Source organism: Rhinopithecus roxellana, chromosome 5 (assembly GCF_007565055.1).
Source record: "Rhinopithecus roxellana isolate Shanxi Qingling chromosome 5, ASM756505v1, whole genome shotgun sequence".
Taxonomy (NCBI): Eukaryota; Metazoa; Chordata; class Mammalia; order Primates; family Cercopithecidae; genus Rhinopithecus; species Rhinopithecus roxellana.
Window position 1 is genome coordinate 38,243,612 of NC_044553.1, and position 227,772 is coordinate 38,471,383.

At 43.7% G+C, this 227,772-nt stretch overlaps 1 protein-coding gene across 1 annotated transcript; it reads right to left on the reverse strand.

Moving 5' to 3' along the window:
- Positions 1 to 97,720: 97,720 nt before the first annotated feature.
- On the reverse strand, positions 97,721 to 224,720 carry LOC104656901 (aromatase). The gene is made up of 11 exons (XM_010356597.1): positions 224,619 to 224,720; positions 209,098 to 209,206; positions 130,620 to 130,802; positions 124,728 to 124,878; positions 115,280 to 115,434; positions 109,162 to 109,338; positions 106,056 to 106,170; positions 103,208 to 103,322; positions 102,578 to 102,740; positions 99,850 to 100,091; positions 97,721 to 98,591 (listed from the first exon to the last, which is right to left on the reverse strand). The coding sequence occupies exons 3-11, from the start codon at positions 130,762 to 130,764 to the stop codon at positions 98,343 to 98,345; spliced, it is 1,512 nt and encodes a 503-aa protein (XP_010354899.1). The 5' UTR covers positions 130,765 to 130,802; positions 209,098 to 209,206; positions 224,619 to 224,720; the 3' UTR covers positions 97,721 to 98,342.
- Positions 224,721 to 227,772: the final 3,052 nt, after the last annotated feature.

Here is a 227,772-nt window from a genome sequence, read left to right on the forward strand (position 1 = left end):
TACCCTGCTTGCTGCCCTCTTGGTGAGGCAGTGATTTTAAGCACCAGAAAGGAGAAACCCTGACCTGTGGGTAAGAACTCCATCCAAGACCTAACCACAAGCTGCTGTTTATCTGGGTAATACTGCTGAAACTATGACTTAAATTCTCAAATTTCTCTAATGACTTGTCTATATAAATGATATTTTGGTTACTACTGGAGTTATAAGTAGGTATGAAGTGACTCAAGGGGTGATTTGGGTGAGCCAAACAGCCGGACACCTTCTCCCTGCTGACAGTGGTGCCTGAAGTTCTGTCATCAGTGGTTCACACCACTGAATCAAAAGAAATTTTTCAGTGTCCAAGAGTCCCCTAATAAAAATTTTCCTGGATTGTACTTGAAGCAGGTAGATGGGAGTCAAGGTAAGCTACTGCCCTCTGTAAACTCAGCCCTCTCCTCCCCAATTCCCATCCCACTAGCAACTGGTACCTGTGACCTTCATAAGGTCCTGGTTCGGTCCTGGCCAGTTCTGTACCAATTCAGGATGTTAGTGTCCTTCACATGCCAGCAGATGGGGTTTGGCAGTTCACTCACTCATTATTAAGTCAACAAATAGTTATTGGGCAGGTCCATCTCAGGGATCAGGCATTTTGGCCAGACTCTGGGCATACTGGAGTGAACGAAGTCCCTGCCTTCATGGAGCACACATTATAGTGTGGAAGGTAGAGAATAACAAGTTTACCAGTAATATACATGGGTCATATGGTGGCAAGTACTGTGGAGACAATGAGGTGGGGCTCGAGAGTGAAAGGAATGGGGAAACATATGAATGATATTGTATATGGCAGACAGAGAGGTTCTCTTGCCTGAGGTGACAATTGGGCAGAGAGCTATAAGCAGTGAATGAGCTATTGGGACCAGCACGCCAGGACAGGGGGTGGCTGGGGCAGAGCACCTGAGTGGGAGCCTGCTTGGTGAGGCTGAGGAACAGCAGGAGGCCCGGGTGGTTGAGTGAAGGCATGGAAAGGGTGATAGTGAGGAAGTCAGAGAGGTGGAGTGACAGGAGCAGTTACTCCTGATTCCCCAGTTCAAGTGCCTGGAAGGCCTGGAGTAAGCCCTGGTAGAGCACTCACTCCATCCTGAGCCCTGGTGCCCTGGATGAGGCCCTGGAAACTGCCTGTCAACTCCCTTGGGGCTGTAACCCCATCCTTCTCTTCTGCATCAGCAAATATCATCCTGGCTACAGGGTGCTTTCCAGGGCTCTCCCTGGGATGAGCTCTATAGCCTTTGGTTGGCCACTTCCCACCTCCCCTGCACAAGCAGCGGGGGCAGGCATCTCTCAGGTGGCTCCCCTTAGCCCCAGCCCTATTCTGTCCCAGATTCTGTGCTACCCCCAACCCCTCCCGACCATCCTCCCATCCCTTTACTGAGCTTGGGCCTGTTTGCGTGAAATTATCAAAATTGCTGTGAGGGCAGTTGTGGGCAAACACCTTCCACCTAGCAGGTTTGGCCAGGGCCGCCCTGGGTAAGCCTCTCCCGCCCTGGGGAAATGTACCGAGTGCTTGCTATGTGCCAGGAGCTGTGCCTTTCATATGTCAAGATTTCATTTAATCTACCCCACTTCTCAATGAGGTAATACTACTAAGTTTTAGCCCAATTTTGCAGATGAGGAAATGGAAGCCCAGAATGGCTAAGTAATTTGGCCAAGGTCACACTGCTGGTAAGTGGTGAAGTTTTGGTTGAAACCCAAACCTGTCTTCCCCAGAGTTCTTCTCACTGAATGTGTGCAGGAAGAGGTTCTGAATGGAGAATGATAACAGGGACAGCTCTATTGCTCTAGGCATCAAGGAGCTACTCTATGCATCCTGCTCACATTGTTCGCCCACCAGGAATGAAGATCCTGGATACTCTCCCATCATCCTCCACCAGTGACAGCTCTACTATTCCAGCAACCAAAACAGCTGTTTCTCTGGCCTGGAGTTCCCTGATTCCAAAAAGAAAAAATCCTGCATTTGTAGTATTTCCCCTGATGTATAATATTCTTTTTCCTGGCCCTAATGCCTAGCCTCTTACATCCAACTTTCATTGAATGCCTGGTGGGTGGCAAGGGCTGGGAACACAAAGCCAGTTACAGCCTGGTCCCTGCCATCATGGGGCACCCAGAGCAGAGGACCAAGTGACCTCTCAAGGCAGCTGCCCCATGACACTGTTTTCCTGATGGAAAAACCACACTGCCGTCTTCTCCCACAGTTCCCCTCAGATCTGCAGGTTCTCATTGAGCAACCATTACCTGTCAGGTATGGTCTTGGGCCTGCTGAGGACACAGTGAAAAATGAGACCCTTCCAGTCTTAAGGAGTTAATAGCTAGATTTTGGGGGACAGGCGGCCATGCGGAGCAGGTGCAAGACAAGTACCCCAAACCCTCTACTAGCAAGCAGAATATAAGGCCTTTTCTTGCTGAGCTATGTGTTTAAAAACAAAACAAAAAGTAAATAAAGACAATGCCATTTCAACAAGATGAACCTGAAATGAAAATGGAAAAATATTTTAAAATTTTCATGACATTCAAACTGAAAATTATTTTGAATTAAACTGGTGTTTTGCAAAAGTTCCACATTTGTCTTATGCGGCTTTTTGAGAGCTTTCTAGTAGATTAGGAAGCTCCTGTGCAACTGGTTAGGTCAGTTTTCACTCAGTCTCCAGATGTAGAACTCATAGGGAAAATCAATCCTGTTTCTAGGAGGAATTACAAAAACATAGATTTGAAGGCAACTTTCTTCGGCTCAGAAAGTATCACTTGTTTTCTATTGAGGTTTCATTTGGGTCTCCTCATTCCTCAGGGAGAGCCAGGAGAAGGCCCAATGTCCCCAGAGCTGTGAGCTACTGGGTGCTGTTGGGAGATCATTTGGCACTCTGAAGTGCCAAATGTCCTCTCTGCCACCAGGCATGTTCCCCATAATCTGCTACAGTGCCTAAAATTCTACCATGAAAGGTTTATTGGTTTCTTCGACAATGTTTTCATCACACTACCTCTGGAGGCATCATCTCCCAGCAGCAGAACTTTTTGAAGGGGGATGATGGTAATGCAATGGAGCTCTTTCTGCAAATGAACTCTTGTACCAAAGACCCTGGCATACGTAATTCAGATGTAAATTAGGGATCCCCCTCTCCTTGCATTCTAGGTGAGATTCTCTAGACATCAGTCTCTCCCCAACTCTACCTACTTCTACAGGCGGATGAAGCCCCAGGGTGTGACAATCTTGTCGTCCCCTCAGCTTCTGGCTCCTGCATCCCATTTTCTTTTTTTCTTTCTTTTCTTTCTTTTCATCCTTCCTTCCCTCCCTCCCTCCTTTCTTTCTTTCTTTCTCTCTCTCTCTCTCTCTCTCTCTCTCTCTCTCTTTCTTTCTTTCTTTCTTTCTTTCTTTCTTTCTTTCTTTCTTTCTTTCTTTCTTTCTTTCTTTCTTTCTCTTCTTTCTTTTTTTTGCTGGAGTGCAATGGCGTGATCTCAGCTCACAGCAACCTCTGCCTCCTGGGTTCAAAAGATTCTCCCACGTTCAAGACATTCTCCCACCTCAGTCCCCTGGGATTACAGGCATGCGCCACCACACCTGGATAATTTTTTGTATCTTTAGTAGAGATGGGGTTTCACCATGTTGGCCAGGCTGGTCTTGAACTCCTGACCTCACGATCCGCCCGCCTCAGCCTCCCAAAATGCTGGGATTACAGGCGTGAGCCACCATGCCCGGCCCCCATTTTCTTATATATCCCCCTCATGCAGAGCTCAGGCACACTACAGTTTCCATGGGCACACATCGTGGCGAGTGTTTTGTGAGTTTTGTGGAGATCCCTGAAGATTTCAGAGATTTCTCAGAGAGTTCATTCTGTTGTCAGGCTTACCCTTTTGTCCTTTGACTTCTCCTCACATCCAGATTCTCTTGGGGCTCCAAATTTCTCTCTCTGCACTTGGACTACCTAACTTCACCTGGCCCGGGTGAATCCCTCTTCCTTGCCAGGAAATACACTCCCTCTCCAACATCCACTCACTGCTCAAGCCTGGGACCTGTCATCCTTCCTTCCTTCTCTCTCTCTCTGTGTCTCATGTCCAAATACCAAGTCATGTCTACCCTAAATACCCCTATTTCTTAAGGCAGGGTATAAAATTTCAACATGGGGGTGCTCAAAGAATATCTGCTGGTGGGAGGGGTAGAGGGCTGGGGGCTCATTTCCTAGCTGCAGGAGCATAGCTAAATACTGCTTTGAATTTAACTTTCTGTTTATTGAGGTGACTTTTGGAGGTGCTTTGATCGAGATTATGGGAAGTGGTTAAAGACCCCTAACCTCTCTGCCACTGCTGTTCCTTCTCTCAGTCCCTGCCACCACCATACCCTCTGAGAGAGGCAGGGCAACTACACAGCTTCCCACCCAGAGTCCCTGCCTTCCTGCTCCTTCTGACCCATTTGCCACACAGCCCCCAGGACTGGCTTTCTGCAAGTTGAATCCAATCCTGCTGTTTCTGAGCTTCAGTGGTCCTTGTGGCAAAAACCCAAATCCATTACACAACCTGCAGGGCCCACCAGTCTGGGCCCACCTCTCCAGCCTCAGTTCGGCCTCCCTTAGATCAGCCACATCAACCTGTTTTCAGTGCCCCGGGTGCCTCTGTGGTGTTTGCACAAACTGTTACCTCTGCCTGTAACACTCTACGTGCCCCATTACCTGGTGAAACCCTTTGGATCTCTGCTTACCTGCCCAGCTAGACATCACTCCCTCTGGGATATGTTCCTGATGCCCTAGGCTACCCCATAGCATGCTGGCATGGAACTTTTTTGCTGAAGATAACAATAATAATAATGAGAATAATAATACTCCCTAAGTCGAGGGCTTCCCTTGCTGACTGTATTGCCAGCCCTGCTTTCCAGACAAGCCATTTTGCCCAAAATTGTATCCCAAGTCTCTGACACAAGCCTGGCAGATCATAGGTGCCCAGTAATTATGTGCTGAATAAATGAGTGAATGAATGAATGAACAGGGTGCCAAAGGGATGTTTCCATGTGGAAATAGATCTCATGATGTTTCATCTGGAAAAGAGACAACACGCAGGGGCGGGGAGGCTGTGCACGATCACTACCTGAGGTTGCTGTGAGAGATGCTGGAGGATTAGAAATGAGGTGCACAGAGCCTGGGACCCAGTAAGCTTTCATGGAAGAACACTTCCCCACCCCCATACCCATCTCCTGATTCCTTCTCCCACTACCCTCCCCGAGTGCATTGAATGAGGTGCAGAGAGTTTAGAGAAGCAGGTTTCTGGCCCTGAGAGAAGTTTCGAACAGACCATTCTGGAAATGAAACAGGATCCTTGTGATGGTGACATCCCTGCCCTGCATCATATGATGTTGAGAAGGGGAGCCACATGCCAGAAGGGGTGGGCAAGGGGAAAGATCAGATGGCCCTTAGGTTTCCTTCTCTCTCCAAGAAGATGATTCTTTATGTCATCTTTTCATAAAATTCTTCTTTTGTTGCCTTGATTTAAAATAGGTATAGGGATGTTGCAAATTCAAATATCAGAGAAATCTCAGGAAAATTACGTTACTAGGAAACCAAAAAGGTTTGGCATTCTTTCAAGAGGAATTTCTATTCTGTCACCATATATTGTTCCTGAGGTCCTGCCAAACCGAATTCTTTATATGTGGCAAAGTCTTCTTTGGGCTGGATTCCCTCCAAAAATGGCCAAGGCTCACATCTCCGGGCACCAAAAGCTACTTGTTGGTTATGGCCTTTCTTGCCCTTTTAGGAATTAAAACCTAAAGCAGGGTTTTAAAGTAAGCTTCTTATTCCAAGCAAGAGTGTGGATTTATTCTGGATGTTTGGGCTCTGTCAATAAAACATATAAAAGTTCTCCACCTTGGCACTATGGCATTTTGGGGCAGGTGGTTCTTTGTTGTTGGGGGCTGCCTTTTGCATTGTATGATGTTGTGGCAGGATCTTTGGCCTCTACCAACTAGATACCAGTAGTACCTCCTCAGTTGTGACAACCCAAAATGTTTCCATATATTGCCAAATGTCTCCTGGGGAAGCAAAATCAACCCTCATTGGGAGCCACTGGTCTAACTAAAAAGAATGGAAATAAGTTGTGTAGATGTTCAGTTACTCTAGGTAACTAACCAAATTGCACCTGGAACCCAGCTTTTCTGACCTCATAATTTGGGCCTAGGAGGTAGGACCTTGATGTGACTAAGATCAAGGACCCAAAGTCAAATGACCTGCCTGCACATCCTGGGCTTTCTATCTCAAATTCTCAATCTTTGTGAGCTTTACCTTCTTCATCTGTGAGATGGGCCGATAATTGTACTTAATCCTACTGGGTGGTCAAGAGGATTAAATGAGATACTGTTTGCAAAGGCTTATCACAGCACCTTAGTAAGGCTACAAGTCTTATGACCTATTATTGTTTGTGACAAAAGCTCTGTAGGCCAAAAAAGATAATCTATTCTTTGGCAAATAACTTAAATACCTGCATGCATTCCATATTGGACAGCATAGGCTAACTGCTATAACAAACAACCCTGATGTTTAAGCGGCTGAACACAATAAAAGTTTATTTTTCACCCACCCACTAGTCCATCACAGGTGTTTCTCATAGGGCTGCTCTCTGGGAGGCTCAGTCCCAAAAAGTGAGTTGGGAACACAGGCTCCTTCCATCTTGTGGCCCTGTGTCCTTTAGGATCTTTCCTAAAGCATGAATGTTTTGTGCAAATTGAAAGAATTCTGAAGTCAAATAACTTTGAGAAATAATACACTAATGAACTCTTTCTTGGAAATTCAAAGTGCTATTAGCATGTGAAGGACTCTGATAAGTTCTGCAGTAAAGAAACCTGTTGGGCTTTGTTTAACTCAGTGTTTATTAAAAAGTTAAACTTCTGGGCCAGATGCGGTGGCTCACACCTGTAATCTCAGCACTTTGGAAGGTCGATGGGGGTGGATCATTTGAGGTCAGGAGTTCAAGACCAACTTGGCCAACATGGTGAGACCCTGTCTCTACTAAAGATACAAAAATTAGCTGGGCATGGTGGCAGTGCGCCTGTAATCCCAGCTACTTGGGAGGTTGAGATAGGACAATCACTTGAACCTGGGGGATGGAGGTTGCGGTGAGCTGAGATCACACCACCGCACTCCAGCCTGGGCAACAGAGTGAGACTCCATATCAAAAAAAAAAAGTTAAAATTCTGTGGGTATTGATTTCCCCTGCTATTTAAAAATGCTGCCCTATCAGCTATTAACATCTCCATGGGACAAGCACCCTGTGGGAAATCTGCATGTTGGTTTTGAGCAGAGGAATGACATGGTCAGATCTGTGTTTCAGGAAGGGAATTTCAGAGACAACTTTAAAGTGGTTTGTAAAGACAAGTAATTGGACCCAGAAGGTGGTTTCTGTCCCAATCTAAGCAAGTGATGGCCTGAACCAGGGTACTGGCAGTGGGCTGGGGGAAGAGGGACTAGATTGTAAATACATAAAATTTTTATTTATCAATTATACCTCAATGAAGCTGGAGAAAGAAGAGTCATTTCAGTGGTAGAATCACTTGGACTTAGCAGTTCAGTGGCTGAAGAAATGGAAATGCCAGTGTTGTCTATCCTGTATGACAGAAAAGGCAGAATGCTAAAAGCTGAAAGCAGAGCCTTGGAGGCTTGCCGGGAAGTCTCTGACGTAGGGGAGATCATCCAGGCAGAGGGGGTAGAAGAGGAGAGCAGAAGGCCCAGGGTGGAGTACGGGAGAACAACCCACTGCGGGGCTTGGAGATGAGCCGTCAGAGAGGAGAAAGAGGGTGAGGCTGCAGCTTGTCCCAGAGACCAGGACAGGAGGTGTTTCAAGGAGGCCGTTGAAGACAGCAGATCCTACAGAGGAGTCTTCTAGAAAATGAAAGGATTTGACCTGGACTTAAGAGCACATTGGATTTGACCTGGATTTAAGAGCTTAGTGTTCTGGGGTGGGGAGTGGAAGCCAACCTCAAGGCTTAGTGAGGAGATGGGGAGGCAACAAGGGTAGATACCTCTCCGAGAAGTTTGGCTGGATAGGAGGGAATGGGGAAGGGTTCTTGATCCTCCCTGCAGGGAAAACATCAGGGGTAAGATGGAGATAGAGACACCTGAACAGAGGGGCCTGGAAAAGGGGAAGGAAGCCCCTTCCTTTGAGAGGAGGGCAGCAGACAATGTTGAGAGTAGTGCAGAGAAACTGTGAGGTGCAAAACAGGAAAATGGAGGGAGCTCCCATTCTTTTCAAGATGTAGACAGTGAGGGCATCTGGTAGGAGACAGAAGAAGGGGTATGTGAGAAGGGGTGCCTTTGAGGAGATACTGCTCAGCTGCCAAGACTAATGTTACAAGCAGATTTCTTTTTTCAAAATGGAAGCTTTTTGATTGCTTGAGTTGATCATGAGCAATCTTACTTATCAAAATTCTAATTATTCAGAAATACAGACAAACGACAGTGAAATTTGTCCATAAACTTACATCCCAGAAATAACCACTGTTAGGCATGTATCTTTCCATAATTTTTTTCTTTCTCAATCTACCTCTTCCTCTCTAGTTCTATTTCTATTTCTCTCTCTTGTAGTTTTGTAACAAAAATGGGATTATACTTACTCCTTTGCACCCTGCTTTTTAAACCTTATTCTGCGCACCTTTTCTTGCCTATTTGTACAATTAGACATCATCATTTTAATGGCTGCATGGCATTCCATTTTATGGGTATATTATAAAGAGACTAATACAGAATTATGTTCCTTACAATAAAATATTTTTAAAGTTTTAAAAGCTAACTAGGGTTACATGCCCTCAGGACTAGACACATAAACTCATTTTGTACACAGAAAAAGAAAAAAAGAAAAGAAAAGAAAACAGCTCCATGTTCTGGTGTCATCTTGGAAAATAACTCAATTGTTCAGTTGTTTCTACTATGGTTCCTTTAGGAGTTGTTTGTTCTCCTTTTTATATCTAAACATAATTTCTGCAGAATCATTCTCTGAGAAAACACCTCATATAATTTATTTTCAAATAAAAATACACTGCCTCCTGATGTGAGACATTGAGAAGAACCCAGTGGCATCACCATGTGATGCCAAAAGGGCATAATCGGAATCTAATGACGATGAAACATCAAAGAAAGCCAAATCTGGGATATTCTACAAAATAACTAGTCATTCTTGCAACTTTTCTGTAAGTCTGAAATTATGCCTAAGATAAAATAAATTTTAATGAGAATACAAACATAAACTCTTTCATTTTTATTCCTCTCAGAAGGCCTAGACATGCAGCTTGAAGTGTTCGGATATGGTTGACTGGTGACTCATTAACCTTGAGAAAAATCACAGACATTTAGCTTTCCTTGTCAGTATTGCCAATAATTCACCATCTTTGGTGCCAGCCCTGATGACACACAGTTTATCAGCTCACCATTCTCCCATGTTTGCCCTCCTCTCGCTGAACCTGTCCATCCAGCCATTGGCTCCCAGTCATAAAAACACTGAGTCATGCCCATATCTACCTGACTATGGTTTTGCATGTGCCTATCTAGAATTCTCTCTGTGTGGATCATAACAGTTAGGATTTTGGGGAATACTCAACATCTCTGGGTCATATCAATAATTATAGACATTTTCTTAAGGCCCCACTTTTTCCTCATACCCCATCTTACAGTGATGGGATAAAATATATTTAGACTTGAACATTACCTTCTCTCCTTTTGATTAGGAGAATGTTGTCTTTATACCTCAAATCTTGCTTCCTATACTCCATCCTTTCCCTGACTCCTCAACCCCAATTAGGAGTACTTTCATTTGTCTGAAGGGTTCCTGACTTTTGTGACACAGAAAGGTTGGAACAGAAAGGTTAGAGTGGAAGAGGAACAGCTTAGCCTGAAAATTGAAGTTGATTTTTATAATAAAGTGCAGGAAAAGAGGAGAAAAAGAAAGAAGTGAAGGAGGCGATTAGGCATATAGCAAATAAAAGATTATGGAGTAGTGTGTTTGGAGGAGGAGGGGGAACAACAGGGATTGAAGAAGAATTGCTGGGAGCTATGCATTGGAGAAATGGAAGTAAAAGACTGGAATTTTTCTTCTTTTTGGTTAATTTTGACAGTTTGGATTGTGCTTTTTTATTGTAAATCCATATAAAGCCTGTACACATGGATCTGGGATTTATAACGGCTACGTTATTCCCAATCTTTCAGTAGTTTCCTATTGCCTATAAAATAACTTGCAAGCTCTTTAATCTTGACATTCAAGCCCCATACTCCATGTCCAATCTGGCTCTTTGCAACCTTACATTCCTTGTAGGAACCCTCTCCTCCAACTAAACTGGCTGACTCCCCATGCTCCCACTATGCCATGTGGTGTTCCCACTCTGTGCCTCTGCTCACCTCCCCCCCATTTGGAGTCTGGCTTAGAAGTCTTTCTTCTCCTTAAAGACTCCCTTCCCTGGAAGGGTAGGCCTTTCGGGTGTCTCATTCCTTTGTACTTCTGTAGCACTTCTTGTACATCTTGCTCTGCTGTTCTCATTCCACCATCTCTTCTCGTTAGTCACCTTTTCTTTGTGTGTGACTGGCCTCCCACTGGCTTGATAAGCTCCCTGAGGGCAGAAATGCCTCCTGCATAGTGTCTAGCTCAGTGGCTGTGGCTGGTAGACTGCAAATCCTTCTGTGATCTTAGCGATTATGCCATCTGACTAAACCACTTCCCACACCCTGACTTTGGCAGCCAGAGGCTTTCTGAGCTCTATTCTCCCTGTTGAGTGAGCCAAGCACTACCTACACGGCAGCCCCTTCCAGTCCTTTGGTTAGGTTTAGAAAATTCTAACAGATATTAGGAAGCAAATTCTGCTCCTCTCCTGCATAGTTGTGCCATTGGCCAAGAATTTCACTCATTTTATTTGCAGATTCCACCTTTAAGAAGGTTAACATCATCTCTTCCCATGTATTAGATATGCTGGACCCAGACCACAGGGCTTCACACACATGATCTGTACTATAAGGCATTGTGTGCTTGAGGTCTGCTTCCAGTTATGACATCTTCAGTCCTTATTTATAAGTATTCTTCTTTATTAAGCCATTTGAGGTCTCTGAAGTACTCCCTATGCTTAAAGATAATATTTTATAGCTACTTCAAAATAAATCAATGTGCGAATATGTTGCTGTGTTATAAATTCCTCCTTTACCTCCTGGAGTCACAGCTATTCCTCGATGTCTTATTCTCCATCTTTGGGCTACTTAGCTTTAAGATTTTTCTGGACTACTTATTTTCCTGCACCAAAAGCTTCAAATGGTTTAAAAGTCAACAAAGAAAAGGTCTTACTTTGCTTGTCTCTCTCCATATCATCCCTCCCTGTTACTCCTGCCTGCACTTCTCTTTATAATAGGAGACAAAGTTTTTTGTTTTTGTTTTTCTCCCAGAATATATCTGTGCTGAGAGCAGAACAGAGTCATCAAACTAGGATTTTTCCTATCCTGTGATATTTTCTCAGTGAATTTTGTTCCTTCCCTCCCTTCCTAACTTTTCGAGAAGCAACCCTTCAGTTAACATGGATCCATCACCTCTATCGGCTTTGTGACCAAAACCCTCTGAGCTGCCCTCTCCTCATTGGTAAGACAGGGACACCACCTTCTTCCCTATGTAGCTCTAAAGATTAAATGAGATATAATATAATCTAATAATCTAAACTATATAATCAAATGCCTAGTGTGGTGCTTGACATAAAGGAGGAATTGAAGAGATGTGAGGTCTTTTCTCTGTAGGGAAGAAGAGATTTCTTTCCTCATCCATCAATAGGTTCATGACTGAGACCCTTATAACAAAAAGCAGGTTAACAAAAGAAAAGCATACACATTTATTTAATATGAGTTTCATCTGACACTGGAGCCTTCAGAAATAAAGACCCAAAGAAACAGAGGAAACTATATTTTTATGAACAGTCATGCAGAAGTATAATTGGAGGACAGAAGGGTGTGATTTACTGGTAATAAACTGGGGGGGACTTACCAAGGCCTGTTTGTTCAGATGCTTCTCTGTGTCTCTGTGTGACATTTCTTTCCTCCGGGTATAGGGAGGATGTCTCTGGAATGAGGCTTTTATGACCTACTTTTAGAAGATTAGAGAATTCTTTCATGGCCTGCATCAGCAGAGGATGGGAGACCTTCCTGCCACTGCTGTTTTCTCAAATGCCAAGGTGCCATATCTTGGGGTAGTATGTCTTGAACCCCATCATCCCCCTCTTTCTACCTAAACAATGCCTTAGAACAGGTGGCCCTTAAACTAGGGTTACAAGAAACAAATGGGGTCCTTGAACAAAATCAGATTCCAGGGCCCCATACCTAGAGAGTCTGACTTAGTGGGCCTGAATGAGGCCCAGGAATCTGGCTTTTTCATCAGGCCATGATTCTAACACAGGTGGTTAGTAGATCACACTGTGAGAGACCCTGTTTAGAATCATAAAAGTATACAAAGATAGAGCTGGAAGAGACTGTAGAGTATTTCATCCTACAACTACTCCCCATTCTGCTGAAGACAGACTAAGGTTGGGTGACTCATCCAAGGTCACAGAGGGAGGCAGTACAGGGCTAAAACAGGAACTCACATTTCCTGACTCACAGGGTGACTTGGACTACACCAGGCGATCACCTCCTCTTTATCAAGAAACAGTGCCTCTCCTGGCTCAAGTTGAGATTGCCCTGAGCAACTCCTTGGCAGTGGCTTAAGCTCTCAGCCTTCTTAGTCAAAAGTCCTTCTAGAAACTGTTTTCTTTAAGGATTACTCCTGTATAGCAGCCTGCACATCCTTTCCAAAGCCTTGTTGACTGTGTCTTCAGATTAGCAAAACATTTATTCAATTATTTCTTTTTTTTTTTTTTTGAGACGGAGTCTTGCTCTGCCGCCCAGGCTGGAGTGCAGTGGCCGGATCTCAGCTCACTGCAAGCTCCGCCTCCCGGGTTCACGCCATTCTCCTGTCTCAGCCTCCCGAGTAGCTGGGACTACAGGCGCCCGCCTCGTCGCCCGGCTAGTTTTTTGTATTTTTTAGTAGAGACGGGGTTTCACCGTATTAGCCAGGATGGTCTCGATCTCCTGACCTCATGATCCGCCCGTCTCGGCCTCCCAAAGTGCTGGGATTACAGGCTTGAGACACCGCGCCCGGCCTATTCAATTATTTCTTTGATTATAGTGGATATTTTTCTGCCCCCTTAATATTTTCTTCCAGCATCCTTATTAATTGAAGACTGAAATAATTTTAATGGCAAAACATTTCTTTGTTCAATTTCAACTGTTTTATCATAAAACACAAATATAGAAAATGTAACACAAAAGAAATGATAGCTTAGAGGATTGTTATAAGGCAAACATCATTCTAACTTCCACCCAAGTGAAAAAAAACAGAATTCTGCCAGCTACTCTAGAAGCCCTTTCATGAGCTCTGTTCCAACGATGACCTCCTCCATCCCTCCAAAAGTAACCATGATCTTGACTTTTATGGTAACCACTTCCTTATATATCTTTACAGTTTTATCACTCCAATTGTGCATTCCTGGACACTCAAGTTTAATTTTGCTCCTTAAAGAAATCTGATATGTCTTTTAAATATCTTTTAAACTGCAGATTCCCCTCCATCTCTTTCTTCTTCTGACAGTTTATCTTTTGAAAAACCTACTCTATTTGACATATGGAGATTTTCATAGTCATGGTTTTGCTGATTGCATTCTTGTGTTGAAATTCAATGTTTTTCCATCCTGTATATTTCCTACAAATTGGCAGCTGTATCCAGAGGTTTGATCAAACCTATATTTGATCCCTTTAACTGCATTGTTAGTGGTGTGTGCTTTTTCATTAGGATGCTCATAGTGTCTGTTTTTCACTTTTTTCTCTTATATTAGCAGCCATTTATGTTCAATGTCTAGATCCAGTAATTCATTGGAGGGTTGTAAGATGGTGACATAATTGTATGTCATTTTCACTTATTTCCTGAATAATTTTATACAAAAAGACCCTCTCCTCCATCTACTATTAGGATACCTAGCAGTATAGTTTATATAAGAAAGGCAAGACAAATGCTTTAGTCTTTTATGTACCCAGTTTTCAAAATAACCAGTAGGCTCTCTGTCTTCCTCTGAAGATGGGTATTATTTTTTCTTAATATAAATAATTATGTACCATATTTGATTGGTTTCAGTCCCTTGTAATGTCAATCCTTATTGAAGCTCAAAATGCCCATATTTGGCCAAAGGTGGTTTCTGAATCCTTTGACATGAACCTCATAGACTTTGATAACTTCCTTGCTGTCTGGCATGACAAGGTGTCTGGCATGACAAGGCCTTGTAAGGCTTATTGTGTATATTTCCTGCCCCAGAACAAAACAGACCATTTCTCCAAGAACTCCTCATTTTTTTAAGTTGGAGGTGACTCTTCAAGTTCACAATCTTGGGGGCTAGATTGGCCATTGGGTCATTATTTATGTCTTTACAGTAGGCAGAAGTAGAAAAATGAACACACACACACACACACACACTTATTTAAAGATAAAACATCTTGTTATTTCATTTGATGTTCCAAATTCAAAACAAATTAAAGAAAAATTTAAACACATTTTTATTTTAGGATAATTTTAGTTTTATAAAAAAGTTGCAAATGTGCTCTGTATTCTTACGGAATAAAATGTTGAAATGTTTGATAATGATCAGATTTTCTTTTCCTTATCAGTCATTTGCTCTTTTGCCTAGATGCCAAAGCATTGTTTTCCTTTTTTAAAAATTAGAGTCCAGTCATTTTACTATGGTATTCTGTTCCTTCGCTTTAGTTTTTATCTTTAGGCATCTCTATTATCAATTTGTTGGATCTTCTTTGGTATCTTCAATATTTGTTTTTTTCCTCTCAAATTCTTTTTGTCTGTTTTTAAAAATTTAATAATTATTTTTTTCTTTCTACCATCTATTTTTCTTGAGGAATTATTTATTGTGTCTGTTTTCTCTGGTGGTACTTGAATATATAAAAATATATTTGTATACATATGAAACCTTTCTCTTTCATTTATTTATTTTAAATTTTATTTCATTTTATTTTAAGTTCTGGCATATATGTGCAGGATGTGCAGGTTGTTACATAGGTAAATGTGTGCCATGGTGGTTTGCTGCATTTATCAACCTGTCCCCTAGGTATTAAGTCTAGCATGCATTGGCTATTTATCCTGATGTTCCTCCTCCTCCTGCCCTCCACCAGTCCTCAGTGTGTGTTGTTCCCCTCCCTGTGTTCCATGTGTTCTCATTGTTCGGCTCCTACTTATAAGTAAGAACATGTGGTATTTGGTTTTCTGTTCCTGTGTTAGTCTGCTGAAGATAATGACTTCCGGCCCCATCCATGTCCCTGCAAAGCACATGAACTCATTTCTTTTTATGACTGCATAGTATTCCATGGTGCATATGTACCACATTTTCTTTATCCAGTCTATCATTGATGAGCATTTTACATATAAAATATATTTTATATTACATATGTTATGTAATATAAATATACAATTATATAAATAAATATAATTACATATTTTACATAGAAAATATATTTTGTATATACAAATATTTATCTATAAATATATATTATATAAATATGATGTAATATATTTTAAACATTCTCTTACATTTGTCACTTCTTTCTTTTTTTAGAGCCAGGGTCTCACTCTCTCCCCAAGCTGGAGTTCAGTGGCACAATCATAGCTCACTATAGCTCAAACTCCTGGGCTCAAGCGATCATCCTGCCTTGGCCTCCTAAAGTGCTGGGATTACAGGTGTGAGCCTGCACTTGGCCTTAAAATTATTATTCATGTTATTCTTTTATGTCTTGTATCATTTTCTTAATGTTCCTAGTCTTGTTTTGAAATTGTATATAACAGCTCAGATAGTTAAAGTACATTTTTCTGGTATGCTTTTATTTTCTAGAAAGAAGTCATTCTGCTCATTATTTTTAATATAGTAACCATGGATGGGATTTGACGTTGATACTTATCTTTTGCCCATTTTTATGTGAATTTGGTTTGTCTGAACTTTGAGAAGGAGACTTGGTTCAGATAGCTTGTCTAATTCGCTTTTCTAACTTCTTTGTTTTCAGGTGGTTTTAAAACATATGGTAGCTTGCTTTCTGAGATTTACTGGCTGTGTTCCCTTCCTTGCATCTATCTGAGCTGCTCTTCAACTCTTCTGTCCCTGTCCTCCTTTATTTTTACTCTACCACAGGCAGTTTCTTTTCAGTGTGGAACTGAGTTGTTTTGTACTGGAAGGAAACCCTGGCTGTCAGTCTAGAACATTCCCAGGGCCTCTGGCTGCTTCAGCCTCTTTAATCCTTATCCCAATCTATGATTGGGCACAGCTTCTCCCAGTTTTTGCCTCAATTGGCCCACCAGGCTTCCTAGTGAATATCTGTTGGCTCTCTAGGGGTTCTCTCAGGTCCATCAGAAGCCCTGATGCTGCCCTCTGCTTCCTCTGCACATATCCATAACTCACAGATCTGTGGTTGTTGGTGGCTTGTTTCATCTGCTTGTGTTTTGGTCTTCCTGGGGACCCCTTGCCACCTAGTTTTGTTGGAAATGTTGTTTATGGGTTTCAGTTTTGTTATCGATTTGCTCTAACATTATTATTATTATTTTTTCTTTGAGATGGAGTCTGTCTCTGTCGCCCAGGCTGGAGTGCAGTGGTGGAATCTTGGCTCAGTGCAAGCTCCGCCTCACAGGTTCATGCCATTCTCCTGTCTTAGCCTCCCGAGTAGCTGGGACTACAGGCACCCGCCACCATGCCTGGCCAATTTTTCTATTTTTAGTAGAGACAGGGTTTCACCATGTTAGCCAGGATGGTCTCGATCTCCTGACCTTATGATCCACCCACCTCAGCCTCGCAAAGTGCTGGGATAACAGGCGTGAGCCACCACGCCCAGCCAATTTGCTCTGTTTTTATGCTAGGGTTCAGGAAGATCCCCAGCCTGCCAGCCTGCCACTGCTGTTGCCAACTTTCCAGAATCTGTTCACTGGTTTTGAAGTTTGTTTTCTTGGTTCTGAAATTTCTCATATTTAAATATGTGGTGGAACCAGAATCAGCACTAATATCACTTATTAATAGACTCATTTTCAGTTTTCTCACTTGTGAAATATATATGATTATAATTCTTCCCAATTTACTTCATCCATTAATTCACTTGTTCATTCAATGACCTTTAGTGAGCATCTAGATGCTGGTGAATCAGACAGAATCTGCCTCCAAGGAGTTCACCTCAGTGGGGATTAATAATAATATTTAATATTTATGGAGTGTTTATCAGATTCTGGATTTTATGTGAAGTATCGTGCATATATTATTTATTTATTTATTTTGGAAACAGGGTCTTACTCTGTTGCCCAGGCTGGAGTGCAGTGGCATGATCTCGGCTCACTGCAACCTCTGCCTCCTGGGTTCAAGCAATTCTCCTGCCTCAGCCTCCCAAGTAGCTGGAATTACAGGTGCATGCCACCATGTCTGGCTAATATTTGTATTTTTTGGTAGAGATGAGGTTTCACTGTGTTGGCCAGGCTGGTCTCGATCTCCTGGCCTCAAGTGATCCTCTTGCCTCAGCCTCCCAAAGTGCTGGGATTACAGACATGAGCCATTGCGCCCAGGCTGCATATATTATTTAATTTAATTCTCACAATAACTCTCTAAGATAGGTACTATTATTATGTCCATTTATCAGATGAGGAAACAGAGGAGTAATTTGACTGCTCTGTGACATATACCCAACACATGTTCATTAAGGCCTATGCATATAATTCTGAGCAAAAATATACAAAGGTTTTGCCCATATATTTCTTATCATTTAGTTGGAGAAATAGACATCAGTCCTCAAATCACTCAAATAATATGTAATCACAACAATGATAATTGCCTCATCTATTCACTTTCATTTTCTTGGTAGCACAATCCTACTTTTTAGTTGTCATTTGAGTGAAAGACGCATTCTCAGCATCTCTTGCAGCTAGGTATGGCCATGTGACTAAGTTCTGGCCAATGAGCCAAAGCAATGGAACAATCAGAGTGTCTCTTTAAAGGAGAGGAGTTTTGTCTGATCTTCCTTCCTGGTGCTTAGAATGCTAATATGATGGTTGGGATTTCTACAGGCATTGAGCCATGAGTGATTCTGGAAGCTTCCTGTTAGGATGGTGGAGTGGGGAGTAAGAAGGAGCCTGGCCTGGGTTTCCTACCTCTGGACTTCTGGTTATGTGAGAGGAATATACACTTCTTTCTGTTTAAACCACTGTAGGTGGGTTTCTATTAAATGCAGCCAAACCTAATCTTGACTGAGTACCCATCACTGATACCACTGAAGAGGTGTCAGGGGAGCAGCAGTTAGGGAGAATTACCTGACCAGGTCAGAGAAAGTTTTTCTGAAGAAGTGATGGCCAAGCTGCATCTTAAGGAAGATCAGGAGGTAACTATTTGAGTGGGAGCCTGGGATGGTATAAAAAGCCTTCTGACAAAGGAATGATTTGTACAGGGTTTTGTGGCGGGAGGGAGGGAGTGTGGCAAATGGAAAGAACTCCAAAAATGTCAAAGAGTAGCTGGATCTCAGAGTGAGAGAGAGGGTGGTACTCACGGTGGCTGGAGACATGAGTTTTATCTTTTTCCTAGGAGCAATGGAAAGCCATGAAGTATTTTGAGGAGGGATGAGAACCCATCATCCCTTGTTTAAAAAAAGACTTCATTTTTAACAATGTCATTGTGGCTGCCGTGTGGAGAAAAATTGGTGGGGCAAGAATGTGTGTGGGGAGGCCAGTAGTCCAGGTGAGAGATGATAAACTAGGTTGGCAGGATGGAGCTGGAGAGAAGCGGGCAGGTTGCAGAAATATTTAGAAGACACAGTAATGTCTTCTAAAGTAATGAACTGGAAATGCGGATAGGAGGGAGAGGAAGTTGCCTGCACTGCTTGTGGGTTTCTGGCTGGTGTAACAGTATGAAGGTTGTGCCAAAATCAGGGAAGAGGCTGGTTTAGATGATGAGATCAAGAAATCAGATTTGGTCTTAATGGGCATAAGGTATTTGTATTCGTTTGCTTGGCCTGCTGTGACAAAGTACTACAAACAGAAGGACTTCAAACAACAGAAGTTTATTCTCTCACAGTTCTGGTGTCTAGAAGTTTGAAATCAAATGTCGGCAGGGTCGTGCCCCCTCTGACGGCTCTAGAGGAGGACTCTTCTTTGCCTCTTCCTGGCTTCTAGCGGCTGGTGGGAATCCTTGATGTTGCTTGGCTTGCAGCTGTGTCGCTCCACTCTCAGACTCTTTCACCTCATGGTGCTCTCCCTGTGTGTTGGTGTCTTCTCCTCTTTTTATAAGGACATTAGTCCTGCTAGATTTAGGTCCCACCCTAATGAGTATGGTTTCATCTTCACTGAGTAGAACTACAAAGACCCTATTTCCAATTAAGGTCACATTCACAGGGACCTGAGGTTAGTACTTCAACATATCTTTTTGGGAGACATAATTCAAGCCACAACAGTGCCTTTGCACTGTCTAAGTGGAGTGGCAAGTGGTCAATAGTCTGTATGGACCAGTAGAGACAGGGCAAGACAAGGGAAGACGGCAAGAAGCAAATGGTGACAGTGCAGTGTGGAAGATGCTGAGATAGGTATATTAAGAAAATGTAAGTGGAGGACTAGGATGTGGGGCTGTGTGGGAGAGGATAGAGGGGAGCCACATGTAAGATGTTCACATCAAATCCCCTGCTGAGTAGGATCCTCTCGGGGAGACAAGGAGCAATGCAGGCCAGAGCATGAAGACTTGAGCGTCACGGGTAGGCAGGGGACAGTACAGTCTCCAGTGTGGCCAGAGCGTAGGGTGTGGTGTGGCAGCGGAGGGGCCCTGGGTCTTGAGGGCTTTGAGGTTTGTGCTAAAGACTCCACATGTAACCCTAAAGGCGAAGGTGAGCTGCTGAGTGGTTCCAGTGGGATCCATGAGAACAGATCTGGATTTTAAACAAAGGTTAGCCAGCTTGCCTTGCAAATGGCTGATGAGGTTTTGGCAGAGGTTTAGTGTGTACGGAAGGGCACCTTATCCCACACATTCCTGACTCTGATTCCTGACACTGATGCCTACCTCAGGCTTGCTGACCATTTGGCCTGAGGGGCCATACAAGAGTTTTGGCTTTGTTTATCCATCTCACCCCTCCCCTTAGGAGGCAGAGGGTTTTCCACAGCCGCGGGGTGGTGGTGGGAGCGGAAGAGGGGCCGGACATGAACAAGGCGATTCACATGAAAGCGCCAGAAGCATTTAATTCAAGTCTGGTTGTAGAGTCAGCTTGACCTGGGTGCACTTTTGTTTTTTAAAGCAGCTTTATTGATACCATTTCCATACCATAAAGTTCACCTGTTTAAAGTGTGTAATTCAGTGGTTTTTTTGTATGTTCACATTGAGCAAGCATAACCGCAAACTAATTTTAGAACATTTTCGTCATCTCCAGTGAAACCCCATACCTGGAGGCACATTCCACCTCCACCCTTCCACAACTTTGTAACTGTGGGCAGCTTAGCCTCTCCGAGCCTCGGTTTCCTCATCTTGTAGGAATAAGATGTTACTGGGAACAGTATCATACAATTTTATGGGCTTATTTAAAGACTGAATGAGAGAGCAAATAATACTCTTAACACAGTACCTGGCACAGGGTAGGCCCTCAATAAATTTCATTCTCCTAAATTGATGTTGGCAGTTGCTTTTCTGTGGATTAGTCAGGAATCGCCCTGAGCAGTTATTCATGAGTCACTGTCACTGCATCCAAACCTTATCTGGAGAGCTCATAGTCCTTACACTTAACCTGATGCATTTACACACACACGCACACACATGCATGTGCACACACACACGCTAACACACCACACCTCACACACGCATGCACAAAAATGTTAATACAAGACAGATAACTAAGCAAGCTTTGAGAGAAGTTCTGGAATTATCCTATGCTTATAAAGCTAACTGCTCTTTGAATATATCTATCTGTATCTGCATCTATATATCTCATGTAATGAATGTCTATAATCTGTATTTTGAAGTGAACGGGCTTAGTGTCTGATGATGTCCAGCAGAACTATCACAGCCAAAATTGTAAATTAGGCAAGGTTGTAATTTGGTTAATATTTAGGTTAATATATATTTAGGTAATATTTAGTTAAATATTTCAAGGTTATGTTATTAGCCTTGAGTTAATAATTTATTGGGCCAGTCCCATGCACCAGGTTTAGGATGAAATATTTTTACATGTATCTTTATCTTTGCCTTGACCCTGAAAGCTAAGTAGGTATTCCTAACACAATGCAGGAATTATTATCACTTCCATTTTGTAGGAGAGGGGAAAGGAGGCCTAGAGAAATTAAGTTACTCACCCCAGGGCACACCTGAGGAAGTGGAGAAGCCTGGGTATGGGTTTAGAATCTCCGACACGATACTGGACTAACCCAGCTTCAGTTTAGGCTCTTTCCAGGTGTTGCTAGGAATCTACTTTTAGAAGGCAGGTTAGGTTACTCCCAGAGTTGCTTCCATTGTGGCAGGGGCTGCCACTTTAACATCCTAAGCAATACTCTCCAACCCTGGGATGCAGCAGAATAACTCCAGGGAGCTTTAAGAAGATCGAGATTTCCTGGCTCCACTCCAGACTGCTTGCAGCAGAATTTTCTAGGGTGGATCTTAGAATCTGTACTTGTGAAAAGCTCCCCAGAAACCATTTTACATGGAAAATATAGAGGCTATAAAATGCAGGCGTACAAGAAAATATAAACATTTTACAATTTAAATTTTACTGCAAGCACAGTCGTTACACAAATGATAGTTTGGCAGAAACAGTTGTAACACATATGGCAGGTGGTGGGTGTGTTAGTTAGATTGGCTCTGTTGTACATATAAACCCATTACACTCTATGGTTTAGCACAATAGAATTGAATTTCTCACTCATATCAAGTCCATGATGGGTGATCCTGTTTGGCAGGCAGCCCTCCTCCAGGCAGAGATTCAGGAACCTGGGCTCTTTCTATTGTGTGCACCGCCATCTTTAATATGTGGCTTCCAAGATCTTTGTGGAAGGGAAATTAGTAGGTAGGCTCACAAGTGGGTAGTTCTGTGGGCCAGGCCTGGAAGGGTAATACTCCACTTCCACCCTTGCTTCACTGACTGGAACTGAGACTATGGATATACACAAGCACAAGAGAGGCTGGGACATGTGGTCTGGCTGCTCCTACGAGGATGAAGAAACAGTTTAGGTCAACCACTAGCCAGTCTCTACTCCCCAAAAGTTAACATCTTACAAACTGATAACAAAAAGGCAAACAATTCAATTGAAAATGGGCAAAGGATAAGGGCAGGCCTTTCACAGAAGCACAAATTCAAATGACGAATGAACGTTAAAAGATGCTCAAGTGCATTGGTAGGGAAATGCAAGGAAAGTAACAGTGGGTTATCAATTTCCACCTGTCAGGTTGACAGAAGTTAAAGAATGATAATATCTACTACTGGTGGGAGTCAGGAGAGAGTTTACTTATGAACTATTGGTAGAAATGGAGATTGCTACCACATTTTGGAAAGCCATCTGGCATTAGCAATTAAAATTTAAAATGCACATTCTTTCAACCTGGTAATTCCATTTCAGGGAATCTCTTTGATGGAATAAAAGCAGTATGTATGGATAAATAGGTCCTCAGATAGTTATTGCAACATTATGCATAGTGACAAAAATAGAATCTAAAGTTCCCTTCAAAGGGGGAATAATGTAGTGCATTGTAATTATCACCATTATGGAATATTTTAGTTTTTATAAAGGTGACTAAGAAGTATTCCCAAGAGGTATTATTAAATGAGAAAATCAGGAGCAAGAGAAATGTATATTATTCCTTTTTAAAAAATGATAAATCAAGAGGTAATCTCTATTGTCTTTTTAAACTTTTACCATCATCATCTTCATCATCATCATTAGTCTGTATCTGTCTATATATCTATGTATGATTGATAAGCATAGAGAAGGTTGTTAACACTGGTGACCTGGACCAAGTTGTGTGGGTGAAAGGAAACAGAGGAGGAACAAGACGGTAATCAAGGTAGCCTTCCTGCCGGTACTGTATTTAAAGAGGTAACAATGAAAAAAACAGCTTGTGTGATAAGACATCATAAAAGCTATATATATATATACCCTTGTGACCCTGGACCCGTTACTGCAGCTGCCTGGGCCTGTTGCAAGGAAGGGAGATGATGCCTGTGGATGCTATATGTATATACACACACACACACACATCACATATATATATAACAAATATACACATATATAAATATATATTTTATAAAATTTATTTTAAATTTTTATTATATTTTATATTATATTATAATATATTATATTTTATATAAATATAAATATATTTATTAAATATATAAATATAAATATATGTAAATATATTTATAATATATTAAATATATTATAAAATTTATTATAAAATTTATAAAATATATATTCATAATGAAATGCATGAATTTAGGTCATTAATGTATCAATAATGGTAATCTCAGGGTAGGATTTCAAGTGAGTTTTTTTCTTCCTTTTCTCTTTATATATTGTTTAAAATTTTAGAATAAATATAAACAGATGGAAAAACAGTGAGTTTTTCATGATATAAAAAAAAGTAAAAGCTTTCTGAATGATTCTGATAGCAACCAGGCTTCATCACCAGGGTTTGACTTAGGAAGTTCAAAAAATGGAATTTCAAGCATTGAATAACAGAGTGGTAGAAAACCATTTCTAAGTGAGGGGTTCTTGCTGGAAGCCCAGAAGCCACTCCTCATGAATCACCTCCTACAGGGGACTGGGAAATGTGAGGAATGATTCCTAGGAGATATCAGTTAGTTTGGGCTTCAGGTGCTGGCTCTTAGCATCTGAAAGTTCTATGCTGGGGACGGCATCTGGTGGGGAAGTTGCTGGGAGGAAAGTAGTGATCCTTGAAGGGAGGGGCAGGAGTTAAATCTGGGCTCTGCCACTTACTACCCATGTGACCTTGGACCTGCTACTTCACCTGCCTGGGCCTGTTGCAAGGAAGGGAGATGATGCCTGTGGATGCTGGGGTGGCCTGGTCAGTTTTGTGTGTTTATCAGCTTGTTGGAAATATCAGGGTCATGGTCCTGGTAAGAGCCATTGCTCAGCTCAGTGGGCAATGGAGGAGCAAGGAGCATCATCAAGGTAATAAGTGGGGGCTGTCTCTTGAGGAGAGAGGCTGGGGAAAGCCTGGGCTTGAGAGGCCCTGAGTCTCCCATCTCTCTTGATCTCTAGACCCAACTTCTTGTCCTTTTCCTCCCCCATGCTTTTGGTAAATTCTTGTGAGTTGGCATTAGGTGAGTGTTATAAACTGAATGTTTGTGTCCTCCCCAAATTCATATATTGAATTCCTGGGCCCCGGTGTAGTTGCATTTGGAGATGGAGTCTCTGAGGAGGTAATTCAAGTTAAATGAGGTCATAAGGGTTGGACCCTGCTCCAATAGGATTAGCATCCTTGTAAGAAGAGACAACAGAGAGCTCTCTCTGTGTGTGTGCACACACCAAGGAAAAGCCACATGAAGATGCAGTGAGAAGGAAGCCCTCTGTAAACCAGTAAGATAGCCCTCACCAGAAACTAAGCCCTATTGAACCTTGATCTGGGACTTTCCAGCCTCCAGAACTGTGAGAAGTAAATTTCTGTGGTTTAATCACTGGCATTTTTTATGGCAGCCTGAGCAGACTAATACAGTGACGCGTTCACTGTAAATAGTAAAATTCCTTCATTTTATTGACTACCAACAATCTGCTACTCAAGACAGGCATAGAACCCATGACCCTCAAAATGTTGTGCATCCAGCAGGGAGACAGATGACTAAACAGAAATGAATGCTCTGCCTGACAGAGAAAGTACAGGATGGTCCTGGAGAAAAGAGAATGGTGTAGACACCCAGTGCATGTGACTCAAGATTTGCTAACTAGGATTCTTCAGTGTGTTTCCTTTGGCCCCAGTAGTGTTTAAATAATTGGGAAACAGCACATAAAAAACTAGATTTCTATTTTTGCTTGAAAAATCAGTTTCTGGTTGCACTGGGCCTACATTGCCACTGGAAGCCACTGGAAGGCGCTAAGGAGCAGCTGCCACCTTCAGAGACACTGTGAGCTTTCAATTCAGCAGTGTTCCCACTGCTCCCTAAGGTTTCCTTGCTCAGCCTGATGCCCTCACTTATGCCACCTGCCATTTGAGATTCCTGATGTAAACTGTTGCTTCTTTTTTAAGTGCTCACATACGTGCCCAATTAATTGTAGATTTCCTTCCCTATGTTAGTCAGTTTACCAGGTTAACTCAAAGTGCGTCCAAAGCTAAGATGCTGACACTATAAAGGTCACTTGGCACCCATGTTGTATCAGAGACTTTGGAAATTTCAGAGCTGGGAGGGACTTTGGGGATCATGCAGTCTAAGCAACTCATTTCCAAATGTGGAAACAAAAACCCAGAGAGGTGAATTCCCCTGCCCCAGGCCACACATCTGGACAGTGGGTAGCAGAGCCAGGAGAAGAACCCTAGTTCCTTGAACCTAGTCTGCTGCTTTCTGCTCTGATAAATTGCTTTTTTCCTCCTATTATCTTCGTAGAAAAAGAAAAGTAGCACTTTGCCACGTAGATTTGGGAAAATGTTGTCATGTGATATTTAATCCATGTTCAGGTCCTTTTCTTCACACTGTCAGATAAATTATCAAAAGAAAATTATTGGAAAGTATTAGCCGTGTATTATGGCTTCCAAGCTCACAAGCACAGATGTCCACTGGCAAAACTGAAATGAAATTGGAATAAATTAAAACCCATTTTGTTTTCCAGCCCCTGGTAATAAAAAATTCTTGCTGCAGATGAGTGCTCGAGCCCAGTCTCCTCCTCCTTATTATTAAACAAAAGCAGAACACAACAAAAATAGAAACGAATGCAGAAATCTGCTCCGGTTTCCTCTTTTGTGTACCAGTGTTTTTGTTGGTCAAATCACATTACGGAGCGTCCATTACAATGGCTTATCTTCAGAGGCCCCAAAGTAACTAGAGAGGCTATGAAGGATGGTCTGTTGTAAAGCAGGATTATATGATAGCCCCATCTCTTTGGGTCTCTTTATCCCCAAATTGGTGGTGGGAAGATTAATTAAGCATGAAATCCACTAAAGAATCAACAAGATGAGAAGCTATGTCATGTGGTGGGTAAAGCTATGAATTTGACGCCAGACTTTCTGGGTTCAAATCCCAGCTCTGTTATTGGCTGGCAGTCTGACTTTGGGCAAGGTACTTAACTTGTTGGTTCCTCATTGGTGAAGCAAAGATGATGATCCTGGTCCTTGCCTTCCAGGGTATTTTGAGGACTCAGAACACCTAGTCCCAGTGTCTGGCTTCATCACTGTTATCTGGACCTTTGTGGCAAGTGACAAAGACTCTCTCTTTGACCAGACTTTAGTGAGGCTCCTATAAGCCTCTTCTCAACTAGGCCTTGACCTTAGACTTCTGTGTCTGTGTCTGTCTCTGCCCAGTTCAGTTTTAGTAAGAATCCTGCCAAGTCAGTTTAGGGAGAATCCTTCATGCTTGATATCTGATCACATTAGTCTATATTTAGCAAGAATCCTGTTAAGTTGATTTTACAAGAATCTCCTACCCTTGATGTCTTTTCTTAGCAACTTTCCATATCCATTAACCCTCTCACTCTCTTCCTGGCTGACAATCCCACTTGTCCTTGAATTTGAAGTTGAACCTGATCTCTCACCCCTATTGCAATACCCCATCACAATAGTCCTGAATAAAGTCTTCCTTATTGTTTTAGCAAGTGTTAGAATACTATTTTCTTTAACACAGAGAAGAGGGTGTTGTTGAGACTGAGGACCCGGGTGAGTTTGGGGGAGTTACTGAGAACCTGGTGGGAATTTTGTTTTTAGTAGGAAGAGAATGAACAGAAAGCAGGTGTGAGCAATTGGGGCTGACTGCTGGCTGTCCCTCACAGGATATCTGCAAACTGGTGGGGTCACTGTGGGTCCAGAGTCTCACCCCATCTTTACAGATTCAGACGTTTGATTCATCAGAGTACCCAGGAGTCAAGGAGGTGTTAGAGTGCAATGTATGAATCTCACAAAGTTCCCTGTTTCACATACACTTGAATTCTGAGTATTCTTCTTAGTAGCTATGGGAGCTTGGCCAGGTCATTTAATTTCTAACTCTCAATTTTTCTATCTCTAAATTAGAAATAACAAAACCTTCCTTTCAGGTGTTCTGATGATTTACTACAATATAGGTTGAAAGCCTCAAATAGCTAAGCAGCTAATACATAGTCATTATTCATTGGGCTCTGGATAACCTCATCTAATCATCAAACTCACAAGTTAAACTATAATGTGAATTAGTTAATTCACAGGAAGTGAAACACTGTCTAGGCACCAGAGACCTTGTGACTGCATTCCACCCAGGCTTTTGCTTTTCTTGTCACATATCTTGGGATGCTGGATCAACAATTTAAGGCTGCACAGTGAGCTGGGAGCACATGCAGCAAGGTGACCACAGTGTGGGCGCCCCACACTCACTGTGCATGCCTGAGGGCTGCCTTCTGCAAATACCTGGGACTCTGCCCCGGAGCTTCTTTCTGGCCATGGGAACACCCTCCACCCACACAAGGAACAATCTGGAAGCACCTTAGAGTTACTGCCTTTAGAGGCAGCCCCCAACCAACTAACCAATTAACCCCTAGGTTAGTCAATTAACCCCCTAGCTTAGCATAACTCTGAGCTTCAGTTGTTCACTGTAACTTGCTTGATAACAAGCCCCTTATTGACTTCTTTCCCCTTCCTGTCCTCTTTCCCCTTCCTGTCCATTTCCCCATGCCCCTATCCATGTTGTCTGAGGTCATCTCCCAAATAAAGTACTTGCACTTGAATCCTTGCCTCAAGGACTGCTTCAGCCTAACACAAAGGGTGATGATCCTATAGGTGTTCCAAGCCGTAGTGCAACATCTGGGGTGGGCCTGAGAGGCACACTCCTACACTCCCTTTGGTATGACATCATACCAGCTTCATGTAAGAGGGTAATGACTTGAGGGAGACCCAGTAGACATCTGTGTACTATCTCTAAGGCATGGGCTGTGCAGCTGTCAACGATGTGTTCCATCTTCTACCTGCTGCGTCAAGCTTGCCTGTCAGCACTTTCTCTCATTGTCCTGAGGTTCTGAGGTTCTCTTTCAAGAGGTTCATGGCTCTTGCATTAATGAGCACAGATTTCCTGAACTTGGAAGAGGCTAAGCTGGGGGATTTGGGACCTAAGGGTGTTTGAATCAAGGAAAAGTTACTGAGGACTTACTTGACTGGACATGCAAGGGAATCTTTGAGAATTGTGTTGAGTTAAGAAATCCACCATGGGAGTGGAAAGGTGGTCTTTGCTTCCTAAAAATAGTGTTGAGGTGAGGGCTGTGGAGAGCTGAGGCAAGAAAGGGAATTTATATTGTTGAACCCAGGCAGTGTTCGGGTCTCCACCTTCACTTTCATTAAATTTTCACACAGAGCCTGTGGACAGGTGTTAGTTCCTAATTTCACGGATGAGGGACTGGAGTCAGATGGTTTAAATGACTGTCCATGGCCAACTGGCTTGTTTGTGCTGAAGCTGGGGTTGGGGCCTGGAGCCTGTTCCCTTCCCCTCTGAACTCCTGGGTTCAAATGATCTTCCTGCCTCGGCCTCCCAAAGTGCTGGGATTACTGGCATGAGCCACTGTGCCCAGCGTGAGTGACCTCTTCTGCTTGGATTCTGTGATGCCTTGGGGCTTGCTCTCAGCTGGCTGCCAGCCAACTCACCCAGGCAGCAGGGCTGCAAGTCACCTTGGTTTGGTCAGAAGGGCAACCTGGCTGCAGAGCTGAGGAGGTCAGCCCGACCCTCATCTGTGCAGGCCCCCTTCTCGGAGGTCAGAGCACAGGTGCACTGAGGCTTGGAGGAGCAGAGGCTCAGGTGGAGAATCATGAAAGGGTGCTGCATGCGGTCGGTAGCCCGAGTGCCAGCAGATGTTGAAGCTGCTTTAGGGAAGCTTGAGGCTCACCCAGCAGGCCCTCCAGAGGCTAGAAGTCCCTCCTGCCTATCCCAGTCAGGACACCTGGACTTGCCTGTACCCTCTTCTCACACTGTCCCTATAGCCATTCCTCTAAGGACCAGCCTTCTTCATTCTCCCATAGGCCCCACATCTTCTGCTCACTTTGCCCATTTATGAAAATGAGAGTACAGTGTCACCTGAGAGTGACATGTGAGCCCTCTCCAGGCTTCAGCACAGCCCTGGGACCAGGGGCCTCTGTCACACACCAATAACATGATTGTATTGGTAACAGTGTCTTTGCTTGTTGTTGCCAAATGCATGTTCCTTCATACCCACATATCTGCTTTGATGAGGTCTCCAAAAATGTTTGCATCCTATATTTTAGGATGCAGGGAACCTGGGTGTGGGGGCAGTGTTGGGGGGAGGCCACTCCTTGGTTTTCACTGTGGAGCTCTAAGATGTGAGCCCCTCTAGACTCCAGGATTGGCCATAGCCCAGGCTCTAATTTCAGGAAGATACTGGGCTTCAGACCCATCTGTAGGATAGCCCCAGTGGATACCCCTGAAAACATGTTCCTTAACACCTTAAAGCTTATTTCTCTTAGCTATGAATCCGTATGATCCCTCTTGGTAACCACAGTGTTGAGCAGAGTATTTGGCATGTAGTATGAGCTTAATAAGTGTATGTGGAACAAATGAGGTTTGGATGTCTGTTAAATGTTTCAGTCATGTTTACCATAATGTAAAGGAGTATTCAATCTGTTCCAGAAAATAAGCAGGTGGCAATGCTGTACAGGGTGACCGAAGAGAGCCTTTGTCACTTTGGGAGTTGGTCTGTGTCAGACCCTACTTACCCCTCCAATCAGGGATGCCAGCTGTACATGACTTAGCTTTTAGCTAGTGTCAGGAGCCCATACAAGACAGCCATAAGTGGTCCAGCTCAGGAGTTCAGGGCAGAAGGAGGTCCCCACCCTGGCTGTCTCAGTCATTCTGGGATCTTCTGAGGAGTCTGTACATAGTCCAGGCATCACTTTCCAGGTCGCTGCTGCTTCCCCTCCTGTAAGCAGCCTCAGAAATGGAATGGCTGCTATCACTGGGCTCACAGGGCCTCCCAGGAAGCTGGAAGGTCTGTGGATGTTTCACTGGTGATGTGACACAATCTCCAAGATGGGAAAAATTGCTATTGGGGAACATGAATGTGCCCTGCAGAATCTTGGGTAGCAAAGGGAGGAAGGAGAGCAAGTAGGAGCTTGTTTCGCTCTGCCCGAGGAATTTCTTTCTCTCTGTCTTAGAGAGAATGGGGCAAGGGCCGACAATCCCATTAGCTTCAGAAGCTGCAGGGAAAAGATTGCCGTAAAGACCACACTGCTCAGCGTGAAGTGGGTATTTGGCAGATGAGGCTTCAGACATAGAGACCATCAGACCTTGAAGGGACCCTAGAGAGCATCTGTTCTGGCCTCCTCATTTCAGATGTGTGTTGCTCTGAGCAGATGGGGATTTTCTAATCTTTTTTTTAAAAAAACATTTATTAAGATATAATTCACATAGCATACCATTTACCCATCTAAAATGTACAATTCAATGGTTTTCATGTATTACATTAATTTTTAAAAACTGTGGTAGAATATACATACCAAAATTTTCCATTTTAACTATTTTAAGTGCACAATTTAGTAGCACTAATTATATTCACATTGTTGTACAACCATTACCACTATTTCCAAAACCTTTTCATCACCCCAAGCAAAAGTTCTTTAACCATTAAACAATAATACCCCATGTCCCCTTCTCTCCAACTCCTGGTAACATCTATTCTACTTCCTGTCTCTATGAACTTTTTTTATTTTAAGAATCTCATATAAGTGGAATCATACAATTATCTATGCTTTTGTGTCTGCCTTCTTTCACTTAGCGTATTGTTTCAAAGTTCATCCACGTTGTAACATGAGTCAGAACTTCATTCCTTTTTATGGGTGAATAATATCCCATTCTATATGTATGCCAGATTTTGTTTATCCACTCACCTGTTGATGAATACCTGAGTTGTTCCATCTTTTGCCTATTGTGAATAATGCTGCAATGAACATTCTCATACAAGTATCTATTTGAGTCCCTGCTTTCAATTCCTTTGAGTACATATATACCTAGGAGTAAAATTGCAGGTCAAGTGCTAATTCTGTTTAGGTTTTTGAGAAACTATCAAGCTGTTTCCCACAGCAGCTGCACCATTTTACATTCCCACAGTAATGCACAAGAATTTCAATTTTCCACATCCTCGCCAACACTTATTTTCCATGTTTTTGGCTATAGCCATCCTAGTAGATGGGAAGTAGTATTTCATTGTGGATTTGGTTTGCATTTTCCTAACAATGAATGATGTTGAACACATTTTCTGTTTTTTTATTTTCACTGAATTCAATGTTTTTGTTTATTTTATTATTATTATTTTTAAATTTTATTTTATTTTAAGTTTCAGGATACACACGCAGGACATGCATGTTTGTTACATAGGTAAACATGTACTATGGTGATTTGTTGCACTTATTAACCCATCACCTAGATGTTAAGCCCTGCATGCATTAGCTATTTATCCTGATGCTCTCCCTCCTTCCACCCTCCTGACGGGCCCCAGTGTGTGTTGTTCCCCTCCCTGTGTCCATGTGTTCTCATTGTTCAGCTCCCACTTATAAGTGAGAACATGCAGTGTTTGGTTTTCCATTCCTGTGTTAGTTGGTTGAGGATAATGGCTTCCAGCTCCATTCATGTCCCTGCAAAGGGCATGATCTTGTTCCTTTCTATGGCTGCGTAGTATTCCATGGTGTATATGTACTACATTTTCTTTATCCAGTCTATCATTGATGGACATTTGGGTTGATTCCGTGTCTTTGCTGTGGTGAATAGTGCTGCAATGAACATACATGTGCATGTATCTTTATAATAGAATGATTTATATTTCTTTGGGTATATACCCAGTAATGGGGTTGCTGGGTCAAATTGTATTTCTGGTTCTAGCTCCTTGAGGAATTGCCACACTGTCTTCCACAATGGTTGAACTAATTTACATTTCCACCAACAGTGTAAAAGCTTTCCTATTTCTCCACAGCCTCACCAGTATCTGTTGTTTCTTGACTTTTTAATAATTGCCTTTCCTACTGGCATGAGATGGTATCTCATTGTGGTTTTGATTCACATTTCTCTAATGATCAGTGATGTTGAACTTTTTTTCATATGTTTGTTGGCTGCAAACAATGGACACAAACAAATGGAAAAAAGTTCCATGCTCGTGGATAGGAAGAATCAACATTGTGAAAATGGCCATACTGCTCAAAGTAATTTATAGATTCAATGATATTCCCATTAAATTACCATTGACATTCTTCACAGAGTTAGAAAAAACTACTTTAAAATTCATATGGAACCACAAAAGAGCCTGTATAGCCAAGACAAAGTCAAAGTAATCCTAAGCAGAAAGAACAAAGTTGGAAGCATCGCACTACCAGACTTCAAACTGTATTACAAAGCTACAGTAACCAAAACAGCATGGTTCCGACAGATAGACCAATGAATAGAGTTCTCAGAAATAAGACCACACATCTACGTCCATCTGATCTTCAACAAACCTGACAAAGACAAGCAATGGGAAAAGAATTCCCTATTTAATAAATGGTGCTGGGAAAATTGGCTAGCCATATGCAGAAAATCGAAACTGGACCCCTTCCTTACACCTTATACAAAAATTAACTCAAGATGGATTACAGACTTAAATGTAAAACCCAAAACTATAAAAGCCCTAGAAGAAAATCTAGGCAATACCATTCAGGACATAGGTATGGGCAAAGATTTCATGACAAAAACATCAAAAGCAATTGCAGCAAAAGCACAAATTAACAAATGGGACCTAATTAAACTAAAGAGCTTCTGCACAGCAAAAGAAACTATCATTAGAGTGATGATAGTGTTTAGAATAGTTTCAGAAGGAATGGTACCAGATCTTCAGAAGGAATGCCAGCTGGTTATTTGTACCTCTGGTAGAATTCAACTGTAAATCCATCTGGTCCTGGGCTTTTTTTGGTTAATAGGCTATGTATTACTGCCTTAATTTCAGAACTGGTTATTGGGCAATTCAGGGATTTAACTTCTTCCTGGCCTAGTCTTAGGAGGGTGTGTGTGTTTAGGAATTTATCAATTTCTTCTAGATTTTCTAGTTTATTTGTGTAGAGGTGTTTACAGTATTCTCTGATGGTTGTTTGTATTTCTGTGGGGTTAGTGGTGATATCCCCTTTATCATTTTTTATTGTGTCTATTTGATTCTCTGATTCTTCTTTCTTTTCTTCATTAGTCCAGCTAGTGGTATGTCTATTTTATGAATTTTTTCAAAAAACAATCTCCCGGATTCATTGATTTTTTGAAGGATTTTTCATGTTTCCTTTGGTTCCGCTTTGATCTTAGTTATTTCTTGTCTTCTGCTAGCTTTTGGATTTGTTTATTCTTGCTTCTGTAGTTCTTTTAAGTGTTATGTTAGGGTGTCAATTTGAGGTCTTTCTAGCTTTATGATGTGGGCATTTAGTGCTATAAATTTTCCTTGTAACACTGCTTAAGCTGCGTCCCTGAGATTTTGGTACATTGTCTCTTTGTTCTCATTGGTTTCAAAGCACTTGATTTCTGCCTTAATTTTATTATTTACCCAGGAGTCATTTTGGACCAGGTTGTTCAATTTCCATGTAGTTGTTTGGTTTTGAGTGAGTTTCTTAATCTTAGTTCTAATTTGATTGCACTGTGGTCTGAGAGACTGTTATGATTTCAGTTCTTTTACATTTGTTGAGGAGTGTTTTACTTCCAATTATGTGATAGATTTTAGAGTAAGTGCCATGTGGCACTGAGAAGATTGTATATTCTGTTGATTTGGGGTGGAGAGTTCTGTAGATGTCTATCAGGTCCACTAGATTCAGAGCTGAGTTCAAGTCCTGAATATCTTTGTTAATTTTCTGTCTCGATGATCTGTCTAATATTGACAGTGAAGTGTTAGAGTCTTCCACTACTATTGCATGGGAGTCTAAGTCTCTTTGTAAGTCTCTAAGAACTTGTGTTGTGAATCTGGGTGCTCCTGTATTGGGTGCTCCTGTATTGGGTGCATATATAAATTTAGGATTGTTAGCTCTTCTTGTCGAATTAACCCCTTTACCATTATGTAATGCTCTTCTTTGTCCTTTTTCATCTTTATTGGTTTAAAGTCTGTTCTGTCAGAAACTAGGATTGTAACTGCTGCTTTTTTCTGCTTTCCATTTGCTTGGTACGTTTTCCTCCATCCCTTTATTTTGAGCCTGTGTATGTCTTTGCATGTGAGATGGGTCTCCTGATTATAGCACACTGATAGGTCTTGACTCTTTATCCAGTTTGCCAGTCCGTGTCTTTTAATTGGGGCATTTAGTCCATTTGCATTTAAGGTTAATATTGTTACTGGTGAGTTTGATCCTGTGATCGTGATGCCAGCTGGTTACTTTGCAGACTAGTTGATGGAGTTTCTTCATAGTGTCATTGGTCTGTGTACTTCAGTGTGTTTTTTCAGTGGCTGGTATTCAGCATCTTTTCATGTGCTTATTGGCCTTTTGTATATCTTCTTTGAAGAGACATCTGTTCAAGACTTTTTGCCCATTTTTTAAATTTAATTTTTAAATTGGCAAATACAAATTGTATATATTTACCATACACAATGTAATGTCTTGAAATGTGTATACATAGTGGAATGGCTAAATTGAGCTAATTAACATATGCATTACTTCACATACTTTTTTTGTGATGAGAATACTTACAATCTTACTCTCAGCAATTTTCAAGAATACAGATGAAGCTGAGGCAGGAGGATTGCTTGAGCCTAGGAGATCGAGGCTGCAGTGAGCCATGTTCACACCACAGCACACCAGCCTGACCAACTGAGTGAAACCTTGTCTCAAAAAAAAAAAAAATTACAATACATTGTTATTAACTATAGTCACTCTGTTGTACAATGGCTCTCTTAAACTTATCTTGTTATCTTTTTGTTACTGATTCTAGCTTAATCCTACTGTGGTCAGAGCATGTATGCTACATGACTTCAGTCCTTTGAATTGTGTTGAGACTTGCTTTATGGCCCCATGTACAATCAATTTTAGTAAATATAAAAGTTCGGAAAAACTTAGGAAAAAGTGTATATCATATAGTTATTGAATGCAAATTCTTTATAAGTTAATTGGGTCAAGTTTATATGTTATAGTGTTTAAATCTTAGATATTTTGTGATTTTTTCTACTTTTTCTATCGATTATTGAGAGAAGCATGTTAAATCTTTCAATATGACTATAGATTGTTTATTTCTCTCTAATTCTGTCAAGTTTTGCTTCATATGTTTGAGATTGTTATTAGGTGCAAACAAATTTAGAATTATCATGGCTTCCTGGTGGACTGGATTTTATCATTATGAATTGTTCCTCATTATCTCTAGCACTGCTTCTTCTTCTAAGTCTACTTTGCCTGATATTAGTTCAGTTCTAGAGTTTTCCTTAGGTTTGTGTTTATATAGCACATCTTTTTTCTTCCTTTACTTGACTTTCCTGCATTGTGACATTTAAATGTGTCTTTTATAAGCAGCATATAATTAGATTTTATGACAATTTCTGTCTTTTGCTTGATATATTAGGACCATTTACATTTAATGTAAACTATTGATACATTGGATTTAATTCTACCATCTTGCTTTTACTATTTTTTTTTTTTTTTTTTTTTTTTTTTTTGAGACTGAATCTCACTCTGTCACCCAGGCTGGAGTGCAGTGGCACGATCTCGGCTCACTGCAAGCTCCACCTCCCGGGTTTATGCCATTCTCCTGCCTCAGACTCTCGAGTAGCTGGGACTACAGGCACCCACCACCACGTCCAGCTAAATTTTTGTATCTTTTAGTAGAGACAGGGTTTCACTGTGTTAGCCAGGATGGTCTTGATCTCCTGACCTCGTGATCCGCCCGCCTCGGCCTCCCAAAGTGCTGGGATTACAGGCGTGAGCCACCGCGCCCGGCCTTACTATTTTTTTTGGTCCCATCTGTTGTGTATTTCTTTTCCTCTTTCCTTGTTGCCTTCTTTTGGAGAAATCAAGTATTTTTAACATTATTATTTTTTTATTTTTGTTGAAGTGAAATTCATCTAACATAAATGTAACCATTTTAAAGTGAACAACCCATGGCACTTTGCAATGTTGTACAACCAACACGTCTATCTAATTTCAAAACATTTTTGTCATTCCAAAAGGAAATCCCATATCTGTTAAGCAATTGCTCCACAATTTTCCCTTTCTCCTGCCCCCAGTAACCACAAATTTGCATTTTGTCTTTTTGGATTATGGACAAATCAAGTATTTTAATAATTCCATTTCCTCCTCTAACCTCTTGTTAGTCATACATTATTTTACTGTTCTTTTAGTGATTACCTCAGAGATTACAACACCCATTCATGATTTCACTATAAGTTAGTACTTTGATTGCTTCTAGGGCAAAGAAAGTGTTTAGCACACATTCTAATTTTTGTCTCCTCAACTCTGTCCAGCTGCTGACAGCTAAGGTGAGCTTCCTAAACTCTAAAATACCATTCATCCACTTACAGTGAACTGCTTATGAGTCAGCAAGTACTTTGTGGGGGGAAAGTGCTGGCAGATTGTTGAACTCATGTCAGTCTGGTTGCCTTCCCCCGAGGTCCTGTCTCCTCAAGTCCTCGCTGACAAGGCATCTCTCCAATATTTTGTGTGTGTGTGCGTGGTCTTTTGTATCGTCTAGTTTCTTAAGACGTTTTCAGTGGGAGAGTTGGTCTTCAACAAGCTGCTCTGCTGTTATTTTTTTATTTTGTATGATTTTTTTTTGAGACAGAGTCTCACTCTGTCACCCAGGCTGGAGTGCAGTGTCACAATCTTGGCTTACTGCAGCCTCCGCCTCCTGGATTCAAGCGATTCTCCTACCTCAGCCTCCCAAGTAGCTGGAATTACAGGTGCATGCCACCATGTCTGGCTAATATTTGTATGTTTAGTAGAGACGGGGTCTCATCATGTTGGCCAAGCTGGTCTTGAACTCTTGACCTCACATGATCTGCCCACTTCAGCCTCCCAAAAATGCTGGGATTACATGGGTGAGCCACGTGCCCAACTGCTCTGCTTCCTTATTTTATAGCAAGGAAACAAAGGTCTGGAGGGGAGAAGGGGCCCATCTAATTTCAGCCTGCTAATTAACGCAGAGCTGGAATTACACTTAGGTCTCCTGATGCCCATTCCAGTGCTGTCTGCCATAGCATGCTGCACAACAATGCGATCTTAGTCTATCAAACACTCATTCAAACCATCATTTATTTACTCAAAAAATATTTCTCAAGGACCTGTTCTATGCCAAGCACTGGGCATATAAATTTGTCTTTTTTTTTTTTTTTTGACTGCTTTCAAGATTTTTCTCTTTGTCTTGGTTTTCAGCAGTTTTATTATGATGTGTGTATTATGGTTTTCTTTGTATTTATCCTGCTTTAGTTCCTACAGCTTCTTGAATCTATGGCTTGAGAATTTTTCTTGGTCAGTTTTGAAAAATTCTCAGTGATTGTGTTTTTAATTATTCTTTCTGCCTCACACTCTTCATTCTGTTATTTGGAGATTTCAATTACATGCATGTAATACGTTCAAGAATTATACAACCTTCAGGTGGGGATCAGAGGTAGGCAAGTATATTATTTAAGAAATAGGTTTAGCTGCATGTTACAGAGACTCAGAATAACAGTGGCTTAAATAAAGTGGTTTCTTTCTTTTTTACTTAGCGACTGGAGGTAGGCCTCCAGGGAGTAGTGAGGAAACTCTTCTCCATTGGATGTTGCCTTCAGCTGCTTGAACCAACATGGCTCACCGCTACCTCTCTGATCTCCTCACAAGGATGGAGAGAGTGGAAAGATAATAAGCTTCCCCTTCAAAGTTTCTCCCTAGAAGTTATATACCTCACCTTCTTTCTATTCACATCCCACTGAGTGAAAGTTGATCACATGGCCACAATGAACTAGAAGGGAAACTGGAAAATTGAGTCTTTCTTTTTTTTTTTTTTTTTTGAGGCAGAGTCTTGCTCTGTCGCCCAGGCTGGAGTGCAGTGGCCGGATCTCAGCTCACTGCAAGCTCTGCCTCCCGGGTTCACGCCATTCTCCTGCCTCAGCCTCCCGAGTAGCTGGGACTACAGGCGCCGCCACCTCGCCCGGCTGTTTTTTTTTTTGTATTTTTAGTAGAGACGGGGTTTCACTGTGTTTGCCAGGATGGTCTCGATCTCCTGACCTCGTGATCCGCCCATCTCGGCCTCCCAAAGTGCTGGGATTACAGGCTTGAGCCACCGCGCCCGGCCGAATCTTTTTTTTAGAGATGGTCTCATTCTGCTGCCCAGGCTGGAGTGCAGTGGTGCAATCGCAGCTCATCACAGCCTTGAACTTTTGGGCTCAAGTGATTTTCTCACCTCACCCTCCAGAGGAGCTGGGTCTACAGGCACAGGCCACCATACCTAGTTCACTTTTAAAAATTTTTGTAGAGATGGGGTCTCACTATGTTGCCCAGGCTGGGGAAATGTAGTCTTTATTCTGGGAGATCACTTGTTGGGGTAAAATTCAGGGAGTCTACTGTTATGGGAGAAAAAATATAATAAATATTGGGGGACAATTAGGAGCCTCTTCCACAGCAAATAAGCACAATACAAGGCAACAGTTGTTAAGCTGAGGTCTCAGAGGAAGAAGCTGGAAAAAGTGTCACAAAATAAGTCACATTTGATGGGGCATTGAAGGGTGAATAGGAGTTTATTGAGGGAAAAATGATCAAAGGGCCCTCCAAACAGGAAGACTAGCATGAGCACCTGACTCCTGAGTGCAAAGCTACCGTATTGTCATCTATTTAACCCCAGTTCCTGGCACATAGCATGTTACTATGTAGATGTTGTCAAATAGAATTATTTTTGAGGGCAGAAGGAAAGGGAGGGTTTTACTCTGGGGACTGGATGTTTAGTGGAATCAGAAAGGCAGTTAATAAGTGTCACTTGTGGGGCTGGGGAGAGGATTCATGCCATTGTAGATGCAATGAGATTAAGGTGAAAATGGGCAGGCCAAGTTGAAATTGCTGCACAGGCAGTGGGGAGACAGCCTGAGCAGAAGTGGGGATTGGAGTTGTGGGCTTGGGAGCTGTCTATGAAGCATGACCATTGAGGCTGTTAGAGAGGGTACTTTCTTCTTAGAGAACATATATTGAGAGCAAAGAGGACTGAACCTTCTCAAAGGAAGAAAAGTAAGCAGAAAGGACGGCCACATGGAACAAGGTGTCCCCAGAGGGCTTTCTGAGGCCTCTTTCGTCTCTGAAGGGCTCCCCAACACTTCCCAAACTTATCCTCTCCCTTAGGCCTGGCCACACCTCCCTTCTTGTGTCTTGATCTTCCCTGGATCTTTGCTAGCCTTCTGTTAATAAGTAATTTAATATCATGCTCATTAAACTTTGATTAGTTAGGTAATTTAACTTCATTCACAGAAGGATTTGAAGCAATACTGTGGTTTGATTTTTTATTTTATTTTATTGTTTTTTGAGGCAGGGTCTCACTCTGTCTCCCAGACTGGAGTGCAGTGGTGCTATCAAGGCTCCCTGCAGCCTCGACCTCCGGGGCTCAAGCGATCCTCCTGCCTTAGCCTCCTGAGTAACTGGGACCACAGGTATGCACTACTATGCCCAGCCAATTTTAAAATTTTTTATAGATATGGGTCTCGCCATGTTGTCCAGGCTAGTCTCAAACTCCTGGGCTCAAGCAATTCTCTCACCTTGGCCTCCCAAAGTGTTGGGATTACAGACATGAGTCACTGCACCTGGCTTCTCACTTAATTTTTATTATAAACATAATACATATTCATTTTTTAAAATATCAGAAAATATAGTCAAACAAAATAAATAACATTAAAATCACTTATAATCTTTCTCCCAAGACTGTTAGCATTTTAATACTGATGTGTCCATACTTTATGCTCCTTCTCTCTCTGAAAAAATTAATATCAACAATTGCTATTAATGAGCTCTTGCTATGTGCCAGACACTGTTCCAAGTTTTATATCTGTATTTCATTACTGAAACCTCATAGCAATCTACAAGGTAGTTGTTACTATTATCCCAATTTTATAGACAAGGAAACTGAAGCACGGAGAAGGATGGAAACTTACCCAGAGTCACTCACATGGTGTTATTCTAACCTTTACATACATACTGATTTGTTTTTTAGCTTTTGATTATGAAAAATTTTCAAATTTATACAAAACTAGAAAAGAAAAAATGGTGAGGTTTTGTGCAGCCAACACCCAGATTCAACAAGCATCAACTCATGGTTGATCTTGTTTTATCCATTCTCCTAACCAGCCCTCATCCCAATTATTCTAAAGCAAATCCCAGACATGATACCACTTCACCTGCAACACATGTGCCTACATAGAGGAGCCTTGTTTTTTTGTTTTTGCTTTTTTTTTTTTTTTTTTTTTTTTGAGGCGGAGTCTCGCTCTGTCGCCCAGGCTGGAGTGCAGTGATGCGGTCTCAGCTCACTGCAAGCTCTGCCTCCCGGATTCACAACATTCTCCCGCCTCAGCCTCCTGAGTAGCTGGGACTACAGGCACCTGTCACCACGCCCGGCTAATTTTTTGTATTTTTAGTAGAGACAAGGTTTCACTGTGTTAGCCAGGATGGTCTCAATTTCCTGACCTCATGATCCATTCGCCAAGGCCTCCCAAAGTGCTGGGATTACAGGCGTGAGCCACCATACCCTGCCAGCCTATTTTTTAAAATGTAACCACAATGCTGTTATCACCACCTGTCCAAATGAACAACTCCCTAATGTCATCTTTCTACCAGTGTTCAAATCTCCCCAATTGTCTCGTCAATGTTTCCCCACAGTTTGTTTGAATCAGGACCACACATGCTCTTTTATGGAGGTGGGGCTGTAATTCATACCCAGATTGGTCTTGCCCCAAACCCATGCTCTTTCCAAACACCCAACTCACATTATGGATGGAAGAATCTGTATGCTTTATGTAACAATTAACTTGATAACATATATGTGTATGCAACAATTTATAAGTTTTAGATATTGACTTAGGAAGTAAAACCAAGGTATTAATTTGCAACTTTTCTTCACCAAGGAGCTAGTAGAAACCATTAGTACAGTCTTTCTAATCTGGTACAAATCTCTTCTTATGACCTGCAGGACTCTTGTTATTTTTTATCTCAAATGAGTTTCTATTCTATTTTTGTCCCATGGCAGATTGTTCTGAGGTTGTTATTTCCTTATATCAGGATCTTTATTATTATTTTCATTAATCCACACAGTCATCCAACAAATCAATTGAGCATCTATTATTTGCCGGAGAGTGTAATTGACAGATAGGGCCCCTATTCCTGTGGACTCACATTTTATGGATGAGACAAAAAATAAGTGGACAGGTGATTAGAATAACTTCAAATTGTGATAAATACCCTGTGAAAGCAAACAAGGAGTGAATGTAGAAAAATAATGGTGGAAACTACTTTCAAAACCATTTAGAAATGATCCGCTTTTACTTGCTGGAAGTTCTTTTTAAAAGCAGCCTCCATCATTGGTATTTAAAAGATATTGCATCTTTCAATATGCTTTCTGCTAACTGCTTGTTACTAACTACTTATTACTCCCCAATGGCTTCCCTTTCCTTATTTGTGACACTGCAGTTTTGCTTCTACAGCTCTTTGATTTGAACTCTCAATATTATAACTCCATCGTGGCATGGTGGGGCCTTCGTCCTTGATTTCTTCGGTTAAATGAGTAACTTCCATATTGAGTCCAAGCAGAATGCGGATCTCCCATGAGGCAAAACATGGTTACCACAATGCTTGTTGAGTCATTCCTTTTGGTGGTGCTTGTTCAATTTGTGGAAGTGTTTTTAATTGAGTTGGTACATAGTCATCGAAAAATGCAAACAATATGAAGGTTTGTACATGAAATACAGTCCCTATCAAGCCCCCCTTCTTCCACTCCTAATCCCAAATGAAACCCTTAATGGCATTTCTGTGTGCCTTTTCCATCTTCTCCTATGTGTATGAGGTCGGCTAGAATAGATTGTCCAGCAGGGCTACCACCAACAGATATGTCTGGATGGAGGGTGTCTGGAGGCCAGGCTTAATTTGAGAAACTTCTGTGCTGAGCATCCAGAGTCTTCATGGTTATCACGCTCCAGGGCCCTGTGAGCTTCACTGGTATTGGCCTACACTGTTAATGTTCTTTGGGAAATTTGCCTTTTGAGCTGAATACAACTTAGTACAAGCTTACTCCTTGCCAATTTGGGAGATAAAAATATAATGAAGTGTGTTTATGACCATTTTGTTACTGTGGGACTTCTGGCTATTATCCAGATTGAAATAAACCGTGAAAGGAGGGGATCTGACACCAAGTCATCAAGTCTGACAAAACAGGCCATCATTGGAAGGCAATTTTAAAAGAGATATTCAAATAATGTTTCAGCAGGCACTACAAGTGCTGGCATAGTGTGAACATGCAAAGGTAAATATATTGAAGAATATTAACAATTTAATTACCGATTATTAAATAAAATATATTTAATTCAAAACTCCCTAAATGCTTTGATCTCATTTTGGGTATATGTGAATTTATATATAATATTCTGCAACTTGCTGTTTTCACTCAAGAATATCCATAATCAATACAGTCCTATCTCATTTCTTGATAGAATGCATAGTATCCCATAATATGAATACCCTGTACTGTGTATGACCATTCCTCTATGGATAGGCAGTAAAGATGCCTCTAACTGTGCACTATTATCAATAATGCTGCAAGAAATATCTATGTACAAATATCCTCGAATGCATGTGTATTCCTAAAGGATAGATTCCTAAAAGTGAGTTTCTGGGTCAAAGCATAGATGAAATGTTAACAGATTTGATCAGATTGTATTCTGAAGACATTCAGACAAAGCACAACATATGAGAGTGTTCTTTACAGCTAGAAAAGTCAAAGCTATCTTAAGCAAAAAGAACAAAGCTGGAGGCATCACATTACCTGACTTCAAATTATACTAGAAGACTACAGTAACCAAAACAGCATGGTACTTGAACCAAAACAGCATGGTACTTGTACCAAAACAGACACATAGACCAACAAAACAGAATAGAGAGCCCAGAAATAAAGCTGTACACCTATAGCCATCTAATCTTCAACAAAGTTGACAAAAATAAGTAATGCGGAAAGGACTCCCTATTCAATAAATGTTGCTGAGATAGCTGACTAGCCATATGCAAAAGAATGAAACTGGGCCTCTACCTTTCACCATATATAAAAATTAACTCAAGGTGGATTAAAAATTTAAATGTGAAACCTCAAAGTACAAGAATCCTAGAAGAAAACCTAGGAAACACCACTCTGGACATGGGTCTTGGGAAATAATTTATGACTAAGTCCTCAAAAGCAATTACAACAAAAACAAAAATTGACAAGTGGGACTGAATTAAGCTATAGAGCTTCTGCACAGCAAAATAAACTACCAACAGAGTACACAGACAACCTACAGAATGGAAGAAAATATTTGCAAACTATGTATCTGACAAAGGTCTAATGTCCAGAATCTGTAAGGAACTTAAACAATTGAACAAACAAAAAAATAAATAACCCCATTAAAAATAGGCAAAAGACATGAACAGATACTTCTCAAAAGAAGACATACAAATGGCCAACAAACATATAAAAAAGCATTTATCATCACTAATCACCAGAGAAGTGCAAATCAAAGCCATAGTGAGACACCATCTCACACCGGTTAGAATGGCTATTATTAAAAAGTCAAAAAGGAAAGGCTGCAGAGAAAAAGGAAATGCTTATACACTTTTGATGATAATGTAAATTAGTTCAGCCACTGTGGAAAGCAGGTGAAAATCTCTCACAGAACTTAAGATAGAGGTACCATTCAACCCAAAAGAAAATGAATCACTTGACTAAAAGTATACATGAACAGATATGTTCATTGCAGCAGTATTCATAATAACAAAGTCATGGAATTAACCTAGGTGCCCATTAATGGTGGAGTAGATAAAGAAACTGTGGTACATACACCATGGAGTGCTATGCAGCCATAAAAAAGAGTGAAGTCATGTCCTTTACAACAACATGTATACAGCTGGAGACCATTATCCTAAGTGAACTGACACAAGAACTGAAAACCAGATACTACGTGTTCTCACTTCTAAGTGGGAGCTAAACATCAGGTACTCATGGACATAAAGATGGCAACAATAGACACTAAGGACTACTAGAGGGAGGAGGGAGCGGGGATAGGGTTGAAAAATTAACTGTTGGGTACTATGCTCGGTACTGGGATGATGGGATCATTCATACCCCAAACTTCAGCATCATGCAATATACCCATGTAACAAATCTGCACATGTATCCCCTGCATCTAAAATAAAAGTTGAAAAAGAAAAAAAAAACTGCTCTTTTCTTTCAATGCTTCCACCATTGGATATTATCAGGCCTTTCATATTCCCAGTAGGAGGGGTCTAACATAGCATCTTGTTTTAATTTAAATTTCTCTGGTAACCAGACTCTGATATCATCTTTTCACATGTGTATTAGCTATTTGCATTTCTTCCTCTGAAAGTTTCTTGTCCATATCTTCTGTGCATTTTTCTGTTGAGCTGTTTGTTTATTTTCATATAGATTTGTAGAAGCTCTTTTTGTATGGTAGGGACACTAACTTCTACACTGTAAACATTTTCCAACTGCTTTTGTTTTCAAATGTTGTTTAATTGTGCATTTTGCTATAAAGAAAAAAGCCTTTTCATTTTAAGGAGTCGAAAGTTAAGTCTGTTTCTGGTTTCTGGCTTCTGGCTTCTGACTTCTGTTTTTCCCAAGGTTAACCAACTTCCTTGGCTGTAGCTGCGTCAGTACCTCCTATTTTTCTACTTCATACACATTAAGAGATGGGCGACAGCCAGAGATGAGAGAAATGAAGTGGGGAGGGGGAGGGGAGAGAGAAAGAAGGAAGAAGAAGGAAGAGGGAACTGAAGCCAAAGACTCTCAGCAGAACTTGCTAGAGCTCCCGTTCTGGCGCTAACCTTTGAATGGCTCTTGCTTTCCTGGCAGATCTCAGGAAAGCCAATTGGAAGGATGGGAGAAGTTGCACTTGATCAGGCTCCATTCCCTGCCGCCCTGGGGGGCCGTCTTTGTTGTAACCTCCCTAGAAATGCTCCAGATTTGCTTCTCAGCCACAGCGCCCATTTCTCAGGGCTCCTCTGGGTGGAGGTTTGGGAGTCTGGCTCTGTCGCCCAGGCTGGAGTGCAGTGGCACCATCTCAGCTCACTGCAAGCTCCGCCTCCCGGGTTCACGCCATTCTCCTGCCTCAGCCTCCCGAGTAGCTGGGACTACAGGCACCTGCCACCACACCCGGCTAAGTTTTTGAATTTTTAGTAGAGACGGGGTTTCACCGTGTTAGCCAGGATGGTCTGGATCTCCTGACCTCGTGATCCATCCGCCTCGGATTCCCAAAGTGCTGGGATTACAGGCGTGAGCCACCGCGCTTTGGGCTCTTTTTGCAAAACAAGACAAGCCCTGATTCTCTACAAGAGAATTTCTTTACCCAAGGACATGTTACACTGGTGGTGTGGAGGTCATTTTAAGTGGTTCATCAACCCAATATATAATAACTTTGAATTGCAGAGTGTGAAAGTTATGCCCTTTCTAATTTGTTTCCTAATCTTTCTGATTGTATTGAGGAGTATTTATCGTGGTGGTAATGTTCTCCACACCTCCCTCACTCAAGCTAGAGTCTGTCTTTAACAGACAGAAAGTAGGCCTCAGGCTCACATTTTTTGGCAGAAGACTATTTAGTTAGAATTTAACAACATGCTATTGTTCTCATTGTATTTATTTTCTACAGTTATATTCCATTTTTGGCAAATGATTCTGGTAGGGATTTAGAATGGAAATATAAAGTTTCCTTTTAAAATATATTTATTTTTAGAAAAACAGTCAGTAGTGGTGCAGATGGCACTTGAATATAACAAAAGTCATGCTGACGATCCTCCTCCAGTTGGGGCTTGGGAAACCTAAATCCAAGTCTACTTGGCCTCTCAACAGCTCTGCTCCCCCTTAATCACCCCCTTACCTAGAGGCCTCCACTGCCTTCTCTTCACTCCCTGGAGTCCTCTTTCTTTTTTTTTTTTGAGACGGAGTCTTGCTCTGTCGACGGGGCTGGAGTGCAGTGGCCGGATCTCAGCTCACTGCAAGCTCCGCCTCCCGGGTTTATGCCATTCTCCTGCCTCAGCCTCCGGAGTAGCTGGGACTACAGGCGCCCGCCACCTCGCCCGGCTATTTTTTTGTATTTTTGGTAGAGACGGGGTTTCACCGTGTTAGCCAGGATGGTCTCGATCTCCTGACCTCGTGATCCGCCCGTCTCGGCCTCCCAAAGTGCTGGGATTACAGGCTTGAGCCACCGCGCCCGGCGGAGTCCTCTTTCTTTTCTGGCCCCACTGCGGGCCATGTCTATACTGACCTAGTCTTGGAGCTCCCCACCTTTTTTTTTTTTTTTTCTGTTTTTCTTTTTTTTTTTTGAGATGGAGTCTCACTCTCTCTCTCTCTCTCTCTCTCTTTTTTGAAACAGAGTCTCGCTCTTTTTGCCCAGGCTGGAGTGCAATGGCGCGATCTCGGCTCACTGCAACCTCCGCCTCCCGGATTCAAGCGATTCTCCTGCCTCAGCCTTCCGAGTAGCTGGGATTACAGGCATGTGCCACCACCCTGGCTAATTTTGTATTTTTAGTAGAGACGGGGTTTCTCCATGTTGGTCAGGCTGGTCTTGAACTCCTGACCTCAGATGATCCACCTGCCTCAGCCTCCCAAAGTGCTGGGATTACAGGCGTGAGCCACCGTGCCCGGCGGAGCCTCACTGTCTTGCCCAGGCTGGAATACAATGGTATAGACATGGCTTATAGTTGAGGCAGCCTCAACCTCCTGGAGTTCCCTTTTCTAAAAAATTTTATGCTGGGGTGTTAATGGGTGCTACCTGTTCCTAGTCATGATAGGCTCATTTTAATAATGACCTTGGGGAGAGGATTTCTTAACACAAGAGAGATAGTGGTAAGAGCAAATGAGTTCTGTGCTCAGATAGATCACAGTCTACCTCCTGCTTTAACCAAATACTAGCTGTGACCTTGGGCAAGTTGATGAACCCAAAAGAGGAAGATTAGCATTCCAGGAGATTGGGGATCTCTATTAGAAGAGCGATGGACTGTGGCAGGATGAGCCAATGCCACCCCACAAATGATACCAAATGGGTCAGCTCTTCCCAGAATCTTTCAGAAGACTCCATTGTTCCATCTTTCATTGTCCTTCTAACCTGCAGGGAAGAAGACAGCTTTGTGAGGACACAGGCAGAGCCCTTAGAAAGTCTTCCCTGCATAATAGCATTATTTTTAATAGCCCACACTGAAATGACCCACATGTCCATCAGTGGGAGGGTGGATAAATAAGAGGTACCTGTATGAGGCTCTTCTTGCATCGTGGTAAAGAACTACCCAAGACTGAGTAATTTATAAAGAAAAAAGATTTCACTGGCTAATGGTTCTGCAGGCTGTACAGGAAGCATGGTGTGGGCATCTGCTCTGCTTCTGGGGAGACCTCAGGGAGCTTTTATTCATGGTGTAAGGTGAAACAGGAGCACGCACATCACATGGTGAAAACAGGAGCAAGACAGAGTGGAGGAGGAGGTACCACACTTTACGACAACCAGGTCTTGAGAGAACTCACTAAGGCGAGGACAGCACCAAGCCATAAGGGATCCACCCATATGACCTAAACACCTCCCACCAGGCCCCGCCTCCAACATGGGGATTACAATTCATGAGATTTGGCAGGGACATAGAGTCAAGCCATATCAGTACCCTAGTTTAGCAATGGAATACTATATAGCAATGAGGGTGAAGAACTACAACTGCAAGAAACAGGATTTGTGAAATTCACCAGCATAATGTTGAGTGCAAGCCGGACACAAATGAATTCTCACTGTGTGATTCCTCTTAAGTACAGCATAAAACAGGCTGACAAATCAGTGCTGTTAGAAGTCAGGATAGCACTTGCCTTGGGTGGGAAGGTAGTGCCTGGAAGAGGCCATGGTGGACTTCTGGAAACTACTCATACTCTATTTCTTGACCTGGGAGCTTGTTTCACAAGGGTGTTCACTTTGTGAAAGTTCATTGAGCTGAACACGTGTGATATATATACTTTTCTCGATGTCAGTTATTCTTCATTCGAAAGTCTTAAAGAATGTTATTATTATAAAAAATAAGCCCTTCTCACCATATGTGGCCACAGCTCCTTTTGGTGACAGCAAAATGGGGAAGGATTATCTTCTCAAGTCATAAAAGGGAGAGGAAAATGGATTGGGAAAAAGTGGAGGATGGTGAAGAGCAGGGCAGAGAGGAGACAGCTGAGGGGCCCTCCTGGTTTGGGACTTGCTCTTAGGAGGGACTTCCCTCATGACTTGGGCAGACAGCAAGGTCTGGGGGTCCCAGTGAGATGGAAGTGTGACTGTTTTTCGTGGAACTGGTGCCTGCCATGGTTCCTCCTCATCTTCCTCCTCATTCCTCCAATCCCACTTTCTCAGGGAGGATTGAGATCCAGGTACACCAGCCAGGAATTTAAAGGTCAGTGAGGCAGAGTCCAAATACCAGAAGCTCAAGTGAAATTGCTGTGGCAGAGTGGAGTTGGCCCACACTGGATTTCCAGGGAGTCTCAGGGGTAATTCTTCCTACGAGATTTGAAAGAATATTCCTGGCTGCTCTAAGCATCTGCTTTGTTAGTTATTTTTGCTGTTGTCTCTGTGGTCTGGCAGTGCTGAGAGGCCTGAGGGCTCCCACAAAGAAGGCAAGGGTGTGCGGATTGGGGAAGGAATTGGGGGCCCGTTGGGCCAGGCTGGTCTTGGAGGGAAAGATGTTTGGGTCCCAGGAGGCAAGGAGTGAAAGAGCTGAGGCCGGGAGGGGAGCAGGACTGTGGGGCCTAGGGTAGGGCGGGGAAGAGCAGGGTGGAGGCCCCCCTGTCGGGTTGGCTGGCCTGAAGGATGTTGTATTTCTGTCCCCAGGTGCTTTTGTTTAAAAACAATTTTTTAAAAATTATGAAGCATACACTGCCCCCAATACACATGCCTTGCAGCCAAGCCTGTACCTCTTTCATTTGTCAGATGGCTTTAGAACCCCTTGCCTGCCTTCCACTTTAAAGAACTCAAACAGATGGACAAGTCAAGGCCCCGCCACTCCCTTCCTCTCTCTCAGAGCTGGCTGCTCTCCAGAACCCCGTGCTCAGCCTTTCAGGACATGTTTTTAAATGCTTTATGCATCCTCCACTGGCATCTCCGGTGGGTGTTTCCATAACCAGAGAGTCCTTTGTGCTGCAGGAGTGATGATGTGGGCACACAGGCAGAAGCAGGAGCTTCTGGGAAGGAGGGGTTGCTCAGGACCAGGCTGCTCTTGGAGGCATCAAGTGCCTGGGGAAACAAGGAGGAAGCACACAGGTCATGAGGGCTGAGAACAGCTGTGGGTGATGGCTCTGCAAGCACGGACATTCCCAAGGAAATGGGTGAGCCCTGTGGTGTGGTCCCTCCTGGTGACCCCATGAACCATCAGAAAAACTGCAAAGAAAGTGAAGTGCCTGGCGTGATGGATTTCTCAGGGAAGCCAGTGAAGACTCTGTAGTGTGCCTATGCTGGCGGCTGTGGGGGGCACAGGGAGTGCAGGAGCATGGCTGGCTGCTGATTACCCTTAAAATGCTGCTCTTAGCACAGGAATGTGTGCACCTGGGGCCCTCTCCCTCCTTTTCTGCTTGTCTACAATGCTGGGTCTGAAATGTAGAGGGTAGGGACTCATACTTGTCTGGAATAATTTGATAATTACCTAATGATTCCATTCATTGATCCAACAACGCTCATCCAATGCTATATCAGGCACTAGGGAGTGCACAGAGATGACCAGGATGATGTTCCTGCCTCCTCTCCTTTGGGGAGACAGGCCTGTCTGTGGGAGAGAGGTCCAGGCTAGCATGGAGGGACCACAGAAGTGTGATAGGCTCCCATGGATGGGATGGGAAGAACTTCCCAAAGGAGAGGGACTGTGAGAGGGGAGGATGTCTCTGAGTACAAAGGAGTTTGAAGCTGAGAGTCAGTAGGAGCGAGGGCAGGAGGGGATGAAATATACCTGGAGGAGGGAGCAGGGAGGGATGAACTGGAAGGGGAGTGAGGCCTCATTGCACACTTGGGGCTTGGCTATCATTCCAAGAAATGTGGATGTTACCTGTGAGTATTTCTGAAGTGATGTGATTCAATCAATTGTTCTCCCCAAATTCTTATGTTGAAGCCCTAAATCCCCATGTGATGGTATTTGGAGATGGAGCCTTTGGGAGGTACTTAGGTTTAGATAAGTTCTCAAGGATGGAGCCTGCATGATGGGATCAGTGGCTTAATAAGAAAAAACAGTAGACAGCTTGGTCTCTCTCCCCATCACATGAGGCCACAGTCTGTCTGCAAGCCAGGAAGAGAGTCCTCACCAGGACTTGACCATGCTAACACCCTGATCTTGGATTTCCAAGAACTGCGAGAAAATAAATTTCTGTTGCTTAAGCCACCCAGTTGTTTCTGGAGGGAGTCAAGTGAAGATACTGTTGTAATCTTGTAAGTGAGTTGCATGAGGGACTAGTTAGGGAGAACGTTGGGGATTATCCAGAGCAGCCACTGCTTTGCATGTTTACCAAGCGCTCCTTACATACCAGGCGCAGTGCAGAGTTCTTTACTCGAGGCTTCTTATTCGCTTTTCCCTAGAAGGGATTGCTGTTCTGGCCATTTTACAGATGAGGAAACGGAGGCTTAGAGAGGTGTAGTAAACTGTGTGAGGGACCAGATGGGTAAGTGGCCCAACCAGGACTGGAAGGCAGGTCTGGCTCCACATCCTGCTCTAACTACTCTGCCATTCTAATATGTGCTGAATTCAGACCTCCCAAGATTCCAGCTCTCCCTGAGGAAGGAACATTCCCCAGTCTCCTAAAGGGTCAACAAAATCACATATGCCTGCCACTAGGGATCTGCATGAAGTATGTTCCCTCAAATCACAGCACCCTTTGTCATCACTGCAGGAAAATGTGACCTGTGTGTCCAGGACAAAGTGGGAGACTGAGGCAGGGCTGGGGCTGGCTGGGGGAAGGGTGGCAGGGTGGGCGCTCTGTGAGGGCTCCTGGCTGACTCGGAAGGGAGGTGCCTGGGCGTAGGGAACCACAGACAGGTGCACTTCATTTTGAAAGGCACTGTGACCAGGTGAGAGGGGGCAGGAAAGGAGGTGTCAGCCCACACTCAGGAGAGCCTCCAAGGCCAGAAGCCAGCAGAGAAAGGACTTCATGATGGTGATGGCCGACTGCCTATCATTTGACCAGAATGTCTTTGAGCCCCTACTCTTAGGGACCTCTTTGGGCTTCCTCATGGCAGAGTATATGGGGGTGACTGCCGCCTCAGCAGCCTGAGGGATCCATGAAACCCATTAATGGGAACTCCTGGATCTTACTACCTTGTTAGCCTCCTCCTGCTTGAGCACAGAGTCTTAGCAATGCTTTTAGAGTTCCTGCTTCCCGCATGGATTTCTGGACATTTTAGTAGTGTCTGATGTGGTCCTAGGCCTCTGTTGCTTCAAACTAAGGATCTCTCCCCACCTCCCACTGACTCCTAGTTTGCCCCTAGGAGTTGGAATCCTAATTAAATGCATGATTAAAATGTTTTCTCCTGAAGTTCTTAAGTTCCATGTATAACAGGTGATACAATGATGTTTGGACATGTCACATAACACAACGAATGAGAAGTGTATAGATCTGAGTGTTGTCCCCACTGGGACCCCTGACATGGAGTAAGAAAGGGAGAAAGAAGGGTGGGGCACCTGCCATAAAGGCAAGTCTCTTCTGGGCGTCTTAGGCATCTTGCCTGATGTAGTCCAACTCTTGAGGTAGGTAGATATTCATAGCCTCATTTTGTAGATAAGGAAACTAAGGCAAAGTTTGCACAACTGGAAGGCAGCAGACCTGGCCAAAGTCACTGACTTCCTGGTTTGGAAGTCCCTTCTATAATGCCCTTTTGTCCCTCTTTTCCCCCCACCTTCCCATGTTGTGAAGAAGGAAGTACTGCCAGGAATATGGTCACATGATTTATAGGCTGGGATTGGCATCTGGGGAGCTGGGTTGTCTACCAGGAGACCTTAGTTCTTGTTGCAACTCTACACATCCCCCTGGGCCTCAGGTCTGTCATCTGTCAAATGGGAAGGTTGCTCTGCTCATCTCCAAGGTCCTTCCAGCAGTGACAACAAGACATCCAAGGCCCATGGAAGGTGCAAGGACAAAGCAGCTTGCTTGATCCATTCCTCCTTGGGGCTATGAGGCCTGATTTGCCATCTCCAAATCATTTGGATTTGCCAAATCCAAATATAGATGGGTGAGCCTATACCATAGGCAGGTGCCCTTCTCACCCTGGAGTACCATGTGCTGTGCCTGAGCCTGGGAGAGAGGGCGATACTGGAGGGTCTTCTGGAGTGGGCCTAGGCTGCTTCCCTAGAAAGAGTAATCAGCAGTGGTGGCTGGAGAGTCTGGGGCTGGTAAAGGGGTCTGCCTTCAGGTGTTTTCACCTTGTTCTTTGATAAAGGGGACATATTTTCTTCTTTTTATCCTTTATGTAGCCAGTTTCCTTAGTAGAAAGTAAACAAGCAGACAACAATTAGACAAATAGATATGGTATGGTTCTGATTAGCCAAAGCAGGACAAACCGAAATTCTAAGGACACTAGGCAGTCACTGACCAGCTGAGGGACCATAGACATGTCATTTTACCTCTATAGGTCTCAGCTTCCTCCTTTGTTCAGGATGTGTCTGGTCTGGGTGATGGGAGGCCTGGCATTCCTTGGCTTCATGAATGAAATGGTGAAGTTGAGTAGCAGCAGGGCTGACTTCCTGGGCATGCGACCAGGACAGTCACACAGGGCCTCATGCTTGGAAGGGTCCCATGCTTGGTCTAATGCTTTGCTGCCACCACCTTGAAATGCATAATATTTTTTGAGCAAAGGGCCTCACATTTTAATTTTGCACCGGTCCCTGCAAGTTATGTAGCCGGTCCTGGGAAGTAGTACCCACTCTCTGCTCTTAGACACTGGAGGCTGAGTGAATGCCAGGGCTGCCCCTGGCCAAGTTGTAAGGTAGAGACACTTGTCCCTGGCTCTTCATCTGGCCTGTCTGAGTCCTCACCCATCATCCATCATCTCTTGGAGCTAAGGCCTCCGCAGACACTGGGTGCTTCTCCAGAGTGTGCCACCATGTCTCCTAGGTGTGCCTGCCTCTGGCCCCACACCATGCAGCACCAAGACTTTCCCAATTCTTTGTAGTGAATTGGGTAGTACCTCTGCGCTTGTCCATGCTAGGGGCTTAGCGAACATTTATTCACTAAGGTGATCGACTAAATATGTGACCGAATAATAATACGTGATGGAAGCAGCTTGACAAAGTGTTCAGTGCCAAGGGTACTGGCCTAGGATTCCAGTCTGGGCTCTGATCACCTCACTTCCCTGGACCTCCTTTTCCCATGAAGTAAAAGAGGTGCTTGGTGAGATGGTTGGAGGTCTCCCCCAGCGCTCGCTCTCAGACACACCTTGCTGGTGCCTCTGAAGTGACGTCGCCAGGTTCATCTCAGCTGACACGTAAGCCCTGGGTAAGATGTCTCAACTGATCAAGTGGACCAGAGGCCACATATGTTCTCCCTGATAGACCTCTGAGGACCCACCCTTCAGAGGGGGAGCAGGGATATGGTGTAGGGGCTGAGAAGGTGGATTAGGGAGGAGATAAAAGTGGTGTAGGGATGGGAGCAAGTTTCTAAATTCCATTTGAAGTCAATTTGCAAAAGCAGAGACTTGAGCACTCCTTGGACCCAGAGAAACACCTAGACTGTGAGAGACACTGAAAGTCTATCTAGAATTCCACATTTACAGTGGAGCCCAAAGGAACCAGCGAGGCTCCTGGCCCCTGCCCTTGGGGACTGGCAGCTGAGTGGATGCCCTCCCATGGCACTGAGCCGGCTGGGAGGACACGAGTTTGACAGGCTCTTTTGTCTGCAATATGTATCACTTTGCTGTTGAGGCTTTCAAGTGAAGTCGTAGAGCAGTTCCTGGCAATACCATTTCCTTTATTCCAAAGGGATATTTATAGAAATTCTTGCCTTAATTGTATTGGCAATATCTCCTCACAGGAGGGCCTTCATCTCGGCTCACCCCCGGGGGAGCTCTCCATTCCCTTAGTTGTCTTGCTTGTGAAAAAGCAATTTTAATCTCCCAAACAGCCATCTTCCTTGACCTCTAGGGGAAAAGAAATCTATTTCCTAGTAGGTTTTGACTGAGCAAGGGCTAAACTGGGGGAAGCAGACTTGTTTTTCAATTTCCTCTGAGTGAGGTCTCTGTGTGTTTGAATGTCGAAGTTGAGGTATCATAAGGAGGAGTGCACTATCTGTCCACCAGGACACCCCCAGAAGGCGCTGCCGTGGTGGATTCACCATCACCTAAGGTGGGGACTCTGCCTTGTGGGCTTGGTCATACATCCTCTCACCGTCTCCCACACAGTCCACTCAGGCTGACAGTCTGCGAGAGACCAACTCCAGGCCCCAGTGTCAATATGCTGACTGAAAATAAGGAATTGTAACCACAGGATGGACTGCACATGCATGGTATTCTCTTTCTGGGGTATGCTGGAAGGCAGATGAGAATAAAAATATCTGTTGATGAAGATGAGCAAGAATAGGGGGGTTAGTTACAGAATGTGGGTTGCATTTAATGGCACCAGATCCAACAGCCCTACACAGTCATCTCCTCCAGAAGGAAGAGTCCTGCCAGGTGGAATGAAGCTTGTGAGGTCCTGACCATGCTTCTTCCCCCAGGACAGCACCTGGGTGAGCACTACTAGACAGTCTCTCTGGGGCTTCCGTGGCTGGCCAACTTCCTTCTGATAGACACAGTTCTTTTCAAGCTATGTCCATCCTGTCGGATCTTGTTTGAATGGGAACCAGGCTTCCTAAGCTCTCTGTTGTGCATCATTCTCTGAAAAGCGGACTCTGAGGCAGATTTGTGTGTGGAAGTTTGACTAGGGCATGCCCTTGGGATCAACATTGGGAAGAGAGAGAAGTTGAGCCGTGATGCAAATGTGACAAAGGTCTCAGCAAATCCCACTGGGGGTCTGGAGCTAGGATGATCCCTCAGAGTTTTGCTGTATGAAAACCAGGGGTCCGGGCCTTGCTCCCTGCATCTACGCGTCTATGTGGACTGTCTATGGGAAGGGGTTATCTATTGGAAGGGGACATATCTTTGGGTGAGATAGCTCTCTGTAACTGAGAGCAAGTTGAAAGAGAGCAAGATGAAAACTCATCTGAGCCATCAGCTGCCAACGCCACAGATGGGAAATCAACACCTCAGTCCCACAACTCATGCTGTTCAGTCCACACAGTGACTTGTAGATATGAGCCTTGCTTCCAGAGTCTGAGATGATGACAACGGCTGGGCCCAGACAACCCCAGCCAGATCAGTGCAGCAGCAGGGGAAATGACAGTCAAAGTGACTGCATGGGATTGTATTCATTTGAAACCTCATTATTAGTTCTTGTTGCCTCAGGGAACCTCAGGAATGATAAACCCATTTGGTGGGGATGAACATATGGCCATCACATCCAGTGTTGTGGTTGGAATCTGGGTCATTGTCGCCCTAGGTCTGCACCTCCTTTCCAGGGTGTGCAGAAGGACCACTGTCCCTGACCCCTAACTCGTCCATTCCTCTGTGCTTTTCCACTTGCCATTCCCTCTGCCCAGAATGCTCTCTGCCTCACCTTTCCTTCTCCCTCCTCTTGCTGATAAACTTCTATCCATCTTTCAGCATCCAGTATGAATGTCACCTTCTCTTGGGAACGTCCCCTGGCCAACCTCTCCCTGCTGCCCAGCAGAATTGGCCTCACCCTCTCTGGCTCCCCAGGCACCCATTAGACCAGCCTCAGGCAGCGCTCTCCATACCATGGGTCTGCTGGTCTGTCTTCCTCATGCTGAGCAATTTAAGGTCAGGAACTGAATCCCACCCCTGTTGGTATCTCTGAGTACAAGGTAAAGCAGACTCTGTGGATGAACTGAATGGATGCAGGAGGAAACTTTGAAGACTTTTGAGTCAAGGAATAAAGGAGAGAAGTCAGGCTGCCGAGGAGGCATGGTGGATTGAATCGGAAGGAGATCATGCTGCTCAAGCCCAGCAAAGAAACTATTCCCTCTTCTCCACCTGGGCTGCCTATTTAAAGCCATCTGTGAAGATGTCCTCTCCTGATTCCACTGGCCATACTGGCCTCTTCTCTCTACCATACTGCAGCTGCAAATAACAGCCGTCGGTGTCCAGTCAAAATGTGTTGAATAAATGAATGAATCCAGAATTCAGGTCATAAAGGTCAGGGTGTGGCCCCAGGAGGAAAAGGGGTGAAAAATATTTTGGAAGCAGAAATGACAGGCCTAGATGACAGGCCTTAGTAGCTGGAGAAGTAGCGTGGTGGCATATCACAGGTGAAGGCAGGTTGGAAGTCCAGAAGAAAGAACCAGTTTCAGGTTGGGACCTAGAATGTGGTCAGCTCGAATGGCCCATATACTGGATTGAATGTTGAAGTCAACAAAGCAGGACTGTGGTTAGGGGAATATATGAAAATAATGTTGGAGAACAGACAGGGATCAGGTCACATGGACCAGGTGAGACCACAGGCTCAATTTGTGATGCTTCACTCTAGGTACAAATGCTAAAAGCAATGTTTGAACATCTTTTAAATGAGATGTGCTTCTAATCAGAAATGACACGCAATTGTGGGTGGGCCTGCTAAGACTGCTGTGGCCCCTCAGTGGCTGTCACATGTCTGTCATTGGTGCGATGTGACTGGGGGCTCCAAGTGCCTATGGGGAGCCTTCTCCGCCGGCTCCCATTTAGCAATGTCCTCTAGGTGGCGACAGAGACTCATTTGCCTCCCCTGCAGCGCGCCTGCTTTTTTGAGATACAAAATTAGCCTCACAATATTCCAGCTCTATAAAAATAGATTCCTCTTTGAAAAAAAAAAAAATCCCATAAAACTTCGTTATATAAAACAGTGGAAATCTTAGCAAAGATATCGCCGAAGAGTGGAGAAGCCATTTAGGATAAATATACAAACAAAAGATCTAATTATCTCTTTTGTCTAAGCAGGCACTATGCAGCCTGACTTTCCCTTTAAGAACTCATGACTCAATGGGTTCTGTTAGTTTCTCTTTCAGAGATCTGTCAGTCTGTCTCAGCTTTTCTCCTGTGGTTTCGTGGAGTTTATTTCTGCCTTTTCCTGAGGTTTGAAGGACACTGGACCATTTATCTCTTTCCTCCTACCTAGATTTCCACACAAAACAGAGGCAAAGCCTTGCTCTGCAGGTTGCTTTATCAACCATTGGAAGATGGACAGAGGTTTTTTAAGCTGCCTGAACAGAAGCAGACAATTTTACTTTGTTTTTTCCCCTGTGCTATCCAGATAGCAGCAGCCGCCCTGTAGGTGGCCACCCCCAGGGACCACAGACTAATTCTAACTTGAATGGCTCCCTGGGGCCATAGGCGTTTTTTGCCTCCCAGCTGTGGAACCTCAGGCAAGCCTTTGAACCTCCCTGATATCAGCTTTCTCATCGTAAACTAAGGATTAGCATAACACCTCCCTCTTGAAGTTATTTTAAGACTGGATAGGGAGAGGACAAGGGAGACATGAAAATTGCAAATCACTTTACATATGTTGCACATCAATAGATCTCTTTTAAAAAGATGCCGCTCTTGAAGAAAAAGTTGATTAATTTTTAAAAGCATGCTAGCTTTGGAGGGTTCTTGTGGCAAATGTGACATTTGAGGAAGATCCATCTTTGCCTACTGAGTGTGGAGGGGCATGCTCTAGCCCTTCCTATGGAGTCAGGAAGCACCCCCAGCGGCCATTCTGTGAAGAAGCCAATGCGGTGCCCTGAGTGTCTTGTGCCCAGGATTATATGCCAACAGCTGCTTCACTGGGAGGAGGCCATTATGAAATCAGTGGTTTCCTGAAGCTGGTTGTGTCCATAATTAAAGAATGTGAAAACTCTGTAGTTGATTTTCCACTTCTGTCTCTGGTGGAAAGCAGGCTATTAATCGTCTCATTACACTGGGGTGGTGATGGTCAGCCTAGAGTCCAGAGTGGCTGAGGCTGGAGTCTACATGGCTTTGTGCTGGTCACTACCTCAGCAGGGAGAGAACTTTTCACTGCTGTGAGCTGCTGGGGTCTGCCACACAGCATGGCGGTCCAAAGTGCTGGGATTACAGGTGTGAGGCACTGTCCCTGGCCAAAAAAAAAAAAGTTTTTTAAGGTAGTGCAATGATTGCAAAGGCCACACCGTAAGTGGATGTATAGTTATAACTTTTGACAAGCACTGCAAAATCTTCTTCCATATCTCACCCCTCTATCTCTCTATCTCATCACTTGTATTAACTGGGGCTGATATAGATAATACAAGTGGAAGCTGCTTTTTTTTTTTTTTAAAGATTTACTTATTGAATAGTTATATGTACAGTCTAAAAGCCAATTTGCTGAATGTTCTATTAGTATTTCATTCTATCAAGAAAAGAAAGAAGAGAACTGCCTGAAGTTCCTTTTGGTATGTAGCCTGAGATTCATTTGTTACCATTATGAGTTGGTGACTGATATAAGAAAGAAATAAAATTCTCTTCCTCCCATTAAGTGATATGCTTAGAGAACCTATAAACCCATTTAACTATATATAAATAGCAATCAGGCAGAAGACAGGATTCGAGAAAAGAATCCTTTTGTAATAGTGATGAAACAAATAAAATACCCCCCAATTAAATTTGTCTGCTGAAGGCTACAACTCTCTGAGGAATGGTATTGAGTTTCTCAGCATCACCAGAAGTATTGTTTTCTCTGGAAATTTGAAAGTGCAGGTGCAATAGCACATTACTACTTTTTTAATTTTTTTTGAGACAAAGTTTTGCTCTTGTTGCTCAGGTTGGAGTGCAATGGCCTCAGCTCACTTCAACCTCCGCCTTCTGAGTTAAAGCGATTCTCCTGCCTCAGCCTCCCAAGTAGCTGGAATTATAGGTGCCTGACACCATGCCAGGCTAATTTTTTGTATTTTTAGTAGAGATGGAGTTTCACCATGTTGGCCAGGCTGGTCACGAACTCCTGACCTCAGTTGATCTGCCTACCTCAGTCTCCCAAAGTGCTGGGATTACAGGTGTGAGTCACTGTGCCTGGTCCACATTACTATATTTTAATGAAATTTTACTATACTCATCCTAAAACTCCACATCCATGTTGCTTTTGTGTAAAAAAAAAAAAGTGTAGAAATGGCAACAAATGGGGGCTGGCTCTTACAGGACAGGGCAAGACGACACAGTGGTCAGCTCTTATGAAAAACATATTAAAATGCTCTTTTAAGCTACGCAAAGAAAGGAGACACAAAAAAAAGCCGTAAGCAATGGAAGGGTCTACTGTTTGAACATCCATACTTGGGAAGATTCAATATCATGAAGATGTCAAGTCTCCCTAAATTAGTCCAGAAGTTTTCAGGCATGTCAACTGAATCTAAAGTTCACATGGACAAACAAACAAGCATATTCTTGGAGAGAAAAATTGTCAGGAAAAAAAAGAGTACTGAGGAGGGAAACATCCTAGCAGGTACTGAAACATATCATAAATCTACAGTAATTAGAATAATGTGGTACAAATGCATGATTAAATCAATAATACAGACTAGAAAGTCAAACCAAATACATACAGGAATTTAGTATATGATATAAGCTATATCCTTAGGGAAAATGCGGACTATTCATTTAATGATGTTGAGACAAGTGGATCATCTTATTTAAAAAAAGCTGGATCTCGCTTCTTACCCAAAATAAATTTTAGATAGATTAAATATATAAACATGAAAATGAAATCATACAAGTAGTATGTAAAAATGGGAGATTTAACTAATAATATCAGAATGAGGAAGCCTTTTCTAAGAAACCACATCCACACACAAATTGGTAAATTCTACAAAACAGAAACAACAAAAAATTGTGTATTAAAAGTAACACTAAATCAAAATGGAAAGATAAAAGGCAAACACAAAACTGACAAGGATGCTTGCAACTTGTATAACTGATAAAGGGCTATTTTCCTGAATATATTTCTCTATTCTATAATTACTTTCTTTAATATATTTTAAAAACTTCTGTAAGTATGAAATAGGCAAATGATAAGAACAGTTATCAGAAAATGAAATACAAATGATTCAAACATGAAAAGATGCTCGAGCTCAGTCTACAATAATAGACAGACCCTTAAAAGTATAATGAAATACCTTTTATAAAAAAACCTATCTGATTAGCAAAGACCAGCAAGCTGGAAAAACAGAGGGTTTTTTCAAAGATCAAGCTTGTGAGCCAAACTAAAGGATTCTGTGCTTTCAAGAATTACATTGTTTAGAGTTTGGACTTTTTGAAAAAACGTACATGCTTTGAAATAAATTGGCCTTTTAAAAAAGACTTTTCAACAATGCTGAAAGTAGTGACCAAAAGCATGACCAAGAGATAAGATATTATCTAATCTCAAACCATCTCCCTACAAGCTATTTATCAATTACAAAGTGAAAAATACTAACTGCACAGTGGTGAATCCAGGTAGCCACCATCCTGTAAGGAAACCCAAACCAGTCACCTGGGGAAGGACTGGGGTTCTCGGCCGCACACAACACTCATTGCTGTCCTGTGGGTAAAGGAGCCTTCAGACAATTCCAGCATTTAGCCTTTGAGTTTTTCAACTAAGGCCCCTGACATCATGGAGCAGAGACAAGCCATCCTTGATGTTCTCTGAACAAATTCCTGACCTCTAGAATCCACAAGCATAATAAATGGCTGTTTAATGGTGCTGAGTTTGGGGGTAATTTGTTATGTAGACAAAGTAAATGGAACAGGGAGTGTCTGTCAAATTTCTCCACCGTGATACCATTTTCCCTTTTGTAAGTAATAAGTAATTTGAGGGAAATGCATTGAGACTGTAAATATTCTGTTTCTCATCAACCTTTCACCCTTATCAAACTAGTTTTGGCAACCACTGATGATTTTCTAATTCTATCATCCCTTCTATATTTATTAGTTGGCTTTTTTTTTGTTTTTTGGGGTTTTTTTTAGACAGAGTCTCATTCTCACTGTCATCCAGGCTGGAGTGCAGTGGTGCAATCTCAGCTCACTGCAACCTCTGCCTTCCAGATTCAAGCGACTATCCTGCCTCAGCTGCCCAGTTAACTGGGATTACAGACATGCGCCACCACACATGGCTAATTTTTTGTATTTTTAGTGGAGACAGGGTTTCACCATGTTGGCCAGGGAGGTCTTGAACTCCTGACCTCAAGGGATCCGTGTGCCTCAGCCTCCCAAACTGCTGGGATTACAGGTGTGCGCCATGGCACCCCATCTAGTTGGCATTTTTCTGTCAGTGTGCTCTCAGGGATTCTTATTTTATTCAGTGAAATAGAATGCATTATTATAATTGATGCTCAAATTGTCCCAAATATAGAAGAGTCCCTTCAGTGGCCAGTGGAAGTTCCTTCAAGCTAATCCTGGGTCCTATGAATGTTTCCCATTTCTCACTAAGCATCTTCTTAGTTTCTTGTGAAATAAGATATCCTAAACTCACCTTGTGTTTTCACACCCCGGTCCTGGAATCCAAGACTTTTCTTCAAGGACCCTTGATTCGTTTTAGTGGAGAATGGTATTTAGAAACCAAGATCTAAGTGCTAGATGTGCTCACTGCTGCAGACACTTTTGGTGGACAGAGTTAGGAAATATATTTATCTATTCATCTATATATCAAAAAACATATGTTCATACTGGTACCTCTAATTCCAATCCATAACCTCAGAGAACACTCTAATTTTCCCCTTTTTCCATAATTTGTAACTCTTTCTTCTGACAGTAAGAAACATTTTCCTCAATATATTTATTCATTTGCTCAATCATAAGATACACAGAAATTAATTTCAGAATTGCTAACCCCCACTGCTGAGAAAAGCAAGCCTACTAGTAGAGTACAAAATTTATATATAGTAAAATACACAAATCTTAAATGTATAGTCTGATATGTTAAAAAATTTTTAGGTTGACAAATAATAATTGTATTTATTTCTAGGGTACGTAGGAATGTTTTGATACATATAATGTATAGTGACCAGATCAGGGTATCAGTGTATCTATCATCTCAAACATTTACATTTCTTTGTATTGGGACCATTCAATATCCTCCTTCTAGCTCTTTGAAACTAATAATATGCTTTTGTTATAGTCATCCTACAGTGGCATAGAACACTAGAACTTATAAGGAACACATGCTCACTCCTGTTAAGGCATAAAACATTTCTACCATCCAGAAAGTTTCTTTCTCCATCTATGCCCCCAGAGCCAGCCACTTTTCTGGTTTTATTTCACTATAGACAGTTTTGTCTTCTGTAGAACTTCATATAAATAGATTCATACAATATGCAGTTTTTCATAATTGGCTTCCTTGCTCAGCATAATGTCTATGAGACTCATCCATTACATAGAAGCAGATTTTCCCCATTTGTTGCTAAGTAGTATTCCATGCTGTAAATGTACCACAGTTTGTTTATCCTTTTCCCTGGATTTGAGTTGTTTCCAGTTTGACTGTTATAAATAAAGCTGCTATAAATATTCCTGTACAAGTCTTTTTGTGGATATACATTCTTATTTCTCCTGGGTAAAAACTGAGAACTATAAGTGCTGAGTCATTGGGTAGGTCCATGTTTAATGGTAGAAGAAACAAATCTTTTCAAAATTGTTTTACCATTTTACACTCCCACCAGCAATGGATGAACATTCTGGTTGTTTCACATCCTCACCAACATTTGGTGCTTTCAGTCCTTTTATTTTTAGCCATTCTAGTAGATTTAATTTTTATTTCTTTGATGACTGATGACTGAGCATTGGTCCAAGTGAAGTTTTTTAAGCATGGGCATCTCCAAGGCTTGCGTTTGGTTCTACTCTGTTCTCTCTCTTCAGCTGGATTTAGTTCAGGGAGTGGGAGTAGTGGTATGGTTCTTGAGATTTTTAGAACGAAGCTTGAAGAAATGGATCAAAAAGTTCAAGAATGTTCTTTACATTCTTAATTCAGATTTACATAAGTTTTTGTTAATAAGACAAAAATTTTGTAATTAATCATGTGCATGTAATTTACTTGGGTTTCTTCTGTTTTGTAAAGCTGATTTCAATTATAGATATTTATAAAGAAAATGAATATCTGGCATTGTTTACATGCTAACACTTTCAAAGTTTTTATGAAAATTATACAAGTAGAAAGATGAATTTTCATAAAATTTTCTTAGCAGCCTTTTTTATTTTTAGAAAGTAATACAAACTGTTCAAGGCTAGCATCAACATATTGCCAGACTGATAATTGTACTTGGTGTTTTCATACTTTTCTTTTGTGCATTCATTTAGTATGCCCGCCACATCCCTATTTGGTATTATCTGCATTTTACAGATGGAGAAATGGGAGCCTCAGAGAGGTGAAGCAATTTGCCTAAGGTCTCACAGTTGGTAGCAGATCAGGAATTAAAATGAACAGGTCTGGGTCCATGCTGATTTTATTAGGAGTTGTCTGGGTCTCCTCATGAGCCCAATGTGTTCTTTGACCTTATGAAAGCAGCTTGGTTGTTGGCTTCCTTTAAGTCGCATTATGAAACAGCCCAGGGGGCCAGACCCAGCCAGGGATACGGAAGGTCTACATTTGGTTATAAGGAGGAGTGGAGGACCCAGAACTTTCAGGAAGGGGCAGATGTCTCTGTTGGCTTTTCATGGAGAGGGACTCTTCTACAGAGCATCAGAGGAGATCAGTAATGAGAACTGGGCCTCCTTGGAGAAACAATTGCAGGGTCGGGGGCTGGAGGAGGTCTTCCTTTATTCTCAGGAATCTCTGTCAGCACGGCTAAGGTCTGGGTTGCAATGTCCCAATGATCTGAATTGATCCTCTGCTTCTGGATACAGCATTAACAGTCTTGACTGTCTCCTACCTGGTTCTGTGGTCAGATAATTTCAGTTCATTTCAAGGCAATTTCAGTTCATAGTTCTTGGCCCTTCACCTGGGTCCACATCCTGGTGGTAACACTCTTATTCAGCTTTTTCGTTCCTTTCTTCCAATTAAAAGGGACAGCTCAGGGGACACCCTCCAGCTACAATTTGCAAATTATTTGCCCAAAGCAAATTGATATTGATATGTGTCTAATAATGTACTTGTCCAGTGTAGATGTTTCTCAGACCATGGAACAACTTTGACTGGAATTATAGCACAGGAATACAAAATAATTTGTGAAGAAAAACTCTAGAAAGTATTGCAAAGAGATGCCACTATATCATTTATTAGTATAGACTTTTGTAAAATATAAATCTAAGGATAGGCTGCTTGGGTATCCATTAAAATACAGTATCATTTGGTGATATAAATTAGTCTGTACTTATAGGTATGAAATATAAGACCAGTTATGCTAAGGTACATAGGAGATTGTTGTTAAAGAGAATTTGGCTACAAACTAAGAATAAAAATGAACACACTTAAAAAATTATGTTAGAAATGAAATCTTACTCTGTACAGTAAAATCTCAGTTATGTGACAAATATATCCCTGAAAAACATAATACTTGAAAGCATTTTCCTAGACACATAAAGTCTATGGGAAGTTGGGAAATGGAAGTGTGATTTGATGCTTGTCTTTCATGTGTTGGAAGTCTGAGTAGTGTAGTGAAGCCAACAGTGATACTAACACCTCCGTTGGTAGATGCAAAAGGGCATCTCAGGGCCGGGCGCGGTGGCTCAAGCCTGTAATCCCAGCACTTTGGGAGGCCGAGACGGGCGGATCACAAGGTCAGGAGATCGAGACCATCCTGGCTAACATGGTGAAACCCCGTCTCTACTAAAAAATACAAAGAACTAGCCGGTCGAGGTGGCGGGCGCCTGTAGTCCCAGCTACTTGGGAGGCTGAGGCAGGAGAATGGCATAAACCCGGGAGGCGGAGCTTGCAGTGAGCTGAGATCCGGCCACTGCACTCCAGCCTGGGCGACAGAGCGAGACTCTGTCTCAAAAAAAAAAAAAAAAAAAAAAAAAAAAAGGGCATCTCAGGCAGTGGGAGTTACTGGTCTTAGAGACCAGATAGAAATAACCGCCGGGATGAGGTTTGGACCTAAGAAGTCTGGAGGGACAGGGTGGGGCAGTCTCAGGCCTGGGGCTTCGATGGGGAGAGAGAAGGAACAGAACTATTGTGGAAGTCAGCATTCTGGGCAGACAGGCCTGGGTACAAATAGCAGTGTGGGGACCCTAGCATAGCATGGAAGCTCTGGAGCTTGGGAGCTAGAGAAGGAAGCCAGGAAGCAGAAGCTGGGACAGGGAGGCCTGTCTCACCTCTCTCCCACTCCTTTCCTTTCTCCTCTGGAGCTGGTTGTTTAAACATCACAGGGAAATTTGCATAGCCTGGTGGGTTCTCCCTACAAGGTTTCCAGCTTACAGACTCAGTACAGACAGAAACAGCTCCATTGCTTGTCACAGAATGGGAGTTCGTATACTGGTGACTATGATTAAAAGGGAAAGAGCTTTAAAAGGAACACTGTAAGAGGGTTTGTTCTCTCCTGGGCAGTGTCGTCTCTGTGACCCCAGCGTGGGAAACATGCCATCCAAAAGGAATCACGCTTACCTACCTAGCAGGATTACAATCAATACACATCTGGCTGTTTGCTGTCCTTTCCTGTCCGGGACAAGCCTCAGAGCATCAGGAGGAGGCATTTGCCAGGGGTTGAGGACCCAGGTGGGCAGAGCCAGTGGCCATCATGGTGGACCACTGTCATCCTGGCCTATTCAGAGCACCCTCACCCCACCCACGGCTTCCACTGGGGATTTGCTCACCCTCGCCCCAACCATGCAGTACTCACGGGGTACCACATAAAGCCTATCTCCCTGCTGTCCCCCAGCCCCAAGAGATCTGGTCTGGAACTGAGATAGAGAATCTTTCCTGGGGCCAGGATTTTAAAGGGAAAGACTTTCTTAGAGCCAGAGGAGACTATTTGCAGCAGGATCTTCTCAAATATGCCCCCGTGCTATTGGTTTGGGTAAGATCTGGCAGGTCACATCAGTAGTCAGAGAGATAATGGTGTTTACACATTTTGATCTTCCTTCAGCCAGGGCTAAGGGACTACTAATACTCCTACTAAAATAAGAACCTGAATAGTAGAAAGGGAATTTTTAACTGCCGTTGGAATAGTAAAATTCAGTCAAGTTCAGAAATTAAACAGCTGAGGGAAGGCCAAGTTTGGGGAAGTGGAATACAGCGAGTTACTCTCCTCACCTGGCCTCTGAAGACACAAGATCAGAGAGTGTTAGTGGAGGCACTGGCAAAGGCCAAGAGAGAGTTAAGGAAAATATGTGGAATGTGGTTGAGTTCCTCTCTCCCTCCCTCCCTTTGGGGAAAGGAATTGAAAGTTGGCAGCAGGGAGTATATATTTTTGTACTACTTGAATTCTTTATCATGCGAGAGTGCTGGTTTTCTATAAATAAAAAGTAACGCTGTAACAGTAACATTCAGTGTGACTGAGTTGGGCTGAGATAGCCTTTCTTAAATATTGGCAAACAATGCTAGAAAGTAATTTGGCAACACGATTCAAAAGGCTTAAAACATAAATATCCCTTTACTCTGGTTTTACTTTTAGGAATTTATCATAAGGAAATCATCCTTGCAGGATTTTTCTAAATATAAAGAATTAAAAACAACTTTGGAAATATCCAACAATAGGGAAATGAAAAATCAGATCAGATACCAAAATGTGAATGTTGGTCATCTTTGCATGTGGTACAGGACCACAACCTCTAACTTAAGACTTTTTGGGTCAGATGGTGGCAGAATCCAGAATCTTTTGGAGTTCAGAAAGGTTAATGTAGACCACTGGGGCCAGGAGAAGTACCCTGTTATCAAACTCATTAATATTTCTCCCTTAAATATAGGATATTCACACTAAGTGGAATAAATGAAAGCTATAAACATTTTCCATCAGTTCAGCTCAAGTTTTGTCACCAAATTTTCCATCTTCAGAGCTCTCACATTTCCCACTTCTGTGTAGAGAGTCCCCCAGGCCAAGGCTACCTTCAAGGGGCTGGTGTCCACTGAGCACCTCGGAGGCTCGTCTGCTAGCGAGCAGGTGAGCCAGGGACTGTGGCTCTGTTCTGCAGACCTGCCTTTGAGGTTGAGGGGAGCTGTGTGATGGGGAACGAGTAGAAAACCATTTTATTTCACATTTAGCATTTTATCTGAGCAGACAGCTCTCTTAGCAGCAAACCTCTGAGGGGAGAATCTGGGCATCCATCCTAAACTCTCAACAGACCTTTGAGTTAATATTTTATCAGGGCATATGTTGGATATTTGCTCAATATAAGTTGGTGGTCTTTTCATCAGATCACTGTCTGAAAACACCAGCTCTCTTGCGCCTTCTCTTGTTTATGTAGACGTTGGCTCTAGCGTCACTGTTATAATCTCTCTTTATTGTCCTTTCTTCACTAGGTCAGACTGCCCTGCATGTGCTCCCCTGCTGCATATACACGTTGTGACTATATCTCATTTAGTCTCATTTTCACATCTGTCTTAAATGCCTAAATCCCCAACTTAACTCTTTCTCATTTAACCTCTTTATTGGTAGAATTGTTTCCAGGATAGAGTTCACTTGTGTTCTCTAGGGGAAGGTAACTTTTTGGAGCTTCCTATTTATAGTCATTAAGTTTCAAAATTTATAGCATTAGATGCTAGCTTGCAGAAAAACGGAAGGGAGGTGAATGATTTTTGCCTGGTTGAAGTGAAAATGTTTCTGTTTGGTAGAGGAGGGAACCCTAAGAGTGATGGTTTTATTGCTATGTCGGGCATTAACTAGTTTCATATCTAATTTAACAATCTCATTCCCCTGTTCTCTTTTTATCACTGACTTCCTATATATATCATTTCCTTGTGTCATCTTTTGAGACAGTTTTTTCATCCTACCTTCTCTCATTAATGAATTATGTAAATCTTTTGACACATGCTCCTTATATATTTATATGAAAGTTTCATTTTTAGCATTTTGAAATTATACTTTGACACCCCCAAATGTGACTGCGATTGAATTTCTTACCACTCCGGAGAGTCATCAAAGCTGGATTACTTTGAGTTAGAAAAATGAAGTGGTCTGGAATTCTTGCTCCTGAGTGTGGTGGTTTAAGGACCAGTTTTAGGAGTGAGAAATTCCAGGGCCAGGGAGCAGCAATATTTAAAGCTTAAGAAAATAAAATGGAGTGGATGGGATAGTGTTCCACTGTCAGTGCATATTGCATATTTATTCATTTATCCAATCAATTTAGTCACCCATCACACATTTATTGAGCATCTACTATTTGCTAGGCACTGTTCTAGAATCTAAACAATGGGTTTGGGAAGACAGAAGTGAAACTCCTGTTCTCCAGAAATCCCCAGAGTAATGTGGTGGGTAGAGGTCTAAGGGGTCAGTGATGTAAGCATGGAGGTCATGTAAGCATGCACAGAGGGTTATGAAAACAACGTGGTGTAGGGGATCATGGAAGCCTGCAGCACTTGCTCCTGACACATCCTAACAGGTGACTCCAACTGAGTCTTAATGTAGGAGTAGGATTTAGCCACATATGAAAGTGAGAAAACACCATTCTGGGCAGAAAAGCATTGAAGAAAGGATGGAAGAGAAAACAGCTTGGGATGTGTAGATGTGTACAGAGGTTCTTGTCCCCAGAGCATTAGGTGTGATCAGGAGTGGCATGTGCTCTATAAGTAGGCTTTTATATATGGTTAATTTTAGGTGTCAACTTGACAGGGCCTGGAACGCCTAGATAGCCAGTTAAACATTATTTCTGAGTGTGTTGTGAGGGTGTTTTCAGATGAGAGTAACATCTGAATTGGTGGGCTGAATAAAGCAGATCACACTTCCCAAGGTGGGTGGGCCTCATCCAACCCCTGGAGGGTCTAAGTGGAACAGATGGCAGAGGAAGGTCGCGTTCTTTCTCTTTGCCTAACTGCTGAGCTGACACATTGGGCTTCTCCTACCCTTAGACTGGGACTTACACCATCAGAGTGGCTGGTTCTCAGGTCTTTGACTAAAGTTTACACCCTTGGCTTTCCTGGGTAAGGAGGGAAGCTTGCAGATGGCAGACCATGGAACTTCTTGGTCTTCATCATCATGTGAACCAATTCCTTGTAATAAACCTCATTTGAGAATCTAGCAATCTATCCTCCCTCCTATTGGTTCTGTTTCTTTGGGGAACTCCAACTAATACAACTCGTATTCTTAATTGATGTTCTCCTCTACCTCTATCATGTGCTCTTTTTTTTTTCCTTCTATCTTGTGGACATTCCTCTCTGCCAATGGAAGGGAGGGAATGAGAACAATTCTTCTCTTTCCTAATGGCAATTAGGGAAGAGTTAGCATCTTCTTTGAGGGGAAAGAATCAGAAAACAAGCAGCAGTACATTTCCGGTTACACCTTCAAAAGGTCTCTTACACAGAAGAAGAGTTTTCAAGGATTACACGAGCACATTTCCCAGCCCCTCAGATTGGAAATAATTTTTATGACTTCTGGAAAAATAACTTGAATTTCCAGCTCAATTCTCTAGCTCCAGAAATCCCAAGGGAATCAGTTTCAATTAACATGTCTAGTTGTTTACTGAGGAGGCCAGTGAGGACTGCCGCCAAGAGGCAGTTGGCTGCAAGAACTCCGTTCCCCCAAACTTGGCTCAGTATCCAGCTGACACCCATGGACAACCAACTTTCAATGGCCCAGAACTCTGGAGGCCCCCTATATAACAGATGATGGGCTGAGGTGGTAAGGGTGAGGTGGTGTGGGGCTGAGAACTCCTGCACCTGGGCAAGTTGGGAGAAAAAACAGCCGGCTGAGATCACTCCTCAAGTGGAATGGGATGGACTGACTTCTTTGATTATAGCTAGCACCAGTGTCTGCAGACTACAGGAAGGGTGCTGCATGTCTCCCACATGTCCAGAGGGAGGTAGTGAGAGGAGGAGGGAAGCTGTGCCTCTCTGGATGGGATTTCAGCATGTTGGAGAGTACAGGTCGTCTGGGTGTCATGTACAGTCATTCTAAGTTGCCTCTTTAAGTTCTGTATCAGTTGGGAATTGAGTATGTCTATGTATTAGTTATTTATGGCTGTATAATAAATTTAGGACCTTAAAACAACAATGCACATTTATTATCTCACACAGTTATTATGAATCAAAAATTTGGGAGCAGCTTATCTGGTGGTTCTGACTCGAGGTCTTCACTGGGATTGCACTCAAGATGTTACTAGGGTTTCATTTGTCTGAAGGCTTCATGAGCCAGGGGCTCTGCTTCCAAGTGTTCATTCACAGGGCTGGCAAGTTGATGCTGGCTATTGGCAGGAGGCCTTGATTCTTGGCCATGTGGACTTTTCTGTAGGGCTGCTTGCATGTCCTCAAGACCTGGTTTCCCCTAGAGTGAGTGATCCAGGAGAAAGCAAGGCAGAACCCACCATGTCCTTTTATGACCTAGAAATCACACATTGTCGTTTTCTTAATATCCTATTGGTTACACAGATCAGTTCTATTCAATGTGTGGAAGGGCTATACAAGAGCACGAATCCTCCCGGTGGTCCCAGTGAGGATCACTGGAAGCCACCTTGGAGGTTAGCTACCAAACTCTCCTAATAACAGGCCTGAAATGACAAGTGATAAGGCTTTATTTTTCTCCTACATAAAATAAGTCTGGAGGTGGAGAGCGCCATCACAGGCACCTTTTGTCTTTCTGTGCTCTCATCCTTAGGGTTGCCTCATGCTTCCAAGATGGCCTCGGCAGCTCCTGTCCTCATGTCTCAGTTCCAATTAGCAAAGGAAGGAGGAAATGCAAAAGGGCTTCCCAGATGAATCTGCTGTTTCTTTAAGGAGCTTTCCCAAATGCCTCATTCAATATCTTATGCCTATATATTATTGGCCAGAATTTAGTTCTGTCGCCATCCTTATCTACAGGGTAGGCTGCAGAATATAGTTTTTCTTCTGGGCACATTGAAACCCTGAGTATGCCAGGCTTTTGTTGGTGAGGAAGAAAGGGAAAATGGATTTGGGGAAGGCTCCCATTCTGCTCCCATCCCTTATCTAGGTCTTAAGACATCATGAGTCCCCTCCCACTGACATCCCTCCCACCCTTAGGGTCCCTGCTACAGACTTGGAGCTCAAAAATGCTCACTCAGCTCCCTACGTTCATTCAGCTGGCTGTGGTTTGGTTGTGACCTGGCAAGGAGGTTGCCTTCTAGAATCATCTATGGTTTGGTTTCTAAGCTGTAAAACCTGGGGGTTAGAAGTTACATCATTTAATCCTCATGACATCTCCATAAGGCAGGTAGCATTATCCTCGTTCTCCAAATTAGGAAAGAGATCCACAACTGGTAAGTGTAAACCAGGGCTTGAATGTGGTCCTGTCTGGCTCCAGAATAAGTGCTGTTTCCACGACAGCACTTCCCATGGACTGGGGGGGCTATTTCAGGTGGGGTAATGGCAGTAATAAAAGGGCCATAAGAAGCTGTTGATAAAGGGTGTGGTTTGCTTGTTCAGAGTGGAGTACAATCAGCTAAGTAGACTTTTACGATAGTCTATTTTTCCAGGATGTAATATATTTATACTAGGCTGTTGCACAGATTTCCCTTGCTCCTTCTTTAAGGGAAATCCATTGGTTTGCCCTGATTGTGTTGCAGGCCCATAGAACAAGGTAGAGATTCACGTGATAGACCGAGATCAAACCCTGATGACACAGTCATGATCAGTGTGCGAGTGGATTCCAGAGGTAGCCTTGTTCTTGTCAGGGCTTCAGGGCAGAAGGAGTACTATATTATTTATCAGTCAGTCATCCATCAAGATGTGGGGTTTGCTCTGTGTGTTGTGTGCATGGAGGATGGAGGAAAATAAGAGAAGTTGTATTTCTGGAATAAACACATGAAAAATCAATGATTTTTTTTTAAAACCAAGATAAATTAGTTGATACTTGGATTGGAAATGGTTTCTGGCCTCAAGGAGCTCGTGGTGGCATCTCTCCCACCCCCTGAGTGCTTAGTGGTGGCCCAAGCTCCTTTCTGGGTGCTTCTTAGCCCCAGGGAGGTGTACATCAGCATATCCTTGGAGGGGAGCTCTTCCAATACTGTCCCCCCACAACATCTTTGTCTATTTTCACTCTTTCCTCAAAGAAGTCACCCACTCTGGAGTTTGCTTACAAAATGTTGTTTCCCAGCTGTGCATGGTCATCCTGTTGTCTGAAAACTGTGGAGGGGAAAGGGCATGGTATTCTTGAACAACATTCAGATCGATGCTTTAGAAATGTGAATTCCAACAGTGGACGCTCTAGTACCCATCCCTGGGGGCACTTACCTTGCTCTTTCAGAAGCTTCCTTGGCCTCTGAGTTTCGGCCCCGACGTTGGCACATCCAGGTGTGCGCACACCTTGCTGCCCAGCCCCTGCACCTCCTCCCAGCTAAGTGGGAAGGCCCAGCCTGGTGAGGATACTCAGTATGAAACAGAGACGGCTTTGCTGTGGTCTTAACCTCCTTTCTCCTCAGATAGCCTTGACCTATGTAAAATCTCTTCCTCATGACTTTGTGGTCAATAAAACTGCATGTACCAGCTCTGCTCCAAGGCTCACAGAGTTTTTCCTCTGGCTCCTGCATCCACGTCATGCCGAGTGGGCTACTCCCCTGGAAAGTCCTCCTGATGGCAGCTGGGCCTTCTGGTAACTTTCCCCACGCTCTCTGGCTGTCCTCACCATCCACTCCATGGCCTGCACATGACTCTTTTCCTTAATATCATTAGTTCTCTAATGTGAAATCTCAGCTGGGTTCTCTAACAGTCATCCCGGGTTCTCAGACCCGCAGTCGCAATCATGTTAACAGTTCCTAAAACTGACAACTGTGGAAACAGCTGTTGTTAGTCCATACTTGCTTACAGTGTTATAAACCACAGCCGAATGCCCACAGTGGTAATAAGAGCTGCCGTTTATAGAGAGCTGATGATGTGTCCGGCACTAGTATTTTATATGCTTTTAAACTTCAAGATAACCCTATGAAGTAGGAACTACTATTTACAGTTGGAGAGACTGAAGGTCAGGGAGGTTAAGTACACTCCTGAGTGTCACAATTAAGTGTCTGTCTGAGTGTGGGGCTCAATACTCCCCAACCACTCCCGGGGCGGCCACGCTGCATAATGTCTCCCTCCTGCAGCTGTGACCTGATGCCCTCTTCTGAGCATGCCACACCGAGAGTGGCTGTGGGTGGAGGCTGGGGGTCCAGCTAAGATCAGTCCAGGGAAAATTAATGTTAAGACTCCTCCTCACAGGATCCAGAACACCAGTCCTGACTTGAGCATCTTTTCACACTGCCATCTTTTTTCTCCCATGTTGGCTATTAGGAGAAGGAATGGCAGGGAGGAAGTCATGGCCAGGAGTTACTTGTGACTGAAGGTTGGCATATTGCTGAAGGTTTTCAACCCCCGGTATAGGCAAAATCATGGTGTGTTTGGTGGTGGAGTTGGGGAGAGGGGAAAGCAGTTTGGTTTTCTTGATTTCCTCAAGGGCAGGAGGTGATGTTTGTCTCAGCCTCAGAAACAGCCGTCATCTTTCTTGTTTTCATATCAGCCTGGCTTTGCAGCTAGCCAGTGGCTAAGGGGTTTTCTTAGGCTCTTGAGGACCTAAGAAAGAACGTTATCTGTCCAAATAAGATATGGGCCAACTGTAAGGCATTATTGCAAGAAAATCTTGCCTGTGCTTTATAATTCAATATATATGGTCATTCTAGTAGCTGTTGTTCTGTCCTAGGAGGAAGAGGAAGGTTTGTCAAACTTTCTCAAGAAGTGAATTGCAGCACAGAATTCTGTTGACCTGTGTTCAGTTCCCTCTGGAAAATTCTAGGCTGTCAAAGGCAGACAGCTTTTCCAACACAGCTGCATTATCCACAACAGCAGGACAACAATAACTCCCGCTGCCCTGGCTATTGCTTGGGGAGTTCGTGTGTGTGTGTGTGTGTGTGTGTGTGTTTCTTATTCTATTTTTCCATCTGGTGACTTTTGTTTTCTTATAAACGGTGCTGTTTAAATGCTTTCCACAAATGCAATCTTGAAAATAAACACACTAAATGGACAAGAACAAAAGAGGATCCGTTCTCTATGCTGATCACTGCTGAGAGGTTTCCTCAGCTGCAGGGAGACAGGGGATGAGCGGATGAGCGGTCGTCAGTGTGAAATGCTGCTCACGGGTGTTGTTGGGATTAGATCCAATCAGAATGGCATTAATGGTGCCCTGGACCCTGGACACACAGAAGGCTCAACAATTGGGCACCCTTGAGCTGCCAGTAGGCCTTGAAAATTTAGGAGGCTCATCTCCCAGTTGGCAAGTCAAAAAAGCCCTGGTTTCATGACTTCTGGAGTTTCCTAGTTAAGAGAATCCTATGGCTCGATTGTCACTTCATCCCGCAGAGATTTTCCTGTCAATTTATTTTCCCATGTTCTTCAACCAACCACTTCCTTATGATCACTACCTTAGTTTGGGCCCCCCAGAAGTAGATGCTGAGACAGATTTGAGCATAGGCAATTTATCTGGGAGGGGCAGATAATGCCAGTAGGGAAGGGGGAAATGGGGAAGTGATTCAGGAAGGAAGGCAGCCAACAAAGGATGCAGTTCCACCAGCTCTCATAACAGGCAGATGGAGCTTAGTTCCATGGGAAAGCTCTGGAAACCAATATCAAACACACACTTCAGAATATTACCACCCAAGGGAGAGGACAGGGTGTTTATACAGCAGCTTCCAGGTGCATTGGTGGAAGGCTGCTCCCTAGGGGTGTTAATTCTCCCCCACTTCTGGCTTTCCTTGCACGTGAGTTGAGGGGATTTCCACAGTTTTGGAAAAAGTCCCAGGCACAGGCACAGAGACACACAGTTTGAAGTTGGCTGAAGTCCACTGAAAGGTCTAAGGGATGTGTCTGGGACACTAGCAGCCTCTTTTTTCACCATACGCACAACTTCAGGCGAGCAACTCCCTGGGAGTTAGAGTGTTGGGGCCATGTCTGAAGGGTTTTCTCCCCCTAGTGTTTTCCATTTTTTTGTTTCATCACCGTCAAGTTACCACACATCAGAACTACTCCCCACACACCCCCGCCTCTATCCTCTGGGTGTGAGTTCTTGAGAATTGCAAAGAATCAATTCCTTGCCTTTATGGGGGGAAGATGCCGAGAATCACGTCTTGACGGCTCATGCATGAACAACCATAGGGACCCCTGACCCCAGCTGCCCCAGGAGGCAGCAGGACATCGGTTGTCGTGGGTGGTGATGCTCCAGCCCTGGCTTCCTTCCCCGGAGTATGCAGCCCACCAGAGACGTGGCAGATCAAGAGCGCTGTATCAGTTATGCTGCCTTTAGTGACAATAACAGAAAACCCCAACTTGAACTGGTTTAAGCAATACAGAAAATGTATTTGATTTCACCAAACAGGAAATTTGAGGTAGAGTGCCCCAGGTTAATTCGGGCCCCCAGTACTTTCTACCTCTTTGTCTTGCTATCTGCAGTGTGGCAATTTTGTTCTCTGGTATCTCTGTTGCTTGCCAGGTGGCTGCTGCAGGGTCAGTTCTCATGCACATAACACAGGCCTTCCAGACCCAGCCACTGTGGCGTGGAGGACGCCCACGCCACCCTACACAAGGAGACCATAGGGAGAGGCCAAGTGTAGATGTTCTGCCCAGTAGCCAGCTGAGATGCCAGCCGACAGCCAGAACGTGAGCGAGGACACCTCCAGGTGATGCCAGACTCTATCATCCATTACCCCCAGCCATTGAACTTTCCCAGCTGAGGGTCCAAACATAATGGGGCAGAGACAAGCCACCCCCGTGGTACCCTCTTAGAGTTACTGACCCACAGAATCCAAGAGCGTAAGAACATAGTGCTTTATGTCGTAAAGTTTTAGGGTGTTTTTAACGCAACAATAGAAACTGGAACATTGCTCCTGGTGGCATTTGCTTCGTTTCTGAGGAAAATCTGAGGGAAAGTTAAGGGGCTTTCAGTGCTCATTACCTGCCACTGTTCATGTCTTAGAGAGGGGCCCAGAAGCCCTGGGGGATAGAGAAAAAGCTGGCCCTGTGCCCGGACACTTGGCAGGGGCCAGAAAGCCTCCTTTTCATGGGTGATGTGTTCTATTATCCTGGAGGCACCAGGAGAGGGCTTTCCAAGAAAGGTTATTGGGATCAGGCCCCACATTGGAACACCCCTCAAAGGATAGTCTCAAAGGTTTCTGAAGACTCCCAAATCCCAGAATCTCATTACTTCTCCCCGAAGCCACTTGCCACGCTGCTCCAGCTACCACCGTCTCCTGTCTGAGCTACTGTAAGTGGCTTCTGAGTGATTTCCTGTGTCACCTCTGCCCCACTAGACTTCACTGTCCATGAAGTGGCCAGAGTAGTTCTTTTGCCTAAGCCAGCCGGTGTATTTGGTCTGCTCAGGACCACCCTCGAGTCACTCAGCATAGAAGGCCCCCCTGGGTCTGCACCTCCTGCCTGTCTCCGACACGTCTCTGACATGCGTGCCCTTGTCCACTTTGGTCCAGCCACAATGGCCTCCTGCTGCTCCTCAAACATGCCAAGTGTTCTCTCACCTTGGGGCCTTTGCACTGCTGTTCCCACCATCCAAAATGTTCTCCTCCCAAAAAGCTGCATGGTTTATTCCCTCACCTCCTTCAGGTTTTACACAAATGCCCCTAAATAAGCCTTCCCTGACCACCCTAAGTACACTTGCACCCTCCACTCCCACCCCTGGCTCTCTGAATCCTTTCTCTCTTTAATTTTCTCTATGGACCTTATCCATAGCTAGCATACTATGTGTTTTACTTATTTATTATGTTTGTTATCTAAATGCTCCACTGGAATTATAGCTCGATGGAAGCAGTGATTTTTGCCTCTTTTATTCAGTCTAGAACAGTGCCTGACACATAATAGGCCCTCCATTAATATATGCTAAATAAATAACATATCTGACCTCTCCTTAGCATCAGTCCTACATTTCAACTTCTGGCTGAAAAGTGCTGCCTGGAGGTCCTGCCAGCACCTCAGATCTACCCTCACACCCTAGCATCCAGGATCAGGCTTCTCAGCCTCCTCTACACACAGTGGGGCTGGTTGGCTTAGCCTGGGTTTAAATCCCAGCTCTTTGTCACTTCCCAACTAGAAACAGGCAGTAACATGCACCCCTTCATGAGGTTGCCTTTAGCATGTGATAAACGAGGAATGAAAGGACAGTACATGCTGCTCCGTGGGCATCCTGCCTGGCAGAGAACAAATGCTTAATAAATGCCAACCATTACGACTGCCATCACTAGCTACTTCTTCCCTTAAAAGAAATTCCTGTCCAGGCATGGTGGCTTACACCTGTGATCTCAGCACTTTGGGAGGCCAAGGTGGGCGGATTGCTTTAGCCCAGGAGTTCAAGACCAGCCTGGTCAACATACAGAAACCCTGCCTCTACAAAAAATACAAAAATTAGCTGGGCCTGGTGGTCCCAGCTACTGAGGAGGCTGAGGTGGGAGAATTGTTTGAGCCCAGGAGGTGGAGGTTGCAGTGAGCCAAGATCATGCCACCATATTCCAGCCTGGGTGACAGAGAGAGACCCTGTCTCAAAAAAAAAAAAAAAAAAAAAAAAAAAAAAAAAAAAAAAAAAAAAAAGAAAAGAAAAGAAAAGAAATAAAGAAAGAAATTCCTTATGCATCTTTGTTCCTGTGGTTAAGAATTGTAAAGTACTTACTTCTTGCTTTGATAAATTAATGATAACTTGACTTCTTTTTAGATTCATTCTATTTTTTACTTCACCTTGGGAGGGTTACAATGTTTGTTTAGGTCATGGGAAAATAATAGTGATGAATAGTGCTCTATAGATCAAAAAACCCAAGAGTCACAAGCACTTACTCAATGCATCCTCCACCAGAAGCCGCAGTCTCTCGCTGACAACAACAATGAAAATAACTGCCATTCATCACATGTTCAGGGCAGAGGTAGTACCAAGAGCCTTATGTATATCACCTTACTTAATTTTCACACTGCCCTTCCCCCACCCAGGAAATAGGTACTGTGGTATCATCGACATTTTTTTTAAAGAGGAATAAATGAAACTTGGGGAATTTGTTAATTTGCCCAGATCACAGAACTAGGAAGGGGGCAAAGAAGAACCTAAACCTGTGTCCTTCAGGATCCTGTGTTTGCGCTTCCCAGTTAGCTGCATTGTTTTCTTTTTTTGCACCACCAAATTCCAGCGTTCCAGTTTGGTCCCTCAGCCCCTAGGCAGCCCATGATGTGGCCCGCAGCTCTGGCCTTGCCAGGATCCTTCCCTGCTCACTGTTTATTGCCTTTGGGCCAGGCAAAGTTCCTTCCAAAATCCACCCTGCCTTCTGCTGTCCATGCCAACCCTGGCCAGGAAGCAGAAGACAAGGCCAACCTGGGCCCTGGCCTCACGCCTGCCCTATGAGGTCTACTGGGCCTCCTGCCAGCAGACCACGGTACAATGAAGAGGGGGCCTTCCTCAGGAAACCCAGGGACCATGCATCTGAACCTGACCTCTTCCCATGTGATAGAGGATAGTCTTTTTAAATAAGTAAAATAATGGTTCTCATGGAAATGTACAATGAACACATATCAAAGATTTTATTTAACTCCCTAGTTGAACGAGGGAACTGGTAAGATGTTATAACTGGTTCAAAGAAGTCAAAACAACTACAGGTTTATATGGCATAAAGAAATGTTAAAATAACTTTACATATACACTTGAAACTTGCTTTATTATTGGGCGGGACACAGAAACCAGAACGTTCTGCTGTGAGATTCAGCCACATTGTTGTATGTAGTTGAAGTTTGTTCATTCTCATTGCTGTCTCAAAATACAATGTGTGCACCCATTCTGCAATTGGCAGACACTGGGGGCAGTTTCCAATGTATGGTTCCAGCACATACCCTTTGGCCCACACAGGTGCACATTTTTGTGGGGTCCGCTTAGTCTTTAAAAGAAAAGTGGTGAGTTGTTTGGCCAAGACATTTTCTTGACCCAGGCTTAACAGATGAATCACCCTGTTTTCTCCTTTGCCATAATCAGCAATTTTTCTTTTGTACTTTTTCTCCCTTGAAGTGCACCATTCCATCTGCAGGACTCTTCAACGTTGCTGAGCAAGGCCAATGGCTGTCCTGTTATATTTTTAACATACGCAGGTGACTTATTTATATCCTGGCTCCAGACTGGCTCAGGGGTGAGGGGACGTGAGCATCAGCTGCCTGAGCTGGCCGGCGAACCTGGACGCTCAGCTGTCCAGCCAGCTGACGCTGTGACTTTCGCCGTTCAGACACTCAGTTGTGTTTTTCCACTCCGGAAACAGTGATTTCTGCTCCCTGCCCTTCTCTGTCTCTTGATGGGAAACATTGCTAGTTGGCCTCGCTGCCCCTTGCTCTGCTCCTGAAATGGATGCTAAAAGCAACTTACCTCTGAACCTGTGCTTTTCAGCTCACACCTCCACATCGTCCCTTTCTTTTCTTCTCTGCCCACATGATGGGCTGGCCCTTGGCAAGGTCTTTACTTTCACTGTGTTTTCTTTCTTTCCCCAGAGTCTCTCATCCTGTCTTTCTCAGAGGTGTTTTCATTGTTGCTGTTTCTCCTCCATCTCTCATCCCCTCAGGCCTCATGAGTCACTTCCTTGCCTGTAATTTTTTTTTTTTTTTTTTTTTTTTTTTTTTGCGGAGGGGCTGGGGAGTAGGGGGTGGGGGGGAGGGTTAGTGGCGTTACATTTCCTAAAGTGCTCCGCTCTGACTTCCCATCAGTAAGGCAGCAAGCCCAGACACCGGCATGGAGCAGGTCAGGCAAGAAGTGTATGCTGTGACTTAATAAATAAAATAGAATGGAATAGGAGAACCAACAGAAAAAAAGCAAGCAGAGCCGATGGTCCTGAGGATCAAAACAGCAGCAAAGATTGGCCTTCAGCTTTGGTGCTGAGCTTCCTCATAACAAGGGCATTCAAAGAAATAAGAGAGGCCGGGCGCAGAGGCTCATGCCTGTAATCCCAGCACTTTGGGAGGCCGAGGTGGGCGGATCATAAGGTCAGGAGATCGAGACCATCCTGGCTAACATGGTGAAACCCCGTCTCTACTAAAAATAGAAAAATTGGCCAGGCGTGGTGGCGGGCGCCTGTAGTCCCAGCTACTTGGGAGGCTGAGGCAGGAGAATGGTGTGAATCCGGGAGACGGAGCTTGCAGTGAGGGAGATCGTGTCACTGCACTTCAGTGTGGGTGACAGAGGGAGACTCCGTCTCAAAAAAAAAAAAAAAAAAAAGAAATAAGAGATTACAGTGTTGATAATAGATAAATGATAGAAAATAATTGTAACATTTTTGAAGGAGCGTCTTATTAATTTTTCGGTCTCCTAAACACGTGGGTCAGGGCCTTAAGCATAGTAGATGCTCAATAAATGCTTATTTAAAGGTTGAGTTAATAAAGTAAAATCACTTATTATTGCTGGCTAATACTGTATTGAGTACTCAACTACATAGCAAGAAATTTCTAATTTGTTTGACCTAACAACCCCAGTAGGTGGGCACTACGGTTCTCCCCGTTTTCAAACGTGGAAGCCACAGAGTAACTTCCCCAAGGTCACAGCTCTTCAGCGACCAGATTATGATGTAAACTGAAGTGCCCTGATTGGAGCCCGCCATTAGGGAATCTAAAATGAATCTAAAATGATGGAGCAAATAAGCATTTAGGGGTACTTTTATTTTACCAGACAGTAACACCAACCTGACTGGCTTTTTACTGCTGGCCCCTGGCAGGCAGCCCGGTTCAGTGAGCAGCGCTGCTAGAAACCGAGGCAGCAGGCGCACTCCCCTTCGCAGGGAGCTGCCTGGCTTCAAAGCCTGCAAACCTTTTCCCTGTCTGCCCCCTGCTGGCGGATGTGAGCACAGCAGGGCTCTCTCCCGACTCTTGCAAGAGCACCCTGGAGGAGAGAGTGAGGCTGAGTGAAGCCCTGGCTGCTGCTTGGGCTTCCGTAATTGTAGGGGAGTGGTGAATTGCCGTAACGCCAAACTGGGACCTGGGCTCTGACAGATAGGAATGTCTTAGGATGGGCTGGTTAAAATTGGTTGCTGTCCTGGCAAAGCTAGTTTGTGTAGTCACTGGATGTAGGGTGGAAACAGTGGGGCTTGGAGGAGGACGGTGGGAAATTAAAGATCATCTTTAAAAACATTGGAACACCATTCAGGGGACTCTGGGTTCTTGTCCAAGGGTCACCTACTTCAGCGGCAGGTGTCCTCTCTGAACCTGTGTCCTAATTTGTAAAAGAAGTCATTAGACTACACGACGTCTAATGGTCCTTCGATCTGAAATCTCTACCTGTAAGCTCTTTAAATGTAAGCTCTTTAAAGATTCCTCTAAGCAGGTCTCCTCGCTGGATCTCACATTCTCTCCCCAAAGCTCCTCCCCAGTCCCCATACCACATCTCCAGCCCTGCTCACCTGCATCCCCCCGTGGCCAGACAACTTGCTAACTCCAGCTGCCCACCCTGACCCCCAACCTGAGCCACCGTTGTATGAGGTCCCCAGGCCCTGTTCACTGAGAATGGGAATCTTATGGTTCAGAAAGAAACTAGGCTGTGCTTCTTGGTGTTGAGGCCAGCTTGCCTGTCACTTCCTGACAAGTCCAAACACAGGACAGAGGAGACAGCGAGAGCTATCAAGAAGAGAGGGGAAGGGAGCTGCCGGCACTTTCCATTGAGCAAATGGCTGAAGTTCCCAGAAAAACTGGAACCAAGGAACTCTGGGGAGGCACATAAAATTGTTGTGGTCCAGGAGTGGATGCCTGAGGAGCCCAGAAATTCCCAAGGGAAATGTTGTGGGGGCCGGGGTTCCTGTGCCAGCAGGGGTGGGAGGTAGAACCAGCCGTACATGGCTATTGCTATTAATGTGACCTCGTGTTCAACCCTGGTGTTTTCTAAAGAAACAAGACTTTCCAGATAATTTTTGTATTTACTTTGGAGCACCCATATATATACACATATTCAGCCTCAGCAGAGCCTAAGGCAGAGTTCCTGGGGTGAAGTACAAATTATTTTTCTTAGTTTTCAACCCATAGGAACTGACACTTTAAAAAATGCAATAAAAATAAATTATTAGAAAATGAAATGAAGACCACCGAAAGTAGTCTTTACTCCTTTCTTTCTTTCTTTCTCTTTCTTTCTTTTCTTTTTTTTCTTTCTTTCTTTCTCTCTCCCCTCCCCTCCCCTCCCCTCCCCTCCCCTCCCCTCCCTTCCCTTCCCTTCCCTTCCCTTCCCTTCCCTTCCCTTTTTTCTTTCTTTTCGACAGTCTTATTCTGTCACCCAGGCTAGAGTGCAGTGGTGTGATCTCAGCTCACTACAACCTTCGCCTCCCAGGTGCAAGCAATTCTCTTGCCTCAGCCTCCCAAGTAGCTGGGATTACAGGCACACGCCACCAGCCCATCTAATTTTTGTATTTTTAGTAGAGATGGGGCTTCACCATGTTGGCCAGGATGGTCTCGATCTCCTGACCTCACGTGATCCACCCCCGGCTTGGCTTCCCAAAGTGCTGGGATTAGAGGTGTAAGCCACCATGCCCAGCCTCTACTCTTTTTCCACGAGACAAGTCCTCTGGTGGTGTGCTTAATGATGTGGCTGTTGTCAAATTGCTGTAAACTTTCTAGACGCCGACTCCATATCTATGTTTATCTCACCAGGAACCCTCAAACAGTTTGCAGACTGGCCCCAGCCTATGGGTACACTTTGAGAAGACCTGGTCTAAGCCACTGTTACTTCTGTATTCTCTGGAGATGAAGGACATCAGTGGAGATCAAAATTTTTAACAAATAGTTTCTACAAAGAGGAGAGGAGTATTCATAGCACTTTATTTGTCAACTTTACAAATGACACAGTCACATTAAAGATACATTTTGTGTGCAGATGACCATGGCACTCTGAGGAATAATTGAGTTTCTCGGCATCACTAGGACTATTGTTTTCTTACTTTAAACTTGAACATGCTCAGGATACCAGACAGTAAAAGGTACAGGAACAATAGCACATTACAACATTTTAATAAAACTCTACTATACTCACCCTAAAAGCCCATATCCATGTTACTTTATTGAGAAAAACATGTCCAGAAATGGCCACAAACAGGGGCTGGCTCTTATGGGACAGTAGTCAGCTCATCACCTATCTTTCCTATTTTCCACTTATTTTCAGCTTTGAATTTTAATAACTGCATTTCATCTGTTTCTGTTTTGATTTCAGCTACAAGGTGAATTACATTTTTTAAATTAGAAAATAACGGTTTCACATTATGTGTAATGTTTTAGGTACATTAGCAATCTGGCTTCAAAATGATCCTCTTGTTTGGAAACACCCTGAAAATATGAAGGAAAAGACAGTCCTAACCCCCTGAATGAAGTGTGATTTTAATGGAATGATACTGGTTTTCAGTAGAAATACCAGAACTTCTACATTAAATTTAGGGATCATACTGTTATTCTAATGATGCTGCCACTGCTTGGAACAATTTCAGAATGGCTTTTTTTTTTTTTGAAATTGCCTTCAGTGGATAATTTTGAAGAGAGATGGAAATAGTGTTGGGCTGTGCATGACAGAGGCCACTGGCCTAAAAGGTTCCATGTGAGCCAATGATTTCCTAATTTCCTGTGTTCACAGAGCACTTCATGCTACTAGTGCCTGTATTAAAGTAATCAAGGACCCCAAACACCGCTAGAGACAGTGAAAGTTATGATGAAATTAAAGTGTAGTCACAGTGTAGTTACAACTACATGATGAGATTGTCTCAGAGGGTTTCTGAAGGCACACATAGTTGTGGTTCTATTCATTTACTCACTTGGGTCACAATTTGGAAAGAGTCCTTGTTGTCCTGATCAGGCTTGCTTTTTTTTTTTTTTTAAATCAAAGATGAAGTTCCTGCATGTCCCCTGGGTGTCCTTGGCATAGTTGCCCTGTATTCCTGCCCCTTCCTCTTAGGAGTTACAACCCCTAAACGCTACACCACATCACACCTCGCACTTAGCTCAACTCCGAAATCATATGTAATAAAATGCATTTCACATGTGGGTCACATGTGGATCAAGTGTGATTGTACCACGGCGAGGGATTTGCAGTACCAGTAGCAGTAGCTGCAGCATAGGAACTGAGCAGCACTAGTCCTGGGTAACTGGAGACACAGCCTTAGATAGGAGTCTTCCTCAGCATAGCGAATAGGGACACATGTTTCTTTATTGTAAAGCACCATTTATAGATACCAGCCAAGCATTAGAAGTTTAATTACAACAGAGATATAATCCAGGTACCATGTCCAGCACCCTGGGAAGACAATAATCAACCCTCCTGAAAGAATGTGAGGCCTGGTAGCTGGTGAGAACCCTTGATATACATTAATAAACTTTATCATTATAGTGATATATAATGATTATATTACATTAAATGATTACATTTAATCATTTGAGACTTATGGAAAGAATTGTAATGGAATCTTTTAGATATGTGTAAACTAACAACATAATTTTAGGATTATCCTATGTCAATTCAGGTGTAGGTAAGAGAGCCAGTGAAAAATTATGTGAAACAAGTAATTGGAAAACTTTATATATATGTTTCAAAATCTAGCTGAGACCTCCAAGGGTAACTGGGCTCCTAAATAATGCCATTTGCCGCTTGATGTTGGGGCAGCCCTGTGGTTTAGGATCTGGCTTCCATGGGTTTGTCTGTGTTATGCAGACAATCCAGTGGTCTAGAAGTTCTGGCCAATATGCCAAGTCTCTGGCACACATGCTTCAGAGGGTCCTGGTGTGAATCTAGCTTTCTTGTCCCTCCTCTGTCCCATCATGTAACCCACTCTCTTCCTCCCGCCTGCTTTCCCTGTGTGACATGCCCTCCAGGTTCTTCAGCCCACATCCTCCAGCTTCATCCAGCCATTTTCCCCACATCTGCTGCCCTGTCTAAATCATGGGATGAGACAAATCTGGAGGAGAAGTAAGGGATGATGGAGGCACAGACCACAGGTCTAGGAACTGGGGGTAGAGAGGGGAGAGCCAGTGGGAGAGGGGCCAGAGACAGGAATGGGCAAGAGTGTGAGCTGGGAACTTGGAACAGGGTCTTCCTCTCACTTTATAATCTTCCCTGTGCTTTCCAGGGTCTATGCATTTGCACCTGCACCTGCGTTTGTGGCCAGGTTCAGGGCACCTTTCCTAATCTAGCCCTCAATCACAGCAAAACACCCTCAACTGTTGGCTCCACTTTGTCTCTATAAACTGTACCTTAGTAATATGAACTGAAACAGGTTATTTAAGACCATGGATTAGCAAATAAAGAGTTTTAGCCAGATGATAAAATAATTACTTTGCAGACTTGTATCATTTTCCAAGAAACCACACAATATATATACATCACTCATAAAGAATTTCTTACTCAAAATAAATGTAAATGAACTTGGCTTCTGGGACATAAATACAAACTATTTAGAGCTGTGGTTAATCCTCAGCATTTAAAGGATGTGGGGTAAAAGACGGAGTCCTAACGGTGGCTGTGGGAAGTAGCTTTTCAAGTCCAAGTTGAGGCTACAGGATTGGTTGTTTGGACAAGAGATGGAAGCCAGGCTGTGTAGCCAGGTCTGAGGAGTCCAGCTAAGGAAGGCAGGGGTTTGGTTATAACAGTGACATCTCACCAGCTTCTTGCCTAGTCTGGCTGCTGGGCATAGCTACCTCTATCTAGATCAGCCTGGGCAACAGGAGATGCTGTCTATACGATTTTTTTTAATTAGCTGGACATGATGACTGCTACCTGTATTTCTAGCTACTTGGGAGGCTGAGGTGGGAGAATAGCTTGAGCCCAAGAGTTTGTGGCCGCAGTGAACTATGACTGCACCACTGCGGTCCAGCCTGGGTGTCAGAGTGAGACCTCGTCTCTTAAAAAAAGAAAAAAGTCAATTTTCAACCACTTCACACCCATCAGGCTGGCTACTATTTAAGGAAACAAAAACAAACAGAAAATTGCACTGTTGGTGGGAATACAAATTGGTATAGCCATTATGGAAAACAGTATGGTAGTTCCTCAAAAAAATGAAAAATAGAGTTAGTGTATGATCTAGCAATTCCACTTCTGGCTATATATCTAAAATAATTGAAAGCAGGGACTTGAAGAGATGTTTGTACATGAATGTTTGTAGCAGCATTATTCACAATAGCTCAAGTGCCTATAGACAGATTAATGGATAACAAAGTATAGTATATTAAAAAGAAAGGCTATCTGGACACATGTCACAACATGGATGAAACTTGAGGACATTGTGCTAAGTGAAATAAGCCAATAAGGACAAATCCTATGCAATTATACTTATATGAGGTATCTAGAGTCATCAAATTCATAGAGACAGAAAATAGAATGGTGGTTGTCAGGGTTCTGGGAGGGAGGAAAAATGGAAATGTTTGGTGGTCACAGAATTTTAGTTTTGCAAGATGAAAAAGTTCTGGCGTGAGTGGTATACAACAAAGTGAACGTACAAGTACCACTGAGTTGTATTAAAAATGGTTAAGATGGTACATTTTATGTTATGTATATTTTATCACAATTAAAAAGTTTTTAAAAAGGGAAAAAAAGAGAGGGTTACGTCTTCCCATCTGTGCATCTCACGACTGTGTTATTACTGAGAGCTTGATGCCAGTCCCTTAGAAACACAAAGATGACTTGAAAATGTATGTACCAATTCATTTCCTCCAATTTCCCCCATAATGAATAGAATCATAGTTCATCAGGAAAAGAAAAGTAACTTGAATATAGGCCAACTAGACCAAGGCTGGCCTGCGTCCAGACCTCGGAGGGGGAAGTCCCGAAGCAATCAGCTGCATTCATTAATGGGCAAGGTGTCTTTTGCCATTTCTGCCTTGCCTTGCACAGGCAGGCTGAGATGCGGTCTTGCTTTATGGTTCAGGAGAGAGGGCCAGAACCAGACTGGCAGGGCCCTGTGCTGGGAGGCGGCCTCCAGGGCTGAACTGGGATTTTAACCCCATCCCTGGGGTGGTGGCACCACTGCAGAGGCAGCAAACAACCCTACGGCTGGCAGCCAGGGGCCTGAGCTTCCTGGCAGGGAAAGCTAGAGCTTTCTGAGCACAGCCTGGACTGAGAATAGGGAGGCCGAGCTTCCAGTCCTTGTATTGCCCCAAAGAGCTGTGTGGCCATACGTAAAACATTCTTAACTTCTAAGACCTCAGGGTTTGTAGATGGTGGATTGTGCCTACTCTAGCCAGAAAGTTCCATTAAGCTATGAACGTAGTAAAATCATATAAAGAATTTCCCTGAAACCCTGAGATATGATTAATTTCTAGCAAGAAAAGGTGCCGTTCTTTCATCCTAATGAACCTTAGTCATTTTTATTTTCAGAATCTATATGAGGGTCTTTGAGGCTCTGACTCATTTGAGACATTCAGATGTGAAGTCTGGTCTGATGGTAATTTTAAGTGAGGAAGAAAGCTGGTTATAGAGCAAAAGTTTAAAGAGGAAAAGAATACTAAGTGCAGGCATCAGTTCTGTCTGTCTTGTGTGATAGTAAAATGAACACAGGATTTCAAGTCAGAAGAACTGGGTTCAAGTCTCTCTTATTGCCCCTCCCACACCCGCCCCAGCTTCCCTCTTATCCTTCAGGAGCCATTCTCTACACAGCAGCCAGAGGGATTATTTTAAAACATAAATTATGTTATAACATCCTCCGGCTTAAACCCTCTAGTGAGTTCTGACTGCACTTAAATTGCACATACACCAGTGGTATTCTGTTAAGTGTTTAACAACTGGCTCTCTTGGAGGAGAGATCTGGGAGAAGAACCTGGGTTTGTTGTATTTGCCAATTATCATGGTGTAAATACTCCCACTATGGCCAATTTCAAGCTATCAATTTGACATTAATCAGCTCTTAAAACCCTGAAAACTTAACAAGTGGCTCTCATGAGCTAGAATGAGCCAGATCCAGCAACTTTTCCTATTTAAAATCCAGCTTCTGAGACTCTCATGACCCAGTGAGGTTTGTCCATCTTGCCAGCTTCACCTCATTTCATGTTCCCTCTGATCATGACACTGCAGCCACCCTGCCTGTGTCAAATATTCCGCCTCAAACATACACCCTCAAATATTCCAAGCTTGATCTCACGTGAGGGCCTTCTCACTTGCTGTTCCCGCTACCTGGAACTTTCTTCTCTAGATCTTGACTGGCTATTCTTTGTCAATTTGATCTTAACTTCAATATGTCAGGGAGGCCTTACCTGAGCATCTAATTCCAAAATAGAGCCACCTCCCCCATTACTATCTCATTACCCAGTTTATTTGCTTCATAGCCCTTGCCACTATCTGAAATGATCTGTTTCATTATTTGTTACTTTATTTGTTTTCTGTTTTGACATATAGGGTGCAAAGGTATAGGCACTAAGAACCAGGTCCAGCACATAGTATGTGGCAATAAATGTTTGTTGAAGAAATAAATGATTAATAGGTCAAAAATAAATTATTTCTGTTATAAGATGGAGTTATTTAAGCAGTAGAAAATTCCCAAATTCATTCTGACAACTTACAAAACTGGTTTCAAAGTTTTTTCTTTTTTTCAGTTGACATAGTTTTCCTTTGATGTGGAGAAAAGTATACGTGCACTTTTTAAGACAAGATCAGGGACAGTCTTCTCTTCAAATGAAAAATTTGAAAGACCTCTAGGCCAGGGAGAAGGAGGAGGTGGAAGAAAACAAAAATATGTAATTGGCATATTCATTTTCCTAAGAGCCATGTGAAGAGAAGAGGACCAAAGGAAGATCAAAGAAAGGAAACAGACACTCTCTGAACCTCATTGCTGCCCCTTACATGCTGGGTTCTAATACTCAAGATCTACCTAATGGAAGAATCCTGTGCGGCGTGTATTTCACAGATGAGGAAAACTGGGCTATAGGAGGTTAAGCAACTTGCCCCAAGACACAAAGCTGGTAAATAGTAGAATTTAATTCTAAGTTGACCAAGTTCAGGCTTTGCCTAATTATGTATCTCCTACATAATAGGAGGTAGGGTGGCAGGAGGGTCCCCTCCAGAGGAAATTCTATGAATAAAGAAACCACTTAAGTAATGATGGCAGATACCTAACAGAAGATTTTAATTGTGGGAACATCCATTCTTAGTTCACTGGGATGAAAGAAGAGAGACACATTTTCATAGTTTGAATCCTTACGAGTGAAGAGTTTGATGGGAACTTCAGAAGACGGAAAAAGCACTTTTTTTTTTTTTTTTTGAGACGGAGTCTCACTCTGTCACCCAGGCTGGGTTGCAGTGGTGCGATCTTGGCTTACTGCAACCTCCGCCTCCTGGGTTCAGAAATTCTTCTGCCTCAGCCTCCCAGTAGCTGGGATTACAGGTACCTGCCACTACATCCGGCTAATTTTTGTATTTTTAGTAGAGATGGGGTTTCACTGTGTTGGCCAGGCTGGTCTCAGACTCCTGACCTCAGGTGATCTGCCTGCCTCGGCCTCTAAAAGTGCTGAGATTACAGGCGTGAGCCACCACACATGGCCAGAAAAAGCACTTTTAATTGATCACTGTATTAAAAACAAACAAACAAACAAACCAGGATTACAGGGATAATTTTCTAGTGACTTATTTGAGCAGGATAAAGTCCTGTTTGGTAGCTTCCATATGTGTCACAACTGTTGTGGCTTGATGGAATTAGCAGTCTTGGGACACATGGCTACTTGGTTTGGGGTGCACGTTGGGGACATTTATGCAACAGAACTGTTCAAGGGAAGATGTTGTTAATTGCCTTCCAAGGGCTTCCACTTAGGGGCACAGAGGAGTTATAATCTGTGCAGGGTTGCAGAAGAGCTGCCCCAATGAGGCTGAAGATTCCACGAAGAACACCAGAAGCTCAAAGAGGCAAGGAAGGATTCTCCCAGAGAATCCCTCTCCAAGGGAGTGTGGCCCTGCTGACACCTTGATTTCAGGCTTCTGGCTTTCCGAATTAAAAGAGAATACATTTGTGCTTTTTGAGTCACCCAGTTTGTGGTAATTTGTTGCAGCAGTTTTAGGAAACAAATATAAGGAGGAAGGGCTACATCTCATCTACACAAGAGTTTGTCGTGATAAAAGGAGGGTGGCTGCCTCCGCTTCACCAGCTCAGAATAAAAGGGTGACCTCAGCCAGAGCAATTCAGGATGGTGAGTGCAGATGGTAAGAGAAAGGGGAAGTAGATAACAGGAGGCTCATGAGGGAATGAGGGAAATATGGAAGATGGATCTGCAGAGGTAGAAGAAAGAGAAGGACACAAAGCAAACACAGCCCAGGTTTGCTAGGATGGCATTCAACAATAGGGGCAAGATGGCAAGCCTGGGGCTGGGAGACAGGCTGGAGTTTCCCCAGAGCACAGTCCTCAGAGCTGGTTCTGAGACAGGCCGAGGGGAACTGCAGAAGGGAAGAACTACTGAGAGGATTCATTATGGAAGGAGCCACAAAAGACCTGTGAGAAGTAGAAATACAGGCTGTTGGGAGAGGTTAGAATGAGACCCAAGAAGGAGAACCAGGAACAATTGCATTAAAATAGAATGAAATGTGCTTTTTAAATTCATTTGGAAATGAATTCACCTTGTAAATAGGCATAGTGTTACCTATCCTGGCAACCAATGGGCATCAAATGTGATTATTAAACACAAAATACCATATATTTGCGACCCTTCTGAGTATGGGCTGATTATTAAGCTAAAAGAGATTCTTCTGAAAGATGACCCCTTTGAGGCTATGTGTTCCCCAAAGCTGGCTTTTTGGTTTACTTAGAAAATGTCTAAATCCTCACCAACTGGTTGTAGAGAGGGGCACAAACCCATGGGCTTGTGGAATCTTCAGTTGCAGGAGTCCTAAAGTTCATCTCCTCCAATTTCCCAACAAGCAGGAATATCTACCCCCAAATGCCAGTACTCCTGACCAAGATTATCCGGTTTCCCCGACTTGGCCATGTTTTTCTTGCTTAAGTGTGTGGATTGATCATTCACTGTCTTTTAGTGGCACTTAGTAGACTGCAAAGGCTGCATTTTAGAATGTGTACATGTGGTGCCTATTCTTAGGAATTTAATAATACTAACTTCTCTTACTGGTTTAAAGATTCACTCTTTCATTCATTTAACAGAAATGTACTGAGAGCATGCTGTGTGCCAGACATGGAGATGAATAAAACGTGGATGACTAGAGAACACATATGTATCAGTTTACTTTGGTTGCATAACATAGCTGAATCATTAGAATCGGTTTGACTCACCCCTAGCTGTTGGTTGGAGAGACAGGGCAAAATCTCAAGTCACTGTTCTTGGACTTATTCCCATGGTGGAGTGGCTGGTGTGTTATGATAGGAGCCAGAATTCCCTAGTTTCCCAATACCTAAATTCCTCCAATATCAATACCTAAATTGTTGACCAATTAGACCCCACAGACATTTATTGTTATACTATATTTGGTTTTCCAAAAGGACCAAAGCACACTTTTAGTGTAGCATATAGGAAAGATCACAGACTTTGGAATAAGCCAAGAAGTTAAAATTTCTAGCTGAGTGAGTGTAGGCAACTTACTCTGGGAATCAGTTTTATCAGCTGCAAAATGGGAAATAATCTATACTTTGCATAATTGTTGTGAGGTTTAAATAAGATAACCTGGTCTGTGGTCTGACTGATTTATAATAATTCTTTCCCCTTCACACTTGCCCCAGGATCAGATGCAAAATGTGTCAACCATTCCTGCATCATCAGGGGCAGGTATTTCTTGAAGCGAGAGTTCATTTCTCCTCGCCTGTTTTTTGGTTGTTTTTAGAGTCACATGAGTAGTAAAAACAGCTGCTGCGTTATGAGAAGGTGTAAGCATGCTAGAGGCATTGGTGCCCAGAGAAAGTGGTCATTTCAGCAGGGAAGGGAGGTATTATTGAGCTCTTAGTGCTTCAGTTGGTTTGAGTATAAACCCAACACCACTTAGAAAAAAAATCATTTGCTTCAGCAAATCCGTTGGCTTGCTCAAAAGTTACAATAGGAATAAAGTAATTATTTGTGAATGAAGTGTGTTCCATCAACATCTCCATCCCCCTGCAGCAGCAAGTTAGGGATACACGCAGACATACTAGTGTTTGGGGGCTTGCAGTCAGCCAGTTGGTGCACACTGGATGCCCACATCATCCTTTCAGTGACCAAATTGCATGCTTGACCCGAGAGTGCCTTATACACTCAATTTGCTATTAGGGCTTAGATACAAAGGGGAAAAGATGCTATCATGTTATGAAGCAAAATAGTAATTTAACATAATAAAGGCATCAGAAATGACTGTAGAGCTCCTCTGGTGTAATCCATATTTACAGAGGTGGCTACTGATATTCAGATTGGTGAAAGTGCATCGAAATCATCATCAGAATCTGCACAGCTATGAAGGGAAGTCAGCCAGGTGAAATCAACAGCCCTGGACTTGGAGCTGGGATCCCCGGAAGAGTCCTGGATCTGGCACTTGGTGGGTGGCTTTGGACAAACCACTCGGGCTCTCCAGGCTTTAGTTTTCACATCAGTGAAATGGGACTTCTCTGCCTTTCTCACTAGGTGAAGACAGGGTGCAAACAAAATGTTGGATATGAACAGGAATTATGTGAAAGACCTTAAACCATGGGCCCAATCCAGCTCACAGACGAATTTGGTTTGGCTGGCACTGTGTTTGGTTTGGCTGACACTGGCATTCAGGAACATGGAACCTGAATGCCTTTAGGTGAGGCATTTTCCTTGTCTCCCACAGGCTCTACTTATAGCTGATCTGATTGTCCAATTTGTGTTGCCTGCCTGGCTCCTATAGGCATTCTGATTTGGGAACCCTTGCAACCTAAACACCACATTATAGGTGGACCAGCTTCATGTGTGGGTGAAGTAGGTGGTATCATTTTAGGGGTATCTGGAAGATACCATCTCCTTTCCCTCCTCCTCTCCTCCCACAAGCCCAGCTTGGCTATCAAGCTTTTGTGCAATTCCCTAGAAAACCAAAAACTTCTACTGTAAGGGAGGATGACATTTTGAAACTTAGCTATGCTTTATAGCTTAGGTAGACACATTTAGCAATTTATTTATTTATTTATTTTGAGATAGGGTCTCGCTTTGTCACCCTAACTGGAGTGCAGTGGTACTATCATAGCTCACTTTGATCTCGAACTTCTGAGCTCAACCAATCCTCCCACCTCAGCCTTCCAAGGAGTTTTTTAAAAATGTTTCGGGAGCAGTTTTTGATAATAGAAGCTGAGACACTGGCCATATGTGTTAGGGTATACGTGGGTAGGGGAGGAAAACCCTACCAAGCAGGTAGCAAAGGAATAAAAATGGATGGATGGATGGGGGAGAGTAATAACCACCTCATAGTATTGTTGAGAGAAGTAAATGACATGATTGTTAAAAGGGCTTAATGTAGTAAGAAAGTACCTACAGTTACTGTTTTCCTGGTGTGAAAGAATGAATGTACTTTCACAACCCTTAGTTCTTCATCTATCCAGGCTTAACTAGGCTAGAAGAGGAAAGCTTTGTGCCCATGTGTCTGGTTTTGCCTTCTCCACACCAAACCCCTAGCTTATCCCCACTGGAAATAACTATGTGAGGGACTGAATATTTCATTCATATATGGAATCCTTGCCAGAAGAAGAAATTGCATAATAGCTGTCAATCATAATAGACTTATTAGCATTTGCCAATTTGGCCAAAATGTAGGCAATTTTATGGCCATCATGCAGTCTGCCTTGCACACTGTGTGTTTATAGAAAATAACTATTTATAAAATCCACTCCTTATTTTTTAATGCAGTGACAAATCTGAAATGAACTGAAATTGTGTGAAGCTAGAAATGTTCCTGATGGTCAGGTAACGGCCAAATGGAATCTGATAATTTCTTATTGAGGCAGCTGTTGGAATACACTCATTAATACTACTACCACTTCATACTAACTAAACTTTTACTTTCCCCGATCTCTTTTGAGAAGGTACCTCGAAACACATTTGGGAAGTAGGGAAGGCAAGTAAAATCATCCATATTTCATAGATGAAGAAACTGAGATATTCCTTGCTTCATATTCCTTGGGCAATGAGATGGGGGAATGAGCAGCCCTTAAAAGGGGTTTACCCAGCATCACATGGTGAGAGAGCTGGGCAAGTGGAATGAGGCTCCCCAGCCTCTCAGCAGGTTAGTCCTGCTGCAAAAAGATGGCACGAGAGAGGGGACAAGGGCTTTGGAATGAGAGGTAGACTTGAATCTAGGTTGCTCCTTTACTAGCTGAGTGCTTGGGTGCAAGTCCCCAAACTCCCTGGGACTATGTCTTATCAATAGGCTGCAGGGATTACTGAGGCATTCATACTGATGGGAAGGTTGTCATGAAGCCTAATGTGAGATAATAGAAGCATCTGGCACATCATCTCCTGCCGCCCTCTAATGCACAAGAAGAGGTTTGAGGAGATCATGATTCAGCCTAATTACTGAGCTCATCATTATCATGCCCTATGCTCAGTGAGAGGCTGCTGGGTACCAGCACTATGCTAAAGGGCTTCACAGAAATTATTTCTTGCAATCCTCACAGCGATGCTTATGAGATAATTATTATCCCCATTGGAATGATGAGAAAACTGTGATATGGAGAAATGAAACAGTTTGTCCAAAGCATATTCTTACAAAAAGGCTGAGCCCAGATTCAGGGCTCCACTGCCTCCCTATTCATGAAGTGGCAGTGCTGAAAGGAACTTTAAAAATTACCTGGACCACAGGCACTCAGCTGCCATACCTTCTAATTAAGACCTTCTTTGCAAGAAATGTTTTGCTAACAAATTAAAATACTGAGGTTTGTGAAACATTTGCTTTTTGTCATAAACCACAGTGGATTCGAGGTTATTCTTATGATAATTATCGTTGTTTTCTTATGACTCTTATTTGTTTTGCACTTTGAAATGTTTTCTTGATGGGAGAGAGAGGGGTAGAGTATACTTAATGGGTTGGACTTGATGAATGGGGGTTGCCCTGTCTAAATACATTCCATTGTCTTGTTGACCTGGTAGAAACAGGGTTATGGTCATTGACTTCCTAGAATAGGGCAATACCTGCTAAAAGCTGCAGAAAGGAAATGAAGAATTTGAAACAGGTAAGCCCTGACAGAATTGAGCCCTGAAGGGTTAAGCCCTTGACTTTGTTCTTTGAGCTAAGAGCAACTGAAAGCATCCTATGCTCCATTTGACTTACTACTTTGACAAGGTTTAATTAGTATGTCCTTCTGCAAGAATAGGTGAGAGATTCAGTCCCAGAGCCCAGCTGATACAGATTGAAAAGGGTCCCTCCATCCTTCAGTGGGCCAATGGCACATGCTTTTGTGGAATATTAGCACCATGAGCAGTGAAAGGTGCTGCTTAGGAATAAAAAGTGGCAATTTCCAAGTGGTATTTCTCAATAATGAGAGAACTTGCTGGATGTGATTATTTTCCACTTGAGAGAGGGAAAATGGGATCTCAAAGAAGGCATGGGGGTGTCTAGTATGTCCAAAGATATAGAAGGGGACAATTGTCCTTACAATTTTATAATGATAGAGCCCTTATATGCATGCATTTCACTGATAATTTACACATTCCAGTTCTTTGAGAACTGATGAAAATGGAATCCACAGCACATTGCACATTCAAGAGTGACAGTTCAGCACTTAACAATGAGGCAAAATTCTGAGGAGATAATAGAATTTTCAAATACGTGTTCATCTGCCTATGAAAAGCCAATGGTATTCCAAAATTCCTAGGCCAAGCCTCTACAAACGTATGGGGTTTGTCTATACAGGCTAAGAAGAATGAAAAGTTGAACAACTACCCAGGTATTTGATTCTGGGAGAGTTTGCTTGGATCATTCAAACCAACACTTCCCCTCTTCCTGTCCCTCCCCCATATCCCTTATTCCCACCCCCGACCCCTGCACTCCCAGTTTTCCCCCAGGATATTTTTGTATCTGCAAAATAGTTATATATGTACAACTATATCAAACTTTCATTTCACTTTGACTGTGTAGACACGGACCTTGGCTTCATATATGTAGATAAAATATACATAAATGTCCCAAGTGTATTGGATAGGTGAAGTATATGGATCCAAAGTTGGGCTTCCTCCACCATGCAGCTCCAGCCAGAGGCAATGTAAACAGAGTGTTATTAATTTTCAAGTGAATTAATTTGGGCACATTAAATCGCAAATCCTGGCCTTGCTTTCAGAGGTCTAAATTATTTGGATGATTGTCTCGAGCTGACTATAGACATATTCAGGTACACAGGAATAATCCATATATTTTTAGGCCATATAGATGATCCAAATAATTCCAAGCTCAACTAAATGTTTTATTTTTTACTAATATCCATTATTGAATTCTTGGAATACCTACCTCTTTATTTGGTTTCTGCATCAGTTGGGAGTATCTCTGAGCAGGAGTGCCTATTCAGAACTGAGCTTGGGAGAGAATACAGGGAGACAGGACGGGGAGATGGGGATGCAGATGGATTACAAAAGAAAGAAAGTAGCTCCTGCTTTCAGGGAGATTACAGTCTCATCTTATACTCAGCTGTTGCCTTATTACTACACAGTAGGATGAAAAGAATAGTCAAATGGGATGGCAATGGATTCAATGACAAATATTTACCTATTTGTAAATAAGTTTAATTTTTCAGTTTTTCAATGACATTCAGTAGAGATAGTTATATTGGCTATATAACACAAGTAAAGTGGTGTTTGAAAAGTTCCTCCATTCATTTGATTTCCTTTAGAAAGTGAATTCCAAGGTATGCATTTTATCCAGGACCACATACAATGATTCAATGAACTAGATAACGTTAAATCTCTCAGGTAACTGTTAAATTTTGAGGTAGGATTAAAAAATACTTCAGGGGTTCTACTCTGACTACGTTCTTTTCTGATCTGTTGCCCTTGGCTTTTGGGGTCATGGGAAGAAAGAGAGGGAGAAAATGTTGAGGGAGAAGGATAAGGGGATGAGAGGAGCACCCCTTAGAAGTTTGAGCCCATTGGGTTGGGACTTTTCCTCCCCCAGTCACTGAAGCTGTAGTAAAAGCAAATCAATGTCACATTTACAGTTATCTCTTCGTTAGCCACACTAATTGAGCTAAGCAAAAATGGAAACATGCCAAAAGGATTTTTATTTGAATTTGAAGTGCAGTATGCGAATTTTTTTTTCTACAGCAGACACAGGGTCCTAATAATACTTAACCCAGGCTATTACTAAATTAGTTTGTATTACTTGAATCTACAGGTAATACAACGAATTGTAGTATAGGCAAGTGGCTGAGGCATAAATGGACAGACTGGGAAACAATTTCCTCTGATTTAACTTTTGCCACAGACAGATCATATGTGGACAAACAGGAATTAATTGGGCTTAATTCACAGGAAGGGTCAAATGCTGAATTTCTAAGCATTTCTCCAAAGACTATGAATGTTGCTGTTCCACCTCCACAGAAAACAAAATTAAAGTATTTTAATTCACACTAGCAGTTGTGTTTGGCCCCAGGTACCCTGACATTGGGCTGGTCTTTCTAATCAACTTGAGTGTTTCTGCCTCAGACATAAAAATCCCCTTGGGTTGAGGCAGTAGAGCTCTAGTGGGGAACCAGACATACATTTTGTTAATGAAGGCCTATCCTCAAAGCACATTTGGTGGAATCGGGCCTTTACGGATAGTTTCTTCACTGACTATTTCTCCCTCAAACTCTTGGCCTTTGCTTTTTCTCTTGTAGTCTGGTTCTCTGGTGTGAACAGGAGCAGATGACCAATAGCACTCAGCTTGGTGACAACCCATACGAAGTATGCCTATAAAATGCAGTGGACCACTGAGTGTTCACTGTGAGGATGACAGTATTGGCAAGGATGGATGATTTGTATGTGAACTACTGATGAGAAATGCTCCAGAGTGGGTACTGACCAGCCTTCTCTAGTGTTCCAGACACCTGTCTGAGTTTCTGGGGGTAAAGATCATTTCCAGCATGTTTTTAGTCTCATCTGGGTGCGAGGACAAGTCGTGTATCTTCTGCATGCTCTCAACACACTGTCCTCGCAATGTCTTCACATGGAATCGTCTCAGAAGTGTAACGAGGATGGCTTTCATCATCACCATGGCGATATACTTTCCTGCACAGCCACGGGGCCCAAAGCCAAATGGTTGAAAGTACCTATAAGGAACCTGTGAAAATGATCAGACAGCCAGAATATTAAAGGCTAGAGTCACTCAGTCTCTGTTTGATTCATTCTGAAAACATGGGTCAGTCAGAACACTGTTGCGGTTATCAGCCACAACGCCCTCCAGCCCCTCAGATGAACAACTGGAACTCAAGCCCTTTCTCTGTCCTGTTTGATTCACCCCTTGTGATCCGACCCAACCTCAGAGAGTCCCCAGTTTTGCCTTTCATGTGCTGGGGTAAAGTAATGCAAACCATCTTATTACAGCAAGTGTTAGTATAATCAGGTAGCTCTGTGGAATAGCCACAGATTTACTACTGTTTTATAAGTCACTAAGGCAAAGATTATTTTTTGTGATACCATATAAGAGACAAAGGCAAGCAAAGATGTAGATTCCTGGCCTATTCAGTGCCAAGCATCTAACTAATTTTAGTTATGCAGAAAATTAATGAGGACCACATCTGTCTTGTCCACATCTGGACTTAGTGCCTGGCATATAGTAGATGTTCAACAATTTTTTGTTGATCAATTTACTGATTTACATGGCATTATCTGGATTGCCCATGTAGAAACAAGATGAATTGGAGTACTTAATTAATTTTAGCATCATGTTGCTACACCATATGCAAATTGAAAAAAGGGCACTTAGGGAACTGCTTATGTAATTCAGATTGAAAAACATATTGCCTAAAATTTGACCTAATGAAGGTGGAATCTCTAGTACACATCAATTATATAAAAAAAGAAAAACTGTCTCTCTTCTAATTAGTAAGTCCTATTTAGAATGGGACCTACTGCTCATGGGGCCATTTGATGAGCCAAAGGCATTTTGCAAAAATTAAATCTTCTGGTCTCATTTGATTTTCATCTGAAGCAATAGTGGACTTTCCTTTGCTCAGATGGTGCTATAGCTGAATCTGATGACATGATGACAAAGTTTAAATGGAAAATTAGGTTGGTTGGGTTAAACAAAAATCACCTCATTTTAGCCAAATTAAGGGCCCAGCTTTTTCACATTTTGACCTATTTTGTGGCCACCATGTAGATACTTCTTAGAGCTGGAGACCCAGCATCCTTGAAGGACTGAGGATGAATACGGGAGCCCTGCTCCAAGCTAGGGGACATGTGTGCTCCTGGTGAGGTGGCAGAGGGAATGAGTAAGAAAAATGAAACGTTTAAGGTGCAAACACAAAGAACCAGAGCGGATTTAACAGTTGACATTTTCAAGAATGGCACGCTCAACTTTAAGGAAGGGCTCTTACATTCTTTGCAAAATTTTCAAGAGTAAATTCATTGGGTTTGGGGAAAAACTCGAGTCTGTGCATCCTTCCAATATTCAGGATAATGTTCGTCCCCTTTTTCACTGGGTAGCCATCAATTACATCATCTTCTAAGGCTTTGCGCATGACCAAGTCCACGACAGGCTGGTACCGCATGCTCTCATAAATGAAGTTTTCCATCACTTTTAATTTTTGCATATCATCAATCTTTACGTCTCTCTCACCTGTGGAAACAGATAAAAGGGACAAATAAGGTAATGTTAGTTTCCATCTGTGATTGGCATCAAAGCTCCTGTTTTTTCCACAGAACAGTTTGCTCTTGGTTGAAAAAAACTGTGGCTCTAATTCTAATGCACACCAGCAACCAGGGCCAAATATGTTACGCTCAGTCCACAAAGTGTTTTATAAAAATTCAGATATAAAGCCAATTACCTTAAAAACTGGAGGATTTTATAGAAAAGCCTGAATATCCAGAAAACTTGGTGACGCTGAACTTACATTCCCACATAGCAATAATGGGCTGACGCTGAGTGGCCAATTACCCGTTTAGAGGGGGCATACGTCATACAGTTCCGTCTAGACCATGCCCAGTCTGCTTCAAGCATTCATCTTATCTGCCTGCTTTCTGAAATCTTTGATTTTTTGTTCCCTGCTCTAAATTGTAGGGGACATTCATTTCCTCTCTTCACTTGTGAGCAAACTGGCACAACAACCATCCCAGAGATGATGCACAGGCTGCTGCAGAGTCAAAGTGAGATGGCAGATTTGATCCATTTCAACGAAATTTTCTCCTTTGGTTACCTGTGCAGTCATCTGCCCTTACATGTCACTGATAGTCCCTCGGCATCTCAAGAAAGACCTGCAGTAGAGTGACAAGGACGTTCTCCCCACCACGACAAAATAGGTGCCTCAGATCAGCCCCGGGTGAGCTGGGGATTGATGGACACCCTAACTGTCTCAGATTGGCCTGACACTGGTCAAAGAGGCTCAGATTATTCCCAGACATGGTAAAGCTTCAGAGATGCCACTTTTGCAGAATAAAAAATAGCCCAGGGTCCTGAGGCAGCCCTGTCTCATATACAACCAAGCTACTGAGGAAAGGTCTAGTTTGGTCAGAGTCCTTTCATGGCCCTTCCCCTTACATACTGCCCTTGGCACACTCAAAGGTCTAATGGGGCCTGTATAGCTGGGGTTGGGAAGTAAAAAGGAAGATGATGGAGACGGTGACCAAAGGTGCTCACTAGGAAGTAGTTACCCAGTCTGTGTGTGGCACACAGGAGGGAGCATGGACACTTGCAAATGGCTCTGCTGCTTTTCCATCTTTGCAGAGGCCTTTTGAAGTGTCAGGGAACATCAACATGTACACGCACATTTCACTTCTCAAATAAATTGTATTCAATATGTATTAAAGGCTTATCATTTCCTTGAACGCCCTCCTTCAGTCTCTCTTTACTGTATTGAGCTTGTTTTCTTTTTCCCGCCAGACCGTGAGCCCCGCGAGCGCAGGGATGGTGCTGCCTTGTTCAAGGCTGTAGCCCTGCACCTGGCACAGAACCTGAGAACCTGAGAGGAGGCAGTCAAGAAAATATTCTGGAATTTGGAGTCTAGATGTTATTCTGGCTCCTTGCTATCTACCTTGCCAGGAAACTTCCCACCTGTGTGAGGCATCTGCAGATCCCTTCTTTCCCATATTTAACCCTTCAGTGAAATTTCTCCTTATATTTAACTATTTCAAGCAGCACTCCAATGGTTTGAAAAAGATGATGCCCTTCTACAACCAAATAACTTGTTTTGCAGGGTCTGTGTAAAGTCAAGAGAGGGAAGTCTACATTCTGTGATATCTCTTCACATTTGTAAGAAATGTGTTCCTAGAAGATTACTCATGTGAAGAAAGTGTCAAATGAGGAATTATGCTTTCTCCCAGAAAGCAAGTTTCAAAGTTGGCATGGTTGTTGCTGTAGAAGAGTGGAGCAGGATGAAACTGAAGCGGAGACAGAGCAGTGAAGCAGTAGAGCTGGGGAAGACCTGAGTGTGGACCTGGAAGCTCCGCTGCAGAAGAGCAGAGGGCAGGGAAGAGGAAGGGGCTGGCATCACTGGACTGGAGTGGAGAGGGATATGTATCACTCCCCTGTCTTTGCTGTCATCCTCTCCTCTTCCTTCTGCCACAAACTGGAAGTTCATTTGTGAACGGGTTGCTTGAAGCCCAGAAACACTGCTATAAATGAGAGACGATCATTTCCCTGGGAGATTCCATAAAAGTCTTTTGTAACTGACAAGGGAGGCAGAACACTGTATGTGATCCCATGTTTTTTGTAAAATGGACAAATCCAACCGTAAATATGTGTTTGTGGGCAAATAGAAAAAGATTTTAGCAAATACACAGCAAACTATTCACAATGGTTGCCACTGGAGAGTGGGGATGAGGCTGGAGAGAAGAGTGGAAGAGATTGAGGGGTGTCACTTACTGCTTTACACATCACTGTGATTTAAATTCCTCCCAATGAGCATGTATTACTTTTATGATTAAGAACACAGAAAGAACCATCTTTTCAGTCTATCTGGTTAATCAAATGTGACACAATGTCTTGCTTTATTGTTTGGAGTGAATTATAAAAAATTTTGTGTTTGATATCAGATTTTTAGCACATAAGAAATGGACATTCAGAAGAAATTGTTTTTAAGCTGTGTTATTTATCTGATAAATTCTTACCAACAACAGTCTGGATTTCCTTCATTATTGCCTCTTCAACATTAGGGTGCTTTGCAATGAGAAATAACATGAAGAACAAAGAGACAGACATGGTGTCAGGAGCTGCGATCAGCATTTCCAATATGCACTGGTTCACGTTCTCTCTCGTCAGGTCACCTCGTTTCTGAACAATTGGAAGATGGGAAAAATTTGGAAAGTGAATCAAAGTTTCAAAAAATGAGGGGAGGTGATACTCAAGGATCAACAACTTCAACAAAAAGAAATAATAGAAACCACATGTCTCTGTGATTGACTGTGGACATTTTACATGACAATCTTTAGCTGAAAGATGAACAATTAGGCCAGTTGTCTATGCATGTAGTGTCTTTGGCCTCCTCCAACTTGTTTTCATATTTTATATTGTTACACAGAAGAGTCACAATCTTAGCAGTCAGTCTTACTAGAATGTTCCAATCTTAAAGGCCTTACTGAAATACCTAATGTACTGGCTATTTGGATTGGGATTATAGAACTGCTAGAAAAAGTATTTAAAAGCAGAAATACACAACAGTTACAAAAGGGGATCTTTACACACCTCTACACAGTCATAACATGTGCGGCATGGGAGTTACGGTTAGTTCAGGTCAGTACCTCGGCTAAAATCAACTCAGTGGCAAAGTCCATGCATTCTTCCAGTTTCTCTTCCGTGGAAATCCTGCGTCTTTTTTCTGCTATCAGAACTTCTATGGCATCTTTCAAATCCTTGCTGGAAAAAAAGTCAAAATATAGTCTATTTGTACTCAGTTTAGACATCTAGTGAAACAGATTTATTTGCCATGTATTTAGGTAAAATGATCTGCTTTAATTGAAACCCTTGGTGCTTATGAGTCAGTGAATTACTGTTTCATTTCTTTATAAATACTCTTAAATTACATAGACCTTATACTTCATGGTTAAGGTGCCAGAGTTAGCTAAGGTTTCTGGATTCTGGTAGCAAAATCAAGGCTGTGACTTCTAGTTAAGGGTTAAAAATTGATAGCAAAATGCTAAATCTAGCAATGTTTTTCCAATTTCTGATTTGGCAGGCACAATGTTTAAATTAAAACAAAAACGAAAAAACCTGTGAGTGCTGTCAGGTGCTCTTCAGTTTGCCACAGGCACCTCCATTTCCTTGTCTTATGTTTCCACAGCCTGCTTTTTTTTTTTTTTTCTTTTTCTTTTAATTGAGACAAAGTCTCAGTCTGTCGCCCAGGCTGGAGTGCAGTGGCATGATCTCAGCTCACTGCAGCCTCCACCTCCTGGGTTCAAGCCATTCTCCTGCCTCAGCCTCCTGAGTAGTTGGGATTACAGGTACTCGCCACCATGCCCAGTTAATTTTTTGTATTTTTAGTAAAGACAGGGTTTCACCACGTTGGTCAGGTTGGTCTCAAACTCCTGACCTCAGGAGTTTGATCCGCCCGCCCCGGCCTCCCAAAATGCTGGGATTACAGGCATGAGCCACTGCACCCGGCCCCCATAGCCTGCTTTTCTTTGCCTAGTCCTGAAGACTGTTGAGTTTGAGATTCCTGTTATAAATAGTAAACTCCAGTGACTAGGTATCATTCTTGATGTTTATTCTCATGCCTTGTTAGTTTCTGCCACATTGTAAACACTAATATGTGTTGAATGAATAAACAGTTGCGTAAATATGTATAGGTATTTTGGCAGTGTGGTTGAAAGAACACTTGGATGGGGTGGGGTCAGGTCCTAGTTCAGGTTGTTCTCTTTCTATGTAAGATACTTTGAGTCTCTGGGCCCTACGTCCTTTTAAAGTGAAGGATCACACTAGATGAAAAATAAAGTCACCTTGAATCTAAACTCAATTTTTCCTATCTCTGTCCTTAAGTGTATGTGTTCTTTGTAAGTGTATTGTTCCCTTATCCCAGGGAACAATGTTCTGTATTACGTTAAATGTACAATAAATCCATCTTTCAAATTCTAATTGACATGCTCACTGATACACTTAAATACCCTACTGATCCATGCATTCATCAAATGTTTGCTGAGCAACTCCTACATACAAATAACAGATATTCACTCAGTTGGGCTATGGTGCCCTCTTCCTAGTAGGCTGAGAATGCTCATAGCATTCCCATCTGAGCACTAGCCCCAAATGGTCTGGGAGGTGTTGGAGTGCCCCTAGCATGTAAATTCATAGAGAGTTCCTTGATGGAACTGCAGAAACCTAGGAGAAACCTTTACACAGACTTGTACAATAAATTTTATAGGTCCAATGGCCAAGACCAAGGCTAAACTAATGACTAAGAACTATGTAATGAACTCTTCAGACCACTACCACTGCCACCAACTCTGATCACAGGGAAGAGAGGAATCTTTTATCTATTTGTTTTCAAGTCACAATAAGCTCTGGTGGAAATGAAATGTATAAAGAACCAAGTGTCTAAAACATTCACCTAGTACTCATCAACCATGAGAGAATAAACAAAACAACATCAAGTTGGCTTCTTCTCTAGAAACTAATATTATTGAATTTCAAAATCCACAAGTAGAATAAAGTCAGGTCTTCAGACAAGCTTGGGGACGTTTAGAGATGGAGAACTTGAGATGGTTAGGAACATCTGAGGAAGACATGAACACAGGAAAGGGAGAAACTAACATATTTAGTACCCTCTATGTGCCATGCTCTATGCTAATTGCCTTACTTATATGATGTTATTAACCTATGCCCCTACTCTAGAAGATAGATTATATCTTACTTTAAATAACTTCCCAAGGCCATTAGAAACAGGACACAAAGCAGGACTTTCTGCTTCTAGATTCCATAGGCTTTCAACTGGTGGTCAGAGGTAGCAGTGTTTAGTGACTGACTACTTGTACTCTACAAACCCATTGATTAGCCTGTAGGCCACTGGGCATTTGCCCAATTTTCTGATGGACAATTCTAAGACAAAAACAAAGCCATTTAATGACAATTTCAGGACCCCCAAAGCATAAGATGCATAATTTTAAAAACCCACACACATTTTATTGAAGTTAGTTATACTCATTAAGAAAAAATTGTATTGAGACTAATGTCAGTTCTTACAAGTTAAATTATGTTAAATTCATTCAAAAACAACACAACTATAAATTGATTCTATGGTTCCAGATTTTCAGTTGTGCAAAGATAATTTTGACAGATATTAATGACAGGATCAGTCAACCCTTCTCTTCAACTCAAAACACACTAGTGTCCTAGTTCCTGAGTTGAAGCTCCTAGACCACACACTCAGACCCCTTGCTGAGAAGCCGCCCAGCCAAAGGCTTCATTTACTCTCTGGTCTGGCCAAATGCAGCCAGATTGCTGTAAAAAGTGTTTCATCAGCAACTTAATCAACAGCTCCCTGTGGGCTCTAGAGAGCAGAAAAGTTACCGGAGAGGCCAACAAAAACAGCAAAGACACAAGGGAAAAAAACCAATCCAATTGTACTCATAAATCTTCCAAAGTTGTATTACTTACACAGACTTCTCATACTTTTTGTATAGCCAAGAAATCTTAAAGAAGATGTCTGGTTTGATGAGGAGAGCTTGCCATGCATCAAAATAACCTTGGATTTTAACCACGATAGCACTTTCTGTAGGAAAAAAAAAAAACGCACAAGGAAGAGCAGTTGAGCAAAATGTGAGCCTAAGAAGGGTGCTCTGGGCAGAAAACATTCCCTGTAGATTCTCCTAACAGTCCGGGGTTCTAAGCTAAGTGAGGTTCCATCTTCAGTAGGAGTCTTAGCCATGTGAATACCAGTAGAGAAATCAAGCACTGATTCGTTCTCCTTGCCATCCAAATTGAACTAGTTAACCAATGAGTTGCTAGTTTTCAAGTTTTCAACCTGGAATTTCACATATTCTCCTCAGGCTGAGCTTCCAACTTGCTCCTGTTTCTCTGGACAAATGGAACTAGTAATTACGGCTGTTATGGCCTTCACTCTGGTACCTGGGAGTGCAAAAAGCAGAGCCTGTTAGGTGGCTAACAAGCACATTTTAACTTCATTTGGTGTTGGGTAAGCAGAGCCATGAAGTGGACAGTTTATATGGATTATACACTTAATAGCTTCTAATCATGTTCTCATGGTGCTTTGTTCATTTTTCCCCCATAGCACTCATCACGTAGCTTTCATAGTTATTTATATTCAGTCCAGAGTGTAGAATTCATCTTGTGTTCTTCAATGTCTTGTCCTAAGCTTCACACACAATCAGCTCTTAATAAATGTTCTTTAATTAAATTGAATACTAGGGGAAATAAAATCCTTTTTCAAATTATACCAGATAATACACAAAAGGGAAGAGAACAGACATTTATTTCCAACTGCTAAATACCAGTCACCATGCTAGGCGCTTTGTGAAAGAGATTTTTAATTTCATCTTCATATTCTTGCCATGGGCTTTGTGATGTCATCCTTTTGCAATTGAAGAAATTGCAATTCATAGAAATTCGGAAGCTTGCCGAAAACCATACAGCCAGTGTGGCAATAGAGAGTGCCCACACCCACTGTTGCCCTCCTTCACTTCCTGTCCTCTTGCCCTGCTTCATTTTTCCTTCAAGGCACTTACTATTGCCTAATATTTTATTAGATATTTATTTCTTTTCCTGTCCATATCACCCACTGGAATATAAGTCCCTTGAAGGCAATAACTTTATCTGTCTGGGTCACTGTTATGTCCCCAGAACTAAAACAGTGCCTGGCATAAAATAGGCAATCAATAAATGTTTGATGAATGAATGTATGAATCAATGAACACTGGTGTTAAGTTAATTCAGGAAAATTCACATTGAGTTGTACATACTTAATGCCAACAGCAGAATGGAATTAATCCAAATGATTAATTTTCTATTGATACATAATAGATATACATATTTAGGGGTGCATGTAATATTTTGATAGATTTGTATAATGTGTAATAACCAAATCAGGGTAATGAGGATATTTATCACCTTAAACATTTATCTTTTCTTTATGCTGAGAACATTCAAATTATTCTCTACTAGTTACTTGGTTGTACATAGATCATTATTTATTTTCTTCACTACACTGATTTATCGAACACTAGGTCTTGTTTCTTCTATCTACCTGTATTTTTGTACCCATTAATCAACTTCTCCTCATCTCTTCTCTCCCCACTAGCCCACTACCCTTCCCTTCCTCTGGTAACCACCAAACTACTCAAATGATTTACGCTTTTTGGTGTGGTGGTAGAGTTGCATGTACATGTTTTTTTTTTTTTTTTTTAATCAGTAGAGTGATTTGGGAGATCTATAGGTTTTTAGGGTATATTCACTACTAGGGTTACAAAATGTATGAAGTCACGATATGAATAATGGATTTAAGAATGTTGTTTAATAATAAATTCTGTTCCTCTTGAGATAATATAAGGCCAATGCTTATGGATAAGAAGTAATAAAAAAACAAATTCTATTATTCAAGGGCATAATAAGCATTATGTCAACTGTATAAATATTTAGTGGCAAGTAATGTTCTAAAAGACATCTGAATGGGCTTGTGAATTTTTCTTTGTGTACATGTATTAGTACCTTATGCACAGACTACTAAAATGGAGACTAAAACATTCTTTAAGAGTAATATATAATTTAAATGACTTTAAGAAGAAAATGAAAAAAGTATATCAGAAAGAATGCCAATTTTTTAATTCCTATACTTTCCAGGTTGGTGTGTGGATAAAGGTCGCAATGGCAATAAAAAATGTAACCCATAGAAAAAAGTGTAAAACAATTAGGTACAAGTCCAGTGAATTCCATTCCTGTCAGGTGTTTGATCATTAGGTTAAAAAGTTATCAAAAATTCAAGGACTTTTGCACAATGGCACAACTTTTCAAGAACTAGCCAAAATATTGGCAGTTGTACTCAAGTTGCAAATTGGTTTAATCCTGCCAAAATAAAACCAAGTTCTATGAGTTTGATGTGAGCATGCACGTTTTAATATTCATTTCTGTATCATAGTGAGGAAACTAGCCTTTTGAGTGAGACATCTTGTTAAGACTATAAATAATAAATGGCAAACATGTATATATAGCAATTTTTAATACTGTTTGGCACACATTAGATACTACATTAATGGCAGCTAATATCGTCATTTCCATCAGCATCACCAGCAATATTGACATTTTTATCATATAGGCACGATATTTTCGTGTTTAGTAGCTTTGAGGGAGGAGTGTGTGTATATACATGTGTGTACATATGTATGTATATATCATGCCCAAAAGAACAACTGGAAATGATTAAATATATAAAGTTGATTGGTGGTAGGATATGTTAACAACCAAATGAAATAATCACATTTGTTAAGTTTCAACTGTGGGTAGAATTCTATTTCCTAGAGTAATGAGGAAAGATACAAAAGAAATAGATGCTGGCCACTACTTTATGGAAATTTATATTTTATAAGTGAACAAAGCAGAAACACTAGGGAAAAAAACGAGGATTACTTAGAAATGTTTGAACAAAAGCAACGTAGAAAACGGCATGTGATTCCTTTGGTCTGCTATCCCTCCTAGCTCCTTGTTCAATAAAGGACAGATGGTCAAGATGCGAGAGTGAAAATGTCAGTACCGTCCAAAGGGATCCTCAGGAAGAGCATGTTAGAGGTGTCCAGCATGACACGCCGCAGGAGGGTCAACACGTCCACGTAGCCTGATTCATTGGTCACTTCCTCCAACCTGTCCAGATGTGTTTTGAGGGATTCAGCACAGACTGTGACCATGCGAACAAGGCCGGGGCCCGACAGAGCTGCAGGGTACACACGTCAGAGAATCAGCCGTCATGAACTCCAGGGCACACACAAAATCAGGCCATTCTGGCTTTTTATGTTGGAGCTTAATTGTTCACAATTTTTTATTTAATAATTGGGTGGAAGTTTTCATCATCTTTTTTTTTTTTTTTTTTTTTTTTTTTTTTTTGAGACGGAGTCTTGCTCTGCTGCCCAGGCTGGAGTGCAGTGGCCGGCTCTCAGCTCACTGCAAGCTCCGCCTCCCGGGTTCACGCCATTCTCCTGTCTCAGCCTCCCGAGTAGCTGGGACTACAGGCGCCCGCCTCGTCGCCCGGCTAGTTTTTTGTATTTTTTAGTAGAGACGGGGTTTCACCGTATTAGCCAGGATGGTCTCGATCTCCTGACCTCATGATCCGCCCGTCTCGGCCTCCCAAAGTGCTGGGATTACAGGCTTGAGCCACCGCGCCCGGCCTTCATCATCTTTTCTTATGCTTTTCTGTGATTTTCCATAAGCATGTACTATCCTATAGTTAAGAACGAATGAATGGAAGGATGATAGGGACAAATATTATTTTAAACAAACTGTTAAAAATTAAACTTTTTTTATGCTCTAGCCAGCCATTTATGAGATTGCAAAGGAAACATTTAGTACTTGTGGTCATAACTCACAAATCAGTGATTTTTTCATATTTATTGTATACATTTCCCTCCAAAGCTGATTTGGATTTGCCTAGGATCATATTTATTTTGTGTTTCAACAGGTGGCAGGATATTACTGGAAAATTGGTCAAATTGGATCCTATTTGATCTAAGGTGCTTCCTGTTAAAGTGTAAAAAAAAGGTTAGTTGTAAAAATCCCCCAAAGTGCCCTTCTCTTAATTTTGATTTCTCTTCAAACTACTTCCAGGTTTATTTTACTCAACCAAAGGCATGACAGATAAGCAATTCCTTGCTTGCTAACCAGTCTTCCCTCACTGAACTGAGAGCTCTTTAAGGACAGTGACAGTTGCTCATTAGCATTACACTTCAAGCTGATGGTCCATGGGGGCCTTCATACATATTTTTTCAATAGAGGAAAGAATGAATGAATGAAAACAGAGTAAACTGGCTCTGATCTCACTCTTGCCCTGTTCCTGACTATCTGAGCAGTCCTGATGGTGGGTGGCCTACACAGGAGGGTTTAACCCTTAAAGTGCCCCTTTCTCTCTCTGTGTTAAGTTTCTTTAAGCTTCTTTTAGGAGTAATCTTTCTTTTTAAGTCTATTCATGTTTGTTGTTAACGTCAGAGTCTTTGAAATGAGACAAAAAATATTGGGAAACTTTGTAGATGTAACTCCAGAAGAAGACTATCTCTCTCTCTCTCTCTCTTAAACACACACACACACACACACACACACACACACACACACACACACACTGGGTTAAGCTGCAGAACCCCCATGCCTAAAGGTATACTTTGCAAACAAGAAAGGAGGTCTGAGCCCTGGTCCTAGACTTTTGAAATTTCCATACATCTTGGAAGGAAGGTTGAGGTAGAAGCAGGCTTTCTGACCATAGGAAGGACTTGGCAGATGTGAAAGACCAGGATGTTGTTCTCTGGGTGACTGCCACTTCAGCAAGCAGGACAAATGACTCAATCCTTTGTGTGGAAGGGTTGGCTTAGAATGTCACTGGTGGTTTTCTCTCAGGCTGATGCATGATTTGCCTCTGTGTTTAAAGAGCTTGAAGCCACATGCCAAACTTATGGGCAAAAATGTAATAACATTGTTTATAGGTAGTGGTATGATGTAGATACGATTTAATTTTTAAAATGTGCCAAAACGTATTGAATCTATCCAGTCAAAAGAAAATTGGGCAAGCAATCAGCAAATACCATTAATATGGACACATTTCTCGGCAGTTTTGGGAAACATATGCTATTTCTTCACCCCTCGCTCCCACCCTTCCCCACCTCCCAAGATGGGCCATTGCCTAAGTTGCACTTAACTATTTCTCTAGAGACTCACTCAGTAAGTCAATACTTTCATTAACGTTACTGAAACTTGTGCCAAACTTTCTACTATATCAGGAAAACCAATAGGGAGTCTAACTCTAAAAGGAAATTCGTTGAAAAATGCTTAGGACTCTCATTGATTATAGAAATGTCAGACACCACAGTGAACTTTCCAGTAAGCAATTAGCCTCCTATTTCTTGGGATTATGAATTTGGGTCCAGTTGTGTAGCACTTTTTTGTAGAAACCCTGATCTTCCCTATAGAAGGCTATCTAAAAAAAGTCACAAAGATGTTTTGCTTAATTTCCAAGTACTATAGGGTCTACTACTGTAGGGTCTATCCTTTTGACTATCTTGAACCCACAGCCTCCCCTCCACCCTTCCTGCATCACTGCAGTAGCTCCTAAATGTTCTCACTGCTCATGGTCCTGCTTCCTTCCAGTTAGTCATTCTCTCTGCTACCAGAGGGATTTTTATAAAATACAAATATGTTCATGTCATTCTGCTTAAAATCTAGTGATTCTCCATAGTTTTTGAGATAAGCTCAATTCCTTGCCTTAACCGAGAGATTTTTGGTGATATGGCCCTGCCCTCCCCTTGGCCACGTCCCTGAATGTATCTTCACCAGGCACAAGGACTTACTGACAGGGCCCTGGATGCCTCATGTCTAACTACTCATCTGTGCCTTTGGCTATCCTGTTCTTTACTCCTAGAATGTTTGTCTTTTGTTTTCTTAATTAGCTTCTACCTTACGCATTATAAGCATCCAGTCCTCTGAAAAGTCTCCCCTGCCCCTCAGTGTGCTTTAGATGGCCTGTTCATCTGTACGTGGCATCACTCCGTGCAACCGCCAGCATTACTATCACCTAGGGTAGTATTTGGTGATGTGCTGGGCTGCCCCTTCCTAATTCAAACCCCCCTCACCCATTATAAGTTCCTCGAGGGCAGGAACCACATCTGGTTTGTCATTGTATCTTGGTACCTAGTTCAGTGATGACAACGGTGGTTTGTTAAACAAATGGATGAACTTAGAGATTCTTTTAATTAGCTCTTGCATGTCAGGGTAGAGAATATTGGTATGTGAAAGTTTACTACTCCTAAATACTAGTTCACATATTCCTAATATGCCTGAGCCAAATGAAAAAGTCAAACGTACATTTCTATGGGATCTTATAGCATTATTTCATTTGCTCTTCACAACAGCCCTAGAGTGCAAGTTTTATAACATTTATCACCTTTTGTGAATAGGGAATCTGAAGCTCAGAAAGGCGAAGCGACTTGCCTAAGGTCAGATAGGTAGCAAGTGGCAGTGCTGGGACTCAAACTCACAACCTGTAATACTAAGTCCTATACTTTTTCCATTAATTCATTCCATAGTTTTATAAGGTATAAGGAGATTTATCTCCCCCAACATGAGTGATAGGCAGAATAATAGCACCCTAAATTTGTCTGGGTCATAATCCCCAGAACCTACTAATACATTACTTTACAGGAAAAGTAGCAGATATAACTAAGGTTAAGGACTTTGAAATGGGGTGGGACAAACCTCATCATGAGTTCTTAAAAGCAAAGATTACAGGCTCATGCCTGTAATCCCAACACTTCGGGAGGCTGAGGCGGGCGGATTACAAGGTCAGGAGATGGAGACCATCCTGGCTAACACGAAGAAACCCCATCTCTACTAAAAATACAAAAAATTAGCCAGGCGCGGTGGCTCATGCCTGTAATCCCAACACTTCGGGAGGCCGAGGCGGGTGGATCACAAGGTCAGGAGATCGAGACCATCCTGGCTAACATGGTGAAACCCCATCTCTACTAAAAATACAAAAAATTAGCCGGGCATGGTGGCGGGCGCCTGTAGTCCTAGCTACTTGTGAGGCTGAGGCAGGAGAATGGTGTGAACCCAGGAGGCGGAGCTTGCAGTGAGCCGAGATGGCGCCACTGCACTCTGGTCTGGGCGACAGAGCAAGACTCTGTCTCAGAAGAAAAAAAAAAAAAAAAGGCAAAGGACCTTTCTAAGCCGAGGTCAAAGCCAGAGAGAGATGGGATGACAGAAGGTGGGCCAGAGATGTAACGTGCAAAGGACTCAATCCACTGTTGCTGGCTTTGAAGCTGGAGGAAAGGGCCACAAGCCAAGGAATGTGGCTGGCTTCTAGAGCTGGAAAAGACAAAGAGTCTCTCCTAGAGCCCCCAGAAAGGCACATAGCCTTGCCTATGCCTTGATTTTCAGCTCATTGAGATCCATGTCAGACTTCTGACCTACAGAACTGTGAGATAAATGTGTTCTTTTAAGCCACTTATTTTGTGGCAATTTGTTACAGCAGCAATAGGAAAGTGATACATTGGGGTCTACAGCAAGAGTTGTGCTGAGTCCTGGTGAGGGGCAGCTCTGAAGGCTGGGCTCAACACCCAGTGGGCAAAGGTACTGGCACAGCTCTCCCCACCTTAGCAGGCACACGGAAGGTGGTTACCTGGGTTCACAGCATGGGCTGCTGGAGGGAAGGCTGTGAATAGACAGGGCCGGACCTAAAATCATCTAGCCCCAGATTCCACCACTGACAAGGTTTCTAGGGCACGATTATCTTTCTTGATGCTTGATAGTAATGTCAAGGGTTAGTCATGTGTATTCCCCAATAGTTTCATTTCCAGCATGATGAGGTAAAGGGAGAAAAATCACTGGATAAGGAGGCTTGCAACTGAGTCTCAGCTCATTCATTACTCCCTGTTTTGCCTGGGTGAAAATCATAACTTCATTGGGACTTTATTTCCTCAACTGTGAAAATCAGAGGTTAGGTGACAGATATGGAGTCCCTCTCAGTTCTAAAATTCTCTAATTTCATTCACAAATTGCTTCCTGCTGAATCATCTGGGCTGTCAGTCAAGCACTCAGCAAACACATTGGCCATGTTTAAATCAAACATATGGGTGACATGCTAAATTCTTTTTTTTTTTTTTTTTTTTTTTTTGAGATGGAGTCTTGCTCTGTCCACCAGGCTGGAGTGCAGTGGTGCTATCTCGGCTCACTGCAAGCTCCGCCTCCCGGGTTCCCGCCATTCTCCTGCCTCAGCCTCCCGAGTAGCTGGGACTACAGGCGCCCATCACGGCGCCCGGCTTTTTTTTTTTTTGTATTTTTAGTAGAGACGGGGTTTCACCGTGGTCTCGATCTCCTGACCTTGTGATCCGCCCGCCTCGGCCTCCCAAAGTGCTGGGATTACAGGCGTGAGCCACCGCGCCCGGCCGACATGCTAAATTCTTAACTGAAATGACGCTAAATATATATCTTCATCTCTTCTTTATGCCTATAAAATTGCTTTGCATATCAATAAGAAGAAAAGAATTTGTGGTGATTAAGAAATACAGGCTTCAGGGATATATTCCAGGCTATCATTTACTAATGTTTGGACCTTGGGCAAGTTACTTAACCTCTTTATGCCTTCATTTTCTGTCAGTTGTAGGTGATAACAACATTTACCACATGGGGCTGCCATTCAAGTGTTTAGAACAATGGCTACTACAGAGTAAAGGTATAATAAATGTTAGCTCTTCCTCCTTTATTGCAGTATAATTCAAAATATGATTTCAGACTGGGCATGATGGCTCATGCCTGTAATCCCAGCACTTTGGGAGGCCGAGGCGGGTGAATCGTTTGACTCCGTGAGTTCAAGCCCAGCCTGGTCTCAAATGTGGCAAAACCCTATTTCTACAAAAAAATACAAAAATTAGCCAGGCATAGTGGTGCACACCTGTAGTCCCAGCTACTTGCGAGGCTGAGGTGGGAGGATCACCTGAGCCCGGGAGGTGGAGGTTACAGTAAGCCAAGGTCGTGCCACTTCACTCCAGCCTGGGTGATCGAGTCAGACTCTGTCTCCATAAACAAATAAATAAGTAAATAAAATATTTAACAAATATGATTTCAAAAAAGGCATATTCATAGACAAAAACGAAGAATGTAGCTAAGTACCTGCTTACCTTTCATAAAGAAGGGTCGAGTTGTTTTCCAGAGATCTGGATTGTTGTTAAATATGATGCCTTTCTCATGCATACCGATGCACTGCAGCCCAAGTTTGCTGCCGAACCGAGAGCTGTAATGATTGTGCTTCATTATGTGGAACATACTTGAGGACCTGAAAAGAAAGGAAACCTTGGTGTCATTTGTAAGGGTCAGCAGAACTCATGGTGGTACATTTTGACTAGGAGGTAGCTCTCTTAGCAAATGCATGTCGCTCCAAATGCAATGTGCATGATTTCTAGTATTCAGGTTGAATAAGCACTTCTGTTACCATGAGGACATCCTTCTCCATTTGAATCATTTCTACCTACTGACTCCCTGTTTAAACATCACCAAAGATAGAAAACACACACACATACCCACACACCATTCCTTATTTCTCTTTCTTCTCTAACCTCCCCAAAATACTACCCACTACTGGAGTCAGAGCTTCAAGGCTGTTAAGAAGCTGAACCCTCCACACCACCAGAGCCAGAAGAACCTCCAGCCTCCCAGGTCTCACCCAGCCTCACTCCACAAAGTGCCACCCACTGCAAGAGTGAGTCACAGAATCGGAAGTCTGTGGAATTACCAAAGTCTTGTTTTCCTATTTTGGAACCAGCAGTTTTGCCTAGTACCACCCAACTCTAGTCTCTGATCAGGCCTGCCCTCTCCAGTGGAGTATCAGTCAGGGCTTGAAAAACATCTCCTTGGGCACTTCTTCTAGCCCTGAGCTTGGCCAGGGCCTGGCTGGGCTGGCATGCAAAGCTCACTGCGGTAGTAAAGGAAGCTATTTTGGGGCTCTGCATTCCATCATGACTCATCAAAGTCTCCAGGGTCACAGAGTTCTCCCATGACATAGGATGTGATGAGACATGAGATAGTACAATTTGCATGATGCTCAATTATGCAAATTCAAGATGCGTAAGATGTCACTGGTATTATCTTGATTTCAGATGTTGTTGTTACTTTCTTGGTGAACTTAATATTTATACAAAATTTCATGTATTAATTTCAACTTTGGTCCTCCCTCCCCTCTGGTCTCCCAAAATTTCGTTTCACAATGCAAATTCTCCTACTATGGAGGTTTTCAGAACACATAACCCTCAAAGATTAGAAGTGGTTACTATAATATCTGCAACTGGTTCTCAGACAGGTTGGAGAGACTCTTGCTCCTCCATCTCCTAGTTGACACTTGGCTCCTAAAAGGATACCTTTGCCTTAGTGAGGTTGTTCAGTTTACCTGCTGAAATACCTTCCCAGAGGACTCTAGGCCTAAAAAGCGCTGCTCTGGTTCAACGGATTAAGTTGTGGGCTAAGTATTAATCCAGCTCTCACGTCTGTGATGTGTTCCATAGTCCTATTTAAGCTTTAAAAGTAAGCCTCTGAAATAATGGTAGTATCAAGAAATTAGAACAAGATTATTATTATATAAAATACAAAAATTAGCTGGGCGTGGTAGTGTGTGCCTGTAGTCCCAACTACTTGGGGGACTGAGGCAGTAGGATAGCTTGAGCCCTGGAGGTTGAAGCTGCAGTGAGCCATGATCATGCCATTGCACTCTAACCTGGGTGACAGACCAAGATCCTATCTCAAAAAAAAAAGCAGAGTTATTGTAAATAACTTATTTACTTGATATTTATTTCAGGAAAAATCCCCTATTTTCAAATAAAAACACCATTAAATATTCTTTTGATCTGATTCCAGATAATATTCATCAAATAGTCCTAAGTTTTGGACATGTTTGCCTCTCCCTAGCAAAAAAATAAATAAAAATAATAAAAAAATAAAAAATAAAAATACAGATGCTTCCATTTGTATTCTAGGGAATTAATTTGTCTGACACTTCAAATTTTGTCATATATAGAAAAATTAGGCTATAGGAAGGCATGAAATTCTTACTAATTAAAATATTTGAAAACTCTAGCTTTACTTACCTTCCCCTCCATCATTCCATAATTAAAGCAGAAATTAAGTTATTTATATATTCTTTGTTCACAAACTCATGTCTAAGAATTTTAAGCACTTAACGGACAAACACTATTTTTCTGCTCTGACCCTAGGGTTTTTGTATACTGCATTAATCATATTGGCCTGTCCATTTCATTTAAGAACTTGCTAACCAGTTTTCAAAAGAGAGTAAGAAACTCCAAACATAAAACAAACCCAACTAAATATTTGCTAGTTATTAGTAACGAAGAGTCAACCTTTAAAATTCATGTGTCCTTTAGGGGGCACCAACATCTCAGCTGTTTTGAATCCAAAGCTCAGGCTTCCAGGGACAAAGCTAATCAGGCAGAAGTGATAAAGCAAGGGATGGGTGACTGCTTTATTTAAATTGCTCACAGGTGAGCAATTTAAAACACGGTCACTTACTAAAAGTAGGCTGGATTGATCTAGCCAGAGTAAATCAGAGAAGTGAAGAACAGAAGGTCAGTGACGAACTAAGGACCCCAGCCCAGAGCTCCTCCTGGCAGTCAAGGCAGGCCTGGCTCTGGCTTGTGGGCCAGCCTGCAACACTGCCATAGGCAAGTGTTATACTCATTAGTTGGGAGAATGAGGATTTCTTAGCACTGAGGAGAGTCCAACTGAGTCCCCAACCTCAGCAGGGACAGGGCACAGTGTTGGGTGTCTGGCACTAGGGTTATTATCCCTCATTAAGCATGACTGAAGACAAAAGACATCTCCAAAGATGGCAGACCTCTTGTCTGTTCAAAATGAAAAGTAGCCAGGGAGTAAGCACTTAGGTGATGAGAAGGAAGCCACCTGAGTTCTGGGATTAAACAACTCACACACTTGTGGGCAGGTTCAACAGTGATGAGGAGGCAATTAATGGAATAATTGGTGACTTTTTTTTTTTTTTTTGAGACAGAGTCTCACTCTATTGTCCAGGCTGGAGTACAGTGGCACAATCTCAGCTAACTGCAAACTCCACGTCCCAGGTTCAAACAATTCTCGTGCCCCAGCCTTCTGAGTAGTTGGGATTACAGGCGCTCACCACCACGCCCAGCTAATTTTTTGTGTGTGTTTTTAGTAGAGACAGGGTTTCACCATGTTGGCCAGGCTGGTCTCAAACTCCTGACCTCAAGTAATACGCCCACCTTCACCTCCCAAAGTGCTGGCATTACAGGTGTGAGCCACTGCACCCAGCTGGTGACAAACATTTAAAAACAGTTGCCTCGTGTAGATCTGTTCCATCAATCCTGTCACCTTTTCACTGTCCTTCACGTCTCTAATATCCTCACTTACCCAGTTTAAATTCTAGGTGACTATAAGAGATAAGCAATCTTTATAACAGAGGAATCTTACTGTAACCACCCAACCAAGTGATCAAATTTAACATCAATGCTACTGGGACAACCCGTTACTCTTCTGATGTGATGTGATATGAAGTTCCTAGTACTATTGAAGTGTTATTGCAAAAATGTGCAACCTTAATCTAATTGAGCCTTTAGACCCAATTTTCAGTTTACAAGAAATACAGGGAATAGATGAATATAGTAAATGACATCCTGATGAAACAGTGAGAAAAATTCAGAATGTGGGATATCTTATAGCTGACCTGGTCTCTTCAAAAGGTCAATGTCATAGGGGGAAAAGTGTGGCAGGGGGACGGCTCTTTCAATTTTCCTACTCATTTGATAGTTTTCTTAATAGAAAGTTGGGAAGAAATTATTGTCAATCTAAAATTAAAACACCCTTCCCTGAATCCTCAACTCCCTTGACCCTCTTCTTACTTTGTCATGGTTGCCTGGTAAAACCACAACTCCAGCTAAGTCCAACTCTGAGCTTATTCTGTGCTTGCACCTGGCAGTTGAAGTGGGCTGGGAAAAAAGAAAAACCACGTATGTGCACACATGTGTGTGCATGTGTGTGCGTGAGCACACACGTGCCTGCTGTCAGGTCTCGGTTAAATTCAAGTGAGCTCTTAGTGTCGCTGGCAATGCTACTGCAAGTCCCCAGCCTGTTCACTCTCTCACTCTTCTACATGACTATTATATTCTCCCCACTCAGCCCCAGCTGAAGACTTTATTTCCAATTTTCCCAAGAAAATGGAAACAACTACAAGAGAATCTCCACAAGCCCCAACGACCCAGACCTGTGCCTGTATATTCCACTTTCCCTCCTATTACGATGGAAATTCTATGTCCCCATTCAAGGCCAACCCATCCACTTGTCCCCAGGGACCTCTTCACATCTCACTTAGCACACCCTTTCTTTCTCTTCCATCAACAATCATTTGATTTTCCTCCATAACTGACCATTCCCCCTACAACTCACATGCTGCAATTTCTCCTATTTTAAAAATCAAATTTCCTTTGCCTGCACATCTCGTTCAGCTACTGTCCCATTTCCTGCCTTCTTTATGGCAAACTCCTCGGAAGACTTGTCTACACTTGATGCCTCTGATTCTTCTCCCCCTATTCTCTTCTCTGGTCAGACTTTTGCCCTGACTAGTACATTGAAACTGCTGTTGTCAAGGTCAACTGTGACTTCCCTGTTGCTAAATGCAGTACTGAAATCTCCACGATTCCCTTTCCCCATCAGTGGTATTTGACATGGTTCACAATTTCCTAAGCCCTGATATGGATTCTTCACCTGGTTTTCAGTCACCACACTTTCCTGGTTTTCTCTTCTCCATCCAGCTGCTCCTTCTCAGTCTCTGTTGCTAGTTTCTGTCCTATTTACACTAGAGGGTCTCAAGGTTCAGTCCTCTCTACTCAATCATCCCACTCAGATGTCAACTGGGCATGTCAAATGTAACATGTCTAGAATGGAACCCTAATCTCTCCCCTTCCCAACTTGCTCCACCTATCTTAGGACACGATGTCCCCATTCAATGCAAAACTGGACAGCACTTTGACTCTTTTTTTTTTCTCTCACATCCTACATCCAATCTGTCAGCAAGTCTGTTGGCTTTGCCTTCAAAATATGTCTGGAATTTTCCCTCATATCTTATCACCTCTACTGCTACCACCTGGACCAGCCACCATCACCTCTTGCCTAACTGGTCTCTCTGGTCCTATCCCTTGTCTTCTTGCACCTATTATCAACAGAGCAGCCAGAATGATTCTGTGAAACACAAATGAGTCACATGCGTCACTCCTCTGCTCAAATTCTTCAGTAGCTTCCTTTCTCACAGAGGGTAAAAGCTCGAGTTGTTACGATGGCCTGCAAGGCCTGACGTGATTTGGTACCCTATTGCCTCTCTCATCTCATCTCCTGTGTTCTTCCACTCAGGCTCTCACCTTAGGACATTGGCACTTGCTGTTTCTTCTGTCTAGAATGCTTTTCCACCGGGTCTCTGCATGGGCTACTTGCTCATTTCCTTTAGGTTTTTATTTAAATGCTGTCTTCTCAGTGAGGGCTGCCTGTACCACCTATTGACAATCACACCTGCGTCTCTACAACTCGTCCTCCCCCATCCGCTTTCCCTATTCTTTTTCTATGTAATACCTATCTGCCTCATAACAGTGTGACCAGCTATCCTGGTTTGCCCAGGATTATGCCAGTTTCAGCACTGAAAGTCCCACATCCTGAGAAAGGCCCTGGTCCCAGGTTAACTGAAACAATTGGTCACTCTGCTGATACACTATATATTTTACTTGTTTATTGATGACCTAGTGACAACATATTGCTCCATGAGGTAAATGAATTTTGGCTGGTTTTTTCACTGCTGTATTCCCAGAGCTTAGAACAATACCTGCTGCTATACATAGTAAGTTTTCAATAAATATTTAATGGATGAAGAGCCAGTAATGACTATTACAACTTAGAATCGTTCAGTGCTTAGTATATAATAAATTCACAGTAAATGTATATTCAAAGAATAAATGAAGGAAACCCCCGTAAATGATGTGTAAATTTGCACATCATTAAGACAGATGTAAAAATATAACCCTAATTAGTATGTTAATTGCTAACAGATATGCAAATAGAACCTGAATTAGCATGCTAATTGCTAATTTCCCTTTATGAGTGCTACATAAATTTTTTTCTATTCATGACAAAAACTAATCTAGGGACATATAATGGACATATAGTGTCATGCATCACCTACAGACCCTCATTAATTTAGAGCACAGCTGCCTGGGTAGCTGCCTGGGCGAAGAACGGTGCACACATCATCTACATCTCACCAGATGGACCGTGCCTCGACGCCCCCAGTGGCGCAGGCGGCATCGCAGCAGCCCATATGCCTGACTTTTCCCCTGAAGTTCTGCAGCCCCCATTACTTTGGGACAAAGCTGGTTGGAAAAGTTGGACCATAATTTCTACACAGTTGTAATGACTACAGACCTCAAACTTTTCAAAAGAAAAAAAAAATCTGGCAAACTATTCAAACAAAAATAAAAAGCTTTCTGAGGTCCAGTGGGGTCTTTTCAAGAGGTACGGGGAGTTCTGGAAGGGACTTGAAGAGCAGGCAAGGAAAGGAGATGGGGACAAACATGTCCTATTCCCGCGGGGAGCTCAGCCTTTAACAACAAAATTGAACTGCTCTGAGGCAATTAAGGAGAACACAAAGACTCCAACAAGTGAAAAGCCTGAGAGGACAGGAAAAGGAAAGAACTGGGAGAGCTGGGGATAGGGTGGGTGGGTTGTGGCCGCGTCTCTGCGTGCACGAGCGCCTGACTTGGTCGGGGTTGTTGGAGTCGATTTCCTAATTAAGACTAGCAGAGTGGTCAGATGCCACCCCCACTGTAACGAGCAACCACTTCAGGAATTGTCTTTGGGAATTCAGGGAGTTTTTCTGGAGACTTAAGAATCTAGCATCGAAATATCTAGTATGTCAGAATGATTTCTATCCTAGTACTGTGGTCCTTTCTCAATTCCATCATTCTTTACACCAGTTCTAGTCTTATACCGCCACCACCTCAGCATAAGACAAAACCAAACCTGCATTGCTGTTTCCCCTAACCCCGGGGAGAGGCCCTCCTGCCCCAGGAGCTTCCTCCTCCACCCCCTCTCTAGATGGAATGTTCTCAAACTCAGTCATACCCTGGGATCACCTGGGGAGTATTAAACACCACTGATGCCTGGATCCTACCCTCAGAGGTTCTGATCTAAAAGTGGGGGTGTGGCCTAGGCAGTGGGGCTTTGAAAATCTCCCTGGGTGACTGTAAGGTACAGCTAGGGTGAGAAGCATGGCACTGTGCTAGATCCTGGGCAGCAGGTAGATATCCTTCTAGATAAATATCCTGCGGGTCACTTCACCTGTCTGCTGAGGGAAAGAGGTGATGGGGAAGGCAGACCTTGGGCTGGGGAGAGCTGGAAGGCAGGTGGCTGTGTGGGGAAATGTAAGAGCAGCAGCAAATGTCCCTACCCGCAAACCCAAACACCAGCGCTTCCAGGATATTTGTGAGACTGTAGCCAGTTGTAAAAGTGACTCAAGTACTGATTTTTAAAATGAGAACATATCAAGAACATATCATAGTCACTTAAATTTGGCTGACTAAAGCCTAATAGACCAGGAGAATTAAAATAAAAAAAGTAATTATGGTCTAGTTCTTAGAGCAGTGGTTCTCAAACTCAAGTGTGCAGCAGAATCACCTGCAGACTTTGTTAAAACACAGATTGTGGGTCTGACCCAGACTGTCTCATTTAGTAGGTCAGGGTGGGGCCCAAGAAGGTGCATTGCTAACAAGTTCCCAGGCTTGTTGATGCTGCCTGTTGGAGGACCACACTTTGAAAACTACTGCATTAGAGTACGTCACAGTGAACCCAGTGAAATGATGTTTCCACCTGAAGCCATTTCTGTTTAGTTGTGTGAGGTCTGCCTCAGCTACTCTTAGAAGTGCTACAACATGAAACTGAATGAAACAAACAAAAAAAAATCCCAGGCCAAAAAAAAATTGTTTTGGATAGTTTGAAATATTTGGAAGTATTAAAATAACACCTATTTTTCTCCTGCTCCCTTCTTTCAGTATCTGCTTCAAATATTTGGGCTTTGAGGATACCGTGGTATTTTATGAGATGGTATACGTAATCTTGACCTGAAAAAAGTATGTAGTTTCTAGAAAAGCTTCACTTGCTTTTTGAGCTATAGTCTTTGTATCTGAATGAATAATTCGAACAAATTGGTAAAACACCCTGGTCAGCTTTGGTTTGTGGGTAAAGCTCTGTCAGGGATTACAAATACAAAAACGTGTTAATGAGACAGTGTTTGCACATAGCTTTGCTAAAAGTCTACTAAAACTGGCTGAACGTCTAGGGAAATACGCTGTCTTTGAAATTCTCCATTTTCTAAGATCAATAAACAAGAAAACAAGTATTTCACCAAACTAGTTCTTTATAGTCAATTCCTATTTAGTTAACCATAGAACTAATTCAATCTGCTAGTTATCCACAAAATATAATAATGCAGAGAGGGAGGACACTATTTTTTTAAATGGGTAATATTGTTCCTGATTTATGTAAGATCCCTCCACTGGGATACTGGCATAAAGTCATAAATGGAAGAGCAGCATGTGAATGACTTCTTTTTCTACTGTCTCTTCTTTTATTTTCTTTTTTCTTTACTTTAATCAGATTCAGCCAAGGTCGGCTTACCATCTGCTCTTTTAGAGGTGCTCTGTTGCTTGGCAGGAGAATAAATTAGCAAATTGCTGATCAGATACCTCTGCCTCAGGTTTTATTTTATTTTTTAAAAGACAGGGTCTTGCTCTGTCACCCAGACTATAGCGCAGTGGTGTCTTGGGTTTTATTTTTGTTTTGTATGGGCTTTTTCTTTGTTTGTTTGGCTTGGTTCTTTTTAATGTTTATTTGTGGTTAGGACCAAAAAACTTGGGAAAGCAGAAAAGATAACACCTCTCCCTAAAGTATGTTTCGTTGAAATCAAATTATCTGGCTTCCAAGTTTCCACACTCCCCGCTCACAGAGACTGTAAATAATTTCCCAACTCTCCAGAGTTATTTATTTATGTACCGCTGACTTCATTTCAAGCAAAACCCAATTATTCTGTTTCAATGTTAGATTTCTGGGGATTGCTCACCTTCATTTCAGTGGTAAAAATATAGCGTTAGAAACAAAGACATCAAGAATCAAAATAAAGCTGTCTTAAGTGGAAAAAACTCCAGCCTCGATTTAAAAAGCATGTCTGCCGCCGGGCGCGGTGGCTCACGCCTGTAATCCCAGCACTTTGGGAGGCCGAGGCGGGTGTATCACGAGGTCAGGAGATCGAGACCATCCTGGCTAACATGGTGAAAGTCCGTCTCTACTAAAAATGCAAAAAATTAGCCGGGCGTGGCAGCGGGCGCCTGTAGTCCCAGCTACTTGGGAGGCTGAGACAGGAGAATGGCGTGAACCCGGGAGGTGGAGCTTGCAGTGAGCCGAGATCGCGCCACTGCACTCCAGCTTGGGCGACAGAACAAGACTCCGTCTCAAAAAAAAAAAAAAAAAAAGTATGTCTCCGATTATGAACAGACTCACTTGCTGATAATGAGTGTTTCCTCTCCAGAGATCCAGACTCGCATGAATTCTCCATACACCCGGTTGTAGTAGTTGCAGGCACTGCCGATCCCCATCCACAGGAATCTGCCATGGGAGATGAGGGGTCCAATTCCCATGCAGTAGCCAGGACCTAGGACAGGTGTCAGAGCATAAGCTACATCTTAGCCACACCAAAAATTGCAACTGCTTTGTGTTACTCCTGTTTTTGTTGTTTTATAGCTAAGTGTTCTTTACATTTGATGTATATCTGTGAATCATGAATGAAGTGATTTGAAACAAAACAAAACAAAAGCCTCACACTTAACATGAGGCTCTTCACCCCTCCATGAGTAAAAAGGAGTTCAGTATCCACGCCACACTAGTTTTATTTGGTCTCAATCATTTCAGTCCGAATGAACTGGGGTGTGTGTGCTAATGTCTTCCCAGGTTAACCGGTATCAATGAGTTTCGAATACAAGTCAATTCGTGCGTTTGGTAGCAAACATGGAAACGCTGACGAATGACAAGCCGCCAGAACTGTTTGGTGTGTAGGTTTTTTCTGGAAACTTTTGGTTTGAGTGCCCCACTTGACAGAATGGGTGGGTTAAAACTGGTCTGTAGTTTTGTAGGAAATCTTTCAACTGAAAGAAACAAGATCTACAAGGACAATATCCAATCTAAGAACATCTATTTTATTCCCCTCAAAAAAGACTGTTTAAGAAAAGGCTCTTAAGCTAAATCTCATTAGGCAAAATAAAGCTAAGAGTTGAGGAGTCAGGCAATGGGTCTTTGAGCCTCTAGACTGGAGTTTGAGTTCCATAATCTGGTTTTAGCTGAGAGTAGTGGCTGCTTACAACCTTGCTCATGCAGAGAATGGCAGAATTATAAAGAGCATGAACCCGGGAAACAACTGGGGAATTTGATGTTGCTTATATCAGAGAACAAACTTGGTACCTTGATTTTACTGGTGGTGGTAAAAAATTAGATTAAAAAGTTTTAGACTTTTTTTTAGAAATTGTCAAGTAGTAGTTTTTCTGAATCTTTCTCCTTTAATTCCATTCTGTCAGTGAAATCATTCTGAAGCCAAAACATGCCTAACTATGTGAGACAGCATTCTCACCTTATGGGTAAGAGTTGTGTAATGATATACATAGTGTAACCTTTTGCTTGATCACCAAAATGGATGTTTAGTCCTAAACACAGCAAATAGTTTTTAGTCTTTTACTTTGCAATAGCTGAGTTAATATGAGCAAGACTGTCAGCTCTTTTTTCCCTTTAAATAGAAGACCTTTGCTGATACCTATAGAACCAAAATATGGTCTAAGGTTATTAATCTTGTGAGTACTTTAGTAACACTACATTATACAGTAGATGACTGACTTTGTATTAAAATAATTTCATTAAGCGCTTTGAAAGATTTCCACAGCAGATCTGATTGAATATGTATTTCCTTAAACTGTCATTAGATATATTAACCTTTAATCAATTAATATATGCATAATATTACCTCACTGGATATTTACAGCTTGGCACTTTGTAGATGCTCAACAAATATTTCCTGAATAAATTTTAAAAATTAATTAGGCATGTGTATCTAATATAAAGGATGAAGCTTTAAATGCCATCCTTTTTGCGAGACAGAGTCTCGCTCTGTTGCTCAGGCTGGAGTGCAGTGGCATGATCTCGGCTCACTGCAACCTCCACCTCCCAGGTTCAAGCAATTCTTCTGCCTCAGCCTCCTGAGTAGCTGGGATTTGGGATTACAGGCTTGTGCCACCACACCCAGCCTGCCATGTAAAAATCTTAATATTTGGGACCTGCCATTCAAATGTAAGCTATGACGCAGGAGAGATGTATCTACTGAAAAAGGGAGATTGAACCTTGTGCTTAGATTAAGAACCTGAGTGTTCTAACCAGAAGAGAACCAGAGTTTTGAGTCCTTAGCGATCAATTCTATATCAGCTTAATTCATCCAACAAACAATTACTGGTATAGATACTACTGGTATAGACACTAGCTCCAAATTAGGGACTGGAGATGTTATAAGTATAATGGTCCCCATCAGAGTCTAGGGGCAAGACAGGAGAGTATGTGAAAAATAATTACAAAATAAAAGAATCTTAGCACAGTGTGACCTTTTCATTTATGTGTATATCTTATGCTTCTACCCACCCTCCAGCTGGAGAGAAGAATGCTGGAGGAAGGTAGAAACTTTGGTAAAATATTAGGGAAATAGTCTGGTTGTATCCACATTAAGCTGATCTTTGCTTCTCAGATTTAGGGATGCTTATTTAGGCATGCAGTGATTGTGGGAGCCTCTTTCACACCCTAAAAGGAGTAGTGAATACTTTGCTGCATTTTTGTACAGAGACAGCCTCCTTGGAGCCAACAGCTGGGACCTCTCCCCAGCTGTCCTAATCAACAACCTGTTGCTTTCCACGCCTTACAGATATATACCATAGAGAAATCTGTGTGCACATATACATTCAGAACAGCCCTGTTCACAATAGCCCCAAACTAAAGACACCTCAAGTGTCCCTCAACAGTGGAACTGGCAATTAAACCATGAGATATTTATATAACTCAATACCCTATGGCAATAAAAATGAACTACACCTGCATGCCACAATGTGAATGGATCTTAGAAACACACTATTGAGCAAAAGAAGCAAGATACAAGAAGACATAATGTATGAATTGACTGCTAAAACGTTTAAAACAAGGCAAAATTAACCTGTATTCTCTGGGATATGAAATTATGTGGTAAAATGATGAAAAAAAAAAAAGCAAGGGAGTGACTGTCACAAAATCAAAGACAGAGTTTTGCTCTGGAATGAGGGAGAGTGATTGCAAAGGCACACGAGGAGCTTCTGGAACAAGGGTAACATCCGCTTTCTCAGGCTGCATTGTGATGGCAAATTTATCACCACGCTGTGCACTTTTCTGTGAAACATTATCTTAATAAGAAAAAGTGGAATGTCAGTTGCCATGCTTTTTCCCCCCCAGTTCTCTGCTCTGGGATGTGGTACCCAGGGCAGAGCATGGCATATGGAGGGAGAGGACTCTTGTTCAGAGCTGGGGATGGCTATATGTCCTTGGGGAAGGGAGAGCAGCCAGTGCCAGGTGACTGTGAGTCCTGACCCAGATCAGTAGACTGGGAGCAATTTTTCAGAACTGAAGCTTCCAACCCTGCCCCCCACCCTGGCCACTCCCCCTTCCCCGCAGGAATGACCCTTTCCTCAGGACTTTCATAGCCCCTACCTGGCACTAAGTCAACCACCTATGTGTGTGCCCCTGACTGTCTTTACTACTTTTATGTAATTCCCTTGGGCAGAAACCACATCTCTTTAATCTTTTCACACATCCTCCTGCCCCTAAGCAGGAGAACAGGGCCTCTTAGTAAATACAGCTAGAAGAAGCTTAGATATGAGCCCCAGTTTCATCACTTACTAGTTGTGTGACTCTTTGAGTCTCAGTTTTGCCACCTACAAAACAGACACAAACACACCAACCTCACCATAGAAAATGGGCATGAAACTGCTTTGTAAATTATAACTCACTCAAGGACTTTAAATCATTGTAAGTTCCTCCAGCTTTCACTGGTCCTGAGCTTTCCTGACTCTGCGCTTCCCCCAAACCTCTAAAACCAAGAACCTAGAGAGCCACTGATTCAAGTGAGCTGGCAGGAGCTCAGGAGTATTGATCAGCAAAAACCACCTCAAACAAAGCCAATTTTCTTATCTTCCCTCCCCCAACCAGAAACCATAGGATCTCACAGTCTGTGCTACTAGTGGATTCTAACTAGACCTTCTGCTTTCAAAGGGAAAGTGTGAAACTAGAAACTACCTGTCTAGCAAAATGATCATCAACCTGGGCTTTAGGACTTCCTGGTGGCCCCCCTACATTCCCACTTCCTGTCCAGCTGGGGAGCTGACAAGCCATTTCCCTTCTCTGGGCTTTAACCCTCCACTTGTAAAACGAAGAGTTTGAACTCCATGGCTTCTCATGCTTGTCATAGCGTTTTGCCTGGGCAAGGCAGATCAGCTCCCCGGGTCTGTTTCCCCTTCTGTCAAATGAAGGAGTTAGGCTCATGTCTGTGGCTCTCAACCTTGGCCGCTGATAAAAAATCAGGAGGGGAGATTTTTTAAAAAATAGCAGCCCCAAACTAGCTGAGCCCCTACCTCAGACAGTGCTGAGAATCACTGTGCTACTTGATCTGTCAGTGGATGCAGCATGATGGCCCTGGCCCAGAAATGGTGGACAGAGTGAGATGCTGCCTACTCTCCTACTGATCCAGAGCTTCAGGGCTGCTGGTTCTCAGGCTTGTCCTAACAGGCTGATCTCCTTGGTCAAGGGTCCAAGGAAATTCCACCAGTGCTGATTAGCATAAGCATCCGGGGGGACTTTTTAAAAATGCATGTTTCTAGACCTGAAGAGACTAAGTCAAAAAGTCAGGAGCAGGGTCCAGGAACAGAAATGTTAACAAGCTCCTACCTGCTGGGTGTTCTTACATAGACTTAAAAGCTTGAGAACCTGTGGCTTACTGGATGGGCAATGCTGTGTGGGCAGTGCTGGACTCTCCTGGCCTGATTCTCTGATAATACAGACAAATTAGAATTTAGCACCTGGGCCTATGAAGGGAAGAAGAGGAAAAAGAAGGCTTTCCACCCCTCTACGTACTCACCCCACCCCGACCATTCACTGACCCTGACCATGAAGCTCTCTTGGGAGAGGAGAAATCCAGTGAGGAAGGGCCACACTGGGGAAGAGAGTTCAAGTTAAAGACAATGAAACAGTCATCCCTTAGCTCTGAGCCTCCCTTCTCTAGAGCTGACCCTGTCAGGGAGCAGAGAACAAAATTAACTAAATGTTCCTTTAAACTGGGCATTAAAGTAATCTAAAATATCAGGCTGAATCAGGCAGGGAGACAGGCAATTATCTGGAATGTTAAAAAGAATCCAGACACAGAGCATTTCGTGCCAGCCCCATGCTCCCACTTCTGATTCCACTGAGACGAGGCCCACCACACTTACCAGTGTGTAGTAACTATGCTCTTAAAGTCTCATTGGATATCTTATGGAATTGGGAACAGATGTGTCTGCAATGAGGCATCTTCACTGAAAACTAAAGAAGCAGTCTGAAATTTCAGGTCATTCTGAACTAATCTGATATCTGATCACTGTAGCTTTAACGGTGGAAGGGTGGGGTTTTCTATTGGGATTATCTGGATAATTATATTATTCTCCACTTTTGATTGACCCACAGATCTTGTTGAAGATTCTCTCGGGGTGTGATGTTCCAAGAGTGTTGGTGTGGTCCGCATTTTTATCCCACTGCCTGGATCCCATTTGACCCTTATGGGAGCCAGGTAGTGGGAGAAAAATGGGGACCACTATCACCACATTCCCAAGAATAAGAGAAAATGATGAGTGGAATAAAGAGAAGGGATAAATATAAGACAACGAGGGGGCATGGAGGAAGCAAAATGAAAGGGAGAAGAAAAGCAGTGAAGAAGGCGTTCCAGAGACATTTTCACCTTCAGAGCAAAATTGCAATCTCTTTTTTAAAAGTTAACCAGAAAACCCTGGAATTTTACTTTACTCTACCCCATCTTGAGCTTGTTTTAAAGGTACTTGTGCCAAGTCTACTTTATGAAAGCACAGTGCAGACTGGAAGGGTTTATCTAAGATATTTTTAAAGTGCTTTCATTTAAAATGTGCAGATAATTGGTTTGAAAATTTTCACCCAAGTCCTTATTTGCTAACATAGCCATAGTCTTCAGAGATCTTTCCAGGTGTGCTTTTTGTCCTTTTGCAAAATTTTCTTTACCATCATGGACCAAAATCCCAAGTAAATAATCTCCTTAGAAATGGAAATAAATGACTGACTTACCTGGTATTGAGGATGTACCCTCATAATTCCACACCAAGAGAAAAAGGCCAGTGAGGAGCAGGATTGGCATGGTGGCAGCAGGCATGGCCTCAGGCACCATGCTGGTGATGTTATAATGCATCGGGTTCAGCATTTCCAAAACCATCTTGTGTTCCTTGACCTCAGAGGGGGCAATTTAGAGTCCTGTGGAAATCAAAGGGACAGAAAAATTACAGAATCCCCTTAAAGGTTCATCTACAGCTCCTGTTGCTTCAGAGGGTGCTGTACAGTACAGATTCACTTACTGTTTTATAATGTGATCAGACATTTAGGCAAGACTAATTTATGGTTACAAGTCAAAACAAGGAAGCCCAAGAAAGATCTTTTGGCTTGAATTGCAGCATTTCTGACCTTGGTAGAGTCTCAGGTTCCTTTAGACGCTTGGTCTGATAGAACCTTATCATCTTGCCCTTGAGTGGGTAGAGTGACGTGCATTCCCAATTGAAAGCCAAATTTCTTGCCAAAATATAAGAAAATAAAGCTCATTCCAGGGGTGGAGTCATTCTGTGACTTCATCAGCAGGTTTTGTTTAGGCAATCTTCTTCCCTTGAAGCCAAATCAATTTAAAAACAAAAAAAGCAATCCCCCAACTCCCCTTTTTGACCAAAATGACTTTTTTGATCAAAATAGTAAGTTTCTACAGTAAGAACACAATTCTTGGGCATCGAGGTCTTCTCAGAGCCTTCCATCAGTTTGCCTATTGAATTCAAAGTGACTCACTCAGGCCATCTCTAGTGACTTCAATGAAGATCTAAAATCTCTTGTACCATGGGCCAGATTAAACAGTGTCCCTAGGGACTTGCCAACAGTAGCATGGAAAAAAAGAATTGCAGAGGAAGAATAAAGGGAGAGGAGAAAGAAAGGAATGGGGAAGGAGGAAGAAAGAGAGAACAGGCAGAATAGGATGCCACCAGCAATAGGCTCAGGTGCCACTCAGGAACCTCATTGGAAGAGCAGCTAACATCCTGTGCAAGAAAATCAATTTACAGTCTGATGTGCTGGTTCTGTTGTGTTTTTCAACATTCTATTGGGTCTATCTTTTCAGCCAGGTTTTGTAATCCCTTTACTCTCAGAACAGAGTTTCAGGGATGGTAGGTAGTTTGTAGCTGAAGAGGTGTAGTTTGAACAAACTTGTATAGTGAGGAAAGAGTGAGTCATCATTAAATGCATTTTCAGTGGCAGATGACATGCTCCAAGGTTTGCCTTTACTTAGTGCCTACAATTTTTGGAACTTGCAGTGGCTCTCAAACAGACTTGGGCTGGGTTTCACCTAGTAATAAAGTAATAAAATTCTAGATTCATAGCCAGGGCTTCTAATTGGATATCAGGGGCTCTGTGGATTCCTTGAAACACTGCATAACTTATTGTATCGGCTCATGTGCACATTCTAGTGGAGAAAGGCCATAACTTTCATCAGATTCTTAAGGAGTGTGTAATTGTATTTCTCCTCTGATCTACAAGAGATCTTAAAGTCCAAAGACTGATTTCCATCAACTACAAAAATTCTACAACATAGTTGAATTTATCCAGTTGCTTCATCATTTTATGTTATTCTACCATTTAAATAATCATTAATGCTTGGATGCAGGGCACTGAAAATGCCTATGCTTACGTTGAGCAGTTTTGTGGTTGTTTTTTTCATATATATAAGTTGAGACTAAAAAGTCAGCCTTGTGTCTGTTATCATCTGGTTCCTTTGTTGATGACAAGCTATTTTTAACAGGCTGAGGTTTTAAATTTCTAGAGTGGAATTTGACATCATTCTGAGTAAGCTCTATGTGACTTTCTGACAGCCAGGACCCTTAAAGTTTCTATTTATATTGATGAAACCTGAAACCATTGTTCAAAGCATAAATGAGGAAAGTGGTTGCGATACAAAGGATGAAGATGTCCCACAGGAAGTGATGCCAGCAAAAAACTTCACATTATAGGAACTTTCAGAGGTATTTCACAACATTGAAAGCAAAGAATATAAGATGTTGGAAGCTGATGCAAATTTATAAAGGACTATGGCAATTCACTGGCAGAGAAAAGATGTTCCCTCAGTATCGTAAGAGAAGAAGGCAAGAACTTTTAAAAAAACCTCTCAATAAGTTTATTTTCACAAAGAAAGAAAACACTTAAAATGTTGCATTGTTTCTAATGTTTCAAATTACTGTGTACTAAAATATTTGTTTTACTATTTTTGTTTGCTTGTCTCCCTACACACTTACAACCTATGGTAAGAGTTTCTAATGCTTTGACAAAAAATTTTAAAGGTCACAGAACAGTTGTAATTTTTCTCTTGATTTTTAGGATTGCTTTGCACAGTTTTAGCTTGCATGGTCATTTTTACAGTCCCATACTGCCATGCAAAGTGAGGACTGTTGGTGTGTCTAAAATGTTTAACAGAGCTAAGAAGCCTGGTTTCTCATCTTCCTCAAAAGTATGTCATAAAGATCCCTGAGAAGAGCATCACTTAAAAACCCAACAGGGTAAGAATATTTTTTAACACCCAGAAAGCATGTGCTATGTGTCAGTTATTGTTCTAAGCACTTTACAAATATTAAGCCACTCATCTTCATGACAAGCCTGAGAGCTAAGTCTAATTATCTCCATTTTACAGATGGAGAAACTGAGGCCTGGGGAGGTTAAGCAGCTTGCCCTAGGACACCCAGCTCATATGTGACAGAGCTGAAATTGGAGCCTAGGTGGTCTGTCTCCAGAGCCCATGCTCTTTATCATGCCGTTTTGCTACCTATTACGGGATTCAGTCCCCATATTCATGGACTTTTCATTCATTTATGCTCACTCCTGGGCTATTTAGAATAATTCCTTTTAAAGGATTAAGCTTTGTGGATCTCTGCATGCCACAGCTGGAAAGGTCCTTTGAGATTCTCTCCTGATTGCACATTGGTTTTCCTGTACAGTGGAACATTCTAATGGGCCACGTGGGTATGTTGAACAGAAGTCTTCAAATACGGGTACAGGAGTATAGGAAGGTCCTAGAACTTGCACATAGGTTGTTCATATGTCCCCTTGGCTAGTAATACCCTCCTCTCACTCCCATACATACACACACACGCACACGGCCCTCAGGTGCTATGCATTTGCCAGGCCGTCTCAAATGCCTGGGTCTCCACTGCCCTCTGAGGGTCATTTTCTTGGGTCGCCCCATTATTATTTGCTGAGTGGTCTCTGCCTGCTCAGGCATCCCACGTTTTCCTGGCACCAAGCAGGGGCTCTGGCCACTTGATGCACCAGGCCCCTGTGCCTATGCTACATGGAGCCTATTAACACTTCATTCAATGCCCCACCAACCTCTGCGTAAGGAAATGCGAATCCTACACCCAAAGTCCTCAACCTGAGTCAGGGCAAAAACCTGTGGGGACACAGCAGAGCCCAGGTGTCCTGGTGACCTGGGGGTCCGAACACGTTCAGGGTCCTACAGTGCCATGAAGGACTCCCAGATCCTCTAGTACAGCTCAAGCCCTAACCCTAGCCTGCCACAGGGAGGGGAGGCAGGCCCTGGCCTTGTAGAAGTGCTGCCTAGCATGTCCAGACCCTGCTAAATCCTACCTTTTAGCATGGGGGCTACTGGCCCAGCAGGGAAACAGGCCCACTCACCCTGGATCTGAGGGCTGGGTGCCAAGCTTGCACTCCCTCTTATTCTCTCCAGCAAACCTGGCCCATCCCTCTTTCACACCTCAGCTCCTGGAGAAATGCATTTTTTTCTCTACTCATTTCCTCTTATCTCCCGACTTCTGCCTGATCACACTAAAACCTGTCTCTGAAAGCTGACACATGACCTGACTACGGCCTAATCTGTACCTCTTCCCCATTTATGTTTGTTCTTGATCTCATTCGTGGCGTTGGACCCATTTGGCCATTCCTCCTTCTTGTATCTGTTCTCCAATGATGGTTGTGGCAGGCTTCTCTCATTGTTTCTATTCCTCTACAGCTGTTCTTATTCCTCCGTCAGTCCTCAAACCATGAACATCTCTCCAGCCTAAACCGTTTGCCCCCTCTGCTTTATTCTCCTTTTCAGAACTCATTATTTTCTTGTCTTAAGCTCTTACTTCTGTGAAGGCACCTCCCCCGATTCCCTTCTTGCCTCTGTCCTCTCTATCTCAAGCACTGACTGCCTAGTGAACTCCACTATGCAGATACTTCACCATTACTCCACAGTTACATCTAAAACCCAATCCATCAACCTCCTCCTGACCTTCTCCCTCTGTCCTAACTTTTTTATTTTTATTTTTATTTATTTTTGAGACAGAGTCTTGCTCTGTTGCCCAGGCTGGAGTGCAGTGGTGACACAATCTCAGCTCACCGCAACCTCTGCCTCCCAGGTTCCAGCGATTCTCTTGCCTCAGCTTCCCCAGCAGCTAGGATGATAGGTACACACCACCATGCCCAGTTAATTTTTGTATTTTTAGTAGGGATGGGGTTTCACTATGTTGGCCAGGCTAGTCTCGAGCTCCTGATCTCAAGTGATCAGAGCCCTCACCTTCTTATACATCATTACCCTATCATCCAGCCTCAAAATCTTGGGTGTTTTGTACTTCCCTTTTCCCTTCACTTTCCTACCATATCCCTTCCCATCCCAGTCTAACCATATCTAGTCACAAAGTTCTAGGCATAGTCCTTAATAATGTCATGTCCCTGTCTCAAGATATGTCCCTGTATTTTTTTAATCTTCTGGCTTATATGTTAATTTTTATAATGGGCCTTAACCCTACCCTCAGCTCTATTCGTGACAAAGGTTATCTCAGTGGTCAGTTGAAGGCAAATTCCCGGCTTCCTTCTTTGCCAAAACTTACCCCTACCTCAAACTCTCTAATATTAATTGCTCTCAAAAGCCTCTGCTGTGAAAAATCTGCTGGGGATTCCTGGTGGACCCTCAGTCCTCTTTTGACAGCCCCAAGCTCTAATGTCTTCAAAGGCAACACAGGTGACCTGAATGTGGAGGGCGGGGAATGGACTGCAGCACATTCTAGAGCACAGCCCTCCTCTCAAAGGACCAGGCATGATGCCAAACAAACCATCTCTCCATGAGCCCAATCGAGACTCCAGCCCATTTGCTGCCATTACTCAGCATCTGAATCAACCATCACAACCTTCAGAGCTACAAACGGGGAACTAGTCACTTGTGTTCTTCGTGCAACTACCTTTGTCTAGCCATGCTTTGATGCCAGGCCATAAGCTACCTCTGAGTGACTTTGTAAGGTCAGCCATAGGGAACTCACCATTTTATCTAATGAAAGGATGTTGTCAAAGGCAATAGGTAAAATCACTTATTTTTATTATTCTGAGTGGATGTATGTTTGTAAATTTCCTCACACCTCTTACAGAGCAAAAAGAGGCATTCATTCATGAAAAGTCAAATTCTTCCATCTGTTTCTTCTCCCTCTAGAAGGTGAATTCCCAAAGGACAGGGATCTGTGTGTGTCTCTCCTTCACAACTGTATTCCACTTCTAGAACAGTGCCCAGGCCTTTGTACATGCTTGCTACAAACCCGTTGCCTGAGTTTGCACTATCTCCAGCTTTGTTCAGCTTTTATTCCCCATCGTAAACTATCCAAGACCCTCCTTCTCAGATCTTTTCTTTCACTCTCTTCTGCACGTTGCTGCCAGATTTGCTTTTTAACTCAGCTTACATCACGTCAATCCTCTGCCAAAAACCCTTCTTTGCTTCCAGTTGTCTGCAAGGCTTTCAAATTCATCTCTTTTTTTCTTTAATTTAACAGAGTCTTGCTCTGTCACCCAGGTTGGAGTGCAGTGATGAGATCTTGACTCACTGCAACCTCCGCCTTCCAGGTTCAAGGTATTCTCCTGCCTCAGCCACCTGAGTAGCTGGGATTACAGGCACCCACTACCATGTCTGGCTAATTTTTGTATTTTTAGCAGAGACAGGGTTGTCACCATGTTGGCCAGGCTGGTCTTGAACTCCTGACCTCAGGTGATTCACCTGCCTCAGCCTCCCAAAGAGTTGGGATTACAGGTATGAGCCACCATGCCCCACTCCAAATTCATCTTGACTCAGCCTTATTTTTTGGTTCTCTCCACTCAAAGTCTGACTCCTGCTTTACCACAACATCTTACCTGCTGATTTCTTCCTCCTTCACGTTTCCCTGCTCGTCCAGTTCTGCCCCACTGGTTTCCCATGACAAGTCTGCTTCTTATTCTCCTTGCCTGAGCCATCTCTTACCTGGTATAAATACTCCTCCTCTTTTTCTCTCTGACATGGGTCTTGGACTACTATTGATTTTGACTGCCAAGGCACTATATAAATCAGAGCCTTGGAGCGTTTCATTAAATAAACATTTATTAGGAACCTCGTCTGAGCAGTGTACTACATTCAGACATTCAGTTTTCTGTCCAGACACAGGAGGCAGTAAGACAAGCAAGCTGAAGGTGCTGCTAGCTAGGACATCTTATGAGAACCACAGTTCTCTAGAAAGACATGTAGAGCTGCCCATGAACTTCTACATCAAGGAGACACACGGTATCAGGACTGGAAAGAAATGCTGTAATCTTCTAATAATATGGTTCTCTCCCTTTAAAAATGAACCACTTACATGAGATCCAGGGAAGGTCACTTATCAAAAGGTTACTTAAAAGCAGGGAAGGTTCACCCATGTGCACATTCAGTGATCTGATTTCCATTCCCTGGCACTGGGGTCATGACACTTGAGGTTCCAGTTGTTATTCCTAGCAAGCTTCCAGTGATTCCCTGGGACACTCTCGTTCTGGAGCAGGAGTGACACAATAGGAACCAACAGGAACAATGTAGATAGATACACATGGTGTGGACTACCTTCAGGGCAAATGCCTTGTCCACCCTATAGTTCCCATCCCTGCTGTGGTCTCTGATTGACCATTTGTGTGGAATGAGCAAAAAGCCCTGAAGGCACCAATGGGAGACCTCAGCCCCTAGGGTTCTACCCACATAGGGGAGACTATTGACGGTCTATGAAAGGTACCTGCTGCTAACACCCACGTTTCACATGTGTGTGCAGACCCAAGGCTCCTGGGCATCCATCAGACAGGACTGTGACTTTCTCACTCACCTGTGAGGTCCCATGACTTCTAGCACAACACCTGCCCCAGGAGGTACTCCATGTGGGTTCGTGGAATCACTCCTTTCTTCACAATGACTTATTGGCTGACTATCAGCAAGCCTGGGACTTGGGAACATTGGTAGTCAAAAGCAAGAGTAGTCCAAAAGTGCCCTTATCTCAGCCAGCCTCTTTGCCTGTCTGATGGTGCCTCTGGTTCCTCAGATACCTAATCTATTGTCTTCCCAGTGGGCTGCATCTGACAGAGTCTCCCAGAGAAGTTTTTTTGAAACACAGTGAGAAATGACTGTCTTAAAAGACTTCTTGATTATTTAAGGCATTTCAGGCTATGAGACAAAGTGGGGGCAGTATTTGGGAAACCTGTTGAATTGGGGTTGATCCCCCAGATCCTATTGTATTGGGATTGCCTGACACCCAAACCATAGTTTTTTCATGAGGAGTTTGACCTCGCCTTACAGAGGAGGCAGAAAGGGCCAGTTGGGGATTGTTCCAGCAACAGCAGTCATTTTTCTAAGAGGTTTCCCATGATTTCGCTTTTCAATTCAATTTCATAAGACCTAACGGGTTACCCGGCCCCAGAGGAGATAAGGTAGTGGAATTTTCCAGCCAAAATTGGGCTTTTAACTGGAGGAGGGAAAAGGCAGAAGTGACAAAAGCACAAGAGCAGGCTTTAGGGTCAGATGAGCTGAGTACAAGTCCCAGAGACCACATCACAAGAACAGGCTTTGGGGCCAGATGAGCTGAGTACGAGTCTCAGAGACCTGCTCACTTCCCAGGCCTGCCACGCCCCGGCTGAGGGGGTGCACTGAAGCTGCCTCAGGACACTGAGGTGGGTGAAAGGGAAGCCTCCAGAGCCAAGTGCCAGTGGTGGTGTTTGTCGTTCCTCCAGCTTTAAGGTCTCTGTGGCACATGGAGTTGTGGGATTCCTTGTCTCTGGTAGTAAAGACGGAATGTCCCTAAATGGATACACAATCCTTAGGGCAGCCCAAGTGCCACCAGCCAGAGAGGCCCCCTGAACCTCTTTCTGTGGCAAGATCCAGAGCCACGCCTGAGTCTTGGCATCCAAGATTTACGGCACTGCAGTCCCAAGTGGCCTTGCTTCCTTCTGCTCATCTACCTGGATGTGATAATTCTTGTAACAGCAGAAACAGGGGATGTCTGTCAATATTCCCACAACATAAGTTCCTCCAGATCAAGGACTCACATCTCGCTTTTCTATCTAGCCCCCGGGGGCTACCACAAGTGCCTCACACCCAGTAAGTGCTCAGTAAACGTTTGTGAAATGAAGTGAACCAATGGTTAGCATCTTAAGCCTTTTAGACCCAGAGTTGTCAAAGAATGATGCATTCACATATCCTCAGAGGGATGTTTGCCTTCTGCACATCTTAGCAGTGATTCCAAATGCCAAGTCCCAGCAACACAGTGGCCCATAGCTACCACCCAAACAGTCAGATAGCAGCAGCACTACTGGCCTTTCCTTGAGAGCTTATCTGTTGTTTAATGAACAGACTGTGAGACCATAGAGATGTCCTAGAGCAGGGACACTCTCTGGCAAGGAAGCCCCTGGCTGACCCCAGAGTGCTGGGGCCACCTAGCCTCTCTGGACGTCCGTTTCCTTATCTATAAAACGAGGGGGTTGAGTCACAGGGTCCCTCTTATCTCTGTATCTGCTGCCCAGCATTCTTACCCTTTGTCTTAGCTGCCCTCCCCCAGCCCTTCCCTGTGCCTTTTGCCCTGCTGCCTTCCTTGGTTCTTTTCTTCCACGTTGTCTTAGGCCAGCCAGTGGTGCCTGTAGGCCCAGGTTTGCAGAGATACACTGAGACATCAGGGAGGCTGGGGTGTACGTGGCCCACTTTGGTCACCTTCTCCATCTCTTCTCATTTCTTTTAGAGTCCCCATTTTGAGGATCCAGTGAACGTGGTGGAATCTTGCTCTGGAGAAACACACTCAGGAATCAACATGCAAAGCTTTCAGTACAATTCTGGGATCCTGGACCCTTTAAAGCCCATCCAAAGACCTCAAATGAACAACTCCTGGGCCCAGTTCCTTTCTCAACCTTCTGCCTCAAGCTGTCCAATGTCCCAGAGGCTCTTTCCTGATTAAAACCACCTTCACTGAAAAATAGAAAGTTGTTTCCAGGTTATAAGTGAATACAATTTCTCTTGAAGATTTTTCATTTTGACTAGACCCCAAATTACAGTTGATAATGGGGTGTTACATTCTTCGGTCCACAGAACCAGTGAGAAAGGTTTAAGGAGAGAGTGAGGGGCACAGTTGGTACCCTGATATCCCATCTGTGGGCCCTCAGACTGACACTGTCCATGGCCACACTGTGGCCCTGAAGAGGGCATCAAGGCTTGCGGGATCTCCAGGGTTCTGCCAAGGAGGGTTCCAGTGCGTGGAGGGCACACGGAACGCACGCATGTGGAGGCCACTGTCTTCACCTCCAACACTGAGTAAATCTGCAATGTCCTAGCCACTGTTTTATGCTCTAGGCTGTAGGGATATGGGGAAATGAGGTTGTTGCTCTTACGGAGTTAATCTGGGGAAGACAGAGCCACCCATATCATCATGATATAAGTCAGATTGCACAAGTGTTCAACTAGAGGCATAAACAGCTATGAAAGAGAGGAGAAAGTGACTACCCTAGGAAGGTCACGCATGGCTTTACAAGCAGGATTTGAGGGAGAAGCATTACTCTGCAAGATACCAAGCTGAGGAAGGGCATTGCAGGTAGAGAGAATGAGAAACGAATTGGCAGGGGGAAACTCAAAGCTGCTTCTGCATCCCTCCCCACACCACTCACTTTCCTGGGTCCAGGGAGACCCTCTATCACTGTGTCCGCTGCTAGATCTCTGCTTAGTTTCTTCATTAGAAAAACATGGGGGAAATAGCGGTATTTCTTGATGTGGTTACTAGGAGGAAGAAACAAGATAAAGCCTGTTAGGGCCTTATCAGGTGTCTAGCATATGGTAAAACCTCGATAAACTTATTATGATTCTGTCTCCAGCAAGAGCAGAAGTAACAATGGACAGTCCCTGGAATAGCTGGAAGGAACAGTTTGGACTGGAGTTGTGCCCTCAGGGGTCCCTAAAGAGCTGTATGTCTTTGAACAGGTCACTATATCTGTCTTGAGAACATGCAACAGGTTGGGGAGTGGGGTAGTCTTGTAGCTCCCAATACATCCCTCTTGTCACAGCTATATTGGGGGATCATGTGAGAGCCACGAGGTCACTGAACATGCTTGTGGGATTTTCAACATTTGCCTCCAGTGCCCCTTCCCACCCACACTTCCTTTTCTGTGTCATTTCCCCACATTTTCTATCCACCTACTACCCTCTGCCCAGGCAGAGGATATTACCTTATCAAAATAATTCGTATCCAGCAGCTAATCCTTTAACTTGTTCTCCCTCCTGGGATATTTTCATGTTAACATGTACCTGGAACAGTTCCTAATGATCATTAAGAAAATGTTTGGCACACTCTCAGCTCTAGGGAAGCCTGCAGTCTACTGGGAGAGAAAAACTAAGAAGCTTGGTACTGTTGACAAGTACAAAGAGATATTAGCATACAGACCAAAGAAGGATGGGACTTGTTCTGGGCCTTGAAATGTGGTTGAGATTTTGATGGCAAGTAGAGGAGAGGTATTTGCAATTCTGGAGGTAGGAGCACATACAGCAGTTGGGGGATAACAAGAATGAAGAGGCTAGATTTGTGTTAGGAAGCAATAATATCTATTGTGGAACTGTAAGTAGAAAGGCAGTTGATGAGGGAGGATACAGGAGAGAGGCAGTGCTCTCTTAGTTGACCCCAGGTTTCTAATTTGTTCATGACCTCCCATTCGGTGATACAAGGAAACTAGAGGAGGTTTTGAGAAAGACAGAGCAAACTCAACTAGCTAAACTGCCTGTGGGTGCTGATGGCAGAGGCAGGCATCTTCAGAAGTCTATTATGAGCCTTGCAAACAATTTAAAAATTTTTCATCTAATTTAACTTACATCTCATTGTCGATAAGAACTAAGTTTGATTATCCATCTTTTCTATCACACTTGGTTGCAAATGACCTTTGACAGCTTTCCAAATTAAGTCTACCTTCAGCGATTGATTGAAGGATTGGCCCCAGTGAGATATCTGTGACTTTTTACTTCTGAGACTTAAAGCAGTCTTCAGTTCTTCTTTAATATTTGACTGTGTCCCCACCTCCCTCCATTTTTACCATTTTTGCTTCTTAGAATACCTATTAGACAAACATTCAGTCTCGTGGATCCACCCTTCTTATTTCTTGCCTGCTTTCTTGTATTTTTCATCTCTTTTCTCTTTGTGCTACATTCTGGGATAATTCCTTGATTGACTCTCTCAATCCAGTTTGTCATCTGCTTGTCCTTTCAGGCCATCCATTCATTTTTTTTATTTCAAAAATCAAAATAGTAATGTCCATTATCTGTTTGTGTTTTTATGGATGCAATATCTGCTTGTGTCTCTGATGCTAACAATTCAATATATACTTGAATATATTGAATGTTTTGAATGATCAGTAAGTCTCCTCTGGTATAAACTCTGTTTACAACTTGTGGCTTCCTTTCAAGGTGCTGGCATTCCTCAAATGCACAGTGATTACTTAATATGTGCTCATTTGTGGCTGAAATTTCCTATTAGTCAGTTGGCTAACAGGAAAAATGAGACAAGATGGATCAAAGGGATCTGTGGGGTCCTATGGGAGAATGTAACAGAAAACCCTCCAGAACCCCAAACACGGTCATGTGCTCCCTTAAGCTGAGTCTTAAGGGTGAGTGAGTATTTGCCAGGAGAAGAAATGGCAAAGGGGTGACTTATTCCAGGGAGAGAGAACAGTGTGTTCAAAGGCCCTGATGGTGAGGAAGGCAATGTTCTTACCAAAAGTAGGATATCCGCATGATTCAGTAATTGGGAGCAAATGCTATTTGTTCTAAGGGTCTCTGGAATAGCTGAGCAGTAAATTCCCACATGGTTTCTACCCAACAGGGTATGGGGAGTTGAAGGGAGGGTAGCCCCAGTACAGGTGGGCTGGCCCTAATTGATGTTTTCATCATTTCTCATGAAAGTCATTGATGACATGGGAAACAGAGAATGGTCCCTTGTCTCTACAAAAACCCAGTTAAAGTAATTCAAAGGAATCTCTACTCAACAGAATATTTGAAAGCAGATTACATTTTCAGTTTGTTATGCTTACAAGTGGCTGAGGAGGGGAGGCTCTCTGATGTTCCATTCCTCAGAACTGGGATCAGCACCACTGTTGAAAGTCAGGAAGCCCTTAACACCTGGAATGCAAACTGTCCCTGATGCCCAAGTTCAGTGGAGACAAAATCTGTGGTTTGCTTGATATTAATCCCAAATTCCACATGAAAGCTGTTATCAGTGGTCCTGAGAAATCAGTCGGTGGTGCAGGTGGGGGACTCGGGGAGTTTTTCCACATGCTAGGATATGATTTAAGTAATGAGATTGCTTCTGGACAAGCACCCTGGAGATGACAAGCTTTTTAAGGGTGGATAAATAATGTGTTTGCTAAAGAGCTCTCTTTTCACACTCGTGCCAGTACTACAGGAAGCAGTCCTTTTCTCACACTGTGGAAACTATCCTGAAAATGATGGCCCCAGAAGTGACAAAGTTGCCCAAGCAGTTCAGCTGAATTCAGAGTATCATTGCCCAGTTTTACAGGAGCCCTAGCTTTGCTCACATGGAACCAGACATTTAGAGTTAATGTTTTCCACCAACAAACACTTAGTGGGCAAGGTAATGTATCTTTATCACCACAGCAGAATCAGAAGTGGGTATTCCTGGAAGAAACGTGTCTGTACAGCATATTAATAAGCAGCACTGGCTCTAGAGATCCTGCTCTTCAACACCAACCCCTCAACCCAACCCTGGGAATATCTGAAATGGAAAAAATAAGGATAAATTATTCAGCAGGCTTAGCTATACAATCTTTAGGAGTTATGAAAACCATACAAGATTCCTTTTACAAAGAAACTCAAACCAGATTTCACAACCTATATTTAAGAAGCTTCCGTTTCTGCGGAAATCTGAGGTCAGCCAATCGTTATTCAGCCCACTGCTCTGAACTGAGAGTTGGGGAACTGGTGGATGTATGACAGGAAGATATGCACCCTGACACCTACCCCATGAGTGCAGCAGGGGAGGGGTGGGAGTGGGGGTCCTGCGTAAGTCATTCTGGGGTCACTGCTAAAGATTCTGGCCTGCAAAGGCCAATAAAATGCTGTTAAAATGGCGAGTGGTAAATGCCAAATATACCATTTAATAGACCTGTGACCTTGGCTGGGCAAGTGACTTAACCTCCCTGAGCCTCACATTCTATAACCGAGTAATGGAGGTAGCACCTGCCTCCCAAGGTTGCTGCAAAGATTTTAGAACTCATTTCCATAAAACACCTAACACAATGGCTAACACATGTTTACTTCTCAGTAAGTGATAGCTAATGTTAATAGCAGAATCATACCCTTCAAAAAACAAAGCAATCAGGAAGAAGAAAAATATCCCACTGGGAACTATGCTTTCAAGAAAGAGGTGTAGTCAGATGATGGGTGGGCAGTAGGTAAGGAATCATGGGCAAGTCTGCCTAAGACTGTCCTAATTTATGTCTGTTGTTCTGGCACCATTATTAATTGCACCCCTTTCAATCTTAAGTGTCCCCTTTTAGATAATAAATTGTATCATCACCTAATTACATGTGAGTGGCAAGGGTGCTTTAGGCAGCAGCCACACCCTTTCTCTCTGCCTGCAGCATCAATACTGTCCTTGTTGCTGCTAGTAAGAATGAGCATGGCTACCTTTTATTGAGTGCCAAACTTCACCTCATTACATCTAAACCTCACAATCAGACCCATAAAGTAGATTCTATTCTCATATCCACTTTACAGTGGCAATATTAGGTAACTTGGCAATATTAGGTAACTTGCCCAAGAGTTCATATTTCACCAGGTAACCAAGTGTAAACCTTGTGGTCATGGCCCCAATTTGCTACACTTCTGGGCTGGAAGTTATAGCAGGCCTAGGTCAGCCCTCCAGGCTGGGGCAGGACACAGCAAGGTGAAGGGTAGTGATTCAGTAAGGACAAGAAGAGCCATTCTGGGATTTTCCCTTAGCAATCAAATTGGTCTCCCACAACCTCAAGGGCCCAGACCACAAACACCCCTAGGAGGGGTGAAGCTCACAGGACTGTGGGCTCTTGGGTTGGCAGCCAAGAGGAGTTTTGCCTCCATGTCATGGTGTAAGGAATCCAAACAGGCCTTGGCTTCCTGGACATTGTGCTCCAGTGCCTGAGCCCAGGTCCCCAAGATCAATCCCACACAGCACTGCTTCCATTGCAATGCTTTCCTCCAAATGTTATTTCAAAGTGCTGAGCCACTTAAAAACAGTAACAACACATGAAGGTCAAGTTTTTTTTTACCCCTGACTTTTCAAGGTGCCCTGTGGAATATAATAACTTTCAATTTATGGATCCTAGCACTACTTGCAGATCGCAACGGGCATTTTGTGTGTGCAAACGTGTACATACTGGTAAATGTACATGCATGCATCTATTTCTATGCATGTATTATCATCATAATAGCTAACACTTATTAAGAGCTTACTCTGTGCTAGGCACTATTCTAAGCACCTTTTAGCCAATAGTCTCATTTAATCCTCATATCGACTCTGTGAGGTAGCTGTTACCATAGAAGTCCAGAATAGAAGCAACTTGCTCAAGGTCACCCAGGGATTGAGTGGTAAAACAGGACTCAGAACTAGGCTCTGTCCCCTTGACTGCCTCTTGCTTTCTTTTCTCCCCTCTCTTTTGTGCTGAGTAGCTAACATATTTATATCCTACCTACTTGCAAAGAACTGGAGGCAGTAGGTAGGACTCTGGGATGCTGCCAGTGGCTGGGACCATTTTCTCTCCTTTTAGTTTGGGTTGCATACTTCCAAATCACAGTTTCTAGCCCACAGCACTTGTCGTTCTCCCCAGCCTGCCGACACCTCTCCTACCACTGCTCTCCTTCATTGTATATGACTGCATTCGGCACTTGGTATATATCCTTGGTAACATTTCTAGCATATCTTTATTCCAACAAAGCCCACGTGCTTGTTTAATTTTTATGCATGCGACTTGACTCTTATAAACTATCCTGTATGTGCCTCAGCCTCATTCCAGCAGGATCCCTACTAGCCAATGTTGCACATTTATGTGTTCTAGAAGAGCCTCTGCCTTCAGGAGGATCCACTTTGGAAGAGGCCCTCCTTCAGCAGAGCTTGGACTACAGTCCAGGCCCCCTACCCCACATTCCTTCCCCCGTCTATTCCCTCCCGTCTCCAACCCCTGCACCAGTCTCTGGAATAACTAAGAGGTGTACGATATGTGATTTGTTTTTTCTAAAGACCACCAGAGCAGGCACAAAAGAACCAGCAAGTAGGCAAGGGTAGGAGCAAAACTGCAAATTTATTTTTGGTCACCTAAGGTGTGGGGGGAGAGGTCTGTTGGCCTCCAGCAAAGGAGGCCAACAGAGTCGCCCCGTAGAGCTCTCGGACCGAGTTCCTGCAGTCCCGACAGGAGTGGGGACCGAGGAAGGCCGCGTGGGGCACTGGCCAGGAGCGGCTTTTCTAGGAGTGGGAGGGCAATAGGCGGGGCACGGGCGTGTCGGGGGGCATCCCGCAGGTGCGACCAGGTAAATCTTGGTCTCTTCGGATTGACGTCACCTGGCGCATGCCCGGTTGGTCTGCACCTTCCCGGGAGCCGGCTGCATTTTCGCGCCTGCGGGAAAAGTTGGTGATGAAGAACCCGGAGGTGCGCCATCCTGCCTCCGTTCGTCCAAACAATATGTACCTATTGCCTGAAATTCTAAGGTAAGGTCTGTTGAAATTATTTACAAATTTTACAAAAGATTTACAAAAACTAAGGAGTCTTTTAGATAAGACTTTCTTTTTAAAATGTAAATCTGATTGATTTAATTAGAAGGGTTTAAATCCAAAAAAATGGGGAGCCAGCATAAGTGGATGACTAAATATCCAAGGAACCATAGTTGACCAAAGTGAATGCCACTCATGACACATTTGACAAAAGCTTGAGAAAGTGGGAGAGTCTTAGGAAGCTGGAGGTTCACTGTTGCCCCCATTCCCCCACCATCATTGACAAACTGTAGCTGTTTAGGCAAATCAGGAAATCCCTCTCCCAGTCCCAGATTGCGCATCTGTTAAATGAGACTAATGATCCCCGCCCTCCCACTGTTCAGGACATGATACATCATCACAGGAGACAACAAGTAGTGAAAGCAGTGAGAGAATTGTGAAGTACTGGGTAGAGTTGGGACTTACTGTGATTATTATCACCAAGGCCATCTGTCTAGTAATCACCAAAGCCCAAAATTTTTTTTTTCCTTGAAAAATAATGGTGTATCCGTTACACACAGTGATCAGTTTCTGGCATACACTACATTTATAAATAATTGTAACAACCACATTATTCTGTCTATGTGCAAGAAAACATGGTATAACGAAAGAACCCACAGACCACATTGTGTTCAATTCTCCAGTTTCAAGGGGGATTTGGGGGAGTGAATTGGACACTGCACCTAGCTTCCTTTGGCTCCAAGTCAACCAGCTCTTTTGCCAAGGAAGACTTTGTAAGCTTTTCTTGTTGAGTTGACATAGGTTGGTTGAGGTGGCCAGGGAAGGGTCGGGAGAAGGGAGGGTGAAGATGGCATAGTCTTATCAGGGCTGAAGAAACCAGGCATGGTAAGACAGTTCTGCAAATGCAAAGGGTAAACCTTGGAACTAGCCTACCTCAACATCTTTAACAATGAGTCCAAAGAGGGAGTGATGGTGCAGGTGCCAGGGCTGCACCAGACTGACATTCTTCAGAGGTGGAGAGAAATGCTAGACAGATGGGGAGAAGCCACAGAAAGCCAGTATGAGTGGGCAGAGAAAAGACAAAGATGGGTGACACATTTTGTGAAAAAATTGCCCCAAATTACATTTATGCTTCATCCATTTACCAGCTTTCCTAGAACCCTGAACACCAAAAAAGTATAATGCATGGTGTTAGGATTCCAGTATTGGGGAGAAGAGGACAGGTAAGAAGAACACTAAATGAATATTGTTTTTGCCTTTAGTGATACAACTAGAGAGAAAGACACGAACATAGATAAAAACAGCAAAGCTTTATGTGATAAAATGCTGCAGGAAAGGCATATGCAAATTATCACAGTAGAACAGTGAAGGGAAACAGGAATCAGCAGCTGTCTCCCAGTGAGGCAATCTTTCTTGTCTGGTGGAATCACTAGGATTTTGCTAAAACTAGATGGTGGCATGCTCTAGGTGATGATATAACACACAGATTCAGATGTATTTTGAGTAAACGTTTTCCCAGAAATACTGGTCCTAAAGGGCTGCTGAAGCCTTAGTGATGTTGGGAAATTTTTGGAAAAGCATTAAATGTGAAGTCAGGGAAAGCATTAAATACAAGGAAGCCTATAGAAGCTAACCCACAGCATATCTGCGGTAAACTATGCTATCATATGCATCCATTGTGACTAATAACGTCTGGTTCCTTTTAAAAGGCTAAAGCAGGCCCACACAGATAGCTTGGAAAGAGGTTAATTGGAACCAGATGAGCTGGAGTGCGATTACCATGTTTTTTCAGGATATTGAGTCATTTAGAAGTCAGAGGTAGTGTCTCAGGCTATCCCAAAGTTAAGAGATTGTTTACTTCAAAATCAAAGGAAGTAAGAGACAGGACTAGATGGATTTCCTAGGCTGACTAAGAATTCCTAAACCTAGCTGGAGAAGGTGACCACACCTACCTTTAAACATGGGGCTTGTATCTCAGCTCACACTGGGCCAATCAGGTAGTAAAGAGGGCTCACTAAAATACAAAGTAAGCTAAAAGCAGGAGGTAAAGAAATGGTCAAATCATATATCACCTGAGAGCACAGGGGGAGGGACAATGATCGGGCTATAAACCCCAGGCATTTGAGCCAGGCATGGGCAACCCCCTTTGGGTCCCCTCCCCTTGTATGGGAGCCATGTTTTCACTCTATTAAATCTTGCAACTGCACACTCTTCTGGTCCGTGTTTGTTCGGGCTTGAGCTGAGCTTTCACTCACAGTCCACCACTGCTGAATGCCACCATCACAGACCTGCCGTTGACTCCCACCCCTCCGGATCTGGCAGGGTGTCCACTGTCCTTCTGATCCAGTGAGGCACCCATCACTGCTCCCGATCGGTCTAGAGGCTTGCCATTGTTCCTGCATGGCTAAGTGCCCGGGTTCATCCTAATCGAGCCGAACACTAGTCGCTGGGTTCCACGGTTCTCTTCCATGACCCATGGCTTCTAATAGAGCTATAACACTCACCGCATGGCCCAAGGTTCCATTCCTTGGAATCTGTGAGACCAAGAACCCCAGGTCAGAGAACGAAAGCCTTGCTGCCATCTTGGGAGCGGCCCACCCCATCTTGGGATTGCTAAGAACAAAGACCCACCCGCAACAGAAGGAGCAGGCCAATATCATCCAAGACCTTGGAATTCTATAATCTTATCAGAGAAATGAGTAATGGGTATTATTAACACGACCTACCAAAACTTCATAAAAAAGCAAAAAGAGGAAGATAATGCTTTTGGTCAGTTAATACTAATTGCAAGTCAAGGAAATAAAGAAAGCAAGTGTGTTTCTTCAAATGTATGGGTTTTTTTTAGCCATTTCATTACAGATGGCACAATGCCTTGATATAGCTAACTGCATGAGCACTCATGTTGCATACAACTGGAAATAAAACTGACCATTTGACAACTGCTGTTGGGGTAAAGAGGAAAGAAAGAGTTACTTTCCCAGGGGTAGTCAAGGCGAGTTTCATAGAGGTCATGGTGGAGAAATAGAATTACAAGGAGAGAAGGGTGGGGCAGGTCCTCCCAGAGAGTAAGAAGAGCATGCATGTGAGGGCCCATTGGAGAGGATGATGGTTGAAGCAGTAGAGTCTTCAGGTTCTGGGCCACCTCTCACTGCCCACCATCTCACCCCCAATCAGTTGTTAATTCATCTCTGAAAGTCTCTTCTTTCCCCTCTGTTGGGAACAGGCCCCCAAATCTGGCCATAAACTGGCCCCCAAACTGGCCATAAACAAAATCTCTGCAGCATTGTGACATGTTGGTGATGGTCATAACGCCCACGCTGAAGGTTGTGGGTTTACCGGAATGAGGGCAAGGAACACCTGGCCCACCCAGGGTGGAAAACCACTTAAAGGCGTTCCTAAGCTACAAACAATAGCATGAGCGATCTGTGCCTTAAGGACATGTTCCTGCTGCAGATAACTAGCCAGAGCCCATCCGTTTGTTTCCCATAAGGAATACTTTTAGTAAATCTATATTCTATAGAAACAATATTTATCACTGGCTTGCTGTCAATAAATATGTGGGTAAATCTCTGTTCAGGGCTCTCATATCTGAAGGCTGTGAGACCCCTGATTTCCCACTCCACATGCTATATTTCTGTGTGTGTGTCTTTAATTCCTCTAGCGCCACTGGGTTAGGGTCTCCCCAACTAAGGTGGTCTCAGCACCTCTCTATTCTCAAGGCCATCCGTGAGCAAAGGCTTTCATCAGCCCTCCCCTGAAACAGAATCACAACAAATAACCCTGCCCCTATTCTCTCTTCCTACCAATTCTTCTTCCTTACTGCTGACAGTTAACCTTCCAAAATCTATGGAGTTTGCTATGTCATGCCTGGACTCACAGACTTGAAGACTTCTCACTCTCCTAGTGCTAGGGTTATTAATATAAGATTTCCCCATTTCTGGCAAAAGAAACTACTTGACTTCCTGTTCTGCAATAAATAATATATAACTGCACACTTACATTTGGAGAAAAGGCTGCAATGACATGTCCTAGCTCTTAGAAAATTTCATGATACTTGCTTTGGCCTGTGGCAGACAGAGCATGAACCCATTGGGTAGAAGTTGACATTGAAGCTGACTCAATGGATTATGGAAGTCGTGAATAAAAAAAAAAAGACATTGCTTGCACTCCTGGAGCTTATAGTCTAGGAGGCAAGACAAGCAAATTATAGATAATCACCCAAGTAAGTACTTAATTTCAGTTCTGTGAAGGAAAAGTTAAGATTTCAGCAAAGATGAAACCAGGGGACCTAACTTTGGCCACTGTAGAGATGGTATTTAAGGTCTTGAGAGAAGCTGAAATTGCAAGGGAGAATATGTTGTGAGATGAGCTCCCAAAGAACTCAAGAATTTGGTGGAAAAGGAACAGACAAAAAATCCTCAGAAAGAAATGTCATAAGGTATAAATAAAACAAACAAACAAACAAACAAAAACCCTGTTTTATCACTGAAGTCGAGGAGAGAGTGTTTCAAGAAGGAAGATATGGTTAACTGTATGAAGTGTTGCTGAGTGGTCAAGTCAGATGCAGGTAGAACATTGACATTGGATAAAGCAAGGGAGTGACTGGTGACCACAGCAAGAGCAGTTTCTGCAATGAAGCAGGAAGCAGGAAGCAGGAAACCAGAATGGAAAGGAGAGGAGGAGATAAAGTAGAGGCAGTGCCTATGCATAATAGTCAAAAAGCATGGATGTAAAAGGAGAATAGACCGAATTGGTGACAGCTTGACAGAGGTATGGAGTTAGGGAAGTTTTCACTTGCTTGGCTTTGTTTGTGAGGGTGGATGCTCTCACATATTTGAGTGCTGAAGGGAAAAATCCAGTAGTAAGGAAGAGGTCAAAGATTTGGAAAAGAGAGGGTATAGCTGACGGAACAAGAGCCCTGACGAGGGAGGAAGGCATGGGATCCAGGCACCTGTGGAGGGACTGTCCTTTGCTGGAGGTGGTGATAAGAGGAGAGGACAGGAGCAAATCCAATGGACCCATCCAATCCTCCCAGGCTGCTTCTCTGGGAATAAAGGGTTTGCAAGCATTCCAACTCTGAGAGGAAGAAATGAAATTGTGATTGTGAACATGGAGGGAGCTTCTAGAAAAGCATAGTAAACCTGCCAGGCAGTGTGGAGGTCCCAGCTGAGTTTGGAGAGCATGAAGCAGCCAAAATGCCCAGTTGTGTCACATCCTCCAGTAATTCTGATCTGTTCAGGCAACAGGCATGAGTAAATCTGGGAACAACTGAGAAGTCAATAAAGGATTTAGTGGTATTTTTAGGACACTGTAGGAAGAACCATGGTCTCGGAACTAGATACAAAAGAAAATGAAGATAGGAGGAAATTTATGGACATAGGCAAAGTGGAGGGACCATTGGCTTGGAAATCTCATTGGGGCTGGAGAACTGCTATAGAGAAGGGACTTGAGCAAGGGAGCCAGAGGGTGGTGGCAAGAGAATGAGATTTCAGAGGAGGCATAGTTTCTGATGATGACAGGGTCACTGCTGTGGCCATGTGAGTGTGCTGAGGTGAAAGGGCAAATAACATCACTGAAGGTGCAGTCATCATGGAACTGGGCAGTCAGGGCACTGGTTGGATCATCCACAAGGACATTCAGTTACTTAGAATGATGGCAGGAGTCAGGGGAGAGGGTAAGACCCCGAGAAAGATACCAAAGCCTTTGGTTAGTAGGGGAGACAGGGTGAATTGGTGGATAGTGTGAACCTTACAGGAGATTTCAGTCTTTCAGAAAGAAAGAGTAATGGTCAAGGGACAGCAGTGAGTTGCCTGGAAGACACCAACACCAGCTCCCAGCACTGAAATTGTAGAATTTATTATTGAAAACGCAAGGCAGCAGGAAAAAATGGAGTCTTCAGGGGCCAGCCCCAATATAGTAAAGAGATATAGAGTTGGAAGGATCACCGGGGAACAAGAAGAGTTGGATGGAGCTGGGGAAACAGGCAACAGGAACTGGGGTGAGGTGCAGGCAGAAAGTAGTAGCAGTCACTTGGTTACAGCTGTGGCACACCTCGCAGTGAAGTCTGATGTTACTTGATATCCTCAAATGAGTCCAATCAATATCAGTCTGGATACTTCATAGAGATCAAGACCACCCCCAAATTAGGATAGATGTGGTTTTCAGGTCATGGTTTCTGAGACTCTGAAGGTTCTTGAATGTATGTCACTTCAAAGTGTACAGATGTTAAATTATACGAAACCAATGTAGGGTCAGGCCACCAGTTTTACAAAAATAACACGTAAGTAATCAGACATTTGAGCCAATCACACTTTCTTATGTTATGTAAATCCTATTTCACCCACCTTTCCAGTCTCATCCCCTGCCACTTGCCCTGCACTCTGCCCAGCTCTATCAAACTGGGCCTAACTTCCCAAGCACACTGCCCCATTTGGGCCCCCAAGGCTATGTGTGTGGCATTTGGCATTTATCCACCCAGTATAGCCTCCCATCCTGGATCCCACCTCCCCTGGGCTGCGGGCAGGTCAGACAGCATTCCATGTCCTCCCTTCCCTCTGAGATGTTGACCTGTTTACCCTTTGTTCCCTCCCCATATTAAGTCAGCTGAGCATTTTTCATTGCCTAAGGGAAGCAGAAAGCAGATGGAAAAAAATAAATATTTTGAGTTTCAAAATCCAGATGCTATAAAAGTTAGGCAAGGATTGGCCACAACAATGACTTGAACAAAAGGGATGAGGACAGACAGAAAGTCTCCTCAGCCTGGAGGAAGGAAGAGAGGCTGAGGGAGGCGGGGTGCTCCTGTCAGGGCTCTCTGTGGGAACCCGGGCAAAAGCGCATTGCTCTCAGATTTCCCAGTCCCTACTGCAGTTTCCTATCATTCACCCACTCAACCTGCTCACCTGTCTTCTTTTGGCTTATACTGAGTTTTACATTTGCTTTCATTGTCTTTATTTAAAATTTTGGATATCTTAAATTTTAAAAGTGCAGATTTCAGGCCTCTTTTAATAAAAAAATCAGATCTGGCTCCAGAGGAATCACATTACCTTGTAGCAACAACCAGCTGTCCCCAAGCAAGGACTGCCCTCTTTCCTCAGGGCAGGGGCTCTCTGCTCTTCTCAGTGCCAACCATTCTCCCACAGTTTATTATACTCTGGTCGTTACCTGACTGCCCTTTTTAGCTGTTTGAGCTTCATTCGGATCCCCGGATGCCCACTGAGCCAGTCAGGCTACAGGCTAGAGGATATGCCTGGTCTTGATAAATCTAGTGATAGCTCCAGAATCATAGCAAATCTTGCTTCTGCGAGCCTTGAGGGAAATGGCTGGCTTCCTTTGCACAAAAGTAAAGGAAGCTTCAGTTCTCTCCCAAAGTCTCCCCAGCTGTGCAGCCCAGAGCCAGCTGAGGAAAGATTTTGCTCTCACCTCACAAAAAGCTTCCAGATCCAATCAACCCTTCTCTGCCAGGCTGAGAGAAGAGCAAAGAGAAACGAACACATGAGAATGTGCGCCTACACATCACATTATGTACATGACACATTCATCTCCTTGCGAGGCACTTGCATCTCCACGGACAGAGCAGGGCAAGCACTGGAGCATCCTAAGAGGTTAAACTATGTACCCAAGGTCTCACAGCTAATTAGTGACAGAGTTTGGAGCCCAGGCCACCTGTCTCTCTTTCCAACCAGTGCCCCCTAAAGATGCAATTGCTTCGTCCTGCCTATGGAAGGAGGACTGAGTGGGAAGCCTCCCCCGTGGCAGGAAGAGAAGCACATCCCTCCTCACCTAGATGAAGGTGGACAAGCTTCTGCCAGTCCTTCTTCAACTCTCGGAGTCAAGGATTCGTGCACAATTTCTATCAGTCCCTGAGCCTTTTAATGGAACTTTCCAAGTTTATTTTTATTTTGAAATTCCATGAGTTTACTCCATTTGTAACACACGTTTCCTAAAAACAGCTCATCTCTGCTCTTGCCCTTTCAGTATAAGCTCTCGAAAGCAGCCCCGGACCCTGTGAGAAAGCTGGAGGCAAAGAGCTGACAGATCACAGAGGTCCCCTAATCTGTGGAAGGCCCCAGGGCAGGGCACGGGGAAGCTTTCCCTGGTCTGGTCTTCCCTTCGCTCTTTTGGCGCAGTTGAGTCGTTGTCTGACTAGGAGCTTTCAATCTGGAAGGGAGGGCATTGCCAGCGAGCTTTACACATTTTACTATGCTCTCCACGATGTGGCTGTTGTCATGGTTACTTCTTTCACCAAAGTGAGACCCTCAACCTTATTCCACACTGGAGAAGAAGTCAAAGAACAGGGCAGTCTGCATCCAGAAGAAAATCTGAGGCGGGCAGGAACTTTCCTTGCTTCTACCCAGACACATTCCCTGCTCTGGAGAGCAAAGCTGCCCTCCGTTTCCGGCTTTTCATGACAAAGCTTGGGCCTTTGTCACTCCCAAGCAGGGCGAATGGAGCCAAATTTTTGTTGGACGCTTTCGGGAGCAAAACCAGCTCCTCTGCTTGTTCCATTCACAGCTGTAGCAGCCCCGGCACGAGGCGAGGCAGTGGGGCCGCGAGCGCTCTCCAGCCGGCTGCCTGCAGTCGGTGCCGCCCACAGAATCTGCGCAACCCAGTGCAAAATGAAAACGCGGGGGCCCGTGTTCAAAAAGCAGGAAAAAGCCTTTCTCTTTCTCCTGTGGTCTTTCTGTCCACCCTTCTCGACGGGGTTTATTTGCTGGTTAATATTGCGCGGCCTTGGGCACAGGGACGCTGGCGGGGCAAAGGCCGACCCTCTTAGGCGACCCGGCGCTGCGGCGAGGTCCCTTGGCTGTGCACCCAGGCCTGCGCCGCCCTCACATCCGTGGCCGGCCACTGCCCAGGGCGGAGGGCAGCGGCGTTCGCCGGGTAGGGGGTACAGAACGCGTCCCAGGAAGACGCAGGAGACGCGACCGGAGTGAGACAAGAGTCCAAGCTCTCGAGCATCCACTGTGTTATTGCGCTTTACTTACAAAACACTAATTCGAAGAAGAAATGATTAAGAATTTCATATGGTGACTGCAGAGCATTAAATTCCAAGCGGGACCGCTTGTGAGCGCGGGTCCCTATGGCGGATTGCCGTTGAAACCAGCCCTGCCTGCTCCCCATGCCCCGGGGAAGGGTCTTCCCTGTGCCCACCCCAGCTTAGCAGGCGAGAGCACTAGAAGGAGCCTGAACACCGCAGCTGGTTGGCCCTAGACATTGCTCCACATTTGCCCTTCCCCACCCTGGGGAAGAAGCAGATACTAAGTAGATAAATATGAAAGCAAAGCACCATATCACTTCCCCCTAGGTTTCCTCCAGAGCACGTGTCAAATCTTTTTACTGTAGAGGTGGGGTTGCTTTCCTTCCATCAGATCCACCCTCCCCCATCCCATTTAAAGGACTTCACCAAAGCATAAGTAACATGCAATAAACCTCAAATATTTAAAGTGTACTATTTTATGAGCTCTAACACATACACACGCACTTGTGAAACCATTACCAAAATCAAGGTGGCATTTAATTTCCATCACCCACTTGTCATTCACCCTTCCTCCACCCCCATCCCCTGATAACCACTGATTTGCTCCCTGTCATTATTGATCAGTTTGTGCTTTCTGGAATTCTATTGTCTTTACAATCAAACAGTCCGTACTCTTTTTCGTCTGGCTTCTTTTACTTAGCATATTGATTTTGAGATTCATTCTTGTTGTTCATATCAACAGTTTGTTCCTTAATATTGCTGAGTAGTACTCAGCTGCATAGCTATGCCACAGTTTATCCATTCACTTCTTAAGGAACATTTCGGTTGTTTCTCTTTTGTTGTTTTGGCTGTTTCAAGCAAGGCTATGATGGATGTCAGTGTGCAAGTCTTTGTGTGGACATATATTTCACTTCTCTTGTGTAAAAATCTAACAGTGGCTGTATAGCAGGTGTATGTTTAACTTTTTAAGAAACTCTTCCGAGGTGCCACTGCATTCCCACCAGCAGTATATGAGAGTTCTAGTTGCTTCACATTCTCAGTCTTGAATTTTAGCCATTCTAGAGGTATCTGATTGTGATCTTAATTTGCATTTTCCTGATTGTTAATAATTTTGAGCATTTTCCAATGAACTTACTGGCCATTCATATATCTTTTATGAAGCATCTGGCCAAATCTTTTTTCCCATTAAAAAAAAAAGGGGATTGTCTTACTGACTTTTTAAAAAATACATGTTTTGGATTCGAGTTGTCTGATACGTGTGTTTTGAATACTTTCTCCTAGTCTGTGCTCTGCTTTGTTTTCTTTGTGTCTATTGAGGATCAAAAGTTTTAAATTTTTGATCAAGTTTGTCAAGTGTTTTTATGGCTCCTACTTTTTTTGTGTTCTGAGAGACCTTTGTCTACTCCAAGGTCACCTCCTATTTTCTTCTATAAGTGTACTCCTTTTAGGTTTTATATGTAGGTCTATGATCCATTTTGAGTTAAATTTTGTATATGGTATGAGGTAAGTGTTAATAGGGTTATTAGTTTTTCTTTCTTATGGATATATCCAGCGCCATTTGTTGAAAAGGCCCTTTGTTCCCCCTCAAATTGAATTGCCTTAGTATTTTTGTTAAAAATTGGCAATATACGTATGGGTCTATTTCTGGATTTTCTGTTCTGTTCCATTAATCTATATGTCTACTTTTTGCCAATACAAAGCTGTTTTGACTACTATAGCTATAGTAAGTCTTAAAATAGAAAAGCAAGATTAGTAAATTGGAGGATGAGCTCTCCAACTTGGTTCTTTTTTTTTTTTTTTTTTTTTTTTTAATTACTTTATGGAGTTGTACTGCTCAAATCTCCTTAAAACAACAACTACCACTACTACTACTATTTGGAGCACAGTTGACAGTTCCACCCTATGGATTCACCACCATGTTCACAGAAAGGCCATATTTCTCTGGGTAGCTCCTAAACAATGACAAGCATGCTAAAGGTACTAGTGGGTAGTCCATTCCAGCCAAGACAGGACTCTTCCAACAAGCAATCTTTGCTTGGGGGTTTCCTACTGCTGGCTGAAAACTCTCTCAGAGCTACACTGTGATCTGAAGCCCTTTCCACACAACTCATCCTTCCCTCTCTTCTTTCACAGATTTCAGACCTATACTGGGGACTGAAAGCTTTTTGGCCTACTCCTGCTCCCTCCCTTTATATCTTTCCCAGTCATTTGCCGCTGTAAGCCCCTGTTTAATGCAGTCTTGCCACCTGCTTCTTAAAGGTTCCTAACAAACACACACATTGGTTATTCTAGGTATTTTGCATTTCCGTATACATTTTAGAAATCAGCTTCTGAAATTCTACTCCAAAAAGCCTACTGAAATTTTAAGTGGCAGTTCACTGGCTCTATAGATCAATACAGCCAATTATCCATGAACGTGATATATCTCACCATGTACTTAGGTCCTTTTCAATTTCTCTCAGTAATGTTTTGTAATTTCTGGTGTAGAGGTCTTAGACATCTTTTGATAGATTTATTCCTAAGTATTCTTTGTTTGTTTTTTTTTTTTTTGGTACTACTGTATTGAAATTGTTTTAAATTTTTTATGTTCTAATTGACTGCTGATAGTATATAAGAATACAATTGGATTTTGTATGCTAACCTTGTATCCTGAACTGAAACCTTGCTGAATTCATTACTAGTCCCAGTAGTTTGGTCTCTGCTTCCTCCCTCCACCCTCTTAAACAAAAGCTTCTGGGGGATCCTAGTGCTCTGGTAAGACTAGGGTGTGGGTAGCCGGAGCTCCTCCAATCAGTATCCCTATCCCTGCCTGGAAGAACCCCTTTACTCTCAAAAACAGCTTCTAGAAGTTTCCAAAGAAATCTCATACTCCAAATAACACAGTATAACCAGCCACTGTTCTAGGGAAATTGGTATTTACTCAACACCTCCCCCATATTTTATAGGCATCTTATCTCATTTGAGTCTTTAAAATTAAAAAAGGAAACCACTGTGTGAGATAAGTAGAAGTAGCTCCATTTTAAAGATGAAGAAGTAGAAATTAAATCTCTTTGACAGGGTCTCAACAGTTGGTTTCTTTCTGAGGAAAGACCAAAATCCATCCGTCTTGACTCCAGAGTTCATGCTGTTTCCTCCCACCGCAAGCCGACTATCCCCAGGCTACACAGGCAGACAGATTCCAAAATGGGTCTCTGCTGAGGCCCAAGTCTTTAGACTGACTGTCTTGTGTTCATTCAGCACGTGACACTGTGGGTCTGGAGGTCTGACTAGGCTCTGGCATTCCACCCCCACAACACCTGCCACCAAGTCTCGTTTCCTAGGTTCCTGTTCCTCCCAGATTGCTTTCTGAGGGTATCAGTGGCCTCCCTGTCACCCTGTCTGATGAACTATGTGCAAGTCTAAGCATTTTTTTTTTTTTTTACTTCTCTGCTGCCTTTGCAGAGAACATCTCCTTGGAACCATGTGGCTGTTTGTTTCTGGTTCTCTTCTTAAGTCTCTGGTCACTTCTTATTCATACTCTGTCCTGATTCTTTTTGTATCCCCCTCTTCTTAATCACCCAGGTCATGCAGTCTGTGGTCTCCAGATCTTCTGTTCTGTCCCTCTCTCATTCTTAGAGATGCTCTTTCAAGCACCTGTAGGAGCAAGACCCTTCTAACCAAGCCTGCCAGTCACCTAAAGTTCTGACTACCTAGTTAACCCTAATATACCCATAAAACATTATAGTACCTTGAAATTTCTAATAGTTTAGCATTTAAATGATGCTTTCCAGATTGTTCCCCTGTCTTCCTGTACTCTCAAAAGAGTACATCTTTTCTAAGACCCAATGTGTCTTGATGTATAGTTTGGGCGACATATTTAACATCTCCAAGGAATGTTCTCACTTGGATGGACAATTTACAAGATCTAATAAACCTTGTTGACAAACTAGGTCCACCACAATTCTGCGGAAACAGGTAGCTAAGCCTTAAACTTCTCTTTAGTTCTAGGGTTTCTTGGTTTTCTTTCCTTCCTCTCCTATATCTACTCACTGAGCCTAGGTCATTGTTTTCTCTGAACTAGTCTTGGGTTAGGCTGTATTCTCTGTGGCTACTGCCACTCTTTGATTTATCAGTCCAAGGATTTCCAAAGACTGATCTTCTAGTTTGTATTATCCCCCCATCAGGGTCAATGTTACTTTGACAAAAATATTTTCCTCTGGCACTTTTTACATCATAGATGTTCACAATCTGGTGACATTAAAAAGCCAGCAGTGTTTGCATCTGCAGAAGATTTTGTACCAGCTCTTTATTATCTGTTCACTACATCCAAACTCCTTTGCTTGGTTTTTAGGATTTTCTACCATCATCTTATATCACCAAGTTCATTGTTTATATTATGCGTCAATGTGGAACTCCTTCAGCCAAGTGAGAAACACAAGGCTGGCTGACCCTTTTGCACAACCCAGCACTCCCTCATCCATACTTGTGCCCACTGTATTCTACACACCGTGAGTGCCAACTTTCTGTCCAACTTCAATTTTTCCCTTCAGTTTTAACCTCAGCCCTATCTCTTCCTATCCTAGTATTTCTTCTCCAACCCTTCCCAACCTTCAAGATATGTGTTCCGGAGTAAATCTCTTATGCGCTATTAGACTAGCCCGAAGAGCAGAAGTTCCCAAATTTAACTGGAAATGAGCTTCATTAGGCTATGAGCTTCTTCAAGACAAGGATCGTGTCTTATTTAACTTTATAGCACCAGCATCTAGACCAGTGCCAGGTACATCATTTGAGTGCAATAAAATATACACTGAATAGACAAACACCACTCTAGGGTGTTGGCCTCATCGGCAGAAGAGTTTGAGCTTCCTCATCTGGAAAATGGTGCTCAGAATATCAACATCATAGGTAGTGAGCACTAAATAAGAAAAGTTATGTGAAGGTCTTAGCACAGAACCTGGCACAGAGAACTGTATATTTATGAGTTCGTACCCTCACATTACGTTTTTAGAACTGTCATCAGAATTGCAGAGTTCCTATAATTGCTCTTCTACAGCAGGGTAGTTTTGCTAGAGCCTCCTCTAGAGTAGTACCAAACTCAGGTATGAGTTTGTAATTATCTATAAGGGAAACACCTGTTCCAACAGGAGAAAAATCCACAAAGACGACTGCTTACAATGCCTCTGGTTGTGATTTTTGGTGTGGAGTTTGGCTGTGACAGTTGAGATAGACAGATATGCAGATATACACTGATTTGTCTTTTTCAGGGATTCCATAAATGCATACTCTGTTAGGACACCAGGCTTCATGATGGGATGGACCATTTTTCCATTCACTTCCTCACCTTTTTTTTTTTTGAGACGGAGTTTTGCTCTTTTGCCCAGGCTGGAGTGCAGTGGCGCGATCTCGGCTCACTGCAACCTCCGCCCTTCTGGTTTCAAGCAGTTCTCCTGCCTCAGCCTCCTGAGCCACTGGGACTGCAGGTGCACATCACCACACCCAGCTAATTTTCGTAGAGGCAGGGTTTCACCATGTTGGCCAGGCTGGTCTCAAACTCCGGACCTCATGACCCACCCACCTTGGCCTCCCAAAGTGCTAGGATTACAAGCGTGAGCCACCATACCTGGCCCCCTTCCTCACTTTTTATACAGGAGAGAAACTATATGATCAACAGGGTGAATAGTGTTTGGACACTCTGATGTGTTTATTTTAACACTGTACCTTATTTATATTCAGCAGGCAGAATGAAAATTTTTAATCCAGGAAAGCAGTTAGTTAAATCACTCTCATAGATTTAATAACTTTCATAGTTTTGGAGTGGCAGTTATCCCTAATCTAACTATGCCCTCAGTTTTCCTATCTGTAAAATAAGGGTAATAGTTTACTCTCACCCTCTTCTTAGGAATAGCAACTATTATGGTACAGAGGAAAGAGCACTGGAATGGGTGTCAAGAGAACTGAGCTCTATCCCACCTTTGCCTAGCTGTACAGCCCTTGGGAAAATCACTTCAACCCAGGCCCCTCACCTCCAAGAAGTCCAAACTAAGCAACCTCTAAGTCAGGTGAAGAGCTCTCTCCATATTCACTTGATGGTCATGCCGAGTTCAAGGCAGACCACCTCAGAATCTGTATCTGCCTACAAATACCATCAGATGTCCCAGATGTAGGAAAGAGCCACAGCGGTTCCAGTCAAAAGACTTGAGTTTGAGTCCCACCTACATGAACTGTCTGGCTTTGGGCACGATGCTCCAAGTGTCTGAGTGATGGAAGGATCACAAGAAATAGAGATGTACAGAGGGTTTATTCCAGGACTGGCTACAGCCACCCTGGCCCTAGCTCCTGTATACATCATCTCCTGCCCAAATACTATTTCGGAGAATATATATATATATATATTTTTAATGAACTCTCTAAGATTGATCCCTTTGTCGGGGTATTTGAAGAAGAGAGAAGGGGCAACATAATAAGCCAGAGGGGACAGCATACCGAAATCCTGGAACTTTGGAGAGAAGGCTCTGCTTTCTCTATCATTATCTCACCCCCACTCTCAGGCCTGCCCCAGCCACACTTTGGCTCTCTCTCCTTCACCTTAGCTTGGTGGCATGTCACTTGGCCCATTCTGGATCGTGGTTTGGCTTCCGCTCTACTTGCGCAGTCCCTAGCTGTGTGGCCTGGGTCGGGGGGGAGGGGACATCCAGAAAACCCAGTTCTCAGAACTGTTCACACAGAAAGGGAACCTCAAAGAGTCCTACCCCACTTCACTTGGGATGTGCATCACGGCAAGAAATGGTGCCATGGCCTGTGGCCACCACGGCCACAGCCTAACTGAGTGCCCACCTCTGGTTCATAGCCAATGGCAGCCTTGAAAACACAGGACCTGAGTTACTCCAACCAACAGAACCAGTAGCTAAGGAGTCTCTTCTGTGAAAAGATGCCTGAATCTTCACCTCCAGCCCAACTACTCAGAGCTTTTGCTTTACTAAGACCAGAGAGACTATTTAGTGTCAGTTTTAAACTGCTGCTTGGGCCATTGTGACACAAGGAAAATGCACAGGCTTGAGAGTCAGACTGTCCTGAGTTGAAATCCCAACTTTGCTATTCACTGTTTAGGTAACATCTTAGCAAACTGCTGGGTCTGAATTAGGCATGTGTGAAATGGGGACACTGAGACTTCTGCACAGTTGCTGTAAAGGTTAAACAAAACTGCACGTTGTAAATTGCCCAGTCCTCGTCAAGCACCTAACTCAAGAGTGGCTGCTCACGTTTTTTTTTCTTGTTTCCTTCTCACCAGAGAAAGACTGAATTATCCCAAGTATGGCTTATTTATAAGAGTTTAAGAATTCTGCCAAAAGGCCAATCATGTAGTTATTGAACAAATTCCTGCCTGATTGTTTCCATTCAGGTAGTAAGGTGTCCAAAGTAAATGGATTCATTCGCAACATAGATCGCCCCTACAGCAGGACTGCTTGACAGCGTGCCTGCCAGCTGCTGTGCCCCCCGCCCTGCCCCACACCAGATTCCAGCCTGAGGTTTGAAGGAAAAGAGCCATCAAGTTTGTCTAGGATTTCTAGACACTAAGTAAAGATTATGATGGAAACTATCATTCACAGGATTAAAACTATTCTTTTTCCTGGGAAGCTCTCACTGATAGAGAGGCTTGTTCTGATTTCCAGATTTATATTGAGACCATTCATATGCACGCGTGTGTGTGTGAATGTGCGTGTGTGCCTCAGAAATAACTAATCCTAATACAGCAGAATGATTTGGCTTAGTCTATAGCAGCCAGTCTAATCAGAGTATTTCATAGTCTATCTCACGTCTTGCAGGAGTTTGTCCATCTTCATCAGATGGCTCATTAAGCCAGCCAAAATGACAAGCTCTACAATCCCATTGATCCCCTTGTTTCCTCATGTATAGATAAAACTCAGAACACATGAACTCAAAAGACACAGTGACTAGATTTGCAAAGTCCCAAAGAACCACTACAAAAACTTAGCTGCCACTTACAATATAAATGTTGCCATAGCTTTGCTTTCATGTTAACTACCCTTCATATTTTAGGAAACTACAGTACAGTTAAAACTGAAAATATATCCAGACATAGCCAACACAAGTTACATCTTATAATTATTTATGCAAGTTCCTTAACTTTAAAGCCACAAACCATTTCTACAATAATTACCACACTGCAAGTACATACAATTTTAGTTCTGAAGGACAAACCTATATGCTTCTCTGTGATTTCATGGTGCATTGCTTTAAAAACATTTCTGCAATTCAACCTAAAACACCCAACTTTCTAACTTCCAAGCAAAGCCACCACAAAAATGAATTCTTCCTGCCTGAAGTCAGTAGCAGTAACAGAAATACAAGTCATAAGCAGCTTTTAAAATCAAATGTAATCATAATGTGCTATTGAGGTGCCTTTGCTTAGAGGAGCAACTGTAAGTCCCAAAATTTGTGGGATTGTGTTGGTTTTGAATGCCCTGACCCATCACCAAGCTTTGTATTCAGACAAAGCATCCCATTTTCTGGTTCCAAGAGAATGTCAGCATACAGTTCAATTTAAAGAGGTATTTGCACCTCAGAAAGGGCACCAAAAAAAAAAAAAAAGAAAAAAGAAAAAAGAAAAAAAAAAAGAAAAGAAAGAGAGAGAGAAAGAGAAAGAAAGGAAAAAGAAATAAAGAAAGAAAAAGAGAGAAAGTGGTACAAGCAGTTCTTATAAAAAATAAAATGATGTGTCACTATCTCAACTTGCCTTTATTGAAACTGCAATTTTCTAGTCTGTTTTCTTAGATCTGCAGTATCTCTATGTAACACTGTTTCCAAGTTCAGTTAGGAGGATTTTTATTTCATCCCCATGAAACATCTCCTTTTTTATGCCCTTTGAGTACCCCAAGTGGGTTTATAATTACACAATCTTAATTGAAGGAGTACAGATGAAATAACAGTTTTTTCCCATTTCTAATTCCAATTTTCTGGAAAGACATTGAAGTCTTCAATCCCTGGGTACCTGAAAAAAGCAAACAAGGTACAGATGCCTGTAATTTTTCCTATTTTTAGTCTTGTAATGAATCTTTTCTTACGGCAATGAAAGCAAATGAAAAAACCAGTCCTTGAACACTTGCAACAAAAGACTACCACTTGCTACTGGAATTGACATTGGATTAAAAAGCTAAAGTTTGAAAGTAAAATTATTTTGCTACTCTTTAAATATTTAAGCAGTTTGAAAATACACTAGAAAATAAATACACATATTTCCCTAATAGTGCACACCTCTTGGTTGACATTCTGTATAGTCCTATTTTTGCCACGATGTGAATCTTTTCCCATCAAATGAAACCCTACAGAAATAAACTCTGAAACGGATAGATTGTTCCCCTCCTTCCATTCTCATGCCAATGAAATACTTCAAGTGAACTGTTTTCTGATCACAAATATCATGTTTGTTTGGTTTTTTTTTAAATCAAAAAGCAGTCATTTAAAAGAATACATACTATTATTAAAAGTTAGTCAAGACCAACTAATAAGACCTCAAAAATGAACATATTTCAAAGAATTTTGTTCTCTTCAATGTTGCATGAGTTCTTTTTTCCAGGAAAATGTGCAAATATCAAGGTTACCTGGGTCTGCTGGTCACTTCTAGTTTTTGGACTCTTGAAGATGGTGAGTTTTGCTAATGATGCACGGCTGTTTAAGAACCGGGTGGCTTTTCTGGCAATCACTCTTCGTGTGCCATCTTTTATAAAGGTGCTTGTTGTTGCTAAGAGATCAGTTGCTTAGAGACCAAACCATTAAAAAAAATATATATGTCAGGGGCCAACATAAATTATAGTCAAATTTTGTCATTTCAGCTTGCCCCCTGAATGTTTGGCTTTTGTAATAGATCGTAGCGTACCAAGAGAAGCCAATTACTAATCACAAATAGAAAACTGACCAGGAGGAGGAGAAAAGATCTGTGAGTACGCTCCCGTGAACAGAGAGAAATATCATGCCTCCCTTCCATGGAGTTACATTGTCGCTGGGCTCTCTGAAACTTTGTCTCCTCACGGGGGGTCCTAGACATACGTCGTAAATATAGATTTATGCACACACATAGATACCTGTCCCAGGAAAACTTGAGTGCCGGGTGGAGTATGAAGATGTGGGAATTGTGGAACTACTTTACAGTCTTTTCTTAAGGAAAATTAAGAGAAAAATGCTCTGCTTACGAAAATGTATGTCAGAAATCTGAAGTGATCTTAGCCTTTAGCCAGATGTTTTATGTGTGAACATGATTGTCACTGCGTCAGGTTCAGTTGAGTACACCTGGGGGCCAGGGGGGTGCTTGGACAAAAATCTCTCTACCTTTTATTTTCTCTCCTGTACTGAGATATAGCATCATCTGAGGGAGGAAATGCAATTGGGTTTGACTTGGGGGGAGATGCCCTTCTATCTCTTTTCCTGGTGACACAGCCCCTTGAGCCCCTTGAGACCCTCTCCTCAAATTTACTGTTGGCTAAATACTGTCCCACATAGGGACATTCACATTTTAGGAACATATTTTTAAATGAAGGACTCGAGTTCCTTTAAGATTTAATGGAATAGTGGCATTCCAAGCTTCTTAAGAGGTAGGACGCAAGATCTTTGGGGGCAAAAGAAAGCTGGATGCGAGCCTCCACTGGATAACTCCACAACACATCTCCTTCTTACATTTCTCCTTTTTCTACCTCCCCCATTCTTCAAGGTCTCTGTGACTCTGTCCTGGGTGAGAAGAAACCAAGCAAGTAAGAGACAAAAGACTTGGATTAAAAGCAAGATAAGAAGTAAAAAGAGTACCTAGTGTCTTAAAGACTTGTTCCCTTCCTAGCCTCCAAAGTACTTGCCATTCTAGAAGCCTTCATGCCCTCAGCTTGATTGGGAGGGCATCCGGGAATGAACCCTACTGCACAGGAGAGGGTAAGGTGGGGTCTGGGGGCTGGGGTGGGAGCCCAGCAGGAGGATGAGAAGGTTCCCATTCCACTCTGTAGTGCTGGTCACTGTCAGATTGGCATCACCCCCCACACCTCCATCTACAAAGTAGGTGGAAGACCTACAACCAACCTGAATATGAAGTAGAGACATATGCCAGAAAAAAAGAAAAGAATGATGCCCTGGGCAAGTGGGATGTGGCTAAGGCTCAGAAGAAATTTCCTCAGCAAGAGGAAAAAAACACTGACTTCCCCCAAACCAAGCTATGAGTGAAAACTGATACATAGGCCAATGACATATACTTTTTCCCTTGAAGTCTCTTCCTTCTAATTCCCCAAATTTCTCTTTGTGGCTTATATTTTGGGATAGAAATGGAAGAAGAAAGGGCTAAGGAGGAATTAGAGGTGGAAAAGGCAAGAGAAATAACAACGTCTGGGTATACAGTTGCTGCCTAGGACCTGCTAGGTGAAGGAATAAGAGAGAGAAGAGGAGGCTGAAAGAGAAAGAGGCTGTGAACTCAACTTTATATTCCTTGAGGGCAGAAACTGTCATATTCTCCTCTTTTCCCAATTCCAAGTGTTTGCACGGGCTTTTGCATTTAGAATGCGATTAAATATTTTTGTTAACTTTGAAGTTAAAGGAGAAACAGAGAGAGAAGGGATGGGTCTAAGGGGGTTGAGCTGTTACTTTGTCCTAGACCCCATGTGACTGGCTCCCTCCATAAGAGCCCACTCTGCTCACATTTGTACTTTGGACTTATCTAAAACTAAAAGCCTGCCCTTCTTCTTCTTCTTTTTTTTTTTTTAGATGGAGTCTCGCTCTGTCGCACAGGCTGGAGTGCAGTGGTGTGATCTCTGCTCACTGCAAGCTCCGCCTCCTGGGTTCACACCATTCTCCTACCTAAGCCTCCTGAGTAGCTGGGACTACAGACGCCCGCCACCATGCCCCGCTAAGTTTTTGTATTTTTAGTAGAGACAGGGTTTCACAGTCTTAGCCAGGATGGTCTCGATCTCCTGACCTCATGATCTGCCCACCTCAGCCTCCCAAAGTGCTGGGATTATAGGCATGAGCCACCGCACCTGGCCAAAGCCTGCCCTTCTTCTTATCTATCCATCCTGGTCTCGCCATTTTGGGGGGGCTCTGGTTTGGCTCTTTCTGCCTTGTGGCCATTTGCCTTGGACTTTTAGCTTTGACCTCTAGGACATGAGGTCCTACACCTCGTTTTGGCCACTTCCTACCTATCAGGAGGTGACTCGGGCACCATTCTGGACACTAGTCCTTGGCAGGCTCCAGGTTCTCATCTGCCTGGGTGGAGTTAGGGAGATACCGTGGTCTGTAATAAGCCATTGCCCTCACTCAGTATGGTGTGGTGAAGAAAACAGGCTTGGACCCATGAGGGCTTGGCTTACAAATGTTCCAACTTGAAGCTTGGAGAAAAATTTTTGGTACAGCTGTAACTGTGTCAAGGAATGTAGTCCAGTGTCATTTTGGGTCTTGCAGTGTGGCAGGCCACTTGTCCACAGGTACCTGGACCACAGTGCTCTCACATCCTGACCCACCACTGCTGGGAAGCTGTCCAGCCCACATGAGCTCCATCTTTCAGTCTCAGGAATGGGAAGTCAGAACAGCGGGTGCCTGCCTCCAGACCAAGAAGACAGCACAGTAAAAGATGCCAAGCTCCGGGGCATCCTCTGTGGAAGTGACTGCCACTGCAGGCCCAGTCGCCTCTTACTGGGGAAACCAGTGTTCCCTGATGCCACCCCCACTGAGCATCCAGAGACCCTCGTGCTATCTATTGCTTACTGCCCAGCTGCTGCTAACTCCACCAGGACTTGCCCTTTTCCAGTGGAAAATTCAGCAGACACCATTTCTAGAAATGCTCACACAGCCCCCTTGCTACACAGCCCCTTCTACTTTAGAAAGGACCCGCTTCTATCCCAGGAAGACTCCAGTGTAGTGACCACAACTCTATTCTATTTCTCCAGGAAACTGTTATTAGAAGAGGTCTGAAGAGAAACACGACTGACTAGGTAAGAATAAAGGCTATACCAGGTGTTTGGGGCACTCTCTGGAGGTACCTAGGGCAGCAAGGAGAAGCTCAGCCAGTTCCACGCAGGGGGGCTTTTTCCAAGCCCTTTCAGGGTCCATGTGCTGGACAGAAACCTACTCTGAGGAGCCAGAGCACTGCGGGCAGGAGAGGAGGACCTGCCTGGTGAAGTCACATCCAGACATCCAGCCCAGCAGCTCCTATGGGAGAGCAGGACTTGAGCAACAGGGGGCAGCAAAGCACAACCGCCTCCTTCAGCTGAGCCGTAGGGCAGCCTTGGGAAGCAGGCGGTGAGGGGCAGGAGTATTGGCCTCTCTCCCAGGGGACAGCTGCTTGGCTGGCCAGAGGTACTGGCCAAGTTTGAAGTAGAGATATATGCCAGAGAAAAAAGAAAAGAATGATGCCCTGTGCAAGTGGGATGTGGCTAAGGCTCAGAAGAAATTTCCTCAGCAAGAGGAAAGAAAATACTGACTTCCCCCACCCCCAGTTATGAGTGAAAACTGACACATATACCAATGACATATACATTTTCCCTTAAAGTCTCTTCCTTCTAATTCCCCAAATTTCTCTTTGTGGCTTATATTTTGGGATAGAAACGGAAGTAGAAAGGGAAGGGCTAAGAAGGAATTAGAGATGGAAAAGGCAAGAGAAATAATGAGAATAAACCAAATAAAGATGAATAAACCAAGCTTGCCCCTGTGTTGGTTGCCTCTCTGAATTCTGAAAAATCTTTGTTACAGTCCACAGGGACCTCTGGAATGAGAAGAACTGAGAGAGAGGCTGGAGTCGAGGAGCAGCAGACCTCAAGACACATGGCGATAGCCACCCTCACTGATTTCATCCCTTTCTCCGGTCTCACTTCATCCTTGTAGATGGAGCTCCTAAGACATGACACTTCATCTTCTTGTTGGGAAAAACCTGAGTACTGGGAAAAAAGCTGAGGCAGGGCTTGCAAGTCTGACACAATATCCAGGGCTCAGGGCATAAAACCCCTCGTGGCCTCTGGAATGAGTCTAGACTTGCTGGCTCCTTGCTTCTAGCTTCAAATGGAAGAACATGCTCCTCATTATCTCAAGTAGCAGAATATGTTCCATATGCTGCAAAGGAAATGCTAAACTGTCCCAGCTGTAGATCATGTGCTTGCCCTTTCACCCCCACATTCTCACCACCTGTTTCTTTGTTTGATCACCAAAAAATAGGCTGGGCTTCCAGCGCTTCGGGCCTTCGCAGCCGCCGTACTCGTGTTGTCCCCTTGGACGCACTTTCTGTCTCAAACTGTGTTTTCTCATTCCTTTGACTCCACCAGACTTTGTTGCCCCCAACGCCTGGTGTTGGGTCTGATTACCCCAACATTCCTGGCTGCCCAATGTGGGGCAACAAAGACCCCGGTGAAGGAACATTCGCTAGAGCATGTGAAAGCAGAGGATGCATCGTCAAAGGACACCCGACGATGACTAAAGGAAGCTCAGTGGGAAAGCTGAGCACTCTGAAGAACCAAGGTAACAGTGGGACAAAGTGAAAGCAAACATTCTGCTTATTTAAATTTCTTAAGGCATTTATTACAAAGAGGGGAAGTGAAAGTTAGGACCCAGAATTTGTTGTCACTCTTTAGTACAGTGAAGGAGTTTTGCCCATGGTTCCTCGAACAAGGGACTATGGGGTTGGATGAATGGGAGAGAATTGGCAGAGATTTTAAAAAGGCACCTAAAGATGGAGCAAAAATTCCAGTTTTTGTTTGGTCAGTGTGGGTGCTAATAAAGGCAGCTCTTGAGCCATTTCAAACATGATGAGGCAGATTCAGATGAGGAAGAGGAGGACGAGTGTAAACTAACTTCAGATTCTGAATGTGAGAAACAGAAACCAGATGAAATTAAAGAAAAGAAAGGGAAATTGGAAAAAAAGTATGTTTTACTAGCCCATCGGCTCCACCTGCTGAATTAAGTGAATGGCCACCTCCTCTCTCTCCCCTTAATGGGCAAGAAAAGGAATTAGCTGAAAAACTTACTGCTCCTGTAGTTGCAACATTAAAACCTGGAGCAATTGGTGGTGCTATACAAAATTCTATTCAAAAAGCTAGAGCCAAGGGAGACCTTGAAGCATGGCAATTTCCCATTACTATAATCCAGCAAGGAGGAAGGGAATTCAAGAAAGCCATTACTCTGAATATGTTAAGGCTTGCAATAGCATTGGAGGTAACTTACATAAGGCTGCTGCTCTTTTAGCTCAGGCTATGGCTAGATTGAGTAGGAAAGAATATGCCCCGTTTCTCAGGCTCTTGCTTCAATTGTGGGCAATTTGGACACACAATAAAGGAGTGTAGAAAAGGTAATCAAAAGGCAAGAACTACTACCATCAATCAACAGAAAAGCCCTGGTGTATGCCCCCATTGTAAAAAAGGCACTCACTGGGCAAATCAGTGTCACTCTAAATTTAGCAAAGATGGACAACCTCTTTCAGGAAACGGGAAAAGTGGCCTGCCTTGGGCCCCTCAACAAACAGGCATACTCAGCACAACCAGTGCCCTTACAAGCATACAACAGTTGTCCCCCACCACAGCAGGCAGTGTTGCCGTAGACCTTTTCGGCACAATTCCCATCTCTCTACTTCCAGGGGAGCTGCCAAAAAAGTTCCCAACGGGAGTTAGAGGACCCTTACCCTCAGGAACAGTTGGTCTATTACTTGGAAGGTCTAGTCTAAATCTGAAAGGTCTCACTGTGTATATGGGAATAACTGACTCTGATTATACCAGAGAAATTCAATTACTTATTAGTTGCTCGACTCTGTGGTCTGCCTCCCCAGGAGAAAGAATTGCTCAGTTGCTGCTGCTACCCTACATAAAACTAGGAAGCACCACAGTGAAAAGAAAGGCTTTGGTAGTACTAATCCTGCAGGAAAGGCTGTATATTGGGTTAATCAAGTGTCTAACAAAAGACCTATTTGCACAGTTACTATTCAGGGAAAGGATTTTGAAGGACTAATAGATACTGGAGCTGAGCTGATGTCTCTATTATTGCTCTAAATCAATGGCCCTGACACTGGGCCAAACAAAAGGCTTCCATGGGTATCATGAGAATAGGAACAGCCTCGGAGGTTTTTCAAAGTTCCTTGATTTTACCATGTCAAGGACTGGATGGCCAGGAAGGGAAAATTCAGTTTATTATTACACCTATTCCTGTCAATTTATGGGGTAGAGACTTATTGCAACAGTGCGATGCTGAAATACCTATTCCTATGGATCAATATAGTAATAATAGTAGACAAATGATGAGAAATATGGGATATCGCCTGGGAGAATGACCAGGAATATAAGACACTGCATATGCAATTGCATTTAGCTTTATTAACATTAAATTTTTTAAATTTACAAAAAGATCAACCCATAACTGCAGTGGAACAACACCTGACAGGATAAAAGGAAAATAAAAAGGCTGGACAAGATATATGGTGGAGGGATGCACATGCAAAGAACTGGGAAAAAGGAAAGATAATTATATGGGGAAGAGGATTTGCTTGTTTCTCTCTAGGTGACAATCAGGTGCCTGCGTGGTTGCTCACCAAACATCTGAAAATCTAGCATGAACCACAGCATCTAGTGGACCCACCTGTACAGTGCAAATTGAAGGTTTGAGAAGTCTTGATTTGCTTTCTCTGTGCCTTCTGTTAGAAGGGCCCTGTTTCTTATCAGTGGAAAATTCTACCTCATGGAGATGAACGGAACTGTGTGGGTGCAATCCCCATAACATGGGGACAGATCAAGAAAACCGCACAGGAAGCTGAGAAACTGCTGGAGTGCCAGGGTTTTACCTATAGATGCTTAACGGACCAATGCTTTCTGACTGAGTGCCTCTCTACCCTGAATACAAGAGACCCTAATAGTTAGGCAGGAGTATCATCGCCCCTATTCAGCATGAAGAAGTTACAGAAGATGGACCTTCATCCTGCAACCCCTAGGATGAAGGGTCCTCTCTCTTGTCTAAAGGGAAAGGGGGAGATACGTGGGAAGCATTCAAACCAGAGTGACTCCATTTGGAATAAGGGCTAAGAAAAATGAAGCTGGATCACCAACCAGCAATTAAGGGCTGCACAGCCTGCAATTGCCTTGCTCAATTAATTTAAAAACAAAAAGAGGCCACCTTTTATGCTAGTAATGATAGCTGTGGCAGTTTTACAAAAAAGAGAAGGGGGGGACATGTTGGGAAAAAGCTGAGTGTTGGGAAAAATGCTGAGGTAGGGCTTGCACGTCTGACATAATGTCCAGGGCTCAGGGCATAAAACCCCCTCGTGGCCTCTGAGATGAGACTAGACTTGCTGGCTCCTTGCTTCTAGCTTCAACTGGAAGAACATGCTCCTCATTATCTCAAGTTGCAGAATATGTTCCATATGCTTCAAAGGAAATACTAAACCATCACAGCTGTAGATCATGCGGTTGCCCTTTTGACCCCCATATTCTCACCACTTGTTTCTTTGATCACCAATAAATAGTCTGGGCTTCCAGAGCTCAGGGCCTTCACAGCCTCCATACTTGTGTTAGCCCACTGGACGCATTTTCTCTCTCAAACTGTCTTTTCTCATTCCTTTGACTCTGGCAGACTTTGTCAACCCCAAGGCCTGGTGTTGGGTCTGATCAACATTCTTTTTTTTGGCACCTGTCACCACAGTCTCACTCCTTAGAAAGACCTCTAACTACCTTACTTGCCCCAATCCAGGCTGGACCAGCTTTGTCAGGCATCCGCATCTCCACATGCACACCCACCAGTTCTCCAATAACCACCTAAAGGGAAGGCCAGACCTATTCTACCACTTGGATTCTTGGGAAAGATTTGCCCTCTCACCCACAATGGGCCTGATCCAACTCTCCAGGAGAAGTCATCTATAATAACTCTACCTGTCTCTCCTGCTGGATCACCCCTTCTCTGCCTTGCTCTCCCTTTTCACCCCTGCCACAGAAAACCTGGCTTCCCTCCTCACCCAAATCCCCAGAGTTCTGGTCAACACCTCTTATTTGCAAATAAATATTCTCTCTTCTACCTCTCCACACATCATAGCTCAAATCTGGGACAGATGCACATCTTTAGATGAGGGGGTTTAAAACAAAGGCCAGGAAGCACTCAAACTTCTGTCTTCAGGCACTTATTTGTCTGTTTTGTTTGTTTGTTCTTTTCCCCTGGAAGGTTGATTCCTGTCTGACCCACAGGATGGTACCAATCAGCTAGCACGGTACAAAGTGCTTATTCCACTTAGCACGTTGCATTTCAAAGCCAAGTGTACCCTGACTACCAAGCATGTCCAAAGCCCATGGTGTAAGGAAGCCTCCCCAAGAAAAACGAAGACCCTCCCACTGTGAGTACCCCCTTAAGAAGATACCACCACCCTCCTCCATTCACTCTCACCCCACTCAGAGTTCCCCAGCTGTTTTCGTTTTGCAGACCTGTTGCTTTGTACCTGTGCAGCAAGGCAATCAGATGAAAATCACCCAGAAGGAAATAAAAGGCAGGGATCCATGCATAGGAGGATACATTGGGTGAAGGATAGGTGAGAAGTTGACCCCTGACCCAAGAGATCTTGAGAGAAGTGAGCCACGGCAGATTCAGAATATATCTCTAGATGGCCTCTAGAGGGGACAGGAGGTCACTCTAGTCTTGCTGAGGCTGATTCTAAAAGAAAGAGCTTTTGGCTGAACCTACCCAGCACATTCATCTGTGAGGTGGGTGGCATCAATAGAGGGCAGGGTTGGCAAGAGTGGAGCTGCCACCATGTGTCCCACCTGGACATGACTTACCCAATGACAACTAATGCACATAGTGATGAGCTCAAGATCTAAAAATCTAATCTAAAAATAGGACTTAGGAACAAGCAAGAAAATTTATTAGTCCTTCCCTTCTTGCCTATCTTGTTCTTCCCAATACCCCTGGACAAAGCCAATCAAAATAGTGGAAAATATATCCTTTAAGAAAAAACAACCAAGGCTCCTCAGGCAAGAGAGAAGAAAACTAAACATTGCTGCGGTGTTCACCCTATTGTCTCCCACAGGCATTGCTAACACAATTCAAACCTTGGTAACTGTGTTCTCTGGCAAATCAGGCAGGTCTGTTTGGAATCAGCCAGGAAACAGAGCCCACTTGAATTTGGGGCTTCTTCACACCAGGCTGTCTCACATGCTACAAGTCCCACTTCCTTGAAGCTGTGTGGGCCTTGTCGGCACTCCTGGGCAGCCACAGCTCAGACATTGGTATCGCTGCTGTACAGAAGGCAGCCTCTCCCATGCAGACTTTGTCTCCTGGGCCCAAACATCTTTCCCCCCGACTCAGCCCTGGCCAGGTCTCCATTCTACCCTCAGATGCCCTCACCTTCCCTCATACCCTCCAACCAGTTGTTCACTTAAGACCCCCAAAGTAATTATTCAACTGAGTCCTGGTTTTCTTCAATGGTCTGGGGCTAACACTATAAAATGAAACAGAAGCACCACCACCTTGGTGTCTGACCTGAAGCAGTCCCAGGTTGCCAGCCAATTTTATTGGCAACTAAAGTCTATCTGCATCTTAGAGCTGAGTTGAAGGTAGAATGTTCAAAAGCTCAATGCCTCAGTGGAATAATCCATGGGTAAATAAATTTGATATGCATAAGCCAAAGAGTATTACTGGAGTAAAATATGAGTAATAGAGAGCTGCTTTTGTATAATACTTTCAAAGCACCATGAGTTTGACTAAGTATCTTAAGGCACTGGAGTCTCTATTTTCCCCAGTCTAGCTCTCCTACAGCAATCACAAACCTCTCAAGAGTAAGGACCATGTCTTCCATGTCTTACTCATCATCTTCCTATCTCTGGCCTGCTGGTGTTGGGAGCACTCAGCAGTTGTGCAGTGATTTTTCAGTGAATAAAACTGCTTACCCTTTGCCTCTTGCCCCCAGCCCCTACCATCCCTGGCCCTTCTCAGGTCCTGACAGCTGAGTTATCCATGTGCTCAATCCTGCCATACTCCCAGCCCAATCTGGAGACAGGAATTCTTGTTCAAGCTGCCACTGCTCTGCCCACTGTCCAAAGTGTGGCAGCAACTCACCGCCCACCCCCCATAGTCTACCCCTGGGTTGGCCACTAGTGTTCCACAGCTGCTACTTGAGTCACAGCTTCTCCACCATCCCACACCCCTTGGGGGTTGCTGAAACCTAAAGTCTTGCACCTCAGGGTTCACCACCGTGTTCCTGCTTTATCTAAGGGAGCCTCCTCATTTCAGATAAGCAGTCTGGTAAGTGCTCCATCCTCTCACCCTTTGGCATGCTCCTGCAGCCCACTACAGGGAAACTGTCCTCTTAGCCTCCTCCTTGGTTCTTGTCCCCACTCACTCTCCCATCCTTGCTTTTTCCTGAAAATCAGAGCCCAGATCTGACCTTCTGGCCCCACAAGCCTGCTCCTTGTTAAATGCAGACTGTTCTCAGGCATGACAGCCGTGATCTGGGCTCCGCCTTGCTCCTCTGGTGAGACACCCTTCCCCCATATCCTACTGTCCATTATGGAATTGCATGGGGGACGGCTGTGCCCTTTGCCCTCCCCAGCCAGCCCCACCCATAGAGGCTAAATCAACACCGATGAGAGAGCCCTGTCGTCTCCCAGCCTAACTTGCCAAGCTTCATCATGAGCAAAAGATCTGCAATGTGGCGGTGACCTCCCCCCCACACAACTGCATTCTGACCTCCTTCTTGCAGGGCCAAGAGAAATGATGGTGAACTAAGTGCAGGAGGTGGGGTTGTTCTCAAATGCGATCATTGCTACAGAACCAGCGTTTTTGGTTAGTTACATTCTTTGTGGAAGGACAGGGTGGTGGCTACAGGTCCCTGACAAGCCGACATGCTGAATTGTTTGAGACAATCCTACTCCCTGTGGTATTATATATATGTAGAGCCATCCTAAGTTTGGCAGAAAACTAGGTTTGAGGCAGATCGTTAAAAACCTTGAAAGTAAAGGTATGGAACTGAGAGTGGGGGCACTGGCATATGTACATGTATTTCAATGAAGGTAATTTACCTCATGCTTTCCTAAATACACAAATCTTTACATTTCAAATGCCTTGTTAGACTGTACCCAAGATTCCAGAGACATTTTAAAATCATTTTCAAATCTTAAATTTGGGAAGAGGGGGCCTAGGATGAGCAAGTTGATGGGGCCACTGCTTATGCCATTCCCAGCACAATTCTGGGCATGGAGCAGCTCTCCTAGAGCCCCCCTGCCCCTGACTCCTGCTCCAGGCTTCACATTCCCAGAGCCACACTCTCATCCACAGGGACATGAACTTGGCTCTGCTTGTCATCACTCTGGGTTTCTTCCCATGAGAGGCTTTTAAACCAACCTGTCTCACATTGGCTGGGTCCTTTGGGGCCTTCTGCAATGCTATGATGGCTGGTGTTTGCCTACAGCTTCCCACGGTACCCCCTTTTCTCCCTACTCTCCAGCCAGCCAGGGTTCCTGGGCATCCTTTCCCCAACCCTTGCCAAATAATTTGGGGCAACCTTGTTAACCTTCTCTAGAGCTATTTGCATTTGAAGCCTGTTTGGAGTGAATCAAGGACTGAAAGCTCACCCTGTGAAGGGAATTTTTAATATTTAACCTTGAAGGGTGTGGGGAGATGAGACGGGGCTGGGATAGAGTGGGAGGGGCTGAGGAAGAGTCTTCTTCCGGCTCCCCAACATCCTACACAACAGTCATGCCACCATTCCCAGCAGAGGCTGGTGAGGGCCAAGCCTGAACAGCACCCCAAACCTCCCACCATGCCCCTGTCCCTCCCTAAATGCCAAGCCTACTACTGAGTGAGTGAAAGTGATAGGCCTGAATCTGAGGTTGAGTTGCAAAACCATCTGCTGAGTATGGTCTCCCCTGGGGTCGCAGCCCCAGTGAGCCCTCACTCTCCTAACTCCTCAGTTTCTATTTAAGGTTCTGTTCAGCTTCCCAGGAACTACCTGGGACTGAGGCATTGTGTTTCCCTTTGCACAGTGCCTGGCATATAGTAAGCACTCAGTAAATGTTAGCTATTAATAATAAAAAGAAGAAACCCTGGATAGCATCCATGGGTGCTTGCATAGATGCTGCTAGGAGTAGCCATGATGGTGAACAGCAAAGTTCTCAGCACATGGTGGACCATTCATTTACTGTTTCTGAACTGGAGGAAGTTTTGGTTCTTTAAAGTGGAAAAAGAACGCCTTCTGACCAAATGATAACAGTAAGGGCCGTTTTTTATTCCTAAGTCTTCAGAAGAGTGAAAAACGTCTTCCATGAACTGGCTACACATCCTATTCAATGCCTAAGATGGAGATTTACAACCCAAACCTCACCTGTTTTCTGTCTTGGCTGTGAAAATTCCAATTGGCCAGGTGATATAGGGGGCTTTCAGAGGACCTGGCACTTTGTATGGAAAGGGGTAAGTGTAGGGAGTTGTGTCAGACCAATTAAGCAAGCACTATTTGCAAGATACATGCCTAAAGCCAGGGAAGAGAAAGATGAACAGTTGCGGGGCCACCCTCAGAATTAACCTAGAAGTCCAGGACCACTGCATTGCCTTCTTCCTTCCCTCCCAGCGTCATGTTGCTGTATACATAGGGGTTGAGATTTTGCCTCCTCTTCCCAAGATTCTGGACTTCCAACTGGTCCTCTAGTGCTGCCCTGGCTTTTAAGCAGCTTGGCTGGGATCTTTGCCCTGAGGACCAGAGCCCAGCGCCCAGGTACAGGTGAAGCCCCATTTCACGTTGAGCATCATTAGGGTCCTAAAGCATTGCCCCAACCTCCAGATTGGAGGCTTTGGGATACACACTGGCTACCCTGGTTACCCCACCCCCTTGGATTCTGTCACTGAGGTCCCAGCATGCTATGTGATTGAACCATCCTAAGTTTGGCAGAAAACTAGGTTTGAGGTAGATCATTAAAAACCTTGAAAGTAAAGGTATGGAACTGAGAGTGGGGGCACTGGCAGTTTTTGGGTGGGAATATGATCTGAAACATGCTTCAGGCAGTAGTGGCAGGCAGAGAGGATTGGGCGGGCAGAGCCTAAAGGCAGAGAGACTGGTTGCATGGGCCCAGATGACGTCCCTTAACATTGAAAGGAGAGGACCAACGTGAGAGTTTCCAGAGAAATGGGCTTGCAGAGGTGCAGGGGAGGAGAAAGTACATTATTACAATGAAAAACTAGATGATTCCAGCCCACTATAGAGGGGAAATGTTTATGCTAATAAAGAATGGGGAAGGAGACCAGCATTTGACAAGTGCTTATTGTATAATGAGCATTGGTAGCATTCACAGAACATGAGAAAAAAGGACTTCATTTCAAAGGCCACACAGAAAAGTATACAACTAGGATTCCAACCTAGGTGTATGACTCCAAAGTCTTGATGATTTCTCTAAAGAAGCCGCAGCAGGATCAACACAGAGAGGGGAGATGACAGCCTTGAACATGTTGAATTGTGGGCATTGAGGACTGGACATAGATGAGACCGGCTGAGATGACTCTGGGGGTCTGTCGCAGAGTTGTTATCACGGAAACCCCACGAGTGGGCCAAATCTCCAACACAGAAGATAATCATGGAAAAAGCTCAGGTTTAGAACCATGAGCAATACACTCGGCTTAGGTACTAATGAAGAAGCAGAAAAGCCGCCACGAGGGTAGAGGTAACTTGGAGAGGGTCATTTAACGGGAGTCCAAGGAAGAAAGTAGAAAAAAAGGAAAGAGAAGCCATCAGCTTAGAACACTTTACACTGACAAATAGGGTGGGAAAACAAGAAAAGACTGGCTACTTCAGCAGTCCAAGATATTGTGACCTCTCGTTAGTCAGTCAGATGGAACTCAGAGAAGCTCTTGAGACAGCAAGTGTGGACCCTTCTTTCAAGAAATTTGGCAGTAAAAGAAAGAGGAGAGACCCAGTAACAGTGGATGGAAGGTGGAGGAACTCTCCTTTGGACTAGCCTAACAATCAAATTGGACAGGCATAGTTCCTCGGCTCTCAACCCTGGTGATGGTCAAAGAGAGAAATCATCCCCAACTAGGGTTAATTATTCGCCCTGAACAGACTACACTTTAGTGGCAACCGTTTTATAATGTTTCTCCTTTCATCCCCAACTGCTTGCTGGTAGTGAGTTTATAACCATCACCAGCCTGCAGAATAATGTATTTCAACACAATGCTAGGCTCCTGGACATCATCCCCGCTGCAATGGGATTGACCCAGCATCTGACGGCAAGGTGCCTTGTGCATCCCAAATTTATGGAAAGCTTTCAGCATTTTCGTAAACTGGCAATCATCTCTGTTACAGGTTTAGTCTGTCCCTTGGCATATGCCTTTCAATGGTCTTGAGCCTTTGAATTGGGAACGCTGTCTGGGGAAAACAGCGTTAAATAAACCTCAGGGGAAAGCTTCCTTCACTTGCACGGGGGCCAAGGAAACTGAAATCCTGCCCCTTCTTTCCTGCCAAGCTTTGTATCCATCCAGATGGGACACCTTTTCCTCAACTGCACAAAGGAGCAGACAGACGGTAGTGGGCGTCCTGCCTATGCATTTACACTGGGGGAAGGTCGGGGTCCTTCTTCATGGGCAGAAAGTAGTTGTTTTTTTTGTTTTTTTTTTTTTTTTTTTTTTTTTACAAGAGAAGCCATTTCCTTTGGGGCCCTTTAGTGGACACAGGCCTGGTCCCCAAACACCAGGTGCTCTGATTCTCTGCTTGGCATTGAGGAGCATGTCTGGGAGAATATGGATTGCATGGTAGAAAAGGCCAGCCTCCAGAGGAAGTGACTAAATAAAGCAGGGGAAAGGACCAACACAACTGGCTGAGCCGTGGGAACAAGGAACAAGGCTTAAGAGTGCAGTGCCTTATAAAAGACTTTGGGGATTTGGGGGAAAGGGTAGGGGGTGGGTGAGGGACAAAATAAAACACATTGGGTATGGTGTACACTGCTTGGGTGATAGGTGCGCCAAAATATCAGAAATCACCACTAAAGAACTTGTAACCAAACGCCACCTGTTCCCCCAAAAACCTATTAAAATAAGTAAAAGAGTTCAATGCCTGGTGAACAATATTGTCAACTGTAGAATTCGCACAATTGTAAAAAAAAAAAAATACTAGCAAGTGTGAGCTAAGAACTCCCTGGAATGAGCCAGCTGAGACCAGACTACAAGAGGTTAAATCATGTGAAAACTCTTCTTTTTAAATGGAACTTCATTTAGTAAAGAACCACTTGTGTAGGGTATGTCTTCAAATCAGATATTCTTGCCATTTGCCAGAGAAAATGTGCTTTAATTCCTTGATGCCAAAGAATGTCTGATACATTGTATAATGAAAGCAGAATAATTGAGCTACTTGTTTGTTACAAAGATCTCTAGCTGAATACTTAAAATTCTTCAGCAGCTGAGTAGGCTTGGAGCAAATTAACGTGTTTTTTTTTTTTTTAATTAATTTGAGGTAGGACACAAAATTTACAATAGAATTTTTTGTGAAGCACTGCTGAAGTCTATTTACTCCAAGAAGGATCATACATTATTCTTTGTTGACAATGCCAGGGTGATTCAGAAGGACAAGTAAAATGTTAGCCAAGGCATTACACAGGAGCGCAGACCAGCCCCACTCCAGCTCCTCTTCTCTCAGTTTCCTTAGGATCCTCTATTACCCGCTCCCCTCCATCCCTAGGCCCAGCCTATCATTCATCTCTATGAAGTTACTGCCAGATTGCCTTGCCTCACTGTAACTGGAACATCTATTTTCCCCATGAATCTGTGAGCCCTGCAAAAGCAGTGACTGTGCCTTACTAACACCCTAGTCCTCAAAAGCACACAACAGAGTACTTAACACCCAGAAGCCTCTCAGGAGGCATTGCTGTTGAGTATAGAAAGCTAGAGTTAGGTAAGACACTGTAGAATATAATGGAAAATTCTATTGAATGGAATATAGTGGAAAAACCAAGTCCAAACTCAGAAAGACAGATGCGGGACAGCACTGAAGCATGGTCTTGGCATCTTCCCATCTCCTGGGCAGATAAAAAGACGTTCAAGTTCAGCTGGGTCCCTTAGGTCCAGTTCTGGATGGCTTTGGGGAGCTAGCCAAACCCTTCCGTTAGGAAGCCCTGGCAGCATAGAGGTCTGTGGAGGGCAGAGAAGAGTGAGAAAAGAGGAGTGACACAGTCAAATGTGGCCAGACCAGGAAATGCAGGCAAAAGAATGTTTTTGGGAGCGCACGAACGTTCTCAAGAACACAGGTTGAGGATGACCATGACCAAGGACAGACTCCTGGATTTCCAGAAGCTGCTTGATGATTCTTCCATAGATTCCAGAGAGAGGAGGCTAGAAGCTGGATGGCAGGGAGGCCAGAGGGGCTGGGGTCTGAGAAAAGGACCACATCTTTCTAGAACCAGCATGAAGGGGAACAGGCGGGGGGGGACAGCAGCAAGGAGAGGCAGGCAAGTCAGTTGGGGGCCAGGAAAGGGGACAGACATGGGCACTTTATTTTAGCAGTAACCCTCTGGGCAGGGATTTTTGTAGAAGAGACCTTGAGAGAAAGAACCTGAAGAGCAGACTTTTGTGTCCATCTCTCTAGAGACACCAATGAACAAGTTTGAGGTGGGAACAGGTTCACGCAGCCCTAGGATCCCAGACCTTTAGACCTGGAAGAACTTTAGAATTTATCTTGCCCACATTATTCTGATGGAACAGATTAACTCAAGGCCATGCAACCAATTGGTGGCAGAGCTGAGACAGGCCCAGACTCCAAACACCCTGGCCAGCCCTCTCCCTCATCTCCACATGCCCCCCGGTTTAGGTTTACACCAGCCTCCTCTTTAACAGATGAGCCTCAAGCCAAACGACAGCTGCCTTTGCCCAGTATGCTAGGTCCACCGGGGGAGACAGTCCCATGGAGTACAGCGCATTTTCTCCTTTGTCATAATGGCTGTTTGCCTCAAGCGTTCAATGTCTTCCTGATTGTGTGACTCAGAGCTGCTTGCTGCAGCCTCTCATTCCCCTCCAAGAGGGGCTTCTCTTTCAATGACCCAGGGGTCAGTTCTAAGACCCAGGCTCCCATAAACTACCTCAGCCTCCATGATTTTAACAAGACTTTCCTGCAGACACCCCCACTGCTCTTTTCCCTCCCCTATCTCCCTCCCTGTTCAATGTCTACCACAGTAGGGGTATCTTGTTTCTAGTAAACTCTACCTGGTGTGGGTCCCAAATCTCCTATATTGGCACTAAAATTCTCAATGTAGTCTCTTTGTAGTCAAACCTGTTGATTGGTGTTTCTGGAGAGATTCACTGTAGGAATGACAAACAAAACAAAACAAAAAAAAACCTAGGCCTGGTGGGGGCCTAACACAGTAACCTTACAATGTGACTGTAGGGATATTATAAAGAGGGAGCATTAGGAGAGGATTTAGGCTACTCTGAGGAATGGGTGAAGATGCAGGAAGGCTTCACAGAGAAGACATTGGAGCTGGGTGTTGAAGCAGGAGTTAGATGCAGGGAGAGGACCTTCCAAGTGTGGCTCCCTGCCCCTGGATATTGAATTAACCCCAGAGAGCAAAGCAGGAGCTGAAGGGAAGTACTGTATCAAGAGCCCAGGAAGACATACCAGCTGGAATGCTGCCACTGTTCAGGTGGTGTAAAAACCAAATGGTCCATCCTTACTGATTTGGATATGCCACCAGCTGATATTTCAGAGTTATCTGTCCATTGACCATAAACTGAGATTTAGTATCCCAATGTCATTTATGTTACTCTGTGTCTGGGGTTTGTTTAATTAACTTAGAGTTTGTACAATAATTTAGTTTTATGGAGCCCATGCTACAAAAAATAAAGTGTGATAATTGAAGCTCACTGAAACAAAGAAATCGAAAAACATTCTACTGATCTTTATGGAAAGAATATTCACATAGGAATCAGGAAGAGCTGGCTTCCAGCTCTAGATCAGCTAAATGCCTCAGCCCTAAACCGTCATCCACTTCACTTTCTCATCTGTAGAAATTTTCTAGGGAGGGAGAAAGCAGACTAGATGGTTTCTAAGGACTCTTCCAGCTTGGCCATTTTTAGGATTAAATTCAAGGGATTCCTTTTTTGAACAGCAGTCCAGAACACTCCCTTCTATGCCCATCAATCATGTTTAGCATTTGCTTCTGAGGCTCCAAATTCCCTGGCTTTCTCAGGAACTCTTAGCATTGGTAGTTTGTTGACTTAAAAATAGCTCAACTGCTGCTGATCATCATCCCACATTAGCTACTGCTGAGGAGAAGCCAGCAGGGCTGAAGGAAGTTAGAAAAGAGCTGCGTCTGGGGCAAAGAATCACCCCTGGGATAGTGGGATCACTGCTTTTCCTTGAATGAGCAAAGGAGGCCTGAGCTCATTGCTAATGTGAGTTTGCCCACATGGCTAGTGGGAAGTTGGGAGAGGAGTGGCTGGGACCAGGCACCCTATCTGCCACCCCTGTGCTCCACGAAGGTTTGCTGGAACTGGCAAGGCCTTTTTCTGCCCCAGAGGGCTTCACAAAGAGGTGAGGGGCCTTCCGCCAAGACAGAGGACCCTTCCTTTGGAGGTCCTGTGTACTCATCTCCATTGTTGATGGGCATCTTCTGTCTGAAGGGCTGCTGGGCTTCTTGCCACCACCAGGGCTTCCATCTGATCCCTGGTTTATATGGCTTTCTGTTGAGCAAATAAACTCACACTCATCCCCGCCTCCAACAAGACAAAGGCGATTCGTTCACAGGAGCTGCTGCCCAGCTGACAGATGTTTTGGCCTTCTGGCCCTGAATCCAGACATGCTGCTGACCTCAAAGGTGAAAGGCTCTGTTACCCATTCTCATCCCCCATTGGCCAGTTGCTACCCAGGATCATCCAAGAATTATGACATTTGTCTTTCCTCCTCTACTTCTGCCTCCACAGCTCTTGTGGCTCTTAGAACTGTTTCCACTGTGGCCTTTGGTCAGGACAGCTAGAGAATGGAAAAGATGGGTCATGTGATCAGGGCTGCTTTGCCACAGCTGCTCAAATTCTGCGTTTGCAGACCTAACTGTGCCTTTGCAAAGAAAAGGCCATGAGGAGTGTTTTCATGCAGTTCCCCCCACACAGAATGAGCACCCTCAGTGAGAAGTTCCTTTACAGGAATTTAATGGCATCTGAAAAAACAAGTGCCACCTTTCTGGCTTATCCTAGCTTCGACGCTCAGCAATCTTCTACTCACTTGTTGACAGCCCAGCAGGGGAGATAAGACCTTTGCTAATACCCTCATTTTTAGAGTGTAGGGGAGCACCCAACCAAATGGTTGTTGAGTCCAGAGGAGGGAACATTGACCTCCCACTGGACACTCATTGAAGGTTCTACAGAGGAGGTGACATTTGAGCTGAGCCAAGAGGTAGGATTTCGCTGGGCAGAAATGGGGATGGGAGTACTATCATTCATGCAGTTACATTTGTTTGAAAGCAAGAGAATGCACAGCCAATCTGAGCAACAAGGAAGAGTGAAATGGCAAGCGGTAGGCAGGACCAAACCATTGTCAGTATGCTTCTGCAGCGTGTCTATCAGCTCCCCGCGGAGCCCTGAGCCACCAGGAAGTACTGACCCCAGTTTGAGTAAAACTCTTATTTAGATGATTTTCTTCATAGAAATCCATTAAAAGGGTTTTGAGGAGGAAGTGACTCCTAAGGAGTCTTTAAAAGAGAAGGCAAACCCATGATCTCAATTTCTCGTCTAGGCTCTGTGGAGTCTTTCAACATTTTTCTACACAGTTTACTGGGTTCTATGCTTATGACCTAAGCTACAACTAACAAGAGGGCCGCACGTAGCCTGTGAGCTTCTCATTGAGAGATAAGACTCTCAATGAATCACTTTGGTGCATTTCAATGGCTTTCATAGGAGAGATCATCTCTGGGGCAGATTGGGTATGATAGAGGTTTGAGTCACCTGTAGGAGAATTGAGTGAAACTGACCCCTTGTTCCCCAATCAGTTGCCAAGGCCGAGAATTTCAAAAAGAAGACCACAAAGGGCCTGCTCCTCCCACCACGCCTGCCAGGCCTGGAGCTCCAGAACCCCCTGTGCCGGCAGCCTGAATGCAGCATGTGAGCAGTACCACCAGCAGCTCCTCCTCCAACCCTATACTGGGAACCAGCAGCTCCTGCTGCCTTTGCCTCCTACAGCGAACACACTTGCCCTCAAATTACACCCCCATTCTATGCCTTTCTTATTGTATCAAATGCTTGGGGATCCCTATTCATGCAAACTATTTAGTTTAAAAATATGTGGTTATGAGGACATTCCTCAAAGAAAACTGTGCCCACAGAGACTTAAAACAGTGGTAGGCCCCAAACTGAATTTGGACACCAATATTATTGAAGGCCAGCAAAGAGTTTTTGGAGAAACAGCAGGAAGGAAAAAGAGGTGAACAGAAGTGAATAGGAGGCTAAGAAAGGGAACTACCTTTCCAGGGAAGACAATGGAACCAGTTCACAGGGTGGTGGGGAAGCTGTCAGAAGGGAAGTCAGATCCAAAGGGGACTGCCACATTGAGCATTAAAGAGGTATTTCGCTGGGGCTTGGAATGATCATAGGAAAAGGGCCTTTGAGGCAACCTACTGGGGGCAGACAGAAGCTGGAGAGACCAGCTGTGAAAGAACAGCTATATGAAGAAATCCCCAGAAGGCAGGTTTCTCATACTGGACTTGGCTATGTTGCCTCCTCTCTCTGATATCCTGAGATTCTTTGTTCTCCTCTATGGCTGTTCCTGCCCCTCAAAGGCAGACATTGAGCATAAAACTGAGATAGCACAAAGCTTCCTTTCCAAGTTAGATCAACTTAGCCTTTCTGGTCCTGACTTGACCAGAGGCAGGCTTCATCTCATTTTGGATGCAGGGGCTACACCTCCAAGACCAAGGCTTCTTCCGCCAAGGCAGGTACATAAAAAGTGAAGTAGAAAATGAATGCTCTTCCCCTCCCAAGGGGTCTTAGGATTGGAGGCCAAAGCCCTGCATACTGACCCCTATTTAGGCTGACCCCCTGCATGCCTTCCTTCCCTTCTTTTTCTGGCCATCCAACGCATGCTAGTGCTCTCTCTGGCCTGAGTCTTCTGCTCTTCATCCTTTGATTGACTAGACCTGATTTATCTGTCAGCTTCTATTTTATCAAATATCACTGGTTTCTTTGTCTTTGCAAGGCTAGGTTTATTGCTGGCTAAATTCAGCCCACTGGGAATGATTAGTATCCTGGGAAAACACTGGTTATGCTGGGATTTAAAAACAAAAGTCCAAAGCATGTGGTGCCACCAAAGATAAAACAAAACTTATTCTTGAAATTTGCACAAATATTGTAAAAGTTAAGATTTTGGTAATTATTTCCCTGTCAGAGAAAAAAAATTCACAAGATTCCTTCTGCAACCTCCACAAAATGTAGAGCTGCAATTCTAAAATAGCAACAGTGGGGGAAAAAAAAACTGGGTACAATAAAGTATAGGCTTCTTAACCTCCCCTTAATCACCCAGTTACCCCTTCTTGATCATTTTTAGGAGGTTCTCGTCAAGTATCTCACTGTCATGTTCTTGCCATCTAATGCCACCTTCGGTCTTTTTCTTCACCTCTACCTGCCCTCATACTCTTCAAAGTATGTGTCTATTCTGACTCTGCTGACAGGCATGAGCTAGTCAATAATCTGGAACTATTGCAAATTCAATTGAGCAGTCCTGGACATATTCACTTTTGGGGGTTTCTCCATCTGCTATTCTCCTGTGAAGGAGCATTATTCCCCTAAGGGAATTCGCTGACCAAGAGGACTTGCCTAGTCCCAAAGGTGTGTCATTGGCTCCACCTGGGAATCACAGACTCATAGAATCATGGGGCTGAGAGTTGGTTTAACTGCCCTCAGAGGGCACTTGTCAAATCCAAGTCTGAATTCTCAACTTGTAGATAATGCAAAACGGCGGCCTATTTTCATCAGGGCAATGGTAGGCAAGATGTTAAAGCAGGCAACGCGTGATCCTTGGTGTCCTCTAACTAGAGAAGGTGGTCAGGGTCTCCTCGGCCTTTTACCCTTCTCCGGCTTTCCCTGCTCTCCACCGCCCTCACAGATCCTCAGACTCAAGGTGTCTGCTCTGTAACTAGCACCACCTCCAGGCTCTGCCTGTGGAAAGTCCCCTGCCATCTTTCGAGGTCCAGCTCAAATATGACCTCCTCTAGCAGGCCTTCTTTGATGTCCAGCCCGTATCTTTCTCTCTTCTGAAGTCCCACAACCCTTGAAATTGCCCTGGGTTGAAATTGTACTTGGCACTTTTTGCCGGTAGATCCTCAAGGGCAGGATCCATGTCTGATTCATCTCTGGGTCCCTTGCAGAGCAATGCCCCATAAACCCTCAAGGAAGTTCGCAGGCATGGTTTGGGGAGGAGTAGGCTGTGAGGAGCTCAGCCCGGGAGTCTGCTTCTTCCTAAGGCTGGTAATTTCCCTTCCCTCTTGGTCTCACTCCCAACCCTGAAGGACCTCTCTCTTCCACGGTCTTCAGCCAACTGTCCCTGGGGGACAGAATCCTTTGGAAGGCTTCAGCTGTTAACAGTTTAGAATGTTGCTGTTCCCAGGAACCTTTGCACTGAACAGTGGAGATGGGGTGGGCAGGTGTGGAGGGGTGAAAGAGGTGAGGGTGAGAATCTTCACTCCCCAGTGACCTGCACTCTGATGAGAGAATTTAGGCAGGACAGGCTGGGCCAGGGAGGCCTTTTGAGAGTGAGAGAGCTGGTTCTTGACACCCTTCCAATCATAGCCCCTTAGTACTCTGAACTGCTTTTCCTCTCCTTCTGCCTATAAAAAAAAAAAAGAGAGAGAGAGATGTCCTGGCACGTGCTAGTCCTTAAATAAGTAGTAAGTAGTATTGTCATCACTATAAAGTCAAGAATGAAAACAACGTAAAATGTGAAAATATACATAGCCGAGCCTAAACACACGAGTGCTTGGAGATGCCAAGTAGATGTAGGTGGGTTTTTTTTTAGGCAGAGCTTCTGAAAGGCAGTGTCCATCTGGGTTTTGAGGCATCTGCCTTCTTGGTGGAAAAAAATGTCTGAGCAAATACAAGGAAGTGAAAACCAGCAGGTATACACAAGAATAGCTAATAACTGAAGAGATGGTCCCTCTAAGGGGCAGATAAGTAGAGCTGATTAGATGGCAGGAGGCAGTGAGAGGGCAGAGAGGAGCCAAGCTGAGGGGACACCTGACAACCAATTCACCTTTGGCTGCAATTGCACATGTCCATGTGTCAGTAAAAGGAAATGTCTTCTAGGAGCCTGAAAATCCCAGGCTGAGGATGATACATGGGACCTCATCCAAAGCAACAAGTATAAAGGAAGAGGCAAGGTGCAGGATGCAGCAGAGTGTTCAAATGCAGAGGGGAGGGCAGTAACAGTGGTGATAATAGTGGTTTCAGCCTTTCCATGCTCACCAATTGCAGCAAAAAAGTTCAGAAAGATAAGACCAGGGAGAAAAATGGAGGATCAGGCAGGAGGAAGTCATTAGAAACAACTGTGCTCTCAGGGCAATTTGGTTTAAAATATTGACATTGTATTTAGTATTTTGCTAGTGATTTCAAAAATTAACATTTTTATTGTTTTTCTGGGTTGGAAGGTGTACTGAGGGCTTGACAAATGTTGAGTTGAAGTTCTGGCCTGGCCCCACTCCCTGGTGCTAAATTTGCACAAGTGGTACCCCTTATCTTGGAGGTGTTGTGGAAACCATTGCTTCCACCACACTCATCTCTTTTTAGCCCCTAGCTAGTCAGTAGATCTTGCCAAATTAAGTCCTCTTTACATAGCTTGTGCTTCTCCCTACAGTGTCACTAAGATAATAAGTGAGTGTGGAAGGGAGCCCGCAATGCTTTCCAGAGATAAAGCTCTCTCCCTATTTTTTTCCAACCCAAGCCCACTCCCATGTCAAGTTAACCAAGGTTTTCAGTGGATGGTAAGATCACGGGAAATGTTTATTTCCTTTAAGCTTTCTGCATTTCCCAAATATTAATTCCATAGCTAACTTTGTTTGTTTTAAAGAAAGAAAAGTAGGTTGCAGATTACTGGAGTTTATTGAAGTTATTCTTAGAAAGTCTTCTGAGAAAATCCTCCAAAGCATGAAATTCCCAGTGACTTGACCATGTCTCTGTGTCTCTTTCAAGAGAAAATCCTCAGTCTAATATTCAAGGTTTTTAATTTAGTTTTTTAAAAGATGCATGACAAGAAACTCTACAAGGTGAGCTTTAGAAATGCATTTCTAAATAGAACATTTGCCATTCATCCCCCAAGTAACTGTGTCTCTTCCTTTCTTTTTTTTTTGAGACAGGGTTTCACTCTTGTCACCCAGACTGGAGTGCAGTGGCGCGATCTTGGCTCACTGCAACCTCCACCTCCCAGGTTCAAGCAATTCTCCTGCCTCAGCCACCTGAGCAGCTGGGATTACAGGCACCTGCCACCACACCCGGCTAATTTTTGTATTTTTAGTAGAGACGGGGTTTCACCATATTGGCCAGGCTAGTCTCAAACTCCTGACATCAAGTGATCCGCCCACATCGGCCTGCCAAAGTGCTGGGATCACAGGCGTGATCCATTGCACCCGGCCGTGTCTCTTCTTTTCAATGTAGGATGTCACTCATGAGCATCAATTCTTTACTGCATTAAGGAATGTGTGATTTTGGAAAGTGCCTGAGTATAGAATTGTGAGGGCATGGCCTATGTCTTAGGCCTTGGAGAAACTCAGCTAGCAGAGAAGAATGGAGAAAGTGGTCATAAGGTTATGATCGTCTCAAAACCAAATGCAGATAATATGACCTTGAGCTGTGAAGCACAAGGTGCCACAGAGACAGGGATGTGGGATGATGGCAGTGACAGATAGGGACACAGGACGAAAAGGGCTTTGGGCCTAGTGAGACCCTGAGCAGAGGAGCCAGCTGGTACCATGAGATAATAAATTTGCGTGTGTGCTTTTGTTTGTTTGTTTTGAGACGGAGTCTTGCTCTGTCGTCCAGGATGAAGTAGGATGGTGAGATCTCGGCTCACTGCAACCTCTGCCTCCTGGGTTCAAGCAATTCTCCTGCCTCAGCCTCCCAAGTAGCTTGGGACTACAGGCATGCATCACCACACTGGGCTAATTTTTGTATTTTTAGTAGAGACGGGGTTTCACTATGTTGGCCAGGCTGGTCTCGAACTCCTGACCTCAGGTGATCTGCCCACCTTGGCCTCCCAAAGTGCTGGGATTACAAGCATGAGCCACTGTGATCCACCTTGTATTGCTTTAGATTAATAAGCTTTGGTAATGACATAGCAACAGAAAACTAATACAGTGAGTAAAGAGGGAAGTAAATGTTGAGGACTGAAAGGATGCTACATCTAGGGTGCTAAGGGAAGCTGGGAAGCAAAAAAGCATCGTGGCTGGCTGGAGTCATTCCGCCAAAGGTGTTGAAATACAGTCAAGCAAAGAAAACCTGCTCTCCTCTTTAGGAGAGCAGCACTTGAATCCGCCTGGCAGGGATTAAAACCAAAGTCTCCTTTACAAGAGAAGTGCTCAGGTGACTGATGCTGGCTGTGGCTCCGTGACTGCTACCCAAGGAAAGCTTGGTAGGGAGAGTGGAATCAAGACAGAGGTGAGGTGTACACACTCAGGTGCACACAAGCACTGCCATTTTGTGGTGCATTCCCAGTTCTTTCAGAATATTGGAGAAATAAAAGCACAGTTTATTTTTCCTCCAAAAGAGCCAATATTTGGGTTTTCTCTCTTCTTTTTTACATTTTTGGAAGGGTCACAGCAGTTTAAAAAAAAACTGGTGAATGATTTTAATGTTTGAACAATTTAAAAGGTTTCAGAGGGACTATTTCTTTAACGTTGGAAATAATTGGAAGTTATATAATTTGCACAGGAAGAACAAATAGCTTTTAAAAAACCCTTTATCTCCTTTTCTTGCACCATCTCAAGGGCCCTAAATCCCCACTGGAGACATTTTTAATGACAAAGTTATCTTTATGAAATTGCAAAGTTCTAGCAAATTGAATAATAGAATATTAAGTACCTATTCTGTGAGAAAAGCATGGCAGTGTGCCATGATGATGTCTACAACACAGAAGCAAATTACAGACATAGAAAGACAATTAACAATACAGGATAATTGTACCTGGCATGAGGAGTCCAGACAATCAAAGGTGGAATTGCTAAGGAGGGAGGGAAATTATCTAGAGTCCAGGCAACCAGACTTAAGCCCTTCGTAGAAGGAAGGATGACTGTCCATCAGTGGTGAGAAATGAAGAGAACTCAAAAGGCAGGGGTAAAGCTGGGAAGATCAGAAGGGTCTAGACATATTGATGCACCAATAATAAGAAACCAGATAATAGTAAACCAGAGATAATAAGTAAACCAGGTGGTATTCGCAACAGGAAGTAGGGGAGATGTTTGGAAAAGCAATCAATGGTGGAAGTTTTGATCGCTGAGTCTAGACCTTTCCAATCTGCAGTGGAAGCCACTGAAGGCTTTTGGAGCCAACAAAAGCAAATGTGCCATGAGGATCCATGGTTAGTAGTGTTTGGTTTTGTTTGGATTGGTGGCAGGGAACCTGGTGAGAGTTTATGGCACTGATGAGGACCCAGCCAGGGCAATGGCAGTGGAAAGGAGAGGAGAAGGTGGCATTCAAAATACAATATACAGAAAAATCAAAAGGACATGATGCCACTCTAGAAAATCTATTGATGTCACAAAGCTTCAAAGGTTTGGGCTGGGACCTTGCTTCTTTGAGGGGGGACAAGTGGTCTCAGGCAATCTTCTTTCTTTTTGCAGAAGAATATAATTTTGGTGTGCTTACTCTAACATTCTTACAGAATTAGCTCATGACTAATTGAGAGTGTCAGAGATTTAAAAAATTAGTCATGTCTGGCACAGAGCAAGGTAATGGTGTGAAAGAGCTGCCTGGAACAAGTATGAGACAACTTTTAAAGATGCTCTTTGGGTGCAGTTGGGTGCCAAAAGGTGCTGCTCGAGCCCTGAGATTCCATGGGCTCCCATATATCATCATCTTTGGTTCCCAGCTAAGCTGTCAGCTTCTGGGTTTGCCTCAGTTTCCTTCTCATGGAAATAGGGCCTCAAAAGAGGAGCACCCTGAGAAATGTGTGTGATTAGCCCTAATGCCAGTCTCATCTTCCCCCACCCAACCACTTGACATTGTTCTTGCCTCCTCTCTGCAGCAGTTGTGAAACTGAGCCATCAACTGCTGCCTTGTGCCTGGAGATCAGTAAAATGAAGGACATGGAAACACTAAAGGGTAAGAGCTAACATTTATTGAGCATCTACAGTATACCAAGCCCTCTTTTTTCTAGAAACAAACGAACACAAAATTCTTGGAACAGTGCCTGGCACAGTCAGGCTCCATCAAGTTTCATTTCCTTTCTCCATGCTATTAAATGAGAAAGACAGCATGAGGAGGTAGGAGGAAAGGAGCCAGAAAGGGAAGGTAGGAGACTGGCAAGAAGAAGCCCTGGCTGCTCTGAGATGCAACATGCAGGTTCCCCCAACCCTCCTGGAGCAGGGGGAGAAACTGCCCCTCACTGACCACTCAGGAAGGAGAGAAACCTCCCATGTCAATGCCCCCAGCTCTCGTCTGGGTCACAGCCAGCAATGAGAACAGGTGGGAGAGTAGAAAGGATGACTCTTCTCCCCTGGGCTGCCTCTGATCCCCACCCAGTCTGTCCTCTGTACCCAACTTACCCTGCTGGTCAGAGGAAAATGTCCTGGGAAATAATCCCTGCCTTCCCTTGTTTTTTCTTCCTTTGTTTCATAATTAGTTTCTGCACCATTTTAGCTTTTTTTAAAGAGGGGAATAAGCACTTGATTGAATTATACTCCAGGGAGATATAGGTCTAAAGAATCTGGAATCTGGCTTCCAAGTGGGCATCTTCCTCTCTCGTGAGCCCCCAGACTCTGCTGTCGGTGGTGAGGTCTCCTTTCCCCACACTCCTCCCCAGTATGGCTCACATGTCACTTAGAAGACTGCTGGGGCTCTAGTGGTATGAAGAGGTACATATTCAGACCCCAAAGTCTTAGAGGCTGGTGCAGTAGGTAAACTAGATAAACAGAACCCACACTCAGGAGACCTGGATTCTAGTCTACAATTTGCCAGCTAATACCTTGAGAAAAATCACAACACTTCTGAGTCTCAGTCTCCTCGTATACCACACAGGAAACACAACACTTATCACACAGACCTGCTGGATTGCTGTAAGGGTGGTAAGATAACTCATGCACAGGGTACCCTTGTTGGTGCATGGCACCTACTTGTGCTACCTAAATGGCTGAACCCCGATTCTTCCCTCCCACCTTTACCTCCTTTCCCAGATCCAATGCTCTGGCATTACATCAATCAGAAAGAGAAGGTAAGTGCTTTCAAAGAGAAAAGGCAGCAGAGGTGGGCTGGGGGAGTTTTATGGACTGAGTGTGTTCCCCCACAATTCACATATTGAAATCAAACCCCCAGTGTGATGGTATTAGGTGGTGGGGCCTTTTGAGGTGGTTAGGTCATGAGGGTGGAGCCCACATGAATTGGATTGGCGCCTCTGTAAGAAGAGGTACCAGACGGCTTTTTAGCTCTCTTTCCACTATGTGAGAATACAGCAAAAGTTGGCAGAGACCCTCACCAGAACCTGTCTCTGCTAGCACCCTGATCTCAGATTTCTAGCCTCCAGAACTATGAGAAATGTTTGTTGGTTAAGCTACTCAGTCTATGGTAATTTGTTATAGTGATTTGAACTAAGACAAAGATATGGTTAATCTGCTTTATGAAGGATTATCTCCTTGGCAGATGGCCCCCATCTCCCCCACTCTTTATTTTTAAATATCAGATTCGATCTACTAAAGGTGTTAACTGAACACTCTCCACTGTCTTCACTTACCTTTTGAGTTCTGGAGCCCTAAACCAGACTGTGTTCTCTAAGTCTATGTTTAGTAGGCAAGAAGACTGTTACAAACAGGTAATCTAGGCATTTGTAGAGTTCACAAAACAAAAGGAGCATTTTATATACTGTTTTTTAATATACAGTGCTTTGCTATTGGTTCCCCTCAGAGGAGAGAAGCAATGATAGAAGTTTCTAGAAAGGCAAAGCTCCAGAATCAGGCTAGAAATTGCTCTCTGACAATGTGTTGTGGTTCTGGGACCCACAAGATATCTTGGGAAAGAAGCTTTCAAGCTTGGATCCTAAATTTTTACTGCAAATCCCTTTATTCCACTGGCCCATGAGCTCCTTAAGGGTGGGCACTATGTCTTAGTCATTTTTGTGTCTCCAGGATATAGCATACGGTGATCACCCACTACATCTTTGTTGAATGAGCATTGTTTCACGTGTCTACCCAAATCAGGTAGAAAACTTGGAGCCATAGACTCCTGGGCCCTGCCACCACCAGGCCAGGGAATATAGGATTCCCAAATACAGGTTCTATTTTCGGATTCTGTCCATGAAAGTCCTGGGGAAGCACTAACCAAAAAAGATGAATTCCAAGTGTGTTGCTCAACTTCTAGTTCCAACCAAATGGAAGGCATGCATTGCACACTATCTCCTTCATGATTACAACCAAACACTCTTAACAAAATAAAAAAAAAAAAAAAAAAAAAGAACCGAGGTCTCTGAAAAGTCCTCTAAAAGCAGCTAGATTGCAAAAAGAAGTCAAAATTTGCTGAATGACCAATATGGTGAATTTCCTGGAATTTGTTTTCTCCTGGCTTTGATCCAAGGGTAAGCTGAATCATGAGACCTCCCAGCAGTCAAAGACAGCAACAATCCCAAGAAATGGCCCATCTTTCTGGATAGATAATCTGGAAAAGGGGCCCCTGCTAGACAGAAAGTGTGGGGAAAATCTTTGTCTTTTTTTCTCTCTCAGCTCAGCCCCACAGTCAGATGCAGCTCCCAAACTGCACTGCCACCACCTTGGCAGTAGCTTGAGCACTAAAATCTCAAGAGAAAACCTGTCCCTCTGGGTAGAGAAATTCAGAAAAGGGGTCCCCGTTAATGTCAAGAGTGTCGGGGGAGTCCTCTCTTTTTTCCTCTTGCACTTTGCTCTAAGATCTGGCCAAGTTGAATGAAAGTTTGTGGTATCATAAGCGCCTCCAGCTCTGAGAGAAATCTATCCTTCTAGCTAGAGGACCAGGAAAAGGAACTGGTCCTTTTCCTGCAAGAAGGAAATCTTGCAGAGGAAAGAGCAGGAGAAAGGGACTCCATGTAGGAGCCAACATAAGTCCTGAGCACACCCCCAAGACGTGCACGTGTGGAACACAAGCAGCTTAATAAAGGCTTTGAAAACTGAGCTGATGTTGAGACCACTGCCTACAGGAGTAATGAGACAGAACTTGCTATTGAACTTAACGAGGTTGATTGCTAAAACAAAACAAAACTCAACATGCTTTATGATTTTAACAGGATCCAGTGTCTCATAATGTACTATATGAAATCTCCAGGATACAATTTAAAGCTACCCAACGTGATAAGGACCAGGAAAACATGATCAGTTCTCAAGGGAAAAGATAAGACAATATTGGAATTAGAAAAAGAAAAAGAAAAATAAACTCCAAAGCATCTATTATAATCATCCTATGTGACATAAAGGTGAATGCTCTTACAATGAATGGAAACATAGAAATTCTCAGTCAAGCAATAGAAACTATATAAAAGAAGAACCAAATGGCAATATTAGAACTGAGAATCACAATATCTGAAATTCACTGGATGAGATGAGCCCAATAGCAGAATGCAAATGACAGAGGTAGTGTCAGTAGACTAGAAGGTAGATCAACAGAAATGATCCAATCTGAAAGATAGAAAAGTGTTTGGAAAATAATGAATAAAGCTTCAGGGATCTGTGGTACAATACCAAATGGTCTAATGTTCATGTCACTGGAATCCTTAAAGGCAAGGAGAAAGAGACTGTTACAGAAAAACATATTTGAAAAAACAATAGCTGAAAACTTCCCAGATTTGACGACTGACATAAATTTAAGATTCAAGCAGCTCCTTAAACCTTTAACAGGATAAAAGTAAACAGAACTGAACATCCCACAACTCCCTACCTTCCTACTCACCAATGCCCTCCTCCTCACTTATCTGGACTCTGAAAGCATCTGAGCTTTTGACCCTGAGGTAAGGGAAGGGGCACATGAATAGGAGTCAGACCTCTGGGGATTTTAACCCTGGCTCACTGACGTGTGTGAGAGCTGGAGAAAACCAGTCCTTCTGCCTGGGCCTCAGTTCCTCACCTGAAAAAAATCTCAGGGTTGAACTAGACAGTCTTCTAAGTCCCTTCAGCTCTAAAATGCCACCCTTTATCAACTCCTATGTGAACTTTTTCTGTTCAAAAATGATATCATATATCAAACCCTGATGCTATGAAACAAAAAACTACTTTTCTGCCAAGAGTCTTTCAATCCTCATAATGGTGCAAGTGACTGAAATGAAGATGGTTACAAAACAGAACCAAAAATGGAGTTTCATAGCAACCGGAATGGAAGTCAGCTTTCCCAGCAGCTTCCAGCAGAGCCCTGCAAGCACCGTGGGAAGCCTGGAATGCATTGGAAAGGACAGGAAGCTCTGTAGAAAACTTTTCATTTTCAATAAATGCATTTCCAATTTCATCATGTTTTCCAGATGCTAAGACACAGAATATAATGCCCCTATTGCCTTGGACTCTGAGTTTGGCACCCAGTCTGTCAGACTACGTTAACTCACCCACATGTGTAAACACGTTAACAAGCACCGTTTGCATAACATTTTACAGTTTACAGAGCAGCTCCCATGCATTACATCATTTCATCCTCCCAGCCTCTGAGGTTGCGATCATCTGTTTCCTCAGAAGAAACAGTCTGAGAGAAGTGGACGTTTTCCTCCAGACCATCCAGCCCTAGCTTGTCTGGCTTCCAAATTTGTCCTCTTTCCCATCACCAAGAACCAGAGTCCTGGATAATGCCAGAGCCACGCTGTGCGCACCAGTCATTGGGCCAGGGGCCGATTGTCCCACATTTGCAGAACAGGCTGGAGAAGATTCAGATCTTCTCAGCTCATTTCCCCAGACAGAAGTACGGTGCTGAGAGCTGGCTCCAAGACTCTTCTGTCCTGCTTCCATTCCCTCCTTTGCCCTGAGGCAGATGGCTTGGCTTGGAGAGGCTCTCTGGTGTTAGACACAGCAAGTTTTTCATTCCCACACCCCACATACGATGGCTCTTTTGAAAATATCTTTCCTCCCCTCCCTCCAGTTGCTTGTGAGGGTGCAGGGCTTTAACTCAAGCAGACTTGGGGATGGATGGGACTCCTTCAGGTTTCACCATTGATTGGCCTTGAAGAGCTTTGCAGCTTGGCCCCCACTTGCTCTCCTCTCTGCCAAGGCGTTGCGGTTCCCTCCCACTCTTGCACCTTCATGTGGCCCCCACTCTGCCCTGGTGTGCTGGAGGTCATTCTCCCCTCCCTTCATGAGCCATTTTCAGCTCATTTTTTGGCATATTGTCTCTTCATTTTCAAGAAAAAATACAAAGTAGTCTCTGTGAGTGTGATGATTCTGAGTCATTGCATGCTGTCATCATTCCAGAACAAAAAGATGTCAAAAGGTGGGTGGGTTCATTTCATCCACAAGGGAATAGGCCTTCTCTTCTTTGTTTTATTCTCTTCTTTGTTTTACCCTTGATGACTCATTTAACCTGAATCAAAGCTGAGTAGTCTTGGCCTTCAAATAGGAGGCTGGGGTTGGGGGGAGTAGAGTGGAGGCACCACCTAAACTAGGGCTATAGGCCTGAACCTTGGGAGCCATGTTCTTATGGCATGGAGCCTGCAGAAGGGGCTGAGAAAATAGGTAGCATGCGGAGCCCTTGCTCACGTTTGGACCTCAGTTTTCCCGTCTATAAAAACACTCAAGGCCAGGCACAGTGGCTTACGCCTGTAATCCCAGCACTTTGGGAGGCTGAGGCAGGGTGATCATTTGAGGTCAGGAGTTCAAGACCAGCCTGGCCAACATGGTGAAATCCTGTCTCTACTAAAAATACAAAAATTAGCTGGGCATGGTGGCGGGCACCTATAATCCCAGTTACTCAGGAGACAGGCAGGAGAATCACTTGAACCCAGGAGGCAGAGGCTGCAGTGAGCCGAGATCCTACCACTGCACTCCAGCCTGGGCGACAGAGTGAGACTCTATCTCAAAACAAACAAATGAAAAACTTCAAAAGGATCACACAAGAGCAGGTTGGGAAAGGGCTGGGGTGTGTAGTCTCAGTATAAATATTTCCCTGACTCACTGTGCTTTCCTACCTGGGAATTGGAACCTTGATTCAAGAAAGGAGGTTCAACCCTCACCTGGCTTAGGAATCTGGACAGATGGAGAGAACAGGCTTTGCTGTCAGACAGACTTAGGTTTGGGTACTCCCTCTGCTCCTTTCTGGCTGTGTGACCCTAGAATACCCAACTTCTCTGAGTCTCGGTTTTGAGAGGTTGAATAATTATTCTAGAGTCACACAGCCAGGAAGGAGCAGAAGGAGTGCCAAACCCATGTCTTCCACGGCCTGGGATTCATGTAGTCTCCCTGATGGGTTTGCAGGCCTCACTCACCAGTGCGGCCTGTGAGGCAGGACTCTGCCGGAGCCTAGAGGTAGTGAAGCAACACCCTGGGACGGCAGCTCTTAATATGGGGACTGGACCACAGCAGGAGGCCTATGAGAATGAAAGTATTGATTTTGGGAAAGAGGGACTTTTTGTCTTTGTCGTGGTGGAAGCCAGTGTCTGTGAGGGTCTCAGGTAGGCTGGGCTGTTTAGTGATCCACTGACCCCTTAAGGTTCCTACACAGGTGGCCTGGGGGTCCATGAAGAGCTCTGTGCCATTCTGGGAGAGTGATGAAATTCATCTCTGTAATCCCTCCTTTCAATAAGAGTTTTAGTAGCACCCCCTGGAGAATCAGCTCTTTGGGAGTCTCCCAAGAAAACCATGACCAAATCATGCTAAACAAATCACACACTGTTCTGCCTTAGAACTCTAACTTGCATCATTGTTTAGCCTGGAATGTCCTCTCTACCCACCAAAATCCTACCCATATCTGAGACCCAGCTCCAATTCTAACTCTTCTAGAAAGTCCTTCAAAACCTCTGTAGCCCACAGCAATTTTTCCTTGCTCAATATACATGGTCATGCCACCATTTTCTTCCTGGAGAAAGGCTATTGTTTTTGTTTGTTACCCTCTGTCTTTGTTTCTTCATAAATGTTGGTTTCCTCCATTTTCCTCATTTCCTACTTCCAACCCAGTCACCAAACCTGTTGGTTGTAGCTCTTATAGTAGTCTCAAATTCCTCAACCTCTCTGCACCTCTCTGGGCTGTTTCCTGGTTCAAGCCACCATCCCAGCAACAGCTCCTAATTGACCTCTCTGAATCCAGTCCTGCTTGCTTTCTTCTACTCTATATCCTGAAGCCAGAGGACTCTAACATACAAATCTGCTGCTTCAAGTCCTTTATTTCACTGGCCTTGAGATAACACAGAAACTCTCCAACAGGCTTTCAAAGTCCTTCACTTATGGGCCCCTGCCTACCTTTCTGGTGTTTCTCAACATTCTCCACCTTTACCACCACCATCACCCAGGTCTGCCACAGTCTGGTCAGAAGATTATTCGTGCTCCTGCACATTCTCTCCACGGGGAATACACTTCCTTCCCACCTGCCACACCCCTCTTGGTGCATGCTTAGCTTACACATACTCAGTCTTCAGGTCTCCACTGTAATGATATCTCACCCACTCGGACTTGCCACCCCACCCCAGTCTACACCCAAAGTAATCACTGCAATCTTCATTCTATTTTGTAATTGCATCACTGCAATCTTCATTCCATCACTGCAATCTTCCCATCACTGCAATCTTCATTCCATTTTGTAGCTGCCTGTTTACTTGCCTCTGTCCCTCACTAGACTACAAGCAATTTTAGATAAAGCAAGAACCATATCTGCACAGTTTACTGTTGTATACCCAGTTACATGGTTCTTGCTCTAAACCCAGTGCCAGGCTCAGTGTCTGCTGCTAGTAGAGGCTCAAGAAATAATTCTTGAATAAATGGATGAAAAGTAGAATGAACCTACACATCCAGACCCTCAAGGGCAGTGACCATTCCTCATGCTTCCCTGGATCTCCCTTCAGTGCCTAATTCAGGGCCCTGCAGATTCTGGGTACCAAGGAAAGGAAGTGATTGTTTGCTCTTAGCAAAAAAGCCTTGTTACTTTAATAGCATGCTCCTCTATTTCTTCATGTTTCCCTCTCTTCAGATGGAAAGTTTTTGAACTACATACTGGCAGGAATATGGCTGACAACACGGTGACCTGGATCTGCCTCCAGGGGTGCTGGCAGAGAAGGGCCCTCATGCAGGGTTAGGAGATGCATGGAATTCAAGGCCTCCGAGCGACAGTTAGCAGAACCCGAATGGGCTGCTCATCGAGGAAACAGCCCTGATGGAGTCCAGGAACTCAAGTTCCAGTTCTGGTTCCTTTGCCATTCTGCTGTGCCATCATGGGCACATCACAGCCTCACTGGAGTTCAGTTTCCTCAGTAGCAAAATGTGGTAAGGCAAGGGGAAGGACCAATAATTTATCTTCACTTACAACTCTGAGTTATTATTCTACGAAAAAAATATGTTGGCTGGGCAAGGTGGCTCATGTCTGTAATCCCAGCACTTTGGGAGTCTAAGGAGAATTGCTTGAGCCAAGCGTTCAAGACCAGCCTGGGCAACATAGCGAGACCCTGCCTCTGCAAAAAATAAAAAAGAAAAAATATGTCACCATATTTCCACTAGAGGTGAAGAAAAATTGGGCTGTTTTCAACCTAAAAGTCAGGACAATTAACTTACCTAAAATGAGTGAAGTGTTTTGTAATAATAATCTCATGTATTAGATAAGACTTTAAACTTCTTAGTGAGTTTTTATATTTTTGATTCAGTAACTGGCAGAGGCAACTGTATGGGTTGCCAACATCTGTTCTCCCAGCCTCCCCTATCAATTTTATTAGAAATGGCAATATGGCCAGGCATGGTGGCTCACCCCTGTAATCCCAACTCTTTGGAAGGCCAAAATGGGTGCATTGCTTGAGCCCAGCAGTTGGAGAGTAGCCTGGGCAACATAGGGAGACCCCTATCTCAAAGAAAAAGAGAAAGAAGGAAGGAAGGGCAATATGTGTAATTAAAAACTATATTCCCCAGCCTCTCTTGCAACTAGATATGACCATGTGACTAAATTGTAGCCGAAGAGTTATAAGCAGAAGTGTCATGTGCAGCATTTAGGAAGCCTCCCTCAAGGAAGAGAATACATGCTTTGCCCTCTTCATCCTCTGCTGGCTGAATGAGAATAAGATGTCTGGAACCCAGGCAGCCATATGGGACTATGGGGTAAGGTGCCAAGAGTGCTGGTGTGGCAAGACAGAGGGAGTATGGGTCCCCAGTACAAGGAGCTACCTTCCCAGTCCTGGGCTATCCTCCTTTTAGGATCCTTTGGCATAAGAGAAAAATCACTTTTTCTTTTCTTTCTTTTTTTTTTTTTTTTGAGACATAGTCTTGCTCTGTCGCCCAGGCTGGAGTGCAGTGGTGCGATCTCAGCTCACTGCAAGCTCTGCCTCCTGGGTTCATGACATTCTCCTGCCTCAGCCTCCCGAGTAGCTGGTACTACAGGTGCCCGCCACCATGCCCAGCTAATTTTTTTTTTTTTTTTTTGTATTTTTAGTAGAGATGGGGGCTTCACCATGTTAGCCAGGATGGTCTCAATCTCCTGACCTCATGATCCACCCGCCTCAGCCTCCCAAAGTGCTGGGATTACAGGCATGAGCCACCGCACCTGGCAAGAGAAAAATCACTTCTAACTTGCTAAATAACTATTGTGTTTGTTTTCTTGTCTCAAACCTAATCCTAACTGAGAAAACAATGATCTGCTTTATGCAAGCCCCTGTGCTAGATGCTGCAGGGGATGCAAATGTATATGGGCTTTAGATACACAGAGACTTGGGCAAGAGCATTCATCCCTACACAGAATGCAAGAACATTCTGTCTAGGGGTGAAAGAAGTGCCCAGAAGAGTTTGATATGGCAGAACCATGTGGGCATGAAGAGGACTCATGGGAGATGTGGTGAGGGAATATGATGGAAGGTTCTTGAATGCCAGGCTAATGAGGCTGGAGTTCATCCTGTGACAGAGCAGATAATCTTGTTCCAATGTACAAATGAAGAAGCCCAGACCTCAATAGGTTGAAGGATTTGTCCAAGGTCACCCAGCCAGGGAGTGGCAGAGCCCATCTCAATTCTCCTGACCCTTGGTCCAGTGCTATCCTTCAATTTTGTACTCTTTGAGAGAATCTGGGGCAGACAGAGTAGGAATAAAGGTGTCACACTTTGACACAGCCAGAGAACAGGACTATATCTCCCCACCCCCATCACACCCCAACAGGTTCAAGAGGGGGTTTTGGGGGTTGCTACAAGTCTAGGATCTGGACCTATCCTTAACTCAGAGCCCACTACATGGGCCTCCTGTGTAGCTCCCCTCACAAGGCTATCATAGCTGTGGTGCTATCCCACTATGGAATAAGTATCAATGTATCTAGCACAGTGCTGGGTGCTTTATGTACGTAGTCTAATTTACTGCCCTCAGCAGTCTAAAAAAATTAAAAATATATTTATTTTACAGGTGAAGATGCAGAAACTGAGGATCTAAGAAATGAAGCCACCTACTCAAAGCCACTCAGTTGATAGCAAAGTGGAGATGCAAAGCCATGTTTGTTCAACTCCAAAGACAAGTTCCATCAACCACATTCTAACATCTTCCTGATCCCTGCCAAAGCATAGAACAGTCTCCTGTCCCTACTCAGACTCCAAGAACTTACCTGATTTGATGGGCTGACCAGTGCCAGGGACCTCCTGTCAGGTTCCAGCTGGTCACGTTCTACCTGGAGCCAGGAGCCAGTTTCCCCTCCAGCAATCACATCACTCATGCCCCGCCCATGACCCCACATGGGTCAGGGATCTCCTGGAGAGGGGGCAGGCCCCCGCCTTCTGTGACCTCAATCTTCCTGGGACTCTTAGTCTTGGTTGGTCATGGGGCAGGGGTGTCAGAGTTTTCCCAATCTAGTTTCTAGAGTTCACAGATTCCAGAGGGCTGTTTCCTGGGATCAAGGACACTTTGTTTTTTGTGTCCTGACTGTGGCTGTCATGGTTAGAATGCATTAATTATGAATCGAGCTGACATTCTTTCAGGAAACAACTGGTCATTAGAACAGAATCTTCTCTCATTACCAGCATTTGGAAAGTTGAGTTTCATTTTGTCAGTCATTCAACGTGCATCTTTCCAATAATGTGGTATGTCCAGCGTTCCAGCATGAACCACATATTTCCCCAAGCTGACCATACAGCTTTCTTCTGGAACTTTCACAGGAAACACCCTGAGATGTAGCCTGCAGAGCTGAAGGCGACAGATGAACCTCAGCCCCTCTGCATTCATTGCACAACTATGAGGGGACAAGTACTTTGCCCTCAGTTGTCATCAGCCCACATGATTCCTGTCTGGCACAGCCTCCCTTCCCATTGGCCAAACTCTCACCATTCCTTTTCAGTCTCCGCCTAAGTGTCTCACCCCTACACCCTTTCCCTTAATCAGGCTGAAGTTGGAATGTGTTCACCCAATTTTATTATAACTAAATATATTCAGCTTGGCCTAAGCTTTAGCAGATTTTAATAGTTATTAATGGAATATTCATCTATTTTCCATCCATCTATAATCAACATTCCCATTCTCAAATGCACTGAAGTATCTGAAGCTCAGACACTTTAAGTAATTTAAATTTACGACAAAGTTTTCTGAAGATATAAGCAGATCCTGTGAGATACAGATGCACTGTAGCATGATGAAATTCTTACACTTTCATGCACTGTAGCATGATGAAAATATCTGACCAGAGCCTGTCACTGTACCTTGTAGACATTCTTACAAATAGCTGTTATCTAATCCTCATAACCCATCACCTGTCACCCATAGGTGACCGTTAAACCACTGGATCCACATGATTACTGAAGGCTTGCTTCTTCATTGGCCGCAGGAATCTCATGAAAATCATGTCTTCATATATAGCAAAACTTTGGGCTTATGCATCCTTCTAGGAAGAATAAGCAGTTAATGGGCATGACAGGCCTTTGAACCCTATGTAACCCCGCATGTGTGCAAGCTGCTCTTTTAAGTGGACAACAAAAGACAGTGGCAGAAGTCAGGCTGGGCTCCAGACCCAGCTCTACCTTAATAGTCAGGTGATCTCTATCAGGTCATTTGTATTCTCTGAACCTCAGGTTTCTTGTCTGTCAATGGAAATTATAATAATGCCTGCCCTACTGTGAAGTTCAGATGAGCTCATGGATGTGAACACCTTTTGTGGGTTACAGAGCAACACTTGAATGCCAGCCATCCTTTGTTAACATGTATTAACTCTTAGTTCCTACAACACTAGGAGGTAGATATCATCCCCTCCTTTCACAGATGTGGAGACTCCAATGAGTAGACCCTTGAGGAGCTGACCTTCCAACTCAGATCTCCCCATCCAATGCTCTTCCCCTCTTTGCCCAGGCACCATCCTCGGCTCCCATCCCTGCTCACAGCTGCATCATGTGCATACTGTGAGCATCACATCATACAGTCTTACCTTAAATCTGGGGTCCAATCAGTTGTCAAGAGCCACACACTGGGAAGAGGGAGATCAAGGAAAACCAGCCAAGCTCCTCCCAATATAAGGATGTTTGCCAAGTTCCAGGGAGCTCCTGCTACCCCCAGGCCTGGGTGAAGTAAGCACTGGATAGAACAGACAGGATACAATGGCATTGCCCTGAGAAGGCTTTTCATCTGGCTGAGGCAAAGACTCAGAGACACAGGTAAGCAACAGTCAAGCACAAAACACCACATGGGGCTGGGTGCGGTGGCTCACACTTGTAATCACACCAGCACTTTGGGAGGCCGAGGCGGGTGAATCACAAGGTCAAGAGATCGAGACCATCCTGGCTAACACAGTGAAACCCTGTCTCTACTAAAAATACAAAAAATTAGCCAGGCGTGGTGGCAGGTGCCTGTAGTCCCAGCTGCTCAGGAGACTGAGGCAGCAGAATGGCGTGAACCTGGGAGGCAGAGATTGCAGTGAGCCGAGATCGTGCCACTGCACTCCAGCCTGGGTGACAGAGTGAGACTCTGTCTCAAAAAAAAAAACACAAAAAACAAAAAACAGCACATGGTTAGGTGCCAGGTGACTGGGGAGGCCAGAGGGACATTCCACGTGCTCCATGTAAATAAAGACACCGGCAATTTCTGAAGCTCCTTGTGGCCCCAAGAGGCCCAAAAGCTGCCTCAATCTGGGAAAATACCAAATCTGCATCATCTCTCCTCTTTCCTTAACCCCGCTTCTCAGGTCCTCCTCTCAGCCCTGTTCCTCCTATCCCCAAAACTTTGCCTTATTATCTTCCCCTCTAACCCAGTGCTGTCCAATGGAGATAGAATGTGAGCCATGTAAGTAATCTTAAATTGTGTAACACACAGATTAAAAAGAGAAACAGGTGAAATTAATCTTAATAATATATTTCATTCAACCCAGTATATTCTAAATGAAATTATTTCATCATGTGATCAATATTTTTAAAATGATTGAGAATTGTACATTCTTCACATCAAGCCTTCAAAACCTAGTGTGTGTCTTATCCTTAGAGCACATCTCAATTCAGACCAGCCACACTCCAGTGCTCGAGAGCCACCTGTGGCTCATGGCCTGGACAGTGCAGCTGGAACCCAATGGGTGGGTTCTCTCCTCCCTGTGCCTTCAACCCATTCCTGTCTCCCTACTCCAGCCAGCTTACTCCAGGGCCTTGCTGTCTCTTGCCCACATCCAAGCTATAGCCTTTGAACTAGACCTGTTCTTCCAACCACCCTGCACACTGCTGGCCAAGCCCCCCATAGAAGTCATCTGTGACCCACCAGTGCCTCTCCATTGCACATGGAATTCAGGCTCTTCACAATCATCACTGATGGACCCTGTGAGCACCTTTCCCCATCTACCCACCATGCCCCTAGACCCCCCATGACTGCCTACTGTTGGCAGGGGGAGCCCACCACACTTTCCTTCCCAGCCTCTGCTCACCCTTCTCCCTCTGCCACAATCCAATTTCCCTCATGATGCCCTGCCCAGTTGCCACCTTCTCCAGGAGCTCCTTCCCCATCTTTCGATTTGAAATCACTTGTGCCATCCTTAGAGTCCTCAAACCAGTTCATCCACCCCCTTTGGCTCCAATTTTGTCTGCATATCTAGGGGTAGATTATCTCTGGGTTCTTTAAGAAAAGACCTTCTAACTTGATCATATCTCTCTCTGTCTTGTCGGTGATTTTTAAGATCCCACTTGTGTCCCTCATTGGTCTACAGGCTCCATGAAGTCAGGTATCAAACATTTCCATTGCTATATTCTCCAGGCCTAATCTGGATCCTCCCAGGGTGGCTCTTCAGTGAACGTGTACTGAACTGAACAGACATTCACAGAGCAGATGGACAGCACTAGGGACTCATCCTCTGGCCCCAGAGGCCCATGAAAGAATATCCAGGCAGGCTGGACTATGCTGGGAAGGGTGAAGGCCTGGACTCTCATCAACAGGGAGGGGCCCCAAAAGGAAGAGAAACCCATCAACATCCTGTGAACTAAATGGAGAGAAATGCTGTTTAGGAAAAAAAAACCATGATAAATAAAATTCCTGAGAGCAGCTGCTAAGCCAGGGAGCACCACACTCATCCCCTTCTGCAAGAGAAGATGGAGCTACAGCTCCTGTCTCATATCTGCATCTGGTGTGGCCTTCTCGCCACGGGCCAGGGGTCAGACCTGGTTCCACAGGCAAAGGGGCTGTTTAGGCTGGGCTTGAAATAGGCTGAGTGGAAACCTGCGCGCCCCTTCCTGCCTCCCTGTACATGGAAAGGAGCTTTCAGTGAGTATGGAGATCTCTGCCTTTGTCAGAGGAAGGCGTCCTCATCACAAGGCAGGGCAGGTGTCTGTGCCCAAGAGCTGAGCAGAGAACAAGCAGCCAGTGGAGGCTTTCGCCTAAACTGTGCAACCCTTACCTGATTGGGAAGCACAAGTGACAATAGCGAGTCACTTTATGTAAATGCCTCTCTCTTTTTGTATGCTATATTTAGAGAAACAAACTGCTTTGGCATTTAGAGATAAATTTTATGTAAGAGTTTGTTGCTGATGCTTCTGTTGTTACTGTTCATCATCCACATAATAAAAGCAAACTAGAAATACTCAAATACCGGTACCACCTCCAAATATATAAAATATATCCTAGGCCCCTTTCAGTCATCACATTCTTAATTTTTAGGAAAAGCCCTTGTCATAATCTGATGCTTGACAAAATGCTCTCTATCCTTGCATCACCCCCACCCCCCGCTTCCCCATTACGATTTTGCAAGTGCATTTGACTGTAACAACCTTGGGGGACACTAACTCACTGGTGGCATTGAGCCAGCCCCTACTGTGCTGGGTCTCACCAGCTGGATTCAGCACCTCTCAGTTTCTCTCCCACTGTGGAGACTTTTTCAGCTCCATGAGTCCATAACCAGTGATCCCATTAGGAAACAATGCAGTTTCTAGAATTTTATGTCTGTAGGGAACACATCCACTTCTGGCTGAACTGTCCCTAAAATGCTGCTAACATAGAGCTTCCAAACTTTCAAGCCTCAATAATGGCTCCAAGGAATTCAGTGTTTTCCTCCGCACCAAATGAATGCTGGAGCCAGAGGAAGGGCCCTGGACAGGGCTTAGTTGGTTTGGTTTGAAGAAGGAACTTGACCTACTGCCTTCTTCCTGTTTTCCCTTGCAGTGGCCTCCAGGGCCGCTGTCTCTGGGCCTCTTCCCAAACCCCTACCACCATGTTATCACACCCTGAGAGTCCAGGCCCTTGGGTGGCCCACAATTGCTCGCCATGCCTGGCCTTTCTCCAGCTCTCTCTCTCCTTGCCTGCTGAGAAGCTCCTCCTTATAGGAAGCTGCTCTCAGGTACGGAGTAGCCACACTCAGGCATAATACTTCCTGAAGAATTTAAGTGCAGATGTCCTATAGAAGGAAAAAGTCAATTAAGCTTCCAAAGAAATTAAAGTTAAGTAGTAGAACTTGTGGGATCAATGATAAACGGAGATGGAAATGTTTTATGACATGAAAACCTTCCAGCACAAAATTTTTGGATTTGGGTGTGTCTCTACTTTTTTTTTCAACCATGTGGTCTTATGAAATTTATTTAACCACTGTAAAATTCAATGTCTTTGCCTATAAAATGGCTATGGAGCCACTGATCTACCCCCACGAGATAACGTGAAAGTGCTTGCAAACTGTAAAGCTCAGCACAGACCTTAATGTCCATGCCCCACCCCCAGTACCCTGCCTCCTCCTCTGCCAGGGTGTCATCTTCATCTCAGCCCTGACACTCAGAGCCCTGGAGAGAAGAGGGAGGGATGTACACCGGCGCTTTCCCTTCCAACCTTCCCACACTGCATCCCGTCCCTGCCTCCCAACTCACCACAGGGATTTCCAAATGTTGCTTTGTGTGTGTGGATTTTTCCCCCCAAGAACACTCCAAATTTCTGGACTCCACAGGCTGAATTTCACCACAGGGTTTCTGACACCGCCTATGAAAGGACAACAGGACTCTGTGCCAGGGCGGAAGGGAGGAGGGTCTGTGTGGAGCTTTTCTACGTCACGGCTAAAATCAGGGGACCTGGGGATCTTGCTTCTTTTTTTTCCCCCTATCCAAAAACGTGTCCCTTCTGACAATATTCACAGAATCTCTCAGCTCCCCCCACCCAAAGACTGGGCAGTGTGACGACAGACTTGGTCCAATTTTACAATCAAGCAGCACTTGGAATGGGGCTATTCCCACACTTGAAGGCCAGTCAGAAGACTCCCGGCCAGCCCCAAAAAGAGTGGGCACACTTATTTATGTAAAGGTAGACATTTCTGGTCATTGCCAAAGATGAATATTTTATAAAGTCATAACTTCTTGGGAATTATTCTAGTTATTTCTAGTTACCATTAGCCTCATATAATAACAATTTGTTCCCAAGTAAGTTTAGGAATTTTTCCAAAGATGCTAACATAGAAATCAGAGTGAATAAAACAAAGCCAATTTATAGGCTACTAGAACATTGTAAAGAGAGGGGTCATCACATTGACTGAGCCCCAGTCTGACGAATTAAGTAATGCACCCTGTGTGACAATGTAACAGACCAATGAGGGGTAGGTTAGAATCCAGTTCTTCTAATCCAGGCCAGCTCCTGGCTGGCTGAAAATGAAATGGCAATAAAATAATATAAACTAAAACATAATTATGAGCCAAAAATAAAAGGCAACTTTAAAACTGGTTAAAAATGTCTATTTAAGTCCAACTAACAAACAAATACATATAAATCAAAATTAAGTGAGAAAGAGCAATGGAAGATGCAAATTTCAGACAGGTAGAGTAAATGTTAATGGGAAACCCTTTAAGCTGTCCACTGATCTGGAATTTTGAGAGTTCTAGGGACCTTAGGGGTTATAATTCTGAGGTGGAAGTGATTTTATGTTGGGAAAACAAAAGTCAGAGGCAAAACAATAACAAAATTCTGGGGTTTGTTACAAATTAAAGTCAGAAGTAGATTTGTAACCTCATTTTTGGTGAAAATGACAAAACAGGATAAATAAAGAAAACACTTCCTTTTCCCTCCTCACAAAGGGAACAAAATACCAGTTACAAGAAAAACAAAATAATTAAGAGAATTCCTGAACCAGACAAAATTTACAAGTTTAGGGCACACAGTTATGTGCCTGCAGTCCCAGCTGCTTGGGAGGCCAGAGGATTGCTTGAGCCCTGGAGGCTGAGGCCAGCTTGGACAAGAAGCAAGAGACCCTATCTCAAAAAACATTGCCTGTTTGCCTAGGGTCAGTGTCCAAGCCAAGTTGCTACAGGGTGAAGCCCTTATAGTGGATCTGAACAGCAAGCTGAAGACAGATGTCCTGTGGGTGTTCTTTGCTGGCAGGATGTAGGGGTGGTGAGGACTGAGAAGTCTGGGAAGAAAGAGCCCATTGTAAGGACTTGCAGTCCATAGATATTCGCCTCCCCTGCCATCCACTTTCTCTGTTCTAGCCTCTTGGGCTAGCAGAGTACAACACTAACCATAGGGATTGAGCCTCATACTTATCCAACAAGTACAGATGCTCCTCAACTTACCATAGTGCTCATCCCTATATGTCCATTGTACGTTGGAAATATTGTAAATTGAAAGTGGAGGCTGGGCGCCATGGCTCATGCCTGTAATCTCAGCACTTTGGGAGGCTGAGGCAGGTGGATCATGAGGTCAGGAGATCAAGACCATCCTGGCCAACGTGGTGAAACCCCATCTTTACTAAAAATACAAAAATTAGCCAGGCGTGGTGGCGCATGCCTGTAACCCCAGCTACTTGGGAGCCTGAGGCAGGAGAATAGCTTGAACCCAGGAGTCAGAGGTTGCAGTGAGTCGAGACGGCGCCACTGCACTCCAGCCTAGTGACAGAGCGAGACTCCCTCTCAAAAAAAAGGGGGGGGTTGCATTGAGTCCACCTAACCTACCAAACATCATAGCTTAGCCTAGCCTATCTTAAATGTGCTCAGAACACTTACATTAGTGCACCATTAGGCAAAATCATTTAACACAAAGCCTATTTTATAATAAAGTGTTGAATAGCTCATATAATTTATTGAATATTGTACTGAAAGTGAGAAACAGAATGTTGTATGGGTACTCGAAGTACAGTTTCTACTGAAAGTGAACTTCACACCATTATAAATTGAAAAATCACAAGTTGAATCACTGTAAGTCAGAGGTGTCTATAATTAAGATAACTCCTGAGTCCTCCCCAGATGTTCCCAGTTTGATTAGGGTAGGTGTCCAAACCAGATTGCCACAGAGTAAAGATTTGTCTTACTGAGCACTGTCAGCTCAATGCATAGTTTACCCCTGGACCTCCCACGGCCCAGCTTCCAAGTGGCCAGAGGCGAAGCTCTTCTAGAAAAAGAAAGGAAGAGAATTGCACGGGCAGCATCAGATGTCCAGAACTCCTGAGCCATGAAAATGAGACTAGAACAAAACTCATAGTAACCCAACATAGACCTTACAGTTAAAGAATTCTTGCTGTAGAATTTTCAACTACGATAAAGTTGAGAATGTGGCTCAACTTTAAGCATTATACTAGTAAATCCCAGGGATCTAGACTTTCAATTTTCTCTATCAGATTTGTCCAAAATCATGCTAAGTACCTAAAGAAAGGAACAATGTATATATGACACAGTGGGGTCCTTGAAAATAAAAGATGACAAGTTATGGAATAGAATGCAGTTGTATAACAGAAAATGTTCTTTTTCAAATTCATTGCCCAGAAACATAGAATTTTGAACCTGGAAGAAATTAATATGAGACCCAGGTTTAGGATAGTGATACTGTCTAACAAAAGGCAACACAGGGCTTTGGAAGGGGCCAGGGCAATGAGAGGCCTGAAAGTACAAGTATTTTTGACTTCATGTCGTATCTACTATAAACACATCGCTGTGTAATTCCTCTGAATCGTTGTTTACTGCATTTCATTGAACCATAGGTTTAAACCTGGAAATATGAACTAGCTTGCCCATGGCCATACATCTAGTTGTGGGGAAAGTCTGGGATCAAGCTCAGTCTTTTGCATCCAAACCCAGAACTGTTTTCCCTACTCCCACTACATCTCCAATGACTCTGCATACACCAGTAATGATCCAAAAGCAACCCGTATTTTTTGGTTTCGGGTAGTCAAGAAAAGGTCTTAATCGTCTAGCATCTTGAAAGAATAAACACGAGTAACATTTAGAAGTAAAGTTACCTAGGACTTAGTCCAGCCCTAAGGCCGGTGGGTGATCCACGGCGCCATATGCCAGGCTGGTTACTGCCCAGATCTCTCCTGTTTGTGTTCATCACTGTTCTCCATTTCTTTCAGAATCAAGCGCCAGGGCTTAATTAAACTCCTGAGTAAAGCCTAAGGCACCATTAGGGGCTCAGTTGGTGAGCTGGCTGGTAGAAAGCACGAAGCAGTTTCCTGTGTTTGATTTCCACAGACACTGGGATTAAATTAGTAGAGCCATCTAATGTTCCCATCCCCCAAATCATGCATGCATGCGTTCACTCATCCATCCATTCACTAATTCATTTGACATTCTCTTCTTTTTTTCTTTTTTCTTTTTTTTCTCCTTTGAGACAGAATCTTGCTCTGTCATGCAGTGGCATGATCTCAGCTCACTGCAACCTCTGCCTCTGGGGTTTAAGCGATTCTCCTGCCTCAGCCTCCTGAGGCACACACCACACCCAGCTAATTTTTGTATTTTTAGTAGAGATGGCATTTCACCATGTTGGCCAGGCTAGTCTCAAACTCCTTGCCTCAAGTGATCCACCTACCTTGGCCTCCCAAAGTGCTGGGATTACAGATGTGAGGTGCCATGCCCAGCCCATTTGACATTCTTAATGAATGCCTTAGGACACAGAACACATCCATTTCCTTCCTCAAGGAGTTTACAGTCATTTTGAGAACATAAGAAATGAACTTATGAAAAAAAAGTTAAGGTGCAGCAAGTGGGCAGAACAGAGAAGTGGAGAAAGAGGCTCCTCGATGTGGAGCTGATCAGGGAGGTCTTCATGGAGGAGGCGGGGACTGCAAGCTCCTGGGAGGAGCTAGGTGTGAAGCCTCTTGATTCTTCCATTCCTTGGTAGAACAGAGAAATATTCCAGTGATACTGTGGAGTAGGACTTATCAGTCAGTTGCTTGGGGACTTAATCTCTGAAGTGTCCTCAAAGTGGAAAATAAGGTAATCAAGGATCCGGTGTCTTCAGGATCCAATGTCCACAGGCCCCTTGGGGCCAGGCTCAGCCCAACAGACAGATGTGTGTTCTTCACAGGCACTAGTTCAGTTGAAATAGTGGCTCTCCGCCACATCAGACTCAGTGTCCCTTCTTATAACACAGGACTCCATCTCAGAAAAAACAAACCAATGAAAACCAACCAACCAACACCACATAACTTGTAACTCTCCTTTTGTTATACTCAGATGAAACCCATAGATAATATATCTACCTACACACAACATTTTCTCCCAAAATTCATAATATAAAAAATATATATATAATGCACTCACTGGGTTATAATCAAGAAAGAAAGAAAAGCAATTTTATAGAAAAATAAGCATTTCAGTATCTGAAAAAACTTGTACATGACTACACTGGAAAACCTAGTGAGTAGTTGTCTGCACCTATGTGTAGAGTCGCCATGAATGCAACAGATGTAAATGCACACAGATTCACATGTGTTTTTAGGATGGCTCAAACACTGTGATCACCATTGCCATACGTAACATGATTTTCCAAAATGGTGAACAATCTTCATAGAGTCCTGAACAAACATGTACCATCTTCACTCTATGCTGCATTCCTGAAAAATTCAGTGTATGTTAAAACTGCAAAAAAAAAAAAAAAAAAAAAAAAAAAAAATCCTGTGTTTTTATATATAAAATGGGGTTGGATGCTAGATCCACCTAAGTATAAACAGGTTTTCATGGACATAAACATCAAGTGAGACATTTGAAAGTCATAAGGGACAGTCACTTGTGATGTGGATGGTCCTGACCACTACAGAGCATCTGACATCCTCCCCACCCGTCCCCCATCGACATTTATTGGACAATAAATGTCAGTGGCATCCCACATTCATTGTTGTAACAAACTGTGATAGTAACAAATGCCTCCATAAATTTCCAAAGACACCTCTTAACGGGTGGAACCACCCTCACTGGGAATCCTGAGTTACAGGGCGGGGGTGTGTGTGTGTAGGTTAAATGTGCCTTCCAACAGCCGGAGTTGAGAGTTACCTGATCACCCTATTGCTCCCTGTGATGGTTAATTTTATGTGTCAACTTGACTGGGTCATAGGGTGCTCAGATATTTGGTCAAATATTTTTCTGGGTGTGTTGGGGAGTGTGTTTCTGGATGTGATTCACATTTAAACGGAATAAGTTGGAGTAAAGCAGATTGCCCTCCCCAGTGCAAGTGAGCCTCAAAAAATCAGTTGAAGGCCTGAATAGACAAAAAGTTACCATCCCCCGGGTAAGAGAATTGCTGCTGCCTGACTGGCTTCAAGCTAGGACGTTGGCCTCTTCCTGCCTTCAGATACAAACTGAAACATTGGCTCTTCCTGGGCTTTCAGCCTGCTGGTCCTCAGACTGGGCCTATGCTCTCGTAGGTCTCCTGCTTGCCAACTTACCCTACAGATCTTGGGATTTGTCAGCCTACATAATTGCATAAGCCAATTCCTTATAATAAATCTTTTTCTGTACACACCCTATTGGTTCTGTTTCTCTGAAAAACCCTGACTAATACACTCCCACACGAGTCTGAGCCATGTTCTTGCCCTGGCCTGCCTCCTCTCTTCTCATCACTTGACTCTGGGATGCCAGGCTCTTGGCCATAACAGCCCTTGGTCCATGCTGAGATGACCTAGAGCATTTTAACAGGCGGCTACTGCTTCACACATAGGGCCCCACTCCAGACTCAGCAGGAGCCAGGCAATGGCAAACCAGAGGGGCAGGAGACACCAACAAGGCACCCTCTGAGAGCTGACTGCCCCCAGGATTTCCACCCCTTTTCAGTGTCTATTTGGATATTAAGGCTAGGGGCCTTTTGAAAAACAGCAGAAGATATGGGTATTAGTAGTGACCCCCAAGAAGTGTAATGGGAAGGCCAGCAAGGCCAGGGCCAATGACAGAGGGAAATTTTACAAGCTAAACACGTATAGAGAACTCCCTTCAAATACCACCAGGGATGAAGAAAGTTTCCCAGTGGAGAACCATCTCTCAGTGGGCAGAGGGTGCTGCTGGTATGAAACTGATCACACCCCTTCAGCGAGTGAATCCTGTGGTCAGGAAGGGAGATCTCAGAAAGAAATTGTAAGGGCACTGCCCTCTGTCACACATTCACTCATTCAAAAATGTATTGAATGTCTACTACATGCCAGGTATGCATGAGGTTCTGGGAGTATTAGATGAGCAAGATACAGGCGTATCCCCAAGGAGTTCACAGCCTGGCAGGGAGACAGACAGGGAGCAACAGGCCATTGAGAAATGACCAGACAGATACACACCAGGATGGGTAAATACAATTGCAGTGGGAGTGCACAGTCGGGGCAGCTAGCCCTCCCTGGGAGGTGGGACTGGAGGGCTCCCCAGAAGGGACACCAGATGTGTGTTTTAAAGAATAAAGTCAGCCAGTCAGAGAAGGGGAGACGAGGAAAACAGGCAGAGAAATGAGCTTGACAGTGGCAAGGAGCAGGGAGGGAGAAGGCACCTCCCAGAAGCTAGAAGAAGGAACATAAGGCACAAGGGCAGAGAGAGAGTAGGCAGAGGTGGGGTCATGGAGGGCCCTGTGTGTGAACATATCACACGGACTGAAGAATCGAGTCTGGACTCACAAACTAGCAGACTGGGAGTAGAAGGTGCACTTGGAGAAGTGGCACAGTGACATCATTGAGGTGTGTTGTGGACCCAAACTAAGGTGCAGGACAGAAAGGAAGAGGAGAAGGGAAGAGCATAAGAAATGTCAAGTGAGGAAAGGATTTATACACATATACCTACAAACATGCACAACTGATCAGTAAAATATGAAAACATCTTGCTGTCATTAATAAAGCAACAAAAAATAAAATGATATGGTACCTTCTTCCATCACACATGGAGTCACACCACTGGTGCTTGCCTGGGCAGCAGGCAGGGTTTGGGTATGTGGTGGTCAGAAGCTTTGGCAGTGGATAAAATCATCAAGGAAGAGTCAATAGCGTGAGGATGTAGGGCACAACCCTGGAGAACACTAGCAGTTAAGGTGCACAGAAGGTGAAGAACAGTTCAAGGAGGCTGAGAATGAACAGTCAGAGAAGTAGGAGGAAAACCAAGAGAAAGTAATGTCGTGGAAGCTCAGAAAGGAAGGAATGTCAAGGAGGAGGAAGTGATGAAGAGCTTTGAAAGTTGCAGAGACGTTCAAGTAAGATTGACCTTTAGACTGAAAAGTTTTCATTGTATTTTGCAAATAAGTCATCAGCGACCTTGGCAGGATGGGTTCAATGTTTGATGGGAGGAGAAGCTACATGACCATGACTTGGGGAATGAATGAGGGGAGAGGAAGTGCAGCTGAGGAGTATAGCCATATTAAAGACGGCTGGTTGACTTTGGGAAGAAGAAGGTGGCTTTGGAGTTGTAAGGAGACCACCAGAATTGAGTTCCTGTTTTCTCCACCAGAATTCTAAACCAATCAAGTGGTAGGATGAGAGCAAGACAGATGGAGATCAAAACATCAACTTTATTAGGGATAAAGCTGACATTGGAAATGGTGACATTAAATGCTCAGCAACAATTTTTCAAAATGAGAAAGACAGACCCACTGATCACAGGCAGCACTGAACACCCGAGGCCTTTCTGCACAGAGGCTGCCCCTGGAACCACGTGAGTGTAGACCAGAATGGAGAGCTGGAACCACGTGAGTGTAGACCAGAATGACAGCTTGCTGATAAGGCTGGCTACACAGAGGAAAGAGGAGAGGTGAAGAAGATGAGTCAGCCAAGACATTCCTCCTCTCTGGGGAGAAGCAAAGGGGGAGAAGGGGAAAGAGGACATGGGTCATTTTAGAGAAATCTCTCCTCGTAGAAATAAGGAATGGGGGCAAATCTGTAAATACTGACCCAGAAGGAGATAAGTATAGTTAGCATCTTTTGTCTGCGTCTTTGCAAGCGCATATGTATTTGTATGACCCAGAATGGTTATTTATGGAGTAGGACTGGATAGAATGGGGGCGAGTTCAGGGGGGCGCAACTTCTTGCTGTCTGTAAAGAAAAAAGGTACTGGAATCACACATTGCTTTACTAATTTTCACATTTGATTTTTAACACATACTGGTTAGTGACTTTTTGCAAATTATTATCTTATCATTACATAGCAACTCTGTCTTATTCAGTGCTCCTTACATTTCATTTTGTTGGGTATTAGCATAGTAATTCTTTCCTGCTTTGTTATTTGCGTTTGCCTGGTCTTTTTTCTTGACTTTTTATTCTCAACCTTTATCACACTTGTTAAATGTGTTTCTTTCTTGTGTTTGTGTGTGTATGTATATAGATATACATATATATAAAAACAAGAAAGCATATAACTGTCTGCTTTTAGATTAATCTAATAGTCTCTCTTTTAAGCATAATTCTATTCACATTTAATAACACACTGAATTTTATTTCTTCTATTTTACTTAATATTTATTACTCATTTAAGCCCCCTTGATGTTCTTTGTATTAGTTATCAAGTTGCTATTCATTATTTTCTTCTTGATTTGGGAGCTCTAGTCTAGTTTTTCATTCTACCAGCTCCTTCTCATTTATGTCACTGGTAGTCAAACTCATTCTTTTCTTCCATTATACCAACATAAGAGTCCAACTGTTTCCCCAGATTCTCTCCTCTCCTGCTGTTCCTCCTCCCCCAGCATGAGGCCTTTAGAGTGCTTTCACTTCCCACTCTCACACACCAATGTGAGACCTGTGGAAACTTCACTTCCTCTCTTTCTCCTTTAGAACTTTTTGTTCCAGGCTATTGTTAACATTTCCCTTGAAATATGTCTCTTCTATTTTCGCAGTTACACATTCCTGAACTGTCTATTATTGTCTGTCTGAATTTAACTGGTGATGTGTTGTAAGGCTCCTTGCTCACCACTAATTTTTTTCTCCCTTTTCCTCCTTCCATCCTGCAGCCTTTAAGCTGATGCATCGATTGTTTGGTTAGATCTTAACACCCTTTTCTCTGATGGAAGATATGGGTGACAAATCTTTTCCTTGTATATTCTCAACTATGTTTCCTTGACCCTGACAGAGAAGTGGGGTCTTGCTACAGGATTCTTGGTGTGCAGTGTTTTTCTCTCAGTAATCTTCACGCAATTGGCCTCAATCATCCTGACTTCAGGTGTCATAGAAGAGAAAGCTGATGCCCCCATGATCCTTCTTCCCCTATAAGTCACTTGTACTTTCTTTCTGGAAGATTGTAGGATTTTCTTTTCATCCTTAGACTTCCGGGATTTCCCAACCTGTGAATCATTTGTCCTGCCCATAACTTGCCAAAACCTTCCAATAGGCAGACTGAGGCCCTTTCTTAACTTGGAAAATTTACTTCCTATTAACTACTACCTCTCTTTCCTTCAGCTACTGAATTTGTCTGCAGATCTTGTCATTTGGTTGCAGAAAGTCTTTTTGTGCTCTATTGGAATTTTTATGTCCTAATGTTAATATTTTTAAATGTATTACTGTTCCCTAGTGGCTTGGTTTCATGTGACCCTCTTCTAAGAGCATTGCTATGCCCCTTAGGTATGAGGGTAATGTTTTCTTTTGTCTGCTTTCTAGGCTCAGGGCCAGCAGCTGAGGTGCCTTCTCAGAAGGGACAGATCCACAAATGGTGGTTATCAATCCCCTATCAAGTCACTGCGGGGAGACTCTCATCTTCCTGTTTTCTCACATCTCCCAGGCTCAGGAGTAGAGATAGACTCAGCACACCTGTACAACTCCCTTACCTCATCCAGCCAGGTCCATCTGCCAGGATACTCACTGATGCCTGGATACTGGTACCCTCTTATGATTACAGAATTGGGGGTGGTTTGGAGACCATGTGTTTGCTCACACAGCTTTAAGAAAGTAGCACGGGTTTAGGGTCCACAGTTTGACCTAAAAAGTGACATTTTCTAGAACTCAGCACTTCCTTATTTCATTTGGAAAGGTGGTTTTAAAGGCTAAAGTTGGCCCTGGTGGAGGTCAGAGATCATACATGGCTTCCATAGTGACAGAAGCCACTGCAAGTTTTGGCAATAAAAGGTAAGCTTCCCCTAGCTGGGGCCGCTCCTCTGGTCCCTGGCTTGAGTCTCCAGGCTCAGCAGATGGGGTGTCATCTTCTTTAGGCTTGATATTGGCAGGAATCCCTTTTGGTCACTCCCAACCAGTCTCTCTGGAGAGGTAAGGCATATCTATTCTAGTTTGTTATTCTGCCTTTGCAACCTAGGAAGGAAAGGTCTTGGGCTACCAGGCCCCAAATTCACTTTTTTTTTTTTTAGGACTTCTATGCACCTATTCACTGCCAAGATGACAGTTCCCCTACATGGTTTTTAGGAAATCATGTTCTTACATCATTGCTCTCTTAAAATCCTCCTTAATCTGCTAGACCAGGCTTGGCTTTCTCTCTTGACTAGCTTACACATTCTAGCATTCAGTACCTGCTCCAGGTTTGTTTTTAAGCCTTGGAGCCAAGTGCCAGTCTGAGCCCTTTTTCACTCCATCAGTTTGAATCACCTCCCTGCTCTATTGTTTCACTTCCTGTCCATCATTTTGACCATTCCTCAGTGGCCTGAGATGGGGGCCAAAAAAGTTCCTATTTTTGATAAACAGGGCATGGGTGAACACTGATGAGGTTTCAACAATGTGACCTTGGGCAGATTATTTAAACCTCCTGAGCCCTGACTTCCTCATCTGTGAAATGCTTATAAAACCTGCCCTGCCCCCTTCACAGGCTTATTATGGAACTCAAATGACATGAGAAAGTGCTGTGAAAATTGAAGTGCTCTACACATGTAAGGCTTTGTTTTATCCTTTCAAAAACAGTGACTCGAGTTTCATAAGTGGAGCTTTGCAGTATTAACTTACTTCTGTGGATTTAGCAGTTTCAAATTCATGAGCCATTCTCATGATTTCACAGAATCCACTCTTAGAGCTTCCCTTTATATTTTCATTGTTCTGAAAACAATCGCTTTTTTATTCATTGAACGGCCATAACTCCAGGTGAAAAAGGAAAAGATTTCTTTCTACAGCCTGACACGGTTACAACGTAAAGCCTAATGTTGGAATGGCAGATTCAGGTGGTTGACGTGGTAGACGTGCACAGCACTTTCAAGAAAGGACTGACTGCCTGGCTGCAGAGATTAAGATTAAAGCATGCTTCAGCTGCAGAGAGCCACCTGGCCTCAGGTCATACCCTCCCAGGGCAGCCCACATCTGTCCTGTGACTGAGTGAAGTGGGTAAAAGCCCAGTCACTTTGGCCTGACATGGGACACTCTGATGGGCAATACAAATCCAGAGCTTCCCAGTGGGTTGGCTGAGGCTTCACAGGGTTGGACTGTGCTGGATTTCTCCCTCTGCCCAATCCTGCTTCTCCTTCTTTCCTTCATAGGTGCTGATCCCTAATAACCATCTTGTACTCCAAATTCCATCTCAGCACTTGTTTCCAGAGAATCTAACTTGTGACAATCGGGTACACTACACTAGAAAGGTGGAGTAGGGTGGGGTAGGAGGGCATGTTTGTTGCGAAGAAGGAGAGAAAACAATGGAAAGAGGGGATTTGAAATGGCATCACCTTCCCAACCACAGACAGCTCCATGTCGAACAACAAATGTGCAACTCAAAGGTCTAAGACACTGCTGCTACGATAGGTGGCAATCTGTTGTTACCAGCCCGACTTGTACTAAAATCTCACAAGGGAAGCAATATCGTCTATTCTTATTCCCAACCCTAGAGATAAGCAGATTTGGTGCTTTTACCTGGAAGCACCAAAGGTTAACTTCCAAGAAAATGCTAACAACACGCTGTGTATTATACAAAGACCCCTACTAGTATTAAGATTAGCTGAATGATCTAAATGTTAGTCACAGTTCTGTTTTTCAATTACCTTTTTACATACAGATGAAAGAGAAAGTGACATTTTCTAGAACTCAGCACTTCCTTATTTCATTTGGAAAGATGGTTTTAAAGGCTGAAGTTAGCCCTGGTGGAGGTCAGAGATCATACATGGTTTCCATAGTGACAGAAGCCACTGCAAGTCTTGACAATAAAAGGTGATCTTTTAAAATGAAAATCTGTCATTCATCTACCCACTCCTCCCCATCCCACACACATGTAAAACTCCTCCTTGGTTTCCCATTGCTTTTATAGTAAAGGCCTCAACCCTACACGGCACGTCCCACCCACAGAGTCTGGCCCCTGCCTTGCTTGCAGTCTCTTTTCACTCCCTCCTCCTTGCTCCTGACACTCCATGCGGCACCACATTGCCTTCCTATTGTTCCTCAAATAAGCCATGCCATCTCCTGCCATAGGGCCTTGAACATGTTTTTCCCCCTCTCTGCATCTCTCCTCACCCCCACCTTCGCCTAGTTTACAACTCAGCTTCAGGTGCCAACACAAGCATCCTTTTCTCAGGGAAGCCTTCCCTGAACCACACACCCAACTCTAGGACAGGCTTTTTAGTGATATGATCTCAAGGAACTGCGTTCCTTTCCTCCAGAGCATTTATCTCGTGGCCACATTAGAACTGCACCCTCATGTCTAATATTGCTTGGTAAATCTGTCTCCCCACTCTAGACTTCAGGAATGGTGCCTGGCTTTGCTCTCCATGCTATGCCTGGCTCCTAGCACAGTTCCTGGCAGATAGTAGGTACCCAATTACTATTTGCTGAGTAAATGAATACCTGAAAGAACAAAAGAAAGAAAAAAGGGAGAATTGCTGACTTTGGTTGGGTGGTGTGAGGTTTCCTGGGGTTTAACAGTAGGAATGGGGAGTTACAACCAGAAGAGGCTGAGTGGAAGGTACATGTGGTGACAACTTTTAGGGTGGCTCTCTCCCTAATCACCAGTGGGGTGGAAGGGCAGTGGGGCAGCAAAGCCATCAGAAGTCACAGCATAGCTGTCAATCTTATCACTGAAGACAAGAATACCCGAGTGCTAGGCCAGGAAAATTATTCACTTCACAATCAAGAAGAAATGCTGTGGAACTAAAGTTGGGGTATATTCTTGAATTTGATTTTATTCTCCAGAGCCCTAAAGTTAACCAGCTGGAATCATTTTTAAGGACCATTCTATTTAACTTTTGGAAATGAAGCATCTGCCTTTTAATGGAAAAACTACTTCTCATTGTAAAGATAGCACACAATGTTCTTGGCTACTTTGGTCTCCAAAAAAAGGGAATTGAGATATCTCCCTGTGTCCCCATTATATCTTGAACCTCCTGTGTCAACAAAACAGGCCAGATTGATAGCTGACTTTTTTTTAATAATAAGTAAAAAGTAGCAGCCCATTCTGTGAAGTAGCAGGCAGGGCAGCCTATGCAGGCATATCTGCCTCTCGAGAAATCTCAGGAGGCTTAGGGATCCACACCGAAAGTCTCCATATAACCAACCTCAAAGCCACTGTATTCAGATAAGAACCCAAGTTTATCATGCATTCAAAAGTTCTGTTCCTCAAAAAGCATCTACAAAGTATGATTAGCTAATCAATCGATTAATCAAATATTCCTACTTGGCACAAGTCCATGCTGTGAGACGACACAGTTAAGATAAGTCCCTGCCTTAAGAATACTGTAACCCTCAGGGCCGGGCGCGGTGGCTCAAGCCTGTAATCCCAGCACTTTGGGAGGCCGAGACGGGCGGATCACGAGGTCAGGAGATCGAGACCATCCTGGCTAACATGGTGAAACCCCGTCTCTACTAAAAAATACAAAAAACTAGCCGGGCAACCTGGCGGGCGCCTGTAGTCCCAGCTACTCGGGAGGCTGAGGCAGGAGAATGGCGTGAACCCGGGAGGCGGAGCTTGCAGTGAGCTGAGATCCGGCCACTGCACTCCAGCCTGGGCGACAGAGCGAGACTCCGTCTCAAAAAAAAATAAAAATAAAAATAAAAAAATAAAAAAAAAAAGAATACTGTAACCCAACTGAAGAAATAGGATGTGGAAGGACTAAGATGTCAATTAACAGCATAAGGCACAGAAGAACTAAGATATCAACTAACAGCACAAGGCACACACTGTAAGTCTCAGCCGGTTCATACGGCCCATATCCAACAATACCAACCTGCATTGAACATTTATTATACAACAAGTGCTTTACATGTATTTTCTCATTAAAGTTCCATAACCCTATGAAACAGATACAATTACAGTCTCTTTAAAGAACTTGAGTATCTAAAGTCACGCAGTTAAAAAACAGTTTCAAAGACAGGTCTGATTCCAAAACCCAGGTGTATAACCACAGAGCCCCTCCAGCTTGTAGAGCTCACAGTGCTTGGGGCTGGCCTGGGAAGGCAAGGCTGGATGAGGAAGGGGCCTCTGAGCTAGGCCTAAAAGTGGGCAACACGGAAATAGGCCAGTGATGGAGATAGGTCACTGTGTGGCACTATGGTGGAAAGAGGGTTGGAGAGAGAAGATAGAGGAGAAGGGGAAAGAGGACAGAGCATGGCAGCTGCTTGGGCACAGCCACTTTAGGGTGAGGGATGAGTGAAGATGTCTACCTTGTAGGCCATATCAACATGTCCCCATTCTTCTGTGAAAAATGCCATCATCCCACACAGGAAGAGTTGGAGAGGGATCCGACAGTGGAGTCTGGTCGGAAAGGAGTCTGGCCTTTCCTTTGCCCTTCCTTCTGCCCCTCTCTTGCCCCAGAGTAATATCCCAGGCTTTCCACCCACCCAGCCCACAGGGTGGCCATGCTACAAGCCTTTTGAGTCCTGCATCCCAAGAGGGGCAAATTCTTGGCCTGAAGGTGTCTGATAGAGCCTGCCTGGCTCCAAGCCGGCCTCATCTCTGCTCTGTCTACTGGATCTGGGCTCTGAACTGGGGTGGGAAGGTGGGGAAGTGGGGAGACTGGTTCAGGCTACCACTTCCTCTCCTCACCATTGGATAGCCAGCCTTGTAAGGAAGGTGAGGGGCCAGTTCTGTGGCATAGAACAGTATAGTTCTTAGGTCCTCCTATTTCAGAAAAACACTCAAGCCATGTTTTCCCTCTGCTCTCACACCATGACACCAGTCATCAACACAGAAGACTTCCGTGACCAAATGTGTGGGGATCTTCCCCCACACACCAAGTAGTAGGCACCAGCTGGGTGTCCTCCAACTCAGCTCCAACACTATCTACCTGGAAAGAGTATCTGATCCCACAGGTTGAGGGTTCAGTCAGATGAAGAGATACATACGCGAGGTCTAGAAGATCCTGAGTGCAGGAGCTTCTGTGCTGACAGGATAAATTCTTCTTCACCTTCTTGTTTGCCTCCACGTATTCAGCCCTCCAGAAATTCCCTGAACCCTGTCCTCTGGGTCTTTTATGGAGATTTCATTTGTTGTCCATGACTGAAGCATGTGATTGAACAAAATGCGATTGGACAAAAAGGGTATGATCTAATCCCAGCAAGGTCTGTCTGTCCAGATTCTTCTTCATCTCTCTGTGCAGCATTCCTTCCTCCAGGGTATGGGGCATGACCTCCTCTGGAATGAGGGTCTTATGACCCACAGTCAGATTGTAGAGTCCCGCCTTGGGTGGATGAAAGGAGGGCAAAGAAGGTCAGAGAAACATTCTGTTTCCTGAGGCCTAAAGCACCTCTACATTACAGCAAAAGACTGCAACAAGTGTCATGGGAGTTATGGACCAGGAACCATGGACAAAAGCATATATACATATAATCATAAGATCATACCCCCCACCACACACCACATTGTTCTACACAGAAATGCCTTCACGATACAGCCTTTCATTTATTCATTCATTCACTCACTTATTCAATGGGTAATATTGAATTCCAAACCAGGAACTGTGCTATGTGTTAGGGATGACATGGCCCCTAGCCTCGGGAGCCTTCTATTCCGTGGTTAATGGTGGGTATTGGTGACAGATGATCAGTCAACAGTAACTGTAATGAATGTTAGGATAAAGAGAAGCCCAGAAGGCTCCATGATGTTCCAGCTGCTCACAGGGTAAGCTGCTTGTCTTGTTTATTCCTGTATCTCCAATGCCTATTACCATACCTGGCACAGGAAGTGCTCAGTTAAGTGTTTACTGAATTAAATGAAGATCTGACTGATGCTAAGTGCCAACCCTCTCTCTCAGTGGCTCCTCCCCATTGGCCCTAAACCTGATACCTGGATGAAAAGAGATAAGAATACATGACAATTCTTCAAGTAGGTCACAGAATGTTGTTTGAGTTGGGAGGAAATGGACAAAGCTTTTTTTTTCTTTTTTTTTTGAGACAGAGTCTTGCTCTGCCGCCCAGGCTGGAGTGCAGTGGCGCGCTCTCGACTCACTGCAAGCTCCGCTCTCCCGGGTTCATGCCATTCTCCTGCCTCAGCCTCCTGAGTAGCTAGGACTACAGGTGCCTGCCACCAGGCCTGGTTATTTTTTATTTTTTATTTTTTTGTATTTTTAGTAGAGACGGGGTTTCACCGTGTTAGCCAGGATGGTCTCGATCTCCTGACCTCACGATCTGCCCGCCTCGGCCTCCCAAAGTGCTGGGATTACAGGCGTGAGCCACCACACCTGGCCTGCACAAAGCGTTTTACATTGCTGCCATCCCCTCCCAGTCATCGTGTTCCCACAGTGGGGGTACTTTATGAACACTTCATGCTTTCCTAATTTCTCCTCATCCTGTATGCTTTTCTAAGAATACTGAAGTTGGTCAAGTTTCTATTAAAACTCAGGAATCTAAACCTTGACCCAGAATTTCTGATTGAGACGCCACTTCAGTTTCTTTGTGCATTCTCAGAGGCTCTACCCTGGCTCACCCTGGAGAGTAGGGGGCAAGAAGTCAGATGCTACCCAGCTTTCTCTGCTGTGCCAAAAATACATACCTGCAAGAATTGGAATGTGTATTCGTCCATTCTTGCCTTGCTATAAAGAAAAGCCTGAGACTGGGTAACTTACAGGAAAAGAATTTTAATTGGCTCATGGTTCCACAAGCTGAACAGGAAGCATGGCAGCACCTGCCTCTGGGGAGGCCTGAGGGAGCTTTTACTCATGGAGGAAGGCAGAGCAGGAGCAGAAACATCTCACATGGTGGGAGCAGGAGGAAGAGGGGGCAGGAGAGATGCTACACACTTAAACAACCAGATCTCATGATAATTCACTATCATGAGAACAGCACTGAGGGATGGTGCTAAACCATTCATGAAGGACCACTCCCATGATCCAATCACCTCCCATTGGGCACCACTGAATTGCAATTCAACATGAGATTTGGGTGGGGACACAGATCCAAACCACATCGAATGCAAATCTTTGGGGAGTAGATGGTTACAGAGCTCCTACCATTAAGTCAAAAGGTGCTTGCTCTCTGATCATTCTACTGGTCTCCCCCAGGTGCTGAAACAGTGTGACCTCTGCTAGAGGAAGTCCTTTCTCTGTAACTGCTCCAACTGGCTCAATGGCGGGGAGCCACCTCTTCCTTGAGTTATTGGGCTATGGAAACAGCAATCCTGCCTTCTGGTTGGGTCTCCCAAAGAGACATCCATACAGAGTGATTTTTTTTCTTTTCTTAAATAGTATCAAACCTGAGGTTCTTAACATGGGGTTTGAAGATTGCTATCTACATTAGTTTTCCATAGGCCCTGGGGCCCCAAGGAAGCAGAGCCATTCTAGGAGAAGCTGAGAAAGATCATGAGGGAAGAGGTTCTCTGAGGAGGCTCAAAAGTGACTCTTCATTTGTTGACAGTGGCCCTCGAGGCAGAGCAGGTATTGGGCAACATAAAAGTTGTGAGGAGTAAATGAGAGGCATGGGACAACATGCTTTCCTAGGACTAGGTAAGAACCCAACCCTGGCCCAGCTCTCCAACCCTTAGGCCAGAAAGCACCTCCGCATGGTCTTGGGACATGCTCAAAGCCTCCCAGCTGAATAGCAACAGAGTGGCTTTAGAACAAGTTCTCCTGATTCCTTCTTTTTTTTTTTTCCTCATCACCCTGCCATTTTCTGGATATGGATCTCATCTGAGAGTTCCTGGCTTGTCAAATCCTGGAACTCTCCCTTCAAGGACGAGCCCTGTTGGCCAGGCAGTCCTGGGCTTTTCTGGTTCTGATGGGTGGCCTTTTTTGCCTTCCAGTGCCAAGTGTCTCCCTGCCCCTATCCATCCCCTTCCTGCGAAAGGTCATCTGGGGTCTTCAGTGGCCCCGTGGAGCCTCATGGCTATGGGTGGGGAGTGATGGGCAGCCTGGGGCTGGGGCCAGAACCAGACCTCCCATGGACAATGGGCACGTGCCTTAGCATCTGGGCATGCTGATCTATTTCTCCAAAGAGGGCAGTGTGGGGGTAGAAGGGGGTGGAATCCGGAGACTTCTCTCCATAAGAATTCCTGCTCTCCCCCTCA

What these genes read in the sequence shown, in the direction of transcription:
- LOC104656901 (XM_010356597.1), bottom strand. Translation starts at nt 130,764, where the DNA reads ATGGTTTTGGAAATGCTGAACCCGATGCATTATAACATCACCAGCATG. An exon ending in CCTGAGGATCCCTTTGGACG is followed by an intron (nt 106,171 to 109,161) that starts GTACTGACATTT and finishes TTTTTCCTACAG; the next exon opens with AAAGTGCTATCGTGGTTAAA. An exon ending in CTGAGTTGATTTTAGCCGAG is followed by an intron (nt 102,741 to 103,207) that starts GTACTGACCTGA and finishes CCAATTGTTCAG; the next exon opens with AAACGAGGTGACCTGACGAG.